Raw genomic sequence first — 288358 nt, 5'->3', positions numbered from 1 at the left:
TTTAATAAAGAGAGAGAGAACAAGTAGAATACAGTCTGTCACAAAGCCATGTTTTAATAAAGAGAGAGGAGAACAAGTAGAATACGCTCTGTCACAAAGCCATGTTTTAATAAAGAGAGAGAGAACAAGTAGAATAAGCTCTGTCACAAAGCCATGTTTTAATAAAGAGAGAAACAAAACAAGTAGAATACGCTCTGTCACAAAGCCATGTTTTAATAAAGAGAGAAGAGAACAAGTAGAATACGTCTGTCACAAAGCCATGTTTTTATAAAGAGAGAAGAGAACAAGTAGAATACGTCTGTCACAAAGCCATGTTTTAATAAAGAGAGAGGAGAACAAGTAGAATACGCTCTGTCACAAAGCCATGTTTTAATAAAGAGAGAGGAGAACAAGTAGAATACGCTCTGTCACAAAGCCATGTTTTAATAAAGAGAGAGAGAACAAGTAGAATACGCTCTGTCACAAAGCCATGTTTTAATAAAGAGAGAGGAGAACAAGTAGAATACAGTCTGTCACAAAGCCATGTTTTAATAAAGAGAGAGGAGAACAAGTAGAATACGCTCTGTCACAAAGCCAGGTTTTAATAAAGAGATAGAACAAGTAGAATACGCTCTGTCACAAAGCCATGTTTTAATAAAGAGAGAGAGAACAAGTAGAATACAGTCTGTCACAAAGCCATGTTTTAATAAAGAGAGAGGAGAACAAGTAGAATACGCTCTGTCACAAAGCCATGTTTTAATAAAGAGAGAGGAGAACAAGTAGAATACGCTCTGTCACAAAGCCATGTTTTAATAAAGAGAGAAACAAAACAAGTAGAATACGCTCTGTCACAAAGCCATGTTTTAATAAAGAGAGAGGAGAACAAGTAGAATACATCTGTCACAAAGCCATGTTTTTATAAAGAGAGAAACAAAACAAGTAGAATACGCTCTGTCACAAAGCCATGTTTTTTATAAAGAGAGAAACAAAACAAGTAGAATACGCTCTGTCACAAAGCCATGTTTTTATAAAGAGAGAAACAAAACAAGTAGAATACGCTCTGTCACAAAGCCATGTTTTTATAAAGAGAGAGGAGAACAAGTAGAATACTCTCTGTCACAAAGCCATGTTTTTATAAAGAGAGAGGAGAACAAGTAGAATACGTCTGTCACAAAGCCATGTTTTAATAAAGAGAGAGGAGAACAAGTAGAATACAGTCTGTCACAAAGCCATGTTTTAATAAAGAGAGAAGAGAACAAGTAGAATACACTCTGTCACAAAGCCATGTTTTTATAAAGAGAGAGGAGATCAAGTAGAATACGCTCTGTCACAAAGCCATGTTTTAATAAAGAGAGAAGAGAACAAGTAGAATACACTCTGTCACAAAGCCATGTTTTTATAAAGAGAGAAACAAAACAAGTAGAATATGTCTGTCACAAAGCCATGTTTTAATAAAGAGAGAAGAGAACTAGTAGAATACGCTCTGTCACAAAGCCATGTTTTTATAAAGAGAGAAACAAAACAAGTAGAATACGCTCTGTCACAAAGCCATGTTTTTATAAAGAGAGAAGAGAACAAGTAGAATACGCTCTGTCACAAAGCCATGTTTTAATAAAGAGAGAAGAGAACAAGTAGAATATGTCTGTCACAAAGCCATGTTTTAATAAAGAGAGAGGAGAACAAGTAGAATACGTCTGTCACAAAGCCATGTTTTAATAAAGAGAGAAACAAAACAAGTAGAATACGCTCTGTCACAAAGCCATGTTTTAATAAAGAGAGAAGAGAACAAGTAGAATACGCTCTGTCACAAAGCCATGTTTTTATAAAGACAGAAGAGAACAAGTAGAATACGTCTGTCACAAAGCCATGTTTTAATAAAGAGAGAAGAGAACATGTAGAATACCCTCTGTCACAAAGTCATGTTTTAATAAAGACAGAAGAGAACAAGTAGAATACGTCTGTCACAAAGCCATGTTTTAATAAAGAGAGAAGAGAACAAGTAGAATACGCTCTGTCACAAAGTCATGTTTTAATAAAGACAGAAGAGAACAAGTAGAATACGTCTGTCACAAAGCCATGTTTTAATAAAGAGAGAAGAGAACATGTAGAATACCCTCTGTCACAAAGCCATGTTTTTATAAAGAGAGAAGAGAACAAGTAGAATACGCTCTGTCACAAAGCCATGTTTTAATAAAGAGAGAAACAAAACAAGTAGAATACGCTCTGTCACAAAGCCATGTTTTAATAAAGAGAGAGGAGAACAAGTAGAATATGTCTGTCACAAAGCCATGTTTTAATAAAGAGAGAAGAGAACAAGTAGAATACACTCTGTCACAAAGCCATGTTTTAATAAAGAGAGAAGAGAACAAGTAGAATACGCTCTGTCACAAAGCCATGTTTTTATAAAGAGAGAAGAGAACAAGTAGAATACGCTCTGTCACAAAGCCATGTTTTAATAAAGAGAGAAACAAAACAAGTAGAATACGCTCTGTCACACAGCCATGTTTTAATAAAGAGAGAAACAAAACAAGTAGAATACGCTCTGTCACAAAGCCATGTTTTAATAAAGAGAGAAACAAAACAAGTAGAATACGCTCTGTCACAAAGCCATGTTTTAATAAAGAGAGAAACAAAACAAGTAGAATACGTCTGTCAGAAAGCCATGTTTTAATAAAGAGAGAAACAAAACAAGTAGAATGCGTCTGTCACAAAGCCATGTTTTTATAAAGAGAGAAACAAAACAAGTAGAATACGTCTGTCACAAAGCCATGTTTTAATAAAGAGAGAGGAGAACAAGTAGAATACAGTCTGTCACAAAGCCATGTTTTAATAAAGAGAGAGGAGAACAAGTAGAATACGTCTGTCACAAAGCCATGTTTTTATGAAGAGAGACGAGAACAAGTAGAATACGCTCTGTCACAAAGCCATGTTTTAATAAAGAGAGAAGAGAACAAGTAGAATACGTCTGTCACAAAGCCATGTTTTTATAAAGAGAGAAGGGAACAAGTAGAATACGTCTGTCACAAAGCCATGTTTTTATAAAGAGAGAAGAGAACAAGTAGAATACGCTCTGTCACAAAGCCATGTTTTAATAAAGAGAGAAGAGAACAAGTAGAATACGCTCTGTCACAAAGCCATGTTTTAATAAAGAGAGAAGAGAACAAGTAGAATACGCTCTGTCACAAAGCCATGTTTTAATAAAGAGAGAAGAGAACAAGTAGAATACGCTCTGTCACAAAGCCATGTTTTAATAAAGAGAGAAGAGAACAAGTAGAATACGTCTGTCACAAAGCCATGTTTTAATAAAGAGAGAAACAAATCAAGTAGAATGCGTCTGTCACAAAGCCATGTTTTTATAAAGAGAGAAACAAAACAAGTAGAATACGTCTGTCACAAAGCCATGTTTTAATAAAGAGAGAGGAGAACAAGTAGAATACAGTCTGTCACAAAGCCATGTTTTAATAAAGAGAGAGGAGAACAAGTAGAATACGTCTGTCACAAAGCCATGTTTTTATGAAGAGAGACGAGAACAAGTAGAATACGCTCTGTCACAAAGCCATGTTTTAATAAAGAGAGAAGAGAACAAGTAGAATACGTCTCTCACAAAGCCATGTTTTAATAAAGAGAGAAGAGAACAAGTAGAATACGTCTGTCACAAAGCCATGTTTTTATAAAGAGAGAAGGGAACAAGTAGAATACGTCTGTCACAAAGCCATGTTTTTATAAAGAGAGAGGAGAACAAGTAGAATACGCTCTGTCACAAAGCCATGTTTTAATAAAGAGAGAGGAGAACAAGTAGAATACGCTCTGTCACAAAGCCATGTTTTAATAAAGAGAGAAGAGAACAAGTAGAATACGTCTGTCACAAAGCCATGTTTTAATAAAGAGAGAAGAGAACAAGTAGAATACGCTCTGTCACAAAGCCATGTTTTTATAAAGAGAGAAGAGAACAAGTAGAATACGCTCTGTCACAAAGTCATGTTTTAATAAAGAGAGAAGAGAACAAGTAGAATACGCTCTGTCACAAAGCCATGTTTTAATAAAGAGAGAAGAGAACATGTAGAATACCCTCTGTCACAAAGCCATGTTTTTATAAAGAGAGAAGAGAACAAGTAGAATACGCTCTGTCACAAAGCCATGTTTTAATAAAGAGAGAAACAAAACAAGTAGAATACGCTCTGTCACAAAGCCATGTTTTAATAAAGAGAGAGGAGAACAAGTAGAATATGTCTGTCACAAAGCCATGTTTTAATAAAGAGAGAAGAGAACAAGTAGAATACGCTCTGTCACAAAGCCATGTTTTTATAAAGAGAGAAGAGAACAAGTAGAATACGCTCTGTCACAAAGCCATGTTTTAATAAAGAGAGAAACAAAACAAGTAGAATACGCTCTGTCACACAGCCATGTTTTAATAAAGAGAGAAACAAAACAAGTAGAATACGCTCTGTCACAAAGCCATGTTTTAATAAAGAGAGAAACAAAACAAGTAGAATACGCTCTGTCACAAAGCCATGTTTTAATAAAGAGAGAAACAAAACAAGTAGAATACGTCTGTCAGAAAGCCATGTTTTAATAAAGAGAGAAACAAAACAAGTAGAATGCGTCTGTCACAAAGCCATGTTTTTATAAAGAGAGAAACAAAACAAGTAGAATACGTCTGTCACAAAGCCATGTTTTAATAAAGAGAGAGGAGAACAAGTAGAATACAGTCTGTCACAAAGCCATGTTTTAATAAAGAGAGAGGAGAACAAGTAGAATACGTCTGTCACAAAGCCATGTTTTTATGAAGAGAGACGAGAACAAGTAGAATACGCTCTGTCACAAAGCCATGTTTTAATAAAGAGAGAAGAGAACAAGTAGAATACGTCTGTCACAAAGCCATGTTTTAATAAAGAGAGAAGAGAACAAGTAGAATACGTCTGTCACAAAGCCATGTTTTTATAAAGAGAGAAGGGAACAAGTAGAATACGTCTGTCACAAAGCCATGTTTTTATAAAGAGAGAAGAGAACAAGTAGAATACGCTCTGTCACAAAGCCATGTTTTAATAAAGAGAGAGGAGAACAAGTAGAATACGCTCTGTCACAAAGCCATGTTTTAATAAAGAGAGAAGAGAACAAGTAGAATACGCTCTGTCACAAAGTCATGTTTTAATAAAGAGAGAAGAGAACAAGTAGAATACGCTCTGTCACAAAGCCATGTTTTAATAAAGAGAGAAACAAAACAAGTAGAATACGCTCTGTCACAAAGCCATGTTTTAATAAAGAGAGAAGAGAACAAGTAGAATACGCTCTGTCACAAAGCCATGTTTTAATAAAGAGAGAAGAGAACAAGTAGAATACGTCTGTCACAAAGCCATGTTTTAATAAAGAGAGAAGAGAACAAGTAGAATACGTCTGTCACAAAGCCATGTTTTTATAAAGAGAGAAACAAAACAAGTAGAATACGTCTGTCACAAAGCCATGTTTTAATAAAGAGAGAAGAGAACAAGTAGAATACGCTCTGTCACAAAGCCATGTTTTTATAAAGAGAGAAGAGAACAAGTAGAATACGCTCTGTCACAAAGCCATGTTTTAATAAAGAGAGAAACAAAACAAGTAGAATACACTCTGTCACAAAGCCATGTTTTTATAAAGAGAGAGGAGAACAAGTAGAATACGTCTGTCACAAAGCCATGTTTTAATAAAGAGAGAGGAGAACAAGTAGAATACGTCTGTCACAAAGCCATGTTTTAATAAAGAGAGAAGAGAACAAGTAGAATACGCTCTGTCACAAAGCCATGTTTTTATAAAGAGAGAAACAAAACAAGTAGAATACGCTCTGTCACAAAGCCATGTTTTTATAAAGAGAGAAGAGAACAAGTAGTATACGCTCTGTCACAAAGCCATGTTTTAATAAAGAGAGAAGAGAACAAGTAGAATACGCTCTGTCACAAAGCCATGTTTTAATAAAGAGAGAGGAGAACAAGTAGAATACGCTCTGTCACAAAGCCATGTTTTTATAAAGAGAGAGGAGAACAAGTAGAATACGCTCTGTCACAAAGCCATGTTTTAATAAAGAGAGAGGAGAACAAGTAGAATACAGTCTGTCACAAAGCCATGTTTTAATAAAGAGAGAAGAGAACAAGTAGAATACGCTCTGTCACAAAGCCATGTTTTTATAAAGAGAGAGGAGAACAAGTAGAATACGCTCTGTCACAAAGCCATGTTTTAATAAAGAGAGAGGAGAACAAGTAGAATACAGTCTGTCACAAAGCCATGTTTTTGTAATCCTGTCCAGTTCCTCTCCCTCCCTCTTAAGGGAGGACCATGTTGAGTGAGCCAGGTGGAATCTGACTAACTTTCCTCCTCATGTGGAGCCGATTGTTTCCACCTCTTGCCAGTCAGAGAGTCAGTCAGTGTTTAGTCACGGCTGGGCCCCTGGGGTTCATGTCTCACAGCCTGCTCCTTGCTGCCCTGCTGTTGGGTAAACATGAATGAAACTGTTTTCTGTTCTTTTTACTACCACTTCGTCTTAGGCCTATTTCCTGTCCTTTATCTTCCCCGTAAAGCGGAAGCCGTGTGTGACTCAATTCACTTCAATTCAAGGGCTTTATTGGCATGGGAAACATATGTTAACATTGCCAAAGCAAGTGAAGTAGATTATAAACAAAAGTGACTCTCTCTCTCTCTCTCTCTCTCTCTCTCTCTCTCTCTCTCTCTCTCTCTCTCTCTCTCTCTCTCTCTCTCTCTCTCTCTCTCTCTCTCTCTCTCTCTCTCTCTCTCTCTCTGTGACTCTCTCTCTCTCTCTCTCTCTCTCCCTCCCTTGTCAGTCAGAGACTCAGAGAAGTCAACTTCACACCTCTCGTGACCACTTCCTTTTGCGTCATTGGCTCGATTCCGGCTGCACGCCTCTCTATTGCGCTCTCTCAATCTCACATATTTTGTTGAAACGCTGAAACAGGAATTTGTGTCGGTGTTGTGTTAAAACACAGCCATCTATACGGCTACATCCAGGCATTGAAATAAAGGTAGAGAAATCAGCCACAACGTAAATACTTGTGTACGGCTGTGAGTGAAACAAAAGCACGACAAAAAGAAACCATCAGAACAAAACAGCCGTATAGGGTTGAATCCACAGGGACGTTAGACCCATGTAAGTGTGTTTATTTTTGTGCCGAACATACACAGTATATTGCGCATGGCCTTTCTCTGGTCTCAGCAGTTCCTCACCGGTCCAAGGCCACTTGAGCAATGTCTCAAAAAGTGTCCTTCACAGCCCCAATCCACTCTGTAAAGATAATTTTAGATAGGCAGGCAGAAATACCACATTGTTCCCTAGAGTTTTTCCCCACCTCCCTCCCTCCCTCCCTCCCTCTGTCCATCCCTACCTCCGTCCCTACCTCCCTACCACACTCCCTACCTCTGTCCCTACCTCACTCCCTACCTCTGTCCCTCCCTCCCTACCACACTCCCTACGTCCCTACCTCCCTCTGTCCATCCCTACCTCCGTCCCTACCTCCGTCCCTACGTCCCTACCTCCCTCTGTCCATCCCTACCTCTGTCCCTCCCTACCTCTGTCCCTACGTCCCTACCTCCCTCTGTCCATCCCTACCTCCGTCCCTCCCTACCTCCGTCCCTACGTCCCTACCTCCCTCTGTCCATCCCTACCTCCGTCCCTCCCTACCTCCCTCACTCCCTATGTCCCTACCTCCTTCTGTCCATCCCTACCTCCGTCCCTCCCTACCTCCATCCCTACGTCCCTACCTCCCTCTGTCCATCCCTACCTCCGTCCCTCCCTACCTCCGTCCCTACGTCCCTACCTCCCTCTGTCCATCCCTACCTCCGTCCCTCCCTCCCTACCTCACTCCCTACCTCCGTCCCTCCCTCCCCTTTACATAGGATTCTTATTATGGAAGCATCTCAAATATTGTTGCAGCTGCTCCGTTGAGAACTGTCCTTCGACCTATGTCAATCAGCAGTTTAACCCTTCTGCTGTGAATACCCAGCGGGGATCTGGTGCCTTTTGAACATAAACAGGGGAGACTCTCAATGGATATGAATGCATGGATCAATTCCATTGGACAGGATACAACATTATCTAATGTGGAGAGTGCATATCTTTTTAAATACAGTAATAGTAATAAAAAAAGAGAGAAAAAATGCAGTTTTGAGCAGTCATCTCCATCATGCCTTGTTTTTAAATCCTGTTTCTAGTGTCCGTGGAGTGACCCATATTGTGGGTCAGTAGAATATTATGTAAAACATCCAGTTACAAACAGTACAGCTGTCAGTAAAGCAAGGTAGCGCACACCTTTTGTTTCTTCTTCAGGTTCATGTGCTCTTCCGGAATCTTCTTCCCCGACGTTAGAGAGAACACACTGTACTGTAGGACTGTACTGTTTCCTGGTTGGTCAAGAAAGACAGCAGGATATTACACTACGTACAGTGGAGCTACACAGTAAGTGTTTCTCCATACAATATGAATATGGCCCAGAGTTGTTTCTTAATAAGCACTTGATCTGACCAGGTCTGATCTGAGCCCCTATTATAGAGTTGTTATATTGTAGGCTATATCTAAGGCCCAAGTTTTTCCCGCTTGTGTCACATGACCAGGAGAAAGTCAGGCCTTTGAACCCAACTACATCTGGTCCTCCATGAGGTTCTGTTTATGTCGAGTTAATAGAAGAAGCCATTTAAGTCCAATTCTGGCACCTTGTGTTCAGTCAGTCAGTCAGTCAGTCAGTAGAGTGAAGTAGTGTTCCCTCTGGTCTCCCCAGTCTGGTGGAGAGGATTCCATGTTCTGCCCACCACAGCTGTGTCAGTCCTCTCTCCCCGTTCCTCTCCCCTCCCTTCCCCCTGCCACCTTACCCAGACACTAAAGGAACCCTCTTGTCCCGCCGACACATTTCCTCCGGCTGACTAAGTACAATTTGAGAAAAGCCTCTTACGTGACTGAGTAACATTTGTTGTATAAATGTATAAGTGAATGGAGCAGAAACATTTCCCTGTGGCATGTTTCTATCTGTCAGTGTTGATATGAATAGATAATGAGGGATAACAGCAGCCCTTCCTCTCCTCTCCTGGCTTGGCCTGGCCTCACCCCTCATTGCGACTGGGACGGAGAGCAGAGAGCAGTGGATGTCGCTGTGTATAGTGTTGTGTCTGTGGAGGTGTGAGAAGCAGACAGCTGATTTGTTATCAGCCTGCAGGGTGGGAGTGGCTTTACTACAGCCCTTAGCCATGGGTAGCTCTGACCCTGTGTGTTCCCTGAGGATGTACTGTCCTGCTCCCGATCTACTCATCAGGGAGATTCTCTCTCTCTCTCTCTCTTTCTCTCTCCCTGCTGGGCTGGAGTGACACTGGCCTTCTGTATAATTCAGGCCTGGCAACTAGGTTGCTTTGATAAGTGGGCCACTTTACTCATGTGCTTAGCTTAGCATTACTATGAATGCATACTGAGGCTCACTCAGGCATTGTTATTATCTTGCGCTCGGGCCGTCTCCCTCTCAGTGCAGCTGTTAAACAGGCAGACATCAATGCCAAAATATAGACCCTCTGTCTGAAGTGGCTTTAAGAAGAACCCCAGCAGAAAGACTGACGGACAGACAGGGAGATATTCTTGGCTCCAGGTAACTCTTCTCCATTTCTCTTCTCCAATTCGCTCTTTATTAGGCGTGTGGACAGGGCAGGCGGCCTGCTCTCCAATGACAACATTACTGTAGGGGGCCTCAGAGGATGGTCCCTACAGAATCAGGCTTACGCTCCAACTCCCTACAGTCCCTAGCTAATCCTCTTGACAGGGACTCTGGTAAGGGCACTACTTTATCTTGAGGAAGCCCTACAGCCTATCACGCCCTCCATTATACAGAGATTAGCTGGGAAAGACTCTGTGCACACACAGCAGTTTCTGTATCAAAGGCCATAATGAATATGACGGCAGAGGCTGGAGTATCAGTATACAACCTGTATCTACCGCCACTGAGGTGAGTCAGCAGTCAACCTTGGCTTGATACTTGAATAACCAAGGGGAAGTAAAAGGAGAAATAAAAATGTGGTAAACATGTTTTGGTCAACCCCTGATCATAAACTACCCATTTGTGAGGAACTAAACTATGTTGTGATTTCTTACGATTCATTATCAACGACTCAGCTTGATTGTCCATTATTGTGAAGATGTTTTAAGACGTCTGGAATCCCAACACAAACCCTGAGGCTGATGATGTTACAGTATGATTGCGGCGTTAGGACGTGTTGAACTAATCTTCAGAACACCTTGAGTGAAAGGCTTTGGTGTGAACAGACCTTTGTTTATCATAGAGCCTATAGGTGTTGTCAGGGAGCCTCTTGAACAATGATACTCTGTAGATGTTTCTGGACTAATGAACACGATGCTTTGGAAGCCTTACAGTTCTTTCTTCTATTTTTTCCTCTCGTGACTAAGCTGTTCCTTTCAAAGGAGGTGATGCACGAAGGGCTGATCTTCTGATTGGGGACCTACCATTTCACCGTCCTCTGTCTGGGAGAGTAGCTCCTCTAAGGCCACGCCACCTGGAAATATCATGCCTAGAGGGGGTGTGGCACTGTTACGTCATCCCCAGACTGTGTGTGTGTGTGTGTGTGTGTGTGTGTGTGTGTGTGTGTGTGTGTGTGTGTGTGTGTGTGTGTGTGTGTGTGTGTGTGTGTGTGTGTGTGTGTGTGTGTGTGTGTGTGTGTTTTCATGGAGAGGAAGTCTGACTCCAGTCAAAGGTTTGTGGGTAGAGCTGACAGACAGACAGCTGGAAGGATTCGGTAAAAACCTCAACTCTAAACACATATGTATGAATGGCTGACCACACAAGTCAAATGCACACCATCTTCCACTGCCACTACAGTCACACACAAAATATGGCACCAACAATGGACATATCGGTCTGGGGTGTGAGAATACCACACCGACGGAATGTTACACTGGTATGATCATTGGAATCTGATCTGTGCTGTACTTTACAATACATCAGCATGAGTTATATAACACTGTGTGGCCGCTCACAAGGATGAACACAGGGTTTTCATTGATAACTATCTTCTTTCAACACGATAGCCTAACCTACGTCCTATACTGTTTCTGTCCTGTTTGGTCATACAGGCATCCCCTACCACAGCCAGCTCGCTCTACCAAGGCCTCCCTCTGTCCCTCCCTCCCCGCTCCTTTCCAAGTATTGTTGGCTGTTGGCAGTGGGGGATGTAGACTGTCTTTGTTTGACCAACACCCAGGATTTCCACAAACAGGGTTGGCAGGACAACCAGAGCCAGTTACCCTCTATACCCACATGGTGTGTACAAGACAATGGTGGAAGTAGACGCTGTTACGGATGAATTACACTTTGTTTCCTGCGGATTTCAGGGAATTTCATCAGAAGGCAGTTGGTTTTTCAGAGCTTTGTGTGTGGGGAGTGGGGAATGCCACTGGGCTGGAGGGTATGGATGAGGAAATGACCGTCGTACCAGGGGAGGCCAAAGCTAGGGGCTATTGTTCAGCTCCCTGTCATGAGAAAACAGCTGTGCCACTTAACAATGCAGCACACTGCTTAACATGGGAGGGAACTAATTCACACCTAGGAAAGGCGAAGTTCTCTCTCTCACACTGGGGCTGGAGGAGCACGATGTATGGGAACAAGGTGGTCTGACTTGTGAATGACATATTATCAGACATGCAGCTTGTATGTACGGTAGCATTTAATGTGAATCATATTGAACAGTGTTGTAGTGGCAGGTGATTTGAAGTAGCCTCCTCTTTCTGACTTCTGTTTAGTTAAAGATGGATGGTGTCTGACCTTATTTAGAGAACATGATAATGCATATATACCATATGCACAGTTTCCACCTTCTCTGGCTGTGAGTGTTCATGAGTTGGCAGTCCCCTGTCTCCTCAACCTCAGTGTCAATCAACACGTTTGGGACCTGATAAAATGTGCTGCCCGTCCCGAGACCATCAATTACACAGCCATAAAGCTCTCATTTCAGCCCAGAGATTTCAGCCCCAGCACAGCACACCCAGCACCGAAGTGCTTTGTGCTCTTAAATGACCCAAACCTTCCTAAAACAACAAGAGAGAAAGAGAGCGCGCCGGGGGGGGGAGGTGAAACTAGTGGAAACTGGACAGACGGGGACTTGCTAAGTTTTACAGGCTGACTCAGAGGAGAGCGGGGCCAGCTCCCGCCTCGTATACTAGGAGTGGGCTTGGCGGGGACGCCGGCGGCTGGCGCTGCTGCTGAGACTCACAGGCAGCCCAGGCTAGCTATCAAGGTCTGGCCAGGTTGTTATTCGGGAGAGAGAGGAGAGGCAGGTGACAGACAGAGGGAGAGTGGGTGGTTCACCCCTCACAGACTGCATGATTCTCATGGCTCTGTTTTGGACATGACAAGCACATCAAGTGCCAATGGGTCATCAGCTCACCCCGCCCGCTGGTGGTTCGACGCTGGCCTCGGCCTGCGGAAGTGTGAGTGTGAGTGTGTTGACAGATATCCCCTGTCTCTCTCTTCATCACACCCAGAGAAAGACAAAGTCATTTGGGATTTGGGGATGGCGGGGTGTGAAAATGACACTGATTATCTGGTCCCCGGAGGCAGCATGTCCGTGGCCACGCGTGTCCCTCTCCAGAGAGCCGGGTTCACTGTGTGATTAATCCCCATTAAATGCCATGTGCTTCCCATTTTGGTTCAGCCCAAATCCTGTCTCCCAATGAGCTGATTACAGAGCAGCAGCGCAACGACCTGTCAGCTCAAAAGGCCCTGCTCTCACTCTGCTACACCTGCTGGCTCCTGGCTCCCAACTCCCTGAGTCCCCTGATTGTTTCCTCTGTCTGGTCTGGTTCTGGAGCCCCTCTGGGGTGTCACACAGTGGGGATAGTTAGTGTTACTAGCATTGAGGCTTTGAACAATTCCTGAGGATTTTGTTTTTGGGGAAACTGTCTGTCTGGAGGCAATGTGAACTATGGTTCTATGAGTGTATAAAGGCTATTGAGAGGAAAGGGACGTGTTATGCATTGTTGTCTTTGGAGAAAGAATCTAACTGAAGAGTTTAGTCAACATATGGCCTGTGAGAGGCATGAAGGCACGCACACACATCCCCAGGGTGAAGGGGATATTGTGTTGAAACCTCAGTCCTGACAAGTCCTCAGTGGAGGAATCCATGTGTAGGCCTGGCCAACCAAGCAGCTCTCTGAGAGATCAGTGGTTTGTCTGTTGTCCAGCAGCACACAGAGGTCCCTCTCTCCTTTTGACTTCACCTCTGAACGAACGCCAGCATCAAGACCACTCAAATGAAAGATGGCCGCCGACGCCGTCAGGAGATCCACTTAGGCCGATTTCCCGGCTCTTTATAAAGAGTAACACGACACTCGACCTTAGCTGTCAGTGGAGCGCTCAGGGCCCCCACTTTTTAAAAAAAAAAAGGTGTGATTCTGATGTCACGACCACAGTTATTCCCTGAATTCCACGCTGATGCACTCATCCTTCAGTGCTGTGCTTTCCATCAGGCCGCCCTGTCAGGAACAGACATGGGGATTGGAGGGAGGGGAGGGGGGTGTACAGCTGGAGCGAGAGAGAAGTGAAGAATAACAGAACCCTCTGATGTGTGTGTTTGTGTGCTGGAATATGGAGCCTCTCTCTCTCTTTTCGACCCCATTCTCCCCCCATCACAGGAGCAGTGCTGGATCCTGTCCACATTGTCGATTGTGCCATTCTTCAAATGTACTTTTCGGTTTCCGCCCATAAATTTTTTAGCATCCCCATTAAGTATAAGGTAATTGCATTGGCTCTATATAACGCCCTGAGCTACGAGACTAATTAAAGCAGAAACAGGAGTTTAGGCATATTTATTAAGAAGACTTCGATTAATTATGGAAGACAGACGTGTGACTTTAAATGAGAGATATTAAGAGAGAGATGATCCTCATCCTCCAGCACCCAGACCCTTATAGACAGCCGAAGGCTGGGAGAGAGAGAGAAGGAGAAAGAGAGAGAGGCATGGTGTGAGAGAGAAGGAGAAAGAGAGAGAGGCATGGAGTGAGAGAAAAGGTGAAGGAGAGAGAGGCATTGAGTGAGAGAAGGAGAAGGAGAGAGAGGCATGGAGTGAGAGAAGGAGAAAGAGAGAAATAGGCATGGAGTGAGAGAGAAGGGGAAAGAGAGAGAGGCATGGAGTGAGAGAAGGAGAAGGAGAGAGAAGCATGGAGTGAGAGAAGGAGAGAGAGAGAGAGGCATGGAGTGAGAGAGAAGGAGAGAGAGAGAAATAGGCATGGAGTGAGATAGAAGGAGAAGGAGAGAGAGGCATGGAGTGAGAGAGAAGGAGAGAGAGAGAAATAGGCATGGAGTGAGATAGAAGGAGAAGGAGAGAGAGGCATGGAGTGAGAGAAGGAGAAGGAGAGAGAGGCATGGAGTGAGAGAGAAGGAGAGAGAGAGAAATAGGCATGGAGTGAGATAGGAGAAGGAGAGAGAGGCATGGAGTGAGAGAAGGAGAAGGAGAGAGAGGCATGGAGTGAGATAGGAGAAGGAGAGAGAGAGAAATAGGCATGGAGTGAGATAGAAGGAGAAGGAGAGAGAGGCATGGAGTGAGAGAAGGAGAAGGAGAGAGAGGCATGGAGTGAGAGAAGGAGAAGGAGAGAGAGGCATGGAGTGAGAGAGAAGGAGAGAGAGAGAAATAGGCATGGAGTGAGATAGAAGGAGAAGGAGAGAGAGGCATGGAGTGAGAGAAGGAGAAGGAGAGAGAGGCATGGAGTGAGAGAGAAGGAGAGAGAGAGAAATAGGCATGGAGTGAGATAGAAGGAGAAGGAGAGAGAGGCATGGAGTGAGAGAAGGAGAAGGAGAGAGAGGCATGGAGTGAGAGAAGGAGAAGGAGAGAGAGGCATGGAGTGAGATAGAAGGAGAGAGAGGCATGGAGTGAGAGAAGGAGAAGGAGAGAGAGACATGGAGTGAGAGAAGGAGGAGAGAGAGACATGGAGTGAGAGAAGGAGAAGGAGAGAGAGGCATGGAGTGAGATAGACGGAGAAGGAGAGAGAGGCATGGAGTGAGAGAAGGAGAAGGAGAGAGAGGCATGGAGTGAGAGAGAGAGGCATGGAGTGAGAGAGAAGGAGAGAGAGAGAAATAGGCATGGAGTGAGAGAGAAGGAGAATGAGAGAGAGGGGCATGGAGTGAGAGAGAAGGAGAAAGAGAGAGAGGCATGGGGTGAGAGAGAAGGAGAGAGAAGCATGGAGTGAGAGAGAATGGGAAAGAGAGAGAGGCATGGAGTGAGAGAGGAGAAAGAGAGAGGCATGGAGTGAGAGAGAAGGGGAAAGAGAGAGAGGCATGGAGTGAGAGAGAAGGAGAAAGAGAGAGAGGCATGTAGTGAAAGAGAAGGAGAAAGAGAGAGAGGCATGTAGTGAGAGAGAAGGAGAAAGAGAGAGAGGCATGGAGTGAGAGAGAAGGAGAAAGAGAGAGAGGCATGTAGTGAGAGAGAAGGGGAAAGAGAGAGAGGCATGTAGTGAGAGAGAAGGGGAAAGAGAGAGAGGCATGTAGTGAGAGAGAAGGAGAAAGAGAGAGAGGCATGTAGTGAGAGAGAAGGAGAAAGAGAGAGAGGCATGTAGTGAGAGAGAAGGAGAAAGAGAGAGAGGCATGTAGTGAGAGAGAAGGAGAAAGAGAGAGAGGCATGTAGTGAGAGAGGCATGGAGTAAGAGAGAAGGGGGAAAGACAAAGACATAGCCACGGAGTTAGAGGGTACTGAAACACACAGGGGGCTTTGTTCCCCCAGCAGCATGTATGTGTGCAGTGAGTTCTGCTGTTCTCTCTCCGAGCAAAAGGCCATAGGGCAGACGTGAGGCCGTGACTGATGCCAAAGAAATGTGTCAGAGAGCACGTGGCGAGGACGGGCAGCGGGAGCTTTGTCAACCCTGCGTCCCTGCCACTCCAGCCCATTATATAGCCTAATTGGCCCCTACATTATGGGATTGTGTTAGGGAGGTTGACAGCCATGGTTTTCCTGGTGAATAGGACTTAAACCAACATGTGCTGTGGAGGGCTGACTGTTTCTGGGCTGAGGAGAGGAGCGAAAAGGAGAGGGGAGAGAAAGTGAGAGGAGGACAGGAGAAGAGAGAGAGAAGCATGGAGTGAGAGAGAAGGGGACATTTGTCGTCTAGGGTAGAGGAGGTGTCAAGCCGATGCAGGTGCACCTGACAGGGCGCTCGTCTGTTCCCATGGTTTCAGCCCCGTTGGTGGGGGTGGGGGTGAGGAGGGGGAGTAGGGCAGGAGGTGATGACAGGCCCGGTGGCCTCAGGGCACCTCACACTGTGATACATTTAGCTTCTTAATGCCACTTCCAATGATCCCACTAACTCTCCTGTATTACTACGCATAAAAATTTTATCAGCTGAATAATGTTGTGGAAGTGGAGAAGAGCAGGAGGGTCATCTCCAACCCCCAGTTCAGTTTAGTTCAGTTCAAACCGAGACAGTGGTTGTCAGCCACTGTTTTTTGAGGCCATCACAATAAACATTGTCCAATGTACCGCAATTGTGATGGTTGCGGTAGATTAAAAAAAAAAGTTTTACAAAAGTGTTTTGTCAGGCTCTGCTTTCTTCAGTTTGTCTCGTACGTGTCCCGTCTTATACCTTAGCCAAACAATGCACTTGTATTTTCTATTGAGTTAAAGCGGCACTTAAATGGAAACAAGTGTTTAAGAATTGAGTGGTTACATAAGAGGGTTGTTACGTTCAGAGTGCTGGGGTCTTTCTGGTGCATCCATCCTTGCCATGCGTCGACGCCACTGCAGCTACAGTCCTGCCGTCAGACAAGCGTGACTGGATTTGTTCTTCCTCAGGAAGATGTTTGTGTTTCAGAGAAATGCAGGGCCCGGATCAGGATTAGAAAGTACCATAATGTGTATGGTATTAAATTCTCCTGCACTGTAATCCAATTGAGATCGAGACAATAATAAGGAGTGTAGCTGTGACGGCTTCTTCCTGACTGCGCCACTGCAGTAGGCAGGAGGGAGGATGAATTATTGCACAAATAATACTGGGGTTATTTTTGCACCGCAGAACATACAGTGTAAACATGGAACTTGTTTTTAGTGAATATCTAACCACAGCCAATGGATTGGAAAGAATGTATGAAACTGGAAGTTTGCTATTTTTAATAAAGGACAGATTTTTTTGTTTCCATTTTCCAGTTATTGCTCCCTTTTTAGTTGGACTTCAGGACAGGTAAGAGGATGTTTCCTGTGACTCTTTCAGGACTAATTATTTTAACAAATGCAGTTCAGATGTTTCAGAGATTACTGGAGATGTTGCAGTGATGAGTATATGTAACAGCCTTGCTGTTCTAGTATTTTTCATGGAAGTTCGTCCTTGGAACTGGGCATCTTTCACAGGCCCACATAGTGATTTTTAGAGATAAGAATAGCCCCCTATGCTGCCGGAGCAGAGCAGTGCTCTCCCACTAGGAGTCAATGAACACAGCACTTACTCAAATCTCTGAGTAACTCCTGCTCTCTGTCTGCAAACAGGCTGCCAACAGGCCCACATTGAAACAAATGGCTCACTTCTTCTCAGAAGAGGATCCATCTCTATTCTGTATGACTACAGCCCGTGGGTTTGGTTTGGGCGCAAGTGCTCGGCTAGCTCAGACTTGGCAAGATGCTCATCTTCTGGTAAATAGCAGAGAGAGATCCAGAATAGTTCTTCTGCTATTTCTATAGTTCTGTTTTGATGTTCCTAAACCTGATGGAATTTCAGGGACCTCATCAAACATATTTTTATCAAAGTTTTATGGAGGCAGATAAGGCCTAATCCTCTAGGCTGAGCAGCAATCTCTGAGTGAGTTCTGTGGGACAAATTAGAGTCCCAACCCCTACACTATCATTTTTATTACCCTGACATAACACCCATGATAGATATTTATAATTATGACTAATGACATTAGTGTTATGATACATGCATTGGTGTCTCAATAGCATACTGTACTTGGTTGCTAGCCAACTGTTTTACTTTTGAGTCATGGCAAGTTCTGTAATGTGCCATAAACTGTCATAGATCATGATTTGACTTATTACCAAGAGGATAAGAAACATTCATGAAACACTTTTTAATTATGGGTGATGAACTTGAAGTCATCTATTGGTGTTCTGAGACACTCTGCAACAGTTCAGGGCAGTACATTAGGCATATCGATCCGATTAGCTGTACTGTACTGTCGTTTTTGGACATTGACTTACATTGTGTGAAAGAGAGGATAGTATGTCTTTATTTTTGTTTCTGGTGGAATCATGCATTGGAACAGGGCGTGGAATTTGACATAGCTAGATTTAAGCTAGCTAACCTATGCTCTTTTGTTGCTGAGAGAGTTGTACATCCCCATGGAAAGGTTAAGGGTTATCTTGCCTCTTGCCTCAAAGGAACCCTGCCCAGCAGGCTTAGGTCAGACGAACTGAGGTAATATTCTACCTTACTAGAGGAGGTAGACTCATAGAGACACAGGGAGATGGGAAACCTGGCCCCCTGCTCTCTGCCCTCTGGCCTGGCATAGCTTACATAAGTCTGAGTCACAGCATCCTGAGTCAGAGAGAGAGCGAAATAAAGACCAGGAGAACATCTCAAAAAACAACCTTACCTGACATCAGAAATAGACCACTTCACAGCTTCTTCTCAGAAAGCCTGCATCTATGAATCATGTATTATCCAGTGTAGTGGAAAGGGTTCTGAGGTAAAAATAGATGAACAGCCCAGTATACCACCCCTGTCCTGGATAAAAACACATATCAAATGGAGGAACACAGTGGTTGAGTTCAGTTTACTATGGCCAGTGTTTTTTTAGGCCTCTCTCCATACTGTATTTAATCAGGGAGAGGTCCCTTTTATTGCGAAATCACATTGAAATGCGTCCATACATCAGACCCAGCCAGTGGGCCGAGGGCTGGGGCCTTACCATAGCAATGGGATTACATCTTCCCTCTCCCTGAAGGGTGGGCCGAGTCTGTGGTCAGAGAGAGAAATGGGGTGAGAGAGAAAGAGGGGAGAGAGAAAGCTACAGATCGCGAGAAAGAAAGGAAAAGAGTGCGAGAGGGAAAAGGAGAAAGAAAGAAAGAAAGAAAGAAAGAAAGAAAGAAAGAAAGAAAGAAAGAAAGAAAGAAAGAAAGAAAGAAAGAAAGAAAGAAAGAAAGAAAGAGGATGAGAGAATGGGAAAGGATGAGAGGAAGAGAATTAGACAAAGATAGTGTCTCCTCTCCCATATTTCAGTTGCCTTGGCTCCCTGGGTCTCTGGTAATTTAATATCTGTGATTTGTCAGCGAGGCCGAGGAGGTAATGGATGGATCGAGCAGAGTTTCACGCTGGCATTTTCATGGAGGATGATGAAAGAAAGTTCTCTCGCTCTCTCTCACCGTCCTTTAGATTAACAACCAACCTAATTATGCCCGCTCCTCTTTTACGCCGATAACATTTGTCTTATTTGTCAGGTGCTGTCAGGTTGGAAAAGAGAGCATCAATTCGACCCTCTCCTAACAGAGGGAGATATGTATGGTAGAAAGAGCTCAGGCCTATTGTTACAGCTTAGCTCTATCAGGCAATTTCTCCATTTTGAGTCATACCTTAGATATCCCATGAAATATGAGCTCATTGTACCATACAACACTATCACGGTGACAGCGCCATACCAAATGTCAAAAGCTGTCGTCCTTCTAATGGGAGAGGCTGACGTGGACCTCCTGTAAAATGACACGTGCTTTTTCTCTTCTATACTTGACGTCAATACACACAACAGTGTGCGGGAGAGAGGGACATAATACAAGGTGTCTGTCCTTGTGTTTGCTTGAATCCGAGAGGGTGTTGTCAGTATGAGACCATACTTCTCTTCCCAGTAGTATATCTGGGATAATGAACTTATACCTATGACTCGGCAGTATGCCTCAATTGTCTGAGGCCCCCTCTGGGACCGTTTTGGCAGGTGGTGTTCCATTAACCATATGGAGCCCGACCAAAGTGCTGAAACTTTGTTAAATAATAAAAGCAGATTGATAGAGCGACGATAAAATTTGTTTGATTCATTGGCCCATTCCCGAACCAGTCTATTGGATTTTCTATGGCAGGTTTTTATTTTTATGACATCAGCAGGTGTATAAATGGTTCTCTTCTTGCTGTTTCTCTCCAGTGGTCTGTGTCATCTCCGCCCCCTGGCCAAGGGGTCATCCTGATCTCTGAACCCCCACTCCTCACCCTCCTCCCACCAGCCTGACCCAGCGACCACCCCACCTTGCACCCAACCAAGCGGACCGAAGACCCCTAAACAGAGCCAGGCTCAATCACCACCTCAAGTCCTCTGAGATCACGCAGGTAACTGTACACACACACACTCACACACATACACACACACGCTCACTCATAACACTCACACACTCAGGCACACACACACACACACACACACACACACACACACACACACACACACACACACACACACACACACACACACACACACACACACACACACACACACACACACACACACACACACACACACACACACACACACACACACACACACACACACACACACACACACACACACACACACACACACACACACACACACACACACACACACACACACACACACACTCACACACTCACACACACACACAGGAATGGAAATAAGGGGAATGTTAGGAACAGACACCTTGTCTCAGTGAGCCTCACATCTGGAAGGGGTGTGTGTTAGCTTTAGCTGTGTGGTAGCAGATGGGAGATAAAAGGACAGGCCTGATGCTATCTGATCTACGGGCTGTGGTTGACTCATGATAAAGGTGATACAAATATTGCTCATGATTTACTGGCTGTTCAATAGGTGAGTATAAGTACAGAAGAACATTTGGGACTTTGCAGTACCACCAGGAAGCAGACAATGTGTTTTGTTTATTTCTCAATTATGTGTTTATGCACAATTGATTATGGCTGTGTGTTTATCTAGTCAGTGGTCCTCTCTGCCCTACTCCCCACTGACTCCCCATTTAATGCCCTGAATTATTCTGTCACCTTTCATCTAGATCATATTCCACCTGTCATACCTCCTCCAGCTCACACCTCTCCGCTCCTCCTTCTCCTCTCTCCTCTCCTCTGTCTACCTCCTCTCCCTCCTCTCTCCTCTCTCCTCTCCCTTCTCTCTCCTCTCCCTCCTCTCCCTCCTCTCTCCTATCCCTTCTCTCTCCTCCCTATCCCTCCCTCTCTCCTCTCCCTCCCTCTCTCTCTCTCCCTCATCCCCTTTCCCTCCTCTCTCCTCTCCCTCCTCTCTCCTCTCCTCTCCCTCATATCCCCTCTCCCTCCTCTCTCGTCTCCCTCCTCTCTCCTCTCCCTTCTCTCTCCTCTCCCTCATATCCCCTCTCCCTTTTCTGACAGGAGCTCCTCTGTTTGTTACTATGTTGGTTAATCTGAATGAACTTCGTGGTGTAGCTAGCTGTTTCTTCAGGGAAGGGAAACCCATTCGACTAGCCCATTGACTCCCATACAATTGGTAACAATTGTGCTAGATATCCCGATGTGTACATTGCCAGGAGTCTGAACTACGGATCCTTGCTGTGTGCAAGTAGTATCCCTTTACAGTGTTGTCTATGGTAGGCAGTGTCAGTGGGTTAGACACCCGGCTCATGATGGTATACTCACCATAAGCAGGGCTGTTAACTTTGGACAGTGACTAGAGTAATTGATTTGGTCTAGGGTGCGACCCTGGCTGGACCAGGCAGGGAGGCACATCAGTGGCAGATGTTTGAGTTTGTCCTCTCATCCACCAGTCTCATCCACCAGGATCACGGCCTCCCCTTCTTGTTTTGCCTTCGACTTGTCTTTATAGAGCTCGCAGCAGTTTAAATACTTGGAGGTTATGAGGTATACTGTTCCACTGGATTTACCCAGCGGCATAGTACAATACCCTGTTTGATATATAGTACAATACCTTGTTTTACATATAGTACACTACCCTGTTTGATATATAGTACAATACCCTGTTTGATATATAGTACAACACCCTGTTTGATATATAGTACAACACCCTGTTTGATATATAGTACAACACCCTGTTTGATATATAGTACAACACCTTGTTTGATATATAGTACAACACCCTGTTTGATATATAGTACAATACCCTGTTTGATATATAGTACAACACCCTGTTTGATATATAGTACAACACCTTGTTTTACATATAGTACAATACCCTGTTTGATATATAGTACAACACCCTGTTTGATATATAGTACAACACCCTGTTTGATATATAGTACAACACCTTGTTTGATATATAGTACAATACCCTGTTTGATATATAGTACAATACCCTGTTTGATATATAGTACACTACCCTGTTTGATATATAGTACAACACCCTGTTTGATATATAGTACAACACCCTGTTTGATATATAGTACAACACCCTGTTTGATATATAGTACACTACCCTGTTTGATATATAGTACAACACCCTGTTTGATATATAGTACAACACCTTGTTTGATATATAGTACAATACCCTGTTTGATATATAGCACAGCACCCTGTTTGATATATAGTACAACACCCTGTTTGATATATAGTACAACACCCTGTTTGATATATAGTACAACACCCTGTTTGATATATAGTACACTACCCTGTTTGATATATAGTACGACACCCTGTTTGATATATAGTACAACACCCTGTTTGATATATAGTACAACAACTTGTTTGATATATAGTACAATACCCTGTTTGATATATAGTACAATACCCTGTTTGATATATAGTACAACACCTTGTTTGATATATAGTACAACACCCTGTTTGATATATAGTACAATACCCTGTTTGATATATAGTACAATACCCTGTTTGATATATAGTACAACACCTTGTTTGATATATAGTACAACACCCTGTTTGATATATAGTACAATACCCTGTTTGATATATAGTACAATACCCTGTTTGATATATAGTACAATACCCTGTTTGATATATAGTACAACACCCTGTTTGATATATAGTACAACAACTTGTTTGATATATAGTACAACACCTTGTTTGATATATAGTACAACACCCTGTTTGATATATAGTACAATACCCTGTTTGATATATAGTACAATACCCTGTTTGATATATAGTACAACACCTTGTTTGATATATAGTACAACACCCTGTTTGATATATAGTACAATACCATGTTTGATATATAGTACAATACCCTGTTTGATATATAGTACAATACCCTGTTTGATATATAGTACAACACCCTGTTTGATATATAGTACAACAACTTGTTTGATATATAGTACAATACCCTGTTTGATATATAGTACAACACCCTGTTTGATATATAGTACAACACCCTGTTTGATATATAGTACAACACCCTGTTTGATATATAGTACAACAACTTGTTTGATATATAGTACAATACCCTGTTTGATATATAGTACAACACCCTGTTTGATATATAGTACAACACCCTGTTTGATATATAGTACAACACCCTGTTTGATATATAGTACAACACCCTGTTTGATATATAGTACAACACCCTGTTTGATATATAGTACAACAACTTGTTTGATATATAGTACAATACCCTGTTTGATATATAGTACAACACCCTGTTTGATATATAGTACAACACCCTGTTTGATATATAGTACAACACCCTGTTTGATATATAGTACAATACCCTGTTTGATATATAGTACAATACCCTGTTTGATATATAGTACAATACCCTGTTTGATATATAGTACAACACCCTGTTTGATATCTTGGGGTCCCCATGGTGTGCAGTATATATTAGGAATAGAATACCACAACTTTGAGAGCTGGGAGGGACCTGTGTGGGGGAGGAGGGTTCTGTGTGGGGGAGGAGGGGTATGTTGATGGGGAGGAAGGGGGGACATGTCACGTGATGAGCTTCCAGGCTTAATTAAACCTGTGTTAATCCTCCATCCAAGATAGTCACAGCTGACATGTCCGTAAGGAAGCGTCCTTCTTTCCTACGGTTACATGGTTTTAAAGGTTAACTGCTGGTCACCCATTTTATGTTGATTTAAGTTCAGACTACCTCATGAAGTTCTACTGTAGGTGAAAAGACGGTGGGCTTTCAATGAAGCATGGTGTTGTAAGTAAGGAAGACAATTAATCAGTACCATTCCAGCTGCTTCCTGTCATTTCTGCAAAATGTTGTGGAAAATGTAATGAAGGCTGGCTCGGTAATGGTTTCAAGCTTACCCGGTGGAACTTACACGGTGGAAAATATGACCGTCTTTCCATAGACAATTAAGACCGACATGAAGCCCTTTTCTTTTTTTATCTTGGACTTTTTTCTTCATTCTCCTTCTTTTTCCTTCCAGAGAAAGGATGTGATGTGTTTCATCCAGGGATAAATGGAAACATGTACATTAAACGGCTACAGCTGTGGAGCATGAATTAACTAGGGATACTTGGTTCTGCTGCTTAGCTGGAGAAATCCCATAATTGCACCTCCAACAACATAGAGAGTCAACGCTGGGTCACATGGTTTATCCCACAATGCACTCAGCATGCATGTTTAGCCGTTACCACCTCCAGGAGAAAAATCCTAAAACCTGGCTGCATGCTGCTGACTTTTTGTTGTTGCTCTTTCTAGCATTGCAGCAGTCTGCAGAAATGCCTGTTGGAGCATCTCAGAGCAGAGGGCCGGTACACAGACACAGCGAGAGGTGTTTTCCTCTATGCCCTGTCCCACAGTTGGTCTCCCAGAGTGTCCCACAGTCCAACCCTTCCCCTCCCTCCCTCAACCTAGCCTCCCCAGGACCTTAGCATGGCGACACTTACCGCCTCTCCCTTTTGTCTGTGTCCGTCTGGCCACTTGTTTGATTGGTAACTGTATATCAGGCTGGGGACACTGGCGAGGCCGCCAGAGTTCCCGTTGCATTAAGCATGACCTCATGTTGAAAGGAGCTGATTTTCCCTCTCTAAATGGCTCTCACCCCAATCACTATGCTCAGACCACTGAACTCTCCCAGCACCCCATATTAGGCCTCTCACTGATAGAGGAGGATGAGGAGAGAAAGAGAGGGAGGGAGAGAAAGAGAGTGAGAAGGAGGACAATTGTGTGCTGGTGTGATATTGTGTGTGTGTATGCGGTTGTGTGTGTGTGTGTGTGTGTGTGTGTGTGTGTGTGTGTGTGTGTGTGTGTGTGTGTGTGTGTGTGTGTGTGTGTGTGTGTGTGTGTGTGTGTGTGTGTGTCTGTGTCTGTGTCTGTGTCTGTGTCTGTGTCTGTGTCTGTGTCTGTGTGTGTGTGTGTGTGTGTGTGTGTGTGTGTGTGTGTGTGTGTGTGTGTGTGTGTGTGTGTGTGTGTGTCTGTGTGTGTGTGTGTGTGTGTGTGTGTGTGTGTGTGTGTGTGTGTGTGTGTGTGTGTGTCTACTCAGGCTCAGGCTCATGGACTGGCTTGTCTGGGGAAATGATGTCACGCTCTGTTCCCTATCAAGCCTGTTCAAAGTCCACAGATGATTCTGGGCTAATTCATCTTCAAGATGAGGCGTTGGGCTGGTGGCATGGCCTAACCGGTTGCACTGTACTTATACCCCTTTAGCTTCTTCTGCACATACAACCAAACACATAATACTGGACACTCAGAGTATGAACAGCATCTTCTCTGTGTTGTAGTCCTTTACCCAACACCAACAGACAGCTCTGTTGTAGTCCTTTACTCAACACCCACAGACAGCTCTGTATTGTAGTCCTTTACCCAACACCTACAGACAGCTATGTTGTAGTCCTTCACCCAACACCTACAGACAGCTCTGTATTGTAGTCCTTTACCCAACACCAACAGACAGCTCTGTTGTAGTCCTTTACTCAACACCCACAGACAGCTCTGTTGTAGTCCTTTACCCAACACCTACAGACACAGACAGCTCTGTTGTAGTCCTTTACCCAACACCTACATACAGCTCTGTTGGAGTCCTTTACCCAACACCTACATACAGCTCTGTTGTAGTCCTTTACCCAACACCTACATACAGCTCTGTTGTAGTCCTTTACCCAACACCTACATACAGCTCTGTTGTAGTCCTTTACTCAACACCAACAGACAGCTCTGTTGTAGTCCGTTACTCAACACCAACAGACAGCTCTGTTGTAGTCCTTTACTCAACACCAACAGACAGCTCGGTATTGTAGTCCTTTACCCAACACCAACAGGCAGCTCTGTATTGTAGTCCTTTACCCAACACCAACAGACAGCTCTGTATTGTAGTCCTTTCCCCAACACCAACAGACAGCTCTGTATTGTAGTCCTTTACCCAACACCAGCAGACAGCTCTGTATTGTAGTCCTTTACCCAACACCAACAGACAGCTCTGTATTGTTGTCCTTTACCCAACACCAACAGACAGCTCTGTATTGTCGTCCTTTACCCAACACCAACAGACAGCTCTGTATTGTCGTCCTTTACCCAACACCAACAGACAGCTCTGTATTGTCGTCCTTCACCCAACACCAACAGACAGCTCTGTATTGTCGTCCTTTACCCAACACCAGCAGACAGCTCGGTATTGTCGTCCTTTACCCAATACCAACAGACAGCTCTGTATTGTCGTCCTTTCCCCAACACCAACAGACAGCTCTGTATTGTCGTCCTTTACCCAACACCAGCAGACAGCTCTGTATTGTAGTCCTTTACCCAACACCAACAGACAGCTCTGTATTGTCGTCCTTTACCCAACACCAACAGACAGCTCTGTATTGTCGTCCTTTACCCAACACCAACAGACAGCTCTGTATTGTCATCCTTTACCCAACACCAACAGACAGCTCTGTATTGTCGTCCTTTACCCAACACCAGCAGACAGCTCTGTATTGTCGTCCTTTACCCAACACCAACAGACAGCTCTGTATTGTCGTCCTTTACCCAACACCAACAGACAGCTCTGTATTGTCGTCCTTTACCCAACACCAGCAGACAGCTCTGTATTGTCGTCCTTTACCCAACACCAACAGACAGCTCTGTATTGTCGTCCTTTACCCAACACCAACAGACAGCTCTGTATTGTCGTCCTTTACCCAACACCACCAGACAGCTCTGTATTGTCGTCCTTTACCCAACACCAACAGCTCTGATCCTGGTCTCTAGAACTGACTAATGTCCTCTGGGAGAGAGCCAGGGAGAGGTCAGATCAGACACCGGATGGATGCACCAATCAAAAGCTCATAAACAAATGAGCAAACGGTGTCTTTGGGGCAAGTGTCTGTGAGGTGAGGTGTGTGCTGTTGGCCTGAGTGTCTGACTAGCTCCGCACCATGGAGAGAGATAGTGTTTATAGCCGGTGCTCCTACTGTAGATGACTTGTTCATAATGGCCCAGCATTCTTGGATGAGCAGATAACATTCATCACAATCAGCAGTAACATCATCAGGCATGGGGGCTGATATCCATGTCTTATTTAATGGCCGGTGTCATGGCCCAGTGAAGATTTGGCACAAAGCGATTTGTTAAGAGACAACACAGCGCCCAGATTTTTGTAACGTCGATATGTTTAGAATTTGTTGCTGGATGATGTTTACTGGTTCAATGCCAAATATGTTTGCGGTATCTCACAACAACAAAGGCAAATAGAAGCAAGAATTTCCACCTGGCCTGTCAGAGGTAAAGGTGGAACAACTATCATATTGTTTGTACCTTTTGCAGGGCTGCACACAGTTCACACATCAATTTAAGGTGTGGTTTGCTATGCCTATTGAGCTGCCATCTTCCTACTCTCACCCCACACAGACGGAGAGTCGAGGTGACCCGAGCAGAGCGAGCGACCAGCCGCCTAGCCAGCTTGTGTAACCAGCCTCTTTCGTAACGCCAATTCATAAGTTTGGTCACCCTGCTGCATAGCATTCAGGCTTGTTCCTCAAACAGGAAGTGTCACCCACACTCCTCACCTCAGCCAGTCTGAATGAGAATAGCCGAAACCTCTCACCTACGCAGAGCGCAGCTCTCTCTTTTCACCACTCACACACACACATCCTCTACGTTAAAAATATCCCCTCCCATCCTTTTCAACTGCCTAGCTAAACCTCCTACTTGCTGCTGGAAATATAGACCTGGATATGACAGGATGGATGCCTGTTTGGATAGGATTCTTGTCTGAATCCTGTACCTAGTAGTTTAATCAGAAGAGAGTTTGTCCCGAAACAAAATATCCATCCCATCATGCTATAGACATTGCCCATTCACACATACCATCTTATACATTTCTATAATACACTGTACACTGTAGTTGTAATTTTAGTATTGCTCTGTCAGGCCAAACTGGCTCTGATGATCATCTGGACCTGTTTGAGCGATGGATGGTCTTTCTCTCTCCCCTGGTTTTTCAGCCTGTTGCGTTCTGCCTCTTCACAGTCTCAGACTGCAGTATCTCCCAGCTGCAGTCTCTCCCGGCTCCAGGCTGTGCTTCATCTTTGGGCTCCTAATGAGGAGTCAATATGACACTCCCGGGGGCTGACTTGCAAACAGCCTGGGTGATGCATCCACAGAACCTGCTTACAGGGGATAAAATCACACCCCAAACCTGCTGGCTGTGCAAATGGTGCCCGTCACATGCTGTCAAAACCCAAGCTGCTGGGAGTTAAGTTTAAGTGTGAAAATAGTTATTGCTGGGATTTCAATAAGATTCAGGGATATTTTCTGTTTCAAATGTTTTTTTTTCCTGGCGGGCCGAGGGGCCTTTATTTATAGTGCTTTGTTTTGCTGATGTTTGTATTCCATTCTATTTTAGTCATGGTCAATATGAAATATGTTGATACACGATACAGACTGGTGAAGACCATGCAAGCTACTTTTTGTTCACCTTTAGAGCCACAAATGAACAGAACCGAGAAGTGTGTCCAAGACCGCATCATTAATACAGCTGATTCAGTCCTTTCTATAGTCGCACAAACATGTGTGCTCTGTCAATGATGTACACGCAGTCCATTTGGGAACCAAGTGATTCTGAATACAGCACATTGTGAATAATTCCCTGAACCCGTTCAGGTGAAAGGCAACGTTGAGACAGATGCGTCCCTAAAACACACAATACTTTATTTGTACGAGCCTTGCCTCAATCTATTTTCAGAGCCCTTTCACATTTTCCCACAGCTAGCAGTTGATAAAGCCAGTTGGAGCTGTTAAAGTTGCCTCCATCCCTAATGAGCTGGATAGCTGGAACAAAGACCACAGCACACCGACCCAGCTCCCCTCTCGTTCCCACTGTAAGGAAAGAGAACGAAACGATAGCATGCAGATATGTATGTGTTTCTATGCCAGTTCTATCTTCCCATAAAAGCCAGAGGGAAAAAACAAAGAAAGAAAATGAAACAAGCCAACACACAGATAAATAAATAAGATGTTTCAGTTGGGGGTCTCGTTAGGCCTCCTGAGGCTGAGGTACTGACCATGATGCACTTCTAGGCAGGACTACCATAAACGCTGTAATTACTGAATGGAAACAATTAGCAATGCCTTGAATTATTCAGAGTCTGCCCTGGAAAGTGCAAGAAACTGTGCCTGTTTCTGCTCAGGGAAATCAGAAACGGCCTGTGTGTGTGTGTGTGTCGGTGTGCCTGCCTACATGGCTGTTGTGAATGTGATGTCACCAGGAGGACTAACAAAAGGGGGTAACCGGAGCCCTAAAAACACGCCACCGCCACCGCACGCTGGTGGGTGTGTCACGGTCAACCCCACAGACGGGCAACTGAATTAGGCCACTGTGCTAATCAAATGGCCCTCTGGTTGAAGCGATAACCAAAGCACACAGGCGTCTGCACATGTGACTAACCTTTGTTTCTAGAGGAATTACACACATTTTTGAATTGCCAAACTCTGTAAGAGAGATGGGACTGGAACCAGATGAGGTTGATTGAATTGTCTCTATTTGTGTTATAACATGTAAAGCTGGCAGGTCTAAAACAGCAGAGCAGTCGATAATAACAGTGTTAAAGACTGTTATTAAGACGTTTATTTACACTATTTTGTTTGTGTATTTATTTACAGTGCTCTTGTCCTGCATTGAACTTTTGGTTGGACAGGGAGAAATATGGCGTCATGGTTCATTTTAACTTCAGATGTTGGTATTTGAGGGAAGGAAAAATAAAACGGGATTCACTCTATTCTCTATTTCAGTGTTGAAAGGAATTCCAAGCACTTCAAATTGGTATGTGGCATCTTGGCTGGCCGAATGTTTTAAGGATAACTATGGCTGCCACACATAAGTGATTGACACACAAAATAGCACAACATTATATAATCCTCTCTCCTGAATCTGCCTGCCCAAAAAATGCTCAATACCTAATCCCTGCTTTGGAAAGAGGACGTATTTTGCTAGAGTTAAAGGGCCTCTGTAAGGTTTGATCTTTTCACAATGGAGATGTGCGTCAGTGTATAGGGCATGGCACTGCCCCAGACTAGCAGCCTCCTACACTCCCCGTATATCCCCAGTCAGAAACCAGAAATGGGCCGAAGGTGGGCAGAGGCTCTCTCTCAGCGTTCTGTCCTCCCCCATTATGCATACCTCCGGGGGAGGAGGGGTTGATGGAGGTATATGTAGTGCATGGCTTGATGTGTGTGTGCAGAAACTTACTGTAGGGGCCGGTGTACTGTATAATAAAAATGTCTGCCTTATCAGGGGCATCAGTTGTTGGCAGAGGGCCATCATATCAGATGATGTACTGTTGGACTATGGAGATGTTACATAAAATGCTTGAATCATCCAGTGGAGTGTTTCTGTTTATATCTTTGAGGATGTTCCGTTTCTATAGAGCGAAGTGTCCCTGACACACTGTCTCTGTCACTGTCCCACGCACACTTCCTCCAGGTACTCCACTTGAAACAGATGCCAATGAATATTCTCACCCACACTCAGTCAGCAAATAGGACAGGGTTTTAGTTGGGATGAATAGCACTTTATATAACCCATTCAAAACTTTTTATTTGATTTACAAAATGTTAAGCTTATGCTTCAGCACCATGGTAGCAGATCTGTATAGATTAACAAGAGATACTTTTCTGTGTTTATCAGCATTGCATCCACATCCCTGGTGGCCAGCGGCAGAGCTAGAAAGATTCATTAAAGGAAGGAGATGCTCCCAATTGTGGAGAGGGGAGAGGGGGCGAGGGGTGTGCCAACGTAGCCGCCATTAAGTGTGATATATGAAACTGACTCCAGCTTAGACAGATTGCTCTTTTCCACTCAGTTATAGGTTTGCTCTGGTATCATGAAGCTCAATTGCGTCCGTTGACCCTTATTTCACAAAATACTAGCAATTGAGAATATATTTTGTGAAAATAAGCTAGGAGGAGTTAAGAGGCAGGTACAAGTACTTTAGGTTTAGACATCTTTGTTATTTATTATTCCTCTCTGAATATCTCTCTCTGAATGTATCTATATCTACGTTATCTTTACAAAGCTGTCAATCAAGCATTAAGTTGGTATCAACAACTGTTCATGCAGGTGTGTTTCAATTGAGACTCGTTTCTGTATTTTCCTATTTTTAAACGTAGCAAAACATGGCTGTTTTGAAACATACACATTTGGCTTTTGATTTAATTTAAACATATATGGGTGTTTTACGATATTGTTGGTGATATTTACAGAAAGGGGCTCTGGCCTGTAACGAACCTCCATCCAACCACTTATACTGTAGTTGCGAAACTGTAGTTGCGAAACTCAGGCTTCCACAGAGGGCTTATGGGATGTCCAGAGGGGTATACTAGAAAGGTTGGATCAAAGTTAGTCAGCTAACTTTGATAAGCAACCAGAAATGACTGTTGATTTTGTGGTTCATTAAAAAAAAGTTAAAAGTTCGATATGCTTTTTTGTTTGTTGAATCAATTAGACCATGCCGTTTTTCAAGCTTCTTTAAAAGAAGAAATCCAAAGTGAGCTGGCTAGCTTCTTGAACCTGCTTTGTGGTGTACCCCTCTGGTGTTTGCACACATTCCTTTTGTGCAACAGCATTGAAGAGAATGAAAACAAAAACGGACCAAAAGTAAATATTTCCGGTGCTAAAAATACCAATGGTTTTCTGCCGGGCTATTTTTAGTTCTCACGTTGGCCTCCAGACACCCGCGTCACACAGCTCTCGTGCTCTTACCCCAGCAGCGCCAGAGCAAAGGGGCCTTGTGTGTGTGTGTCTGTCGCAATCAGAGAAAAAAAAACTGAAATCAGGAAATCCACAGCATAGACTTGCAGGTTCAGCATGTTAGCCTCAGAAACTGGAGTTCATTCTGTATTCAGGTGTTGGTGTGGTTTCTGTACATTAACACTCGGAAATAGAACCACAAATGTTTATTTATAGTTTCTGTGTCTTTTAGGAACTACGTGGGCCTATTTGGTACTGATGACTCACTGTTAGCAAGAGGAGGTGGTTCAGTTTGAAACTACACTCAGTCAACTTCAGTTTAGTTTAGCACTGTACTCTTTGTACTACATGCCACTGTACATGAGAATATAGATGACCGAACTGGGATTCATTTATTTGAAAATGGAGGGAAATCCCAGGGACATAAGTTATTAACAGTGACTTCTCAGTGAGTGTTTTGTCTCAATCACTGAATTCTTTCTCTCTCCTCTCTCCAGGTCTTAAGTGAAGATTCTTTTGGAAGTTGTAAAAAGAGAGAAATCAAGAAGCACTTTTTTTTAAAGACCGGTAAGTGTTCAATAATAAATATGTACCCAATCAGGATTTTTAAGATCATGTCTTATTTCACAGTACATGGCATTTATATATATATATATATATTCTGTTTACGTTTTCAGATCACGAAAAGAGCAGACAGAAAATTGGAGGGATGTTAGCAAGTCTACAGTATGACTGACAGAAAGAAAGTGTTCTGATGCAGACTATAGAGGATCTTCGTGACTCAAATGTGGAACAACCCAACAACTTCAGCGATGGAAGGCCCCTTTGTTTAAGATCTCCAGGTGTGACAGCATCTGACATTTGACCTTTGAGAAACCCAACTGACGTCTAGCGGGACAATGGAGCCACGTGAATCTGCTGCTGGACCAAAATGCACCAAGGATCCCCGGGAGAAGCTACAAAGGAAGTGGGTCTCTGAGCCCTCAGCTGGCACAAAAAGAAGCACTTTTGCTGACCCGGAGGAAAAGAGGCACTCGCATCGCGAAATCCTTCAAAGTGGTGCCAGTGGCAGCAATATTACTGGCTCAGCACGAAAGTATGGCTCTGGGAAGCTGCTATCAACTGCAATGGGTCAGTCATCTCAAGATAGTCAGTACGCACAGGCTTTCCCTCGTACTTACGCCTACCAGTTACCACAACCGTACCCACAACAACCCATGCAAGAGCGCTTCCTGTCCGGAGCCAAGCCACAGCCCGGTCTGGAGGCCCATGCCTGGCCCTTCGCTGGACAGCTCCCATCCGACGACATATTCCCTGGACACTCCCGTGCCCATGGAGTTTTCCCTCGTCAGAAATCTCCCAGTTTACCCAGTTCTTTTGGCCAGTATTCCCAGTCAGGGCCGGAGCCACCAGAGGAGGCATACAAGAAGGAGCAGAAACCCAAGAAGCCAGGGAAGTACATCTGCCACTACTGTGGAAGGGCTTGTGCTAAACCCAGCGTGCTGAAGAAGCACATTCGTTCACACACTGGGGAACGCCCCTACCCTTGTGTCCCCTGTGGGTTCTCATTTAAAACCAAGAGTAATTTGTATAAACACAGGAAATCTCATGCCCATGCCATCAAAGCAGGACTAGTCCCATTCTCCGAACTGGCAGTTTCACGCACAGACATGGATCAGGCATCCTCAGTGGGAGAGACGGAAGTACACTCAGACGGTGAACAGAGCACAGACACCGACGAGGAAACTGCAGAGGCCTCCATGTTTATGGACAAAGGCAGCCCTATTCCCCAGATATCATTTGAGATGGACAAAAGCACAATGGAGAAGGGTAGGGAGCCGGCATATGCTGACTCAGCTGAGGAGCTAGCTATGGCTTCCATGAAAGTGCCTATCCTAATTGTCCCAAAACAAGGGGTCCCACCAACAGCATTGGAGTGCCCCCCATTCACGGACCTCAAGGCTTCTCACATCAGCTCCCAGGTTGGCCGCGTGGATGACTCTCCCACTATCAAACAGAGACTGGCTCTGAGACTGACAGAGAAGAAGGGATCACAGGACTCAGACCAGCAGTCCCAGCAGTCCCTGAACCTTCTGAGTCCACACAGCAAAGGCAGCACAGACTCAGGCTACTTCTCCCGGTCAGAGAGTGCAGAGCAACAAATCAGCCCTCCCAACACAAACGCAAAGTCCTATGAGGAGATCATGTTTGGTCGGACTTGGTATTACAAACCTAACTCTGCTAGATCTAGACAATCCATTGCAGTAGGCATGGCCACTGTTGGCCAAGACACTAACATAGTAATGGGGAAGATATCTGAGGATCATATTTTTTTCCGAAATGATAGCGGTGAAGTGCAACTATTAGCAGGTGTTGACCCTAAGCAGTATCCCACAGGCCCTTGCCAAAGCAACACAGGTCTACTAGAGACTCCTTCTGATTCAGGGACACTCATTAGGAGTAACTCAATGCCAACATCATCCCCGACCAACCTCAACGTCCCACCGGGGATAAGAGTGAGCCACTCCTTTGACGAGATGATGACCACTGATGATGTCTTCTACCCGGGTGCTGCCGGTCTGAGGAGGCTTAGGAGACAGGCAGCTTTTGAGCATTCAGCACATGAAGGGCATGGCGACTATGAAACCTATGGACACGTTCCCAAGAACGCAGCCCCATCCGTGGCATTAAAGCTAGGGGAGCGCAGTCCTGTGGTGCCAGAGCATACAGCATACAGCCCATATGGTACTAAAGTGGGAATGACAGAGATTGCCACTCGTAAACGCAGGAAGGAAAAGAGTGTAGGAGATGAGGAGGATGGCCCTGTCCAGTACGACAGTAGTTGTAGTGGCTCAGTAGATATGATCAGAGATTATGATTCAAAACACGGTAGTCAAGAGGGTTCAAGGGGGACACCTACTGGAAAGGGATCCATGGGATCTATGTACAGTGCACATAGCCAATCAGACAGTTTTGAAACATGCTGTAGTAGCATGTGCTCAGAGGACGTAGTGCTAGTCCCAGACTCTGACAGAAAGGCAGCTGGCAATGTTATATCTGTCATTCAGCACACCAACTCACTCAGTAGGCCAAACTCCTTTGAGAAGTCAGAGTCCTTCGAGCACCCAGCCTACCTGCAAGATAAACCCTCCAGCCAATATTCAGAGCAGTCAGATACAGAGAACATAGAGGATGTGCAGAGCCCAGAGTTTATCCTGAGGTCTGAGAGCATGGAGCTGCAGCAGCAAAGCAACAGTGATTTAGTTTCATCCAACCAGCCCTGTCACATGCCCCCCAAACTGGTACGTCAGCCTAACATCCAAGTGCCTGAAATCAGGGTGACAGAGGAGCCAGACAAACCAGAGAAAGAGCCTGATGTACTGACCAAGGAGCCGGAGAAGCACGTTGAAGAGTTCCAGTGGCCCCAGAGGAGTGAGACACTGTCCCAGCTCCCTGCGGAGAAGCTGCCTCCTAAGAAGAAGCGTCTGCGTCTGGCAGACCTGGAGCACTCCTCTGGGGAGTCCAGCTTTGAGTCTTGCACCAGCCTGTCCAGGAGCCCCAGCCAGGAGAGCAACCTGTCCCACAGCTCCAGCTTCTCTATGTCCTTTGACAGGGAAGAGAGCCTAAAGTCTGTGTCACCGTCCAAGCAGGAGGACTTTGGCAAGCAGTCTGAGTACAGCGGAAACTCTCTCACTATCCCCGGCCATCACCAGCAGAGGGAGATGCGACGCTCCTCATCAGAACAGGCTCCCAGCGCTCTGCCCACCGAGATCCCAGAGATCCGTAGCAAGTCCTTCGACTATGGTAGCCTCTCAACATCATCCAGACAGGGAGAGGTTTACTCCAGTGCATCAGCCATGAAAGATCGGAGACGGGGCTACCTAGTAAGGCAGGCATCCCTCAGCGTTTACCCTGAGACTGCGGTGCATGAGCATGGTGGTCTCGAAATTACTGTCAAGCAAGAGCACTCGGACCATGGACCCTCATCTTGGCAGAGCCCCCCATCCTCTCAAAGTTCTCTCGGTGCATCAGCCAGCGAAGTAGCAAGACCCAAGAGAGGGTCACATCATCATCTTCTGCAACAGAGCATTAGTGAGGACAGCCAGGACGACTCACCACTGTTCCAGAAGTCATCTCGTCTGCCAAGTCAACAGTCATCTGAAGGAGAGCATCCAGGTCACGAGCTCATGAGCAAGGAAACAATGCAATACTCCTCACTCCAGAACAGCTTGGCTTCACTGCCTTTCCTGCCATGTCAGCCGGGTCTGTTCTGGCATCCTGAGTCCACACAGAGACACAAGCAGCATCTGGCTTTCCAGCCACACCAGTTACAGAAACTACATATCAGACAGCCTAGTCTACCACACATGATCCAGAAATCCAACCCACCTCTTAATCAGCTACAGCAGATTCAGGAGCAATGCGATGCAAAAGCTGACGGTGCTATCAGTCAGAGCTATCAGTATCCCTCCAGAGCCTCCCCCCAGGCCCAGCATTACGGATCTCTACCGTCTAAAGTGGCTCTCACCGAGAGCACGGTGCTCCTGCAACAGGTCCAGCCAATCTTCGCCACTCAGAATGCAGGTTCACAGTCATCTCTCCCAGGTATGCTAGTCCCCGTTAGGATACAGACTCAAGTGCCATCTTACGGAAGTGTTATGTACACAAGTGTTTCACAACTCTTAGCTAACCATGGCCAGAGCACTTATTCAGCAAGAGTCATATGCTCAGAGGGTGTATCATCTAGTTCACCCACAGGTTGCACTGTTTCAAAGCAAGGCGTTGGCTTCAATTTATCTCAGATCCTTGGTCAGTCTGAGGGAGCTCTACGTTATCCACTGTGGAATATTACGGATCTGAACACTGAACACGGGAGACTGAACACGGGAATTCCGCTGTCGTTGACATCAGGAACCATCTCCACCACGGATGCGTCCTCCAGTATTGGGGGAAGCAAGCGGATGCTATCACCCGCCAGTAGTCTGGAACTCTTTATAGAGACCAAACAGCAGAAACGGGTCAAGGAGGAGAAGATGTACGGTCAGATTGTAAAGGAGCTGAGCGCTGTCGAGCTGAGTGCTTCGAAAGACAGCGGTAAGTTATCAAAGTGTGCCCCTCTGAAGAGCGAGGGTTCAATGGACGATCAGGAGAGGATGTCCTCCTCCCCATCAGCAGACTTCCCCTCCACCAAAATCCCAGTGCGTTCCAACGCACCTCACATACCTGATGTGCCACCAGCTGACAGCTTCACTCCCCCTCTGCAAATCGTGACGGACTTTCCTGGTGGCAGAGAGTCTCCAGAGGAGCTGGACGTAGATGACTCCACCCCAGAGGCTAGCTGCAGCCCACAGTTCATGGTCTCCTCCAGTGACACTCCAGAGGAAGCCAAGCCACTCATGGGCAGCAAGATACCTGTCAACATGCTGGTGCAGCTGGCTGCCAATCAGAGTGGGGGTGCTGCCGGAAGCACTCTAATGCTCACAGATCTGGCCGACGTTCAGCAGTTCTTTCAGTTCCCCAGTCTTCGCACTACAACCAGTGTCAGCTGGTGCTTCCTGAATTACACCAAACCAAACGACGCTCAGACGACTCCCCTGACTTCTGTCTATGGCTCCTGGTGTGTCAGCTCCTACAACCCCAACCCTCTCAGCCTCAGCACCAAGGCTACTCTGGCCTTGCTCTGCTCCAAGCAGAGGAAGAACACAGAAACCTACACGATGGCTGCTATGTATCAACCCAGGACTGGAAAACTTGTGTCCTCTCTTGCTTGGAAGCAGAAGTTTGAACAGGTAATCACACGTCACATACAGCATGCCATTTATTCATAGTTAATGTATTTATTGGTTAATGGGTGGTTAACGGTTTGTTACTAAATAAGTATTGAAGGTTTAGAATTTGCATGCTTTAGAGAGTTTGAAATCTCCTACGATATTAGAAACCAATCTGGGATAAAAGTCTATTTTGAAGCAAACATTCCAGTACATCTGCCATCAAGTGTTTTTGTGTGTTTGTGAGGATTTAACTGAGTGTTATGCATGTTTTTCACTTGCAGATGAAGCCAGAGCTCATGCAGCTAGATGTGAGCAAATATGGGAAGAAAATCAAGGGGCTGAGCTCCAGGGATCGAGTCAAGGAGGACCACGGAGAGAAGGAGGCCTCCTCAAAGCAGGCTGAGCCCACTCGCATCAAAATCTTTGAAGGAGGGTATGTGAAGATGGCTGCCATAAGCCATTAAAAAAAATTGAAAGCTTTTTAATATCAGTGTGGCACCTTTTCGAGGAGGCTGCCTAAATGTGTATATTGTTGTGACTTTTACACAAAATGTACAGTTTTGTGAAACGCAGAAGATGAACAGCACTTTATTTATTGCCTGGTGGCTGAAACCACTTCTTCAGAGATTATATTATTTGAGAATGGTAATACAATGACTGTGATAACTGGAAATGAAGTATTACCTGATTTTTGTAAATTACTTCACATTTTTTAGTACTTCACATTTCACATTTATTTTTTAAAAACGGGATGTATTTTTCAGGTGTATTTTAAATGTGGTTGAAAGGAGTTACTAGTATAGGCTTCTGTTTTTATAGAAATATAGTAGAGCAAAGTTTTGTTGTTTAACAGCCAAGGGTATCATTGACTACTGTGGATGAGGCTACTGTAACATTTTGCTTCGGTACAAGCAAAAAATAGATTTCCAAATTAGTTTTTCAATCATCTGAAATGTTTTCAAAATCACATATCTGTAATGTCTCTTTTATGATATTACCATGGACAGTGAGAAAATGTATAAGAATTCCATTTCATAAAAGGGAACAGCTGTAAATATACCTCTGACCAGTTGAATTTGGCAGCAGAATCATTTTCTCTAAGCAGTATGAAGGCAAACCTTCCCAATGTAAAGTGGTCTGTTTGGTGTACTTGATATTTGCCCCCTTAACACATGCTTCGATATACTCAATATCCTCCAATAACGTTGAAAAATCTGGTCCTCTTATGATTTCAGGTACAAATCCAATGAAGACTATGTTTACGTGCGGGGCAGAGGAAGAGGGAAGTACATCTGTGAAGAGTGTGGGATCCGCTGTAAGAAGCCAAGCATGCTGAAGAAACATATCCGCACACACACCGATGTCCGGCCGTATGTCTGCAAGTTCTGCAACTTTGCTTTTAAAACCAAAGGTGGGTTTCCTTCTTCCACTTCATATAACCAGATATATATGAATGTACACTTTTCCTCTCAAGTAATTTAACCTGATAGTTCAAACATAAACCGTGTTCACACTGGAAAATGATTTATGTAGAACTGCAAATACAGACTTGGGTTTACATTGCATTAGGCGAGTGGCAAGGTTCTGTCTCTCTGCTTCAGTAACGTCCTATGCTGCTTCCAGTAAGACTTTTTAAAAGTTGTAAAACTCTTATTTCAGGAAACCTGACAAAACACATGAAGTCGAAAGCCCACATGAAGAAGTGCTTGGAGCTCGGGGTGTCAGTGACATCTGTGGAGGATCCTGATGCCGAGGAAGCTGGTATGAATCAGACAGACTGACTGAGCACATTGTGCAGAGATGAGCCAATATTTCATAAATGCTGAGCCCTGTAAGTTGCACTGGTGCGGTTCTTGAGGGACAATTATCATAATGAAAAACAGGAGCCGCCTCTCTGCCAGGTTTATGTAAAATATCCAACTTTAAGATACACAGTTCACATTTTCCCTGCTTGAATCCCATCATTCTGCATAGAGTATAAAAGAACTCCAGTGACCTATTCAATCCATCTGAAATAAATTGTGGTTCCTGTAAAATATCTGTAAAACGCATAAATACAAAAAGTCCCACTGTGTTTTTATATCCCATTTCCTTGTTAAGACTGCACTAAATGCCGTTTATTTGTCTTGCAGAATAAAGTAGGCTACTGTTATTGCATTTGCATAGCGACTGGATCAACGGTTGATTAACCAATATGTTTCCTTTTAGACAATGGCGAGGATGGCCAGAGGGAGTCTGGGAAGATGTCAGGCATTATGGCGGACCACCAGTTCTCAGACGCTGACGATTCTGATGGTGGCGAGGATGACGGGGATGAGGTGGATGATGATGAAGACGATGACGACGATTACGATGGCGACTCCACGCCGAAAACACGCTCCAGAAGCACTAGCCCTCAGCCCTATGGCATACCGTCTCTTTCCATCACAGCTGTGGCGGCCTCTCAGAGTGCCTGCTCCTCAGACCTGCTGGGCCACGGCCCCAAACCTCCCATCTTCAGCTACTTCACCAGCCTGCCCAGCATCCAGATCACCCAGCTCATGGTGCCCAGCGAGCGTGCAGGCCAGGGCCAGATGGCAGAGTATCAGCGTCTGCTGCAGGGCGCCCTGGGCGAGGACTATAAGAACAGGCTAGACATACCCAGCTCCATGGACAAGGACTTTGGCCTGTCCACAGATCACAGCTCCTCGTCCTTTGACCTGTCCCCGTCTCGCCTCTCCTCTCCAGGCCTGGGGTCCTCCCCTCTCCGAGAGCCCTCCCCCACCACTTCCTCACGCAAGTACCTCTCCCCCCGACGGGACCTGTCCCCCCGTGGCCGCCTGTCACCCCACGGAGAGGTGTCCCCTCTCAGGCACATCTCCCCCAAGAGAGACATCTCCTTCAGGAGGGACCTCTCGCCTCGGAGGGACCTGTCCGCCAGAGGTCACCTCTCGCCCCTGTCCCATGCCGGACGCCCCACGTCACCGGCCAGGGACCTTGGGGCAGGAGGGAGCTGTCTCCGCGCAGTCACCACCGAGGCATGATCAGACCTGTCTCCCCCAGGAGGGGAATGCACCATCACAGTGCCCCTTGGAGTCTAAGTCAGCACCTAGACTCAGAGATGGTGTCACTGGGCCAGCGCAGTAGGAGCCACTCAGAGATGGAGACAGTAAGTGTTCCAGAACATATTCAACTGTTCTCTTCTATTTTATTCTATTCACACTGCACTTGAGCCTTCATAAACAGCTCCTTACTGACGGTATGATAACTAATGAATGGTCTCTGCCTACAACCGTCTTAGAGAGTCTAACTTAAAGTTAAAGTACAATGGACCCATGAAGGACCACCATATAGTGCTACTCTATCTGCAGACATTTCTATTTCTATATATGGCTAATTAAGAATCCCTGGGGAAATAGGTAAAATAGGTACAGTGTGCTTGTGCTGTGCAGTTATTCTTCTCTTCTCCATGCCATCTGGCTTGTTTCCATGGAACTGAGTGATAAACAGATAAGGCTGCCATAGCTTGGCTCATCACTCAGTGGTTAATAACTGCTGTTTCTGTTCTTACGAGTCTTGTTAAACCCAACTTTCCAGGAACCCCAGTTTAAATAAAGCATGACATGGAGCCCGCTTCAGCTGTATCATTTTCAAATATTCATATTTGACTTATTTTTAGCTGGTAATAGTTTTGTCGTGTAGGTGCAGATTTTTCCTATCTTCTCAAAATCCATTACAATCCCTCTTTTCCTCATTCACAATTTCTCAGTCAGTACGAACCCACATTTTTAAATTTTAAATTTTATACATCATTAGGTGTACCACAGTGGAGATGTTTTGCTGCATATAGTTGTAACATTTACTTAGTACTTAGAACTTTCAGAGATCATCTGCATACTAAGATCGACCCTATTGATCTACGGCCACTATACTTTGTACTGAATTCACCTTGTATTGTTTCAGGAGCAGAATAAGGGTTCCCCTCCCCACAGCAGCCAGGAGTCCCCTCTGTCCCACCAGGGCCTGTTCAGCCACCTCCCCCTGCACTCCCAGCAACAGGTCCGCACCTCCTTCCCCATGATCCCCATCGGTGGCATCCAGATGGTGCACTCCGTGCCCACCTCAGTCACCGGCCTGACCCACCCCGCCCGCCTCCCCCTGCAGAAGAGCACGTCCGAGGAGTCCAGCACCAGCGAGGTCTCCTTCCACCTGGCCGAGGGAGGAGGAGGGTCCAGGGGTTCCACCGGGTCGTCTGACTCACCCCAGCGCCAGGAGAGGATGGTGTCATCATCCTTTTCCTCTCGGGGGACGCCGGTCCCCTCCCCTGGCCCGTCCTTACCCTGGTCAGGAAGTCGCCAGGACAGCGCAGACATGTCAGACAGCAAGGACATTAAGCAGCAGGAGGAAAGCATACAGACTTGTACCAATGCTATCGCCTCGCTCCGCATCGCTACAGAACATGACACTCTGGAGAAGGGCATGTTGGTGTGCTCTTCAGACGCCCATCAGAGACACCCCCCCCCACTGCATCACTCCTCTCACCCCCCTTACCCCAGCCCCCAGGAGAGAGCCTCCAGCAGGATTCAGCACTTTAGTGGCCTAGAGGTTAGGCAGTCCCCGGACGGCCACTCTGCCTCCCCTCTCCCCCTACACTCCAGGTCCAGCTTGGAGACCTCCCTGCCAGCCACATCAAAGGGCCCGGCGGGTTCCACGGCAGGCCCAGGCCACTGTGCCAAGGAGAGGTCGCCAGGTCAACAAAGCCCAGGGGAAAGACCAGAAAGCACAAAGAGAGGCAAAAATATATTAAAGGATACCCCCGAGAACAGGTGAACATTGTTAAAAAGGGAAGGACGTGCAACGCAAAGACATCAACCCGTACAATTGCACACACACACGACGCGCACACAGAGAGACAGACATTTAAACACACACACGACGCGCACACAGAGAGACAGACATTTAAACACACACCAAAGCGACTTACAGTCATGTGTGCATACACAGAGAGACAGACATTTAAACACACACACGACACACAGAGAGACAGACATTTAAACACACACACGACGCGCACACAGAGACAGACATTTAAACACAGACACACACGACTCGCACACAGAGAGACAGACATTTAAACACACACACACGACGCGCACACAGAGAGACAGACATTTAAACACACACACACACAAACAAGTCTTTAAACAAGCAAATTAAGTAGATACTCTGTAGTTTCAATGTATAGCATGCCTTTTATAACCTGGTTTGCTATTTTAACAATTTCTTTCTTATTTAAATTTTCAGAGAATATACATACAGTATGTTAACTTATATATGAGCCTGACCAAATTGATGATGGACTCCAGTCTGGTACTTTTAAATGTACAGATGTGTGTGCCTTTTCTTTACTTTTTGCTTATATTCTTATAAGCATATTAAGCAGGAAGATATGTTAATATATCACGTTTGTGTATCAGCTTTGTAATAAATGCAATTTCTCGTCTTTTTTAGACACTTGAGTCTGAATGATGTGAAGTATCAATATATGTAAGGTTGCACTAAAACATATTTTTTTATGAGTGAAATTTAATGGCTTTTGTGTACAGCAGCAATTCTATAATACTATTTATTGTATCATGTTTCATAAAATGTAAATTTTTCTTAATGTTGTGGATGCCTTTTCTATGTAAAGCATGGGTTTTGCTATGGCATAATTAGAGCAAACAATATGTACACTGTAAAATGGCTTTATATGTTAGAAGTATTTATATACACCTAAGTGAATGCACTTTACTTGGAGGTATATACATATGATACAATTTACCAGAATATATATCTAGTATATAAATATATATGTATATATATATATGTATATATGTGTGTATATATATATATATATATATATATATATATATATATATATATATATATATATATATATATATATATATATATATATATATATATATATATATATATATGTGCACTTAGGTTTTAGATTGACACCCACATACAGTATGGTAGTTACTTCTAAATGCTTGGACCTTTTTCTCTCCTGTTTGCTGGATTGGCTACACTAGTTGTGATTTTAAATTTTTTACAAAAAGTAGAACTGTTCAGCATTAAGTGAATCAATGTGCTTTTATTTTTTGTTTTCATTCAACGCTTACTGAAGTAGTAGTGAAATATTAAAGATAGTTTGATCTTCTGTGAATCACGTTGCTTGAAGTACTTGATTTATTGATTAGTATGGGGAACATTCCAGCTGATGTAAATATTGAATGCCCAAGAATTTATATACACACACACATACACAGACACACACACACACACACACACACACACACACACACACACACACACACACACACACACACACACACACACACACACACACACACACACACACACACACACACACACACACACACACACACACACACACACACACACACACACAGAGATTAGTGAGACACCAGTGTGTTACCTACGAGGAGACCCCAGCGGCTTACACACACACACACACACACACACACACACACACACACACACACACACACACACACACACACACACACACACACACACACACACACAGAGATTAGTGAGACACCAGTGTGTTACCTACGAGGAGACCCCAGCGGCTTACACACACACACACACACACACACACACACGCACACACACACACACACACAGAGATTAGTGAGACACCAGTGTGTTACCTACGAGGGGACCCCAGCGGCTTACACACACACAGTCATACACATTTATACATGGAAAGAGTTCATTCTGGGCAATGACGTTAGTTCATCAACAAAACAAAACATATTAAATGCTTGTACACACAGATATCCAGAACTCTGAAAAATGCACCTTATGTTTCCTAAATTTGGGGGGGTACTATCCAATAATGCTGTATCTCAATTTTGGAACTGGGATTTGGAATCCAGTTTCTTTTAAAAACCTGTTTGCGAATAAACAACCTAAACGAACAGGAGCATTCAGCCCGTCACTCATGTGTGTATATCTGTATTTTGTATGGTGTGTATAAGATCTGTGTAATTTACTCTTTGGACATTTTTGTCACTAGTCCTTGGTATTCACCTAACTGTATCAACATGTCTTTAAAATCTAAGGTATCAAAGCACAAATCATAGTATAGAAATAAATAAAAGAAAGCTGTTAAACATACATAGAAAAGGGTAACATTGTGATGTTCAGTGGAAAGTACAATATCATGGAAGACCCCAGTTTCAACCATTAATCACAGTGCAGGTGGAAATAAAACCGATTGTTGTTTTCAAATAAATACCACTACAATAAAATGTCCTCGATGCTTTAATTCTTTCCAAATACCTTTGGGCCTCACTGTATGTGGGCACACTTGCAATATCACGTAGGCCTACAGTACATGTCCTACTTTAGAGTACAAGTCCTACTTTACAGTACCATAGACACAATAGGAGTCTGCACACAAAATAAGTGTAGGCCTTTGGTAAACGTAACTCAGTTCTAGCTCTTCTGTAAAACCTGAAAGAGCTCTCCAGTTGCTAAGCTTAGGCTATTACTGTCATACTGTGTAGTACACATAGTTACTTCCCTTTGGTTTAATCCACTCTGACACAACTAGGTTGGTTATTCTCACTAACGTGTTTGTCTCTCAGATCACTTCGAAAGATACTTTGATCTGAGGGGGTATTTTTAGTCTTGATTAGTTTTGATTTCTTTACTTTGAAAGCAATTCTGTTTACGGAAATGGTCATGGGAATTCTCACCATAGATGATCAGTAACTCAAACATATTTTGGATTGTCAGATTGTCATCCTCATGAATATTGCAACTGGAAAGAAAATCTTATTTACTCAATAATACATAGTCATATTCAAGTGATCAAGTGCTACAACACTAAATGGGTATAATTGTAAAAATGTCCTCTAATGGTGGTACACTGATCATGTAGAGATTAACATGTAATACATATTGGTATTCAGGTAGAATGTTTAAATAGGAATCCATTACACACAATACATTTTAACCAGCCACCAAATGGCTATTGGTTGTTTCCTATCCAGGCGAGCGGATGCAGTGGCGTGCTGCTGTGACAGTTGTATGTGAGAACGTTATAGGTATTCTAGTCCTCACACCTCCATCACGGTGGCGTGCAGGTGTTTCGGTTGAGCGTCTGCCCCAAGGACATGGCTGTGTCACTCAGACACCGGCCATCCATCTGCCCGTGTTCTGTCTCTTCATGTCCAACCCTCTCTGATGAACGGCTACAACAGACAGATCAGGACTGCAGGATGGCCGCTGGAGCCCGCCTCTTAATATAACTAAGCGTGACCCTGCTCAGGGTCCTGAAAAGTCCTGGTCCTAAAGAAAGGCTACCTCCTCCCTATTGTTCTTTTACAGCCGTTTACAGTCGTCATTGATTTAATGGGTGAGGCGGTTACTGTAAATACATATTTGGATTTGTTTGAGAAATACACTGCCCCTCCCTAGTGCCACAATCACCCACTTCACCCTTTGTATTGAGTGGTTATTGATGGCACCGGAGGGGATGGCTGTCATTTTATTTGCTCTTAATCAACCGTGCTATTATGTTTGTTTTTTTCACATTGTTTGTAACTTATTTTGTACATAATGTTGCTGCTAGCGTCTCTTATGACCGAAAAGAACTTCTGGACATCAGAACAGCGATGAATTAATGAGTTAATTAGTGCATTAATGAGTCTGCACCGGAAAGATATACCCCAAACACCCGAACAGGCCATCATCCCCTCATTAGCTGGAGAAAGAAACAGAGATTTTGCGGAAAGTGATCGGGGTGCCTTGCGAGGATCAGGCGATGAGTGGCTAATCTGCCTTTGCCATCCATACTGCTAGCTAACGTTCAATCGCTGGAAAATAAATGGGATGAACTGAATGCACGTATATCCTACCAACGGGACATTAAAAACTGTAATATCTTATGTTTCACCGAGTCATGGCCGAACGACGACATTTATAACATACAGCTGGCGGGTTATACACTCTATCGGCAGGATAGAACAGCAGCCTCTGGTAAGACACAGGACGGGGGCCTTTGCATATTTGTAAACAACAGCAGGTGCACGATATCTAAGGAAGTCTCAAGGTTTTGCACACCTGAGAATGAGTATCTCATGATAAGCTATAGACCACACTATCTACCTCTAGAGTTTTCATCTGTATTTTTCATAGCTGTCTACATACCACCACAGACCAATGCTCGCACGAAAACCAAACTCAATGAGCTGTATACCGCCATAAGCAAAGAGGAAAATGCTCATCCAGAGGTGGTGCTCCGAGTGACTTTAATTCAGGGAAACTTAAATCAGTTTTACCTAATTTCTTTCAGCATGTTAAATGTGCAACCAGAAGGGAAGAAAATGCTAAACCACCTTTACTCCACACACAGAGACGCATACAAAGCTCTCCCTGGCCCTCCATTTGGCAAATCTGACCATAAATCTATCCTCCTGATTCCTGCTTACAAGCAAAAATTAAAGCAGGAAGCACCAGTGACTAGATCTATAAAAAAGTGGTCAGATGAAGCAGATGCTAAACTACAGGACTGTTTTGCTAGCACAGACTGGAATATGTTCCGGGATTCTTCCAGATGGCATTGAGGAATACACCACATCAGTCACTGGCTTTATCAATAACTGCATTGAGGACGTCGTCCCCACAGTGACTGTACGTACATACCCCAACCAGAAGCCATGGATTACAGGCAACATTCGCACTGAACTAAAGAGTAGAGCTGCTGCTTTCAAGGGGCAGGAATCTAACCCGGAAGCTTATAAGAAATCCCGCTATGCCCTCCGATGAACCATTAAAATGGCAAAGCATCAATACAGCACTAAGATCGAATCGTACTACACCGACTTCGTCACTCGTCAGATGTGGCAGGGCTTGCAAACTACAGTATTACAGACTACAACGGGAAGCACAGCTGAGAGCTGCCCAGTGACACGAGCCTACCAGACGAGCTAAATAACTTCTATGCTCGCTTCGAGGCAAGTAATACTGAAACATGTTTGAGAGCATCAGCTGTTCCAGATGACTGTGTGATCACGCTCTCCGCAGCCAATGTGAGTAAGACCTTTAAACAGGTCAACATTCACAAGGCCGCAGGGCCAGACGGATTACCAGGACGTGTGCTCCGAGCATACGCTAACCAACTGGCAAGTGTCTTCACTGACATTTTCAACCTCTCCCTGTCTGAGTCTGTAATACCAACATGTTTCAAGCAGACCACCATAATCTCTGTGCACAAGAACACTAAGGTAACCTGCCTTAATGACTACCGACCCGTAGCATTCACGTCTGTAGCCATGAAATGATTTGAAATGCTGGTCATGGCTCATATCAACACCATTATCCCAGAAACCCTAGACCCACTCCAATTCGCATAACGCCCCAACAGATCCACAGATGATGCAAGCTCTATTGCACTCCACACTGCCCTATCCCACCTGGACAAAAGGAACACCTATGTGAGAATGCTATTCATTGACAACAGCTCAGCGTTCAACACCATAGTGCCCTCAAAGCTCATCACTAACCAAGGGATCCTGGGACTAAACACCTCCCTCTGCAACTGGATCCTGCACTTCCTGACGGACCGCCCCCAGGTGGTAAGGATAGGTAACAACACATCTGCCATGCTGATCCTCAACACGGGGGCCCCTCAGGCGTGCGTGCTCAGTCCCCTCCTGTACTCCCTGTTCACTCATGACTGCATGGCCAGGCACGACTCCAACACCATCATTAAGTTTACTGATGACACAACAGTGGTCTGATCACTGACAATGATGAGCCAGCCTTTAGGGAGGAGGCCAGAGACCTGACCGTGTGGTGCAAGGACAACAACCTCTCCCTCAACGTGATCAAGACAAAGGAGATGATTGTGGACTATAGGAAAAAGAGGACCGAGCATGCCCCCATTCTCATCGCCGGGGCTGTAGTGGAGCAGGTTGAGAGCTTCAAACTATTGGCGTCCACATCACCAACAAACTAACATGGTCCAAGCACACCAAGACAGTTGTGAAGAGGGCATGACAAAACATATTCCCCCTCAGGAGACTGAAAAGATTTAGCATTGGTCCTCAGATCCTCAGAAGGCTTTACAGCTGCACCATCGAGAGCATCTTGACGGGTTGCATCACTGCCTGGTATGGCAACTGCTCGGCCTCCGACTGCAAGGCACTACAAAGGGTAGTGCGTGCGGCCCAATACATCACCGGGGCCAAGCTTCCTGCCATCAAGGAACTCTATACCAGGCGGTGTCAGAGGAAGGCCCTAAAAATGGTCAAAGACTCCAGCCACCCTAGTCATAGACTGTTCTCTCTGCTACAGCACAGAAAGCGGCTACCGGAGCGCCAAGCCTAGGTCCAAGAGGCTTCTTAAACAGCTTCTACCCCCAAGCCAAAAGATACCTGAACATCTAATGAAATGGCGACCCAGACTTTTTCCATTGCCCCCCCCCTTCTAAGCTGCTGCATTGTTACTTGAATAGCTCTACCTACATGTACATATTACCTCAATTACCTCAACACCGGTGCCCCCACACATTGACTCTGTACTGGTACCCTCTGTATATAGCCCTGCTATTGCTATTTCCTGCTGCTCTTTAATTATTTTGTTGTTCTTATCTCTTAATCAACTGGACTTTCCTGGATAAAACCAAAGCCTTCTATTTAGAATTGTTGAATCGTCAAGCCATGCAATTGTTTTGTGGTGGTAAACAAGCTGTGTAAAAGCTGTCATATTTAGCCAAACTAGTCACTTATCTCATTTTAAATTTGCCCTTTGCAATCACCATCATGTAGTACTACATGGAAGACTGCAATTTGTCATCAAGATGTGTTCCAAAGAAGTGGTGCCTGTTTTCCTGGAGAGGCATCTGGTTGGAGGAGTAAACAGCTTTCCAATTTTAAGTGCCAGGAAAAAAAGAAACAAATTAAAACCATAGCCTCTCAAATTTTCCCCTCTCATTTCCATTTTTCAAGGATCGGGAAAGTTAATCTGAGCACTTGACAGGAAAAACTGGTGTCATTAACAACCTCAGATGGAAACCACTTGCCTTCGGAAAGTATTCAGACCCCTTGACTTTTTCCACATTTTACAGCCTTATTCTATAATGGATTAAATATTTGGATGAAATATTTAAAAAATCTCAGCAATCTACACATAATACTACACAATGACAAAGCAAAAACAGTTTTTAGAAATGTTTGCAAATGTATTAAATAGAAGGAAACAAACGTTTATACCAAAGTATTCAGACCCTTTGTTATGAGACTCTAAATTGAGCCCAGGTGCATCCTGTTTCCATTGATCATCCTTGAGATGTTTTGACAACTTGATTCCACCTGTGGTAAATTCAATTTATTGGACATGATTGTGAAAGGCACACACCGGTTTGTATAAGGTCTCACAGTTGACAGTGCATGTCAGAGCAAAAACCAAGCCATGAGGTGGAAGGAATTGTCCGTAGAGCTCAGAGACAGGATTGTGTCGAGGCACAGATCTGAGGAAGGGTACCAAAAAATGTCTGCAACATTGAAGGTCCCCAAGAACACAGTGGCCTCCATCATTCTTAAATGGAAGAAGTTTGGAACCACCAAGACTCTTCCTAGAGCTGGCCGCCTGGCCAAACTGAGCAATCGGGGGAGAAGGGCCTTGGTCAGAGAGGTGACCAAGAACCTGGTGGTCACTCTGACAGAGCTCCAGAGATCCTCTGTGGAGATGGGAGAACCTTCCACAAGGACAAACATCTCTGCAGCACTCCACCAAACAGGCCTTTATGGTAGAGTGGCCAGACGGAAGCTATGCCTCAGTAAAAGGCACCTAAAGACACTCAGACCACGAGAAGCAAGGTTCTCTGGTCAGATGAAACCACATTTTAGCTCACGTCTGGAGAAAACCTGGCACCATCCCTACTGTGAAGCATGGTGGTTGCAGCATCATGCTTTGGAGATGTTTTTTAGTGGCAGGGGGACTAGGCAGGATCAAGGCAAAGATTAACGGAGCAAAGTACAAAGAGATCCTTGATGAAAACCTGCTCCAGAGAGCTCAGGCCTTCAGACTGGGGCATTGGTTCACCTTCCAACAGGACAACGACCCTAAGCACACAGCCAAAACAACGCAAGAGTTGCTTGGGGACAAGTCTCTGAATGCCCTTGAGTGGCCCAGCCAGAGCCCGCACTTGAACTCAATCAAACATCTCTGGAGAGACCTGAAAATAGCTTTGCAGCAACACTCCCCATCCAACCTGACAGATTCTGAGAGGATCTGCAGAGAAGAATGGGAAAAACTCCACAAATACAGGTGTGCCAAGCTTGCAGCATCATACCCAAAAAGACTTGAGACTGTAATTGCTGCCAAAGGTGCTTCAACAAGGTACTGAGTAAATGGTCTGACTGCTCATGTAAATGTGTTATTAACGTTTTAGTTCTTTTATAAATTAGCAAACATTTCTAAAAAACTGTTTTTGCTTTGTCGTTATGGAGTATTGTGTGCAGATTGACGAGGGAAATAAACGATGAAACCAATTTTAGAATAAGGCCGTAACGCATGGAAATGTGGAAAGAGTCAAGGGGTCTGAATGCTTTCCCGAAGGCACTGTACTGTAACTTTACTGTACCTATGTGTGATGGCTTGACCAAAGAGGAGATGATAATGAGGTAGGTGTGTGTCAGCGCCATTGGAATATGAACCATAACAACATGTTTCCCAATTGGTGTTCAGAAACTGTCATTCAATGAATGTCAGTGCAAGACATAGACACATAGGTTTAGTCAGAATATATGCACTACATAAAGGCTGGGTACACTGTACCCTAAATAAAAGTCAGCACTGACATAGAATAGAATATATGAATGTAGAAAGTGTTTTGTCGACGCTGGGCTAAACTGCTTTGAGAACATTCATGTCATAGAGATATACTGCCATCTGTAGGTAAGACAAAATAATACAGCTGTGTAGAAAACCTGGTCAAAATGTGGAGGGAAAAGTGTCGTAGACGGATGATTGTCCTCTATTAGTCAGTATCTCTCATGTATTTCGTCTTATCCCCTTACATGACACTTTAATCGTTTTTATTTCATGAGAAATGCCTTCAATCATTTAGCATCACAGCAATTAGATTATAATATCCAAACAATTTATGCAATTATATACGTAAACAATGCATCAATAATGTTTCACAAGGCAAGAAAATGCCAAACATCTGTCCCAGTTACTGACTATCTCACAATCACGCAACATGAGGAAACTGTCTGTGTCTATGTCCTAGGAGAAAAATCACTCCAATGTCCCTCATAAGATCCCAGCCACTGCGCTGACATGAACTTTCCAATGTTATGTACAGTATTGACTGAGTCTGACTCAGTCTGACTCTGATTGGGAGCAGCTCTTTTTCCACAAGGGAGAGAGGTATTTTTATTGTCCAGGCTGTTTGGCTGCCTCCCAGATGGATGAAGCTTCTTCTCTCTCGCCCTGAGCTCCAGGCAAGCTGATAGGGGACTAGAGCCACATGTGGTCCACATAAACGGAACCAGATGTAGGGCAGAAAACAACAGTCTCTGAGCCAGACTAATGTTATTGTTTACTGTAATCTCTCACATTGGTGGTGATATGAGACATCAATGAAACAGATACACAATCACAATATGTAAGAGAGCAGTTTGGGAGAATTATTGTAATATCTGCGACCTGACCTGAATATTCTTTTAACACTACATTTTTTTTATGGAAACAGGGTTTCCTAAAAATGTGGTCCTCTGAAGGTATTTAGCCAGGTGTCCTTGGTTCTACATGTCATATACTGTGTCAAATCCTGGTTCATTTACTGTTTATGGTCTGTACATGCTAGCCAATGTTTTCCATTTAGGATCCTCTATGTTCCTTTGCATTACATCTTGAACATTATTTAAATGTTTTGTAAACCCTCACAGATCCTCTAAAGATAGAACCCCCCCCCCCACACACACATACACACCTCTTCACCTTTCTCCCTCTCTCTCGCTTTCTCCAAATGCAATCCCATAATAAGTATTTTAGGTTAATTTGGATATGGGAATGAGATTTTGAAGGGCTCTTTCTGAGAAGGAGAGCTGTTTTTGGTGTTTTTGCATTATCCACACTGCATCGCGGCACCGTCCTAGAGAGAACACTGTGTGGTAATGAGTTAATTGCTCTGTAATTAGGAAATTGTAGAACAGCACAATAGCGGTTTGGAGGGATGGCCTCTCCATACCCTGATAGCATCCAGTCACGTCAGATGATGGTCTCTCTCTCTGTCTACAGTAACTGTTCAAGTCCACCCCCTCCCCCCCGCCTGGTCCTGGGAAGAGTCCTTGGCTTGTACTCTGCCAGCCTGGCTTTTCACCCTAACTCTCCGCACTGACTGAGTGTGTGTGAAATGTATCTAAGGAGAACAAGATGGCCCAGAATGCCTTCCGTTTGAGTCAGGCCCTGCTGAATTGTAATCACACTCACAGCTGCCACCGTTAAGATTTATTTGGAAACATCGGGGGAAAGAACAACATCCATTCTGCTGTGATGGGCTTGAAAAAGGGCAAGGGTGTGCTGAACATACTGACAGGTTACTTTCAATCAGATGGATGGAGCTTGTGGTGGATAGAGCAGGGCTGTCTGCTTCACACCGGGACAACCCTCTCTCCATTAATCCAGCCCTCTAAATCAGTCAGCAGCATCACACCATCACCAAGCCGCGTCTCTCTCTTCCCACCAACACCGCTCCAGGTCACACATTAATGACACGTCACAGCAGAAATCTGGATAGTAAAAACTTTTCTTCTCTCTTGCGACAGGTCCTCGCTGGGGTGTTTATGGGGAAAAAGGGAATGTGTTGAAAAAGTGAAGAAGGTGTTGCAGCAACACATTCCAAGGTCTTGTCTTCTACTCTGTAGTATGTTACAGTACATTGAGATGGGAATCCTGGAGCCGTGTTAGTTTCAGTCAGGAGCAAAGGAGGGGAGAGCAGGCCAGCTGTCAACTTCAGAGATGTGGCTCGAATGCCCAACATCTCTGGAGATAATTGTGGACTACAGGAAAAGGAGGACCGAGCACGCCCCCATTCTCACCAGTGGGGCTGTAGTGGAGCAGGTTGATAGCTTCAAGTTCCTTGGCATCCACATCAGCAACAAACTAACAAGGCCCACCAAGACAGTCGTGAAGAGGGCACGACAAAACATATTCCCCCTCAGGAGACTGAAAATATTTGGCATGGGTCCTCAGATCCTCAGAAGGTTTTACAGCTGCACCATCGAAAAGCATCCTGACTGGGTTGCATCACTGCCTGGTATGGCAACTGCTCAGCCTCTGACCGCAAGGTACTACAGAGGGTAATGCGTACTGCCCAGTACATCACCGGGGCCAAGCTTCCTGCCATCCAGGACCTCTATACCAGGCGGTGTCAGACAAAGGCCCTAAAAATTGTCAAAGACTCCAGACACTGTAGTCATAGACTGTTCTCTCTACTACCGCATGGCAAGTGGTACCGGAGCGCCAAGTCTAGGTCCAAGAGGCTTCTTAACAGCTTCTACTTCCTAGACTCCTGAACAGCTAATGAAATGGCTACCCAGACTTTTTCCATTTTCCACTGCTACTCTCTGTTATTATCTATGCATAGTCACTTTAATAACTCTACCTACATGTACATATTACCTCAATTACCTCAACTCCGGTGCCCCCGCACATTGACTCTGTACCGGTACCTTCTGAATATAGCCCTGCTATTGTTACTTACTGCTGCTCTTTAGTTATTTGTTATTCTTATCTCTTACTTTTTGGGGGCTATTTTCTTAAAACTCCGTTAAGGGCATGTAAGTAAGCATTTCACGGTAAGGTTTACACCTGTTGTATTTGGCACGTGACAAATCAAATTAGATTGGATTAGATTTGATTTTGAGATAGACATAACACAGAGGAAACAACAGAGCCAACACAGAGATGTGCATACAGTGTGAGCTTCCCAAAGTGGGTAGGAGAAACAGGAGAGGAGCGGGAGAGATGGAGGGAATGGAGGAATGGATGGGGGACGGACAAATTAGGGGGAGGGTGAAGCAGCGGGGAAGATGGAGCTCAGTGAGACAGAGAGGACATATGGTTGGAAAATCTGTTCCTGATTACATCACCACACTCTCAGGCTACATTTGGTTGAGGTATGCCCAGGGATGGAGGAGGGAGGTGGTGTCAGGGAGAGAGGGAAGGAGGGATAGAGAGAGAGCAGGTCTAATCTCATTGATGTGTGTTTGGGCTGGGGTACAGGGTGGACTTGGCTCCATCTGTCTTTTTGTTATTCTTAGAGCTACGTTGTCGTCATCCGCTCCGCGTTGGTGGCGTTTGAAAATGTCACACTGTGTTGCAAAATGCAGACCGTCAGCATACTGACTGATGCCTCCACCCAAACATGAGAGAACTGGACAAAAACAAGAATGAGAGTGTTTAATACATTGGGAGTGAGGAATGATGTTATGATTATTATCAATAACGCAACATTCACAAGTGATTGCTCATTCTGACACATCAGTGAAACTGGGTGAAATAAAAACACAATCTTTTACACACTTGTGGCAATATCATTGTAACTACTACATTTTTACTTTAGCCACATGGGCGAAGACTGCTTGTGAAAATATTGAAGACTTAATTGACATTTGAATTTCAAGGCCAAACCAGTGGCGGCAATTATGATTTTTTTGTATTTATAAAAGAAAATGATCCTAAATGATCATCAGAACAACCAAATACAAGTATTTCTGTACATTTTTGGTGAATTATACAATTTAGCCTCAAAGCAATCATCCAAGAACTCCCAAGTTCTCTCCATGAAACTAAACCTCAAGACATAGGCACAAACGTTATAAAACATTTGAAGTAGCAGCCTAAAAATGTATGTTTGTCTGGTTGCATAATTACATGATTCTACAAAGGAACAACATCGGGGAGTCTTTTCTTAACCTATGCTAAGTACTGTGATTTTACTTCATTCATAAACCGTGGATGTGGTAAGTTGATTATGGTTACTGGGAAAATGTGGATAGGTATAAAAAAAAATTGGATGAGCAAAGGTCCCAAACAAGCTCATCCCATGTCACCGCAAAGCCTTCTGCTGTGGTGGCGCCAGGAAAGCAATTCACCACAGACAGTGGATCATTTGTTTCAGCATACACACACTTCTTTGTTGTTTTGTTGCGCCTGGAAAAGGACGTGTAGATATGCCATTGCTAAAACAATGCTTTTCAAATGTACAACTGTTTCGAAATAGTAGTATTGGGGATCATTTCGGTGATAAGGTTAGAGTTCAATCAATCAAAAGATATTGGAATATTGCCCCTCTTCAGTTGATATTGGAAGATTTGCTGCTGAGATCGCTATCCAGTCCATCAGGAGTCTAGTCTAGATACATCCATCTCTCCTCAGGTATTCACAGATACTGCTGAGTTGACTGCTTTCAAATGCATTCAACAGGACGAGCTCAAAACTGTATTTTTACTCAAAGGGGACTTTTATGCTTATTAAACCAAAAAAACATTTACTGGCAATTCCACTTCCCTTCTCTCTCCTCGCGGTGCTTTCCAGAGGGGCTAATCAGTAATAATCCCATTTGATTTCTCTCCACACATGGCTTCCAAACCCCAAAGTGGACCACGAAAAGCAGGATGTGGTGAGGCTCCTGTAGATATGGCCACTGAGACACATTATAATGTGGTCTCTCTCCCAGTGCTGTGTCTGATTGTGGCAAGAATGGCCACTGGCTTTGGGAACTCCATTAGTTTAAAACCTTCAACATGATGGGCCTGGCAGTTCCAGAAGACAGATAGGCACAAAGAGCCCATTTCAAGTCTAACTCCTCTGTTTTCTGTTCTGTAATCATATGTTCATGTTACATAGGGGACAGGGTAGTGTGTGGGTGTTGGAAAGGAAGGGAGAACATTGGATCCATCAAAAGGTAAGGAACATAATTTTTAGTATAAACTACATTTGAATCAATTATAATCTTGGCTGAATCCCATAACGAATCTCTATTTTGGTAGATAGATATAAAAAATTAAAATTCCATTTCCCCCCGATAAACATATATTGCCATAATGGTCAGGAGGTGTGTCAGCTTACATCAGTCTCACCAAAAGCAGCAAATTTGAATCTAAAGGGTCACATGGTCTTTAACTGATCTTTTAAATCTTATGAAGTGGAACTGTAGTGCTTGGAGAGAAAAAAAACTAAACGATGCACGTACAAGGATTGTGTGCTAGGTGGAGCTGTCTCAAAGGGAGTGAGTAACTTTCCACTAAAGCCAGAAAATAAAAGTGGCACAAATTCCTGTTGGCCATAGGTTATCTCTGCTCTTGAACTACTTATTAGGAACACAACCTTTTGAGCATAAACTCACAAATAAATACATATTCATTAATAAACAAAACAAAACAAAAATCAGCAAATCAGTTAATTGCAAATGCTCTGATAGTTTTAACTCTTCTCTATTTTGATGTGTTGTACAGTATGCCAACCCTGTGGCGACCAGGAGGTGAGTACTGTTCAATCTCTCAATATGAAGCATGTGAACCCTGTCTGACGTGTATTGTAATTCATTCCAGATGCCACCTGTTAGAGTGGGGCTGGGTTTTGTATTTAAATGCCCAGTGTGTTATGTTTTGTCATTAATTATCATGTCTTGTCCCTGTGCTTCCCATTCTATTAGTTTCCCTCTGCTGGTCTTATTAGGTTCTTTCCCTCTTTCTATCCCTCTCTCTCCCCCTCCCTCTCTCACTCTCTCGCTCTCTCTTCTCTCTATCGTTCCGTTCCTGCTCCCAGCTGTTCCTATTCCCCTAATCATCATTTAGTCTTCCCACACCTGTTCCCGATCCTTTTCCCTGATTAGAGTCCCTATTTCTCTCCTTGTTTCCCGTACCTGCCCTGTCAGATCCTCATCTATAATTCACCGTGCTGTGTCTATGTTTTGCCCTGTCGTGTCGTGTTTCCCTCAGATGCTGCGTGGTGAGCAGGTGTCTGAGTCTGCTAGGTTCAAGTGCCTTCCCGAGGCAACCTGCAGTTCTCGATCAAGTCTCCAGTCTGTTCTCGTCTTTACGTGTAGTATTATGCTTTTTGTTTTGTAAAGTTTATTCTGGATTAAATACTCTGTTTTCGCCAAGTCGCTTTTGGGTCCTCATTCACCTGCATGACACAGTGTTTCCTGAGTCCAGCAGATCCCTTTTTATTTTGATCCATGTAGAGGTTGGAGGTCGCTGGGAGGACGGTGAGGCTAAAGGTCGTTCACTTACATACGTTCCCTTTGCTTCTAGCAGAACTAGGTGTGGCTAAAGGCGTTCACTTACATAGGTTCCCTTTGCTTCTAGCAGAACTAGGTGTGGCTAAAGACGGTCACTTACATAAGTTCCCTTTGCTTCTAGCAGAACTAGGTGTGGCTAAAGGCGTTCACTTAGATAGGTTCCCTTTGCTTCTAGCAGAACTAGGTGTGGCTAAAGGCATTCACTTACATAGGTTCCCTTTGCTTCTAGCAGAACTAGGTGTGGCTAAAGGCATTCACTTACATAAGTTCTCTTTGCTTCTAGCAGAACTAGGTGTGGCTAAAGACGGTCACTTACATAAGTTCCCTTTGCTTCTAGCAGAACTAGGTGTGGCTAAAGGCATTCACTTACATAAGTTCTCTTTGCTTCTAGCAGAACTAGGTGTGGCTAAAGACGGTCACTTACATAAGTTCCCTTTGCTTCTAGCAGAACTAGGTGTGGCTAAAGGCATTCACTTACATAGGTTCCCTTTGCTTCTAGCAGAACTAGGTGTGGCTAAAGGTTGTTCACTTACATAGGTTCCCTTTGCTTCTAGCAGAACTAGGTGTGGCTAAAGGTCGTTCACTTATATAGGTTTCCTTTGCTTCTAGCAGAACTAGGTGTGGCTAAAAGTTGTTCAATTACATAGGTTCCCTTTGCTTCTAGCAGAACTAGGTGTGGCTAAAGGTCGTTCACTTACATAGGTTCCCTTTGCTTCTAGCAGAACCAGATGTGGCTAAAAGCGGTCACTTACATAGGTTCCCTTTGCTTCTAGCAGAACTAGGTGTGGCTAAAGGCGTTCACTTACATAGGCTACCTTTGCTTCTAGCAGAACTAGGCTAAGCAAAACAAACGTCTGTGCTCCCAACTTCCGGCGCCGACACAGATGGCCGCCTCGCTTCGCGTTCCTAGGAAACTATGCAGTTTTTCGTTTTTTTTTACGTGTTATTTCTTACATTAGTACCCCAGGTCATCTTAGGTTTCATTACATACAGTCGAGAAGAACTACTGAATATAAGAGCAGCGTCAACTCACCATCAGTACGACCAAGAATATGACTTTCGCGAAGCGGATCCTGTGTTCTGCCTTTCACCCAGGACAACGGAATGGATCCCAGCCGGCGACCCAAAAAAACGACTTCGTAAAAGAGGGAAACGTTGCGGTCTTCTGGTCAGACTCCGGAGACGGGCTCATCGTGCACCACTCCCCAGTATACTTCTCGCCAATGTCCAGTCTCTTGACAACAAGGTTGATGAAATCCGAGCAAGGGTAGCATTCCAGAGGGACATCAGAGACTGTAACGTTCTTTGCTTCACTGAAACATGGCTCACTGGAGAGACGCTATCGGAGTCGGTGCAGCCAGCTGGTTTCTCCACGCATCGCGCCGAAGGAAACAAACATCTTTTTGGTAAGAAGAGGGGCGGGGGCGTATGCCTTATGGCTAACGAGACGTGGTGTGGTCACAAAAGCATACAGGAACTCAAGTCCTTCTGTTCACCTGATTTAGAATTCCTCACAATCAAATGTCGACCGCATTATCTACCAAGGGAATTCTCTTCGATTATAATCACAGGCGTATATATTCCCCCCCCAAGCAGACACATCAATGGCTCGGAACGAACTTTATTTGACTCTTTGCAAACTGGAATCCATAAATCCTGAGGCTGCATTCATTGTAGCTGGGGATTTTAACAAGGCTAATCTGAAAACAAGACTCCCTAAATTGTATCAGCATATCGATTGCGCAACCAGGGCTGGCAAAACCTTGGATCACTGCTATTCTAACTTCCGCGACGCATATAAGGCCCTGCCCCACCCTCCTTTCGGAAAAGCTGACCACGACTCCATTTTGTTGATCCCAGCCTACAGACAGAAACTAAAACAAGAAGCTCCCACGCTGAGGTCTGTTCAACGCTGGTCCGACCAATCTGATTCCACACTCCAAGACTGCTTCCATCACGTGGACTGGGAAATGTTTCGTATTGCGTCAGACAACAACATTGACGAATATGCTGATTCGGTGTGCGAGTTCATTAGAACGTGCGTTGAAGATGTCGTTCCCATAGCAACGATTAAAACATTCCCAAACCAGAAACCATGGATTGATGGCAGCATTCGTGTGAAACTGAAAGTGCGAACCACTGCTTTTAATCAGGGCAAGGTGACCGGAAATATGACCGAATACAAACAGTGCAGCTATTCCCTCCGCAAGGCAATCAAACAAGCCAAGCGTCAGTATAGAGACAAAGTAGAATCTCAATTCAACGGCTCAGACACAAGAGGTATGTGGCAGGGTCTACAGTCAATCACGGATTACAAAATGAAAACCAGCCCCGTCACGGACCAGGATGTATTGCTCCCAGGCAGACTAAATAATTTATTGCCCACTTTGAGGACAATAGAGTGACACTGACACGGCCTGCAACCAAAACATGCGGCCTCTCCTTCACTGCAGCCGAGGTAAGTAAAACATTTAAACGTGTCAACCCTCGCAAGGCTGCAGGCCCAGACGGCATCCCCAGCCGCGCCGTCAGAGCATGCGCAGACCAGCTGGCCGGTGTGTTTACGGACATATTCAATCAATCCCTATCCCAGTCTGCTGTTCCCACATGCTTCAAGAGGGCCACCATTGTTCCTGTTCCCAAGAAAGCTAAGGTAACTGAGCTAAACGACTACGTTCAGAGCCCTCTCTTGTACTCCCTGTTCACCCACGACTGCGTGGCCACGCACGCCTCCAACTCAATCATCAAGTTTGCGGACGACACAACAGTGGTAGGCTTGATTACCAACAACGACGAGACGGCCTACAGGGAGGAGGTGAGGGCCCTCGGAGTGTGGTGTCAGGAAAACAACTTCACACTCAACGTCAACAAAACTAAGGAGATGATTGTGGACTTCAGGAAACAGCAGAGGGAACACCCCCCTATCCACATCGATGGAATGTGGAGAGGGTGGAGAGGGTGGAGAGGGTAGCAAGTTTTAAGTTCATCGGCATACACATCACAGACAAACTGAATTGGTCCACCCACACAGATAGCATTGTGAAGAAGGCGCAGCAGCGCCTCTTCAACCTCAGGAGGCTGAATCAAATCAAAATCAAATCAAATTTATTTATATAGCCCTTCGTACGTCAGCTGATATCTCAAAGTGCTGTACAGAAACCCAGCCTAAAACCCCAAACAGCAAACAATGCAGGTGTAAAAGCACGGTGGCTAGGAAAAACTCCCTAGAAAGGCCAAAACCTAGGAAGAAACCTAGAGAGGAACCGGGCTATGTGGGGTGGCCAGTCCTCTTCTGGCTGTGCCGGGTAGAGATTATAACAGAACATGACCAAGATGTTCAAATGTTCATAAATGACCAGCATGGTCAAATAATAATAAGGCAGAACAGTTGAAACTGGAGCAGCAGCACAGTCAGGTGGACTGGGGACAGCAAGAAGTTCGGCTTGTCACCAAAAGCACTCACAAACTTCTACAGATGCACAATCGAGAGCATCCTGGCGGGCTGTATCACCGCCTGGTACGGCAACTGCTCCGCCCACAACCGTAAGGCTCTCCAGAGGGTAGTGAGGTCTGCACAACGCATCACCGGGGGCAAACTACCTGCCCTCCGGGACACCTACACCACCCGATGTTACAGGAAGGCCATAAAGATCATCAAGGACAACAACCACCCGAGCCACTGCCTGTTCACCCCGCTATCATCCAGAACGTGAGGTCAGTACAGGTGCATCAAAGCTGGGACCGAGAGACTGTAAAACAGCTTCTATCTCACGGCCATCAGACTGTTAAACAGCCACCACTAACATTGAGTGGCTGCTGCCAACACACTGATTCAACTCCAGCCACTTTAATAATGGGAATTGATGGGAAATGATGTAAAATATATCACTAGCCACTTTAAACAATGCTACCTAATATAATGTTTACATACCCTACATTATTCATCTCATATGTATACGTATATACTTTACTCTATATCATCTACTGCATCTTTATGTAATACATGTATCACTAGCCACTTTAACTATGCCACTTTGTTTAACATACTCATCTCATATGTATATACTGTACTCGATACCATCTACTGCATCTTGCCTATGCCGCTCTGTACCATCACTCATTCATATATCTTTATGTACATATTCTTTATCCCCTTACACTTGTGTCTATAAGACAGTAGTTTTGGAATTGTTAGTTAGATTACTTGTTGGTTATTACTGCATTGTCGGAACTAGAAGCACAAGCATTTCGTTACACTCACATTAACATCTGCTAACCATGTGTATGTGACAAATAAAATTTGATTTGATTTGACATTACTCCCTAAAGACCTTCACTTGAAAAATGAGAAAAAAGTGGCAATATTACTGTTGTTTCATCCTTTTGAGCCCCCGTAGCAACAACATTCCTCAAAATAGGCTGAATTGATTAAGACAAATCATTCATTTAGATGTTTTTGCCAAGGAGTTCTTAGGCACATCATTTTAGATCTACAATGTTTATTGCAGTATTTATCAATTGAAAATTTGCATGAAGACTAGTGATCTCTTGTTGAGGAACAAAACACTTAATGTTTCCACTCCTACTAGGAGGAGTACTGTTGACCAATCACTGACAAAAGGTTCGTAGACTTCGGTTTCCTTCCGAACTTCGGACTTGCCTCAAGAAGAAAATGTGTGTTCAAACAACTGATAAAACCCCTGCCAAAGACCAAAACTAACAAAAACTTCACAATATGTATGTGCAAACTGTTTCAACTGGGAAGCATTAGTCAATCCCTGTTCCTGGAAAGCTACCATCCTGTAGGTTTTACTCCAACCCCAGTTGTAACCAACCTGATTCAGTTTATCAACCAGACAATTATTAGAATCAGGTGTGATAGAGTAGGGTTGGCAGTCAAACCTACAAGACAGTAGCTCTTCAGGAACAGGGTTGGAGAGCCCTGCTTTAGTCCACTTGACAGGACAAATTAGAGTATGTGCCTTGCTCAAGGTCACATCAACAGAGTTTTCACCTAGTCAACACAGGGATTCAAACCGGTGATCTTTTGTTTACTGGCCCAACGCTCTTAACCACTTGCCTACCTGCCACCCATAGTCCAAATTTAGTGAAACTAGATTGTAAGTGTGCTTGCGATGTGAGAGCCCATCTCCCTCCAGATCCGTTCTCCTTCCCCCAGGACATGCCCTCCTTAATAGCAATATTAAACATTAGCTTTACTATAAATGTCAACAATTACAAGTGAAAACACCTGAGGAGGGAGTGCTCTAGGAGAAGCAGAGAAGATCTGAAGGGAGTCACAGAGCAAGCACACTTACAATCCGGTTCCACTGAATTTGGACCAAGCCACACCATCCCTGCTCTCGTCCTCCCAGCGCATGCCAACCTGTGCACGGGGAAAAAAGAGTTCTGCTGGACACAGGGAAAGACTGGCTATATACTGTAAAAGAAAAACCCTGCTCCCCTACTGACAGGTAGCACCTGGAGATAATAACATATACACATGACACATGTCACACCTGCAAGAGTGTCAAAAGAAAGAGGTAATTGTAGAAACCAATACAATTGATGAAATATATCCCTTTGGCTTATATTCTAGAAACAGACCTGTGTGCCAGGGAGAAGGTGTCAAAGAAATATATGGTTAACTATTTCTATCCTTGAACATTCTTAGTAGACACAGTCAAAGCTGTGGATTTTTTAAATAATCCTACATTGAGACTGGCAAACAAACAAATATATGCACACACAAACACACACGCTCATAGACAAAAGGTTACCATTTGCCGGGCCCCCAGACAACACGCTGTCTAAACTACTAACAAACTCTGCAACGGCTGTCCTGCCCTACTGACATGTCATTTAGTTAAGGATTAGTTGTTCCCTTTTTATTTGCCTTTTATCAATGTCCAATAGTGTCCTTTTTTGCTCTCCAGGTAGTAGAAGTACATTCTTTGGACTGTTGTGTCTATTGCTGTAGTGGTGACACATGTTTTCAGTTCAGGAGATCATACATCTCAACTTTCCACTGCATATGTAAATGTTTAGCGGTCTATCTGCCACCTGTTAAGGAAGTAAGAGAGTGATGAAAATATGACATTACAGTCATAGTCACTGGCTCCTGTTACAGTGCCTTGCGAAAGTATTCGGCCCCCCCTTGAACCAAGTCAAAGTCCAGACCTGAATGCAATCGAGAATCTGTGGGAAGAACTGAAAACTGCTGTTCACAAATGCTCTCCATCCAACCTCACTGAGCTCGCAAGGAGGAATGGGAAAAACTTTCAGTCTCTCGATGTGCAAAACTGATAGAGACATACCCCAAGCGACTTACAGCTGTAATCGCAGCAAAAGGTGGCGCTACGTATTAAGTATTAACTTAAGGGGGCTGAATAATTTTGCACGCCCAATTTTTCAGTTTTTGATTTGTTAAAAAAGTTTGAAATATCCAATAAATGTCGTTCCACTTCATGATTGTGTCTCACTTGTTGTTGATTCTTCACAAAAAAAACAGTTTTATATCTTTATGTTTGAAGCCTGAAATGTGGCAAAAGGTTGCAAAGTTCAAGGGGGCCGAATACTTTCGCAAGGCACTGTATCTAGGCATCAATGCAGAAAGCATCTTGCTCCAGATTTACCACCTGTGCTAGAATAATTCAGTTGGAACCATCAGTATTGGGAACACACTTACTGCAAGCGTCATTAGAATTAGATAGTTATTGGGTTAGTTTGGGGTTGAGCCAGGGTGTGGACTAGGGTTAGGGTTATGGCTAGGGTTAGGGTTATGACCATTGTGTGGACATGAAGCTAGGGTTAAAGTTAGCGTCAGGCTATCAGGAATCAAGGTAAGACCCAGATTGTTGAAGTGACAATGTTTATTATAGCAAAATGGGCAGGCAACGACAGGTCAAGGCAGGCAGGGGTCGATAATCAACCATCGGTTCCGTTTTCCTATTCCATGCTGTAATTGCGTTTCGCTGTCCTGTCGTGTTTTTGCCGTGTATAGGGGCAAATGTACAGGACAGCAGGCAGGCTTAGGGTCAGGTCTGGCAGAAATCGGTAATCCAGAGGTAGGGCAAAGGTACAGGACGGCAGGTGGGCTCAAAGAGAGACGGGGAAAAAGCAGGAGCTGATGAAAACGCTGATTGACTTGACAAAGAAGACAAACTGGCAACGGACAAACAGAGAACATGGGTATAAATACACAGGGGATAATGGGGAAGATGGGCGACTCCTGGAACGGGTGGAGAAAATCACAACGACATGTGAAACAGATTAGGGTGTGACAGTATCGGGGTCCGATGGCGATCCGCTTGTTGTTAATACCTGGAGGTTGTCTTGAGGAGGGCTGACCGGGCTCTCCTCCAGGTACCACGACTGCGTCGGACAAACATCTGGGCAGAGGGTATGCCGACCTCTTCCTCCTGCTCAGGGAAGGGCGGGGGCTGATACCCCAGGAAACACAAACGGAGATATGCCCGTAGTCTCAAGATCCTGGTTGGCTCCGACTGGTCCTTTGGACTAGGGGTGGAACCCAGAGGACATGCTGGCCCAACGACCCAATGAGGGCACAGAACGCTTTCCAGAACTGTTACGTGCTGTAACCCCGGATAAAACGACGATAGAAGTTGGCTAACCCCAGGAAGCATTGCAGTTCCACCCTGGAAGTAGGCTGGGGCCAATCCACTACCGCTTTCACCTTCCCGAGATGCATTTGCACACTTTCTGCGGCGATGATGAAACCCAGAAAAGGGATGGTGGAATGATGGAACTCGCACTTCTCTGCTTTTACAAACAGCTGGTTCTCCAGGAGGCGTTGGAGAACCTGTCGGACATGGAGTACATGTTCTTGGGTGGAACGGGAGAAGATGAGGATGTCATCTAGGTAGTCAAAGTCGAACCGGTTCAACATGTCGCGGAGAACATCATTGGCCAGAGCCTGGAACAGAGCAGGGGCGTTGTAGGCCAAATGGCATGACCATATATTCGTAGTGAACGCATTGAAGGCGGTCTTCCACTCGTCCCCTTCCCGTATCCGCACCAGGTGGCAGGTGTTCCATAGTTCCAGCTTGGAAAACAAGGTGCCCCCCTGGAGCTTCTCAAAAGTAGAGGAGATGAGTGGTAGCGGGTAGCGGTTCTTCACCGTTATGTTGTTGAGACCCCGGTAGTCAATGTACGGGCACAGGGTCTTGTCCTTCTTCTCCACAAAGAAGAACCCAGCACTGGCGGGAGAAGAAGAATGGATGAATCCTGCAGCAAGGGATTCCCCAATGTATGTCTCCATCTCCTTGGTCTCTGGTCCCGGCAGACAGTACAGTCGTCCCCAGGGCGGAGTCGTGCTATAGAGAAGGTCAATCCCGCAGTCATTAGGTCGGTGCGGCGGGAGCGAAGTAGCCCGGGCCTTGCTGAACACCTCCCAAAGGTCCTGGTACTCCGCGGGACCAGCGGAGAGGTCAGAGGCACCTTCCGAGCCTCCAGGAAGATGTCCCGGGGCAGGTTGTGCTGATTTCAGGCAATGGACGTGGCGGAACGGGCTCCAGCCCATGATGGCACCAGTAGACCAGTTAATGAGGGGATTGTGTTGCTGGAGCCAGGAGAATACCAATACCACGGGAATCTGAGGGGACTTGATGAGCAGGAACTGGATAGCCTCGCTGTGGTTCCCTGACACATGTAGGTTGATGGAAGTGGTGTTGTGGGTGACTCCACCTGTAGAGCACCCGTCCAGCACTATAACGTCCATGTGAATGGAGAGGGGCTGAGTGGGGAGGTTCAGTTCAGACGACAGGGTAGCGTCCAAAAAGCTTTTGTCGGCCCCAGAGTCAATGAGAACCCGAAGAGATTTGGAGAAAAGTGCGAGCAAGGGAGTCCGGAACGTTCTCCATATGGCCCACCAGAGCCTGGTTCTTTTAAAGGACACGAAAGGACCAAGAGACCCACAATACAGACAACTCTTCGTGTCGATCCTGTATTGCCATTCCACTGGCGACAGCCCAGTTCTGCCTAGTGGCATAGGCTCTGGAAGTGGTGACTCGGCCGTCTTTGCAGCCCTCATGGCAGGTTGGGAAGCCTCGGGTTCTCTCGGCAACGAGACCGTCGGTAGTTTCCGGGATGACTAGGAGGCTAGGCGGGATCCCTGGGCGTACAAGCAAAATCCAATTCCCTCTCCTTCCATCGTTCCCGTAATCGCCCATCGATTCGGATGGTGAAAGCGATGAGGGACTCGAGCTCTGAACTCCTGGGCTGCAAGCTCGTCCTTGACGTCCTCCGAGATGCCGTGCAGGAACATATCAAAAAGTGCCTCTTGGTTCCAAGCACTCTCCGGCAGGCAGGGGTCGATAATCCAGAGTATAGGGGCTAAAGTACAGGACGGATGGCGGGCTCAGGGTCAGGTCAGGCAGAGGTTGGTAATCCAAAGGTAGGGCAAAGGTATAGGACGGCAGGCGGGCTCAGAGTCAGGACAGCCAGAGTAGTCGGGTAGGCGGGCTCAGAGACAGGACAAGCAAGGGTCAAAACCCGGGAGGTGGCAAAAAGAGAGACTGTGGAAAAAGCAGCATCTGAGAAAAATGCTGGTTGACTTGACAAACAAGACGAACTGGCAAGGGTATAAACAGAGAACACAGGTATAAATGCACAGGGGATAATTGGGAAGATGGGTGACACCTGGAGGGGGTTGGAAACAATCACAAGGACAGGTGAAACAGATCAGGGTGTGATCAGGCTTAGAGTTATGGCTAGGATTAGGTTTGAACCGGGGTGTGGAGATGAAGGTAGGGTGAGGGTTCATAATGCACATTGTGCAGCCCTGATAGGATAGGTTGTCAATGGACATTTTCCAAATTTGTTGTGGGGTCTTTCCATGAAATAAGTGCCTTTTGCCTCCCTTTAACATTTTAAGTAAATATGTTGCACAAATACGGAATTTCAAAAGCCTGTTATACTGTAGTAAATGAAGCGCCCATCAATATATGATTAAAGGCCCACTTAAGGTAATGTTTATCGAAGTTTTCACAATCATTGTAAAGCCCTAGTTATTTTGTTGCTTTGACAAAAAGTCATTTCTGAAGATGATTATTTATCTAAACAAATACTGTCCCTCATTTAAGGTCAACCTTGTTATGTGAACTAGACTCTTGTTTTAAGATGGTGAAACTATTCCTTTTTAAATATTTTTTTCAAAAAAAACACAGAACATATACAGTAGTAGTCAAAGAAAATAGCAAACTCTCACATGTTGGCCATGAGACACATGCATTTGACCATCTTCTCACGCTCTCACGGCACACGTCTTATGTCTCACGCATGGAAAAGTACTGCTTTTATTTTTCTAATCAATCCATTGTATAGTGAGTGCGTTACCTTTTATACTGTGCTCCTAATCATTTTGAAATCGGAGCATCTGCGCCTGCAATTTATGATCATGAACTGAAACTCTATCATTGTCCTGTCTTGCCACAGCACTGGGAACAGTGGCAATCAACGGGATTGGATGTATGTTTTAAAGAAATGCCCCTCAAGATTAGAGTGGAGCTGAATAGAGCCCCACAGCAGAGGTGTCATAATACCCATAAAACCTAACGGTCAAACAGGGAAATGGTTCCAATCGTTTAAGATTTCAAAAAGCCGTTATTTGAAGTGTTTCTAAAATCCCCTATGGAAAAAATGAATGGTGGAAAAACGATTGGAACCATTTTCCTGTTTGACCGCAAGGCTTTATGGGTATTATGACACCTCCACTGTGGGGCTCTATGGAGAAAGAACGTTCTTCGCTGAGTTTATAAAACTCTAAAAAGAGTAGCACGTTAGTGTTGTTTTACGTACAATGTTGTCAACAAAATGAGTTTGATGTTACTCCAGTCCTTATTGCAGAATGCAGCCTTTTGTCAGCATGTACTAAAGTCCATTTAATCCACACTTGAATTAGCCTCCTCATTTGGTGATTGGCGTCTAGGCTGTGAAAAGAAAAAGGCAGCAGACAGACCTACTGTACAGTATGTTTAGCAGCTTTGATAGGGTGACCTGATTTGTAACTATGAAAATAATTTTGTCAGACAGATTGTGAACCTAAAAGTGTAAGTTTGATTCTATAGGGGGTAAATAAATAGACAAATATGTTGATTAGGGTGTAGGGGCAGATATGTAATCTTGTCTTCAGCAGATTTGATTATTTACTTACTTTATTTAGTCTGATCAGTGGAACAATTCTCATTCTTAACAATGGACTAAACTATAGGTTATTTACTGTGCTTGTCAGCAAGAACACTACTGTTATTCCCCCGCTTTTCTTATTTTTCCAATTTTTGCTAATACAATCACGTGTTTTAAATCAGATATGGCTACTTGTGTCTTTTAAAAATGAATTGTATGAGACTATGAGACTATGAGACTATGAGACTATGAGACTATGAGACTATGAGACTAGAGACTATGAGACTATGAGACTATGAGACTATGAGACTATGAGACTATGAGACTATGAGACTATGAGACTATGAGACATGCATTTTTGCAGACATTCATGGACAATTGAATAAGTCATACAAATAAGCATTGGATATTAAATACTCCACGAATCAAAATATCATTTTGGACATTTTAGTATTGTGCACATCCTAGGCAGAGATGGTAGAGACACTCATGACTCATAAACACATCATATTTTGTTTGTGTCCTTACCTTGAAAACAGTCTATGGACAAGGACACTGCAATCTATGATTTGGTTACCCACTGCCATAAACCACTAATATTACAATTTTGAGTGTTCATTTAGTGTTCAAAGCATCCTGAATACAGGCTTTTATTTGTTATATTTTCCACCCTGGTCATTGGCCTAAGCCATGTCAAAATATGTAGAATTTCAGGAAATTAGCTTTAAAAAGTAAAATGTTTCATTTAAGGGTTGTGCCAGGCAGCAATGAAATTCAAATACCAAATCTCACTCCAACCTTTCTTCAAAAGTTGGCAGCCCTGAGACAAATAATAGTGTAAAAACAGGTGAACTGGTTCTGCTCCTTTTCTCCATTTTCTTGTGTTTTGTGGTGGAAAACTGAGCTAGTCGAGCGTAAAACATCAACCCTGTCACCCATAGATAGACAGGCTAGAAACGTTTTAACAATGTAAAACTGCATTCAATTACCACTCCATTTTGCACACAACAAGAAGCTTTCAGTCCTGCTGTCACAAGGGGATTTATAACTGGTTTAAGATGAAGTTGTCAACCCTGGTACTTTATTTGGCACTTACTAGGTACTTATTATAGGATACATTTTTTTAACCTCTTGAGATATGAAAACATGTTTTTAATTAAGTTGAACATGTGCTTTTTATGACAGAATATTACAATTAGGTGCAATAAAACGTTTTCCCCCTCACGAAGTTACACTACTCAAAAGACACATAATTGGTGGAACGGCCCTGTGGTTGTGTGACTGACTGATTGTGACTGCCCTGGAGTGATTGAATGTGTAGACAGTCTAATTATGGTTGGAGGTCAATGGAGTAATTGTTCCTCGGGAAATTTGAGAATGTCCTCCTAAGCCCAAAGCTGCCATTTACTAAATCACCCAATAATAATTTATCACAGGTGTTTGTCATGATCTGAGTGAAATGGAGGGAGTCATCAAGCTACTCTAATTGCAAGGAGTTGATCATCCACAAAATCTTCAAGAGATGATCCAGTTTTTTCTTGACTTAGTGAGTTTAAACACAACACATCCTCCTCCACTTGAAGTTAACGTTCTATTAGACATTTTAATAGACGGCATTTGGGATTTTATAGATTTGATCGAAAACATTCAACAAAGAAGGAGAGAAAGACAAAAACATCTTCCCAAAAATCTGTCTTGTATAAAACAATTCCTGAAATGATGAGAAATGACGGTGAAGTCCCCTGAGCCAGTAGATACTGTAGATGTCACAACACCAAGGGATCACACCTATGAGTCACAACATAAAACTGTCCCTTACCCATACCTTAAAAATAAATTAAACGTTTCTGTCTGCCTCTCCTTTGATCAAAACATAACAGTAATCGAAGCCCTTTACTTAAGTTTTAGGGTAAATGTATTTTTGACATTCTGCATGCACTGTTGAGATATCCCTGCAGAGCTAACCCTGGGAGCCTAAGTGAGTGAGTGGCCATATGTACTGACAGTCGATGAAATACCGTTCATTAAATCCCTTCCGCAGCCTTTGGGGAAGAAAAGTTGGGCTGAAATGTCTCGGAAGTGTTTTTGCTCCCTCCCCCCTTTCATCCACTCCCACCTCATTTCACCTCAAGTATCTAATTGCTGTAACCAGGGGCACACTGAGCAAAGATGTTGTTTTGTGTTTCGCCAAGCCTTTAATTATCTCTCATGAATGTAAAGCTAAGCCTAATCTCAACTAATGAGAAGTCTAAAACTCTGCTAAATGGGAGTGAGGGTGGGAAGAAATAGCCCCTGTGGTGTGACTCAGAGTACATCAGTATACACCTACTGTGATCATGTTACAGGCCCCATTGAAGAGTGCTCAAGGAAACTTTCACGCAGAGGGTCTCTAAGGATTAGGTTACTCACCAGGGTCATCTTCACAGTTTCTATAGATCACACACAACCCCCAACAATGATATTAGGCTTTGATAGGATCAAAATGTGATGTATAAAAAACAAAACAATCTAACAAAACAAAGAGCACAGGTTAAAGTGTGGTACTCTCAACTATTTTGAAGGCAGCAAAACTTTACCCAATACCCCGGCTTAGAGCAATTATCAACATGTCTGAAACACAGATGTGTCAATTGAGATGTTTCAATTGACTCTTTGTTTTAATTAAAATGTTGGGTTACCACAAAGGGCTTCCCTTGGTTTGGCTAAAAGACATGGTGCTAGACAGCTTCCCTGTATGAAGTTGAGGGGTTTCCTCCCAAATACGTCCCCCCCTAGCTCTATGGACTTTGTTCTTTAGACCTTTCTATGCCCAACATAGCCTCCAAATCCACTGCCTGCTGGGAGTCTGACAACCCATTATTCCCCAGTTACCTTCCCACTGAAACATCTGCATCCCTAGTTATCTAGTTCTGAACTCATGGCAGGGCTCTAATCTAGCCCCACCTGGCTTGGACTGTGACAACATCTTCAGCACACCTTTTGGTCAGTGGGAGAACACTTTACAGGACCAGAACTCTCTTCTCACAAGGTAGCTCTTTCCTGCTGTATGTTATCCGTAACTGGCAGGCCTGTAGCACATGGCAGATGTACAACACACACACACACACACACACACACACACACACACACACACACACACACACACACACACACACACACACACACACACACACACACACACACACACACACACACACACACACACACACACACACACACACACACACACACACACACACACACACACACACACACACACACACACACACACACACACACGTCAGCCTGTTGTACATGTGTGGGACTATGTGGGGGTAGCCCTGGGAGAGAAGAGGCATCAGTAGTGACAGAGACAGGGTCTGGGAAGGAGGAGGGAGGGTGTGGTGGTGCTTGAGGTGTCTGAGGTACTGCTGCTTAAGACCAGACCAGAGCCTGGGACTGACTCCAGAGCTTCTCTGAGCTCCACTTCTTACTGATCCCTGCTTCTGGATCTATCTGCCTGTTGTGTGTCTCAAGGAGAAATTGTCATTATCTTTTTTTGAATTTGGAACTGTTTGTACTCATTGGAACAGAATAATGGATCTCACCACTTTTTACTTCCTGACCACAACTTTGGTTTTGATACTGGAGCATGAAGGTAAAGACTTTCTCCTGATATTACAGATGTTTACATTATTATTGAGCGCTTTTGGTTTCAATTGGAATAAAGTGTATTTTACTATCATGTGGGGTGTAATTGTTGCACCTAAGCTGTGGTTTAATAGAGACAACATGTAGTAGGTATGTGAGCCCTCGTGTTGGCCATGCCTGTGAACAGATGCCTGTCTGCTTTTACAGTCTGCTTTTATCTGTTGTTCAAAAGCTGGTTCAATTGGATTTATTTTGTCTACTGGGAACTGTACAGCCTGTTTTAAATGATTTTGACAACTGTTGCCCACAAGAGTTACAATATTCTGTATGAGTTTGCATAAGCATAACTAACCTCTGATATGATCTTTGCTGCTGATGCAATGTTGTGAACTGATATCATTTTTTTGTGCTTATGTCGAATGAGGACAGTGTTATGTAGTACACGTTTCAAAACAAAGGGGAAAATTCCATCTGAACTCAAACGATAAAACATACCTGTACTGTACAACTTTGGATGATATCATATATGTACAGGTAAAGGGAAATGGATAGGAGAAATGTGCAGATACTGACCACCAAAAAGTTCTTACCCATGCTTGAGACTGATTGACCACAGGATTTATGTGCGAGCTAATCTGAACCACAGTGTTCTGATTCAATATCCAACCGGGCACTTCAACTACCAGGGACACCTAAATACCATATATTCATCAGAGGGAAAAGTCCCAAAGCACCTACAGACTCCGTGATCGAAGAAGGAGAAAACTGAAAGTCTTATGTTAGGACACAAACAAAAGTAAAAAGGTAACTATCTGGAGATAAGTCCTCTCTACAGATACTGTACCTTGAGATACAGCAGGTCAGATCTCTAGATCAGACGATAGAATGCAACAGGTGTTCCCAGTGGGGGTTTTTGTTATATCATGCAGCACTTTTGAGGAATTTGAACAACGCCTTTAGCATATTCAAAAGAATATACTGCTCTTTTGGTCTGAATATTTCTACATGATGTGCCGCTGTCCATGTGTGCTGCACATTCCCTTAGGAATCACAGAACAGAAGTTAGTTCTATACCCGGGCTCTCCAGGCAACCCCCCCCCCCCCCCCCACACTCCCGTAGAATGCTTTAGCCGGAGGAAACAGGGATTCAGCTGTGGTGGTGGACTAACATTCCACAGCACCTCCATGATCTGAACCAGGAAAGACATTCACCATAAATGTCGATCCAAGTCACATGGATAGACATCTTGTAGATAATATGTCAAAGTCAAGACTTTATGAAGGGGGGGGGGAGTCCTCTCTCATTTTATTAGATGAGTCGGGGAATCCAGGAGCATTGGTTAACATGGATCCTTATTATTAGATAGATACTTCTAAAAACGATTTCCTGTGTCATGGTTGACTAGGCGCTGTTCAAGTACACTCTTTGGTTTATTGTTTCTTATACATGATAATAATAGATTAACATTGGTTAGTTCAGCAATCTCTGGAATCCATACACCCTGTTATACACAGCACCACTGTTGCTTGTGCCACCCAAAAAGAAGACCATGTGTATATACAGGATTACCAGGGATAGAATCTGTGGTAGGTTATCCTGTTATATCCAGAACTAATCTTGTAAAAGCACAGGGCCAGGGTCTCTGACAATATTGCCTCAAAAATTCTGCCAGAGATGTTTTTTGGACTAAATGGAATGGATTAAATAGTAATCTCATGGATGTATTTGGCAATCAACTCCTGAACCTCTAAAGCAGTGAACGCTCACTTCTCCAAACAGGTCGCTAAATTAAATTTTGCTTGGCAATCACATGGCATCTCAGGAGGCACGCAAGGCTTGTAAGCGTAACATTTCCATGCTAAGTGCCAATACAATACAATCCATGGGCCGGGCGTCTGTTCGACGCCGAGGAGTCTAAAGTAACAAATCCACTATAAAAAAAACAGTTTCCTGATCAGGAGATGATTTACCTCAGCTATTTAGGCCAATCAAATCTAATTTACGTAAATCCCTGAACACGTGTAGGATCAGACTCTCTATTATGGGATTTTCAATGAGGCTTGTTTATGAAGAGCTGAGAGCACCGTTTGGGTGTACAAGGGAAATCTGTTTTCATTCAAGTGATAAAAAGCCAGAGGCAGGCCCAGCTATTGGAAGCTACGCTCGTGGCTTGCACCAGCAGACTCCTGAATGCACTAGAGGAACTTGTGCAGGGTACAATGTGGTTCGCCACTGAATCATTGGGGTGAACCCAAATCCACATGGCATTTGGGATTCTCCACCACTTTAGTTTTATAACACATTTATTGAACTATAGTCCTTTACAGGGTGTAACAGTTTGATACAATTGACATAAGAAAATGCAAAGCTGTGAGAAATATATTAGGGTTAGATGTGGAAAAAATAATAGCTAGACAGTGTCACATAGCTAGACAGTAGCTCTATCAGGGTAGACAGTAGCTCTATCAGGGTAGACAGTGCCACTATCCGGGTAGACAGTAGCTCTATCGGGGTAGACAGTAGCTCTATCAGGGTAGACAGTGCCACTATCAGGGGAGAATGTGCTTCTATCAGGGTAGACAGTGGCTCTATCAGTGTAGACAGTACCACTATCAGGGTAGACAGTACCACTATCAGTGTAGACAGTACCACTATCAGGGTAGACAGTACCACTATCAGTGTAGACAGTACCACTATCAGTGTAGACAGTACCACTATCAGGGTAGACAGTCGCAGTATCAGAAGAAAAAAAATCCCCTGTATCTATTAGAGCGCACATAGAGAGTGGCAACCTAATCTAGACTTCACCTGGGCTATCAGAGAGTACTACTGTGTCTGACTGACATCAAATTAATAACCAGTGATAATCAGTATCTTTCGGAGGGCTGGATGAACGCTATCGAATGAATTAATTAATGAATGTGTCATTTTTTGGTGTCAAATCACAAGTTGGCAACCCATAAATTCACACACAAACAAACATTACAATAATTCACGGTGATAATTAGCTTTCCGGTGTTTTCTGCAGTGCGCATCCCATAAAGAAAAATAATAAAAAATACAAATAAAAATGTATGTTACAAGTGCAGCCCAGTGGCAGTGAGACAGGTTATAGACAGTGAGATGGGCTATAGACAGTGAGATGGGTTATAGACAGTGAGATGGGCTATAGACAGCGAGATGGGCTATAGACAGCGAGATGGGCTATAGACAGCGAGATGGGTTATAGACAGTGAGATGGGCTATAGACAGTGAGATGGGTTATAGACAGTGAGATGGGCTATAGACAGTGAGATGGGCTATAGACAGTGAGATGGGCTATAGACAGTGAGATGGGTTATAGACAGCGAGATGGGCTATAGACAGTGAGATGGGCTATAGACAGTGAGATGGGCTATAGACAGCGAGATGGGCTATAGACAGTGAGATGGGCTATAGACAGCGAGATGGGCTATAGACAGCGAGATGGGCTATAGACAGTGAGATGGGCTATAGACAACGAGATGGGCTATAGACAGTGTGATGGGCTATAGACAGACAATAAGTGTATTGTTCTATAGACTGTTGGCCCTTTTGAGAAGCGTACAGTAAGATGGGGCTGATGTGTCGAGATTAGAACAGCATTAGCAGTGCCAAATGATCTACAGTGCATACTTCAGAAACGAATGAAAATGGAGTGACTGCAATCTCCCAGTTCTGTACCGTCTGTCCTTGTAAAAGTTTCCTCAGCTTATAGTATTCTTTTTTATATAATGCTTTATTCATGGGGTTGTTCCTTCTCTCCTAGCATACTCAGACTCCACTGGGCCTGGTCCAGAGGAGGGCCCCGTGATGCAGCTCATCTACAGACCCCTACGGCGGGAGAAGCGTTGTTCCTGTGAGAACCTGAATGATAAAGAATGTGTGTACTTCTGCCACATTGGCATCGTCTGGGTCAACACTCCTAGGTGAGTTCATCAAGAACAACATCTCACAGCACAACTCACCCTCTCATAAACAAAACGTAGGTAGAAAGATATCTACGACAGAGATATCTGTGTTGTGAAAACAGAGAGGTTTGTCTGTACTTTGTTTAGTTGGACATATTGCAAAGGTGGAGATAGATAACATTTGAATGATCATTTCTCACGCTGTGTCATATTTGCATATTGAGCCATATTGTAGAGTATATTTTAGAAATAAGGCTCGTGGGGGCTAAAGGCTGTAGTTAAGCACGACGCAACGAGGAGTGGCTGGATACAGCCTTTAGCTGTGGTATATTGACCATAATCATAAACCCCCGAGGTACCTTATTGCTATTATAAACTTGGTTGCCAAAATAATTAGAGCAGTAAAAATAAATGGTGATTGGCTGACAGCCAATTGGCTGACAGCCATGGTATATCAGACCGTATACCATGGCTGTCAGCCAATCAACATTTATTTTTACTGCTTTAATTATTTTGGCAGCCAGTTTATAATTGCAAATTAAGCCATGATATGGGATGGCAGGTAGCCTTGTAGTTAGAGTGTTGGGCCAGTACCGAAAGGTTGCTGGATCGAATCCCTGAGCTGACAATGTAAAAATCTGTAGTTCTGCCCCTGAACAAGGCAGTTAAGCCACTGTTCCCCGGTAAGCCGTCATTGTAAATAAGAATTTGTTCTAAACTGACTTGCCTAGTTAAATAAAGGTTACATTTAAAAAATGTTGTGACAGTGTTCTGAGAAACCACAGGTTTTTTGTGTGTGATTTATTATCACATCAGAGTGTAATGAGCTGGATGATTTGTGGTGCTTTGTAAAACTCAAAACCACAGTGTCAAGGATTTAATTTAAAAAAAGAGACAGTTACTGTCTATCATCAACTCAGACTTTCTCTCTCAACTCTTTCCTGCTGAAGCTTCTTGTTTAACACGAGTAAAGGTGAATGCCAGTGAACTTCAACATTACAGTCGACTCACAATAAGTTGGATCTGAACATACAGTACTTCCTGATCCAAATATCCCACATCCAATTAGTTTGAGGAGCGGTTAGGGCATTTGCCCTCTCTTCTGAATTCCTTGTTTCCTCATGTGTTCTAAAAGTCCCAGGTTTCTATAAGTTTTCCAATATCCTTTCCAATGGTCAGCCTAAAACCAGCTACTAAAGACCAAGACCTATACAATGTAGGTACTGTGCTATGTTTAAACATGGAATCACAGTAGTAGTATGCAATTATGTGATCATTGGTAATACCACATTTTCTCCTACCAAACACACTTAAACATAAGAATGGAAATCAGTAGTTAGGAACTGATATTACATGTCACATGAATGTTCACAAATGATCATTCATTTCCAAACTGAGCATATAATTTTCTGAGACTCTCGCATGGTTTCTACTCAATTCTGTTCACTCAAGCTATCTACTTTCAACTCAAGAAACTAAGACAGTTCACAGTTTATAAAGAGAAGAGACAGGCTTTCACCATCCAAATATACTGAGGTTAAACTACAACAGAGAGAAAGAGACAAAGGGGGGAATGAAAGGGTCACCTTTCAACATCTGCCAAAAGCACCTTATGGAATGCAGATGTTTTGGCTGCTCAGACAGACAGGTAGACAGACAGTCAGACAGTCAGACAGACAGGCAGGCAGACAGATGGGTGCATGTGTGTGCGTGTGTGTGTGTGTGCATGTGTGTGACGGTGTGTGGAGAACACAGGGAGGAGGTGACCCTGTTTGATGGGGTTGCTTTGAGTCGTGCATGGCATCTGGAATCAGTTCACTGTGTGGTCTTGTTAACATGTCCCAGGCTGCAAGGTGGGACATCATGGCGGGCAGGCAGACTGGCTCTGGTTGGCTTCAGGATCAGGTTAATATCCAGAGCAATGAAGCAGCAGCTTTAGGATATATAAATGTGTTATGGAGGACTGGCGTCCTCTCTGTGTCCTATAAGACAGGTTTAATACATTATACCCTCGAGACTCACTAGACACCCGTGTTTGCCCAGCTTTTCAGGGCCATGCAGCTTTATTTACATGATCTGCCTCATTGGTTCTATAAAAGCATTTTGTGGGTGCCAATAGAGATATAATATAGGATATTGAGCAATTAAGAGCCCCTTAGCCCACAATTTCTGTGTCCCCGCGGAAATCTAATTAACATACAAAAAAAATTCCTACCAAAATCTGTCTGTTTTATGACCACTCTGTTGAAAGTTGAAGACTCTCAAGAACATGATGGCTTCTGTCTGTAGCATCCAAATGGTTTGGGCTATAAGGTCCTGGTACTAGTTAAAAAAGTGAATGGAAGTACAGTTGAAGTCCAAAGTTTACATACACCTTAACCAAATACATTTAACCTCAGTTTTTCACAATTCCTGACTTTCAATCCAAGTAAAGTAAAATATTCCCTGTTTTATGTCAGTTAGGATCACCACTTTATTTTAATAATGTGAAATGTCAGAATAATAGTAGAGAGAATTACTTATTTCAGCTTTCATTTCTTTCTTCACATTCCCAGTGGGTCAGAAGTTTACGTACACTAAATTAGTATTTGGTAGCATTGCCTTTAAATTGTTTAACTTGGGTCAAACATTTTGGGTAGCCTTCCACAAGCTTCCCACAAAAAGTTGGGTGAATTGTGGTCCATTCCTCCTGACAGAGCTGGTGTAACTGAGTCAGGTTTATAGGCCTCTTTGCTCGTACACACTTTTTCAGTTCTTTCCACAAATTATCTATAGGATTGTGGTCAGGGCTTTGTGATGGCCACTACAATACCTTGACTTTGTTGTCCTTAAGGCATTTTTTCCACAACTTTGGAAGTATGCTTGGGGTCATTGTCCATTTGGAAGACCCATTTGAGACCAAGCTTTAACTTGAGATGTTGCTTCAATATATCCACATAATTTTCCTCCCTCATTGATGCCTTCTATTTTGAGAAGGGCACCAGTCCACCCTGCAGCAAAGCACCTCCACAATATGATGCTGCCACCCTGTGCTTCACAGTTGGGATGGTGTTCTTCGGCTTGCAAGCCTTCCCCCTTTTTCATCCAAACACAACGATGGTCATTATGGCCAAACAGTTCTATTTTTGTTTCATCAGACCAGAGGACCTTTCTCCAAAAAGTACAATCTTTGTCCCCATGTGCAGTTGCAAACCATAGTCTGGCTTTTTAATGGCGGTTTTGGAGCAGTGGTTCTTCCTTGCTGAGCGGCCTTTCAGGTTATGTCGATATAGGACTTGTTTTACTGTGGATATAGATACTTTGCGCTGGTTTCCTCCAGCATCTTCACAAGGTCCTTTGCTGTTGTTCTGGGATTGATCACTTTTCACAACAAAGTACGTTCATCTCTCGGAGACAGAACATGTCTCCTTCCTGAGCGGTATGACGGCTGCGTGGTCCCATGGAGTTTATACTTGCGTACTATTGTTTGTACAGATGAACCAGACTGTGGAGGTCTACAATTTGTTTTCTGAGGTCTCGGTTGATTTTTTCCCCCCATGATGTCAAGCAAAGAGGCACTGGGTTTGAATGTAGGCCTTGAAATACATCCACAGGTACACCTCCAATTGACTCAAATGATGTCAATTAGCCTATCAGTAGCTTCTAAAGCGATGACATAATTTTCTGGAATTTTCCAAGCTGTTCAAAGGCACAGTTAACTTAGTGTATGTAAACTTCTGACCCACTGGAATTGTGATACAGTGAATTATAAGTGAAATAATCTGACAGTAAATAATTGTTGTAAAAAGTACTTGTGTCATGCACAAAGTAGATGTCCTAACCGACTTGCCAAAACTGTAGTTTGTTAACAAGAAATTTGTGGAGTGGTTAAAAAATGAGTTTTAATGACTCCAACCTAAGTGTATGTAAACTTCCGATTTCAACTGTATATATGGAGATAGTTTAGTACCTAAAATAAAGGGATAAATATATGTAAATAAAACCAAAATTGTTTCCTAATCTTATATCTCTCAGATACAGGACAGACACTTCAGAACAAACTTCCTTTAGGTTTTTGGCGGGACCATCTGTTGTTCCATGTTGTGATTCTGTAATTCAATGCATTTCTATTGGCTAATAACAGTTATGCCAAATTCAATGTGTCATCCAATAATTGTTTTATATAATTCTTTTGATACCTTAAGGGGTCTTAAAACACAACATCAAATAGCCCCCCCCCCTGAGTTCCCTTTGTAAGTTGAAAAAGACATACTTAAAATTCAAAACTGTTGTGTTTATCAGTGCATGTACATAGTGATCTCATCATTCCCTTAACCTCTTTCTCCAGTCAGGTAGTGCCATATGGAGTGGGCTCCTTCCCTGTTCGACTGAGGAGAGAGGTGGGACGGTGCGTCTGCCTGAAGAGAAAGGACTTTGAGTGTCTTTACTTCTGCTCTGCCTTGCGTACACTCAAAGAGTAAGTGTTCTTGAATCACACTTTAAATGTGTTAATATCATTTGCTCTCCCATATCAAATATCGAGAGGAAAAGAGTTAACACTGTCATGATTTCTTTGTTTTTATAGAGGTCAACATTATTTGGTCAAGAGGACATTTGCGACAAAGTTGAAGAAGAGATATAAGGCTGAGATGTCAAATAAAAGCATCCAACAAAACACTTAACGCAAGAAACCTGAAAGAAGAGAATGGACACTAGTTTCATGTCATCTGATTGGTCTCTTTTACAATATGACGCAAAAGGACATTGTACAGTGGTGGGGCACTTCTGAAACGTATTTATGAAATGTTGTAACTTCTGCAGTCTTTTTGTGATTGTGACTCATTCTCAAATGTTTTAATGCTGTACATAAATATTTTTTACTTTACAACATACAGTACATACGTCATTTTCAAATCAAATGAAGTTATATAGTTACAGTAATGCATAAATGAGCAGTATTTAAGTAAAAAATCTCTTGTATCTCTGTCAATGTTGTTTCTGCGTGTTACACTGTTTTGGCCTCGACATCCTTTTGCTGTCATGGAGTTAGAATGTGAAAGACATGCTAGCAATGGAAAGCAATGCAGTTCACGGGTCTTAAAAGTGAGTTACAGTATGTGTCAAACTAGACAGGGAATCATCTGTGTGATCTAGGACAGGTGGGTCATAACGCATCATATATCCAAAAGGTATTCAAGTAGAGTTTGCATGTCCTGGCAGTGGTATTCAACGGCGGGGTTGCCAAAATAGTCCCCGCTGAAAACGTTTGAATACCAGTGTTACAATTCAAATTGCATTGCTACCAAGACATGGATTCCAGACTAGGGCTGGTATTCAAACAAACCTGCAAGGCTACCAGACCGCTGAAGAAAAACTCATTCCATACAGTATTACTATCTCTACAGGATACAAAGCTAGTCTGTATTGACATAGTATCTGATAACTAGCTATGCAGGTTTGTTTGAGCACCAGTATTGTTTAAAAGATGATCAAATGACTATTTATTTTGTTTGTGAGATGATTTTATAGCTAATACATTCAAATCTAAACAACATCCTTGTCACAGTGTGGTTTTCTTACAATAGTCCCTTGTTTGTTACAGTGATCTTTCATCAACCCCTTGAGTCTAGATCTGCCTGTGAAATATTCCGTATAGGCACAGACTAAGAAATGTGTGTGGTATGTACAGTACATTATGTATCACTTACAATGAAGGAACATTCATTGGCCGAACGCCCGAGGCTGTCCCGCATTTATGGATCAAAAGGATAGCGGCTGTCAGCCAATCATCATACCTCTTCTCTTCTCTGGTCACCTTGCGGTCAGGTCAAGCGTTGCTCTGGGGATCAGTGTCCTCTCTGTGCTCCCTGCGGAGCGTCGTTCTGCCAGCATGAAGAAGCCCACAGGACCGCTGGATTGAACATGATTACAGCCTCAACCCTATCTAATCTTCTCCCACAAAGCTGTTCTCACCACTCAGAGGAAAATAACTCAGTTCTCGCTGCATGACTTGTGGCTTTCTGTTGCTGCAATTTCCTTGACTATGCTCTATTATTGTTAACAGGGTTGTTTGCAAGGTTTTCCTTTAGATTACTGTGGCACATCCAACCATCCCATGGGGAAAATCTAAATGGACCAATTCTACACACACAACACAATATCATTTCAACTTGATATAGTAAAGCTGAAGCCTTTCAATTTTTTCTGAACGCACCATGATAATTAGTTTTCTTTTGAACAATTTAGTGAAAAAAATAGATATTGCAAGTAGAAAAATCCCATTTAAAGCCATCAGTTGGCAAATAAATCTAACAAATACAGACGTGGAAACAAATGTCTCTTAGGGGGTATAGGGGTTATATCAGCTTTAATAATGCAGGCAGATTGTAGATTCCATCAATGTAATTGTCTGCATCATTTCCAATCACCCATAAAAAATGTTGTACATACAAACAGCAACGGTCAAAAGTTTACCTGCTCATTCAAGGGTTTTTCATTTAACACAAATATTTTCTACATTGTAGAATAATAGTGAAGACATGAAAATTATGAAATAACACATATGGAATCCTATAGTAACCCAAACAAATATATTTTATATTTGAGACTATACAAAGTAGATACCCTTGGCCTTGATGACAGCAACTCTTGGCATTCTCTCAACCTGATTCACGAGGTAGTCACCTGGAATGCATTTCAATTAACATGTGTGCCTTCTTAAAAGTTAATTTGTGGAATTTCTTTCCTTCTTAATGCATATGATCCAGCCAGTTGTGTTGTGACAAGGTAGAGGGGGTATACAGAAGATTTGGTAAAATACCAAGTCCATATTATGGCAAGAACAGCTCAAATAAACAAAGAGAAATGACAGTCTATCATTACTTTAAGACATGAAGATCAGTCAATATGGAACATTTCAAGAACGCTTTAAGTTTCTTCAAGTGCAGTCGCAAAAACCATCAAGCGCTATGATGAAACTGGCTCTCATGAGGACCGCCACAGGAAAGGAAGACCTAGAGATACATCTGCTGCAGAGGATACTTTCATTAGAGTTACCAGCCTCAGAAATTGCAGTCCAAATAAATGCTTCACAGAGTTCAAGTAACAGACACATCTCAACATCAACTGTTTAGAGGAGACTGTGGGAATCAGGCCTTCATGGTCGAATTGCATCAAAGAAACCACTACTAAAGGACACCAATAAGAAGAAGAGACTTGCTTGGACCAAGAGACACGAGCAATGAAAATTAGACTGGTGGAAATCTGTCCTTTGGAGTGCTGCATCAGATGACCTGGTCTCCACAATCACCTCAACCCAATTGAGATGGTTTGGGATGAGTTGGACCGCAGAGGGAAGGAAAATCAGCTAACCACTGCTCAGCATATGTGGGATCTCCTTCAAGGCTGTTGGAAAAGCATTCCAGGTGAAGCTGGTTGAGAGAATGTCACGAGTGTGGAAAGCTGTCATCAATGCAAAGGGTGGCTACTTTGTTTAATATTTGTTTGGTTACTACATGATTCCATATGTGTTATTTCATAGTTTTGATGTTTTCATTAATATTCTACAATGTGGAAAATATTACAAATAAACAAAAACCCTTGAATGAGTAGGTGAGTCCAAAATATGAACTGGTAATACTGTATATATATATATATATATATATATATATATACAGTACATACATACACACACACACTTGGGGAGTTTTTTCCATTATTTTCTGCAGATGGGGACCGTCGCTGCACAGCTATTTTCATGTTAGATCGGGTTCAAGTCCAGGTTCTGGCTGGGAAACTCAAGGACATTCAGATACTTGTCCAGAAGCCACTCCTGCTTGGAAGCCATTTGTCTTGGTTGTGTGCTTAGGGTCGTTGTCCGGTTGGAAGGTGAACATTCGACCCATGCTGATGTCCTGATCACTCTGGAGCAGGTTTTCATCAAGGACCTCTTTCTGTACTTTGCTTCATTCATCTTTCCCTCAATCCTGACTAGTCTCTCAGTCCCTGCGGCTGAAAAACATCCCCACAGCATGATGCTGCCACCACCATGATTCACCTTAGGGATGGTGCCAGGTTTCCTCCAGATGCGCTTGGTATTCAGGCCAAAGAGTTCAATCTGGGTTTCATCAGACCAGAGAATCTTGTTTCTCATGGTCTGAAAATCTTTAGATACTTTTTTTTGCAAACTCCAAGCGGCATGTCATGTGGATTTTGCTGAGGAGTGGCTTCCATCTGGCCACTCTACCATAAAGGCCTGTTTGGTGGAGTGCTACAGAGATAGTTGTCCTTCAGGAAGTTTCTTCCATCTCCACAGAGGATCTCTGGAGCTCTGTCAGAGTGACCATCGGGTTCTTGGTCAATTTCCTGACCAAGGCCCTTTTCCCCCAATTGCTCAGCTTGACCCGGGCGGCAAGCTCTAGGAAGAGTCTTGCTGGTTCCAAACCTCTTCCATTTAAGAATGATGGAGTTCACTGTGTTCTTGGGGACCTTCAATGCTGCAGAAATATGTTGGTACCCTTCCCCAGTGGTCAGACGGTGCCTCGACACAATCCTGTCTCGGAGCTCTATGGACGATTCCTTCGACCTCATGGCTTGGTTTTGCTCTGACATGCACTGTCAACTCATGGTATCAAAATTGTATCTATATTTGCTGACTTTCTATTAAAATGTATTGTAGTAAGATAATGTTTTCTTCGGGATACAGTTGAAGTCAGAAGTTTACATACACTTAGGCACTTTGTGCATGACACAAATAATTTATCCAACAATTGTTTACTGACAGATTATTTAACTTGTAATTCACTGTATTACAATACCAGTGGGTCAGAAGTTTACATACACTAAGTTGAATGTGCCTTTAAAAAGGTTGGAAAATTCCAGAAAATGATGTCATGGATTTAGAAGCTTCTGATAGTCTAATTAACATAATTTGAGTCAATTAAAGGTGCACCTGTGGATGTATTTCAGGGCCTACCTTCAAACTCAGTGCCTCTTTGCTTAACATCATGGGGAAATCAAAAGAAATCAGCCAAGACCTCAGAAGAAAAATTGTAGACCTCCACAAGTCTGGTTCATCCTTGGGAGCAATTTCCAAATCCTTGAAGGTACCATGTTCATCTGTACAAACAATAGTACGCAAGTATAAACACCATGGGACCACACAGCCATCATATCGCTCAGGAAGGAGACGTGTTCTGTCTCCAAGAGATGAACGTACTTTGGTGCGAAAAGTGCAAATCAATCCCAGAACAACAGCGAAGGACCTTGTTAAGATGCTGGAGGAATCAGATACAAATGTATCTATATCCATAGTAAAATTAGTCCTATATCGACATAACCTGAAAGGCCGCTCAGCAAGGAAGAAGCCACTGCTCAAAAACCACCATTAAAAAAGCCAAACTACAGTTTGCATCTGCACTTGGGGACAAAGATCATACTTTTTGGAGAAATGTCCTCTGGTCTCATGAAACAAAAATAGAACTGTTTGGCCATAATGATCATCGTTATGTACCCTGCTAGGTAAAGTCCCCCCTTATCTCAGCTCGCTGGTCACCATAGCATCTCCCACCTGTAGCACACGTTCCAGCAGGTATATCTCTCTAGTCACCCCCAAAACCAATTCTTTCTTTGGCCGCCTCTCCTTCCAGTTCTCTGCTGCCAATGACTGGAACGAACTACAAAAATCTCTGAAACTGGAAACACGTATCTCCCTCACTAGCTTTAAGCACCAACTGTCAGAGCACCTCACAGATTACTGCACCTGTACATAGCCCACCTATAATTTAGCCCAAACAACTACCTCTTTCCCTACTGTATTTCATTTATTTATTTATTTTGCTCCTTTGCACCCCATTATTTTTATTTCTACTTTGCACATTCTTCCATTGCAAATCTACCATTCCAGTGTTTTACTTGCTATATTGTATTTACTTTGCCACCATGGCCTTTTTTGCCTTTACCTCCCTTATCTCACCTCATTTGCTCACATCGTATATAGACTTGTTTATACTGTATTATTGACTGTATGTTTGTTTTACTCCATGTGTAACTCTGTGTCGTTGTATGTGTCAAACTGCTTTGCTTTATCTTGGCCAGGTCGCAATTGTAAATGAGAACTTGTTCTCAACTTGCCTACCTGGTTAAATAAAGGTGGAAAAAAATATATATGTTTGGGGGAGACTTGCATGCCGAAGAACACCATCTCAACCGTGAAGCACGGGGGTGGCAGCAGCATGTTGTGGGGGTGCTTTGCTGCAGGAGGGACTGGTGCACTTCACAAAATAGATGGCAACATGAGGGAGGAAAATTACGTGGATATATTGAAGCAACATCTCAAGACATCAGTCAGGAAGTTAAAGCTTGGTCGCAAATGGGTCTTCCAGATGGACAATGACCCCAAGCGTACTTCCAAAGTTGTGGCAAATGGCTTAAGGACAACAAAGTCAAGGTATTGAATTGGCCATAACAAAGCCCTGACCTCAATCCTATAGAACATTTGTGGGCAGAACTGAAAAAGCATGTGTGAGCAAGGAGGCCTACAAACCTGACTCAGTTACACCAGCTCTGTCAGGAGGAATGGGCCAAAATTCACCGAACATATTGTGGGAAGCCACCCAAAATGATTTTTTTAAACCTTTATTTAACTAGGCAAGTCAGTTAAGAACAAATTCTTATTTTCAATGACAGCCTAGGTACAGTGGGTTACCTGCCTGTTCAGGGGCAGAATGACAGATTTGTACCTTGTAAGCTTGGCGGTTTGAACTTGCAACCTTCCAGTTTCTAGTCGAACACTCTAACCACTAGGCTACCCTGCCGTTTGACACAATTTAAACAATTTAAAGGCAATGCTACCAAATACTAATTGAGTGTATGTAAACTTCTGACCCACTGGGAACGTGATGAAATAAATACAAGCTGAAATAAATAATTATTTCTAGTATTATTCTGACATTTCACATTGTTAAAATAAAGTGGTGATCCTATCTGACCCAATACAGGGAATTTTTACTAGGATTAAATGTCAGGAATTGTGGAAAAACTGATTTTAAATGTATTTGGCTAAGGTGTATGTAAAAGTCCGACTTCAACTGTATGTATACTGTGTATGTCCACATCACTGTCAGACCATTTTATTGGTAAACTACATGGTAAAGTCAAAGTATCATGTTTTCATGATCGAATACGTAATATATATCATTAGAGGTTAGAAAATATCTAGATCCTCTATGAGGCTGTGGAGGGAGCCAAATTGTAGATTTAAAAGAAAGCATAACATCGTTGTTTTTAAGCCATTGATATCTAACCCTTTGATATTATTGTTGGATTGGATTTTAAAGAACTTCTTATAACTAGGGGGCAGTATTTTCAGTTTTGGAAAAATAACGTTCCCAGAGTAAACGGGCTATTTTGTCAGGACCAGATGCTAGATTATGCATATGATTGACAGCTTAGGATAGAAAACACTCTAAAGTTTCCAAAACTGTAAAAATATTGTCTGTGAGTATAACATAACTGATATTGCAGGCGAAAGCCTGAGAAAAATCCAATCCGGAAGTGACTCATGTTTTGAAAGCTCTGCGTTCTGATGCGTCCCTATTGAGCAGTGAATGGGCTATCAACCAGATTCCTTTTTCTACGTATTCCCCAACGTGTCTACAGCATTGTGACGTAGTTTCACGCATTTATGTTGAAGAATGAGCGTAAGCGACTATATTGCGTAAGTGGTCACCTGATGGCTCTCAGAGTGATTCTTGCGTAAAATACAGAGGTAGCCATTTTCCTCTCAGTCCTATTGAAAAGCAAACTGTCCCAGTTGATATATTATCGAATATATATTTTAAAAACACCTTGAGGATTGATTATAAACAACGTTTGCCATGTTTCTGTCGATATTCTCAGCCAAACATGAAGAACAAACGGAGCTATTTTGCCTACAAAAATAATATTTTTGGAAAAAAACATTTGCTATCTAACTGGGAGTCTCGTGAGTGAAAACATCCGAAGCTCATCAAAGGTAAACGATTTAATTTGATTGCTTTTCTGATTCTCGTGACCAAGTTGCCTCCTGCTAGCTGGACATAATGCTATGCTAGGCTATCGATAAATTTACACAAATGCTTGTCTTGCTTTGGCTGTAAAGCATATTTTCAAAATCTGAGATGACAGGGTGATTAACAAAAGGCTAAGCTGTGTTTCAATATATTTCACTTGTGATTTCATGAATAGGAATATTTTCTAGTAATATTTATGTCCGTTGCGTTATGCTAATTAGTGTCAGATGATGACAACGATCCCGGACACGGGATGGGGAGTTACAACAGTGGCTAACATTTTGATGGCCATAATAAATAGATAGTATAGTTAGTTGACAACCTTGTTTTACTCCTATTGACAGTTTAATACTTACAGAGAAGTAGCCATTATTTACTATTTTATACCTAGGGTTACTATAAAAAAATAACTTTAACCCATTTTATAAGAGATTCTTCAAAATTGATATATTCCAGGCATTTATATATAAATTCCAAATTCCTTACTTTATCAAAATCCTTTTCAAAGTCAGCTATGAATACCAGGCCTGATTTCCCAGATTTTTCATAGTGTGTTCTATTGTTTCCAGTTCTTGCCTTATATTATCTCCAATGTATCGTTTATGTAAAAAAAACTTTCTGATTAGGATGAATAATAGCCAACAATACCTTTTTTAATTATAGGTGCTATGCATTTCGCTGGAATTTATTTAAATTATTTTTTTGTAGCATTTTTATGTTGAATATAGGTATTTTTTTTAAATGAGATTTTTCCTCATGTTCAGTCCAATTAGTTTTATTTTTAAATAATATATTATACTTGATCTTTCTTGAATAAGTTCCTCCATTTATTTTTATTTTTTCTCCATTTATTATTATTTTTTAACTTATCTTGTGCGTCTACAGTACAGTTTTTATTGCAATCTATCTGTACTATTAGTCCTTCCATTTCCTTTGTTAATATAAACTCTAAATTGCATGTGTTTTAAAGATGAGTACTGAATTGCATGGCCTCTAAAGGCACATTTAAAAGTGTCCAGACATAGCGTTTTCCTTGATGGCCAAAAGAGCACAATTTTAGTCTCATCTGACCAGAGTACTTTCTTCCATATGTTTGGGGAGTATCCCAACATGCCTTTTGGCGAACACCAAACATATTTTTTTCTTTAAGCAATGTCTTTTTTTCTGGCCACTCTGGCATAATGCCCAGCTCTGTGGAATGTATGGCTTAAAGTGGTCCTATGGGACAGATACTCCAATCTCCACTGTAGAGCTTTGCAGCTCCTTCAGGGTTATCTTTGGTCTCTTTGTTGCCTCTCTAATTAATGTCTTCCTTGCCTGGTCCGTGAGTTTTGGTGGGCGGTCCTCTCTTGGCAGGTTTGTTGTGGTGCCATAATCTTTCAATTTTTTAATAATGGATTTAATGGTGCTCAGTGGGATGTTCAAAGTTTCAGATATTTTTTTTATAACCAAACCCTGATCTTAGCTCCTTGATCTTCTTCATGCTGCTTGCTTGGTGGTGTTGCAGACTCTGGGAACTTTCAGAACATACTGAGATCATGTGACAGATCATGTGACACAGATTGCACACAGGTGGACTTTATTTAACTAATTAGGTGACTTCTGAAGGTAATTGGTTGCACCAGATCTTATTTAGTGAATACAAATGCATGCACCACAGAGCCTGGACTCGAACCCAGAATCTCTAGTGGCACAGCTACTTAGACCACTTCGCCACTCTGGAGTCCCTTATATATCTTCAAAGAAGCTTGGATCATCATTATTTGAACCGCATAGATTAATAAGACATATCTGTTTATAGTCAAATTTAACATACTTAAAATCACCCATCTACCTTGCAGATCTTTTTGGACAATGTGCACATTTGGATCAAAATAATGGCTAATTATTATCATCACCCCTTTTGAGTTTCTTTCCCCATGGGAGAAATATACTTGGCCCCCCCAGTCCTTTTTCCACAAAACTCCATCTAAAATTGTTGAATGAGTTTCCTGTAAACAATAGATATTGTATTCCTTCTCTTTTAGCCAGGTAAATACTGATCGTCTTTTCTTATTATCTGCTAAGCCATTACAATTATAGCTAGCTATACTTATTTCACCAGTTATCATAGAGATACACGTTTCAAATCTATTTATCATAATATATGTTTGTCAACTTATCCTTAAAAAGTGAAATAGTAATTGAGTGTCCATATAGCTGTTTCATGATATTTTGCATTGCTACTAAGTAAACCTCCAATTGTCCTCCACTATGTTGGGTTGTCAGCCCAGTGACCGGCGCACCACCTCTGGCCCTCTGGATTCCAAGGCCACTGAGAGACCAGGACCCATCCACCCACAGAACAGAAACAGATCAACTGCCAATATATAGTTAGTAGTATATAATATATAGTTATCAAAACATAAATATATACAAAATCTTGTGTATCTTAATTTCCACAATTCACAAAGAATATGCGTAAAAATATAGGCAGTTAATGTGAAGGTTTGTTACCTATAACCAGTACTACCATCACAAAGATTACATGTTTGGAAAGAAATTATTATTTTAGTAAACATTTATTGCGATTTGTCCTATATTATCCCAAACATCATAATCCCATAGCAATATATGTGACACACACACACACACACACACACACACACACACACACACACACACACACACACACACACACACACACACACACACACACACACACACACACACACACACACACACACACACACACACACACACTCGACCCCTCTCCCCCAGAAACAACCACGAGCTCCGATGTTCAACAGTTGTTCCATCCCGAGCCCAACTCAACAAAGGATTTGATGTATGAATGCAGATGCAGCTGTTTGAGAAGGCATGCAAAATTGAGCAACAAAAAAAAGGTGACTATTTCCCCAAGCATCTCTGTGCAGTCAGACCTTTGATCATTCCGTGCAACCAGCGCCACAGTAGGTAGCCCCCTCTCTCATTGTCCAAGTGTGACCCCATGTGTTACTGTAGCTAGTGTGCCAGCACTGCCACTAACTGGGTAGGGGGACCCCACCAGCTAGGTGCAAGGTCATCATGGTTCTCATTAGCAGCTCTGAGAAATTCCCTGTATATTATGCTCACTCATTAGGGGGCTTTACTCAGAATCTTGAGGGGGCATATGTTTTACAGATGGGTCTTGAGGGTCAGTCCTGTGTAGCTCAGTTGGTAGAGCATGGTGCTTGTAACGCCAGGGTAGTGGGTTCGATCCCCGGGACCACCCACACGTAGAATGTATGCACACATGACTGTTAGTCGCTTTGGATAAAAGCGTCTGCTAAATGGCATATATTATTATTATTATAGATCTAGTGTGCCCAGGGAGCTAGGTGAAGCTAAGGCCATGTCCTCTCGAAACAGCTAAGCTATTTATAGTTAAATAGCACAAGAATATTATAACTGGTAAATACAATTGTAGTAACCCAGGTGAGTTGCACATGTGACCTGCAGATCAATCTAACCACTTACGTTGCCTGTCTAGCCAGACAGAGTTTCTAAATGGCCCAATCGTCTGGTTGTGTAATTACCCTTCCATTTCTCTGAAGAGTTATTTTCTTGCAGGGTGTTTTCTGACTACAGATACTTTGTTGACTGACTGCACCTACCACGTCAGTGCCATGTCTGGGGAAGAACAGACAACAGACCCTGTCAGACATACACCCTGCCACTGGAAGAGGTGGGGGAATGAATTCATTCCAGATAATTGTTATGAGTGTACCCTGTCTCCACATCATTGTTAGTCTCCTGTAGGAGAGGAGGAGAGGGGAGGCAGGCCGATGAAAGTGTCTGTGCCAAGGCGCCCTGGCATCAAACAGGAGCATGATTATCGTCGAGATTAATGGGGAAGGCTTGTTTCCACAGCTCTAGGTAGCTATTTTAAAACCCAATAATGTTGACTCTGCCTTTTGTTTTTGTTGTTGTTTATTTTCCATGTGCCATCCTCCAGTCTGAGGTAGTCTAAAAACAGTCTGGTCAGCAGGCAGGGATAACTGGAGAGAAATAGGCCACCCATACTCCTCTACATGTATGTACGTTTAGTAGTGTATGTTACTAATATCTACACCTTCATTTAGAATGTTTAGTATCTGACTGCTGCTATGGCTTCCCCCCTTATCATTGTGTGGCTGCCTGTGCCTCCCTCCCTCCCTCCCTCCCTCCCTCCCTCTCTTAATCCATTTCCAGCGTCCCCAGGAACATGTTTTGTTTACCTCACAGGAAGGTTTCTACAGGAAACCTCTGGGAGGAATGTGTGGGGTTTTCATTTACCCAGAGAGGGGGAAGAACAAATACTCTCTCTCTGCCTCTACCTTCTCCTCAGTGGTGAAGTGAACAGCCCACAGACTTCCCCATCAGGCCTACACAGGGCCCTGTAAAGAATGTCACTGAGCTTGTAAACGTTAAACATGCACTCTTAGAAAATAAATTGCTGTCTAGAACCTAAAAGCGTTCTTCGGGGTCCCTATAGGAGAACCCTTTGAAGAACCATTTTTGGTTCCAAGTAGAACCCTTTCCTCAGATGGTTCTATATGCTACCCTAAAGGGTTCTTAACTGTAACCAAAAATGGTTCTACCTGTGACTAAAAAGGGCCCTCTTCTGGGGACAGCCAAATAACCCTCTTGAAGTCCCGTTTACTGTAATTAAGAGTGTGGCTTGTCAAGTCAATCTAACAAGGGAAGGGAAACCTCACCTTCATGGAATAATGTCAGGAAAATGTATATGATAGATTAGGAGCCAGAGGGATGTGTTTTGAAGTCCTTGTAGGTCTCATCTCTTCCCGACATACAGTATATGATGATTTACTTTAGATGGAATTCTTTAGAGCATCGAGTTCATTCATACAATATCTCCAGAAAAAAAAGTGTGTATATCTCTTCACGACACACATCACGAAGGCACCAGATGCTGAGTAATCTTTTCCGGATGATAAAAAAATATTTATCCGTTTTGCTTATTGAAACTTCATATTTGACATTTTTGTGCTCAGAAGAAGTCATATATCATCAGATCAACTGTTAATTCCATGCCAGATCATTCCTAAAGCAGTGTCAATGGATAGTTGAGTGAATCTGTTCTTAATTCTTCACAATAGATACCATTGGGAAGTCAAACTGAACAAACAAATAACAACATAATAGTGAATAGTACACTGGTATTTTCAACTGCAGCAATGCCCATCGAGCAAACCCTGTTTAAGATTCTGCCTGTGCCACAATATTTGATTATGTCTAAATTTGAAGAAAACTAAATGAATGTAGCCACTACAGGTTATGAGCAGTTTCAATATCTCTCCAGAAGTTGTCTTTCTCTGATCCACCTGTTGTTATGCAAGGATCAGAGCCATGTTATCGAGAATAAGTCTGTTTACATCCTGAGAGGTTATCGCTGGGGTCATGTTACCTTACCTGACCCGTTACCCCGGACCAGACAGACACACATCTGCTGAGAGCAGACCTGACGCATCAACCGCCTATCATGACACCGACAACATCAGTTAGCATGAATTGGGGAAGATCATTTTCACCATAAAAACACACCTTTGTAATAAAAGCATTACATGCATAATTGCATTTGCGGTCACTTTCGATAATGGTGTATTCCGCTAATGGAACATGCTAGTGGTTGTATTAATTTGGGATCCCACAACTGTCCCAGACTATGTTTGGAATATTTATTTCATGCACAGAATAGAATAGATAGACTTTTGTACTGTCACATCCTGGCCTTAGAGAGGCGTTTTAATTTCTCTATTTGGTTAGGTCAGGGTGTGATGTGGGGTAGGCATTCTATCTTTTGTTTTCTATGTTTCTTTATTTCTATGTTTTGGCCGGGTATGGTTCTCAATCAGGGACAGCTGTCTATCGTTGTCATACTTAGGTAGCCCTTTTGCCATCCTTCAGTGTGGGTAGTTAACTTTGTTAGTGGCACTATAGCCCTGTAAGCTTCATTGTTGTTTTTTCGTTTCTTGTTTTGTTGGCGACATTTGAAGTAAAAAGGAAAACATACGCTGACCACGCTGCACTTTGGTCTACTTCTTTTGACGGCCGTGACAATGCTATTATTTTTCTTCTGAAATAGAAAACATTTGCTTCATATCATTCTTTTTTAGGCCTGTCTAAAATAAATCATGGATTTGTTGTGAATGTGTAGGCTACATTACATGGCTGTATTATACTTTAAATGGCTTGTAGGATATGTGTGGGAGCCTGGAGACGCTATATGTGTTTATGTTGATTAACGGCCAATTATGAGTTATTCTCTTGACAATCACCCGCTGACGAAATTTCGTGACCGCCACATCGATGCATTTGATGATGCTAGTAATATCCTTTTCTGTGAAGTACGTCTCTACACAAAAGTCTGAGGGACAACAAGCATCAAGGGTGCCGGAGGGTGGAAACGCTGTTCTAAATAAAATCACCTGGGAGCATGAGCAGCAGTGTGCAGCTTTTTCCTTCATGGTTTCCATGAGTTGCGGAAAGCACCTGGATGAGCGTATGTTCTTCAGCTTTTGTACAAGCATCAATACCACATGTACTGTAAATAGGATAGTATAAAATATTCAGGATGACTCTGCTTTCTTATGAGATTATGTAAATGGTATAGTGTGTAAATGCTACGGTCTGTCAATCTGATACAATACAGAGGTATCTACATTTGTGAGAGGCAGATATAGCAAGAATGGTGGGAAGCCAGAACTCTTCTGGTCAAAATTGTCAGGTCAGTTATGATTACAGTGTAGTTTGTCAACAATAGAAATGTGAATGTTGGCAGGGATGAGGCATCACCTCTCTAAGACTGGACCACAGTGGCTTCCCAGATTATGAGGCATTAAAACACAGTTCCAGAAGTCAAGAAGGGGAAACCATATCATTTCAATGTTTGAGTGTGAAAAATGTTTTGAAACCTGATGTTTCCCTCTTTGACTTCTGGCAGCAAGCATGACTAGAATATCAACCTCTTCCCAGCACATATGCACCAAACCACATATTGGATATTCTGAGTAAACCACATTGTGAAGACTTGGCAACTGTGCAGAGAAGAACAGTCAGTAAGTGTAAATTGAGAATGAATTAAAAAGTCACAACCGTTATGTCTTACAGCAAATTCATCTGGTACATAGAACTTGACATGACAAATATTAGGGTTATGATTAATAGAATTAGCTACTTTTCATTCCCTTTATTGGTGAGACACAACTTGTCAATGCTGTTGAGACATAGAGACAGCTTCATGAAAACATATTCTTGTCAGGAGTTGTGGAAAAACAAACAACAGGGTCTGGAATTGTTTTTAAAAAATAGAACCAGATCAGCCATATTCATCATAGTGATACATCGAAGGTACAGTGTTGGTGTGGATGCAGCCAGAGTGATACATCGAAGGTACAGTGTTGGTGTGGATGCAGCCATAGTGATTTTACAGCTCTGTGTCCCGATTATATTAATAGAGACATGTACAACTGAATCAGAAACAAATCATGCCTGGATTCCCTCTGCATTGATAGAACTAGATAGGATATAACCTAGAAGATCATTTGGAATATTTTATGCAAATACCTATAAAGATGGCAGCGCAGTCATGATCTAATTCGTAGTAAAGCTGAGAACTCCATCGTGTTAGCTCAAACCACTTTGTAATCCCTCCCCACACAATCTTGAATTGAAGACCCTAAATATGTTCAACACGAGATAACCTTTCCAAGCAAAGGTTTCTATCATAACAAATTTGGCCCGAGGGAATTTGTGAGCGATGCTTCAATTATTTTCTTGATGCTGGAAAATAACAATTGAGAGCTCTGACTGCTTCCAAAATAGAACTGTCCCTGTTCACCTGCCCAGGTCAAGATCAATGCTTTGTTTTGTCACCAAGCTGCATCTCTCCAAATCTATCTATCCACGATGAACAACAAATGTAAAAGGCTCTATAGAAATAAATATAACGATACAGTAAAATAACATGATTGTTCCATCGCTTCACAAACACAAAACAATAGCAACATTTAACACAATGCAATATATTCAGTTCCCCTATTGGTGGGAAAAGAAGACTAAGTGAAGTAAGGCAACAATGAAGAGAAAATTAACATTTAGCTGCTTACAAATGTTGGCATTAACTTGGATGAACAAATAATGTCAGTGTTTGTAGTCCCTTTTCAATCAGTACTGTATTATACGTGGTGCTGTGAGTTGTTCTATTGTGAAATGATTCAATGTGGAATGTTTATGAAACTATGAGCTGGATCCAATCCGTATTGCAGAAGACAAAACGTTTTAGCGCAAGTAAAACAAAGGAAATTTCCGAATGCACCAACATATGCTGTGTTTACAATGAACGCTGTCTCTGTGAATGCCGAAACTTTGCCTTGAAATTTGATTCGAGCTATAGTGCGGAACTCCCGCGATACGGATTGAATCTAGGCCTACCTTACCATATCCAGGTTTAATGGCTGGGGTTTGGTAACCTCTATCCATAGAACAGTCAGAGAAATTACACTTGACACACAGATCAAGTTACCAAAATGAAGTAGAAATTAATGGACCAATTCTATACATTCCTTTCTGCATATGTTATTCAGTAGTAGAGCATCTGAAGCTTAATGTTTCAAAAATATACATGCCAAATCATTTCATCATAGTGTTGATGATGATGTTGATTGGTTGACCGTGATAAAGTAAGCACTTTATGCAAAACATCCTCATGTAAGACACTGTAAAGGAGCATAACATTGCTTTCCAGCAAAAAAAGCACACACACAAGATTCACAAATAGACAACTACAAATTAGAACTACACCTAAACTTGATCCATTTTCAACACACATTGACAATGCTGCAGCTTTTAAAAACTCCGTCATGTTAGTCTTTGGGTTTGAAATATAGGCCTATGCCTGAACATTTAGTCCAGATTTGACGTGTTTCCTTCATTGCTGCCCATACTGGAGTTCTACAGACGGCATAATGAGAACGGAACAGCTAAAATGGATGACATTTCTGTACCGGAATGGTGACCCTGCTGAGAATCCTAGGCATGTGCAACACCAACTGAGAAGCAATTATACGGGGGCATATCAGATATACCATCAATATTTACACAACACATAGCCAGTTGAAGATTAGCATCACAGTATGTACATTGCAAACTCCATTCTCTGCTTCTCCGTTTCTTTTCTATAGAACTATACATTTCCCCATTTCTCTTTTCAGTACTGACTGGACCAGCTGATTGAGTCAAATATTATACAGTATACACATATTCATACTACTAGCTACCGTCCTGCTGCTCTGGAGGCTATAACCCTGGGGTGACATTGCGGACTGGGGAGATCACCAAGGGTTAGGGGCTAGCAGCAGCAGGAGGAAGAAGAGAAGAAGTGCTGGGTGGTCTAGAACTTGGTGCTGTGGCTGAAGCTGTCCGACATGATAATGTTCTTGTAGAAGTTGTCGGAGCGCACCGAGCAGTAACCTTTGACCTTGTCAATGACCTGGTGCACGGGGATGATGGAGGAGGAGGCCTCACCCTCCGAGGAGACAGTTTTAGCATTGGTCTGGTTGGCGTACCCTTTACCTGTTAAATATTAAGGAGAGACAAGGTCATGGTTCAGAAAGAACACAATGATCTTTGTGCAGTGCACATTTTTGTATTTTTCTTAAACTCACAATGCCACAAAACAAATGGCTCCAGACAATTGACAAATAAGCAAAGTGAAAAACACATCACTAAGCACATACACAATGTAGATATAAATCTATATATGATTGTGTATATATGATTGTAGGTTGAATATGTGGCACTCATTTTAAACCATTCTAATGCATAGGCTTTGCCAAGATGATTCGCCTGTGTTTGGTGTGTAAAACAGTTTCTTAATCTTGAAAAACGTTTGAGGTTTAGGTTTATGTCTAGTTACTGTTTAAATTGAGTCCCAATATTTTCTGAGCAAAAGTTCACATGCATCTGTGCATTCTTGTGGAAATCATTCCTATACACGCATGCACATTCAAACCACCTTCAAATTCTACCACAACGGACAACTATGCATAACTCTGTGTATCTTGCCAAAATGTTTGAACCATTTTCATCTGTTTTTGTCTTATTCTTGTTTTGTTTGCCAAGTGATAAAATATTTTGGTTGGTCTTTTCCATTTGATAATGTCAAGGCAAAAACATCCATCAAAACTCAATTATTTGAGTGGGTCAACTCAGGAATAACACAGGCTTTGCAATGCAAATACTTTGGCATCTTCAGTGACAGAACATCTGGCTGCCTCCTCACCAGACTGTCAACTCACCATGTATGGGAAAAAACGCGACTAACAATTTAGACTTATCGAGAGAAGAAACATACAGTGCATTCGGAAAGTATTCAGACCCCTTGACTTTTTCCACATTTTGTTACATTACAGCCTTGTTCTAAAATGGATTAAAACGTTTCCCCCCTCATTAATCTACACAAAATAACAGGTTTTTAGATTTTTAGCAAATGTATCAAATAAACTGAAATATCACATTAACATAAGTATTCAGACCCTTTCCTCAGTACTTTGTTGAAGAACCTTTGGCAATATTTACACCCTCGAGTCTTCTTGGGTATGACGCTACAAGCTTGGCACACCTGTATTTCGGGAGTTTCTCCCATTCTTCTCTGCAGATCCTCTCAAACTCTGTCAGGTTGGATGGGGAGAATGGCTACACAGCATTTTTCAGGTCTCTCCAGAGTTGTTAGATCGGGTTCAAGTCCGGGCTCTGGCTGGGCCACTCAAGGACATTCAGAGACTTGTCCCGAAGCAACTCTTGCGTTGTCTTGGCTGTGTGCTTAGGGTCATTGTCCTGTTGGAAGGTGAACCTTCGCCCCAGTCTGAGGTCCTGAGCGCTCTGGAGCAGGTTTTCATCAAGGATCTCTCTGTACTTTGCTACATTCATCTTTCCCTCGATCCTGAGTAGATCCCAGTCCATGCCGCTGAAAAACATCCCCACAGCATGATGCTGCTACCACCATGATTCACTGTAGGGATGATGCCAGGTTTCCTACAGACGTGTGGAAAAGGGGAAGGGGTCTTCATTTTAATACTTTCTGAATGCACTGTATGACTATATATGTCTGCTTTCAGTTCAAGAGACAAACCGCTATAATCACTGTCACATATTATTGGCATTCAGGCCAAATATGTTCAATATTGTGTTCAATATTGGTTTCAGAGAATCTTGTTTCTCATGTTCTGCGAGTCTTTATGTGTCTTTTGGAACAATCCAAGCGGGCAGTCATGTGCCTTTTACTGGAGGAGTGGCTTCTGTCTGGCCACTCTACCATAAAGGCCTGATTGGTGGAGTGCTTCTGTCTGGCCACTACCATAAAGGCCTGATTGGTGGAGTGCTGCAGAGATGGTTGTCCTTCTGGGAAACTGTCACATCTCTGGAGCTCTGTCAGACTGACCATCGGATTTTTGGTCACCTCCCTGACCAAGGCCCTTCTCCCCCGATTGCTCAGTTTGACCGGGCGGCCAGGTCTAGGAAGATTCTTGCTGGTTCCAAACTTCTTCCATTTAAGAATGATGGAGTCCACTGTGCTCTTGGGGACCTTCAATTATGCATAAATGTTTTGCTACCCTTCCCCAGATCTGTGCCTCGACACAATCCTGTCTCTGAGCTCTACAGACAATTCCTTTGACCTCATGGCTTGGGTTTAGCCTTATATAGACAGGTGTTAGCCTTTCAAAATCATGTCCAATCAATTGAATTTACCACAGGTGGACTCCAATCAAGTTGTAGAACGATCAATGGAAACAGGATGCACCTGAGCTCAATTAGTCTCATAGCAAAGGGTCTGAATAGTTATGCAAATAAGGTACTTCTGTTTTTTAGAGTTGCAAAAATTACATTTTTTTGCTTTGTCATTATTGGGTATTGTGTGTAGATTAAGGAGGACATGTTTTTATTTAATACACTTTAGAATAAGGCTGTAACATAACACAATGTGGAAAAAGGGAAGGGGTCTAAATACTTTCTGAATGCACTGTGCAACTATATTAGTCTGCTTTCAGTTCAAGAGATAAACAGCTATAATCACTGTCACATATTAATCACTGGCTATTCATTAAATGTCATCCTCACTTTGATCCTACAAAACTGTTTCTTTCACCAAACCAACATGTCTCAGTGTCATTACTGCTCACTCCATTGCACGTGTCCATCGTAAAGTAATATAAGGTCATCGTTAAAGGCCCAGTGCAGTCATGTGTTTTGTATCATATTGTACAACAGCTGATGAAACTGTTAAACACTGTTAAAGTGTGACCAATTTTATTTGTGTTATTTCCTGATAGTTGCTGGTTGAAAATACAATCTACACGAGACCTTCTAATCAGCCTGTTTGCATGGGCGGTAGTTTCGGCCTGCCTGGTGACATCACCAGGTGGCAAATTGGTTAATATTTCTTTTACCTCTTATTTACAATGACAGCCTACCCCAGCCAAATCCTAACCCGGGCGATGCTGGGCCAACTGTGTGCCCTCTGGGACTCCCAATCACGGCCTGTGATACAGCCTGGAATTGAACCAGGGTCTGTAGTGACGCCTCTAGCACTGAGATGCAATGCCTTAGACCGCTGCGCCACTCAGGAGCCCACTAATAGACCAGACCAATAACAAAGAGCGTTCCAAACCTATCTGCCAACAACAGCTCGGTTTAAGTTTTCCCTCCTCACTCAGACCACTCCCAGACAGCCCTAGCCAAATTCTAGCTTGAGAAATAGTTTTTGTCAATTTTTATGGAAAACTATTACAGTAAGGTACTTTAAAAAATTGTGTTATTTAACCTTTATTTAACTAAGCAAGTCAGTTAAGAACAAATTCTTATTTACATTGACAGCCTACCGGGGCAGAACAATAGATTTTTACCTTGTCAGCTCAAGGATTCAAACCTTTCGGTTACTGGCCCAACACTCTAACCACTAGGCTACCTGCTGCCCCACTTAATTGTTACCTAGAAATGATATGATATTGTGATTTTAAAAAATGACTGCATTGGGCCTTTAAAGTGTGTACACTTTGTATTTAGCTGCTATGTATTTAGGGTTATTGTAGGCCACCTTTTGTTGGCAGTGTGCTTCGCGCATGATGGCCTTTGATTCTCAGGCTGTGACACCCACTGTTTTAAATGTTGTCAGACTAAATCAGTCCATTAGCTGGGGGATGCCATTAATCTTTGGATCAGTCCAATATGACAACATCATATGACAATTACAGATTATCTCACTAACACATCTGGAAGCAATAGGAGAACACACTGCAGCCTAACATGAATGGTTCTCTCTCGAAGCCGTGGCCTACCTCAGCGAGGCAAATAATAGTGAGAGTATCTACGCATGTGGATGCTGACAAATGACCTTTTACATGATCTGAGATCTCTGTGAAATTAAGACCCGAATGATAAGAACATGTTGTAACACGTTGCATACTGTACTTTCATCATTACCATTTCCATTTGTACTATAATAGTCCCTCACTGGCTATTCTAGAGTGTCTGAGTACATTGGGTACATATCAGATTTGAAACATGTGCTAAATATCAGGTAGCCAAGGTACTTCACCATTGAATCATCACAGGGTCTGTGTATAAGCAGGTAATAACGCACAAACATCATGCTTGAATTGTGCATTTGGTTGTACAGTGCGTGACGGTGATCTTCATTCCATTCCGTGGGTCAGGGATGCACACACACACACACACACACACACACACACACACACACACACACACACACACACACACACACACACACACACACACAACAATTTCCCATGTGACGGTGGAATGCTACAAATGCAAGCTGTGTGTTTACTGTGGTATCATTGCTGCTAGCAGAAAACAGAGGCATCCTAGTGGAGCAGAATTAGTGTGGTATGAGAGGGAGACATCCAGAACCGCTGAGAAGGCAAAGGAGCTCACCTGCCAAACTCTCTCATTGGTCAAATCAGTCAAATGTAACTACATCTGTATTTATACAGAACCAAATTAAACATCAATGTTGTTGTAGTATGTTATGTCTGATTACAATCTTGAGATGTTTTACAATGACTTTAGAGAGAACAATGGCAGAATAGAGCTCCTTGTGTTACAGAGTCTTCATGTCACCATTCAATCTGGATTCAATCTAACTATCAAAAGGTAGCATTTTGCATCGAAACCAAATGCACACATGCCAATTTTTATCCTCAACATGTTGTGTTAAATCCAAGATGTCACACAATATTTATATTTCAAACTAGACACATTAGACACACCAGTGTTAAGGATAAGTGCAACCAACAGCTGTTAGGTTGAATCCAGGCCTTCATGTTCTAAAGGTGAAAGGCCAATAACACAACATGACGTCACACTGTAAGAAAGCATGGAGTCAGGCTGGCTTTGATGCAGTTCAGTTTACCTCAGGAGGTTCTCCTTCGTGCTATTGGTGGGCTACATCTACACACACCACAAACATAAATACATACAGGAGATCAGCCACCACGTAGCCCAGGAATGACATATTGTAAACAGAAAAGCAAGAAAATAAATGTTTCACACAGTCCAGCAAATACAAATAGAGGAGAAAGGAAAAGTGTCCAGAGTTAAGTAAAGTATTCTTCTTTTCATAACTACAAAATGTAAACTTTTGTATAAATTAAATGTGGGTCAATGAAAAAGACCAACTGAAAGTAGACAAACGGCTGTGTGTGGCTCAATATTCGACCCTCCCATAGTGTCTTACCTGCATTCCTGCTGCACTTTGCAAAGGGGTTTAGAGTTGCTTTGGCCTTGGAAGTCCAGTTTGCTGTACTGGAGACAAAAGAGCTGGAGGACAGGGACTTCCTCACGGTGTCCGAGCAGGCCTTCTTGGTGTTGTTAGTGGCTGTCTTGCTCCAGTCTGCCATTCAACAAGACACATTTCACAAATGCTTATTTGGGGAAAAAAATCATATAAAGAGTGAAGTGACATTTTATTAGGGCAGGGTTTTACGGAGTTTCTGTTTATTTGATTGCCTATAAATCTAAGACTTCTCAGGTTTTATAACCACGGTTCTTTGTTACTTTGGAAATCTGGAGTCTAACTTGCTACACATGAGTTTCACAGGACTTTCGTTTCAATAGGAATTCTATTAACATTGGACAATATTAAATCAAAAATATTATCTTGTCTTTATCAGCAATATACAAGTACAGTAATTTCCCTCTTCTCATCTAAAGCCTGATATGATGGTAGTATGATAACAGTTCTGAATATCAGGCCATATTCTTCCTGAGAGTAAGAAGAGTCTATTTCTTGTCTGTTTCCTGTCAGATCTTTACCTGAGTTGTCTGACAGGCGGAATCTGCCAAAACACAAGTATCTCCTCCACTGTTTCTGGACATTCTCCTTCAGTGCACAGTGGAATATGAAGATGAATAAACCTGTTGGCCAGAGAAGGACAATAAAGGAAAAAGCTGTTAAATAACAACGAAGATGACAGAGATGACAAACAAAAGAGAGTTTGGGTTGGTGCGGCTTTCAGCTACCAGATGTTGTACTAAGGAGCCCTCTGGTGGAACAAATAGTACATAACATGACAGTGAAGAAACTACTTATAATTCTTAACATATAATACAATACAGACCTGCTTTGTAAAATATTTATTTAAAAAACACACACAAAAAAATACAAATATTCACATATCCTTAATTAGTAACCAACACTACTGTGTATTATCGGGAGGCCCTGTACCCTGCAGTGAGTTGAAGATGGAGAAGAGGTACATGAAGGCCAGGTTGACGGGTCCCCAGGCGAAGAAGGCGAAGCCCCAGGTCATGCCCAGGAGGAAGGTGAGACTGATGACGCTCCTCAGGTTCCTCAGCACCTCCTCACGCAGTGTGTGGTTGCTACGCTTCCCGTTGCGACCGCAGATCTGGATCATAACCACAATGAACATGGCCACGTTCAGGAGGAAGAGGACAGAGAAGTAGCCCACACACGTCACATAGAACACCACCTGGCTCCGGATCCAACAGCTGGAAGGAGGAGGGGGGGGGGGATTAGTAATATTAGATGCAATAGGTTAACTGAAATGTTTTAGCTGGGAGGCTGGATCTATATAACATACTGTATACATACATTAGTCCTGGTCCTATGACTGCCATATGGGAAACATACGCTTGGATTACTCAACTCTAAGACTCCATCTACATACCTTATGTTATGTTTTCTATCCTCTCTCTTGAGCTTTGATGCAGGACTTACAATTCAGAAGAGCCTTGTCCAGTCTCCCCCATTCCATACTGCATTTTCCCGTAGGAGTTTTTGTCAAAAGCTACCACTATGGCCACTATCGCAGCGGGCAGACCTGGAAGTGAGACATGGTAACAACAATTCAGGTGCACCACGATCCAAACAAATGTGAAAATGCCGTGTGGAGCGTAGATAATTCATGCTACCATGCATTTCAATAGGAAGCAAGAATATGACACATACAGCATACTGTATAACAATTAGTTCGTCCAACTTTAGTGACACTTACCCCAGCCGACGATGCAGAACTTGAGGATGTACCTCCGGATGTAGGTGTTGAAGACTTTGACCAGGGCGATGTACATGTGGATGGACTCGAGGCCCATCCAGGTGAAGGATGTGAGCAGGAAGAAGTGGAGGAAGACGGCCACGGCTACACACAGGCCCTCCACATCGAAGGAAGCCAGCCAGCCATCCAACAGGAACACCATGTTGAGGAACAGCAGCGATGTGCTCAGGTTCATCAGGATCTTAGAGGGGTAGTCACGACGTAACTTCCTGTACAAGACATACACTGAATAACACTGTGACGACTACAGCTCTGGTTGTCTTTCTTATAATATCATGGCCAATGACTAGGACCAAGAGTCCAGGTGACGTAGATTCAGAAGACTAGTTATAGGAGTATTTCCTAGTCACATGTAATATGGATGGAAACACACTCACTCAAAGGCAATATAAGTCAGAAGTGTTGCAGCAGAGAAGATGGCTGATATGCCACATCCGATGTAGGTGATGAAAGTGAGAATCTTGGTGTTTTTCTCATCAATCTGTGCAGCAGATCCAGAGATATCCTTCACAGAGAATAAAACAAATCTTAGACACACTAGCCCATTTTATACAAGGAAACACTACTGTTTTAAATGATTCAGAGTTACATTTACATGATTGTATTAGTCTTACCATTAGGATGCCAAAGTGTGTGAGGTGATCACAGAGGCAGATAGTCTTGTTTCTATTGGACATGGGACTAACCCTGCAGCCTTTACTGTTCCAGCCACCTGTACCGTCTTGTGGAAACAAAGATACAGTACATTATACAATTGTATTTGGAGAAATATCTTCTCTTTAAAGTAAAATCAAAATATTTTGTTCAGACTTACTCTTCATGGTGAAATCCCAGAACATGCAGGTTGGCTTTGGTTTTGTCTGAAAGACACAGACACATTTAATCACCGTCTGATAACAGGCAGACGTTCCAGGTGGCAATTTGTATTGTACTACTACTTTAATTGTGGAAGTACCATCAGGAATCAAATATCATCAACTGGGTGGTAACAGAAATGATATTTTTGAGGAATGAGTTTCTTATCAAAATAAGAGGAGGAAAAAAATAAGCGAGGGAGAAAACAAAGAAGAAACAGAGGAGGAACAGAGCATATAGAGAGGAGAGGAGAGGAGAGGTGAAGAGAGGAGAGGTGAAGAGAGGAGAGGTGAAGAGAGGAGAGGAGAGGAGAGGAGAGGAGAGGAGAGGAGAGGAGAGGTGAAGAGAGGTGAAGAGAGGTGAAGAGAGGTGAAGAGAGGTGAAGAGAGGTGAAGAGAGGAGAGGAGAGGTGAAGAGAGGAGAGGAGAGGAGAGGAGAGGTGAAGAGAGGTGAAGAGAGGTGAAGAGAGGTGAAGAGAGGTGAAGAGAGGTGAAGAGAGGTGAAGAGAGGAGAGGAGAGGTGAAGAGAGGTGAAGAGAGGTGAAGAGAGGTGAAGAGAGGTGAAGAGAGGAGAGGAGAGGTGAAGAGAGGAGAGGAGAGGAGAGGTGAAGAGAGGAGAGGAGAGGAGAGGAGAGGTGAGGTGAGGAGAGGAGAGGAGAGGTGAGGAGAGGAGAGGTGAGGAGAACAGAGGTGAAGAGAGAGAGGAGAGGTGAGGTGAGGAGAGAGGAGAGAACAGAGGAGAACAGAGGTGAGGTGAGGAGAACAGAGGAGAGGTGAGGTGAGGAGAACAGAGGAGAGGAGAGGTGAGGTGAGGTGAGGAGAGGAGAGGAGAGGAGAGAAGAGGAGAGGAGAGGTGAAGAGAGGTGAAGAGAGGAGAGGAGAGGGAGAACAGAGGAGAACAGAGGAGAGGTGAGGTGAGGAGAACAGAGGAGAGGAGAGGTGATGTGAGGAGAGGAGAGGAGAGGTGAGGAGAGGAGAGGAGAGGAGAGGGAGGAGAGAGAGGAGAGGAGAGAGGTGAGGAGAACAGAGGTGAGGAGAGGAGAGGAGAGGTGAGGAGAGGAGAGGAGAGGTGAGGGAGAGCAGAGGTGAGGAGAAGAGGAGAGGTGAAGAGAGGTGAAGAGGGTGAAGAGTGGTGAAGAGAGGTGAAGAGAGGTGAAGAGAGAGAGAGGAGAGGAGAGGAGAGGAGAGGAGGAGAGAGAGGTGAGGAGAGCAGAGGAGAGGAGAGGAGAGGTGAGGAGAACAGAGGAGAACAGAGGAGAACAGAGGAGAACAGAGGTGAACAGAGGGAGGAGAGCAGAGAACAGAGGAGAACAGAGGAGAACAGAGGTGAACAGAGGAGAACAGAGGAGAACAGAGGAACAGAGGGGGAGGAGAGGAGAGGAGAGGAGAGGAGAGAGGGAGAGGAGAGGACAGAGGTGAGAGGAGAGGAACAGAGATGAGAGTGAGAGAACAGAGGAGAGGAGAGGAGAGGAGAGGTGAAGAGAGGTGAAGAGAGGTGAGGAGAACAGAGGTGAGGAGAACAGAGGTGAGGAGAACAGAGATGAGGAGAACAGAGATGAGGTGAGAAGAACAGAGGTGAGGTGAGGAGAACAGAGGTGAGGAGAGCAGAGGTGAGGAGAGCAGAGGTGAGGAGAACAGAGGTGAGGTGAGGAGAGTAGAGGTGAGGAGAACAGAGGTGAGGAGAACAGAGGTGAGGAGAGCAGAGGTGAGGAGAACAGAGGTGAGGTGAGGAGAACAGAGGTGAGGAGAGCAGAGGTGAGGAGAGTAGAGGTGAGGAGAACAGAGGTGAGGTGAGGAGAGTAGAGGTGAGGAGAGCAGAGGTGAGGAGAGTAGAGGTGAGGAGAGTAGAGGTGAGGAGAACAGAGGTGAGGAGAACAGAGGTGAGGAGAGCAGAGGTGAGGAGAGCAGAGGTGAGAAGAGCAGAGGTGAGGAGAACAGAGGTGAGGAGAACAGAGGTGAGGTGAGAAGAACAGAGGTGAGGTGAGGAGAACAGAGGTGAGGAGAGCAGAGGTGAGGAGAACAGAGGTGAGGAGAGCAGAGGTGAGGAGAACAGAGGTGAGGTGAGGAGAGTAGAGGTGAGGAGAACAGAGGTGAGGAGAGTAGAGGTGAGGAGAACAGAGGTGAGGAGAGCAGAGGTGAGGAGAGCAGAGGTGAGGAGAACAGAGGTGAGGTGAGGAGAGGAGAGGAGAGGAGAGGAGAGGTGAGGAGAGGTGAGGTGAGTAGAGGTGAGGAGAGCAGAGGTGAGGAGAACAGAGGTGAGGAGAACAGAGGTGAGGTGAGGAGAGTAGAGGGGAGGAGAGTAGAGGTGAGGAGAGTAGAGGTGAGGAGAGCAGAGGTGAGGTGAGGAGAGTAGAGGTGAGGAGAGCAGAGGTGAGGAGAGTAGAGGTGAGGAGAACAGAGGTGAGGTGAGGAGAGTAGAGGTGAGGAGAGCAGAGGTGAGGAGAGCAGAGGTGAGGAGAACAGAGGTGAGGAGAACAGAGGTGAGGAGAACAGAGGTGAGGAGAGCAGAGGGGAGGAGAGCAGAGGTGAGGAGAGCAGAGGTGAGGAGAACAGAGGTGAGGAGAACAGAGGTGAGGAGAGCAGAGGTGAGGAGAGCAGAGGTGAGGAGAGCAGAGGTGAGGAGAGCGGGTAGACTACCTGGTAGTTCAGGTGTGCTATCTCAATCTCCACGGGATCCTGCAGGTTACTGATGGAGTAATTGCCCACACTGCTGGCCACAACATAGCTGTTAAGAGATAGCTCGTCCTGTTTATCCTGAGAATGATCAAAGAAAAGTTCAATTTTGAAATATAAAAACATGCCACTGAAAACTGTAAATTCACAAACCAGGCATACGAATCACCATGCATTAGTAGGAAGCAATAAAATAAAGTACAACACACTGTACAGACACACCAAATTTGTTGAGTTGCATGAAAAAGAGCTATAAACCTGGACATGTCACTCATAACTATAGATTTACATACCAGACACATGAGTCACCATCCATGAAAAGGATGCGTGTGAAATGAAAACATACTGTTATATGCTGAAAGGACACACTAAATCAGATACATTCCATCTAAAACATGTATAAACCTGGAATAGTCCTGTTTTGCGGAAGAACATGAAGTTGATCCTGGAGACAGCAGCAATCTCAGCATTGGTCAGGGTCAGGTTGTTGAGCAGTGTAGCTGGCAGTGTGACCTGAGCCAGGGGGTTCAGCTGATCCGACTTAAAGGCAATCTGGTGGCAGAGAAGCTAGTTAGACCATTGGCTTTACAATAGACAATCCTATGTGACAGTATTTGACTTGCCAATGTAGACAGGTGCCTGCTGACTAATATGCTGATTATATAACGAGTCCCTTGCTGTACCATCTGGAGGTCCTTTCCAAACCTCTGGCGTCCCCGTGCCCTGACATGCCACCACACGTGTCTTGTCACATCATTTACATGATTCACAACATGTGGTGGAGTATGATTAAAGTGTGCCCTTTCTGCTGGCACAGCACAACACCAGCACAGCATTAGTACAGCATTGACACGTAAAGGCAAAGTTATAGGGTAAAACACGTGAACCAAAGTGACAATACAGGAAATCAAGAGAGAGGGGCTGTGGTGGACTCGGCTTGCTAGTTAGTCAGCTGAATCATATTTGCTTAACTCTATGATCCTACTGTTAATGACTTAAACAAATATACATCCTCCCATTTATGTTACATGGACTCAACAGGTCTGATGGGTTGGGAGTCACCTTTAACACTGAACGAGAGTTTCCTCGGGAAGGCTTTCCTGGAAGCCCCGGCTGACTGGTTGACTGGCTGACTGGCGGACTGGCGGACTGGCTGACTGGTTGACTGGCTGACTGGTTGACTGGCTGACTGGCTGACTGGCTGACTGGCTGACTGGCTGACTGGCTGACTGGCTGACTGGTTGACTGGCTGACTGGCTGACTGGCTGACTGGCTGACTGGCTGACTGGCTGACTGGCTGACTGGCTGACTGGCTGACTGGCTGACTGGCTGACTGGCTGACTGGCTGACTGGCTGACTGGCTGACTGGCGGACTGGCGGACTGGCGGACTGGCGGACTGGCGGACTGGCTGACTGGCTGACTGGCTGACTGGCTGACTGGCTGACTGGCTGACTGGTGGACTGGCTGACTGGTGGACTGGCTGACTGGTGGACTGGCTGACTGGCTCACACACACAGTAGGAGTAGTGGTGGGGCATAACAACCCCTATTGACTCTCAGGGCACATTGACTGTGAATGAAACAACAACTGCCAGGTATGGATGTTATGAGCTTTGTGCACAGCAGAGACATATATATATATATAGTAGGAATCAAATATCATCAACTGGGTGGTAACAAAAAAAAACATGTTTTACCTATGTGGAATGAGTTCATTATCATAATACAGTACAGTGCAGCAGATAATACTAATCTCTATAACTCTTGTGTATAACACTGACCCTAACTGTTTAGTGAGTACCTGGAGGTCTGTGGAGTTGGGGTGTATGAAGGCACTGAAGGAGGTCCCATTGAACTTGCTGTAGTTGAGGGCTGAAATTCCCAGAGCCAGATTTTTAGAGGTTATGTTTTCTGTAGGCCCATCAAACTCTATCTTCTGAACCAGCTCATCCACGGTCTTCAATGTGCTACACATAGATAGAGAGACATTTAGGGGTTATCACAAAAATGGACTTTCACTAGTGTATCACAGTACTTTGGTACTTTGGTACAAAGAGACCACACAGACCCCATACAGTAGATCTACCTGCGAGATATAGTCATCAGTCATGTATGTATCCCTCCCAGCATGCTGGACACTCAGTAAGAGGTGAGTTCTGAGGAGAGGAAAGACAATCGCAATGGGAGCAGAGAGGAGTATCTTACCACGCTGAGGATGTAACCAGGGCTGACACGGAGCTGGTCATCACGTTAGAGAGGATGCTAACTACGGTTTTGGCCAGATGGGTGTTGATCTTGGCCACTTTGACCAGCTCCTTAACCTTTCCCACCACCTTGAACACCTCGTCTGCGGAGAGCTCGTTGTTGGTGATTTTATCAAGTTGGAGGGCGACTTCGGCAGCATTCTCTGTTCGGAGACAGTTAGAAGGGAGACTGATAAACAACTAGAGAGCTCTCCTTGGGCTGTCAATAGACACGTATTATCAGCTGTCTGATGACTGCCCACTGTCTGCCACGGTGAGGGCGTTTACACACGTTTTATCTCTAAAATTGCATCTCAGTGGGCATCTCTGTCCCTCTATGTCTCCAAGAGCAGTGTGTTGAGATCAAATACATCTCAAGTATTCATTCGGGCAGCCGTTTTGATTTCATCTGCTGTGGAGTCATTAAAGTGATTTTGAGAGAGCGTGAAGATGTCTGTGGCCTACCTGCTGACACTTTGATGTTATCGATAGCAATGCAATTCCTGAGGTCTGGGGCGCACCAAAACGCTGTGTAATTCAGGGGGCTGATCACACTGGGGATAAACAAACACAGAATGCAATCTGGTATTTTGAGGAAAGATAAATGACCTCAACAAATGAATGCGTTCATTGTCAGAATGTCAGCAATGTCAAGTTCTTAGATCTTTTAAAAGCAGACTGATATCCCATTGATATCCCACTGATATCCCACTGATATCCCACTGATATCCCACTGATATCCCACTGATATCCCACTGAAATGGGTGAAATGTAATATTCTTGGAAATGAAAATGAACTTGCTAATTGTTTGTATAAAGATAGGACATCATTTGATACAGTGAATGTGTCAGTCTCACCATGTTCTGGATGCAGTCTGGTCTTTGTTGGGGAAACAGGGGATGTACTGAGTGACCGTTGGTCTGCTCTCTGGCCAGATGTAATGGAGGGGAGTTTCCCCCGTGCAGTTCTCTGAATGACAGAGAAAAGCATGCAGCAGAACATTTTTAACACTGCACACCAGCAATATATTAAGATCCAATGACTACAATAAGATGTTCAGAAACCTTCGAGGCATTCACATTTCAAACCTAATCTAATTAGGAGGTGCTTTAGAGTCGATGTGTAACCGTGCGCTGTGAAATTGGGTTCTTTCTCTGGGCTATGTGAGGGTCATGTTTTTGTGATCTTGGCGAGGATCGCTGCCCCAGTCACTTCCTGCAGTAAGAAGGGAGGCATTGAAGTGATTTAAATGGGACTGGGTGAGATCAGGTCCTACCGACAGACTGCACGGCGACAGTGTCTAGCTCCAGTCTGTTGCTGATGCTGGTGCCGCTTCGGCCCATCCTGGTGGAGATGGCAGCTTCTCCCAGGGTCACGTTGGTGGTGGTCTTGTAGACCAGCAGGGCCCGGCAGGTGTATCTGGAGGGTGGAGAAGGAAGAGGAAGACGGGTGGGGAAGAATGAAGAGGGAAGAAGAGTAGCAGGATACTTAATTCACATGGAAAGGCAGACATTTTCCCGAGTCACGTGATGTGGTCAGGAACAACTCCCTACCTACTATACCATATTAAATATTGTCTTTACCTTTTACTCTCTAGCTGTAAGTCACTGCAAGGCTGGACACTGGGAACAAGATAAAAAGGAGATGGAGGGCGATCAACATTATTGATCTGTAATACAGCTCTAAAGAAAACTACATAGAATGGACATGGAGCTGCATTTTATGGTGGTACAAAGATCTAATTGCTTACCTGACATTAGCGACATAGACCATGTGTGTCCAGTTTTGGAAGGTTTGATTGAGCTGTAAATGAGCCAGTAAAACAGTGAAGTTCTCACCTAGCCATCTTAAGATGACTGCACTAATTGTAATGCACTATAAGAGCGTCTGCTAAATGTAAATGGGATGAATTCAGTTCATCTTGTATTCTATTGATGATTTGATACAAGATGAATTGAACATGACCAGAAGCCTTACCCATTGTGCAACAGATTTCTCAACATCAGACTCTCTTACGTCGGCCTCCTTGTCACGGACAAGAAAGAAGATCCTGTAGAAAAGACCCTCTGCAATTGAAAAGAAAACACATCAATCTATATTTGACGCAGTTCATTTTACAACTCTCGATGGAACACGTGCCTGTGCTGCATAGCAGGAGTGCAAGGGTTGAGACAATTGAGTTAAGCAAAATCCAATTTCATACGACAAATGATGTTGACAAGCTGTTCCTCCACGGAATAAAAAACTTGGGGGGTTTTCATAAGGAAGAGGCTAAATTAAAATACTCTGTTATCATCCTAGATGACAGTAATCAAAATAGAACTAATAGATATAGTACATGCCATTATATGACTGATCTGTATTCAGTGCCAAAATGATTGATTGTAAATGAGAGCATGTACTGTGTAGTACATCACTCTGTTTGACCGTGTTGGTGATCTGCTGCTATGCCTCACAGCCATCACAAGATGGCTCCCAAGCCTCTTCTGTTGTTACTGCTGATCTTAGTACAGTACAATGCTGTTTCTAATCCATATCAAAACTTTTCTTCCGAGACTCCAGTAATTAGAGATTCGGTAGATAGGTCACCTCAGAAAGTTCTGAAGTATTCAAAAAGATATATATATATATATATGTATTTATCTTTGTTGATCAAGAGTGTTCTTTTTTTCATCGATTTTCTATCGTAGAGCAATAACAGATTACATTTAGAGCAGCAGTTATTTGCTCTAAAATCAAATGATAACAGTATTGGAAGTCTCCCAAAAAACATGTATTATTAAAAACTTGAAAATCACAAGATGAGAGCTGGGCCCCATCAGCAGAGAAGAGGCCATTCTAGAGTTCAGTGATTTGTCACCTACAGTACACGCCAATGTTAATGTTCTACGGCAGGTAGGTGTTTAGGGCCGTAAGAGGCTGGTAGGTGAGGGTATCGGTGAACTGGATATTTGGAGAAACAGTTGGCTGTTTATTAGCAGTGGTGAGTTGTGTGTATGTGGCAGACTGTGTGTTTGAGGCAGAAGGAGGCTGCATAATTGTGGTAACAGTGGTGGGCTGTATAATTGCAGCCTAATGGTGAGGTTACCAGAGGCAGCAGCAGTGAGCTGTGTGCCTGGGGAAGTGGACAATGCTGTGTTCTCTCTGCTCTCTTCAGGCCAGGCCAGTGTTCCATCAGTTCCAGCAGGCTGAGTTGGCTCTGACTGGCTGCCAGTGAGTGTAGAGGATTGTCGGAATGCAGCCATTGGTCTGGTGGGCAGTGAGGCGCTAGCTCTCCAATACGAGGAGCGTTTGTTGTCATCGGTCTGTGGAATACGGGAGATTCGGAAGCATCTGACATGAGCTGATCTGACCTGGAGGTCATGGCGGAGAGTGTGTGTCTGTGTGAATCACACAACCAAGACCGCTGACCGGCCGTGACCAGCCTAATTCATGCATATATGCCTGCCGCTGCGGTTCATGGGTAACAACGTTGCCATATTCTGACGATGTGCTGCTGATGTATGGCGTTGGCAGGGCTGGAGAGGGAGAGGGGGCTAACATGGAGGAGGAGAGGGCTGGTCTGGGAGACATATTCAGATCCATCATCATAGTTGTGTAAGGTCCCATGGTATCCAAGCTGGGATACAGATGGGTTGCTCTGTGTGCTGGGGCGGAAGAGAGAGATCGGAGATGGAGAGGAGGAAGAGCCACTTACGGGTGACGTGGACTTCCTCTCCTTACTCTGGAGCCGAGTGTCTCTCCATCCCATCTTTACTTTCCCATTGGGTAAAAGTGGTGATATGAAGCTTCTCTGGCAAGGCTGTCTCAGACAGGGGGACAGAGCTGAGAGAGACCAAGCTGAATGTGGTGGGCAACACATCCATCCACTCCTGTCTGCTTGGGGAGATTGGGAGGTCCTTCTGTAGCTCAGTTGGTAGAGCATGGCGCTTGTAACGCCAGGGTAGTGGGTTCGATTCCCGGGACCTCCCATACGTAGAATGTATGCACACATGACTGTAAGTCGCTTTGGATAAAAGCGTCTGCTAAATGGTATATATATTGTATTAGGAGCTGAGGACTGAGAGGAGGCCCTTTCGTCTGGCATGGTGGCTGGGAGGAGCGCCTGGTGGTGTAGTTGTTCTGTGATAGGAGTGACAAATAGATGGGATGTACGTGACAAACCTCTCAAATTAGCACTGAGTGGATAAAAGCACTCTTTCCTGTCTGTGCTGCCCAACATACTGCTGTCTGACACATTGTCCATAAATTTGATGATTGCTCCAGAGCTAGAGGTGAATCTAACCTTATCCCCTCATTCACTGGCAATACTCTCACTTAGTACCCTACTGTCCACAAGATGAGAGTTAGTTGAGAAGGAACTCAACTGATACCTTATACCACACACCACTGTGACCTGTATGCTCTAGTCGGCTGGCCCTCGTTACATATTCGTCGCCAGACCCACTGGTTCCAGGTCATCTATAAGTTTATGCTAGGTAAAGCTCCGCCTTATCTCAGCTCACTGGTCACGATAACAACACCCACCCGTAGTACACGTTCCAGCAGGTATATCTCACTGATCATCCCCAAAGCCAACACGTCGTTTTGGCCGCCTTTCCTTCCAGTTCTCTGCTGCCAGTGACTGGAACGAATTGCAAAAATCGCTGAAGCTGGTGACTTTTTTTTCCCTCACCAACTTTAAACATCAACTATCTGAGCAGCTAACCAATCGCTGCAGCTGTACATAGTCCATCCAATCTACCTACCTCACCCCCATACTGTTTTTATTTACTTTTCTGCTCTTTTGCACACCAGTATCTCTACTTGCACATCATCATCTGCTCATTTATCACTCCAGTGTTAATGTGCTAAATTGTAATTATTCGCTCCTATGACCTATTTATTGCCTACTTCCTCATGCCTTTTGCACACACTGTATATAGACTTTATTTTTTTCCTACTGTGTCATTGACTTGTTTATTTACATTTACATTTAAGTCATTTAGCAGACGCTCTTATCCAGAGCGACTTACAAATTGGTGCATTCACCTTATGACATCCAGTGGGACAGTCACTTAACAATAGAGCATCTAAAACTTAGGGGGGGTGGGGTGAGAGGGATTACTTAACCTATCCTAGGTATTCCTTAAAGAGGTGGGGTTTATTGTTGTTTATTGTTTATTTACGTATAACTCTGTGTTGTTGTCTGTGTCACACTGCTTTGCTTTATCTTGGCCAGGTCGCAGTTGTAAATGAGAACTTGTTCTCAACTGGCCTACCTGGTTAAATAAAGGTGAAATAAAACACAATATTAAAGAGGGTAAAACCAGGTCACTGTGGTGTTTGTCAGAGGAAGAGAGGCGTGTTTCCTCAAGGACAGGTGTTAGAGCTGTTTTAAGGACTGACAGAGACAGTGGACTGGGCCTTGTGCCCTCCCGCTTCAATAAATCACTTTGAACCTCCATTGAAGGCTGCAGCACACTCGCCTGTGAACTCTCCAAGAGCACCGGGTCGGTCTCAGTGGCAGCTAGCCTTACGTGTCCTGAATGACTAACATCACTGCGGATGGGTAAGGAGGAGAACGCAGGGTAGGGAGAGGTGGGGTGAGGTATGGTTGGAGTAGAGTGGAGGGAGTTAGGGACCGATAAATCTGTAATCACAACTGGCTATCTGGAGGCTGGAGCTGCTGCAGTGTAGTAGACATGGTAGGTATGGGAGTAGGTTACGGTGTAGTAGACTGTTGGTCTGGAGATCTCCATTGTGAGGTCACTTTCAGAGATCATCTTGATCCTCATAGACACTCTGAGCTCTGCTATTGTTAATAATGAGGGAGACTGTGTGGCGATATTTCAGTGGGCCTGTGTGATTCTCTCTGCTTTTTGCTCACTGAAGCCGCTGCTTGGTCGGGCCTGATCCATTTGCACACCTGTCTTGTCTGGAGCCGTGCTGAAAAGAGGGATTTGAGTCCAGCTGCTGTGTGCTGCCACCACCCCACCCTGCTCCCCAGTCCCAGCCTCTCCTCCAGCCTCTGCCAGAGTGCCTCCTGCCAACGCCTCCCAGGGTAAACTGGGCTCTGATTGATTGTGTAAATGTTCCCCTCCTCCCCAGCAGTAACAGAGCCACCCATAGTCACACGGTCTGGGCCCTCAGTGCTGACTCCAGCCCCAGTGTGGGAAAGGTTGTGTGGGCCAGAGGCAGCCAGAGCCAGGCCTTCATCCAGGGAGTAGGGTGAGTCATATTGGAAGAGGCTGAAGGGGTTGTCCCCTAGGTCCAGGTCGTAAATGAATGGCTCAAAGCCTGATGTGTCCTCCACCAGGGGCTTAGTCCAGTTCACAGTGCTGCTGCTGTTCTCTCTGCTGGGACTCAGTGGCACCCAGTGGTGGGGGCCATGGGCTTACTCTTCTTACGGTTGCTGAGTGATGCTGATGCCGCTGCTGGGAAAGATTCCAGGTCCTCCTCATCAATACTGTTCTCAACATCCACCGGTCGCCCTGGGAACAACCCCTGGGGACTGGTCGTGTCCCTGGATACGGCGTGTCTTACTGGCCACCAGCGCTGTTGTTGTTGTGATCACCTTGGGTACAGGAGGAGGCTTGGACGGCTAGAGGATGGGTCTGATGGTGGCCTCAGGTTTCTTCCTCACGGGCCAGAAGAGGGGGATAGAGATGTAGCCCAGTGAGGTTATAGAGCTGTGGGGACCAGGCAGGACGTGAGGCCTGGTGTGGGGGGGGGGGGGGCACTGGCCAGGGGGGTGAGCCAGAGCAAAGACCACAGATACACTGTTCTCTCCTTGTCTGTGGCGCACCAGTCCAGTCAATGTAAAAAGCAGGTTACATATTTTAAATACAGACTGACATCCAGCATATACTGTAGCTGAATAAACAAATACAAAATAGTAGCTGCTGTATGGAAGAATACAATATTAGGATCACCTAGATTTATGGCAGTTAACTAGACCTTCATTTTGAGTTGACAGAAAAGATACAGATATTGTCAAATGCATTTTGGCTGAGGACAGGATAGAGTGAGAGTGAGAGGCAAGCAGACAGGTTGAGGCAGGCTGAGAGAGAGAACAGTTTGCCAAAGGAAGCTGCTGCGTCTCACTACAAACAAGTCAAGGAGATGTGTGTGTCTTACCCAGGGTAATGATGTTGGTGGACAAGACAGTAGAAGACAGGTTAGTCGAGGACGGTGGTGTAGTAGTGGCTTCAGACAATGTTAGCAAGAGTGACAGCACAACTAAGTCAGCAAGGAGAGTATATCTCAAGATTTCCTAAGTGTATGTTTTACCCAGCTGGGTGGAATCTGAGCAATGACAGAGGACATGATAGTAGAAGAAACCAAGAACAAAGTAAAAGCTTCAACTACTGAAGAAGTGGAAGCTAGAAATAGTATGTGATTAGTCAAGTGTCTCATTTTGAAGCTGTGTATAGTAACTACTTCTGAAACCGTTATAAACACATCCTAAAACCTTGTGACGTCTAGTCTACCTTGATTATATTAGTAATTAGTCATTTGGATACCAAACATAGAAAAATAGAGGCCCCATGTCTTCAGACTACACTTTGAGGTATTTTTGCACAAAGTGCTTGAAGGTTACAGTGATAGAGGCAAGGTGTACTGAACAAAGGTATACAGTAGAATTTTTTCTGTTAAGCCTTACTCGGAGTAGTAGTGATGTTAGCTGGTGTGTTAGTGGTCGTAGTGATGTTAGCTGGTGTGTTAGTGGTCGTAGTGATGTTAGCTGGTGTGTTAGTGGTCGTAGTGATGTTAGCTGGTGTGTTAGTGGTAGTAGTGATGTTAGCTGGTGTGTTAGTGGTAGTAGTGATGTTAGCTGGTGTGTTAGTGGTAGTGGTGATGTTAGCTGGTGTGTTAGTGGTAGTGGTGATGTTAGCTGGTGTGTTAGTGGTAGTGGTGATGTTAGCTGGTGTGTTAGTGGTAGTGGTGATGTTAGCTGGTGTGTTAGTGGTAGTGGTGATGTTAGCTGGTGTGTTAGTGGTAGTAGTGATGTTAGCTGGTGTGTTAGTGGTAGTGGTGATGTTAGCTGGTGTGTTAGTGGTAGTGTTGATGTTAGCTGGTGTGTTAGTGGTAGTGGTGATGTTAGCTGGTGTGTTAGTGGTAGTGGTGATGTTAGCTGGTGTGTTAGTGGTAGTAGTGATGTTAGCTGGTGTGTTAGTGGTAGTGGTGATGTTAGCTGGTGTGTTAGTGGTAGTGGTGATGTTAGCTGGTGTGTTAGTGGTAGTGGTGATGTTAGCTGGTGTGTTAGTGGTAGTGGTGATGTTAGCTGGTGTGTTAGTGGTAGTGGTGATGTTAGCTGGTGTGTTAGTGCTAGTGGTGATGTTAGCTGGTGTGTTAGTGGTAGTGGTGATGTTAGCTGGTGTGTTAGTGGTAGTAGTGATGTTAACTGGTGTGTTAGTGGTAGTGGTGATGTTAGCTGGTGTGTTAGTGGTAGTGGTGATGTTAGCTGGTGTGTTAGTGGTAGTGGTGATGTTAGCTGGTGTGTTAGTGGTCGTAGTGATGTTAGCTGGTGTGTTAGTGGTCGTAGTGATGTTAGCTGGTGTGTTAGTGGTCGTAGTGATGTTAGCTGGTGTGTTAGTGGTAGTAGTGATGTTAGCTGGTGTGTTAGTGGTAGTAGTGATGTTAGCTGGTGTGTTAGTGGTAGTAGTGATGTTAGCTGGTGTGTTAGTGGTGATGTTAGCTGGTGTGTTAGTGGTAGTGGTGATGTTAGTGGTAGTGGTGATGTTAGCTGGTGTGTTAGTGGTAGTGGTGATGTTAGCTGGTGTGTTAGTGGTAGTGGTGATGTTAGCTGGTGTGTTAGTGGTAGTGGTGATGTTAGCTGGTGTGTTAGTGGTAGTGGTGATGTTAGCTGGTGTGTTAGTGGTAGTAGTGATGTTAGCTGGTGTGTTAGTGGTGATGTTAGCTGGTGTGTTAGTGGTAGTAGTGATGTTAGCTGGTGTGTTAGTGGTAGTGGTGATGTTAGTGGTAGTGGTGATGTTAGTGGTAGTGGTGATGTTAGCTGGTGTGTTAGTGGTAGTGGTGATGTTAGCTGGTGTGTTAGTGGTAGTGGTGATGTTAGCTGGTGTGTTAGTGGTAGTAGTGATGTTAGCTGGTGTGTTAGTGGTGATGTTAGCTGGTGTGTTAGTGGTAGTGGTGATGTTAGTGGTAGTGGTGATGTTAGCTGGTGTGTTAGTGGTAGTGGTGATGTTAGCTGGTGTGTTAGTGGTAGTGGTGATGTTAGCTGGTGTGTTAGTGGTAGTGGTGATGTTAGCTGGTGTGTTAGTGGTAGTGGTGATGTTAGCTGGTGTGTTAGTGGTAGTGGTGATGTTAGCTGGTGTGTTAGTGGTAGTGGTGATGTTAGCTGGTGTGTTAGTGGTAGTGGTGATGTTAGCTGGTGTGTTAGTGGTAGTGGTGATGTTAGCTGGTGTGTTAGTGGTAGTGGTGATGTTAGCTGGTGTGTTAGTGGTAGTAGTGATGTTAGCTGGTGTGTTAGTGGTAGTAGTGATGTTAGCTGGTGTGTTAGTGGTAGTAGTGATGTTAGCTGGTGTGTTAGTGGTAGTAGTGATGTTAGCTGGTGTGTTAGTGGTAGTAGTGATGTTAGCTGGTGTGTTAGTGGTAGTAGTGATGTTAGCTGTGTGTTAGTGGTAGTAGTGATGTTAGCTGGTGTGTTAGTGGTAGTAGTGATGTTAGCTGGTGTGTTAGTGGTAGTAGTGATGTTAGCTGGTGTGTTAGTGGTAGTAGTGATGTTAGCTGGTGTGTTAGTGGTAGTAGTGATGTTAGCTGGTGTGTTAGTGGTAGTAGTGATGTTAGCTGGTGTGTTAGTGGGACCACCCATACTTAGAATGTATGCACACATGACTGTAAGTTGCTTTGGATAAAAGCGTCTGCTAAATGGCATATAATAATAATAATATTAGTGGTAGTAGTGATGTTAGCTGGTGTGTTAGTGGTCGTAGTGATGTTAGCTGGTGTGTTAGTGGTCGTAGTGATGTTAGCTGGTGTGTTAGTGGTAGTAGTGATGTTAGCTGGTGTGTTAGTGGTAGTAGTGATGTTAGCTGGTGTGTTAGTGGTAGTAGTGATGTTAACTGGTGTGTTAGTGGTAGTAGTGATGTTAACTGGTGTGTTAGTGGTAGTAGTGATGTTAACTGGTGTGTTAGTGGTAGTAGTGATGTTAGCTGGTGTGTTAGTGGTAGTAAGGGATAATAGGGGAGGATTTGTCACTATTAGTAAGAGTAAGGGATAGAAAATGAAATTCACAATTAAGAGAGATACATTTGAGACAAAAGGGAACAAAATAGACAGTTGATATTGAATTCTCCCCAATCAGTCCGTAGTCACTAACAGGCAAAAGGGAAAGTGGGCTGTCTTACCATGCACTGTGTTGTTAGTGGTAGGTGAGTTAGTCGTAGCTGGGTTTGAAACAATAGTAGTAGCAGAAGCTGTCGGTGCTGGTAGAACATGGGTGGAAAATTGTCAAAAGATTTGTTAAAAAATAAAATGGAAGGCAATAATGTCAAAACACACAATACAGGGCTACTAGAGGTGTTTTCAAAACGTCAAGAACCACTTAGACAGTATTTACTGCTGAGTCCATTGTTTAAAGGAAGCAACATGGGAAAACATACTCCCACTGAGAAGCCATGACAATTGCTTTCCCAGCTTAATCCATGTGGAAAGTTACAAGTTGGTCAAGGAATGCTTTCAAACCCATTCCCGACACATGAAGGCACCTGCCACAAGCCGAGTACAAAACAAGAAAAAACAAATAGACAAATCTTACCATTGGTTGTGCTGTAGAATAGAGTTGTGTTAGTAGCGGCTGCTGGAGATGGGATAACGGTTTGAGTAACTGGTGACAAGGACAGCAAATGTGAACTAAATTGTTTGAAAGAGTGAAATGAACACACATACACACACACAATAAGCAATGCACCAGAGAGTATGCGTGGGGTTATATGCGTCAACACGTGGCCATGCCATTAACAACCTCACTGGCAAGATCTCTCATCTTTACCTTTTTCCCTGAAAGTAAATGACAATGTAGTTACTGCCAAATGTCATGTGTTTGCTAAATGTTCTGAGAGGGAAATCAGACTAAACTACGTAGACATATTATATGGATGTACCAAAATTGAAGTGTTTATAAAGGCCTTATAAGTAACACATTCAGAAAAATGCAATTCGCACTATAACTAGAATCAGATACAATTTGCATAAACTGCGATCAGTTCCATTGGGAGAGATACCTTACCAGTGGTTGTGCTGGGTAATGTTGGAACATTAGTTGTAGCTGCAGGAGTGGTCGGGGTAGTGGTTTGAACTGGTGACATTTACAGCACAAGACAGCAAAAGGAGGGTATAATAGCAAAGTGGTTAATGGTTGAGGCATTCTCATCTCCAGAGGGAAAATCATGTTGAGAAGTAAAGATGGTCTTACCAGTTGTTGAGCTGGTAGTTAGAGGCATGCTAGTAGTGGTGGCAGATGAAGTGGTAGCAGAGAGAACTGGTGATGGACAGCAGACAGTATGAGATGAATGAAAGATGGTGAAGTATTGAGAGCTGAGGTTGAGATCATAGACGTAGATGGGTATGAGTTGGTGATTTTTTTCATATAAACTTTGTTTAACTAGGTAAGTCAGTTAAGAACAAATTCATATTTACAATGGCGGCCTACACCGGCCAAACCAGGACGACGCTGGGCCAATTGTGCGCCGCCCTATGGGATTTCCCAATCACGGCTGGTTGTGATACAGCCCGAGGACAGGACAGTTACATTTGACTGTCAAGTGAACCATTGTTTTGGATAGGGCATAGTCAAAACTCTTAGAAAAAAGGGTTCCAAACGGGTTATTTGACTGTCCCTATAGGAGAACCATTTTTGGTTCCAGGTAGAACTCTTTTAGGTTCCATGTAGAACCATCTGTGGAAAGGGTTCTACATGTAACCCAAAAGGGTTCTACCTGAAACCAAAAAAGGGTTATTCAAAGGGTTCTCCTATGGGGACAGCCGAAGAACCCTTTTTGGTTCTAAATAGCACCTTATCTTCCAAGAGTGTACAGTGAGCTAAATCAATCTTGTTCAACCATCCAATTGATGCCATGTCTAAATACATCATGTCTAAATATACAGTGCCTTGCGAAAGTATTCGGCCCCCTTGAACTTTGCGACCTTTTGCCACATTTCAGGCTTCAAACATAAAGATATAAAACTGTATTTTTTTGTGAAGAATCAACAACAAATGGGACACAATCATGAAGTGGAACGACATTTATTGGATATTTCAAACTTTTTTAACAAATCAAAAACTGAAAAATTGGGCGTGCAAAATTATTAATCCCCCGTTAAGTTAATACTTTGTAGCGCCACCTTTTGCTGCGATTACAGCTGTAAGTCGCTTGGGGTATGTCTCTATCAGTTTTGCACATCGAGAGACTGAATTTTTTTCCCATTCCTCCTTGCAAAACAGCTCGAGGTCAGTGAGGTTGGATGGAGAGCATTTGTGAACAGCAGTTTTCAGTTCTTTCCACAGATTCTCGATTGGATTCAGGTCTGGACTTTGACCTGGCCATTCTAACACCTGGATATGTTTATTTTTGAACCATTCCATTGTAGATTTTGCTTTATGTTTTGGATTATTGTCTTGTTGGAAGACAAATCTCCGTCCCAGTCTCAGGTCTTTTGCAGACTCCATCAGGTTTTCTTCCAGAATGGTCCTGTATTTGGCTCCATCCATCTTCCCATCAATTTTAACCATCTTCGCTGTCCCTGCTGAAGAAAAGCAGGCCCAAACCATGATGCTGCCACCACCATGTTTGACAGTGGGGATGGTGTGTTCAGCGTGTTGCTTTTACGCCAAACATAACGTTTTGCATTGTTGCCAAAAAGTTAAATTTTGGTTTCATCAGACCAGAGCACCTTCTTCCACATGTTTGGTGTGTCTCCCAGGTGGCTTGTGGCAAACTTTAAACAACACTTTTTATGGATATCTTTAAGAAATGGCTTTCTTCTTGCCACTCTCTATAAAGGCCAGATTTGTGCAATATACGACTGATTGTTGTCCTATGGACAGAGTCTCCCACCTCAGCTGGAGTTCTCTGCAGTTCATCCAGAGTGATCATGGGCCTCTTGGCTGCATCTCTGATCAGTCTTCTCCTTGTATGAGCTGAAAGTTTAGAAGGACGGCCAGTTCTTGGTAGATTTGCAGTGGTCTGATACTCCTTCCATTTCAATATTATCGCTTGCACAGTGCTCCTTGAGATGTTTAAAGCTTGGGAAATCTTTTTTTTTAATCCTAATCTGGCTTTAAACTTCTTCACAACAGTATCTCGGACCTGCCTGGTGTGTTCCTTGTTCTTCATGATGCTCTCTGCGCTTTTAACAGACCTCTGAGACTATCACAGTGCAGGTGCATTTATACGGAGACTTGATTACACACAGGTGGATTGTATTTATCATCATTAGTCATTTAGGTCAACATTGGATCATTCAGAGATCCTCACTGAACTTCTGGAGAGAGTTTTCTGCACTGAAAGTAAAGGGGCTGAATAATTTTGCACCCCCAATTTTTCAGTTTTTGATTTGTTAAAAAAGTTTGAAATATCCAATAAATGTTGTTCCACTTCATGATTGTGTCCCACTTGTTGTTGATTCTTCACAAAAAAATACAGTTTTATATCTTTATGTTTGAAGCCTGAAATGTGGCAAAAGGTCGCAAAGTTCAAGGGGGCAGAATACTTTCGCAAGGCACTGTATATAGTCAATATATAGTGGATTCAAACCTAAAAGGGAAAACCCAGGACCTTGTTTGCGTTACTTCAAAAAATGGGTCAGATAAGACAATGATGAAATGTCTCCTGCATTAAACCCATTAGGTAGTAAGTACAGCAGTAGAGGCTGGTGGGAGGAGCTATAGGAGGACAGGCTCATTGCAAAGGCAGCAATGGTATTTTTTGGAAACGGAGTCAAACATGTGGTTTCCATATGTTTGATACCATCCATTTATTCCATTCCAGCTGGTACAATGAGCCTGCCCTCCTATAGCTCCTCCCACAAGCCTCCACTGAAGTACAGTATCAGAGAAATGGTGTTTACCTACTGCATGGCCTGCAACCCACCAAACTGCCAAATAACTCAAACACAGCTGTTCTTCAAGTCTTCATCTTTCATGTTTAATAAGAGTCTTCCCTCATTACAGAATCCTACTTGAGAAAACAGGTGGCCGCTTTTCACAAATCTTTATTTATTTGGGCTGGGAAATGAATTTAATTTCAGAAATTAACCAAGCGTTTCATATGAGCCATTGACGGTTAAATCATGAACTTCCTTTATCAACACATTTTCTTAGATTAGATAGAAGTTGATGTGAATGCACCTCCATTCCTCAAACACTGGATTCAGTATTATGTGGGTTTGATAGATTGGAATTGGCTATTTGAGAGGGAACCATCGGAACAATCACAGAGGCTTTGGGATAAGACCTAAATCTCTCTATTTTAACGGGCCACATGTAAATATCCCCTAAGTCAGTCAGTGGACATTTTACATATTGATTAAAAAAAGGGGTGATCCATCAGCTGCAAACTACATTAAAGCTAGAGTCCTTAATTAAAACAATAACAAAGCCGTCAACCCGGCTCTGATTGGGTGAAAAGCTGAGGGATGGGCCTGGAGAAATGTAATCACTCCCAAATTCATAGACAGAGCTATGAATGCAAGGACTGATTATCCATGATATCAAGATTATAGTTTCAACCATGTTTTGGGGCTATACGGTGTTTACATTTACGTTGTTTACAAACATTGGAGTAAAATAAGCGTACATTTTGGATTCTGATGGCGTATGATAGTTGAGGCATTTCTAAGTTATTTTCTTCACGAATCAATGGGTCTGTATCATTCATTTATACGCCCAAAAAAGTCCAAACTAAGGATTCTAGCTTTAAGTAGATCGTTTTGGCTTACCTTCATAACAACAGATAGGCTGAAAATAACATGTGCTTTTTACAAACAATGTGAAGGAGGGATGGATGCTTACCGTGGGTTGTTGAATTAGTAGAAATCATGTTAGTGGTGATAATGGATGAGCTGGTAGGAGTTAATGTTGCTGGTTGCAGGGATGTATGGAGAAAGGTTACATATGCATTAATTGGATGTAACGTGAGGCAACACAAATGCACCATCCACCAGCCACAAAAGATGACTGATGGCGCAATGAAGCATAGCATAATGAATGTAAATACAAATATGCCGAGAAATCTTGTCCAGTTGTGTGATGCAGTAGCTTTAGAAGCGATGTTTAGCACGTGTATGAAAGACAGTTTTAACATTTACTCAGTAAACATACGGTTTCTACTAGGATAGGATCAACAGGTTTAGAGTTGAAAGTTATTTCTTCTGTAAAACATACACAAAATCAGGGGTCCCCAATTACATTCAGCCGTAGGGCGATTTTTCCTTGAGCAGATGGTCAGGGGGCTGGAACATAGTTCTAAATCATTTGTACACTGCAAATTGACCACAAGAATCTCAATCAGATATAGTATTTGAGAAAAACAGAATCATATCAAACCTTGATTACATTGGGATACGATCGCATATGTCTCTATTTATGCATGTGAATTCTTGGACAGATTTCCTAAATTAAAATCACGTTGAGCTCATTTCCTGGTGATTTTACAGTCTTTTATGTCTAAATATCTACATATTTTTTCTTCAAAAACACTTGGCAGGCCGAATAATAAAATCACCCACAGAGGCCATTCTTTGATCCTTGTCTCATTTATTTTCATCCAATCACCTTGTTGAATCTCCAGCACAGTGCTACTGGTGTTTCTTATAAGCAAAATATATAAGAGTTGACCTCTGAATAAATGCACCATAGACAGAGCTTAATAGATTTGCTCACAGCAAGAGAACTGACATTTTGGAAAGTGTTGCTTGTAAGTCAACATCTAGCTCTGGCTGATGTCTATGGGAAGGAGAGGCCATATTAACCCTGCATCATCTTATCCAGAACATGGGGTCAAACTGGACCCATTTCAATGTGATTCCACAGAGGCTCCATAAAATTACGTCATAATCTGCATTGACTCGATACCGTGGCCATCAATGCAAAGTGACGTAGAAAGAGTGAAGTACTGTGTTCCTTTTAAAATGCTGGCAGGATGTAAATATGTTTTAAAAAACTAAAACAAGATAAATAAAACATAACAGGGAGCTTTTACACACAAACGTGTGAAAGAAGGGTCAAATGGTATGTCTGTAAGTATGTTACTCAATATTCAATCACACTTAATAATTGATTATTGTGTGATGTTTGATAATCATTGTACTGTCTGTTGTAAATGATTGATCTGCGTAACAGTTGTTGGTTTCCTACCTGGGCAGTTCAGTCCAGGAGAGGAACAGCTGGTGGTGTGTGATGTGTAGATGGGTACAGAGGTACCTTCAAAGTGGATTGGAAATAAGCATGTTAAATCACCTTAATCAACCATATTTCCCATGGTGAGTGATTAAAAAGAACACAAACAAGTTTATGCATTATTATGTTCATTTCAGTACAGGCCCACACATTATACATTCATCAAACATTTCTATTTGGCATATGACTTCGGGCTGGGTATTAAGCACCACCCTTGTCAAATGATTGACAGTTTCCCAGCAGCCACTCAGCTAGCTACATGCTCTCAGGCTGGTATGGGACCCAGAAATGTCAATAAATAAATCAGAATGATCTGTCATATAAATGTTGGAATTTCATAAGAATAAATACATATCATCTTGTTGAAAAGAGCGCGGAGTTTGATATTTTCCTCACTGGTCTATAGCTGTGCCCAGTCCAACCGCCAACACTTCCTCTCTTGTATAAAATATGCAGCACTTTGTGATACAGGGATGATGCTTCTTTGCGTGCACCCCTCGCATATTTTCTAATGTTCTTAAACAGAAGAGCGATCAGAGGAGAACACAGCGAGACAGACCCACCTGGACTTGAAGGACATGGCTAATCAATTTGATAATCGCTGGTAATGAAAAGTAATGACATGTCAGAGGAGAGAGAGGCCATGTTTAATATCAGTTAGTGGATGTGAGTTGTCATTACTGACACTGTTCTATGGTCCACTGACCCATCGTTCTGGTGGCTGGTGGACTCCAATAATCAGTCTTCAACAACTACCTCATGCACTGCTGAGTCCACATAGATGTGAAACATCAGAAACTACTATCTTGTCACTCCCAGGCCAGTACCCATCATTCCCACTCAAAAAGCCTTTTGCCTTAGGTGATGTGGATGAATGGCTCGTGCTATTTCATATATCTAGACTAGCAGACCAACAAGAGTAAACAACCCCATCGTGCCTGGGTCAGGACTGTGAGGACTCAGTGAATAGTGGATCTCTGACAGAGTTTAGCCATGCAGACATTCATTCCTCCACTGACCTTACAGAGAGATGAAAGAAGGCCCAAAGAGCTTCACTGGGGCCAGTCCTTTTCACAAGCCTGATAATTAGCCCAGAGCTAGTTTACACCAGACAGACTACAGCTACAGCCTTGCGTGCCATACACTTATGGCCAACCAGACTACCAACCAGAATACCAATCAGAATACCTACCAGACTACCAATCAGACTACCAACCAGGCTACCAATCAGACAACCAACCAGACTACCTACCTACCAGACTACCTACCAGACTACCTACCTACCAGACTACCTACCAGACTACCTACCTACCAGACTACCTACCAGACTACCTACCAATCAGACTACGAACCATACTACCAACCAGACTACCAACCAGACTACCAACCAGACTACCAATCGACTACTAATCAGACTACCTACCAGACTACCAATCAGATTACCTACCAGACTACAAACCAGACTACATACCAGACTACCTAAGGTTTGAGCCCCTCAGCCTCCTGACAACATCATTGGCTCAGCTGTGGATCAGTGTACATGAAATTTGGTTGTTACATCTTAGTTCCTAAGAAGTCACTGTCTGCTCTGTAAGCATGGGGTCTTTAATGTGCTTCCTGCATTAGAAGCCCTGGACAGACAAGGCTGGCAGATGCATTGCTATTATTCAAAGCAGGGACAGAATTGCACCATGCAGAGTCTCATTTTGTCACGACACAAAGTCTGGGATCAGAGAAATAACTTAGAACTTCACCTGGTTGATCTTGAGTTGAGGCTTTCAATGTATGACGCAAGACTAATAATCATCTATCGGTGTACAGATTTGGCATATTGACTGTAGATGACTAACTGGGACCTGATTTATCATTGACATGTTACGTCCAGAGTCTAGGTAGAAAGTTCCTCCATAATATAACTAACGCAACCCTCCGTTTCCTGGAACCATTAGTTTAAACGTTACATTAGTTAACACCGTATTTCACATGCATCTCCCATGGCACGAAGCACTCAAGCAAGCAACTTTCGCAAAGCAATCAAGTTGTTAGCAGCACACTCACCACTAGATGGAACAGCTGTTGTTAAGTGTATGCAATGTGGGAAACAGACTGTAAAGAGAGAACTTGACATGAGTAGGTATCACAACAGTCAGCCATGGGCATTTAACTAGCAGCAGCTGCAGCAGCCAGTAACATGGAAACAAACTCCTGTGGGCAAAGCAAAGCATTTGTTTTGTCTTGACAAACATATGTACTTATTAATAAGTGAATTAACATGTAATAATCTAACGGACCACAATGCCACATGGAGGTGTGTTGGTGTGAAGACGAACAAGGACACAAGGACATTTAAATATACACCAGAGTTGATATACTTCTGAACAACAGTATATTGCCTACCCTATTCCTCTTCTAAATAGTGTGCAGTAGAGTAGAGCGAGATTCTATCTGCTTTCACGTCTGGTATGTGTGATTCTGAACTGGAGCAGCAGCAGAGATCTTAACTCAGACTGCGGTGTGGTGGGTTATGGACTTGAGAAACATTGCTCGGAGTACAAAAGAGAGAGCTGGATGTTCCAGATCATCCACACCCATGAGCAGTTTCAAGGCTAACACAAGAGTTAGGGGAATGTTCCGAGAGACAGACATCTTTCTCTGTGCACCTCTGTGAAAGGGAGAGCTTAGGGTGGGGGAAGGGAACTCCTGCACTTTGATCTTAAAAGTCCGCTGAGCTGAACTCTCTTTCACAGACTCTCAGGCCCAAGCTGTAGCCGAGCAGATAGTGTTTCGGGAATGGGGCTAAGTTTTTTTTTAAAAGTGTTTCCTCAGCCATGGGGCCTGTGTGTGTGTTCTGTGAGACTCATAACGGGTAGGAGAAATGCATGATTCTGCACTTCATACTTTCCACAGCTAAACCACACACAGCACCATTCTCTAGTGGGCACCGGGCAATCGGCAGACATTTCCCGACACCCCTGGCTCCTTCCGCTGTGGCTGCGCTCCTATCGCTACAAACAGATTCCTAATACTTTCAAAGGTAGAGACATGGAGCATATCTTTGTCCTGCTGCTGCTGCTTTCATCTTCCTTTGCAGTTTGGATAACACTGGACTGTTTGAGTTACTTAGGATTTAGATGCCATTTTAGGTTCTCTCATAACTAGTCTATCACTTGGAATAATATTGCATGAACTGTTACTAATGAACCAGGAAATTGTCCCGATAACAATATATAGACTTCTGTCAGTCAAACACCTTTGAAGTTCTGCTGACGGGAAATAAGTCATCATAAATAGAACATACCAGTGTGCAAAGGATATGACTATATTTGGATACTCACTGCAGCTCAGTGTTCTGTCTGTCTGTGCCAGCGAAGAGGGGATGTCCCAGAAGCTGTTGTCCCAGTCAATGACGTTGCCGACGGCGTCACAGGTAAGGGCGGCCAACTGTGTCATGCTCATGGCGTTATCCCAGAGGCGGAAGTTATAGATGGTCCCATCGAAGCTATTCTTGCCCCCTAGCCTGAAGAGGCCCCCGGCCCCCACCAAGCGCCCACTTGTGTTAGGGCAGGTCTTGGTCCGGTAGTTGCTGTTGTAGTAAAGGGTCACCTTGCCTGTGGTGGAGGCCCATGTGAGACAGAACGGCTTCATGGTGGAGGTGAAGTCCGAGGGATTGAGGATAGAGTCTACCAGACATGTCTCGTTACTCATGACCAGTGCCATTCCATCCTGGTTCATTCCGAAACTTAGTGCTTCATCACCCCTGCTGTCCTCTTGCCGGGTGTAAGAGAAGAGGGTTTCCTTGTTCTTTTGGTTGGAGCGGGCTACCTCAAAGCACACGGTGAACTGCTGAAGGGTCGGTATGGTCACTGTATTGGAGACCTTGACCACTTTGCCGTTGCCGTTCGGCAACATGACCTTCTGGTTCCTCAGCGCCACGGCAACTACAGCACACAAGTAGAAAGAAGGGCATTAGAGAACAAAGTGTTTTCACCTCCAGGCTTCATTAAACTGCCGAATCAACCGATCACAATCATTCTTCCTGCGGGGCAGAGCTGCCTCCAATACAAAAGTTTAAAAATTCAACCTGCCTCCCTCAAGTCATCAACCTATCATTAAGCCTTTGAACAGTTGAAATCGGTTGCGTTAGTACTGGGCTGGAACAAAAACCAGCACTGTGGATCTCCTGGATTGAAGTTGAGAACCACGGCATTAGATGACTGTCAGATGTTCAGTAGAACCAGGGGCTCTAAATTCAACTGTACAGAACATCTTGTCTGAATAACGACACAACTAATAATCTATATGTCTTGGTAAACTCACCATTTACCTGACTAATGCCGGCCATTACTGCTATTCAGTCATACTCTGACTTTTGAATGCTTAAAAGGCTAATTCACTGACTTATGAGTGTGGGAGAATAAAAGTTAATGTGAGGCACTACATAAATTACTACATCTAGATGATAGGCTAACCGATTGAATAATCTTCATGTGTCACTCTCCTGCTGTCTGTCGTTATTCACGGTTTTTCATTTAATGAGGCACCATCTCCACATCATCGTTATATGACTGCAGAGTGTTCCACAGCCCAGAGGATGAACAGTGTCAGTCAGCAGGTGACATCTTAGGCCTTCCTCTTATCACTAAGATGAAAATGTCAACTATCACTCCACATTCCCCATTCCCACCAATAAATGAGGTTTTTAAGGAAGAAAAACGTTTTTTCTGTTCCTTTTTAAATGTACTGTACGCTCATTCCATACTTTCTGACACGTTTCATTTTAATGAAGCTCTGGTTTGTTGCTGTTGGCCATACCCACTGCCAGAGTGACAGCCAATTTGGAATGGAAAAACTCAGCTTTGAATGTGGTATCAGGATTTGACACAGTTGAGAGGCCCTTTTGATAGATCCTGCAGGGCTCGGTTTGTGTTGTTGATCTCCGATCTGCTTTGCAAGCCATACGGAAAGGCCAGGGCTCACTGTGACACCGTCATATGATTCCAGGGCTCCAGGCAGGACGTTGGACTGCCAACAGATTGAAAGCCAAGTTCAATAGGTTGCCTGCCGGTTGGGATATCACCTTGAGTTTAAACCCAATAGGAGCTTAGACCACAAGACTCGTGATGCACTGTATGAATTATTCAATTTAAATGATAGATGCTGACAACTCTAGCTCATCAGACAGCCATGCGTTAAATTGATACCCAATGCTTGAGGACAGCAAAGGAGCCAACCAGAACCAAGCACTGTGGAAACCCCCCAAAGCAGGGTTTCCTTGGCCTCCCTGGTGTTTCACAGCAACAGAAAGATTGCTTGCATATTGCAAAGCATACCATGTTCCAACTTGACTGGCTGAAACTTTTTGTCCTGTGGTCTCTCACAGTAAAATTGGTCTCCAGAATTTTGTGAAAATGTTAATAATGTGAAGGCATTGAACAGCTACGGCACCAGTCTCTGACACTTGATTCGCACTTGGACTCGATGTATAGGAGTGAATTTGATGGATTAGTGCTCTTTAAAAGGTTACTGGAAGGGGGGGGGGTGGAGCTATGTGCATATTACACTTACTGTAACTCTTTGTTGTGCAGGGTTTACATGTGGTGCCAAAATAAAGGCTGGGACTAGGATTCTATAAACCGAACATACTCCATGTATATGCTATATACTGTAAAACAATCAATGTTATTAGAAATCATAGGTTTCTCTGACTATTATATTGAGAATACAACATTTGAGTTATTAGCGCTTTTGGTATTCGAGGAAAAGGAACTGAGTATGTTAGAGGCCGAAGCACTGCCGTGTGTCAAAAATAAGAAAGAAAAAGGGTACTTTTTTAAGCATAATGGATGGAAGACATGTTTGTCCTTAAGCCATGTTGTTGCTGTTTGGTTAGTATAATGGCGGAGATGTTTGTGTAACGTGAAATCCCTCTAAAATGACGTGGGGAATTACTTATAAACACCTCAAGCTTACTGTCATAGAGCATGGCTAAACACTAACATCTAAACTACCACGTTCAAAACAGAAAATAAAATGTCATGTAAAAACATTCAAACTATAAAACAGAAGAATCATAATAACAATAATAACCATAAAAATCATAATCATTCAAATATACCTGTAAAAATGTTCCCGTTTTAAAACATACCTTGTCTGTAACTGACATTGAATCCTTTCTTTTGGACACTAAAGTCGGAGTTAAATGACATCTCCATCACATTCCTGGTGGAGTTTAGCGTCAGTCCATTGGCTGTCAAGCCACACAATTTCACGTCTTGGTTTCCGGTGTTGACAATGACGCGGTCATAGATGCACCCCAGAGCCTCCTCGAGATCAAAGTCGAAGAAGGTTATTTGCACAATGAATCCAGCTGGGGCCTGCAGAGTCCACTTGCAGGCCTGACTTTTGGGGTACACTTGGGGGTAGCAGGGGGAGGTAAAGGTACCCTGGGAGTCCGTGAGCACCACAACGCAGTTGGAGTTACTACAGCTCAACACTGCTGAAGCAAAACATGGACATGTTGTCACTACTATACCCCAGCACCAGGGAGTACAGGAAGACACCAGGGGACACCAGGACAGGACAGGTAAGGCAGTGGAGGAGGAGTCAGGTCAGTAGTGCAACAGTGCAAGGCCAGTGCAAGGCCAATGTCAGAGGTCAGAGAGACTGTGTTAGTGGACCAATAGAGTCAGACAAGAGGGACCATCTCAAGTTTAGACTTACAGGAGATTTAGATTAGGAGTAGCAAAGAGACAAGAGTCAGTCAGTGAAAAAAAAGACACTAATACTACTTATGCAGTTGAAAAATATATGTTGAGATAATAAAATACCATAGCTATGATTTAAAAGGTTATCTAAAGACTATGCACGGATCAAAAATGTAATGTTCTGGAAAAAAACCTTCACTCAGAAAACAATGACTTATGTTCATCCAGGTCAGACTAATGTGTGAGCCAAAACCATGTTTCTGTTTATTGGCAGAAACATTTGAGCAAAATACCACTGCAAACCAAGGCAAATTTGTCAAGTACCATTCTCGATCGGTATTCAACACAAGTTACAAGACCGTGTATTTTATTTAGCATTAATAAACATTAAAATGTGAATAGTGTTGAGAGTGGTCTGCAGACATCTAAACATAGGCTCAACTCAAACAAGGACTGCACGTAGCTAGTACAGTCAGAAGACACTCAAAGTCGGCATAATGATGGGATCCCTTTCAGAATTGTTCAAAGTCATTTAACACGGTTATGTAATACAGTCTTCTAGAACTGTAATAAGACAGAATTAAATATATATTACAATTCAAAAGCCAAACCCTGGATAACACCCATACAATGGAAATCAGCAGTTGTTATGTTGGGTGTTTTCGTTTACTTGCCTAACTCTCTGATCCTGGATCCTGATGGCTTCCAGGCAGGAGCCATGTTACCTTTGAGGTGTGATTTCTCTACAAACTGAATCAAATCAGGTATTAGGAAACCTGGAAGGCAACAATCCAGAGAATTCTACCCTTGGAGAGGGTCGAGGGAACAGTAAGAGCAAATTAACCACTGGAAAAAAAATACTACCAAAACCACACGTTTTTGTTTATCGCCTGATTACAGTCCAGAGTTGTCGTTGCTTCAGAAAAATGACTCATTAGAAGTGTTATGTACCCCGCAGTGAATGGCTGATGCAGGGTCAGATTACAGCCTGGTCCTACTGTGGCCCTGTTATACCTGCCAACATGTGCCCTCTTCTAAGCCGAGAGGGTCAAGGGGGTCCTAAAAACTAAATCCACTCACTCAGGCCGACCACATTACAGCTTTAAGTGGCTGTTCCTTTTCTTGGTCCACAAACACCTATTAACATGCATTCGGAAAGTATTCAGACCCCTTGACTTTTTCCACACTTTTGTTACATTACAGCCTTATTCTAAAATTAATTAAATAGTTTTTTCTCCCTCATCAATCTACACACAATACCCCATAATGACAAAGCAACAACTGTTTTTAAAATTATTTTTGCCCAAAAATAAAATAACACATTTACATAAGTATTCAGACCCTTGGCGCAGTACTTTATTGAAGCACCTTTGGCAGGGATCACAGCCTCGAGTCTTCTTGGGTATGACGCTACAAACTTGGCACACCTGCATTTGGGGAGTTTCTCCCATTCTTTTCTGCAGATCCTCTCAAGCTCTGTCAGTTTGATGGTGAGTGTCGCTACACAGCTATTTTCAGGTCTCTCCAGAAATGTTAGATCGGTTTCAACTCCGAGCTCTGGCTGGGCCACTCAGGGACATTCAGAGACTTGTCCCGAAGCCATTCTTGCGTTGTCTTGGCTGTGTGCTTAAGGTCTCTGTCCTGTTGGAAGGTGAACCTTCGCCCCAGTCTAACGTCCTGAGTCCTCTGGAGCAGGTTTTCATCAAGGATCTCTCTGTACTTTGTTACATTCATCTTTCCCTCGAGCCTGACTAGTCTCCCAGTCACTGCCACTGAAAAACATCACCACAGCATGATGCTGCCACCACCATGCTTCACTGTAGGGATGTATTGGCCAGGTGATGAGCGGTACCTGGTTTCCTCCATACATGACGCTTGGCATTTAGGCCAAAGAGTTCAATCTTGGTTTCATTAGACCAGAGAATCTTGTTTCTCATGGTCTGAGAGTTCTTTACTGTTTTCGCTTTGCCATTATGGGGTATTTTATGTTGATAGATGAGGAAATATATTAATTGAATCAATTTTAGAATAAGGCTGTAAAGTAACAAAGTGTGGAAAAAGTGAAGGGGTCTGAATACTTTCCGAATGCACAGTGAGGCCCAGTCAAAGAAAAAAACTACTACTGCCAGCAACATGAGTCTCAAGCATTATCATATATATTCAGGGCTCTAAAGTGCCACAAATTTGGTAGCATATGCAATGAAATACTTTGCCGTGCGACCAGGAGTTTTCAGATAATTATTGTTGTAATGATAAGGTTCGCTGTACATTTGTTTCCTTGTGCCCTAAAGAAAAAAAAAGAGTGCAGATTTGATAGCGTCAAGATTGCACCATTATAACAACGAAAATGGTTTGCTTCGAACCCATCCAGGTCAACCGATCTGACCAATATTACCGGCGCAACATTTTTATATTCCTATAGCTGATAGCCAGGACTGCATTTTACTTTCAAAAACCATGTCATGGGCCGTTGTAAAACTACTCACATGTCATTAACCATTTGTTTACACCTTGTTCTGTCATGTTACCTCATTGGCTAGTTAGCTAACAACCTGGTAACTTTACAAGTATATCCAAACATTTGGGGTAACAGAAAGAAAGGAGAAGCGATACCTTCTTCAGGAGATCAATGATCATAGCAACGTATGAATGACTGATCTGTTGCATGTCCTCATCACAAACATGAACGTTTATAAAGAGACAATGTACAATTTAAATGTCAACTATCCAAACATCCAGTGGTGTAAAGTACTTAAGTAAAAAATACTTTAAATACTACTTAAGCAGTTTTTTGGGGGTATCTGTACTTTACTATTTAGATTTTTTGACACATTTTACTTTTACTTCACTACATTCATAAAGAAAATTATGTACTTTTTACTCTATACATTTTCCTTAACACCCAAAGTACTCGTTATATTTTCGATGCTTAGCATGACAGGAAAATGGTCCAATTCACACACTTAACAAGAGAACATCCCAGGTCATCCCTACTGCGTCTGATCTGGTGGACTCACTAAATACACATGCTTTGTTTGTAAATGATGTCTGAGTGTGGCCCTGGCTATCGGTAAATGTGCTTAATAATAAGGAATTTGAAATTATTTATACTTTTACTTTTGATACTTTAGTATATTTAAAACCAAATACTTTTGGACTTCTATTTAAGTAGTATTTTACTGGGTGACTTACACTTTTACTTGAGTAATTTTGCATTAAGATATATTTACTTTTACTAGAGTATGATAATTGGGTAATTTTTCCACCACTGCAAACATCCCACCAGCACTGTATTCTATTCAGGCTGCACTATATCACATGCCAAATCACCTGTCATCTAAATATTAAGCTAACTGCACACATTATCCACTTGTCTTTTTAAAAATCCATCAAATAGTAACAGCCACACTTCTATTCAAAATAAACATAGATTGATATAATTATAGTGAAAGCTATTAAACTCTTATTGATGTAAGGGATTACCAAACAGTCCAATTAATGGCCTAGACATAATTGACTGTGGCATACTGGTGCTGTGCGCTGGTTTCATTTGGAGTGTCTGAGTGGAGGATGAAACGCTGAGTAATAATAATAATAATAATAATATGAGTGAGCGACAGCCCCTCTCATTTGCCTCTAGGATTTATCAGGGCCATAGTCCAGTCCCATAAAAGACACAGAGAACATTTCTACACCCCAGGTCAACAAGTGGTCAAATATAAGGTACGTGGTGGTGTAATAAAGAGACTGGGTATCTTCTTTTAACCAGTCAGAATCACTAGTGATTTACCATCTATGTGCAAACAGAGAGAAATACGAGGGAGGACGTTGGGTGTTGTGATGCGATACAGATGTCAAATCTTAATCTGAGCCAGTCTCCTACAGCAGGAAAATAATCCTGCAACAAGAGGAAATTTGAATTATTACGTGGATTATAATTAAATGGACATTTTTTTGTAACGGTTGATACATTTTTCGTAAGTGAAAATCAAGTTTGAAATTTCTAAATGGAAATTACACACTTTAGAAGCCTTTTAAAATCTCAAATGTACACGTTTTAAATGTCCTGCGTTGCAGAAAAGTTATCCTGCCACAGGGTGATCAAATTAAGATCCTACATATGTATGGTTTTACAATGAGAAAAACTGAGACAAAAGGAACGGTGAGAGGCTCTGAGCAAACACTGGTGAGGAAGTAACACCACCGCAAATGATGACCATGATAACCATTGATAGGAGACATGTCAAAAGGGAATTAAGGTTACAATGGTGCGCACTTGTGAGCTCAGGAGCTGTGGTCCGGTTTCCAGATTGATCGAAGGAGAAACAACTGAGTTTTTAAGCATCATTGGTGGCAGAGCTGTATTTTTTTATTACTTGCCATAACAAAAGTGTGCTCCGTGTCTGCAGGTAATTGTTTAGGGAACACCATTGTCATGACAAGTATTAATTCTCCATTCTAATTTCTAAACCCAATGAAATTCCATAATCTCTTTGGTAAATCAAACAAATGTAAATGTCTGTCTTACCTCCCACAAGCATTTAATCCAACAATGATCAATGATGTGTCCTAGCAAATGTACTCTCAGAATATAGGCGTTGGTATTCGCTGTGGTTCCAATTGGACAAAGCAATTGGACTTGTCAGTGTCTAAATACTTTTAAAAACAGTTTGTATCCATACATTTCTATGTAATAGGAGCCCGGCCAATGAGAATCATCCCACTGTAATAATATATTTGGAGGTGCAGTATTAGTTTGATTTGTTTCAGCATGTCATGCTGGCACTTGAATAAGATTGAAATACGACTGAACTGGAAAAGCAATGTGTGTAAACATGAAAATACTGATTTTGGACGGTCTTGGAATGAGCGCTACTGCAGAGAATAAAGGTCATTTGTTTTATTACCCTTTGTTCCTAAATGTACTACTTAGCACATTGGAAAGTCTGAATCTTTCCTGACTCTGTGACCAGTAAGGAATTCTAATACAGTGGTTTTACATAAAATACTTTACCTCGATCCACTCTGCTTTGAACATGTTTTTCCCCCCTTTTTCCATGTTATGAGAATAGACCCTGAACATGAATTGTAAGGAATTAACAGAGCTAATGCAGAACAGACACTCCATGTTATTAAATCATGGTATTGAAAATGTGAACAGATGTTGGAAAGTGCGACTGGATGTCCAGACAGTCAGTCCATCGCCGTTTCACTTCCACAACATTGAGATACATTAGACAACAACAAGGGTGATGCCTCAGCATTTGCATACCAACAGAACTGTGGTTGTGCTGCTGTGGTTACCATTTAGCGGAGTCAACTAGAATCCCTCCCAACAAAATGGTGGCAATTTCATATAATATTTGGCAGGGTCCAGAGAAAAAACAACATCAGGAACAAACTGCCTTCATGGTCAGGATTTAAATAAACAAGTAATGGGATCAACGTTTGACAACTGGACTGGGTCTGTTTTGCAAAGGAGAGTGAAATCACTATTGGACGGAATCAAGCTACTGGAATACCCTGCAGTTTTACAGACGTGTGTGTGTGTGTGTGTGTGTGTGTGTGTGTGTGTGTGTGTGTGTGTGTGTGTGTGTGTGTGTGTGTGTGTGTGTGTGTGTGTGTGTGTGTGTGTGTGTGTGTGTGTGTGTGTGTGTGTGATGCTGTCAGCCACTGGTGTGGTGTGTGTGGTGCGCAAAAGGAAAAACAACATGCCAAATGATGTTTACTCAGTTTGTATGTCCCTGTTCACATCCCTCCGAGACCCACTAAGCCCTGACCGCTGCCATGGGCCTGACCAGCCCCATGTGTACTGAACCACCCTGCACTCACATGGCCCAGAGAGGACGGACACACACACACACACTTTATATACTTACGGTGAGCTCCAAAAGCATTTGGACAGAGACACATCTTTTGTTGTTTTGGCTCTGTACTCCAGATAGCTTTAATTTGGGGATATTTTCATGCATATCAGGTGAACCATTTAGAAATTACAGCACTTTTTGTACATGGTCCCTCCATTTTAGTGGACCAAAAGTATTGGGACAAATTAATTTATATGATATTGAAAGAGTTAAAAGTTTAGAATTTGGTACCACATTCCTAGCACGTAATGATTACATCAAGCTTGTGACCAATGTTCCCTCAACGTTTTTGGGGCACTGAGCAAATTTTAGGTCTTGTGAGTGGAAATTTGAACGTTGTGAGACTTTTGTGCAACTTCCAGCACGCGTTTACAGTTAACACTGAGGCTGTACCCTTACAGTTTTAGACAGCAACCAATAGGCTATTGTGGCTATAGCATAATGTATGTCTACCAACAAAACCAATGACTACAAATCCCAACATTTTCACATGGAAATAGCTTTTGATTTTTAAGATATAGCCTACATTAGCCTATATGTCGTGTTCAATGAAGGCCTACATTGAATGAGACTTTTAAAAACGTTTTTACATGATAAAGGGCTAGACATGAATTCATGATTTTTTATGTGGTCTGTAATACCATGGGCCAAATAGGTGTCTGTAAATTGCATTGTATTGTGTTGTATGATGCAAGAAACCACTTTGCAAAATACAATTAATTATTATTACCAAACAGAGAATCAGTGGTGTGAAGTACTTAAGTAAAAATACTTGAAAGTACTACTTACGTTTTTTTTTTGTATCTGTACTTTACTATTTATATTTTTGGCAACTTTTACGTCACTACATTCCTAAAGAAAATAGTGTACTTTTTCCCTGACACCCAAAAGTAGTCAATACATTTTGAATGCTTAGCAGGAAAGGAAAATGGTCGAATTCACACACTTATCAAGAGAACATCCCTGGTCATCACTACTACCTCTGATTTGTTGGAGCATGCCCCTGGCTATCTGTAAATAAAAGTTAAAAAACAAGAAAATGGTGTTGTCTTGGTTTGCTTAATATAAGAAATGAGAAATTACTTATACATTTACTTGTACTTTTGATACTTAAGTATATTTTAGAAATGACATTTACTTTTGATACGTAACTACATTTAAAACCAAATACTTTAAAACTTTTACTCAAATAGGTTTTTACTGGGTGACTTTCACTTTTTCTTGAGTCATTTTCTATTAAGGTATCTTTACTTTTACTCAAGTATAACAATTGGGTACTTTTCCACCATTGCAGAGAATTCGACAATGTAGACCACCCTCTCTGTCTTTTGGCTTATTTGCATATTCAAGCGTGTCTCAAAATACAACACTGCTCCTTTAATTATGATATATGCTTTTTAACTGATTGGGTTTTCAAAGACAGCTTGAAATGTAGCATACACGATTTGTGCTCTTGTATGAAGCAGTAGGAAGCACTCCTCATTGCTGACATCTACGTATCAATAACTGGGCTAATAACTCGCTAACTAGCAAAGAATATCAAGAAATTAGTACAAGCGTGGCTCTGCGCTCTGATCTGACAGCTCGTGGGCTACCCCCACAAATAGAATTCTACTCCGTTGCGCTCCGGCTCTGCCTACAACAAAATCACAGACTCAATCTTACAAAGCTTGATTTGTTTTTGGTTTGTTGCATTGAAAAGGGGCGGATATAATGTTGATTCAATCACAGAAAAATAGATGATCTATATCGTGAAAACTAATGGGGCGAACTCGTTGAAGTTCAATCTCTTGCGTCTCTGCCCAGCCTGGAATTTAGTGGCACCTCTTGCACTGAGATGCAGTGCCTTAGACCACTGCACCACTCGGGAGCTAATGTGGATGCTACCATTTTTACAGATAGTCCTGAATGAATAATAATGTTGATAATCATACCCCTAAAACATGCTAACCCCTCACCATTACAATAAGGGGGGGGATTATCCATAATCATGTTCTTTCACTGTCACAATACATTTGGAGCTCACTTATACATCATTGGTACGGCCGCACGCACACACACTTAGACCCACATCGGAGTATCTCATTTTAAGTTAATACATATAATCCCTGTAACTGATTTCTGACAATTATATGTGAGAATACATGTTGAATAACTGGCTTCAGCAACTCCTTGGAAGTTATTTGATGTTAAATAAAAATACATATCTTGTTTAAAAATGTTCAAAGACTTTCCCATCTGACTGGCCAAGTGTTCAATAATTGTGGGTTACAAAAAGTGATTGTGTACAGTACAGTGTTGAAAAAGAGCAACATGTGTATACATTTAACTGTCGAAGAGAGGGAAAACTATACATTTCTGTAATTAAACGTTTTGAAGGACACGTTAACATAAGAACACAAAACCCCATTGTTGCTGTATAAACCTCAAGACGCCGACTCGTAAGGAAATTCGCACGTTGTTGTTACTGTGGCATGACTGAAAATGTGAAGTGTGCCAGGGAAGAGAGTGCCTTCAAAACAGGGTTTGTTCAGATAACTCCTTTGAGAGGCGGCAGGGCAGGCTGCAGTGGAATGGTGCCAGGGGGTGGAATGCCAGATACAAAATAGGGGAAGAGAGGGGTTTAAACAATAACTGATACCCCCACCGCCTAAAACCAGATTATTTCAGATAGAGGACCTCTGAGAAGGTGTAATCCTACAGATTACTCTACTGCTTTCAAGCAGCCCTCTCCTGGTCTCTTGGCAGCTCACCAGCTAGCTGTATCTCAGCTGGTATCTGCCCCACCCCTGTTTTAATGAGAGGTCTAATTAAGGCTTACACCTCAAGAGGGGAGAGGAGGGAAGGCAAGGGAGGGGGGGGGTTGTGATGACCCATGCAGTTTAATCGCATATGACCCCATCTTTTAACAGACAGGAGTTTTGCTTAGGGCTATGGCAGTCAAACTGTTGTCAGCTGGTGATTGTCAAGCAAATAACTGCTGGTCTTAACATAAACACATTTAGCATCTCCTGGCTTCCACGCATAGCCTACAAGCCACTGATGCAGACCTTAAGAACATCTACATTTTAAAAAGTCTAATAAATCCATATAATATGGCCTACACCATCACAATAAATCCATTATTTATTTGAAACAGTTTTAAAGAAACATAATGTGAAGAAAATGTAGTCTATTTCAGATCAGATTAGCATACTCTGAGTTGTCCTTATGTTAGGCCCTGATCTAACTATGCCATATGGCTGTGGGCTACACTAGTTCATTTAGCAGACAAGACTCGCTTAGAATGAGGTGGCAATATTTTATAGTATGAATAATACAATTGAACATAGCTGAATAAAATAGAAAGGATATTTTCTCCAAACGATCTGAGGGAGTGTGCACATGTGGCTATTCTGTGTTGAGCGGTTAACAAAGACACAGATCCTCCTAGATGCTTCATTTAGAGATATGTAACTTTTGTTGTTCTACAAACGTTGGGCTATATATGTTTTGATTTTTAATACATTCTAAGGCTGCACGATGTGACTTTAATGACGATTTGAAAACAGCTGTATGAATGGCATGAGCTCTGCTTTTTTTTGCACAGACTGTACACACTTCATCAGTTTCTCATTCACAATTTTACAAGCAATTGATAATGCCTCCAATTTCCCGGCTGCATCCCCTTTGTGTTGCCGTAAAGCCCCATAAAAAATCCATGCCTTTTGTGGCCAGTGGCCGTTGTGCCCTTGGGCTGAATATAACAATTAGAATTACCTTCTCCTAGCTGCTTGCCGAAGCACCTCTCACTCACATGGCTCTCCATCAAATGATCGGGTCTTTTTCACAGGCTAAGTGAAGACAGACACATCTGGGATGCAATTGCATGCATCCTTATCCAAGCCTGAGACGAATATTGAAGATATTGGAATAACTGTCCACATTTACTTTCCGTCAGCCAACAAGATGAGTTGGCCTTACTAACAGCAAAAGCACTAGCCTCTGTCAATCTACTATCCCCCATAGTACAAAAGTTGACCTATTCTATTCTGTGTGAGAAATACATATTCCAATCATAGTCTGGGACAGTTGTGGGACGCGATAGATCCCAAATAAATACAACCATTAGCATAAAAAACCCTGTTTTGAGCAATGAGCCTGATACAACAGAACTCTTTGCTTAAAATGTTGATAAACTATTTGGCTATTTCTTCACATAAGCGCAGCAATGCGCACACGGCAGTAGGCTATAAGAGTGAATGTTCCATTAGCAGGAAAACACAATTCTCAAATGTGACCCCAAATGCATTTTACTGGTGCAAATGATCTTCCCCAAACTTGAAACTCACTCGCTGCGTATGTATGCCAGTTAGGCTCTACACCCCAGGTAAAGCTAATTAATGTGCTTCATTTTAAGAAGTTATTTGGCCACTTCAGTTTTGATTACAAACCTTATCAAAATATATAGGCCTGTGGGCTAGGCTACATGAGATGTGCGAATGTTATTTGAAAAAGTGACAACAAAAAAAGGCATGCGCTGGTTCTTGCCTTACACTGGGCATCATTCACGAGTGATAATATATAATTCACAAGTGATAGGCTAATATTGTCCCCCATCAGACTATCCTTGATTTAATCTTGTCTTTACGTATACAGTACTAAATAACGTATGTCTGAAATTTGTTTTGATTTAGAATGGACCATTATCTTGCACCTGTCTCGAATATACATGTCATCTATGCACTTAAATAGCAAATTGAGGACGCTTTTTCTGTGGTTCATTTTCATGCCAGCCAGGTAGGCTATAGTCCTGTTGCAAAGCAAAGCAATGTGTTTAACATCAGGAAAGTTGATAAATAAATATAGTAGGCCTAGCCTTTTGAAAGCTGATGGGATCCTCCTCTTTTTAATAGAGGCCATCACTCTGTTTTCTCACGCAATTGCATAGCCTATAGAAATGTTGCGCAACATGAGCTCATGGGCTCTCATGAAGTGTTTGATTCGATTTTCGATTACATTTGCATTGATGTCAGAGTGAGTAGAGGGACAATAGAGTGCTGAGTACCAGGCAATTAGCAAGTTTGGTAGGGTACTAATGACCATCGGCCGCATCAGAGCTTGGAGAAGCCTAATTACTGTGGCTAAATGGTCACGCCGAATTTGACTGCCATCATGACTCGGGACCGCCAGTGTGGTGGTAATACAGTCACCATAGCAGCCCTAGGTATGCTGCTGGAACATGGCGGAGGACAGAACAGCTCTGCCAAGGTATTTTTTTTTCCAAAAGGTCTGCTGAGACCACGGCTCATCACTAGGAACCCAACTACACATGTTATGACAGTGTCAAAGTTGCTCCCTGTGTAACACTAGATCATAATCAGAATTACTGAGTAGAAGATTGAGATTGCAGGAGTGTAAATACAGGACATTAATAGGGGAATCTGTGGCACAACAGAGCAAAAAACTCCCATTTCTGTTGTGTTTTTATTGTGATAGGACACTTCTTCCAACCACAAATGAAGAGAATGTCAATCTTGCCCCTATATTATATTTTTGTGGAATGAAAATTGATGGGGGCAAGATTGACATTCTGTTCATTTGTGGTTGGAAGAAGTGTCCTATCACAATAAAAACACAACAGAAATGGGAGTTCTCTGCCCTGTGGTGCCACATACCCAAGTCAGAAAATGTTGACATGTCTGAGTCAAGAGGATTCCCCTTCTAATGTCCTGTATTGACACTCCTGCAATCTCGATCTTCTACTCGGTGATTCATAATCATACCTGCCCTCTTTCTTGTGATAAGAAGCTCTATTGTTAATTGTCAAAATGAGGCAGCATTTTATGAGAATCCTTTTTATGAGAGTGTGAGATTACTCTGTTGATTCTCTCTCTGGCACTAAATAAATATAAAAAATGCCCTGTTTCCCAGCACGGAATCTCCTATGATCCAAGCCTTATCTGAACACCAGCCAGAACTATAAATGTTTCTGCTTCAGGTCTGCCTGCCAATACCGACCAACACAGCCAGCTATGTCACAAACTGAAAAAAAAGACTATGCTTTCTAAATAAACTAACATAACATACATCAGTTGCATAACAGCGTAAAATAGAACAGTCAGTCAGGCTTACCACAACATGAAGTTAAGCATAGAACATGCACAAAACGTGCAATGTTATAAATCCTAGGTGAGAGAAATGGTGTGAGCTTTATGAAGAATGAACTGGACCAGAGTGGAGGCCTTTTCCTGGCTTCAAGAGGGCTAGTCCCTGTGGTAAACACATTAGCCCAGTACATACAACACATGCTGAGCCTAAAAACTCTCTTAGCAGAACGTCCAACGGCACCCTTGGGCGACATTATAAAAATGGAACGTTTTCTGGTTCCGTGTGCTTGTTTAATGCGTTTTGTCTTTTTGCCGTCAAAAATGGCACACGGCGAAAAATGGAAATGCACTCGCTAAAGCAAAGTCGGTAAGAAATGATTTGCTTGATGCAATTTGGGAAACATTCACTCCGTTTCAGAGTCTGTTGGTGTAAGGAAACACATTTGAAATCCCCTCTCGTGATTACCTGGTAGTGGTAAATGGAAAATGGATGGTCATCGCTCTTTCCGTGATTCTATCCAGTTCTGCACACTGAATGCATTTATCCATCACTGGTACTGACTGCTACATATATTTCTGATGGACTGTAAAGCCATCACTTGTGCAGATATCGAGATGGTCTTGTTCTTCATTATATCTCCCATCAGCTATCACAAAATCACAGATTATAAACAGGCAACACCAATATTTCCACTTGCCAAAGACTGACCAAGTAGGTCTACTTCGATATCAAACTATTGTACTTGAGGACAACAAATCGCCTTCAGGTGTTCAATCATTCTGAATGTGCACATGTAAATCGATAAGTGCTAGTGTTAACTGAAACGCAGACATGAGAAAAAGCAGAGGTTGCAACAAGCACAATCAACGAAACAGAAAAAAAGACAAATGAAAGCACGAAAGAAGGGCAATGTTGAATAGAAAGCAATGGCATACAGTACAACAATGAAATGATCAATTCATATCCATGTCTTTTTTATTGCACGATTCATACTGTTCTAAACATAAGAAAACACAATCAATGCAGATAGTTAAATCAGACGGTGTACCTTGTCTTTGCAGGGACATCCACAGCAGGGCAACTGGCAGGACGTTACGGAACTTCCATCGCCACCATCCTCCACAGACGTAAGACTCCCTGTCAATCACAGTTAAGATGGAGACATACTAGGTATCGTCTGATAGTGCAGTCTTACACATGCAGTACACACAAGCACACAAATACAGTACATTTATTCATACTGATGTGTCTGCAATTTGGGTCCACTTTAAAAGTTTGAATGATGTATTTGTGGTATGGAAACATATTTTCAGCACAAAGAGGGACCACAGCGAAGCAAATGCAGTTTTGTTATATAATGATAAATCATTCTTTCATGTCAGTTGTAATGACTTCCAGAGTTAGAGGGCACCAGAGTATCCGACAGACGACATCAGTGTGGTTCATACAATAACGTACAAGAGATGCTCCTTGTTTGAATCTAACATAAAAATGTAAATTATAATGAAGGAAAATATACCAATTACCGCGATTAGTCATGCCTCCATAATAACCAATGTGGTCGTTTTGATCACTGGGAAAATATATACAACCCCATCGCCTGTAGACTTTACATTCCAGGAATATAATTTGATTAATGACATGACTAGGCTTGGATAAAAGCCTTGTCTACGATATGAAAAATCCACATTGTCTGATATACAATTCTGTCTGGGAGGAGTTCAGCATAGATACATGGAAGTCAGTCAGGATAAGTTCCCTGTAATCTTATCTAACCTGTACGCACGTGAATTGGATAAATCACTTACAAGACAATCAAACAGTACAAATATAAAAGCAGGTTTACAGCAAGAATACGGAATTACAAATTCAATGTGATGGGATTAGAGAGAAGACAAAAATAGCAGCCAGAGTCAATCCACTCATATCAACACATTTCTATGGCTGGGTCTCTGCAGTCCAGATGCATCTATGTGGGGTAGTTACAGATACTACAAAATCAACCTCATCAACTTCTTGTCATTGGTTTATAGGTGTAATTTCCCTCTTTGTTCATACGTGATCATGACCCCATCTGAATCTGCTTCTCAATCAAAAGAGTAATTTGTTCTAACATTTCTGTATAAAATGTAATTGTGGTCTCCCAATCAACTCAAGGCCACACACATAAACAAACCTATTAGTCAGGTTATTGCAGTATACTCCAAACCCAAGTCATTTCACAGAGCTGGCTTAGCTACTATTAGTTCAATCATATGGTTGTGCTGCTGTGGGCTCAAACTATATGGACTGGATGGAGAGTCTGCCAAGAGGCCCTGTTCTCCTCTTCCATCTTAGAGAATAGAGCCTCTTAGCCTCCTCTGTTCATTTCCACTACACTGGGTGAACTGGATGGATAGCTTTTCCACTTCAGCAAACACTGCCTTCATTAGCCAATAGCCACATCTGGTCTGGGCCTAATTGATACCAATTACTCTAGGTGTTGCCTGAGCCTGAGGCGTGGGTGGTGCTAGAGGAAGGTTCAAAATAACATTTCACAGCTTCCCAGTCTTTCTGATTTGCCTTTTTTCAGAAGGTAGTAGGTTTCCCACATTGAATGATTCCTCAAGAGAAACAATCACTGTACTCAAGGGATGGTCATTCGCTGACAACAATGTGAACCTGACGACTCGGAGCATCTTCACAGTGACAGTGTCAGAGTATGGAAGAATACCAGACCCTCTCCCTCTCCTCCATGCAGACTTTTTAATTATATCATTCAATTCACCAAACTTCATCCATTAAATAATGAGAGGTCTGCATGTCTGATCTCGGTTCTGTTTTGTTCACCGTGTGCCCTCCCAAGTTCGTGAACTTAGACAAGGTGATGAGTAATCGCAGTTCAACGTCAACTTCCTCGCAAGCACAAGGAGAACTGAGAAAAGTGATATGGAGCTATGAATAGGCCACCCACACAAAGGCCATGATCACTAGTCATATTTTATTCAGACAACAGCAGGACTTTAGCTCATCATGTTCATCATGGCTGTCAGGAAACAAAGACCAAGAGAGGTGCTCTCATCGAGAGAAACCCGAGTCCAGCTTACATTGTCTTCATGGAGATAAGGAAGGAGAATCTTATCCTATAGTCATTCAGAAAACAACACTCAGCAGTGAAGAACTGGCATGTTTGCGACTCCACGACCTAATAACTCTCAACCTTATCTCAAAGTAATTATTCTTGCTAAACACACACAGTATAAATAATGGAAATACAGCAATATATATTCTATTCACATTTCACACAAAAAAGACAGATAGGCTATACTTCCTCATAACTGTAAATTCATCTATTGTTTCTTGGACTATTCAAATAGATGACTAATATGGTTTTGGAAATGGTTGTGTGTTCTACAGATGACAGAAACCTTAAAAAATTAACTGTCATATTTCTTTTCACATTGGATACAAATTTACACACACACACGAACAACAACTTACAGACGCACACAATGACTGCATCTCATCTGCCCAGACACACATGCTCCCACCCCCATCCCCAGTGCCTGCATTCTTTGTTTGAGAATCCTCCAGCCCATTGACTATGTCACTACATACCCATATGCCTTGTCTTGAAATATGCAGACAGACAGATTACATTGAAACTTTCAATTTCTAACAATTGCTTCTTTTAATTTGCCAGTAGCCTAAACAGTGTAGTAGACAGCAGTATTTCCCAATGTAGAACTTGTTTTGCATAAGGAAGTTAATTAAATCTTTATACCTCATTTATAGCATTAGGGCTGAGCGAACAAACTCAATAAATTGCGCACTTATTACATACATTCATATTCATATATTCATGCAATTTCTGACATTAGAGAAATTTGGTCTTTGTTGAGTTGTTTCTCTCAAAATATGTTAATATGAACGCAAAACAAGCTGAGGTCAGTTCTCTGCGTCCCTTGGAGACCACATAAAGACTTCAATTCATCTGGTAGAGAGGATGGATGGACTGTACTGCATATTCATCAAACCCATTGATGCCATACCAACAAATGGACAGTTGTAAATGAATATGCCAGTGTAACCGATGTGAAATGGCTAGCTAGTTAGCGGTGGTGCGCACGAATAGAGTTTCAATCGGTGACGTCACTCGATTTTGTGGCGCGATGGGTAACGATGATTCGCGGGTGTCAGTTGTATATGTGTGCAGAGGGTCCCTGGTTCGAGTCCTGCGAGGGGACGGACTAAAGTTTAAAACTGTTACACCATTACCAATATTCAAACGAGGATTACAAAAATGATCAAGACTGATTAATCATTGTAGAGAACTATCCAGTTGTTAAGATGGTTGGAGTCATGAACCATCTTCAGACACATTCTTGATGATATGTAAAGGCCTGTCTTTCTCAACCTTATCATGGTATAGTGTCATCACAGAGCTGCTGGTCTCAGAATATGAGGGCCATTAGATCTTTCATTTATCATTAAATCCCCCAATTTAGTGGTGTGTCTGATGTCAGTCACCTGGACAGGTACAGACTACTCATCTTCCTTTCAACAGATTCTCTATGACTTCATCTCACATCTCCTAAAATGTTCTGTCCAGTCAGAAGTGTCACATTTAGGACCTGGTGGAACTGTCTGGCAGCTGTCAATTTAGTCTGTAATCATTCAACTTTTGAATGAATGTGTTCTAGGTTGTGTAACACAAGTAAGTAAGCACATAATAAGACCACTCTTTTGATAACAATCTCTCACATGCTGACTGCACTTCAGAAGATAATACATGTCATGGCATAGTCTTCATGAAGACACAAAATATTGTTTAAAAGTGCTTAATGATACTTAAAAATGTGGTATGGGCTACTCCACACCAACACAGCAGCCAAAGAGATGGAATAACAAGCATTTCACTAAATGGAGTGTTCAGTAGTGTCTTCAATAATTGAGCTAGGGGGGAAAATCACTTTAAAAAACTGTTTTCTGTAATGTAGGTTGCTGAAGAACGCTCAACTCCGTTCGATTTGAGATAAGAGAGTTTAGCGTTCCTCAGCTATAATGTAGACTATTTTCACTAGGCCTACCTCAAACGTAGTCGGAGTTTACCTTATGTCATATAATACATATATTTAGCATGTAATAATTTAGCATGTCTTGATATACTGCTATATAAGATTAATTCATAAACTGTAGGACCATTCTCAAAGTCAATCCGCTAATGTTGTAAATAAACACATAAACTGACAACAATGAGACATTCATTGATCCTCTGGTCACACTCAGGTCAATTATTTCCAAGACAATCGAAAAGTAAAGCGTCTGACAATAACGCCATGAGCAACAACAAAAACATTTATAACTTACATCCTCTTATTGGAGAGGGAGCTGGTCTCATTGAAGGATCATATTATCTACTCCGCTGTCGATCCGACTGGATTTTTCAGTTTTTGAAAACTTTTGGCAACTCCTTCAAATTCGTGCCACGCCGACGTTTCCAAACTTAATTCAGTGTATAAACGCAAAACACGCGCTTATCACAAAGTCGAAACCTCAAATCGACTGTTGACCCTGTTCCTGTCACGCAAGATGCTTGAAACAGCAGCAAAGTAGTTTTAACATTCAAGGAGCGTGTCCTTGCACACAGCTGGAGGACGTTCTCTCTCACTCTGGAGCCCCACCCCAAAGTCCCGAGGGTTAAGAACATTTAAGAAAATGTGCTCAGAATCACATAGAATTCTACGTTGCTTCTCCATCACACTGAAAATGGACAAATTACATGTACATTTACAGTTATTAGTCCAGTGGTGTAAAGTACTTCAGTAAAAAATACTTGAAAGTATTACTAAAGTAGCTATTTTTTGGTATCTGTACTTTACGTTTTATATTTATGACAACTTTTACTTTTACTTCACTACATTCCTTAAGATAATGTACTTTTTACTTATTCGTTACATTTTGAATGCTTAGCAGGACAGGGAACTTGTTTCAAGAGAACATCCCTTATCATCATGAGTCTGATCTAGGTACTCACTAAACACACATGCTTCATTTGTAAATGATATCTGAGTGTTGGAGTGTGTCCCTACCTATCGATAACTTTCCAAAACAAGAAAATGGTGCATCCTGGCTTGCTTAATATAAGGAATCTGAAATGATTTACACTTTTACTTTTGATACTTAAGTATATTTAAAACCAAATACTTTTAGACTTTTACTCAAGTAGTATTTTACTGGGTGACTTTCACTTTTACCTGAGTCATTTTCTATTAAGGTATCTTTACTTTTACTCAAGTATGACAATTGGGTACTTATTGTACCACTGTATTAGTCCCATGACATTTTTTTGTGTTCTGTCTGTGCTTTAAAAAAAATAACAATATTATTTTAGTTTTTTATTTAACAAGGCAAGTCAGTTAAGAACAAATTCTTATTTACAATGACAGCCTAACCAGGTCAAACCTGGACAATGCTGGGCCAATTCTGTGCCACCCTATGGGACTCCCAATCTCAGCCAGATGTGATTCAGCCTGAATTTCAGCCTGGGACTGTAGTGACGCCTCTTGCACTGAGATGCAGTGCCATAGACCACTGCGCCACTCGGGAGCTACAGCACAAGTCTGGCTGACAAGGCCTATGGATTGTGTATGCCACAATGAAATAAACACACTATTGTTATTGGAAACTACTGCTAAATTTTAAAAAAAAAAAATGGAGGACAAGACTGAAACAAGTTACATTTTGGACTGTAGTCCAAAATTAACAGACTTTGTACAATTAACAGACTTTGATTTGTTGGCTTTTTGATCCATCATTTGCTTCAAACATCAGTTCAGATAATCTTCCTTTGTGATAACTCTCAACAGAGTTGGATATCTGAATTTGCATGCCGTATCCACTTTTTTAGCTTTTTGGTCTCCACAGCCATCACTTTGATGTAGATGAGGTTTATCCACAGCTAAAAGACAAAATTACATGTCTTCTATTGTATATAGAACTACAATAAAGTCACTGTAGTTCTATCAGCTCAGTTGGGTTGGGAGTTCAATAAAGATGAATGAGTATGAGAGATATTTGAATGAAACTAATGGGAAGCACTTTATCCACATTGACTCTTATGGGGTGATGAAAAAGTCAAACTCATTTTAAAGTATGGTTTCCAGTTGTGAGTTTCTTGTATAGCTTGGGACAGCACAGCTGTTTTATATGGCGGAGAGGAGAGGCTTCAAGCTTTCACAAAAGCCAAAGAAGTGGCTGTTCTCCTACCAGTACATAACAATGAATCATGACTGAAAGAGATGATCAAACCCAGCTGACGTTCCCCACAGTACTGTCATATGTGAGCTCAGTAGAGCCAGTATTGATCTCATGTAAAGACAGTGTTTACGTCGTGTGTGTGTAAGAGGGGGTGTACTTTCAATATTTAATGCAATGATTTAGAGGACATAACTGCCATGTGTGACATGACATTGTACTGCTATTCACGGTCACTGTCAGAGAATGACCTCTTTCAACTGACAGGTGACTTTTCTCCCCCAATGACCTTACAGCTAGAATAGACATGTGCAAGGAATCCACCTGATTTTCATTTGCATCAACACCATGCCCATCAACAAAGAGGAAGGGAGTCAGGAAAATACATGCTGGTGGTGACAGTTCAATACCCTTTCTGTAACTCAAGGCAATAGGCAGGCAATGAAGATAAGACAATGAGCGCGATGACATCAAGAATCTAGGCATGATAATCACTTTGAACAGGCTGAGCAAAACAAAACGTGACCCGGACGACTAATTGTTATTTCCTTAATAAGTAAATGGCATGGGACACTCAAATGGAGTGGAACACAGAAACCAGATTCATTTACTAAACATAAGTGGGGTTAAACAGTAAATATGTGGTATTTTGGAAATGCATGACTCAAAAATGTCAGTCAGCAATCTTGTAGTTCATTACAGGTTTACTTTCTATGCCTCTTGAAATGACATTATAAATATGACAAGTTCTTGTTCACACCTTTCATCTCATTTTCTCAAATTGCACATTCAAGCGTTCCTTTTAATGTGCCCGCAGAGTGGATACTCCACTATGAGGTCCACTCAATTATCTGCTCTTAAGAGTTTCAGCACATTTTAATAATGGTTGATGGCTATAAATTAGTTAAATGACCATTATCCAAGGAGCAGTAAGAGACATTAGAGGATAATGACTTGGAGAAGGTCATTTTCAGAGCTTAGTTACATAAACAGAGCAAATTAGTTAAATATACTGAACAAAAATATAAATGCAATGTGTAAAGTGTTGTTCTCCTGTTTCATTAGCTGAAATAAAAGATCCCAGACATTTGACATATTCACAAAAAGCTTATTTCTCTCAAATTTTGTGCACACATTTGTTTTCATCCCTGTTAGAGAACATTTGTCCTTTGCCAAAACAATCCATCCACCTGACAGGTGTGGCATATCAAGAAGCTAATTAAACAGCATGCTCATTACACAGGTGCACCTTGGGCTGGGGGACAATAAAAGGCAACTCTAAAATATGCAGTTTTGTCACACAACACAATGCCACAGATGTCTCAAGTTACGGGAGCATGCAACTCGCATGCCGACTGCAGGAATGTCCACCAGAGCTGTTGCCAGATAATTTCATGTTAATTTCTCTACCATAAGCCACCTTTAAACTCATTGTGGTCCTTCTGTAGCTCAGTTGGCGCTTGTAACGCCAGGGTAGTGGGTTCGATCCCCGGGACCACCCATACGTAGGATGTATGCACACATGACTGTAAGTCGCTTTGGATAAAAGCGTCTGCAAAATGGCATATATTATTATTATTATTATTATATTTTAGAGAATTTGGCAGTATGTTCAACCTGCCACACAACCGCAGACCACGTGTAACCATGCCAGCCCAGGACCTCCACAAACGGCTTCTTCACCTACTGGATCGTCGGTGAGAAGCCACCCGGACAGTTGATGAAACAGGAATATAATAATAATAATAATATTATTATTATTATAAACAGGAATATTTGTCTGTAATAAAGCCCTTTTGTGGGGGGGGAAACTCATTCGGATTGGCTGGGTCTGGCTCCCAAGTGGGTGGACCCATGTCTTCCCAGGCCCACCCATGGTTTGCCCCTGCACAGTCATGCGAAATCCATAGATTAGGGCCTAATTTATTTATTTCAATTGACTGATTTCCTTGTATGAACTGTAACTCAGTAACATTTTAAAAATTGTTTCATGTTTTTGTCTATATTTTTGTTCAGCACACATTTGAAGTGGAGACAGCAATCGCAAGTTCTTGATATGTTTATTCAAATAACCCATCAACTGGGACTGTTGCTGTCTCTACAGTGGAGCACTGGCATGCTTAATTACTTTCCAATTCAAAATCCTTATGGAAATGTATTAAATAATGAACAATGACCTAAACACTTCAATTGATTTGTTTTAATAATGGTCAAATGAGTCCTTTATTTACATTAAGTACACATTGACTAGAAAATGTAAAAAACAAAACAAGGGAGTTTAAATGAAAAATAAAGAAATCACAAACAGAGAACACACTAAGGAACTTTTGCATATTTGAGGATGGACTGATCAACTGCTCAGTCAAAGTTGACTACATACAAAATTACAAGTTTAGTGTTAAAGTAAGGGAAGCGCTTTCAACTAAATTGACATTACCGTACCCTTGGAATTAGTTCTCTATGAGGCGGTTTCCTGGACACAGATTAAGCTTAGTCCTAGAATAAAAAACATGCACAATGAAGACTCTCCATTAAAATAGTTTTTTAGTCCAGGACTAGGCTTAATCTACGTCTGGGGAAACTGGCCCCAAATGTCCCCTCTCTGACTGCTCCCTCCCCGAGAAGCCATCACACAAAGTAAACATGAACAAGTCTTCCTCTTGCTTGGACAGTTTTGTTTGTACAGCTCTGTGTACTAAAGCAGACAGCATCAGTACAAACAGAGCACCAAGCATTAATAAATCACTTTAAAACATTTATTTAAATTGTGTTGATGCAGAAAGGACAGTCTTTCACCAAAGAAAAGGAGATAAATAGATACTGATTTGAAAACACAGTAAAGGGCAGATCAATAATGTCCCCTGATAATAATCTATTGAAGCATTGGTCTATAAATTAAGTTTAACGAGAGAAACTGTGTAGTCTTAAAGTATTATGAACTGCAAACGCTGAGCATGTCCCAAAAACATACATGCATACGGAGAGGATGTGTGTTATCAAAACAGTCAGTTAGTTGCTAGTGGAAACTAATAAAGGTGGATACTGTGCTAATAGAGGAAGGATGCACCGTTTTAATGTACAGGCTCAGGAAGTCTTTATTGAGCACTTCACTCTAGTCATGGACAGCCATGTTGGAAGCTACACAACAGGAGTCCAATATGGAGACACAGATGTCATTGTTGTTTACAGTGATGTTGAAGGCTTGGGACAGAATTGCTCTCTTCAGACGCATGCCGTAGACTAGAGGCTAATGGTCTCTTCTGGACCAGATCAGCAATACAGTGACACCCGGGGACAATGGGTCTCATTCTTTTCCAGTGGTCAGTAAGTTGAGGGCCTTCTGCAGATTTTGCACCGCCGTGCCCACGTCTTCATACTGCAGGGCGCTGCCAGCGTACTTGCAGTACTTCTGAGCCCTGGTGTAGTCCTCTGGCGTGAGGCGCACGTCACCTGCCGAGACAGAGAATCAGGTGTTCCTTTGAGACTTGTAATTATTGAAAATGAAAGATACATTCTATGTGATCCCTTAATTAAGAGAGATTGTGTGTCTGAGTAACACACACCACCCGTTACTCTCTCACTGACCCACCGTATTAGGTCATCAACTGAGTTATCACCAGCCTGACACAGCTCTTTGATTTACCCTTTAACTCAAAGCATATTCCAAATCCAACCTCCCTATTCAATATCACCAGAATGAGACGGTGGCCATACGTTCCATTACTATTTTTCAATAGAAGACGCTATTTAGAACTCTTAAAGAACCATGTCAGTCAAGACCAGAGTATGTGAGCGAAGCGCGTTTCCCAAAGGCTGGAGTGTCGGACTTCTCGCCCGCTCCAATTTAACTCCAGTACTTCTCCAGTAGCGCTCACTTCACCAACTCAGGGCATTTATAGCCCAGCATGCATTTGTAGGGTACTTGTGTGCTGCTATAGCCTCTTGCTTTAGCTACTGTCAGGAGTTCGCAAAATATTTTCATAAAGACACTTAAAATACTACACAGGTGCAAAATCAAGGCGACTTTGTCAAGGTGACAAAGATGAGGAGGACCAAGAGCACGAGAGGGAGTGCGGTGGTGTAGTGCCCACAACGAAAGAATCATTGTGGAATCTGAAAAGACACGTATCCTGAAAGGATGATGGTGTAGTACGTGCACATAACATAAATGAACGAGGCGGGTAGCTAGCTAAGTGACTCATTGTAGCAAAGTATTTATAAACATAAAAATCGGATCTCTTAAAAAGTTTTGTTAATTTTCGTTCTATCATTGATTTTGGCCGAATAGGCCTGACATAACTATTTTAAGGAGCTTTCTGTTTTGATAGGGTTGTTGCCTTAAAACCTTTAGGCCTACCTATAGAAAAGTACAAATACAAATCCGCATCCCTGCCCAGCCTGGCAAGAGTGGCCCGAAGGGTGTTTAGCATCCCCAGTGGCTCTGCAAGCGTGGAGAGGGTATATTCTGCTGCTGATCTGCTCTCCAGGCACCATCGCATGAGTCTGAAGCCACAGACTCTGGTCAAACTGGTGTTTCTAAAAGTGAATCCAAAGGCATTAGATGCTATGTACACTACCGGTCAAAAGTTTTAGAACCTACTCATTCAAGGGTTTTTCTTTATTTTTTACTATTTTCTACATTGTAGAATAATAGTGAAGACATCAAAAGTATGTAATAACACATAAGGAATCATGTAGTAACCAAAAAAGCATTAAACAAATCAAAATATATTTTAAATTTGAGATTTTTCAAATAGCTACCCTTTGACTTGATGACAGCTTTGTACACGCTTGGCATTATCTTAACCAGCTTCATGAGGTAGTCACCTGGAATGCATTTCAATTAACAAACTCTTGTGGGATAGGTTGTTATTCTGACACCACCCGGCCAGGTCTCTGACCTCCTCCATATAGGTTGTCTTGTCATTGTCGGTGATCAGGCCTACCACTGTTGTGTCGTCTGCAAACTTAATGAGGGTGTTGGAGTCGTGCCTGGCCATGCAGTCATGGGTGAACAGGGAGTACAGGAGGGGACTGAGCACTCACCCTGGGGGGCTCCAGTGTTGAGGATCAGCTTGGTAGATGTGTTGCTACCTTCCCTCACCACCTGGGGGCGGCCCATCAGGAAGTGCAGAATGCAGTTGCAGAGGGAGGTGTTTAGTCCCAGGATCCTTAGCTTAGTGATGAGCTTTGAGGGTACTATGGTGTTGAAGGCTGAGCTTAGTCAATGAATAGCATTCTCACATAGGTGTTCCTTTTGTCTAGGTGGGAAAGGGCAGTGTGGAGATGATTGCATCATCTGTGGATCTGTTTGGGCGGTATGCCAATTGGAGTGGGTCTAGGGTTTCTGGGATAATGGTGTTGATGTGAGCCATTACCAGCCTTTCAAAGCACTTCATGGCTACGTACGCGAGTGCTACGGGTCTGTAGTCATTTAGGCAGGTTGCCTTCGTGTTCTTGGGCACAGGGACTATGGTGGTTTTTTGGGAAGAGTAAATGGTCTGGTCAAAGACTGCGCTCTCAACGTCGCCTAACGCGGTCTCAAAAAGAGAAAGTCTATATACAGTACTTAGAAAGTCTTATTTGAAAAGCGTCCAGATTCAGATAATGCGTGCTGACGCTGCACGGTCTGGGAACCTCAAAGCGCATGCATCTCAAATTGTATTTTTGTGTCTCAAACGGTATGTGCTGGCACAACCTGTAGACATTTGTTGGTCTCATGTATCGCGTGAGTCAGTAGCTTCGTTCCAGGGTATCAGTGTGCTACGTACATACCAGGCAGCGCACTAGCTCTGGTCCAGGGTGTTACTCTAACCACTGTTACTTGTGCAGCTAAGTATTACGTGCTAGCTAGCTAGCACATTGTAGCTAGTTAGCAGACAGCTAGTACACACTAGCTTCTAAATCTAAATGTAATTTCACCACCCGTGCTGTTGGTGGAGATAACGCATCATCCTATCTGGCATCATTCAAGAATTTGGTCTCATCTCGTATGTCTAACAGCGTCTGTGGCGTGAGAAGGTATCTGCTGGAGCCAGACCCTATACTCTTATTTTGCTTGGCTTTGAAAGGTTAGAGTCCTAGCTTAGAATTTGAATCTACAGAAACTCTAACTCAACCACTTAAGTAGGATTAGATCCAGCCAGATTATGGGTGACCTGCTTTTTGTAAATTATATTATACTGGACACTTTTATTCTATACACTTCAAGCAGAGAAAATGTTTCATTTGCCTCAGTGTTTTTGGTAATGTTCCCCCCATACATACGTCCTACAACACTATTAAACTAGACTCTGCTGAGTAAGCCATGTAATTATCACCTCTCATGCCAACCCAATGCTGTGTATTCTGCTCTCTATTCATTATGATTTATTAAAGCCACATTGCTATGACACTGCAATTGTTCATGTAGTCATTTTCTTTTCATCAGCCACAGACTGATTATTTGGGTTTGTCTGTGGTCATATTTTTCCCACCAGTGCTGGAAACCGAGAGCCCACAGTCTGTTTTCCATAAACCGTTTTATGAGGAGAACTGCCAGTCTCCCTCTCCATCCCTCACCCACCCTTCGTCTCCTCACAGCCAGAGGGGAACCATCTCATCCTGGCCACTTCAGATGAGCTGTAGAGTCTTCATTTTGTAAAAACTCAGCAGTCAGGATTTTCCACAGAGGTCTGTGGGACAGCAGGTGTGGCATGGTGGTTTTGGGGTGTGGGTGTGGTGAGCCCCAGGGTGCTTGGGGAAGGGAAGGGGGTACTATGCCGTCCCTGTCCTTACCTTCCTGAGTGGCACTCAGCAGTGAGGGGTCGACTGCCGGAATGCTTCGGGGAACAGGCACTGGTTTAATGGGCTCTCCTGTAAACAACACAGGGGAACAGGGAATAGTTATTATAGTCCACCCAGATCCTCTAGAGTCCAGGAAAAACCATACAGGGCACTTTCAACTTCTGCTACGCCACAACCAAGAAATGTGTTGGCTAACGCTGTGATATGACTTTATGATGTATAAAGAAGAGAAGTGGTTTGAATGCTGTTAGAGAGCAGAGAGCTGCTCAGGCCTCATTACATTTCTGACTCGAGCCAAATGGACGATTTACTGGTAAACTACAATGAAAACAAGGTCAGATTTGATGTAATCTGGAGCAATGTAAATTTTGCGACTCAATTTATAGACCCCCCGAAAAACCTGCATTGATAGGTTCCAGATACATAGGTACAACAAAATAAGGGAGGCCACAGGGGAAATCTGTGCAGCTATATTTCATGTGTTTCTTCTGCAGGTCCTGGAGTCTGCATTGTGCCGCCCCTGATTCAATTAGCACCAGAGAACCTCAGGGGTCACTGGGTGGAGATGGGTCACTGAGGCTCTCATAGAATGCTTTTCCCCTGAGGCCTAGGGCCTGTCTGTGTCATTTGTGATTAGCTTACTGGCTTCCAGGCACAGAGGACACAGGCCGGCCCTGGGCATCCAAGGAAAAGCACCCTATCTGAGCCTCAGAGTGGACCCTGCTCCCACTGACCCCCTGCCCTCACCCCTGGCTTCACTTTGGCTTTGATCTTTAAAAGGTGGAGAGAGAGAAGGCAGACAGACAGACAGACAGACAGACTCTGGTACCACAGCCTGCCAAGCCTGAGTCAATAAGGAGTAAATCTTGACTGTCCATATTACATCAACAACTACTTTAATGAGCCTGTGACATATTAATAATAACCACTAGAGAATGAATAAACAAACATCTAGTTGGTCATTATCTGGTGGGGCTGTTACAAATGACAGTGTTGGCTGCTTTGTGTGAGGTAATTGTTTTCTGGGTGATATGTGACAACACCCAAGTCAGCCACAAAGAAAGCAGTCATAGGGTTCATAGACACAACACTGTCCCTCCACTCACAAAGAGCTGCAAAGGAAAAATGATTAGGCCCTTTTCTATGCTTGTCGACCATGCCAGAACATACAAAAACTGATCTAATGGTAAAGTTGATCCCACAGGCTTGAGCTAAGCTGTACTCAAGTTATGCCAGTGGATACAATTTGTCTTAACTTCAACACAAGAACACCAGTCTATTATACATCAGGTTTGTGAAAACTTTCACAATGGTCAGATGAAGAATTAGTCAAATTAGCTGTTGGTTGCTGATCAGGATTGTAATGACATAGCAAGACTGCAGAGAGGAATTGATGAAGAGTCCATATGGGTCCTATAGATTCTGATGGTATTGTATCATTATCTGAGGCTCCGCTGAGTGATAGGGAGGTATGTAGAGGTCCCATACTCTACCTGCAGGTGTGTTAGCTGGACAGTGGGCTCCAGGAGGGATGTGGATGTTGTTGTAGTTGGTGTGGGGGTAGGGGGAACCCCCCATGGACCCCGGACCCTGAGGGTAGGGTGGACCCCCCATGGACCCTGGCCCCTGGTCTGGATCCCCAAAGCCGGGCTGGGAATGGGGTGGAGACTGGGGCTGAGCAGGCTGGGAGGACTGGTACGACGGTCCCCCTCCACCCTCAGCACCATACTCCTCATCTTGGGAGACAGGAAGACAAAATGTGTAGTTTGTAGTCCCTCAGACTTTTGTCAGGGAACTCATATTGTAGATTTGCCCTAACATTTTTTTCAAGATGACAATACACCGACCCCATACCACGTCAGACATCTGATGAGGCAGAACTTATGCAAGACTGAGTGTTAGCTACATGAGGTATAAATCTATAAATCTTTGCAATAAAATCAATTTTCCGCAGATGAACATGCTGGTAGACTACCCACTGAGTTACATCATTACCGTGCTGTGGCAACAATATCAGACGCTGACTCAATATGGCTAGGAACTATAACAATTCAAGCTAGGTCATCAGAGTGCCTGCCCATCTTCTAACAACATCTGAAGCCCAACCTCTTCAAAGAGTATCTTAAAAAATCCAAGAGCAAAATAAATAAATAAATGCAAGAATTGTGAACTAAACACTCGCACTTGACTTTTTTCCTCCCTTACTAGCTCAGACTTTACTGATCGCAACTTTATTAAGGAAACATTTACTTACTATGACTGTGATATGTGGATGTCCAACCTATCTTAAGATGAATGCACTAAGTGTAAATCGCTCTGGATAAGAGTATCTGGTAAATGACACAAATGCAAAGTACGTGTTACAAATCTGTCAGGCTCAAAACACTTTCAGTCAAAGCCCAACAGACTGCTACACTTTATCTTAGTAATTCCCTTCCAAACATCACCCACATTATCATTCAATCATGTGGATTTTACTCGCAATATGCCTTCATCGAAAATCGGTTTTGTTTAGTTCATTTTTCATTGAGGAGTCAGACCGTCGGTATGCTTAAAGTTTAAACTATGTGCAGCACCAGGTCCCAGACCGTGCAGCACCCGGTCCCAGACCGTGCAGCACCAGGTCCCAGACCGTGCAGCACCAGGTCCCAGACCGTGCAGCACCAGGTCCCAGACCGTGCAGCACCAGGTCCCAGACCGTGCAGCACCCGGTCCCAGACCGTGCAGCACCAGGTCCCAGACCGTGCAGCACCCGGTCCCAGACCGTGCAGCACCAGGTCACAGACCGTGCAGCACCAGGTCACAGACCGTGCAGCACCAGGTCACAGACCGTGCAGCACCAGGTCACAGACCGTGCAGCACCAGGTCACAGACCAGCCACCCTCTCCTCATGCAACATGAGGAATGAGTCACCGAGGAGCCACACTTTTCTTTCATGCAACCACTGATGCAAAGGAATGCTACAGCTATGGAAGTGGATCTGAGCTTCCAACACACTGCGACAGCTTCTTGGCAAGGATTTGCTGAGATGAATTAAATGGCCACATTGGGGAAATGTGCCGAATGCCTAAATACTGCTCATTTGGAACGATGTACATACAGTACATAGGAACAGTAAGTTGTGGAAAAACATAAAGCATTAGCCTAAGTTTTGTTATGCAAAAGGGAAGCCTAAGATTAAAACACAAGTACTTAATTAGTGATGTATAGCAGACTAAACATATTTTACTTTAAAAGTCTATTCAGACAAAAACATGATTTGAAGTGTTGTGTGTACTGAACTTAAATCAACTTGAATTGGAAAAAGTGATCTACTTTGTCTTTGAGCTATGATATGCACCATATGTTTATATAGCACAGGGAGCCAATTCCCAGAAGAAAAAGCTTAAATCCAGTACTGAAGAAAAAAAAAGGAAATTACATTTAAAATGGGTACTGCACCTATTCTTTAGACTCATTAAAAGTAATACGTTCAAAACATATATTGGAGTGAACACATTTAATTGAAAGAAAATATTATATTACAGCCATACACTATATATACACAAAAGTATGTGGACACCCATTCAAATTTGTGGATTCGTCTATTTCAGCCACACCCATTGCTGAAAGGTGTATAAAATCGAGCACACAGCATTAGCAGCAGAGTGGCCTTATTGAAGAGCTCAGTGATTTTCAATGTGACACTGTCATAGGATGCCACCTTTCCAACAAGTCAGTGTCATATTTCTGCCCTGCTGGAGCTGCCCCGTTCAACTGTAAGTGTTGTTACTGTGAAGTGGAAACGTATATGAGCAAGAATGGCTCATACGCAAAGTGGTAGACCACCCAAGCTCACAGAACTGAACCGCCTGTAACACTACCGTGTTCCAAACTGCCACTGGAAGCAACCAGCACAATAACTGTTCGTCTGGAGTTTCATGAAATCGGTAACCATGGCTGAGCAGCCACACACAAGCCTAGGATAACCATGAGCAATGCCAAGCGTCGGCTGGAGTGGTGCAAATCTCTCCGCCATTGGACTCAGTGGAGCAGTGCAAACACTTTCTCTGGAGGGATGAATCACACTTCACCATCTGTCAGTCCAATGGACGAATCTGGGTTTGGCGGATGCTAGGAGAACGCTACCTGCCCCAATGCATAGTGCCAACTGTAAAGTTTGGTGGAGGACAAATAATGGTACTGGGCTGTTTTTCATTGTTTGGGCTAGGCCCCTTAGTTGCTGTAATCTTAATGCTACAGCATTTCAACAACATTCTAGACGTTTCTGTGCTTTGTGGCAACTGTTTGGGGAAGTTCCTTTCCTGTTTCAGCATGACAATGCCCCCATGTACAAAGCGAGGTCCATAGAGAAATGGTTTGTCGAGATCAATGGAAGACCTTGACTGGCCTGCAGACAGCCCTGACCTATACCCCATCAAACACCTTTGGGATGAATTAGAATACCAAAAGCGAGCCAGGCCTAATCACCCTACATCAGTGCCCGACCTCACTAATGCTCATGGCTGAATGGAAGCAAGTCCATGCAGCAATGCTCCAAAATCTAGTGGAATGTTTTTCCAGAAGAGTGGAGGGCATCATAGCAGCAAATGGGGGTCCAACTCCATATTAACGCCCATGACTTTGGAATGAGATGTTCGACTAGCAGGTGTCCACATACTTATGGTCACGTAGTGTATTTTCAGAGACTAAAAATCAAACATTCTACGTGCTATATTTGACACCACTTAGGACATACTGTAGGAAGTGTGAGATGAATGAAAAACAGACTAACACATTTTCATATACAGTTGCGGCAAAACATATCAGCAAGCTAGCACTTTTCTTAAATAAATGTTGCTTCTAAAATAAGTTGAAATTGGAATACTTTTGTTTCCCACACCTTGTTATTGGATTTTCAACTTTGCAGAACCAATTTTATTTAAAAAGGTAGAAAAATGAACATGGAAAGAATTATTGGCACCATGGAGCTAGTATTTGGTTGCACAGCTTTTGGCCAAGATAACTGCCAACAAATGTTTATTGTAGCCATCAATGAGCTTGCTGCACCCTTCTACTGGCAATTTGTCCCACTCTTTGGAAACAGACTGCTCTAATTCTTCAATGTTTGAAGGGTGCCCTCCACCAACTGCTAATCTCAGCTCTCACCATAGATTTTGGATGAGATTCAAGTCAGGACTCTTCGCTGGACACTACAGAACAGTCCAGCGTTTCTTCTTGAACCATTCCAGGGTGCTTTTTAATGTGTGTTTGGGGTTGTTGTCTTTTTGGAAGATCCACTGCCTTCTACACAGACACAGTTTTTGGACACTGGATTGAACATTGCACTCCAAAAGACCTTGATAATCTGCTGATTTCATTATGTCCTGCACATAGACAGGGGTGGTCTTAGTGATTTGGATGCCCCATGCAGGGGATTTACAACAGGTGTAGAGCCTAACTGGCATACAGTTGAAGTCGGAAGTTTACATACACCTTAGCCAAATACATTTAAACTAAGTTTTTCACAATTCCTGACATTTAATCCTAATAAAAATTCCCTGTCTTAGGTCAGTTAGGATCACCACTTTATTTTAGGTATGAGAAATGTCAGAATAATAGTAGAGAGAAGGATTTATTTCAGCTTTCATTTCTTTCATCACATTCCCAGTAGGTCAGACGTTTACATACACTCAATTAGTATTTGGTAGCATTGCCTTCAAATAGTTTAATTTGGGTCAAATGCGTCGGGTATCCTTCCACAAGCTTCCTACAATAAGTTGGGTGAATTTTGGCCCATTCCTCCTGACAGGACTGGTGTAACGGAGTCAGGTTTCTAGGCCTCCTTGCTCGCACACACCTTTTTAGTTCTGCCCACAAATATTCTTTCAGGTTATGTCGATATAGGACTCGTTTTACTGTGGATATAGATACATTTGTACCGGTTTCCTCCAGCATCTTCACAAGGTCATTTGCTGCTGTTCTGGGATTGATTTGCACTTTTCACACCAAAGTATGTTCATCTCTAGGAGACAGAACTCGTCTATTTCCAGAGAGGTATGACGGCTGCGTGGTCCCATGATGTGTATACTGGTGTACTATTGTTTGTACAGATGAACGTGGTACCTTCGGGCGTTTGGAAATTGCTCCCAAGGATGAACTAGACTTGTGGAGATCTACAAAAAAAATTCTGAGGTCTTGGCTGATTTCTTTTGATTTTCCCATGATGTCAAGTAAAGAGGCACTGAGTTTGAAGGTAGGCCTTGAAATACATCCACAGGTACATCTCCAATTGACTCAAATTATGTAAATTAGCCTATCAGAAGCTTCTAAAGCCATGACATAATTTTCTGGAATTTTCCAAGCTGTTTAAAGGCACAGTCAACTTAGTGTATGTAAACTTCTGACCCACTGGAATTGTGATACCGTGAATTATTAGTGAAATAATCTGTCTGTAAACAATTGTTGTAAAAATGACTTGTGTCATGCACAAAGTAGATGTCCTAACCGACTTGCCAAAACTATAGTTTGTTAACAAGAAATTTGTGGAGTAGTTGAAAAACAAGTTTTAATGACTCCAACATAAGTGTATATAAACTTCCGACTTCAACTGTACATACGCAGTGCGCAAGTTTCAAGTTTGGGGAAGATAATTTTCATCTTTATAATAAACGCATTACATTCATAAATCGTATTTGTGGTCACTTTTGAGAATGGTGTTTTTCAGCAAATGGAACATTCGTGCGTATAGCCTACTGCCGTGTGCGCATTGCTGCACTTACAATGTGAAGAAATAGCCTAATAGTTTATCAACATTTTCAGCCAAACATTATCATCTGTTCAGTCAGGCTCAATGCTTAAAACAATTATTTTTTATGCTAGTGGTTGTATTAATTTGGGATCTATTACATCCCACAACTATCCCAGAATATGTTTGGAATATTTATATCTTGCACAGAATAGGTCAACTGTTGTACTATGTGGGATAGTAGATTAACAGAGGCTAGTGCATTTGCTGTTCATTAGGCCAACTCATCTTGAAGGCTGACGAAAAGTAAATGTGGACAGTTATTTCAATATCTTCAATATGCGGCTCGGAAAGGGACGCGCGCATCTTTGTCCCAGATGTGTCGGTCGTCACTTGTTGCCTGTGAGAAAGACCCAATCACGTGATGGAGAGCTATGTGAGTGAGGTGCTTTGGCACGCAGCTGGGAGAAGGGAATTATAAGTATTATATTCAGCCCAAGGGCACAATGGCCACTTGCTGCAAAGGGAATGGATTTTTGTAAGGGGGCATTACGGCCACACAAGGGGATGCAGCCCGTAAATTCAAGGCATTATCAAGTGCTTGTCAATTTGTGAATGAGAGACTGATGAAGTATGTTCAGCCTGTGCAAAAAAAAACAAAGCAGAGTGCATGCCTTTCACACAACTTAAAAAAAAAAAATCGTCATTAGAGTCGCATTCTTCATACTATAAAATAATGCCACGAAATTCTAAGCAAATATTGCAGGCTAAATTAACTGGTGTAGCCACAGCCATACTGCATAGCCAGATCAGGGCCTAACATAAGGACAACTCCGAGTACGATATTCTGTTCTTCTGAAATCAAAATAAATCTAATTCTATTTGTCACATGCGCCAAAATACTTACTTAAAAGCCCGTAACCAACAATGCAGTTAAGAAAATATTTAATAAATAAATTTAAAATTCAAAAAGTAACTATAAAATAACAATGAGGCTATGTGCGGGTCAATGTGCGGGGCTACAGGTTAGTCGAGGTAATTTGTAGATGTAGGTTAGGGGTAAAGTGACTATGACTATCTATAGATAATAAACAGCGAGTAGCACCAGTGTAAAAACAAAGGTGGAAATAGTCCAGGTGGCTATTTGATTAATTGTCCAGCAGGCTTGGAGGTAGAAGCTGTTAAGAAGCCTTTTGGACCTAGAATTGGCGCTCCGGTACCTCTTGCTGTGCGGTAGCAGAGAGAACAGTCTACGACATGGGTCTTGAGACAATTTTTTCGGCTTTCCTCTGACACTGCCTAGTACATTTTTATTTTATTTAACCTTTATTTAACTAGAGAAGTCAGTTAAGAACAAATTCTTATTTACAATGAAAGCCTAGGAACAGTGGGTTAAGTTTAGGGGCAGAACAGATATTTCCCGTGAAAGCTCAGGGATTCAATCTAGCAACCTTTCGGTTACTGGCTCTAACCACCTGGCTACCTGCCACCCCAAGTATATATGTCCTGGATGGCAGGAAGCTTGGCCCCAGTGATGTACTGGGCCGTATGCACTACCCTCTGTAGCACCTTATGGTCAATAGACTACCTTTTCTTCATATGATGTTTCTTAAAAGAGGCCTGTCTAAAATAAATAATGGATTAATTGTGATGGTGTAGGCTATATTAAAATGGACTTATTAAAATGTAGAAGTTCCAAAGGTCTGCATCAGTGGCTTGCAGGCCGTGTGTGGAAGACAGGAGATGCTAAATGTGTTTATGTTAATTAACAGTCAATTATCGTGAGAATGGCAGTTATTTGCTTGACAATCACCTGCTGACAAAATTTCATGACCACCACAGCCCTAGCGGAGACCAAAGTTTTTTTCCCCAATTTCTGCTTATTTTAAATAGGGAATTATTTAAGAAAAGTGCAAGGGTGCCAATTTATTTGTCCGCCCACAACTGTATGCATCTGTGTCAGTCTTAAAACCAGTTTCTCTGCCAATACGTGTTTTTCTAGCCTATTGTCCCATTTCCCCCCAGACTCTAAGTTAAATAATATGGGTGGGGTAACTCAAATAAACCATCTTGGCTTATGTCAGTACGTCTGCATTTGTCATGATACGAAAAGGAAGTCTATAGGAGAACCAGAGTACTGAGGGATAATATGAAGGAATGCGCAAGGTCCCAGATGGGGAGGGGAGGGCTGGTCCCCGAAGAGCTCTCTGAGATAGCTCTCCCTATGGAGCTGTGAAACAGGAACTGGATCGTTTCCCTGCAGACACTCTCCCCTGACTCCCCCTGCTCTGCTCCAGTCTGTCACAGGCCAGCCAGCCAGTCCTGCACAGCACAGCCGCCCCCTGCCTGGCCTGCACAGCCTCACACACTAAGCAGCTTTGTATCCTGCTTACTTACAGAGCGGGAACTTGATTGCCCTGAGATAAAATGTCTCCCCTCTCTCTTTGGATCAGAGGAAACTCCCACGATTAGAGCCACGTGAGAGACAGATAGTAAAGATAAAGCCGCAGTTAGTTTCACATTATGTCTGAATTGGTTAAAGGAGGCAGAGAGACTGGATCAGTCGTTGAGCGGTTTCGCTCATGGTCCACTTAATCTTGATTTGTGCCAATAACAGATGGGAGTGATGGGCATTTTAAATGGGTGTGGATAGGCTTGGAATATTGTTTCACATTTGAGTCACCTGCTGCCTTATGCATAGGACAGACAGTCCCAAAGTTTGAAAAGAAATGCACTGCTGACACTCTAAATTCAGTTCTGAAATCACAGACCATTGATCCACTGCACTTAAACTTGCCTAATATCCAAAGGATTCTCATAAATTATACATTTTCGAACCCAATTATAAGATTCAAACAAAGTAGCCTCGAAACATATGTGCTGATTCTTATCAGAGCTGTGCTGATGACAGTCCTCCGCTTGGCCAAAAGTCACTCTCAAAAATGTCACTGGGGACTCCAGAGGTACTGAGTGTTCTGAAAGAGCCATCCAATGATGGACTAGAAAAGAAACTTCAATACATTATTGATACTTTTTGCCTATGACAGAGTGAGAATGTTGAGTATTTGCAGCTTTTGAAGTTAAATTGGAGAGAAACTCTCCCGAAATGTCACCCCTTTCCATACTTTGCCCTTAACACCTTTGTTATTTGAGATGTGACCTTATTTCTTATGAAATGTTAATGAATCCGTCTGTACTAGTTTCCATCTTTTGGTGGCATGGCTACAAAACAAACGTGCCTTCTCCGACTCGACTGGTGGGCAACATGGCATGAAGCTTGCACTTGTTTGTTCTACCCAGATGGAAGCATGGTGCGCTCTCTCTTCCATCGGAACATGTATGAATGCCTGAATGAATGCCTTCAACTGAAATGTGTCTTCCACATTTCAAACGTGTCTTCCACATTTAACCACTTGAACAGGTCAAACAAAAGGTGTTTTAACATAAGAAAATAGTACAAGCAATAAAATGAAGGGGAAAAAAACGCTTCTCAAAACAACCTAATTGAATACAAAAACTCTGAAAATCTATCCCATATCAAAATACAGTAAAACCAATCAACCAACTCGAGACTGAAAAAGAAAGTTGAAAATACAAAATGACCACCTAAATTACAGTCACTGTTTATCATTGAAACATCCAATTTTCTTTTCCATTTTCACCCCCGCAGCATGTCTACATGTTTTCATATTTTCATTTGACGAGTAGCAGCGGGCCACCCTCTTCCTGAGGTGTTTGGCAGACGTGGAAACAGGAAGATGCAGTGATAAGACTATGATGCGTGTGGACTGAGTTAGACGCAATACGAGAGAGAGGAGAGAGTATAATATCAGCTTTCTCTTGGCAATGTTACACCTCAGTGGGAATAACCCTGCATGATGTCACCACTTACAGAGGAAGGCCCAGATTCACAACAGGCGGGAGGGGAGGGACGTTGCTCTTCCCTAACAAAAGAGATGAACTACACCAGAAAGTAGGCTATGCCTGACAACATGGCTAATAGGCTACACTGACAGTCATACTCTAACTTTTCTCATTTGTTCGACTGAAAACAAAAAAGGGAGCTGAAATAGGGGACAGGGTAGCGACACGTTGACTTAAGAGGTCCCGTCCTCAGTTTGTGCCTGCGTGCGGGTCGGCTCGCAGTGGAGTGGAGGGCTACAGAGATGACTTAAATCTCTGACATGGGCTGCTCAGGTCAAATACACTGTAGCACATCCAGCAGATGTTCAGAGAGGAGCACAGTGATCTAACAGCTCTGCAGCGCCATGGTCGGCTTCTAACTCGTGGTTAGGAGGGTCCCCCTGCTCAACCTGGCCAAACGGTCTGTTCTTGGTCAGAGATCTAGTTGCTCTGAGAGTATCAGTCTCTGAAGGGTGTTAAAAACGTACACCGACAGACAGGCATAGAATCTGCACACAAACCAAGATGAAACTGAAGTATGTAACATAATCATACATTGTAAGACTGTTCTTAACCAGCGGGTTTCAGCCGTAACCTTCAATAATAGGTTTTGTAACATTATATAATTGTTACATCACAGCGGTAAAACCACCCTGCCTGATCCTCTCAGGATAAGGTGTTCGAAAGCATCATAAAATAAACATCAGCTCTCTCACACAGAGCCAACACCGCAAGTTCCACTGCGAGCCTCGGGTGCTACACTTGATACAGTGCCTTGCAAAAGTATTCATCCCCCTGGGCATTTATCCTATTTTGTTGCATTACAACCTGTAATTTAAATAGATTTTTATTTGGATTTCATGTAATGGACATAGACAAAATAGCACAAATTGGTGAAGTGAAATGAAAAAAAATATTATAAAAAAATGACACATTAATACAAAATAAAAAATGGAAAAGTGGTGCGTGCAATATGTTTTTTTTGCAATGAAGCCCCTAAATAAGATCTGGTGCAACCAATTACCTTCATAAGTCATATAATTACCCCAGAGTCTGCAACACCACTAAGCAAGGGGCACCATCAAGCAAGCGGCACCTTGAAGACCTAGGAGCTCTCCCAACAGGTCAGGGACAAAGTTGTGGAGAAGTACAGATCAGGGTTGGGTTATAAAAAAAGATCTGAAACTTTGAACATCCCACAGAGCACCATTAAATCCATTATTAAAAATGGAAAGAATATGGCACCACAACAAACCTGCCAAGGGAGGGCCGCCCACCAATACTCATGGACCAGGCAAGGAGGGCATTAATCAGGGAGGCAACAAAGATAACCCTGAAGAAGCTGCAAAGCTCCACAGCAGAGATTGGAGTATCTGTCCACAGGACCACTTTAAGACATACACTCCACAGAGCTGGGCTTTACAAAAGAGTGGCAAGAAAAAAAGCCATTGCTTAAAGAAAAAAATAAGCAAACATGTTTGGTGTTCCCCAAAAGGCATGTGGGAGACTCCACAAACATATGGAAGAAGGTACTCTGGTCAGATTAAGCTTTTTGGCCATCAAGGAAAACACTATGTCTGGCGCAAACCCAACACCTCTCATCACCCCGAGAACACCATGTTTTTCCCATCAGCAGGGACTGGGAAACTGGTCAGAATTGAAAGAATGATGGATGCTGCTAAACACAGGGAAATTCTTGTGGGAAACCTGTTTCAGTCTTCCAGAGATTTGAGACTGGAACGGAGGTCACCTTTCAGCAGGACAATGACCCTAAGCATACTGCTAAAGCAACATTCGAGTGGTTTAAGGGTAAAGATGTAAATGTCTTGGAATGGCCTAGTCAAAGCACAGAACTCAATCCAATTCAGAATCTGTGGTATGACTTAAAGATTGGGTGTACAGCAACGGAACCCATCCAACTTGAAGGAGCTGGAGCGGTTTTGCTTTGAAGAATGGGAAAAAAATCCCAGAGGGTAGATGTGCCAAGCTTATAGAGACATACCCCAAGAGACTTGCCACTGTAATTGCTGCAAAAGCTGGCTTTACAGAGTATTGACTTGGGGGCGGGGGCGAATAGTTATGCACGCTCAAGTTTTCTGTTTTTTTTGTGTCTCATTTCTTGTTTGTTTCACAACAAAAAATATTTTGCATCTTCAAAGTGGTAGGCATGTTGTGTAAATTAAATGATACAACCCCCCCCAAAAATATATATTTTAATTCCAGGATGTTAGGCAACAAAACAGGAAAAATGCCAAGGGGGGTAACTACGTTCGCAAGCCACTGTAAGACACACAATGATGGCTAACCTTTACCAACTGAAGTACCACATCACCCAGACGGAGGAAAGCAGCTCTAAAGGCTCCTGAAGGAAAGGCCAGGAGAAGAGATATTTTCTCAACGGGAGACGCTGTTTGTTTGAGTCACAGTGCTGATAGGCAGTGCTGATATAATATCAGTCCTCACCATACGTTTCCTCCTCATAGCCATCAGGGCCAGCCTGTGGGGTTTCACCACTCTTCAGACAGTTGTGGATGTAAGTGGCCTTCCATCTCGCATACTTCCTGTGCTGGATGTTCTGAAAAAGGGAAAGGAACAAGGGAGGCAGGGAGGAGAGGGGGGTAAATAAACACAGAAATATTCAAGATAAGAGATGTGGAATTAAAAGCAATTAGTTAAACAATGGAGACTGGATGAAAGGCTTAAGGTAGGACTATATTTATTTTCCTTTAGCATACGGTAAAGGGATGGAAGGGGAGTGGGTGAAGCAATAACTGTGGTCTAACACGCAGGTCACCAAATTCATTAGAAGTTCTATGCACCTAATTTAAAAGTTCTCCCCCTGTTAATCTTATCTGGAGATTAATTCAATGGAAATTCATTGGAGGAGCTTCCTTTGGAGAAAACAAAACATCAATGTTGAAACTACACATTCACAAGGGTTCTTCCAAACCAGTACATCCAGGTGGTTCTTTCTAAATGAAGACATTTCTTTCTGAAGCAACTAACACACACAATCATATTTCTAATCTAAATTATCCCTGGAGATAACAACATGCTATCCCTGAGGGGAAGTTTAGGATTGATGGTAGCTATGATTATGAACTGGTGAACTGTGAACAAATTGGATGCAGTCTATCACAGTGCAATCCGTTTTGTCACCAAAGCCCCAGATACTACCCACCATAGCGACCTGTACGCTCTCGTTGGCTGGCCCTCGCTTCATACTCGTCGCCAAACCCACTGGCTCCATGTCATCTACAAGACCCTGCTAGGTAAAGTCCCCCCTTATCTCAGCTCGCTGGTCACCATAGCATCTCCCACCTGTAGCACGAGCTCCAGCAGGTATATCTCTCTAGTCACCCCCAAAACCAATTCTTTCTTTGGCCGCCTCTCCTTCCAGTTCTCTGCTGCCAATGACTGGAACGAACTACAAAAATCTCTGAAACTGGAAACACGTATCTCCCTCACTAGCTTTAAGCACCAACTGTCAGAGCAGCTCACAGATTACAGCACCTGTACATAGCCCACCTATAATTTAGCCCAAACAACTACCTCTCTCCCTACTGTATTTAATGAATTAATTTATTTTGCTCCTTTGCACCCCATTATTTTTTATTTCTACTTTGCACATTATTCTATTGCAAATCTACCATTCCAGTGTTTTACTTGCTATATTGTATTTACTTTGCCACCATGGGCTTTTTTGCCTTTACCTCCCTTATCTCACCTCATTTGCTCACATCGTATATAGACCTGTTTATACTGTATTATTGACTGTATTTTTGTTTTACTCCATGTGTAACTCTGTGTCGTTGTATGTGTCGAACTGCTTTGCTTTATCTTGGCCAGGTCGCAATTGTAAATGAGAACTTGTTCTCAACTTGCCTACCTGGTTAAATAAAGGTGAAATAAAAAATAAAAAAATGATTAGAGCTCACACTTAATAGTCTCTCACATACTCTCTCAATCACCATTTTCTAAAACTTTGGGTCCTCCACTCTCTGGTGATGAAATGTCCTTTTTTTCCTGTATGAAATCCAATCTCCCACAATGCATCGTGATGTGCTTTGTATTTAAAAAAAGTATATACAGCAATCAGCGAGCAGCGAACTGTAAGGCTCCATTGTCTGGGTCAGTGTTACAGAGAAAAAAAGTTGTAAAGCAGCCTCTCCAATGAGCTATCTGCAGCAGGAAAATGTGTGGCCCTTGGGGAGAGACAAGCAACTCAATGAAACATTGTCTGTTGTCTGCCACAGGCCACTTCCCTCAGTAGAAAAGCCATCTGTAGCCATGGAGAGAGAAGCTTTAATAAGCCCACAGCTGCTGAGATGGGGTCTCTCAAAATGTGTTTCTCAAAATGCATACTACCATGCTCCGAGCACGCACATTGGAGCGCGGGAGGGTCGAAGTCCAAATCAAAGTATTCGAAACAGAGCACGGAGGGCACTTCACAAATGCATACTCCGTTTGTACATATTTTGAAGCATGCATCGATGCAAGCTTCAATAGAAACTAAACAAACAAATATGACTCAACCACGTAAAAAATGAAGCTACATTTCTTGAAATCAATGGCGGCCTTTATTTGAGCTGAAGCGAGAGAAAATACACACCTACTAAGGAATTAAATGTTGCCTATTCACATCTCATGTTGCCTGACCACAATATTACATCTTGATATATTAATAAATACATGCTGTGTTAATTTTGGTATGTTTACCTGCCAACATACCGTAGATAGCAAGTCCAAAATAAGGCAATAGGGCTAACTGGCTAGCTACTAGTACTGTTAGCTAGCTATCCACAAATAATTGATATCTTGTATAATATACATTTTCAGTCACTTTTGCCTGTTAAACTATCTGGTTTGATACATTATTAGGATTCACATATAGCTAGCTGATAGTTATGAAGCTTTGTGTGTGTGTGTGTGTGTGTGTGTGTGTGTGTGTGTGTGTGTGTGTGTGTGTGTGTGTGTGTGTGTGTGTGTGTGTGTGTGTGTGTGTGTGTGTGTGTGTGTGTGTGTGTGTGTGTGTGTGTGTGTGTGTGTGTGTTGTCTCTATTGCCATTGTTGTCCTGGCTGGAAGACAGTTGGGGGAATGGGTAAGTCCATAGTAAGTCAATAAAGCTAACTGGCTAGCCATAAAGAATTGGTAGCTACACACGAAAAATGTACACCTACATTAGATTTAGGTCATTTTTGCCTGTTTAACTAGCTGGATATCTAGATTATTAAAATTCACAAATCTAGCGGATATTTATGAAGTAATGCATTTGCTGTGCGTACATCTTGTTTCGTCCATTGTTGCCATTGTGCTGGCTGAAAGAAGTTCCAGTGAATGAGGGGGTGAAGCTTGAGGTAATACAGACACAGTAGGGTGAGTGTGAGTGCTTCTCAAATGTATTGTTGTGTGCATTCTCCACACTCTTGTCCTCAGAAGGACGTAGTCAAGAGAAAGTGGTCAGAGAATGCACTCGGAGCATGAGAGTGTGGAGCACTGTAGTATGCATTCTGAGAAGCACCCTGTCTAGTAGTGTCTAGTTGTCTACAGTTCTAGACTGGAGAGGCTCTATATGTTACAAGCGGTTTCCAGGAACACGCCGTTTCCCAGTCAGATCATTCAGTAATCTCATGACTGGAATGAGTAGATCAAATAGAAATTCCCCATATTTTCCCTTCTCTTAGATTTTCTATGTCTGAGAGCAGCCATAGACTGATGGACGGATGGCATTGTGGCTAGTCAGTTCATATTACCTCACACATATTAATTAATATGCTGAAATAAAAAGGTAGATGTAGTTACAGTAGTTTATAGGCCCTATACAGTAGGATGAGGGTATTCAATATAGTATGCGCTGCAGGTAGCTTAGTGATTAGGAGCGTTGGGCCAGTAACTGAAAGCTCACGGTTTTGAATCCCAGGTGAAAAACATGTCAAAAATATTATTGTTTTTTTGTTTAGTTTTTTACTTACCTCCTCCGATAACTCGCCGAAAACTGACAGGACATCTAACAAAAGGCTGGATGTGTAGAAGGACTTAATCATATTCCTACAAAGAGAGACAAAAAAAAAGTTAATTAAGGCATACTGAAGTCATTAGACCCAAGTGTTTTAAACCTGCCAACTGTGACAAATGTATTCTACAAGAATGGATTAGGCTGCGTCACAGAACATGGATAATTCTATAATTATCAAATACACTATATATACACCCCATCAAATTAGTGGATTCAATTTTTTCAGTCATACCGGTTGCTGACAGGTGTATACAAATCAAGCATACAGTCATGCAATCTCCATGGACAATACAAATAAAATAAATAATAATAATAATTTTAAAAACGTTGGCAGTAGAATGGCCTTACTGAAGTGACTTTCAACGTGGCACCGTCATAGGATGCCACCTTTTCTTCAAATTTCTCCCCTACTAGAGTTGGAAACGTCTAGGTGCAACAACCATTCAGCTGAGAAGTTGTAGGCCACACAAGCTCACAGAATGGGACCACTGAGTGCTGAAGCACGTAAAAATCATCAGTTCTCGGCTGCAACACTCACTAATGAGTTCTAAACTGCCTATGGAAGCAACGTCAGCACAAGAACTGTTCGTCAGGAGCTTCATGAAATGGGTTTCCATGGCCAAGCAGCCACAGACCAGCCTAAGATCACCATGTGCAATGCCAAGCATCGACTGGAGTGGTGTAAAGCTCGCCGCCATTGGTGGAAACGCGTTCTCTGGAGTGATGAATCACTTCACAATCAGGCAGTCCGATGGATGAATCTGGGTTTGGTGGATGCCAGGAGGACGCTACACCTGCCTGAATGCACAGTACCAACTGTAAAGTTTGGTGGAGGAATAATGGTCTGGGGCTTTTTTTTCATGGTTCGGGCTAGGCCCCTTAGTTCCAGTGAAGGAAAATCTTAATGCTACAGCATACAATGACATTCTAGACGATTCTGTGCTTCCAACTTTGTGGCAACAGTTTGGAGAAGGCCCTTGGCTGTTTCAGCATGACAATGCCTCTGTGCACAAAGCAAGGTCCATACAGAAATGGTTTGTCGAGATTGTTGTAGAAGAACTTGACTGAATTGGAACGTGGACTGCGAGCCAGGTGACTTTTGGCCATGTAGTGTGTGGATTTGTCTCTTATGAATTTGAATGATAAATTGGATCCAAGGAACCAAACAGGTCTGTAAATATCAAACTATGACACGAGTCATGACACTAAAAGAGAGGACTGTGGGTCTGGAGTCAGAGTTCAGAGGCGACACCACTTGTGGGAATTCAGTGTAGATCACAGGACAGGAAGGAAAAATGTCATAAAATCCCACAGCTGGTTCCAGGAAGCATAAAACACAAGGCCGTAAAAAAACACAGAAACATAGGGGCTTGCTTTCTGGGGGCTTCCAGCGCAGAGGGGTGCCATGTCAATGTAAGACTTGTCGTGGAGCAGAGCAGTGCAGAGTGGAAAGTAGACCAATGTACTGAAAAGCTGAAGGAAGTTTCCTATTCAGGATTAGTTCCCATAAACATTCAACTCTGCACCTCTACACATGACATAACGTAACATTTATAGCTTATTTATGTAGATCTAGTTCCTTGTAAATCAAAGCTTTTTTTGTGCCGGAGAGGAATATTAATATAGCCTACTTCTCAGTATCCCGACTTGAAGACAAGCGTGTTTCATTTGTATTTTCACATTTCTTCAAATGTGGTTGTACGTATTTGTCTACATACCATTGCTGGCACCAGTTTTACCAGACAAACAGAAATGACGTCATCAATAAATACTATAGGTATAATATATAACTCTCTCAAGATTGGCCTCAAGTGCATTCCTTGTTCAAATATCAATTATTAAACACTGGGTATATTTAATGTTTTCAATTTCCTAAGAAAAATAATTTTGTGAGCCAGAAACCATACGCTGTCCCTTCTTCAACACACAGTGCAGAGCAGCCACTCCCTCTCCGTCTGACCACACTTCATCCATTCCTATTTAATGGTCTGCAAAATACTAGTACTGCAGAGCACCGTGGAAACCATCCTAATGTCTGGGTTGATCACAGTAAATCCTTCCACACCGCTTCACCTTAACCTGATGTTAACTATGATGGTGTTCACTGGGAGGGGATTCATGGCGTACAGCTACTTCAGCAGACCTTACTGAAGGTTGAGCAATATTTTTGTGGGTTTGTAGCACGTCTCACTGTCGTGTTGTGGAAACAAGATGGTAAGACGAAAAGGAAAACAAAATGCATCTTTAATAACAATACATGGCTGGAAGTAAGACAACTAGACTATGTTGACAAAAAAAAAGAGATCTAGGCCTATTACTGAAAGGTTTGGAAGTTCAACTCCGCCCACTCCTCACTTGTACACATCTGATGAACGTCATTGGCATTTAGATTCTCATGACTCAGGGGATGGGTGGTGGGGAAGGGGAGGCAAACGTGAAAACAGAAAGGGATGAAACAGCATGGGGGTTCATTTACAGCACATTCTAGCCTGCATTCTCAACACAACAGTGTGTGCTTTCATGGCTTTTATCTGGCTGGTTCTGCAGAGGTCAGCATATTGGACAGAAATTGGGCCTGCCTCAGGCTATTTACATGCATTATGTCAAAGGCTCTGGACAGAGAGCCTCAAAAGACCTCAGTGAATGACTTCCACGCTTCCAGCTATGACATATTTGATCTGACCCTACTTTCATGCACTCTTTTTTTAAATTGAAGGATAAAATCTTTCACTGGAACGGATGGATTTAAAGCCTCCTGATCAATTTAGAAGTTGAAACCACATTAGATTTGTCAACACTTTGGCACTGACTCGATTTAAGCTTTTGAAAATACAAAGACCATAACCGGCCAACAACATAATAGCTGGATAAAAGTCCAATGCTTATATGATTACCCCTTTATACTCAATGGAATCCCCAAAATATCCAAGTTTTACTTGTTGGGAGAAGAATATGAATCATCAGAACTGTAGATTTGACTTCCACTCATCAGTTGGGTAGCGAATTCAATGGGGCATTAATGAAACATTGCTCATTGCTTAGAAACAAATTCGCGGATTGGTGAAAACCTACCATCTTAAAATATAGGCGGAAAACATTTTTCATCCCAATTGCTACATTGCACAAGATGAATGGGCACACAGACATATGCAAAATGGATAAAGCCTTTAACTACTAGCTGCAAAACTCAAATATTATTTCTCTCCCATGTTCAGGACTGTGTCTGGCGCTGTATCTGGGGCCTGGAATCAGCACACAGGAGACAGCATCCTGTCCCTGCCTACAGTACTGGAGACCCTGGCTGGCCTGGCCTGACCTGGCACCCACAGTTCCTGGAAACCTCTGCTCTACTGTCCAGCCTGCTGCTGACGTCAGTGCCCGACGACACACTCATTATGGCAGCCAGACCTGTAACACTACACCTGCATGGCCAATAGGAATCATCTCACCCTTGTGGCCATCTCTTCACACAGACAGGGGTTTGTTGCTAATTTTAGACTCTGGAAGGGACCTTTCATGTGCAAAAGCAACAGTGGGATTATTTTATGTCAAGGGTCAGTGAAAGGAAATGGTAATCATGAGGGCTTACGTATTGGAATCAGAAAATTGGAAACAGTCCACTGCCATGCTGAGATTCAAGAAGCAGGGAGCTGTCTGCAGCTACAGTACAGTAAGACTTCATCCCATGCTAAGCAGGTAGTAAGACAGTGAGTGAAGAAGTAGCCTTACTTGTGGAATCGTCCAGATCGGTCCTCGTTGTCAGCGTAGAGGAACATTTTTAAGGCATAGTTTTCGATGTGGGCATTGCCGACAACTTCCTGGGAGATTGAGTCATTGTCAGTCAGCTCCTTCTTCATCTGAAAAACACACAACAGCATCAAATCACGCAAAAGTAAATTATGTTCTGCAGGTAGGCACATTCAACCTGAAAAACCACAGGCTGTAAGTGGCAAACATTTTACAAAGGGCAATCAATCAATACAGAGTAGTTTCAAAATGCACATTCACTTGGACTTTTCAGATTATCAATCTTTCATCGGACACAAAACGTTCCTCCTAGGTTCCTGAACAGCACAGACATAGTCTATACATAGAGGGAGCCTGTGTACTGTACTGAGCATGAAACGTGTGAGGCGAGGCTTTCCATGGCGTGAATAATTAATTCCTGGGATGCAGCAGAGCGCAGACACTGATTCCACTCCAATGGAGTCTAGTATGGTGGAGTAGACGGTCTCTGGAGATGCACCCACAGATCATTACATGGACAATAACCAAGGGTGGATTTTACCGCTTTCATTTCAACAGTGCTGGACAATAAATCTTGTGCTGAACACCACTCACCAAAAGGATAATTAACCAGAAACATCAAAGCCAGTTGCAAAGAACTGGCAGTTTACTTTACCACACTGCTCTTACATGGCAATTAATCATCTACGACAATACCAGTAACACAGACACTAGAAAACTCACTTACACAATTTTATTGTTTCTAACTGACTTGTTTGTTTTGTCAAAACTTCATTGTCTGTGTATGGTCAACCACTGCATGTAGCTGAAAAATGAAATGATTGCTGTGCCCATATTGTGTCTTAATGGTTTGTTGTGGCCAGCTGCCAAAAATGCAGCCGTAAAGCCCACTCACTGTCACAGAGCCAGCCTCTCTCTGAGGTGTTACAGTCTGCTAGAGAGGTTTCCTTGTAAAATCAGTAAAGCAAATAATACTGATTACATTTCAACAGGTGCCCTCTGCTCTCCTGAATGGACTTACTGTTCATGTTAATGAAATATCAACCTATGTTTACATTTTATTTTAAAAAAAGAGGTAACACGCAGCACAGTACACAACTTGTGTTAGCGAAGGACTTTAAAAACATAACTTCGATGGAAGTGTGCCGACGTTCTAGAAAGTCGAGCCAGACGTTTCTAATTGAATCAAAGGATTCAGCTTGGATCACAAAACACCACTAAAACTACTCTGGGGGTCTCTAGAAGTCCCTGCTGTACTAGAACAGCTTAGCAAAACACAATAGTCATTTTCAATACGTCAGGACAATATTACCGTGAAAGGCTGGATCTTTGATGGTTTTGCTGTCATTGCAAAACAGAATGAGTGAGAAATGTGTTTCTTACCCTTGGGGTAAGGCAACCCTAACAGACGAGAACTAGGCCTACTGGCACTCATCAGGTCTGTATAGGCACTGTCGGACAACAAAAACAAACAGCTAGTGCATTGAAGTGACTGACAATGCAAATGTTAAAGACGGCCAAAGCGGCAATCAGGAAAAGAAAAACTGCCGTTTCCATGAAACAGAGGCCCATCAGTGTGTAGCCTAAATACAGACACTCTTCCACCACACCTTCGCTCCCTAATCCACTGCTCTCCGAACGCTAATTTAACGATGGAGAAAATGAGCCAAGTGTGCTGGTCAATATGCTGAGGGCCAGGCTGTGGGCAGGCTTTAGTTCATCTTCAATACCAGAACAAAAAAGACAGATTGGCATCTTAATTATTCATCCTCTGCAAAAAATAATAATAACTGGTTGTTTGTTTCCCTAAAAATGTGTACCTTTAGTGGATATTAAACTGTCATGAGGTGAAATGATAAAGAACCACATGGTGCGATGTAAGATTTGTTTCTTCAAAACAAACTTTATTTGCCACATGCGCCGTATACAACAAGTGTAGACTTTACTGTGAAATGCTTAGTTACAAGCTCTTAACCAACAGTGTAAACAAACAACACCGCTGGTTCTGCTCACACTGCCCTACCCTGTGCTCTGACCTCTTTCTCCCCTCTCTCTCCAGATGAAATCTCGCGTCTTGTGACGGCCGGCCGCCCAACAACCTGCCCGCTCGACCCTATCCCCTCCTCTCTTCTCCAGACCATTTCCGGAGACCTTCTCCCTTACCTCACCTCGCTCATCAACTTATCCCTGACCGCTGGCTACGTCCCTTCCGTCTTCAAGAGAGCGAGAGTTGCACCCCTTCTGAAAAAACCTACACTCGATCCCTCCGATGTCAACAACTACAGACCAGTATCCCTTCTTTCTTTTCTCTCCAAAACTCTTGAACGTGCCGTCCTTGGTCAGCTCTCCCGCTATCTCTCTCAGAATGACCTTCTTGATCCAAATCAGTCAGGTTTCAAGACTAGTCATTCAACTGAGACTGCTCTTCTCTGTATCACGGAGGCGCTCCGCACCGCTAAAGCTAACTCTCTCTCCTCTGCTCTCATCCTTCTAGACCTATCGGCTGCCTTCGATACTGTGAACCATCAGATCCTCCTCTCCACCCTCTCCGAGTTGGGCATCTCCGGCGCGGCCCACGCTTGGATTGCGTCCTACCTGACAGGTCGCTCCTACCAGGTGGCGTGGCGAGAATCTGTCTCCTCACCACGCGCTCTCACCACTGGTGTCCCCAGGGCTCTGTTCTAGGCCCTCTCCTATTCTCGCTATACACCAAGTCACTTGGCTCTGTCATAACCTCACATGGTCTCTCCTATCATTGCTATGCAGACGACACACAATTAATCTTCTCCTTTCCCCCTTCTGATGACCAGGTGGCGAATCGCATCTCTGCATGTCTGGCAGACATATCAGTGTGGATGACGGATCACCACCTCAAGCTGAACTTCGGCAAGACGGAGCTGCTCTTCCTCCCGGGGAAGGACTGCCCGTTCCATGATCTCGCCATCACGGTTGACAACTCCATTGTGTCCTCCTCCCAGAGCGCTAAGAACCTTGGCGTGATCCTGGACAACAAACTGTCATTCTCAACTAACATCAAGGCGGTGGCCCGTTCCTGTAGGTTCATGCTCTACAACATCCGCAGAGTACGACCCTGCCTCACACAGGAAGCAGCGCAGGTCCTAATCCAGGCACTTGTCATCTCCCGTCTGGATTACTGCAACTCGCTGTTGGCTGGGCTCCCTGCCTGTGCCATTAAACCCCTACAACTCATCCAGAACGCCGCAGCCTGTCTAGTGTTCAACCTTCCCAAGTTCTCTCACGTCACCCCGCTCCTCCGCTCTCTCCACTGGCTTCCAGTTGAAGCTCGCATCCGCTACAAGACCATGGTGCTTGCCTACGGAGCTGTGAGGGGAACGGCACCTCAGTACCTCCAGGCTCTGATCAGGCCCTACACCCAAATAAGGGCACTGCGTTCATCCACCTCTGGCCTGCTCGCCTCCCTACCACTGAGGAAGTACAGTTCCCGCTCAGCTCAGTCAAAACTGTTCGCTGCTCTGGCTCCCCAATGGTGGAACAAACTCCCTCACGACGCCAGGACAGCGGAGTCAATCACCACCTTCCGGAGACACCTGAAACCCCACCTCTTTAAGGAATACCTAGGATAGGATAAAGTAATCCTTCTCACCCCCCCTCCCTCCCCCTTAAAATATTTAGATGCACTATTGTAAAGTGGTTGTTCCACTGGATGTCATAAGGTGAATGCACCAATTTGTAAGTCGCTCTGGATAAGAGCGTCTGCTAAATGACTTAAATGTAATGTAAATGTGTAGACTTTACTGGGAAATGCTGACTTACAAGCTCTTAACCAACAGTGTAGACTTTACTGTGAAATGATTAGTTACAAGCTCTTAACCAACAGTGTAGACTTTACTGTGAAATGCTTAGTTACAAGCTCTTAACCAACAGTGTAGACTTTACTGTGAAATGCTGACTTACAAGCTCTTAACCAACAGTGTAGACTTTACTGTGAAATGCTGACTTACAAGCTCTTAACCAACAGTGTAGACTTTACCGGGAAATGCTGAATACAAGCTCTTAACCAATTTGTAAGTCGCTCTGGATAAGAGCGTCTGCTAAATGACTTAAATGTAAATGTGTAGACTTTACTGGGAAATGCTGAATACAAGCTCTTAACCAACAGTGTAGACTTTACCGTGAAATGCTGAATACAAGCTCTTAACCAACAGTGCAGTTCAAGAAGAAAATATTTACCAAGTAGGCTAAAATAAAAAGTAACACAATAAGAATAACGAGGCTATTATCAGGGGGCACCGGTACCATACAGTGTGCAGGGGTACAGGCTAGTTGAGGTAATCTGTAAATGTCGGTGGCGATGAAGTGATTATGCATAGGTAACAAACAAACAGCGAGTAGCAACAGTGTACAAGAGGGGGGGGGGGGGGGTCAATGTAAATTGTCTGGTGGCAATTTTTAGGAATTGTTCAGTAGTCTAATGGCTTGGGGGTAGAAGCTGTTGAGGAGCCTTTTGGTACTAGACTTGCTCTGCTACCGCTTGCCGTGCGGTAGCAGAGAAAAAACAGTCTATAACTTGGGTGACTGGAGTCTCTGACAATTTTATGGGCTTTCCTCTGACACCGCCTATTATATAGGTCCTGGATGGCAGGAAGCTTGGCTCCAGTGATGTACTGGCTGTACGGACTAGCGCCTTATGGTCAGATGCCGAGCATTTTCCATACCAGGCAGTGATGCAACCGGTCAGGATGCTCTCGATGGTGCAGCTGTAGAAAGTTGAGTATCTGGGGACCCATGCTAAATCTTTTAAGTCTCCTGAGGGGAAAAAAGGTTTTGTTGTGCCCTCTTCACGACTGTCTTGGTATATTTGGCCCATGATAGTTCGTTGGTGATGTGGACACTTGAAACTCTCGACCCGCTCCACTACAGCCCCGTCGATGTTACTGGGGGCCTGTTCAGCCCACCTTGTCCTGTAGTAGCGATCAGCTCCTTTGTCTTGCTCACATTGAGGGAGAAGTTGTTGTTCTGGCACCACACTGCTAGTTCTCTGATCACCTCCCTATACGCAGTCTAATCGTTGTCGATGATCAGGCCTACCACTGTTGTGTCATCAGCAAACTTAATGATGGTGTTGGAGTCGTGTTTGGCCACGCAGTCATGGGTGAACAGGGAATACAGGAGGGGACTAAGTACACACCCCTGAGGGACCTCAGTGTTAAGGATCAGCATGGCAGACGTGTTGTTGCCTACTCTTTCCACCTGGGGGCAGCCAGTCAGGAAATCCAGGATCCAGTTGCAGAGGGAGGTGTTAAGTCCCAGAGTCCTTAGCTTAGTGATGAGCTGCACGGGGACTATGGTGTTGAACGCTGAGCTGTAGTCAATGAGCAGCATTATCACATAGGTGCTCCTTTTGTCCAGGTGAGACAGGGCGGTGTGGAGTGCGATTGAGACTACGTCATCTGTGGATCTGTTGGGGAAGTATCCAAATTAGAGTGGGTCTAGGGTGTCCAGGAGGATGCTGTTGAGGTGAGCCATGACCAGCATTTCAAAGCACTTCATGGCTACCGACATGAGTGACATGGTGCGGTAATCATTTAGGCAGGTTACCTTCGCTTCCCTGGGCCCAGGGACTATAGTGGTCTGCTTGAAACATGTAGGTATTACAGACACTGTCAGGGAGAGGTTGAAAATATCAGTGAAGATACTTGACAGTTGGTCCGCGCATGCTTTGAGTAAACGTCCTGGTAATCCGTCTGGCCCAGCAGGCTTTGTGAATGTTGACCTGTTTAAAGGTTTTGTTCACATCAGCTATCGAGAGAGTTATCACACAGTCATCAAGAACAGCTGGTGCTCTCGTGCATGCTTCAGTGTTGCTTGCCTCGAAACGAGCATAAAAGGTATTTAGCTCATCTGGTAGGCTCTCGTCACTAGGCAGCTCGCGTCTAGGTTTCCCTTTGTAGTCCGTAATAGTTTTCAAGCCCTGCCACATTCGACGAACGTCAAAGCCGGTGTAGTAGGATTCAATCTTAATCCTGTATTGACGCTTTGCTTGTTTGATAGTTCGTCTGAGGGCATAGCGGGATTTCTTATAAGCGTCCGGATTAGTCTCCCGCTCCTTGAAAGCGAGCAGCTTGAGCTCGATGCAGATGTTGCCTGTAATTTATGGCTTCTGGTTGGGATATGTACATACAGTCACTGTGGGGACAACGTCGTCGATGCACTTATTGATGAAGCCGATGACTGAGGTGATGTATTCCTCAATGCCATTGGATGAATCCCGGAACATATTCCAGTCTGTGCTGGCAAAACAGTCCTGTAGTGTAGCACCCACATCATCTGACCACCACCGTATTGAGTGAGTCACTGGTACTTCCTGCTTTTAGTTTTTGCTTGTAAGCAGGAATCAGGAGGATAGAATTGTAGTCAGATTTGCCAAATGGAGGGACTTCTTTAATATTAGACATTGGGCACAAGCTGTTATTTACAAAAAGACCCCCCACCCCCACCCCGTATCTTACCAGAGGTAGCGTCTCTGTTCTGCCGGTGCATGGAAAATCCTGCTAGCTCCATATTGTCCATTTCTTCGTTCAGCCTCAGTGAAACATAAGATGTTACAGTTTTCAAATGTCCCGTTGGTAGGATAATCTTAATAGTAGGTCATCAAATGTTATTTTCCAATGATTGTACGTTAGCAAGAAGAACGGCTGGCAATGGGAGTTTACTCGCTCGCCTACAGATTCTCAGAAGGATCCCCGATCTGCTTCCCTTTTTCCGGCGTCTTTTCACGCAAAAGGTGTGGATCTGTGCCTGTTCCAGTGAAAGCAGGATATCCTTCTCGTCGGACTCATTAAAGGAAAAAGTGTCTTTCAGTCCACAATGAGTAATCGCTTTTCTGACGTCCAGAAGTTATTTTCGGTCATGCGAGATGGTAGCAGCAACATTATGTACACAATAATTAAAAAAATAAGTTCCACAAAACAAAACAAAAAAATTGCACAATTGGTTGGGAGAATGTAAAACGTCAGCCATGTTCTTTGGCGCCATCTTCAATTTCATACAGTGCTTCCTCTTCTGGAATGGAATGAAAGTCTCATTCATGTTCCCATGATTAGGGAGGGAAAATAAAACAATGATTTCACATTAACTTCCAGAAATATGCAAGACATAAAACAAAAGAAGTTGAACAATCTGTCCCGAGTCCACATTGACATAATCTGCGACAGTAGGTCAAATATGTATTTCATAGAAGTTTCTTCACCACCTTTTTAAAGCCCTTTAAACTGCACCCACCAGGTATGGGCTCTTCGCTGGCTGAGAAACTAGCTCTATAAAAATCCCTGAGTAAACAGCATCCAGAGGTTGTTTCCTGCTCCTCTTTCAGAGGAAGACCATAAACCCAGTCTTTTGAACTCTTGATGAGAATGCAGTGCTCTTACATTTTCTCAAAGGAAACAATTAACAGATATGATTTCTTTTACAATTCTTATCTATCCTAATAGGATATAACCGTTCTCTTTCGCATAATAATGTATTGGTTATTAAAGTTCCTTTCTATGACATCTAACAAACATTTCTTACCGAAGGATGTGCAAATGTGACGTATCAAGAGTTGGCTACAGTGTGAGAGGGAACACCCATGTTGCATTAAAACCTTAAGAAAATCTCAAGGAAAATACAGCACCTTTTGAAAGAATTCAGACCCATTGACATTTTCGATGTTACAGCCTTATTCTAAAATGTATTAAATAACAAAATGTCTCATTAATCTACACACATTACCCCATAATGCCAAAGCAAAAACAGGTTCAGATTGTTTTGCAAATGTATTAAAAATAAAAACAGAAATACCTTATTTACATAAGTATTCAGATCCTTAGCTATGAGACTCGAAATTGAGCTCAGGTGCATCCTGTTTCTGTTAACTAATCATCCTTGAGATGTTTCTACAATTTGATTGGACATGATTTGGAAAGGTACACACCCGTCTATATAAAGGTCCCACAGTTGACAGTGCATGTCAGGGCAAACACCAAGCCATGAGGTTGAAGGAATTGTCCGTAGAGCTCCAAGACAGAATTGTGTCGAGGCACAGATCTGGGGAAGGGTACCCAAAGATTTCTGCAGCATTGAAGGTCCCCAAGAACACAGTGGCCTCCATCATTCTTAAGTGAAAGAAATTTGGAACCACCAAAATTCTTCCTAGAGCTGGCTGCTAGACCAAACTGAGCAATCCGGGGAGAAGGGCCTTGGTCAGGGAGGTGACCAAGAACCCGATGGTCACTCTGACAGAGCTCCAGAGTTTCTCTGTGGAGATGGGAGAACCTTCCAGAAGGACAACCATGTTTTTACGGTAGAGTGGCCAGACGGAAGCCACTTCTCAGTAAAAGGCACATGACAGCCACTTGGAGTTTGCCAAAAGGCACCTGAAGGACTCTCATACCATGAGAAACAAGATTCTGATGAATGCCAAGCGTCAGGTCTGGAGGAAACCTGGCACCATCACTACAGTGAAGCATTGTGGTGGCAGAATAATGCTGTGGGGAAGTTTTTCAGCTGCAGGGACTGGGAGACTAGCCAAGATGATGACAAAATGAATGGAACAAAGTAGAAAGATCCTTGATGAAAACCTGCTCCAGAGCGCTCAGGAACTCAGATTGGGGTGAAGGTTCACCTTCCAACAGGACAACGACCCTAAGCACACAGCTAAGAAAATGCAGGAGTGGCTTCTGGACAAGTCTCTGAATGTTCTTGAGAGGCCCTCCCAGAGCCCGATCTAACATCTCTGGAGAGACCTGAAAATAGCTGTGCAGCAACGTTCCCCATCCAACCTGACACAGCTTGAGAGCAGAGAAGAATGAGAGAAGAATGAGAGAAATTCCCCAAATACGGGAGTGCCAAACTTGTAGCGTCATACCCAAGAAGACTTGAGGCTGTAATCGCTGCCAAAGGTGTTTCAACAAAGTACAGAGTCAAGGGTCTGAATACTTGTGTAAATGTGATATTTTAGTTGAACACATTTGAAAAAAATATATATATAGTTTTTGCTTTGTCATTATGGGGTATTGTGTGTAGATTTATGATGGGGGGTAAAAAAATATTTAATCCACTTTAGAATAAGGCTGTAACGTAACAAGATGTAGAAAAAGCCAAGGGGTCTGAATACTTTCCTAACGCACTGTATATGCCGATCAGGTCTTACATTAAACACAGAGCTTAAAACTCAAATCAGATGCTTTTTTAAAATTGCATGTCTCGCAATTCCACTCAAGAAATTTCGGAAGTACATTTCTGATGGAATCCATTATTCAAAAGGCAAGCATTCCGTAACTAATGGTGGTTCAGATTGCAGTCTAATCGAAGCTTTGACTGAATGTGTGATCCAACTATCTCAACGAATCCAATTTCTCCTTGGATAACTTTAAAAGTAGACCTAATCGAATCTTGGGGCTACATTACTATCGATTAGAGATATGAATATCTGATGGACAAGCTAAAGAATAAATGCTAGACCCTCAAAACAAGCCGAAATTACATTTGGCATTCACCTTTTGAGAAATTTGACAATGTAAATCAAAAAATTCCTCCAATATTTAGATCATACGGCAATTACATTACAGATGTTTGGAATCAAAGAGTATTTCACTCTTATAATTGACAATGACGAGGTGCAGATATTTCAATCATGTTCGCAGAACTCAATCAAGGGAGGCTGACGCTTTGTTGTTAATGTCCTTTTTGAGAGGCAGTGCCAAAATCCACTTCTGAAGGGAAACTGAATGCACTGAAAGGCCTGTTCCTGACTAGCTTTGAAAATAGTCAAATGTCAAGACTCCTAAAGTGCACTTAGCGGCCAATGGCTTTGAAGATATTCATTACTAAACTGCTCTCAGATATTCACGACGTGATAAGCTTCATTTAGTGGATATTGGTACAGAATAGAGGAAATAGAATTAACAAGGAATATGAAGTAGTACATTATGATAACTACATTATGATATCTTACCCAAAAATCAACAAATCATGATGTGAAGACAATTAGGAAATAGTAGATAAATGTGTCATTGTTAAACGTTCCAAAGGCTGTATCCAACCTTTAGTGTAGCTGACTAAGTATCTCACCGTTTCTAACTGATCCATCAGTTGCACAAGAAACTTCCGACATTCTGGGGTTTTGCTGTCCAGTTTCATTCCCGTCTGCATGGCATAAAGCCGACCTGAAAGAGAAGGAAAAGGGTATCACCATTTTATCCCAGAGCAATGTGTCAGGGGTGATGACACTTCATGTTTCCCAGAAATACACTGAGTACCCTTAGAACTGCCTCAAATTCGTTGGGGTATGGATTACAAGGTGTCGAAAGCGTTCCACAGAGATGCTGGTCTATATTTACTCCAATGCTTCCCACAGTTGTGTCAAGTTGGATGTATGTCCTTTGAGTGTTGGACAACTCTTGATACACACAGGAAACTGTTGGGCGTGAAAAACTCAGCAGCGTTGCAGTTCTTTACACACACACACACACAAAGCTGTGCGCCTGCCACCTACTACCATACCCCGTTTAAAAAGGCACTTAAATATTTTGTCTTGCCCATTCACCCTCTGAAATGGAACACATACACAATCCATGTCTCAATTGTCTCACGGCTTAACACTGATTAAAGTGGATTTAACAGGTGACATCAATATGGGATCATAGCTTTACCTGGATTCACCTGTTCAGCTTTACCTGGATTCACCTGGTCAGTGTTACAGGTGAATGTTTTGTACACTTGTGTTGAAACAAAAAGTTAGAGTAGTCCCTCTTTATCATCACCGAACAGCAATTCTTATGGTAAAATCAAATGTGGACTGGGCACATAGTTTTGTTACATGGTCAAACATTTTTGGGGTTCAGGGTGAGGTCTTTCAAATTAAAGTAGGCTACCCTAAATCACCCAAAGTGTCAATTTGTCCAGCATGTTGGGGCAGCAGGTAGCCTAGTGGTTAGAGCGTTGGACTAGTAACCGAAAGGTTGCAAGATTGTTTTCAAGTTCTTCTCTGAGTTATGCTCACTTTGAGTGAAATGATTCAACATCCAATCAGCACAAGTCTGTGAATGAGGCTGTGTACATATTAGCATTATTGTTATTATATCCTTAGCATTGTTTCACTCAGCACATAGCAGCCAAGAGGGAATCTTGGCTCGTGTTTTCAACACACGCTGTCCATCCACCCTCTCCTCCATGTTGACAGATCCTTGCGTCCTTTGATTTTATGCATCCAGGCTCAGGACCATTAGCGCTCTTCTCTCCATTTTCAGAGATTGAAAACATGCGCACACCCAGACATCTGGTGAAGGACTGTCCCATGAGCCTTAAAGTCTTCCCTGTGTGCAACTTTGACACACACTCAATGTTTGAGAGGCCATTGCCAAATCCAACAACTCTGGGTTTACAGAGTGCTGCAGTTTCCAACCAACAAAGAACTCTAAAGAGCCACACCTAATTGACAGACATTCTATTGAAGTGGTACATGAATGAAGATGTGGGAAATTATACAGTGGGGCAAAAAGTATTTAGTCAGCCACCAATTGTGCAAGTTCTCCCACTTAAAAAGATGAGAGAGGCCTGTAATTTTCATCATAGGTACACTTCAACTATGACAGACAAAATGAGAAAGAAAATCCAGAAAATCAAATTGTAGTATTTTTAATGAATTTATTTGCAAATTATGGTGGAAAATAAGTATTTGGTCACCTACAAACAAGCAAGATTTCTGGCTCTCACAGACCTGTAACTTCTTCTTTAAGAGGCTCCTCTGTCCTCCACTCGTTACCTGTATTAATGGCACCTGTTTGAACTTGTTATCAGTATAAAAGTCACCTGTCCACAACCTCAAACAGTCACACTCCAAACTCCACTATGGCCAAGACCAAAGAGCTGTCAAAGGACACCAGAAACAAAATTGTAGACCTGCACCAGGCTGGGAAGACTGAATCTGCAATAGGTAAGCAGCTTGGTTTGAAGAAATCAACTGTGGGAGCAATTATTAGGAAATGGAAGACATACAAGACCACTGATAATCTCCCTCCATCTGGGGCACCACGCAAGATCTCACCTCGTGGGGTCAAAATTATCACAAGAACGGTGAGCAAAAATCCCAGAACCACACGGGGGGACCTAGTGAATGACCTGCAGAGAGCTGGGACCAAAGTAACAAAGCCTACCATCAGTAACACACTACGCCGCCAGGGTCTCAAATCCTGCAGTGCCAGACGTGTCCCCCTGCTTAAGCCAGTACATGTCCAGGCCCGTCTGAAGTTTACCAGAGAGGATTTGGATGATCCAGAAGAAGATTGGGAGAATGTCATATGGTCAGATGAAACCAAAAGTTTTTTGCATCCAAAGAACACCATACCTACTGTGAATCATGGGGGTGGAAACATCATGCTTTGGGGCTGTTTTTCTGCAAAGGGACCAGGACGACTGATCCGTGTTAAGGAAAGAATGAATGGGGCCATGTATCGTGAGATTTTGAGTGAAAACCTCCATCAGCAAGGGCATTGAAGATGAAACACACCGCCCGGGCAACAAAGGAGTGGCTTCGTAATAAGCATTTCAAGGTCCTGGAGTGGCCTAGCCAGTCTCCAGATCTCAACCCCATAGAAAATCTTTGGAGGGAGTTGAAAGTCCGTGTTGCCCAGCAACAGCCCCAAAACATCACTGCTCTAGAGGAGATCTGCATGGAGGAATGGGCCAAAATACCAGCAACAGTGTGTGAAAACCTTGCGAAGACTTACAGAAAACATTTGACCTCTGTCATTGCCAACAAAGGGTATAACACAAAGTATTGAGATAAACTTTTGTTATTGACCAAATACTTATTCTCCACCATAATTTGCAAATAAATTCCTTAAAAATCCTACAACGTGATTTTCTGGATTTTTTTTTCTCATTTTGTCTGTCATAGTTGAAGTGTACCTATGATGAAAATTACAGGCCTCTCATCTTTTTAAGTGGGAGAACTTGCATAATTGGTGGCTGACGAAATACTCTTTTGCCCCACTGTATATGACTAGGCAACTAGATTCAGCCATGGGTGAAGTGGAGTGGATGGTTGAGGGGCCGAAACGTAATTCTACATATTTTTTATACTTCAAATTGACCACAAGTAAGCCCTAATGAGAAATAATCATAATAATAAATAATCATTTCATCCCCCACAGATCTATATATTTTTATTTTGACAAAAAAAAAAAAAAAAAAATGGGGGGGGCAAAAATGTATAATCACTTGGGCGAGTTGTGGCCAGTTGCCGACCCCTGGACTGACTAGGCTATAGACATAACACAAGAAGAAGCCACTCAGAATAAGAGCAATGCCATGAAGAGGCAGAACAAAAAAGCAGAACACTGATGCTTTGAACGTGTAGTCCACAGCCTGAAGTGTGAGCCTCTGAAGGACTGCAGTCAGAGCCTTAATAATGAGCTGTCTCCAACCGGGACAGAACAACAATCATCGATCCAGTGAGTTCAAAGTCATTAGCTACACAAAGTAAGACAGGCAGGTGAAATGTTTTCTGGACCAGCACCCAAGTAGGTGTCCACCTCTAAAATTAAGATCATACCTTCCCCACATTGGCGATTTAAATGCTAACAGCATGAAGGATGCTGCTGTCCCTTAGGAAATTAAAAGATGAGCCACTAGATCAGCTTGTAGCCTAGAGCCTGTCTAACCAAAAAACATGGCATAATTGTTTGCCATTCTTTCAAAGAGTGCTTTAAAAGAACAGGATAAAGCTGTACACTAGTAGGGATGGGCATTTGACATTTTCTGACTGTTCGAGTACTCGCATTATTTTTTTTCCTCCAGAGTACTCAAATATTTTTTAGAACATAAGGCCCACACTGTAAATAAATGTGTGCATTTATCTATAGGCCTATGCCAAGTGTTGCGACAATACCGCATTTATCATAACCATGAATGTGCCATTTAATTGAATGAAACCGTAATATCAACTATATCGTGAAACAAAATCTTCAAAAAGGCAGTCACCTCAGCAGTGGCGATTGCTCGTAGAAGCCTATGGCTATGCAATGGCATAGCCTTATATTGTTAATTTAGCAGACAAGACGCTCTTATTTCCCAAGCCCTGATCACAATCAAGACACCTATTTTATAGTTTTAAAAAAAAGAAAAGAAATGAAAAAAAAAAGTTGCCACTGCAAAGTGAGGCGCGTCTAGAACAGTTTTTAAAAATGATTTTAAACGGGGCTCAATTTGGCGAGTTAAAATACTTTTTCAGGGTTACAAAATATGTCTTTTCGCTATGCAGATATTAGTTTATTCTGCCATGGACGAACAACTCCACATTGAACACTGCATGGCTACATCCGTTTGGTGAGTAACCCTACGCTTAATGATTCTGGTGAAAACATGCTCTGTCTGGTGAAAACATGCTGTCTTTATCAAACTATTTTTTGTGCGTATTTTCAGTATGGAACCTGTCTATGTTTAGGGGGTTATAGCCTAGGCTAACCAATTCTAAAATGGCACTATCAGTTCGCAATGAAGCCTAAACGGAAAATACATGGGAATATTATTCCAACTGCAGCTCGTTGTTAGACCACGTTTTCCTACTTCAGTCAACCAGTCCATTTTGAATGTGTGATAAAATTGTTGTTATTTGGCAAGGAATGTAGCTTGTGTATCCCATCAGTCAGATACATTTTTATAGGCATTTATTTATGTAGCCCTAACGGGAGCTTGTGTGAGCAGTCAGCACGTGTATGTATGGAGCGGTCAGAACGCAATTGAGATAATGAGACATGGAACTGTGTGATGCTTGGCTTGGTTTATTTTTTTGTTGTGCCCCGCAAATGCACATGCACAAATGGAACACTAGAGTCAAAGCAAATCAACGTTGTCTTCAAAACAACTTTCAATGGCCCGTTCAGGCAGCCACAAAGCACATTCCACCAAATAGTTTTACACTATTTGATTATTATTATTATTATTATATATGTTGTTGAATTTTTACCCCCTTTTTCTCCCCAATAATATTGTTAGTAGCTAGTATCTTGTCTCATTACTACAACTCCCGTGTGGGCGCAGGGGAGACAATGGTTGAAAGTCATATATCCTCCGATACACAACCCAACCAAGCCTCACTGCTTCTTAACACAGCGTACATCCAACCCGGAAGCCAGCCGCACCAATGTGTCGGAGGAAACACCGTGCACCTGGCAACCTTAGTTAGAGTGCACTGCGCCCGGTCCGCCAATGGAGTCGCTGGTGCGCGATGAGACAAGGATATGCCTACCGGGCAAGTCCTCGCTAACCCGGACGACGCTATGCCAATTGTGCGTCACCCCACGGACCTCCCGGTCGCGGCCGGTTACGACAGAGCCACTGCGCCACCTGGGAGGCCCCCATTATTATTATTATTATTTTTTTTAAATCTCTGGACAGAGCTTTGACGTCCGTTCAGTACTCATGTCCATCCCTAGTAGCGCCGATGCAATAATTTATTCACCAACATTTCGACAGCAAGCGGTCTCCATAGAATAGGCTACACCAAACCATGAGTAAGCACAACATTTCAGCAAATTTGGCCTAATTGTTATCAAGAGGACAATGCAAAGTACTGTATTTTATTGAGATCTTCAGAGAGACCAGTGATGCAGTTGTCATTCTGATCTATAACTTTTGACAACTGCCTGGCCGGCCCTCTTTGCCTTGAATGCAATAGGTTCCATAGGCCTGTCTGTGAGCTGAGAAAGTAGGCAACCCAACATCAGCTTCCAAGTCAGCAGCACATCAATAGGGCATTTTAGGAATAAAAAAAGAAAGTTATACTAAATCAGCAAATGTCACATTTCCAAGGTGGGATAGGGTATCATACAGTGCATGTTATGACAAAGGTTGAGTTTTAACTCACTCATCTAACTCTAATTTCACAGTCATTACATTGTAAAACAGGGTGGACTAGCAATTAATACTTCCCAGCAGAAAATAAAAAAGCAAATATACCCAGCTGGGAGTTCTCTAAGTATGGTAAAAACACTGATCGTTCATTTTAATGAAGGGGTCTGTGTCTTTGATACAGGGCTGCTCAAAGTATGAAGCCTATGAGTGGGCAAATGTTAATGTTTAATTGTTAATTTCAATGTTTACCGATGGAATTTGGTAACATTTTTTGTCCATATCCATGTGTGATAGGCATGTGTCAGTGAGTCAGTTATCATTGTAACAACATGGCCTTAAGATATCTAGCTAGGCTAAATTCTGCATTCAAGGCACAGATATTGTTGTAAGGCCTCATATAGTGAACAAAATTCTAATTTTGTTTTGTGTTTTCAACACCTGGGATGCCATCATAGTGTATGGCAGGTTGAATGCTGTTGCATTAAAAATTAACAAGAAAAAGCCTGGGGCTTGAAACCAATAGTGGGCCTGTTACATGGTTCTCTCTCCTACAATAACACTGGCTCAATTCAAATTGCAACTGAACATAAAACACCGGAAAGACGCGTTAGGGTGACCAATTTACAAGACAGAAGTAAAACAGAATACAGTCACTACTTTTGGTTGGCTGAAGCATTTTAGATTTGATTCTAGTAGGTTCAGCTTAGATAGAGGCACAATATTCATTATGCTCACCATTAGCTTTTGAGAAGAGAATTACATGGCTTTTAAAATGGCTTCACCATGTGTCATATATCAAAACAAAGCATGTCAGAAATCAGAAGAATAGAACATTTTAGAAAACACTTTTCAAAAGTTTGAGCCAAGGTGCAGCTGTGTAAGGCACTGCATCGCAGTACTTGAGGCGTCACTACAGACCCGGGTTCGATCCCGAGCTATGACGCAGCCGGCCATGACTGGGAGACACATGAGGCGGTGCACAATTGGCCCAGCGTCGACCAGGTTAGGGGAGGGTTTGTCTGGCTGGGATGTCGTTCCATTACGCTCTAGGGACTCCTTGTGGTGGGCCGGGCGCCTGCATACTGACTTCGGTCGCCAGTTGTACAGCGTTTCCTCCAACACATTGGTGAGGCTGGCTTCCGGGTTAAGCAAGCAGTGTGTCAAGAAGCAGTGTGGCATGGCAGGGTCGTGTTTCAGACGAAGCATGGCTCTCGATCTTCGCCTCTCCCGAGTCCGTACGGGAGTTGCAGCGGTGGGATAAGACTGTAACTACTAATTGGATACCACGAAATTGGGGAGAAAAAGTGGTAAAAGTCCATTAAAACTATGCCAAAGGCCACCTGTTTTTTATTTCCTAAACAGTTAGCCATAACGAAAGCAATAGGGATCATTTTGCTCAGATATGATGATCACTGCACATCACAGCGGGCACTCACAATGTCATCCTTTGTCAAGCCATTACGCCCATACAGCTTAACATCCAATTCTCCTCTTCTGAAACAATGCAACACTGAGACCATTCACGACAGACGCAAGGCCATGAAAATAAAATCCATAATCCACTGTACTTCAGAGGGGGAAATGATTTTGCCATGGGCAGAACTTTCTGTGTGAGTATGGAAGGGGGTTGGTGAGTAAGGGAACTTCATGGATGGCCAGGGGGGGTTACAGTATTCTCTCCCAAAAGACAGAGATGTAGGAGAATGACAAACTACAGTGTCCAATGACACAAAAAGAGACAGTCAGCAGCATTCATTCCTCTGCAAGGCTCCACAGATGGTAGTGCGTGCAGCCCAGTACATCACTGGGTCCGAGCCCCCTGCCATCCAGGACCTCTATAACAGGCGGTGTCAGAGTAAGGTCCCAAGAATTTGAGGACTCAAGCCACCCAAGTCGTGGACTGTTCTCTCTGCTACCGAACGGCGGCGGTGCCGATGCACCATGTCTAGAGCCAACAGAACCCTGAACGGCTTCTACCCTCAAGCCATTCCTGATAGGAAGTTAAATAGGTAGCCAAATAGCTACCTGGACAATCTGCATTGACCCTTTTTGCACTAACTTTGACTCATCACATACGCTGCTGCTACGGTTTAATATCAGTCACTTTATTCCTAGTTATATGTACATATCTACCTCAATTACCCCTGCACATCTACTCAGTACCCTGTGTATTTAGCAAAGTTAACGTTACTCATTTTCTATTTTTTTTTTTTTACCTTTCTATTATTTCTCTCTGTATTTTTGGGAAGGACCAGTAAGTAAGCATTTCACTGTTAGTCTATTCCTGTTGTTTACGAAGCATGTGACGAATAAAATTGTATTTACTTTAATTTCAGAAATGTGGAATATAGCTAAAGGGGATGGTTGACTCTGTCCAATGTAGCTCGATTCACAGGGATTAGTGTCGTTCATTTAATACACTGAATGTAAAGAATATTTCCCATCTCAAAAGTGAGTCAACTTTTCCCCATGCAGATGTTCTTCCACAGAAATAGACAGTGTGGTAGTTGAACCTCCACTAAGTAGGCCTAATCCATGACATCCTTATTAATATATGTTGAAGTAACAAATCGGCCTATAACTTTCAGTCAATCTTTCGGGTTTCAGATATGGTAGAATTTGACTAAAATCCTTGCCAAATGGAAATAAATGGGAGGAATACATGCCTGTCCTGGCATGCATCCCCAACGCAAGCTTAACATTAGTCATAAAAAGAGTGTGAGCTGAGTCCTCAGTTTGGGCGTGACCAAGTCTTCATTGACATTTGCAATGAGAACAGAATTGGGTATGCTGGGATGCTAGCCCGCGCACTCAGCTCTCCTCACTACAAGGATGTTATTATGTACTATAGCTGCAGTTCAATCGGAAGACTAGATCAAGTCCCGGAAGCGGGAGAGAAAACAACTCAAAGGACCTTTTCCATAGGTTAATACTATAGCACAATGCCAGGGCGCAGGGGCCTACACTAGGATGCAGAACACAGGCCCATGGTGCTGCAGTCGAACCGGAGGTTCAGCAATTTTTACTTCTGTGCTTCAAGTTGACCATGTTTTATACAATATAAAGCAGCAGGAGAACACAATGTTCTATTTGAAATGAAAGCCTCTGTGTTGGTTAGGGTTACTATGTGCTGTTGAGGCGGGATATTAAATCACTGTGGTATCCTGCTGCTAGCTTGGACATTCATATTAGGGAAAATGCAATCCATTAAGTGGAAGTTCGTTTGTAGTCATTGTTTGGCCTGGGGGTGCTTGTGTTCAATAATGGTGGGTAATTATAGGGAAACAAATCAGTGCTTTTGTTAAAACCATGAATTTCCCTAGTTGTATGGAATGGATCAAGTAAGCTGTAGCCTAGATGATGAACATTGCACAAATAGGCTTGGCGTATTTTAGTCAATGTAATATAACGGCTCGCCGATTTAAAAAAATAATGATTGTTGCACCACTCTTTTGTAAAGCCTGCCACCACTAATCCACTAAATCAATCCACTAACCTATAGGTCTTGAGTCCTCTAACCATTGTCATGTGCTGAATGCTTGACAAAAGAGGAAGTTAATTTGCTATTCAGATGGTTTCATCCAGACCATCAAAATGTCAGGCTAATAACTGTGAGAAAATCCTTATTGCATTAGGTAGACTAGTCCATTTGATCCTATTCAGTCTGATTCAAATAATGGCAGCCATTTTCCTCTTGTGAGTCTGATTTACATTGGACCTTTGAAGCTAGAATAGCCTGGGATATAGGATACTCTGCAATCAAGTAGAGGTACTACATCATCTTGATTCTTGACAATTAGATTTAGAGCAATGAAGGTTCTCTTAACCATAACATTTCCAAAACAAAGGCAAAATCAGTTTGAGAGAAAAGTCAGTCAGTCCCTATGGCCGTCAGCTCTACAACCTTCTTCCAAAGACAATGGGGTTGAGTCATTCAGAGATATGTCGATGCTGACCTCCAGTGGCATGTTGAATTACTGGTCCACTCTGATGCTCATGGGCCGTGAAACAAGGAACTCGTGCTGAAAACCTTCAACCATCTCTGCTTCAGTCCAAACCCCAAACCAGCCTAAATAAAATCAGACACAATTGGAGAACTCAAGAAACACCAAAGCTACCCGACTTTCTGTCTAAGCCCATTAACTGACAATACCCAGCCATAATTATATACACAAGAAAACTATCAATAGGGCTTATTCCAATAAGGCTCACAAAAACAGAACAGATTAGTGTCCTTCATCCAAAGGACAATTTCTCTACTCATCTAATTTCTCTACTCATGTCCTTTCAATTCTACCAACAAACCCGCCATTGCAATTAAAATAAAAGAACCAGTCGGGCAGTGAAACTGCACAGGGATGCCAAACTGGAAAAACATGTTCCTCAGCATATTTGGCTAATCCACCTCACAGCATGTTCTGCACATCCCATACATCCCTTTCAGCCAAAAGCAGCCATTGTCAGTCATCAGTATCTTTAATTAGCCATGGTAATTATATTTAAATTCAATCACTTTTGACAACAGCTGTTTTGATTTGAATGAAACCTTCTATACATATTTGCCCATCGTAGAAGTGCTCAGAAGATGACTTTTTGGACCTCAATGCCAAAACATTCAAGAGATAAAAGGTGCTCAGAGATGATCCATGTCTTCATCACTGGAAAAGATAAACGATTGAGAATTATACAATTTAAAAGCTTACAAACAGGTCAAACTATTTTATAATTTCTTTAAATAGTGTAAAAACAAAAATGTTTTTAAATGTAACTATCTAAAAACACAAACTCCCATTGAGTTCATATTCGCATATGTTGTAGCTTAGTAGTGCTCAGCAATTAACCGACATTTGTTATTTTACGGTTTTTAAAACAACTATTTGACCGGTTGTTTCAAGTATTTGAATTCCATTTCATTTGTTTCTGTTCCTCAATGCACATTGAACAGTTTTTCTAGAGATAAATCAGATCAAACCCGAACTGTGTGATGTAGTAGGGAGTTGTTTCCAACAAGCCAATATTCGACAGTTTAGTGCAGAAAACATGGTAATTAACTACAATGACCATAATCCTTTGCACGCCTATTTGTCCGGCCTTTAGCCGTGGTATATTGGCCATATACCACCAACTCCTGAGATGCCTTATTGCTATTATAAACTGGTTACCAATGTAATTAGAGCAATACATTTTTAAAATGTTTTGTCATATCCATGGTATATGGGCTTATATACCACAGCTGTCAGCATTCAGGGCTCGAACCACCCAGTTTATAATCTTTATTAAAACACTTTTTTCTCAATCTTACAGTACATTAATAAAAATGTTTTTCAAACACTTGTTTTGAAACATTCTATCTAACAACTCTTAAGCCTTATATTACAGAAGTCTCCAAAGCACATTGTAGAATAACCAAATACGATTAATGATAATGGCAGGAAAGATTAACCCTTTCACAAAAGGATTCTAGTGATAACATTGCATTGGATGGCAGCTAGCCTTATGTGTTAGACACTGCAGATGTACTGCAGCCTAGTAGTTCACTAAACTATAATGTTTTCAAGATTTTGTCAGAGAGTTTAGGACTCCTGTCAGCTCCCAGAGCTAGCCTATAACAAGGCTTAAGCTCAGTAGGCTAACAAAGTATTAAATCACCCAGATGACTCAGAGACAGTACAGTTCCTTGTCGGTCACAGCATTTTGAAAGAAAACGTCCTTTGTGTAAAATAACTAGCTAGCTAACGTTAGCTAGCCACAATCCACCATAAAGCAATTAGGCTGCGCTTGATAACAACACAGCCTAGTCATAGACCATGTAGTGGCATTGAATAAAACGTGCTTGCGAAGAAAGGGTCAAGTAAAGTAAGTCATTTGTAGACGTTTCTAGATTTAAGAAAATATCCCTATTTTTATTTTCCTGTCTGGCAAGCTAGATATTAAGCCAGGCTCTGGGGCCAGACACTGGTCACATGAACTGTGTCCCTACCATAGGCAGCTGGCAACGCCTTACAAATGAGTCATGCTATACCTATTATTATTATTATTAAAGCTTACCATATAGTTAACTGGCATAGCCCATTTTCACAGAATGTGACATAGATAGAGTACTCTTATAGTACTGTTTGCAATACACTAGCTAGCTAACAATTAGTTAGTTATGCATACTATGAACCTCGACCACTCTTGATAAAGCCGACTGAGAAGTCAGCAAAGTTAAGAAGTAAACATTTGTTAGGTAACCACTAACATTAGTAAGACTGGCCGCAAAGGGTGTCGAAGTTGTAGCTAGCAAGCTGTCATTCGTTAGAAGCTAACGTTAGCTACTGCACCTCTGGTGTTATTGTTGTTATGATTCCATAACTAACTAACGTTAACTAGCTATAGTTAGATAAATGACATGGCTGGCTAGCTAGCTATCGACCTCATACGTTATATTCACAGAACAGTTAGCTAACTAGCGATTTGACGGTTCATGTCCCCCTAATGGAGTTGACAGCTGAACATAAACGGACAATAATGGCAAGCTATCCGAGTTGGCTAGCAAGTAACGTTACAAACTCACAGTAGTAAGCCACGACAGGATCCCTCTTCTCATGTTCCTGTGCGGTTCTTAGATAGTGTTGAATGGCTTTTAGCTGTGGTGGGAGCGCCATCTCTAATAATGTAAATACACTAGCTAACTATGGCAGATTAGTCAACATTAATGGAAATGTGGCTTGCTAACTAGCTGGGTCTCGACAACAATGCTCTTCCTTGCGCAGAATTCTTCCGCTTTCGTGTTCAATACGTTTAGCGCCATCTGCAGGAAAGGAGGACTGTCAAAGCAAAACGGCATCATATTGACATTGACAACATATTGATTACTGTGTGAGCCTATTGCAATGCGTTCCATGGTGATCTTACGGGTTGTGCGTAGCCAACAATCTTATTATGATATAAATGGAATGAGAATCAACGAGAATTATGGCATATTTGTAGTAAATTGACATCAAGGATCTGCATGCAGCTTAGGTAGATGGTAAGTTTTTCAACACAATGATCCACTGTGATTAAACTGCATATAGATTTTTCCCTAGACTCGTCGCCAGAAAAAGCTAACATCCGTTTTTCAGGGATGCATTATCTTCAACCTAACTTTCGTTCCCCTTAATATTCAAACTGGGACCTCTGCTCAAGCGTTGTTCTATGCCTACTACTATTAGGGCAACTTTTCCCCAAGGAAATGCATGGGGTTATCATGAACATAGGGTATGTATAGAAACAACGGAAACAAGGGCATGCAGCTTACCTCTTATTGTAGGATTGCTTTGTCAATACAGTTTTTCAGTACAAAAAAAGTAGCATCATAGCACCACCTCTAATAAAATAAAAAATATATCATCTCACCGATACTTTTGAGACATAAGAAAGTGTTCAAGCTTTACCTGAAAAGCAGCACAGACAGATTTTTCAGAAACAGCACATTGCAGAACAATATTGTCTGAACATAAGAGGGTCATAAAATGTGCCCCTTTTATTAAACAAATGTGAAAAGTTGTATGCATTTTTATGAAGTGCATATCGGAAAGTCAAAACAGACAAACTAGATGTAATGAAATGCATTTAAATTACCCTAAGAAAACTAAACAATGCATCTAAGCATTAGTTAAATCAAAAACAGACAAAACAAATCATATGTCCTTGTCATGTATTTCATGATGTAGGATGAATTACTTTGTCAGCTAGATATTCAAAGTTTCATTTAAACCTGGAGTTTCTGATTAATAAAGATGAACCTGAAATGAGCTCAAATCAAGTTAACATCTTTTTTAAGCATACGACCCGCAGAATTTCTGACTGAGTGTATATCGGAATTAGCTTGCTAACTAATTGATCCCACTTCCCAAAAATACTCCTCAGATTTACTGACAACCAAATGAATGTCATTGCTTCTTTTAACAGTTACCTCAGCTTATTGTACAAAATGTAAGAGGCAAACATTAAAACCATCCATCTGTCACAAATACCAGAAAGTAGTGTGCCATATTGTACCTGAGATGATACATTTAGCTGAAAATAACAACAAAAGTTGGATGGATGCCTGATAATAACTTACAGATACAAAACAAAAGAGGTAATCATTTTCAGTACGGCTACAACACAGGGTTAAATCAAAAGCATTATACTACATGCTATGAAAAGGATTTTAAAACAGTCAAATATGGTTTATCCATACACACTGTGACCAGCGCACTTATCAGCAATTACACTTAAACCAACAGTGGTTTGTAAAACTGAATGATACATCTGGGAGCATGGAAACCCATTTTCTTTAACTGTTAATGATATCATTCCTATTTACAGTATTTCAAAACCTTAATTTAGTAATCATCAAAGGAGATGTTCCAAAATCGTTCAAATTCAAACTAACTTGAGCAACTTTATATACTCCAGTTCTTCAATGAATACACATTTTCTATTAAAGGGATACTTCAGGATTTTAACATTTAGGCCCTTTATCCACTTCCCCAGAATCCAATAAACTTATGGATACAATTTGTATGTCTCTGTGTTCAGTATGAAAGAAGTTAGGTTAGTCTTGCAAGTCAGTGCTAACTAGTGTTAGTGCAATGACTGGAAGTCTGCTAGCATGCTAGTAGATACCCATAGACTTCCAGTTACTGAGCTACTTCCAGTTAATGATGCTAGTTAGCAATGGCTTGCAAAACGACCTCTAACTTCCTTCATACTGGACACAGAGACATACAAATGGTATCTACAAGTTCATCTGGCTCTGGGGATCTACATAAAGAGCCTCATTGTCAAGATCCCAAAGTATCCCTTTCATAATTTATTATGACCTGAACATATTAAAGGCCAACTATTGAAATCAAATCTAAGCTTCATTAGGATACATTTTTGCCTGCCTTTTTTCATCTGTAGGCCTAGTTCAATGCCTTAAAATGAACCCATTTTTTAGCTTGTATCGTAGGGTATTAGGATGTTAACCTTGATGACATGACATTGGCCATATGTTAAACTGGACAATTAGACAACATTATATGTCTACATGCCCCTAAGAAGACTACAACAATGCTATAATACTTTTCACTGGTTACAAGTACTATAATCTTTCATAACAGGTTTCTTTCTTACTTGGGCCAATGATTGAAAGCTGCATACGATACAACTATATCCTTAGCCTACTGACAAAAGTAGATTTAAATCTGTGTTACTTGATTTTAACAATGGGATTATGGAAAGAAGTGTCTTTGATTGTCAACTCCCAACAAAAAAAGCGGAGGTATGTCGTTTTCGGCCTTTGTGTCCATGTCAGACCTGGATTAGACAAACAGAAATTTGAAATATGACCTAGAACTCTGTAGCAAATAACACACAGGTCATTGATTGGTCAAATAACCTAATCTCCTACAGAGTATCTCAAATATCTCAGCAACACACAGCAGCAACGTGATCACAGTGAAAGTGTACATTGCACTTAAGAAAATGGTCTTTTCAAAGTGTTCCGGCACCATGCATTTGGTGATGTTGAACGTCTTTTCTAGGGCACTGGCATCACACATGTAGAGTGGGTGAACCTGGAAACCAAAGAGATGGCTCTGTAGCCAAAAAGCGATGACTTCCAGAATAATTCTTAGCAGGACAGAGATGATGTAGAAGACGGTGTATATAGGTCTCTGAAGGATTTCCTCCTGGTCAATGTTTTTACAGGCAGCATAGAGATGAAATACAGCTCCAGGGACTAAAACAGTTACCAGCTGCAATGCCCAGAATACCTTCAAGCAGAAGAACATTATGGTTATGGTCAGATGAGTGGAAAAACAACCTATTCACAAGTTCACATTCAATAACAGCTAATCTTTGAGTCCTGTCTGGTCATTACTTTGTTATTCACATTGAATAAAAGCATATCTTTGAGTCTGTCTTTTCATGACTGGAATAAAATGTTTTGTCATTTGAATGGAGGATGTGAAATGTGCACAAAATTCCTTTGTTCGCATATCACCATGGCATAGTGTGCAAATTGGTGATCTCTGATTCTTTACCAGTACCATTGGTGGGATTAGTTCTCAAATGAGCACTGTTTTTGTAGATTCTGACAGATTATAAAAGGTTTCTGAATAGTTGAAGAAATGGACTTTCTCATGTGAAATCATTTAATGCAGGAAGCACTCTTACCTGAGGTGTTATAGGCCTAAATTGGTTGTAACAGTATAGGTTTAACTCCCTCCTGTCTGGATCGCAGCTGAAATGGAGCGCTTCATTGCCATACACTGCAAAGCCCAAGACGCCCAGAAAGAACATCCGAACAGAGCCAAAGAACAGGGTGTGGAACTGGCCTATCACCGTCGGAGGCCTGAGCTAAAACACAAACAACACACAAACACAGAAAAAGGCTTTAAAACAGCATTTGTTTGTAAAAAAATGTTTTTAATGAATGTATGAAAACTGATTGAGGAAGCATAAGTATGATTGAAATTGAATAAATTACACAAACTATCAAAACAGCTTGGAAAGGGACTAATGAACAGATGAAACGTTTGGGATGCATCCTCATCGACAATAGCAGATTGTCGATGATTGATATTATCAGATTTAAATGGAACAACTACAAACATGCTTATAAATCAGTAATGCATGGAGAATGGCAGTAATAGAGTCATATCTCAACAACACACATCTATTCAGAGAGTAGGACATTTTCTATATTTACACTCTTATTTAATTCTGCAACAAATACAAGTCTATCCACTCTATTATGCTACAGTCAGATAGATAAATAATTCAGAGAACTCACTGGGCTCAAAGTGACCACGACCATCGTCCAATATTCTATATATTCTTGGTATCACCATACTTACACATCCTTCGTAAAAGTTCTTAATGTAGTTTAAAGACATGACTTTTGCTGCTATTCTCCCAGTTCAATTATATTGTAACCCGTGGCCCTCATTGCCAATATGCTGGCATCAGGCAAAGCCCACTATAATTCTGAAGCTCCTAATGACCTTTTTTTGCCGCTGAAAGCCCTTGTCAATGCATATTTGTCTTTTATCCGCGGTGCCTTCATCAATGTACTCACTCAGTAGAAAAAAACACAACAGGAAAGGGAAAACAAAGGCACGGGGCATGTGGTCGGATCATAATCCCCATTGAACTAAGTCAGCGAAAAAACGTTTGTAGAACACAATGGGGGAGAGAACTAAATAGTACAATACAGTAGTGGCACCTGAGGGCACGCTATTTTGAGCTTCCAAAAGAGCAATTTGAGATGAAAATGGTGTTTGAAAGTTAGTTTTAGCACTACATCTAAAGAATTGTAATGTCAATTTCCACATAATTTCATGGATGACACTTGAAATGACAATTGTAAATAAGTGATATAGGACCTAGTAAACAACTTCTGACAGAATATGAGTCAAAAACAAAATATTTAAGATAATGTTTTATCATTTTTATCATCTTGAAATATATTAACTCAGAATACTGTGACATATTTTATCTGACTTGAGGCACACGAAAAAGTTGTGAAAATAACTTTTTCGCAAATTCTCCCTGTTGCAACATCGCGGTACACACCCTGCACTGTAAATTTCTTATGGAAGATCATTCACCAAATTGTCCCAGCCTCGGCAAGCAAGAACAAGAGCAAGAGCAAACACACAGCAGACAATAAACGACATAATAAACACATCAGGTAGTAAAATAAAGTTCACACACCAACCATAATCCAGGCGGAGTGCTGTTCATTCCCCCTCTCAATCAGAGCTTGGGTCCTAAACTCATGTCACTCTTGCGCTCCCTGGGAGGTACCTGCTGGAAGAGTACCATGATGGATGCGTTTCTTTTACTTAAGGTGTTCTTGTGTCAGAGATCAAACAACAAACCAAAAAGCAAAGCATCAGTGAGATCAGGCATTTGTGGCAGTCAATAGAGAGCATAACGGACAGAGGCACTAATTACCGAAATAAAGCTAACACTGTCCCACAAGCATCCAGTCAGAGGGTAAGTGGTCCACACGACGACGCAAGCGCTTAGCTGTCGCTGTCCTCATCCGTCAGCGTAAAGCCACACAGCCTACCGGAGGGAAATACCCTAAACAAGTGCGCTATGGAGTTTATCATATGGGATAATAAAATGATATCATTTCATAATATACTCGTTTTTATTCAATTCAAACATAAGCACTAAGCACATATGCTATAACTAGAATAGCCTACAACTACATTAACTAGATGAGTGGTTTGAATTTGAATTCGTTGTACGCACAAACTGAAAATAACAGTAGCCTAGACTTCATTGATTATGTACATTCTCAATGGCACATTGGCATTTAAGGCAGGTTTTTCTGTGATAGGATTACACCTACGAGATTTCTAGTCCTTATCATGTAATTAAAAACACTTTAAAATACATCTCACAGCCATACCCATTTCCATTGGCACTGTAGACTGCGCTGCAAAGATGGACAGTGACGGATAGATAAGTTAGCATTGAATGACTTAATTCATATTAATCAGTCATGACAAAGTACTGTGAATATTTCTATCTATCTATCTATCTATCTATCTATCTATCTATCTATCTATCTATCTATCTATCTATCTATCTATCTATCTATCTATCTATCTATCTATCTATCTATCTATCTATCTATCTATCTATCTATCTATCTATTGGCATTGACATTCGCCTTTCTTTCGGCTTTTATTTAACCGCTGTGTGGGGAATACTCCTGATTACGTATTTATTGGATTTGTACCTCCACTCACTTCCCCTGGTGGCTGGTGACTCAAATAACGACATAATACAGCTCCTACAGATAAGGGCTGGCTGACAATGAAATACCTGTGCAGGAGATCAATATCCCGCTCAGTTTGAAAGGTTTCCGTTTCGAAAAATGACATTAGATTTTTCTTAGTAGACTCAAAGAACAGTTCATCCTACTTCACAAATGTTTTCAAGCACAGCTTACTGAACGTGAAATGGGTATTTGGTGGTGCTTGTTTATTTAATGAAATCCAGTATAACATATTAGTTTATTCCGTTTATAGTCAATCAAATTACCACTATGAAATAGTATGTGAGTAACCTTGACAATGGTACACATCACATGCAAAACTGGTGTGAGTAATTTTCCGTCATCGGTGCTGTATGCCTGTTGAAAAAGTGCCTCCTTCTTTTGCGCGCCAGTCAGTGTGGCTTCAGTCGTGCGTTTTAGCACCCCGGCCGTTTCAGCACTTTGTTGGAGGGACAGCTCCCGCGCCTCAGACCTGCTTTGGCAGATGGTCAACATCTTCCGTGCCATTTCAGCAAAGTGATCATTGTACAAATCCCCGAGTAGCAATGGACGACATTTTAGATAACTTATCTTTTACTGGACATTCTGTCTTTTATAACTTTACTGATGATTGGATACCTGATGGAAGGGAAACTATTTATTTTATTATACGATGTGTCATACCGACTGTGTATATTCTGATCATAACGATTGGGTTGTTGGGGAACATTACCTTGGTTAAGATTTTTATCACCAACAGTGCAATGAGGAGCGTCCCCAACATATTTATTTCGAGTTTGGCAGCTGGGGATCTTTTGCTTTTGGTCACTTGTGTTCCAGTGGACGCATTCAGATACTTCTTTGAGGAGTGGATCTTCGGTGTTGTGGCTTGTAAACTAATTCCGGTCATTCAACTCACCTCAGTCGGAGTCTCAGTGTTCACTCTCACGGCTCTCAGCGCTGACAGGTAAGATCAATAGTAGATGAATGGGAAGTATTCTTATTGCCAATATTATTGTTATTTATACCTAATTGCAAATGTTAAGAATAATTAACATATGTCATTCATAATGATTCATCAATTGTTATGATTATTTTTATTGTCAACACAAGTTTTATCATAATTCAATGCTGTGTAAATGTCACTGACAAATCTGTGGATATTTTGATTGACAAACCAAGTGTGGCCTTATAAATGTTTAAAAGGAATACAATAGTGTACACCTGCTGGTTGTATTGACTTCAATAAGTCTGATTTGTGTTATATTGTTTATTCTGGAGAGACACGGTTTGAATGGCCATTTATCTTCCCTGGAAGTAGCAGCATGAATGCTGAGATTAGAATAAAATGGCACTGTACATTTGTCAAATCAGAATAAGTTTTTTGAGTTTATTTCCAAAACACTATATCCACACATTTTTCACAGTTGTGTTTTTTCAACAGAAATGATTGCTTATGAGTACCTTCTTGTGTGTGAAAAATATTACTTCATAGATTTTAGGTGTGTATTAAATGTTTTTTTTCTTCTAACAAACACTATATATCTATTCTTTAGCTGGAATGGAATGTTCATATGCTGAATATGTATCTGTGATATGTGGTTGTCTCAACTAGCTATCTTAAGATGAATGCACTAACTCTAAGTCGTTCTGTGTCTGCTAAATTACTAAAATGTCAAATGTTAATGTTTTACATCCATATCTCATATTACTGTATTTATATATATTTTTATATATTTTTATATTGATTTCACAAATATATTATTTGTACAGTTCTTTATAAAAAATGTAGTTTTTTGTTACATTTGACAGTGTAAAACCTTGCAGTACTACTTATTTCTCTGAGAGTGAAGCAGAATACTGCGTTTAGCAAAAAAACATGTTTATTTGTCTCGCAAATACCTGTATGTCATTAAACAACCCCATGCTATGATTAGATAGTGAAAACCACAAAAATCTCTTTCAGAAGTTCTTTAAACATTTCAGAAAATGTACACTAACAGTAAAAAAATGAGTAGATTCAAGTTTTAAAAAAATAATAATAATATTTTAAAAAATATATATATTTTCAACATTGTAGAATAAGAGTGATACATCAAATCTATGAAATAACACATATCTAATCATGTTGTAACCAGAAAAGTGTTAAACAAATAAAAATATATTTTATATTTGACATTCTTCAAATAGCCACCCTTTGACTTGATGACAGCTTTGCACAGTCTTGGAATTCTCTTAACCAGCTTCATGAGGTAGTCACCTGGAATGCATTTCAATTAACATGTGTGCCTTCTTAAAAGTTAATTTGTGGTATTTCTTTCCTTCTTAATGCATTTGAGCTAATTGTGTTGTGCCAAGGTAGAGGGGGTATACAGAAGACAGCCCTGTTTGGTAAAATACCAAGTCCATATTATGGCAAGAACAGCTCAAATAAGCAAAAAGAAATGACAGTCCATCATTACTTTAAGACATGAAGATCAGTCAATATGGAACATTTCAAAAACCTTTTAAGTTTCTTCAAGAGCAGTCGCAAAAATCATCAAGCGCTATGATGAAACTGGCTCTCATGAGGCCTGCCACAGGAATGGAAGACCCGTAGTTACCTCTGCTGTAGAGGATAAGTTCATTAGAGTTACCAGCCTCAGAAATTGCAGTCCAAATAAATGCTTCACAGAGTTCAAGTAACAGACACATCTCAACATGAACTGTTCAGAGGAGACTGTGGGAATCAGGCATTCATGGTTGAATTGCACAATAATAAGAAGAGACTTGTTTGGTCCAAGAAACACGAGCAATGGACATTAAAAGGTGGACATTTGTCCTGTGGTCTGGAGTCCAAATTGGAGATTTTTGGTTCCAACCGTTGTGTCTTTGTGAGATGCGGTGTGGGTGAATGGATGATCTCCGCATGTGTATTTCCCACCGTAAAGCATGGAGGAGGAGGTGTTATCGTGTCGGGGTGTTTTGCTTGTGACACTTTTTGTGATTGATTTAGAATTCAAGGCACACTTAACCAGTATGGCTACCACAGCATTCTTCAGTGATATGCCATCCCATCTGGTTTAGGCTTAGTGGGACTATCATTTGTTTTCAACAGGACAATGACCCAACACACCTCCACAATGTGTATGGGCTATTTTACCAAGAAGGAGAGTGATGGAGTGCTGCATCAGATATCCTGGCCTCTACAATCCCCTGACGTCAAACAAATTGAGATGGTTTGGGATGAGTCGGACCGCAGAGTGAAGGACAAGCAGCCAACAAGTGCTCAGCATGTATGGGAACTCCTTCAAGACTGTTGGAAAAGCATTCCAGGTTAAGCTGGTTGAGAGAATGCCAAGAGTGTGCAAATATTTCATCAAGGCAAAGGGTGGATATTTATTTTGATTTGTTGAATACTTTTTTTTGGTTACTACATTAATCCATATGTGTAATTTCATAGTTTTGATGTTGTCAATGTAGAAAATAGTAAAAATAAAGAAAAACCCCTGCATGAGTAGGTGTTGTAAAACCTTTGACTGTTAGTATATATAATAGTGTTTTGAAAATAAGTGTTCCATAAAGAATGAGGATGGCAAGCCCAGTTCAGTTGTATTCAGTTATCATCAGGCATTCAGGAGGAGTCATACAGAATAATCTGCACAGTGCATAATTTACTGTCTGAGTGTGTATGATTAAAAGGGCAACCATGCCTGAATCTGTGTTTGGGACCTTAATTTGACCTAGCAGACCACCCCCCCCCCCCCATAACCTCACCAAGACCACTGATGCTTGGAGACAGCGACCTTCTCAAGTTACCATTCTATATCCCTACAAATAACCTGTCTTCTGGTATTAAGAGCTCCTACCTCAGCTAAAAGTTAACTAGTGTCATGAAAATACCTGGTCTGACTCAGGTCTAGACATCAATATGAAAGTATAAATGTTTTATTATCATATTAAAGTCCATGGGATTATCTGATATAAATAATATCCATTGTGCATGCCATTATAGCAGTCCCAAAAAATGGTACAGTGCTTTCTAATGACCCTTTTTATGACACAGAACGTAATATAGAGCTCTATCAGTTGGCGGAAAAGTTTGGCTATGTCAATTGTCACTGGAGATGACCATGACTTTTGGCCATCCCTGTCATTAGGGGCCATATGGTGAGATTGCAGTCTACAGCTGTTCTCTCTATGGTTTCCCTAGTCCAATTCAGCATGTCATTTTGTGCTGAAGAGCAATGAAAATACACCATTTGTAAGCTTACTCGATGTGTGGGCTTAAATAATTATATCTTGTTAGCACTCACCTGGGCAATGCTCCCAAGCATGAAAACCCAATACTGTGGTTTGTTCATGTACATTCAGACAATAAACCCATCCTTGTTTCTTTCTGGTGCGGTATCAATGTGTCCATTTTCTTTGCTTGTCTGTTGCTGCCTGAGGCAGCGTGGTCTATGACTATGGGGGATTTCTACACGGGCAGAGGGCAGCCGAGGCTGCTGGAACAGCACAGTCAAGGGCAGTGTACAAACCTCCAACTGCCAATCGAGATTCTCCTCCGGACCAGACATTTCAACAGCAGAAATATTGTTAGAAAACAGTCAGGATGTAACGAGATTCGTCTTCCTCTGACGAGGAGTATGAAGGATCGGACCAATATACAGAGTGGTACGTGTCCATGTTGATATTTATTAACATAGAACACCAAAAACAAAATAACAAGGAGAACGAACGAAAACGAAACAGTTCTGTCTGGTGAAGACACAGAGACAGAAACAATCACCCACAACTAAAATGGGGAAAACAGGCTACCTAAGTATGATTCTCAATGAGAGACAACGAACGACACCTGCCTCTGATTGAGAACCATACCAGGCCAAACACATAAATACTACATAGAAAAAGGAACATACTACCCACCCCAACTCACGCCCTGACCAAATGAACACAAAGACATAATAAAGGAACTAAGGTCAGAACGTGACAGTACTCCCCCCTAAAGGTGCGGACTCCGGCCGCAAAACCTGAACCTATAGGGGAGGGTCTGGGTGGGCATCTGTCCGCGGTGGCGGCTCTGGCACGGGACGTGGACCCCACTCCACCATAGTCTTTGCCCGCTTCAGTGGCGCCTTTAGAGCGGCGACCCCCGACGCCGACCTCGGACTGGGGACCCTTGCAGCGGGTCCCGAATAGATGGGAGACTCCGGCAGCGTCGGAGTGAAGGACGGCTCTGGCAGCTCCTGACTGACGGGCGGCTCTGGCAGCTCCTGACTGACAGGTGGCTCTGGCAGCTTCTGACTGAAGGGCGGCTCCGGCAGCTCAGGACAGACGGGCGGCTCTGGCAGCTCAGGACAGACGAGCGGACCTGGAGGGAGGAGACGGAGAGACAGCCTGGTGCGTGGGGCTGCCACAGGACCCACCAGGCTGGGGAGACCTACAGGAGGCCTGGTGCTTGGAGGAGGCCTGGTGCCGGATGGGCCGGGCTGTGGAGGCGCACTGGAGCCCTGGTGCGCAGCCTTGGCACCACTCCTCCCGGCTGGATCACCATTTTAGCCCAGACCATCCAGAGTGCAGGCACAGGTTGAACCGGGCTGTGGGTGAACACTGGATATCTGGTGCATACCACTCCCTTAGGCTCAATACCCACATTTACCTGGCACGGGAGGAGCGCAGGCATAGAACGCACTGCACCCTCCCAGCGCCTCGGGAGACACAGCACGCAGAGCCGGCGCAAGATACCCGTACCGGAGACCAAACACACTGGGCTGGCACAACACGGCCTGGCTGGATGCCCACTCTCGCATGGCACTTGCGGGGGGCTGGCCTATAGCCCACCGGGCTATGAGCACGTACTGGCGACACCGTGCGCTTGACAGCATAACACGGTGCCTGACCAGTACTACGCTTCTTCCGGTAAGCACGAGGAGTGGGCTCAGGTCTCCAACCTGACTCTGCCACACTCCCCATGTGCCTCCCCCCCCAAAAAAAATTGGGGGCTGCCTCTCGTGCCTGTCGTGCTGCCGTGCTACCTCCTCATATCGCTGCCGCTCAGCTTTCGCTGCCTCCAGCTCTGCCTTGGGGCGGCGATATTCCCCAGCCTGTGCCCAGGGTCCCTTTCCGTCCAAAATCTCCTCCCATGTCCAGGAGTCCAGCACCCTCTGCTCCTGGTTACCACGCTGCTTGGTCCGGTTGTGATTCTGTCAGATTCGTCTTCCTCTGACGAGGAGAGACAACAAACGACACCTGCCTCTGATTGAGAACCATACCAGGCCAAACACATAAATACTACATAGAAAAAAGAACATAGACTACCCACCCCAACTCACGCCCTGACCAAACTACACAAAGACATAATAAAGGAACTAAGGTCAGAAAGTGACACAGGATGTGGAAAATCTTCTATCATTGGAGCAACAAATCTCTTTATGCCCAAAAGAGCAAACATCCTCTGTTGCACCCGCCTTTCCTATATTTCTCCCCATTGTTTAACTTAGCTGAACTTCTGCTATTCTATACACATAACACTGAGTGTTGATTTACACGGGAGATCAGGCCAAAGTCTAACCTATACATTTGTTTTATTGATCAGCTTGTAAACATTTGGGTTTATATCCATATTTAGATGCACTTTGGCAGCAGTGCAGAAACACATTGTTGTTTCAGTTAAATCTTTCAAATGTAATTTACGGGCAATTATTGGAACCCTTGATCTCATTCCAAGGATATCATTATTTTGGGTGTGTTACGGTCAGGACATTCATTCGTTAGCTAGTGCAATCATCATGCCCTCCATAGACCTTTCATGTGTATGTCAAAATATCCCCTCTAACACTCCAGAAAGCTTCTATTCGGTACTCATGGACTCAGAAATGCCTTGTCTTTGTCAAAGCCTCCTACAGTTAATTAGATTAATGAAATATAATCACACAATTGACATTTGATTTTAGACAAGGAAATTAGAACAGTAAGGACAGCTGGCCATTTAATCCCATTTGCATGGAAAAGACTGATTTGAATCTAATTTCATTATTAATATGAACATGTCAGTAAAGGCTTTCCATTAACGTTCATTTGTTTTATCTACAATAATGCTTCACTGAGGTTGAAAAAGGTTTGGAGAGTCTGAAAAAGGTTTTGTGAGTCTATTATCAGTGTGTGAGTGGTCCTTCTGTAGCTCAGTTGGTAGAGCATGGCGCTTGTAACGCCAGGGTAGTGGGTTCGATCCCCGGGACCACCCATACGTAGAATGTATGCACACATGACTGTAAGTCGCTTTGGATAAAAGCGTCTGCTAAATGGCATATAATAATAATAATATAATAGTTGCAGCGAACCATCAAATAATGAATGATCATATCTGTCCATTACTGCCTCTGAGTGTCATGTCTGTCCTGATCCTGGAGTTTTTTTTCTGTAGCCTTTGACACCAAGATGAAGCAGCATTACATTTTTTGGTCTGGTGTGGTTGTGCTTTCAGGTACAAAGCCATAGTGAATCCTATGGACATCCAGACATCCAGTGCTGTGTTCTGGACGTGTCTGAAAGCCGTGTCCATCTGGGTGATCTCCGTCCTGCTGGCGGTGCCCGAGGCCATCTTCTCCCAGGTAGTACACATCCAGGACAAGAACGTGACCTTCACCGCCTGTGTGCCCTATCCCCTCTCCAACGAGATGCATCCCAAGATCCACTCTGTCCTCATATTCCTGGTGTACTTCCTGATTCCCCTGGGGATCATCTCTGTGTACTACTACCACATCGCCAGGACGCTGGTCAAGAGTGCTCACGACATGCCTGGGGAGATCAGTGAGCACACTAAGAGACAGGTAGGTAACAAAAACAACATCCTGTTACTGCCTGTATATCAAACAAGCCACGAATGAGGTTTGACTGTTAACAGTTATGGTTATCAGGAATGGCATATTAAGAACATTAGGTAACTTGATGGATCCATTTGAATTGGAAATGTGGAATATCTCATTCCATGCATTTAGGGTACAACACATCTGTTGTTTGGTAATACGGGAGTAGGGAGCATACAGCGCATTCGGAAAGGATTCAGACCCCTTGACTTTTTCCACATTTTATTACTTTACAGGCTTATTCTAAGATTGATTAAGTAATTTGTCCCCGTCATCAATCTAAACACAATGGCCCATAATAACACAGTGACAACAGGTTTTTAGACATTTTTGCAAATGTATTAAAAATTTAAAAACAAAAATACCTTATTTACATAAGTATTCAGACCCTTTGCTATGAGACTCGAAATTGAGCTCAGGTGCATCCTGTTTCCATTGATCATCCCTGAGATGATTCTACAACGTGAGTTTAGTCTACCTGTGCTAAATCCAATTGATTGGACACAATTTGGAAAGGCACACACCTGTCTATATAAGGTCACACAGTTGACAGTGCATGTTAATGCAAAAACCAAGCCATGAGGTCGAAGGAATTGTCCGTGAGCTCTGAGACAGGATTGTGTCGAGGCACAGATCTGGGGAAGGGTACCAAAGAATTTCCTCAACATTGAAGATCCTCAAGAACGCAGTGGCCTCCATCATTCTTAAATGAAGAAGTTTGGAACCACCAAGACTCTTCCTAGAGCTGGCTGTCTGGCCAAACTGAGGGGAGAAAGGCCTTGGTCAGGGAGGTGACCAAGAACCTGATGGTCACTCCAGAGTTCTTCTGAGAAGATGTGAAAACCTTCCATAAGGACAACCATCTCTGCAGCACTCCACCAATCAGGCCTTTATGGCAGGGTAGGCAGATGGGTCTGAATACTTTCCGAAGGCACTGTATGTAGGTCACATGAACCTTGGGGCTTGTTACATGAAATCCAGTAACCAGGTTTCCTGAAAAAGACCAAAACATTATTGCATGTTATAGTGCATATTAAGCTAGAGTGCACATTTGAATTCAACGAAACTGAACAGTATCGCACGTTTTCTCGCTACACAGGATTTGTTTTATTTGACACAACCCCGGAACCCCAGTTACAGGTTTTAATGTGAAGAGGCTCCGGGTTTTAATGCAGACATTTCCATTTGTAGTCAAATACACCAAGTAAATATTTTAAATGTTGTAAAGGGCAAGTGGAGGACCATGTCAAGATGTATCACTGATCGTTGCATGGATGCCTGAGCTTTACTGTCTACAGAGGTAATACATTATAGATCAGGGGAAGGAGGAAGTAAATTCTAAATGTAAGCAATGATCTGGTCTGGTACATTAATTTGAGCGTCCATTGACCAAATAACATTAAATCGAACGCTGCTTTGCTTTAATATTTCATAAAAAGTGAAGAACTTCTAACTAATCATCAGACAAATCCAGATCAGTACCCAACCAAGAGCATGAGTAAACATATATAGTCCTATACCAAAACCCATACCCAGCTTCCAATCAATGAGAACCTGACTCAGACCTGACCTGAATCCAAGTCATAATATATTCAAGTAGGTGCTTGTTGACACTGGCCAATGTGAGGCTGTTATCAATAATGAGCAATGCATAGTAAACATTATTGATGAGTGGTGCTGAAAGGTCTCCATGTGTCGTCTTATTCCCAGCTGTGAGGCGATAAGAGACCCGAGACCCAGCTATCCTCTACAGTAGATACCCAGTGAATCTGGTATAAATCTGTGCGACACATGAAAATACGAGAAGCCTGGAAGATGACCAAATCATAGAACCTTCAAATGCACATTAGCTTTTACTGTCTCTGCCTCAAAGTAATCGCCGGCACTATATCCCCACTAATCAAAGTTATTGTCTCCAGATTTGTTTCTGTGCATTTGTATTTCAAATCAAATTAAAGGACTTAATCATTTGGGCGAACAATTAAAATAGAAAAACAACACAGACTATTGACGCTGTGGTTGTGTACATCTCCTATTAGACAGGGCCAGGGGGATTGGGCTGCAGAGGCTCAAGTCTCATTTAGAGGAAAACTCTGATAGCATCTGTCTCTACTGATAGGCATTTAAAGGTATTTAACACTAATTATATGACAAGTTGCATTAGCCTGATGAAAGACGGGAGAGAGAGAGAGAGAGAGAGAGAGAGAGAGAGAGAGAGAGAGAGAGAGAGAGAGAGAGAGAGAGAGAGAGAGAGAGATTTGCAGACCCTAAACACATGATTCTGGTAATTGTTTGAGGCATTATTGGTTGAATCCCTATCTATCATGTCTAACAGACATGCGCTTCGGAAAGACAGTTTCTATTCATGGCTTTATGAAAAGCTATAGTAACAGTGGTCTTTTAAAGGGAACTTCACAATTTTTCATCTCCAGCACCACCCCAACATCAACATATGTGAAAATTGTGCGTTTCTATGTTTTGTAGAAGAAAGATGCAGGAAAATAAGTCTTTCCAATGACGTCATTGGTGTGAATCGTGTGATTTTGACCAATTGTGAGTATGCATTGCCTACTAATTGTCTACTAATTGGTTGATGACATCATTGGAAACAGTTACCTTTCTCGAAACTTTTTACTACAAAACAAAGAAACACGTATTTTCACATATGTTGATGTTGGGGTAGTGCTGGAAATTATGAACTGCTCTACGGTACATTTTCAATAAAGGCCGTAGAAAATAGGCTTTCCGACTATCATCTAATCTGTATTTATTTTATGTTTTCTACACAAAAGTAGGCTAACACACAAAACACAGTGACAGCATAATCAAGCCAATATTAGTTAAGCCTCCTGTATTTAGAACTATGGCCTTGGCTACAGTCATCACGTCTTGCTGTTTGTCAGACACTATGGGATGACATGTTGATTGGACTGGACCTTCTTGTTTGACATTTCTGCTCATACGATAAAAGGTTATGACAGTACAGACATCTTTGACCCTTCTGAAGAGTGCTGACTGCAGGGCACTTAAAGTACTGGTGGCTCTTGTTTGTTCATACTTGATTGGTGTCTGGTACATACTGTATTGATACTAAAGGACAATGGCCATACTACTTGTAGCCTGTAGCCTGTAGCCTGTAACCTGTAGCCTGTAGCCTGTAGCCTGTAACCTGTAGCCTGTAGCCTGTAGCCTGTAACCTGTAGCCTGTAGCCTGTAACCTGTAGCCTGTAGCCTGTAGCCTGTAGCCTGTAGCCTGTAGCCTGTAACCTGTAGCCTGTAACCTGTAACCTGTAGCCTGTAGCCTGTAACCTGTAGCCTGTAGCCTGTAGCCTGTAGCCTGTAGCCTGTAGCCTGTAACCTGTAGCCTGTAGCCTGTAGCCTGTAGCCTGTAGCCCGTAACATGTAGCCTGTAGCCTGTAGCCTGCAACCTGTAGCCTGTAGCCTGTAGCCTGTAGCCTGTAGCCTGTAGCCTGTAGCCTGTAGCCTGTAGCCCGTAACATGTAGCCTGTAGCCTGTAGCCTGCAACCTGTAGCCTGTAGCCTGTAGCCTGTGCACTATTATTCAAAATACAGAAGAGAGTGATTTGGACACATTTTATTATTTATTATTTATTTGGACACACTGTATTCTGTAATCTTTCTAGAGGGAGGCCTTCTGCATTTTGTATTCTCTAGTCGTTCTGGAGGGAGGCCTTCTGCATTTTGTATTCTCTAGTCATTCTGGAGGGAAGCCTTCTGCATTTTGTATTCTCTAATCATTCTGGAGGGAGGCCTTCAGTATTTTGTATTCTCTAGTCGTTCTGGAGGGAGGCCTTCAGTATTTTGTATTATCTAGTCGTTCTGGAGGGAGGCCTTCAGTATTTTGTATTCTGTAATCCTTCTGGAAGATTGACATGGCTTTATGTTATATACGATGTATTTTCAAACACTACATGTCTTTTTTTTCTTTTCCAAGATGGAGACGAGAAAACGGCTTGCCAAAATTGTTCTGGTTTTCGTGGGCCTCTTCGCTCTCTGTTGGTTCCCCAACCACGTCTTGTACATGTACCGCTCCTTCAACTACCGTCAGATCGACTCCTCCCTGACCCACCTCATCATCACCCTGCTGGCCCGGGTGCTAAGTTTCTCCAGCTCCTGTGTCAACCCGTTTGCCCTCTACCTGCTGAGCGAGAGCTTCCGCAGGCACTTCAACAGCTCCCTGCACTGCAAGAAGAAGCCCCACCACGAGCGCAACACCAGCTACCTGCAGAGCACCTCGGCCATAAGAATGACCTCCATCAAGAAGACCACCCCTACAGTCATCAACGGACATGGCAACAGGCAGGAGGTCTCTCTGTAGGGTTTAGGAGGGGTAGGAGTGGCACCAAAAAAGATCATGTGCAAAACTTTACAAGGTGGACTATTCTGAAAAGGACATGCATGTGTGCTCAACAGAAAATGCTTGGCTTGAAGCTGCCTTATCTATACATTTCCCACAATGCTACATATTCGTGCAGATGAGATGGTCACATATGAACTGAAAGTATTGAACTGAACATGTTTGTCAACAAATCTGTCGTAAACACTGGTATCCACAATGTTCCACTTTTCATGTTTTTTGGTCAATCTGATGCATGTATCATTTCACAGAGTTTGTATAGATATACTGTATGCTGTCTGTGACACATACTACCCAAACTCCAAACCTAAAGAGTAGGCAATTGCTTTTACAACAGGAAATCTGTCCATGCACTTAAAAACAACATTATAATGGCTCCCAAGGGGGCACGGGAGTTAAGGGTAATTTCAACAAAAATCATAATGTCCCTATAAGTAATTATTTCCCTCAAACATCTGCCTGAAAGTGGATAGAAGTGCCAAAGCATACAGAGGGGACCACAGGAAATGTATGCTGGAAATGAAACCAACATTTACCAAGTGTTGATGGGAACCTGCATGCCACTATTTCAGGACAGCGAGATGATAAACACCATACACATTTGTTCATGAGAAATATATTCACTTTGATAATGCCATTTCCTGTGCTATGTTTGAATGTTTATCTTCAGATGCTCAATGTGACACCAATGTTTGCTGTTTTGTTAAGTAAAACGTGTCCCAGTACGTTGAACTGCAAATGCTGCAACAGTGCTGTAGATTGTATAATATTGTGTTGTTATTTTGCTAACTTTGACCATTTCATGCACAGCATAGCTTCATTGAACATGTAAAGGAATAAGCTCTAAGAATTAGTGTGCTTTCTGAACATGATTAATCATGCTCAATTACAGTCAATTACATTTAAAGACATGCTTCTATACTTTGGAAACTAGTAAGTATTTTTAAACCTTTGGGCTGGATGTGTCAATGTGTAGTTCATTCATGCATAATCTATGAGCAGAATTACTGTCTGACCTCAATAAGCCATGAAATCCCTAATTTGAAAGTGACTGTTTTCTGTAAACTGTAGGCTCCATTTTCCTACATTTACCCCCACGTGGGCAAGTTCTGTAGCAATTTGAGTTCAGTCAATGAGTTTCAGCTCTTTGCCATTTGAGTGACAGTTAGCAACGTGCACACACAGTAGAGTAAGAGATAGAGAGCAATGACGTGGTGCACATATCTGTACACTTGTGACGGAGTATGCAATATTTGGGGGACCCTTTTTGGCTCCTGAGTGCTACTTTTAGAACTACTGGCTAAGAAGTATACAAAGTACCAGAGAATATCTTTAATTACACTTATCACTCAGGAGATCATGATTTACTGGATGAAACCAACTAACACTTTACACATTAACGTCCTCAATCAAATCCTATCTGTTCCTCTTAAACAGAAAATCGGACATTTTTTAAACCAAATCAATCTGTTCATTAGGCCCCAATTTGAGTCTTTTGCTCAATTATTGGCAAAAGAGCTGAACTGATGTGGAAAAAGATTAGAATTGGGCTGCCTAAATGCATCCTTAAGTGACATTTCCTGATACACTGATCTCAAGTGATTAGTCAACAGGTCCCTCACTGGAAAAGAGATCTGTGTCCGTAACAACAGAGAATGGCTGAGTCTACAGCTATTTTCTATAGTCTGTCCCCTTTTCAGTGCCATGGAAATATATCTGTGTTATTCTACCATAGTTCTCGACTCCTTAATCCTTTGCGAGACCTTGAAACACTATGTACAATGTAATATGAAAAATGAATTTGTGTTTGAAATTCTTCATCATATAAAAGACCTCGCCGCTATCAACGCAATGTGATACTACGCCCACCTCCTAATTTCTGTGGATTTACTATGTTTGTTGAACTGGAACGGGATCCTCCAAGGCTCCTGCTGTTTGTCTGTGTGATAATATATCCACAGCATGCAATACCATCACAACAAATGTGAAAGTATGTCATGTTAAATGTGCCAGGTGAAATTGTCTGTGAACAATTGTAATGTTATGATATGTATGCGTTCATTCAAATTTGTTCTGCTTATGAATTACATATTATTTATGGAATATTGATATTTGACATGCAAATATATACTTTGTGTTGCTATTACATTATTACATATAATATAAATGTGATGCAATTAATAAATTCTACTCACTTGATTTAGCCTGTTGGGTCTGTGGTGTCCATAGATGTTTGTCTGTATGCACATTTCACATTCCTCCCCAACATGCATTAGTCTTATTTATTCAGGACCATGCCAATGATAAGGTGAGCAACCTGTCCTTCATCATTTCAGAGAGCGCATGCAGTCAGATAAGAGAGACACAGCAGAGATAATGGTGGATCTGTTGTAAATAAAACACTCTTTTAAAGGGGGCTTTATCTCCATCTACCAGGCCTGATTTGGTTTGAAATCACAGTGGTTCATCTTGTTTTCATTTCCTTCGTCGTTTTCTGAATAGGGTGATTCCCAGTGCAAACACGGTGGGCTTATAGCCATAAGAGGTCGATGTCCTGATACATGAATATACTGTATGTCTGCACTGATAGAAGTAGAGGGAAATATATAGAAACCTGAAGTCTTGCGTTGCCATACCTCCAAAATCACGTCGTTGTCACGCCTCCCTTGGAGGTCTGAAGAATTTTGTATTGCAAAAACGTTTTGATTGGATGTTATATTTCAAGAACCCTCCCCCCACATACCGTTGGTGCTAGATTAGTGCAAATCCAGGACGTCCCTACACTAAACCCTACCCTTACCTTTACCTTTACCCTTACCTTTACCCTTACCCTTACCTTTACCCTTACCTTTTCCCCCATACCTTTACCCTTACCCTTACCTTTACCCTTACCCTTACCTTTACCCTTACCCTTACCCTTACCTTTACCCTTACCTTTACCCTTACCCTTACCTTTACCCTTACTCTTACCCTTACCTTTACCCTTACCCTTACCCTAACTTTAACTTGAACCTTACCCAACCCTAACCTTAATCCTTACCTTAACCATTTCAAATGTCAACTTCAGTGGGGTAATGTCAGAGTCAGGATGTCCCAAGGATTCCGGATGGCATGAACAGTTGGTGCTAAGTGTTACAGTATGTTTGTCACTGTTTTCAGACCAGGAAGGACCCATTTTTCAGAGAGTTTTTCCGTATGCTAGTTTGCAACATTGCAGAAAACTGAAAAAATCTGTGAGGAAAAACAGAATTCTGTTTTGCCAGAAGTGTGCTCTATACACAAAATTGACATACATCAACATAATTTGATGTGGTTTTAATCGCCGATTTAGACTTTTTTCAGGCTCTCAGGAGTATTCAACGAATAAAGACTCCTGGAAAGAAGGATGTTTACTGCTGAATTGTGTTAATTGTGCTGTGAGTTGTTTATCCATCAACAATATGTACAACACTGGTTACACCTGCTAGACGAGGATATGCAAACAGTATACATCTTTGGTATAAAGTGAGAGACACAATGGATGGCTTGCTGGCAGAGTATGATTAGCTTTTAGCTTATGACATGATTTATGAACCAGCACACCATTGTGCATCTATCATATGAAATACTACTGGGTTGGAAATACACTGAATTTTACTTCCTTGTTCAAGTTTCAAGTTTTAATGTCACATGCACAAGTACTGTGAAATGCCTTTCTTGCAAGCTCTAAACCCAACAATGCAGTAATCGACAACTAAATAATCATAAGTAATACTAAAAATAACATAAGGTAGAACAAAAAAAAACAAAAGAAATAAAAACAAGAAAGTAAGTAAGCATACTATATACAAGGTCAGTCAGTTCCAGTACCATATTTACAATGTCCAGGGATACTGGAGTGATAGAGGTAGATATGTATAGGGGTAAGGTGACTAGGCAACAGGGTATAAGATAAACAGAGTATCAGCAGCTTGTGTGTGTGTGTGTGTGTGTGTGTGTGTGTGTGTGTGTGTGTGTGTGTGTGTGTGTGTGTGTGTGTGTGTGTGTGTGTGTGTGTGTGTGTGTGTGTGTGTGTGTGTGTGTGTGTGTGTGTGTGTGTGTGTGTGTGTGTGTGTGTGTGCGTGTGTGTGTACGTGCGTGTGTGTGTACGTGCGTGCATGCGTGTGTGTGTGTTGGAGTGACGGTGTGCATGAGTGTGCATAGAGATAAAATAAAGTTCAAGGAAAAATATGTATGCAGTCTACTTTTGAACCATTATTGTGCCACAACTGGGTGTTTGATGTAACATATGCTCATTAATGTAAAGGTAACGCAATATGTGCATTATTTGGTCTCAACATTTGATAAAACAGACCATTTTAAGCATTCATTTGCCACATGCATGAGAAGACAAGGGTGCATTAAGTAGCCACAAACAAAGACAAATCCTCAAAGGCAGAACCTGTGAAAACATGTACTTGAATGATGGATCCAAAACACTTTCAGCATATGTGTCAAAACAGGCCTGAAGTGTGTTGATTTCTCTTGAAGAACCAAAGTCTGATTTGGTATACCACTGGCGAACATCAACTTTGCTGTCAGCTTCATGGCCAGACAACATGGTCTGGAATTACTCCTGGCCCTATTCATAACTGATGAAAAACACTAAACATAAGTCACATCAAATTAAAAGCATTTATCCTACATGAGAACAGCATACTTTTTGCTAACGTAACTGACTTTTTAAATAGTTAGAACAAGCCAGATATTCAATCCAGATATTCAAATTTTCATAACAATAGTAGCTATTGAGGCATGTCATTCCCGTTTGAACGTTACATGACCAGAATAATCTAATCAAAGCTTGTCGGTTAAACTGATATCAGATGCCATTGAGGACATTATAATTCAACACGTTAATATTGATGAAATAATTATATAAATTATGCATGACTTCATTTGATGCATCTACAAAGCAATGATATTTTAAAAAGACCCATTGAAGTAAAGAACCAGAGTGCAGAGAACCTTGGCGTGACCCTGTACAACACCCTGCCGTCCTCTGTAAACATCAAGCGGTGCAGGTTCATGCTCTACAACATCTATAGAGTACGACCCTACCTCACACAGGAAGTGTCGCGGGCCCTAATCCAGGCACTTGTCTTCTCCTGTCTGGACTACTGCTACTCACTGTTGGCTGGGCTCCCCGCTTTTGCCATCAAACCCCTGCAACTTATCCAGAATGCTGTAACCCACATAGTGTTCAACCATCCCAAATTCTCCCATGTCACCCCACTCCTCCGCACAATCCACTGGCTTCCAGACGAAGCTCGCATCCACTACAAGACCATGGTACTTGCCTACAGAGCAGCAGGAGGAGCTGCCCTCCTTACCTTCAGGCTATGCTCAAACCCTACACCTCAACCTGAATACTCCATTCTGCCACCTCTGGTCTCTTGGCCCTCCCACCCCTACGGAAGGGCAGTTCCCTCTCAGCCTAGTCCAAGTTCTTCTCTGTCCTGGCACCCGAATGGTGGAACCAGCTTACCCTGGAAGCTGTGTCAGCAGAGTCCCTGCCCATCTTCTGAAAACATCTGAAACTCTACCTCTTCAAAGAGTATCTCATGCACTTCCCATCAAACCAACTCATTGAATGCCCTACTCCTTGAAGTTTGCAGTTGTGTCTAAAAAACTATTTTGCGTAAATTTTTAATTTTTTACCCTTTAGTGTGTTTACTTTACTGTATTTATACTTGGGATATCGCTTTTCAACAGTAAAAGTAAAAAAAACATAGCTGGAGAATTAATTTCCTTTGAATGACAAAGTGGCAGAAACACACAGGGTGCATTTGGATTGTTTCTGAGATGTAACTAAACTGAAATACGAAGCATGATCTATTAATAATCCATATTTATTGAACAAACTCACAATACGTTAGTGGCAGTTAATCATTTTCACCAAATGTTTCAGAGAATGTCCCATTTAGCAGATGTTCTTATCCAGAGCGATTTACAGGAGCAATTAGGATTAAGTGCCTTGCTCAAGGGCCATCAGGGAAAAAAATCCACCTAGACAGCTCAGGGATTTGAACCAGCAACTTTTGGTTACTGGCCCAGCACTCGTAACTGCTAGGCTACCTGCTGCCACTCTTTAGGTAGAGTTTTGTTGACATTTGTCAAAAAGGATTCTGCAAAGGTTGCTCTTGTGCATTCTTTGGTTAAAGGAAGTAGGTAGCACTGATGTAGTGTCCTGCCCGTCAAAAACTTCCAGGTAACCAATAGCATTAGGAACATTCCTTTGCCTCAAAATACTATTTGAATACAGCCGTATACTCGAAAGAACCATTCCACTATATAGATAATGTGAGCCTAGGGCTCTGTGTTATTATTAAACATGATTGTACAACACAACACAAAACACAAGTTGTAGTCCTCTTAACCTATGTATATTATGCCCTCTGATTAGCACACATATCATGTAATTAGTGTACAAACCATCCTATTTGTTTATTTGTTGGTATCTCATCTGTAAATTCCAGGTCGGCCTTTCGAGGACATTATTAATTGGATTGAATTGTGAAAGGCTGTCATCACAGAGACCAGAGGCTTGCCAGGGGAGTTGCTCTATGCCATCCACCCCATGTGGTGTTAGTGTGAGGAGGTGATGTGTGGTTCCTACTTTAGCTTCCTCTCTCTCCATTTGCCTCAAGCAAGCCATCTCTGTCTTGTCAGGCAGTTTCCACTTATTAGCTCTCTTATTAGATGTGACTGGGAGCCACTGCTAAAGTGGCTTATCCCACTTGTAGTCAGGCAGGCAGTGTTCAAACATCTCCAGCACAGCAGCAGAAACAAACACCTTCCAAATCAAATCAAAGTGTTTTGAACCTATGCACAGATTTGCAGATGTTATCGCAGCTGCAGCACAATGCTAGTGCTTTTAGTTCCAACAGTGCAGTAATACCTAGCAATAGTACAACAACAATACACACATAATCCAGAAAAAATGCAGTTGTAGTCGGAAGTTTAATATACAGTTAGGTTGGAGTCATTAAAACTGGTTTTCCAACCACTCCGCAAATGTCTTGTTAACAAACTAGAGTTGTGGCAAATCGGTTAAGGCATGACACAAGTCATTCTTCCAACAATTGTTAACAGACAGATTATTTCACTTGTAATTCACTCTATCACAATTCAGAAGTTTTTTGTATTTTGAAAATACAAATTACAGCTCTCAAATGTATCTTGTTACAAAATACATTGGAGTGTAGTTCAGCCTAGTGTAATACAAATTACAAATCACTCAATCACTTAAATACATATTTCAGAATTATAACAGAAATACTGCCCAGGGAACTTGAAGTTTTTGACCCTCTCCACTGCGGCCCTGTAAACATGGATATGGGCATGCTTTCTCTGCTGTTTCTGCTCTCTTCTGTAGTCCACCATCAGCTCCACGTCCCCAACAGATCTCTGTGGACCAATGCACTTCACAATCAATTGATTGGTCTGTTGGAGAGATGATTGCTGTTGTTTGTGCACTTTCCATGACAATCCTTTATCTTCAACGCTATTGCAGCCATGGGAGGTCATCAATGAATTAGGAGAGGAGGGTCATCTGAGGAAAGCTTCAACAGGCAGAATGGAGTCTTGTTACCTTGTCACCAGCGCCTATAGGGAAAGCCAGCTGTGTACAGTAATTACAAATGTGTTCAACAGCACCTAAATGTCATGTTGTGTGAACTTAATTATTATGCATTGAGAAAACTGCTATTGTCATCATTGAATAGGGATTATAGACTTGGCAGTTCTGCTATTATTGCTGGAAATAATTAAAAGTGGATAAGTAGGGGATATATCAGAAACAGTCACACTTACATAAAAAGCTTCACAATCCAAAACAAAGATTGAGAAACATTGTTATGTAGTACTATTTTATTTTACCTTTATTTAACCAGGCAAGTCAGTTAAGAACACATTCTTATTTTCAATGACGGCCTAGGTGACAGTGGGTTAACTGCCTTTTCAGGGGCAGAATGACAGATTTGTACCTTGTCAGCTCAGGGGTTTGAACTTGCAACCTTCCGGTTCCTAGTCCAATGCTCTAACCACTAGGCTACGCTGCCGCCCCAATTGACCACTAGTCAATTAGTATTAGTCAACCTTAGCAGGCCTTTCTAATCGACCTGGCCCGGGTATCCTGGAAGGACATTGACCTCATCCCGTCAGTTGAGGATGCCTGGTCATTCTTTAAAAGTAACTTCCTCACCATTTTAGATAAGCATGCTCCGTTCAAAAAATGCAGAACTAAGAACAGATACAGCCCTTGGTTCACTCCAAACCTGACTGCCCTCGACCAGCACAAAAACATCCTGTGGCGGACTGCAATAGCATCGAATAGTCCCCGCGATATGCAACTGTTCAGGGAAGTCAGGAACCAATACACGCAGTGAGTCAGGAAAGCTAAGGCCAGCTTCTTCAGGCAGAAGTTTTCATCCTGTAGCTCCAACTCCAAAAGGTTCTGGGACACTGTGAAGTCCATGGAGAACAAGAGCACCTCCTCCCAGCTGCCCACTGCACTGAGGCTAGGTAACACGGTCACCACCGATAAATCCATGATTATCGAAAACTTCAATAAGCATTTCTCAACGGCTGGCCATGCCTTCCGCCTGGCTACTCCAACCTCAGCCAACAGCTCCGCCCCCCCGCAGCTCCTCGCCCAAGCCTCTCCAGGTTCTCCTTTACCCAAATCCAGATAGCAGATGTTGTGAAAGAGCTGCAAAACCTGGACCCGTACAAATCAGCTGGGCTTGACAATCTGGACCCTCTATTTCTGAAACTATCCGCCGCCATTGTCGCAACCCCTATTACCAGCCTGTTCAACCTCTCTTTCATATCGTCTGAGATCCCCAAGGATTGGAAAGCTGCCGCAGTCATCCCCCTCTTCAAAGGGGAGACACCCTGGACCCAAACTGTTACAGACCTATATCCATTCTGCCCTGCCTATCTAAGGTCTTCGAAAGCCAAGTTAAAAAACAGGTCACTGACCATCTCGAATCCCACCGTACCTTCTCCGCTGTGCAATCTGGTTTCCGAGCCGGTCACGGGTGCACTCAAGGTACTAAACGATATCATAACCGCCATCGATAAAAGACAGTACTGTGCAGCCGTCTTCATCGACCTTGCCAAGGCTTTCGACTCTGTCAATCACCATATTCTTATCGGCAGACTCAGTAGCCTCGGTTTTTCGGATGACTGCCTTGCCTGGTTCACCAATTACTTAGCAGACAGAGTTCAGTGTGTCAAATCGGAGGGCATGCTGTCCGGTCCTCTGGCAGTCTCTATGGGGGTGCCACAGGGTTCAATTCTCGGGCCGACTCTTTTCTCTGTATATATCAATGATGTTGCTCTTGCTGCGGGCGATTCCCTGATCCACCTCTACGCAGACGACACCATTCTATATACTTTTGGCCCGTCATTGGACACTGTGCTATCTAACCTCCAAACGAGCTTCAATGCCATACAGCACTCCTTCCGTGGCCTCCAACTGCTCTTAAACGCTAGTAAAACCAAATGCATGCTCTTCAACCGATCGCTGCCTGCACCCGCATGCCCGACTAGCATCACCACCCTGGATGGTTCCGACCTTGAATATGTGGACATCTATAAGTACCTAGGTGTCTGGCTAGACTGCAAACTCTCCTTCCAGACTCATATCAAACATCTCCAATCGAAAATCAAATCACGGGGCGGCTTTCTATTCCGCAACAAAGCCTCCTTCACTCACGCCGCCAAGCTTACCCTAGTAAAACTGACTATCCTACCGATCCTCGACTTCGGCGATGTCATCTACAAAATGGCTTCCAACACTCTACTCAGCAAACTGGATGCAGTTTATCACAGTGCCATCCGTTTTGTCACTAAAGCACCTTATACCACACACCACTGCGACTTGTATGCTCTAGTCGGCTGGCCCTCGCTACATATTCGTCGCCAGACCCACTGGCTCCAGGTCATCTACAAGTCCATGCTAGGTAAAGCTCCGCCTTATCTCAGTTCACTGGTCACGATTGCAACACCCATCCGTAGTAGCACCCGCCCCAGCAGGTGTATCTCACTGATCATTCCTAAAGCAAACACCTCATTTGGCCGCCTTTCATTCCAGTACTCTGCTGCCTGTGACTGGAACGAATTGCAAAAATCGTTGAAGTTGGAGACTTTTATCTCCCTCACCAACTTCAAACATCAGCTATCTGAGCAGCTAACCGATCGCTGCAGCTGTACATAGTCTATTGGTAAATAGCCCACCCATTTTCACCTACCTCATCCCCATACTGTTTTTATTTATTTACTTTCCTGCTCTTTTGCACACCAATATCTCTACCTGTACATGACCATCTGATCATTTATCACTCCAGTGTTAATCTGCAAAATTGTAATTATTTGCCTACCTCCTCATGCCTTTTGCACACATTGTATATAGACTCCCCTTTTTTTTACTACTGTGTTATTGACTTGTTAATTGTTTACTCCATGTGTAACTCTGTGTTGTCTGTTCACACTGCTATGCTTTATCTTGGCCAGGTCGCAGTTGCAAATGAGAACTTGTTCTCAACCAGCCTACCTGGTTAAATAAAGGTGAAAAAAAAAAAAAAAAATGTCCAGTTTCGTTGTGTTTTTGAACATAGCCCATTTTTTGTGTGTTCTTGAACTCTTTCATTTTTGTTCATTGATTTCACCTTTGTTAGTCACTCACCTGATCTCATCTGCTCCTTATTTAGTTCAGTTCATACATGTTTGTGCTATTGTGAGGTATTGTTTGTTTTGACTCTACTAAGTCATTTCCTAGCTTGTTTGTGAGAACCAGTTAGCCTTCAGTCCTAGTTTTGTTTTACCTGCCAGTTTGCCTACCTGTGTAAGACCATTGCCTGCCTGTGACTACGATTCCTGCCTTCTGTGAAGGTGAAATACACCTGCCGCGCTCCTCGCGTGAATATACACCTTTTTCTCCCTGAGTATTCATTACAATTACATTACATAACCATGTCTATCCTATTTTGCAAAGAGAGAAACTGTTCTCAGTGCATGAGATGTCCTCCTACTAACCTAACCTATCCTTACTAACCTGTGATAATCATAATAAATTCAAATGCAATTACTGAAGGATGATTCAAAGAAAACAGGCTGAGGAAGTAGCAGAGAATGAGAAAGGGAGCAAAAAAGGAAACAAATTCCAAAAAAGAAACCCCAAACTCAATCAACAAAGGCAGAGTGGAGGACAACAAGGGGAATCAAAGATGGTGCAACCCATTAGGAAGTGGAGAAGAGGATAATCAATTTTCACTTCTTTCCTACATCCAATCAGCAATCAAGAAAATGGCCTAGAGTACCAAGATCACTGGGCTCAACATCAGAGTCTGGAATAGTGACACCTGATAAGAAGAGGGTGCGTATGGAGGGGAAAAACACAGTGAAACTTCCCCTGGATCAGCCTCCTAGCCAAGAAAGGGATGTCCAGCTCTCAACCAAAACAGATTGCAAAACTATCAATCAGAAAGAGAGCAGATAGCAGATAGCAGGTAATGACAAAACATAAGAATACTACATGATTTGATAAATGTCTGGAGAAAATGTATATAACTTTCTCGTCTCCTAAGTGACTGAAAAAAACCTAGTGTATTGTTGTATGACTAACACATTTTGAATGTCCAAGAGGGGAGAACATCGAAGAGACTTGCAGGCCTTGTTATATAAAAACAGAGGAAGCTTTAATTTTCCTGTCGGTCAATCATGCTAAAGTGGTCTGAGATCCCTGAGTAAGATCAAAAGGCATATTTGGAGGACATCTGAATATAAGAAGTTAGGTCCCAAAGTATGACGAGATTAGATCATTGCTTGAATCTAGATGTTTTTTATGCCTTAAAGAAACCTGGCTTCGTAGTAACATTTTATATGATTGCTAATTGACCTTCCTGGATACAAATGTTTTAGAATAAATAGAACCACTGGGAGAGGAGGGGCGTACCAGTAAAACGTTTTGCCTCACCTACTCATTCAAGGCTTTCTCTTTATTTTTACTATTTTATACACACATCAAAACTATGAAATAGCATATAGTAACTAAAAATGTATAAGACAAATCAAAATATATTTTATATTTGAGATTCTTCAAAGTAGCCATCCTTTGCCTTGATGACAGCTTTGCATCAAGGCAAAAACAATACATGGAGTACTGGACTCGATTAAATGCAAAGAAGTGAAACATCTATAGAATCTCTATGTGTAAGTGTGTCTCACAAATTAAGTGTAATATTCTAGTTGTGTATAATCCCGCTGCATGTGATATTACGTAAAATTAGAATAACTATTTAAATATTTTAAATCCAAGTCCGAATGGCTGGTTTTGGTGACTTTCCATATCAACAAAATGGAAAAACCAGGCAAAAGCAGTCATGACAAAGCTAGATTTCTGTCAAATGCTTCATGGGCCTACCAGAACCACCAGAAAAAGTCAGACACTATTCTGGCCTCAAAGCATTTGAGGTAAAATGTTTCTAACAAAGCACTAAGATGGTTTGAATCATATCTCAAGAACATGGAAGAAAATGTAGTGATCAATAGCATCAGGTCTACAGCTGGGTGTCCCACAAAGATCGGTTGTAGGTCCGATATTTTTGGTTTATACATAAATTATCTCCATGAGGTATGTCCAGGGGCTACTATTCAGATGTATGCTGATGACACTGTAGTTTGGCGGTTCCCAAACTAAGGGTCGCGACCCACCTGATATGAAAATAGGGTCACAGGAAAAAGTCCAAAATCCTGAAAAAAATATATATATATAATATCTTCTTAGTATCTCAAATTCATTGTAATGTGGTTAACCTTAAAAATCTAAAATAAAATTATTCTAACTTAAAATGTAAAATTCAACCAGAGAGTGCCCTTAGATCATGACAAGAGGCTGCACTTGACCGTTGCACTTGAATCAATCCTACAGTGAATGGCTTAGTGTGAAACCACACACTATTGCAGAGTCTTTGATATTACCGGCCACAATTGATATGGTGAAAACAGTGTGTGGGGAGGCAGAGGCACAGAAACTCACATCAATACTTTTGTCAAATAACCCTGTTAAACAAATCATTTATGCTATTGCTAACAATCAAGAGGAAACCGACTGAACAACAAACCCCCCAGCTTATGGTCTCCTGAGAGGGCGGAGATACCCATGTACTGACTTTTGTTCGCTATACATATCGGGGGATGCTATTCACGAGGACATATTGTTCTGTCTCACGATTCCCGAGAATGAATGGGCACAGGAGATGTGCTGTGTGGCTATGGTGATGCAAAACAGATTCAATGGGGTCGTATAGTGGGCTTTTGCCACAGATGGGGCTCCATCTATGTCGTGACGGTGGGCAGGCCTCTGCACTCTAGTTATTAATGTGTCTCCCTCTGCCATATGGATGCATTTTATGATACACCGAGAGCAAATGGCGTCAAAAGAGCTGAGCACAACACTTGGAGATACAGTATATTGCAGCTGGTAACTTCAATTGTAAACTACATCAAACCACATCCACTGAGTGCACGCTTGTTCGCAAAACTATGCGGAGATATGGGATCAGAGCATGACCATGTTCTATTTGATACCGATGGTGATTATTGAGGGGGAATGTTGGAAATATTGAGAGAGGAACTGTTGTCATTCACAATGGATGTAAAAAAGAAAAACAGACTTGGTTGACTTTCTGTGTGCTGAAAATAATGTCTCTCTTTGCCTATGTAACAGACTTGTTTGGTAAACTGAATGAGCTGAACGCAAGCATGCAGGGAAAATACAAAAACATTCTACAGATGAGTGACCAAATTAGTGGATTCAGCGGAAATAATTATTATTGGAGAGAGAGTCTTTCAAAAGCGAAACATGCCCCCTTCACTCGGCTGTGTATGTTTCTAACAGAAAACAGCATCAGTAAGTGTCCCACACGAGGGATGACTGCTCACCTCCAACGCTTGGAAGAGCACTTTGGGACTTACTTCCCAATCCATTTGACTATGATCCTGGCTCAGTTGACATGCCAGTAAGTGAAATGGAACAGTTGATCGAGCTGTCATGTGACCGAATCCATTCACGGGTCACTACGGAGGAGTTTTAGTTCCTGACTCAAAGGGAATACCCTGCCGTGTTAAAATGCTGTGTTAAAAGCACTGAACTCGGAACTGGGAACGTGGAAATCGTGCGTTCAAGACAACTGAAGACAAAACTAGCTCCGACTGGGAAAAATAGTTTGGAATGATCATCTAACTCGCAATTCCAACTCGGGAACTCTTCTGACTTTCCGACCTGAAGACCACTGACATCACGATTTGACCTCGTATTTTTAAGTTCCTAGCTGTCTTGAAAGCACCATTAAACTCATGGTACCCTTTGTCAGCTCATATCTGTCTGAAGCTGGATTCAGTGCTCTCATCTGCATTAAAACCAAACATCCATCCAGGTTGGATGTGACAGCAGAGATGAGATGTGCACTGTCAACCATGACCCCTGACTTCGATAAGCTCTGACACCGACATGCATCAAGCACACCCATCTCATTAGTGGTGGAGCGATAAGATACATTCATTTGCAATTGACTGTCAAAGTAGCCCCACATTAAAAGTATGCGATGGTGAGTTGAGAAGACAATCAGAAATACTGTTAGAATGTATTTCAATTGACTGCCATAGCCCCAAATAAAAAAGTCAACATTGGATGTTAATTGCATATTTGTTTTGCACATGGTTGGGGTCGCAAGAATTTTCAAATATCAAAATGGGGCCATGGGCCAAATGTTTTTGGAAACCCTTGGTGTAGTTTATGTGGCAGGAAAAACATGTCTTGCAGTTACTGATTTGTTGACACAACATATGGTTTCAAGTGTAGAATGGCTTGATAACTCATGCTTGACATTGAATATCAAGAAGACTTTTGTGATTTGCATTTCCTCCAGAAAACAGCAAATGGTAGAGTCACTCAACATTATGATCAAAGGAGAGCGAATCAGGCAGATGTTCTAATGTTCAATATCACAGAATCATTTTAGACTCAGCATAAGTTGGATAAACATGCAAAGGAAATCAGTAGAACAGTGAAAACAAGTCTCAACTGTTTTAGGTGATTCATTTGATAGTGCACTTTTGTTTCTACACACAATGATGATTTCACAAATATCATACTTCAAATTGGGTTAAACATATGATAACTTATAGACCTCTTATTCATAGGGTTTCTGGACACAGATAATGCCATGTTCTGGACTGGAGGGCAATGGCTACTATCCATCGGGCTTGGTCATTTAGTTGTGGCCTTGGTCTGGGGCTGTGTTTTTGTAACTATGTTTAGTTTTTGTTTGTTATTGTTTACATGTATATGTACAGTATTGTGTGCATGTACAGTACCAGTCAAAAGTTTGGACACACCTACTCATTCAAGGGTTTGTCTTTATTTTTTAAAACTATTTTATACATTGTAGAATAATAGTGAAGATATCAAAACTATGAAATAACACATATGGAATCATGTAGTAAGCAACAAAATGTTAAACAAATCAAAATATATTTAATATTTCCGATTCTTCAAAGTAGCCACCATTTGCTTTGATGACAGCTTTGCACACTCTTGGCATTCTCTCAACCAGCTTCATGAGGTAGTCACCTGGAATGCATTTCCATTAACAGGTGTGCCTTGTTAAAAGTTATTTTGTGGAATTTCTTTCCTTCTTAATGAGTTTCAGCCAATCAGTTGTGTTGTGACAAGGTAGGGGGGTATACAAAACATAGCCCTATTTGGTAAAAGAACAAATCCATATTATGGCAAGAACAGCTCAAATAAACAAAGAGAAATGACAGTCCATCATTACTTTAAGACATGAAGGTCAGTCAATCCGGGAAAAAAGTTTCTTCAAGTGCAGTCGCAAAAACCACCAAGCGATATGATGAAACTGACCGCAACAAGAAAAGAAGACCCAGTTACTTCTGCTGCAGAGGATACATTCATTAGAGTTGACTGCACCTCAGATTGATACCAATAAGAAGAAGACACTTGCTTGGGCCAAGAAGCACAAGCAATGGACATTAGACCAGTGGAAATCTGTCCTTTGGTCTGATGAGTAACAAATTTGAGATTTTGTCTTTGTGAGACACAGAGTAGGTAAACGGATGATCTCCGCATGTGTGGTTCCCACCGTGCAGCACAGAGGAGGAAGTGTGATGGTGTGGGGGTGCTTTGCTGGTGACACTGTTGCTGATTTATTTAGAATTCAAGGCACACTTAACCAGCATGGCTACCACAGCATTCTGCAGCGATACGCCATCCCATCTGGTTTGCTCTTAGTGGGACTATTTGTTTTTTCAACAGGACAATGACCCAACACACCTAAAGGCTGTGTAAAGGCTATTTGACCAAGAAGGAGAGTGATGGAGTGCTGTATCAGATGACACTGGCCTCCACAATCACCCGACCTCAACCCAATTGAGATGGTTTGGGATGAGTTGGACCGCAGAGTGAAGGAAAAGCAGCCAACAAGTTCTCAACATATGTGGGAACTCCTGAAAAGCATTCCAGGTGAAGCTGGTTGAGAGAATGCCAAGTGTGTGCAAAGCTGTCATCAAGGCAAAGGCTGGCAACACTTTTTTTGGTTACTACATTATTCTATATGTGTTATTTCATAGTTTTGTAGAATGTAGAAAATAGTCCAATTAACTTTTGACTGGTATTGTATATCTGTAGGTATGTGTATTTATTTATTTTATTTTGTTTAGTTTCTTTTCCGGATTTTCTTGTCATTTTAATGTTTATCTAGGGCCGGGCACTGCAAATTAGCTCAAGCTAATATGTTATGGTACAATGCATCTTACTGTTGTAAATGACAATGTGCCAATGTTATTGCATCTGTGCCTACTCAAATAAACTTTTAGAATAATAATAAACAAAAGTTCAATATTAGCTGCCCCTTTGGAATAAAATGGCCATTACTGTTGCTCTATTAACAGTGCAGAGAACATTAGGCCAATGTTTCAAACAGACAGAGAGAATAATCTTAACTTAATTTAAACTTGAAGTTAATTCTCTAGAATTGTTCTTAACTTGCGAATTAAATCTATTATTTTTGAATGTTATTTTCATTGCCAGATCTGTGATACACAATATTATCCAATGAAAATGAATGTTGAAGGGTGACACTATGTCTGTCATGTTTGTCATTTATTGTCATGTCTTGTCCCTGTGCTCCCCATGCTATTCGTTTCCCTCTACTGGTCTTGTTTGGTTCTATCCCTCTCTCTCCCCCTCCCCCTTTCACTCTCTCGCTCTCTCTTCTCTCTGTCGTTCCGTTCCTGCTCCCAGCTGTTCCTATTCCCCTAATCATCATTTAGTCTTCCCACACCTGTTCCCGATCCTTTCCCCTGATTAGACTCCCTATTTATTCCTTTGTGATCCGTTCCTGTTCCATCGGTTCCTTGTTTTGTATTCCATGCTGTAATTGCGTTTCGCCCTGTCCTGTCGTGTTTTTTGCCGTGATTGTGTATCACCCTGTCCTGTCGTGTTTTGTGCCTTCTTCAGACGCTGCGTGTGAGCAGGTGTCTCAGTTGACTACGGCCTGCGCCTAACCTGCAGTCTGTGGCCGCTTCTCCAGTTGTTTTCCCCTCTATTATCTAGAGGATATCAGTTATTCGGTTTTGAGCATTAATAAACTCTGTTTCTGTTAAGTCGCGTTTGGGTCCTCCTTTTACCTGCATAACAATGTCTTCTATTGAATTGAATTTCCTCTGAGGATGGTAACTGTAGTTGGAAACAATCTCTTCATTTCATATCAATTTGATTGAATTATAATTTTCCTTGTTTTGTTGGACACCATTATAAAATGTAATGCTAAGGAAGAGCTGAATTGCATAGCACAAAGAATCAGAGAAAGGTGAAAATGAACCGTATTGTGTTACCCTCAGTATGAGCTCATCAGGGTAAGAAAATATAGACAAACTATTAAGTGCCAAGTCAATGTCAAAGTTGTCACAGTGAATGCATTTACCCAGCAGAGTAGAAGTACTGAGCTGAGGCGCCTGCGATTATTTATGAGTTAGTGGATCCTCCTATCCTGAGGCAGAGAGTTGGTTGAGGAAAGCAATACGTGTGTCTGTATACATGTGAACATGGAGACATACACACACACAACAGATGGAATCTAGTCAGCATCACATTCTTTTGGAAAAACTTGTTTTTCTAGATAAATGTAGTGTTTTTTTTATACATCAGTCCTGTTACTTGGTGATCCAATAAGAGCTGTTTGGTCCTGCTAGGTAGCAGACTGTGATCTGATTGCTGTTGATAGCATTAGCCTGTGGCTAGCAAGTCTCAAAACGTCACTTTGAGAAATCTGGGAGTTATACTGCCTTACTGCAATTTCCCTGCTATGCTGTTTAAGACAGAAAGACGCAACACACTAACGAGGCTTTACCAATTTTCGTGACATACAGTCGAAGTCGGAAGTTTACATACACCTTAGCCAAATACATTTAAACTCAGTTTCACAATTCCTGACATTTAGTCCTAGTAGAAATTCCCTGTCATAGGTCAGTTAGGATCACCACTTTATTTTAAGAATGTGAAATGTCAAAATAATAGAGAGAATGATTGATTTATTTCAGCTTTTATTTCTTTCATCACATTCCCAGTGGGTCAGAAGTTTACATACACTCAATTAGTATTTGGTAGCATTGCCTTTACATTTTTTAACTTGGGTCAAACGTGTCGGGTAGACTTCCACAAGCTTCCACAATAACTTTGGTAAATTTGGGCCCATTCCTCCTGACAGAGCTGGTGTAACTGAGTCAGGTTTGTAGGCCTCCTTGCTCGCACATGCTTTTTCAGTTCTGCCAACACATTTTCTATAGGATTGAGGTCATGGCTTTGTGATGGCCACTCCAATACCTTGAATTTGTTGTCCTTAAGCCATTTTGCCACAACTTTGGAAGTATTGAAAAGTGAAAGACTAAAGTTACATACATGGGATGCTTTAGTGAATTTCAGAATGTCTGGAATAGAAAAGGCAGAAATAAAACAATTCAATAAACATTCGCAGCCAGTCATCCAAAACATAGCCCTATGCAGTCGTTAAATTCCATTGTCCATTTTGAAGACCCATTTTAGACCAAGTTTTAACTTCCTGACTGATGTCTTGAGATGTTGCTTCAATATATCCACATAATTTTCCCTACTCATGATGCCATCTATTTTGTGAAGTGCACCAGTCCCTCCTGCAGCAAAGCAACCCCACAACATGATGCTGCCACCCCAGCGCTTCACGGTTGGGATGATGTTCTTCGGCTTGCAAGCCTCCCCCTTTTTCATCCAAACATAACGATGGTCAAACAGTTCTATTTTTGTTTCATCAGACCAGAGGACATTTCTCCAAAAATGACAATCTTTTTCCCCATGTGCAGTTGCAAACTGTAGTCTAGCTTTTTTTTATGGCGGTTTTGGAGCAGTGTCTTCTTCCTTGCTGAGCAGCCTTTCAGGTTATGTCGATATAGGACTCGTTTTACTGTGGATATAGATACTTTTGTACCTGTTTCCTCCAGCATCTTCACAAGTTCCTTTGCTGTTGTTATTGGATTGATTTGCACTTTTCGCAGCAAAGTACATTCAACTCTAGGAGACAGAACACATCTCCTTCCAGAGCAGTATGACGGCTGCATGGTCCCATGGTGTTATTCTTGCGTACTATTGTTTGTACAGATGACCATGGTACCTTCAGGCATTTGGAAATTGCTCCCAAGGATGAACCAGGTGTTGGTCTTGGCTAATTTCTTTTGATTTTCTCATGATGCCAAGAAAAGAGGCACTGAGTTTGAAGCTAGGCCTTGAAATACATCCACAGGTACACCTCCAATTGACTCAAATTATGTCAATTAGCCTATCAGAAGCTTCTAAAGCCATGACATCATTTTCTGGAATTTTCCAAGCTGTTTAAATGCACAGTCAACTTAGTGTATGTAAACTTCTGACCCACTGGAATTGTGATACAGTGAATGATGATATGTGAAATAATCTGTCTGTAAAAAATTGTTGGAAAAATGACTTGTGTCATTTAATGACTCCAACCTAAGTGTATGTAAACTTCCGACTTCAACTGTATCTTTCAAGCCACTCACTATCTTTACGAGTGCCCAGCTTTTGTGCTTATACACATATTTCAAGTGACAAAGGCTAACAAAACCCAATATAATCAATGTTCTGATTCACTACCAAACTGTGATATTTCATCACAGAGAACGAGAGAGGGAGCAAAAGAGAGAAGAGACAGATGGGGTAGAGAAGGAAGCAAGGATGAAGAGAGTCAGGAAGATGCTGTGCAGTTTTTTCGGAATGTTAGTTATGAAATCAATGCTGGAAGAATTACTTAAAAGGAATACATTGGTTCGTAGGTAGTACAATAAAGGCTAGATTTCGTATTTGGTGAATTTGGCAAGAAACACATCCATAATTTAGATGTGATGTCAATATGAGAATTCAACCAGTGATGGCTTATCTTTTTATAATGTTTACAACGGTTCATTAGAGTACATAATTAAAAATAGTGCCTTACACTGTTACTGTTTGAGTGCACATTATGTTCTCAGCAGCTCCTTCAGTCTAGACAGCTGTAGAACAAAAGGAATTCTGCATCAGAGTGTATAGTAGCAGACTGAGGAGTATTGCTTATGGAAGATGGCCCTTGCTTATCTCCTCACACCAAGTCATAAGCTGAAGCTGCATTATACAGCTCTGGCCATTACAATGTTGCAGATACTGTGAAGCAAATGGTGTCACCCTCTGCGTCACAATGGGATTTGATTAGCTCTTAGCGTCCGTTGCTAGGGCCGTTGCTAGAACTTGACAAATTCTGGCTACGTAATGAACATAAAAAAATCTATAACATTCGTTGCTATGCTGGTTTCTATGTTCTGATTGCATTGATTAGAAGAGGCGTGCAGAGAGGCACTTGCAGTCAAAATACAGGGTAAAATGGGATAAAGTGAATGGAAATTATTGCAGAGATCAGCTTTGTTTACGTAGCAGGGATAAAGAGTGCCCCCATTTATTTGACTGCAGTGATCTCCAAAATGTTTATTGACATAGCAACGGACACTAAGAGCTAATCAAATCCCATTGTGACGCAGAGGGGGACAATATTTGGCATGACAGGCCACTTCAGTATGGTGCATACTGTATGTGAGGAGAGGTCTGTGGAGACTAGAGGTCTATGGTCCAGGATTTAAAGCGTATTAACTTGATTTCAAGCCTGTGTATTGACCCCTGTCTGGCTGAATCAACCTGCTGTGTGCACCAGAGCCTGGCAGTCCTCTTATCAAGAGTAAGCCCTTCTCTTTGTTCACCGGCCACAGGGCGGGATGCCTCCAGAGTCTATGTCAGACTTCAAATGGAGTAAGGCTTTATCTTTCAACTTTTTGGCTCCCGGTCCTAGACCACTATGATCTTTTACTTCAAAATAAATGTTCTCTGTCCATTGGCCTGGGATAACCATACCACTTTTTGAGATTGATTACTCACTCACTCACTCACTCACTCACTCACTCACTCACTCACTCACTCACTCACTCACTCACTCACTCACTCACTCACTCACTCACTCACTCACTCACTCACTCACTCACTCACTCAGTCAGTCAGTCAGTCAGTCAGTCAGTCAGTCAGTCAGTCAGTCAGTCAGTCAGTCAGTCAGTCAGTCAGTCAGTCAGTCAGTCAGTCAGTCAGTCAGTCAGTCTTCAATCCACTAGCCCCTCATTCTCCGTTACAGAATGCCATTAATATACTATGTTATGATACTCTGCTAGATAATCTAAATAAAGTCATTAAAGGTCCAACCTATCCATTTTTCTCTCAATATCAAATCATTTATGGGTAACGATTAACTACCTTACTGTCATGGTTTTGAATTAAAATGGTAAAAGAGAAACAAAAATAGCTTCTTAGCAATGAGCAATTTCTCAAACAAGAATTTTGCTATGACTTTCCAGGAGTGGTTTGAGTTGGGAGGTGAAAATTGAAAACTAGCTGTTATTGGCAGAGAGATTTGGAACTATCTTTCTTATTGGTGTATTAATTAATTGATCGCCAGAGGATGTCAGCAGACAGGCCAAAACTCCATCCCACCAAAACAGCCTGACATTTCAGACAGTATTTTTAAACAGCTCTTACACTAAAAGGGTAAAATTGTCACAAATTCACAATATTATTCCAACCTCATGGTGTGGAAAACACAGGAAAATCACGTATTTGACTGCAATGGGTCTTAAAAAGAATGCACAAGAATGTGGATCGTATGAAATTCTACATCATGAAAAGTTGTATATTTCAAAAGCTTTGTGATGACATAATCTCAGCCAGCACCCAATTTCATGTCAGGTTTCAGCAGTAAATGCTCCATTCAGGGTCTGCAGCTCACAAACTCATGACTCACTGTGATTTTCTTCATCTTCCTTTCAGAGGCGTAACTAATCAGAGGACATTGTGTCCCAGTCAGAATGCCCCGGCAATGATGTGGACGCTGTATTTGATTACCAATTTAGCCGTATCACATCAGAAGATGAGACACCCCTATGCTAGCATCTTAATAATAGCTATAAATATTCCATGACCAAGACGGGGAGTCGGGGACGTCATTGAGGGGCAGGGGGATGTTGGAGTTCATATCGGTTGCTCCGCTGTATTGTGATTTAAGTTGCATTCAATGAAATAATTATGTGACACATGCTATTCTCCCGCAGCAAAGAGCCATAATATGATTGGGGTATAGTCACTGTGTGCACTGTATGGCTCTGCTACATCCAAATTGGCATTGAATGGGGAAACATAAGAGTAGTTTATCCATAAACTGTCTGTAATAGCTTTCTGTTGCTCAATTGGTATAGCAGAAAAGGTGGAATAGGTGGCTTTTAAGGCCATCATAGCTGTAGTGTTATTGTTGTGCTCAAATATGAATTCCAACTATTTCAAATACCATAGTTTGGAGATTTGATCTTTGCAAATTTTCTAAAGTAAAGGGTAGCGCTGCATGGAGTGTCCACTGCCTTAAAAGACAATGTGTATTGTGTGTGGATATCTCGTTTAACCAGAAAGTCTCAGCTCAGTTAGATAACAGACCCCATTATTTGTTATATTTATTGATTAGCAATGAAAGGAAAGGATGGGAGTCCTTAATTGGAGTAAATTGTCATTTTAATGACAAAGAAAATTAATTGATTGATGGCTATTGATTTTGGCCCCAGATGAATCCACATTTGTGTAGTCAAGGTTTGATCTGGTCTGTCAATATTTAGACATGTCCATGTGCATGCAGATAACATGGTTCAGGTCTAACTGATGACATCATCATTAACATCTACTGGCAACCATATTCATATTAATCTACCAGTCTCCTGGCCAGCCAGGTAGAATAAACTTCTGTTAACCATGGCCACACCATCCAACTGCTGACATCAAATGTAGCTGATCTGGGTGTAGCTCAAGCGGGACTTGATACGGCAACCTTGCTTCAGTCCAACATCTAAGCAATTATCCCAAATGGGATGAAACTATGGATGGAACAGCTGGTGTTTAGGATGTAACATGGTATGTATACTCCATTTCAGTTAATGTACCATGTCTTACATTTATTTTGATGGGATCGATTCTGAAAATAAGCCTCTGTAAATTCCAGAAGATATATTGCTGCTATTTGAATGAGAAGAAAACGCCTTCTGGGTATTTTGCCCTTTGCTTGATTGCTTGATGTTCTCACTGTTAAATCAAAATGGAAATATTGATGTGAGAAGAGGAGGAATTTGCTTAATGTGATGTCAAATAGGAGTGATATAATCTAATTAGATGCCTGGCTGATATTCAGAGAACTCATTAATTCATATGTATTGATGTAATGAACAAACATTAAAGTGGCAATCAGCAGTTGAAACAATAAAAAAAACATCTCCCTATCTCTCTTTCTTTAAAAAGCTGAGGGGTGGGACTGGAGAAATGTAACCACTCTCAAATTCATAGACAGAGCTATGGATACAAGGACCGGGGGGAGAAGAAACATCTGTTGGAAATAGAAACTAAGTAATAAATAAACGTCAAAATTGTGTTAGCTAATTGATGCCTGGTTAGCGATGTCATGTTTTTTGGGATAGAGTGAAACATATTTTGTTGCTATATCAGTTTCAACCTGTCAGTGCCACTGACTAGTTAGCTAGTGGTTAGTGCTTAGCTAGCTAGCTAACGTTATCGATCATATTATTTCACAATTAATGTGATAACTAGCTAGCTAACTAATGATTTGCCCTATATTTTAAACGCGAATATTTTTAGGTGAAGAAGTTGCTGTTTTTAATACTAATATGCATGGAAATATGCTAGCATCACTGTTCAATAGCTAGCACAACAGCTAAGGTAGCTAACGTTATGAGTATCCTCTTTTAGTGAAAGACTTACACTGTCGTCTCTAACATGTAGGCTCAGCATTCCCAAACAGTCCCATTACAAGTCAAGTCATAATGTTGAACAAACTTAAATTGAAATTACTTTACCTGTTGTCCTCTGATTTTCGTCCCTATGTCAAAGATAATGATTATTTTTTTTATTTCACCTTTATTTAACCAGGTAGGCAAGTTGAGAACAATTGCGACCTGGCCAAGATAAAGCAAAACAGTTCGACATATATAACAACACAGAGTTACACATGGAGTAAAAACAGACATACAGTCAATAATACAGTGGAAAAATAAGTCTATATACAATGTGAGCAAATGAGGTGAGATAAGGGAGGTAAAGGCAAAAAAAGGCCATGGTGGTGAAGTAAATACCATATAGCAAGTAAAACACTGGAATGGTAGATTTGCAGTGAAGAATGTACAAAGTAGAGATAGAAATAATGGGGTGCAAAGGAGCAAAATAAATAAATAAATACAGTAGTGGGAGAGGTAGTTGTTTGGGCTAAATTATAGATGGGCTATGTATAGGTGCAGTAATCTGTGAGCTGCTCTGACAGCTGGTGCTTAAAGCTAGTGAGGGAGATGTGTTTCCAGTTTCAGAGTTTTTTGTAGTTAGGGAAATTTCCATAGGGAAATGCTATTGTTTTTTTGCACGAGATAAACCATTGGCACAATATGGCCGAGCCTTGGCTGAATTATCAGCCTTACTGTATATCATAGCGATAAAAGACTAATCAACTGTTTCAGAGAAAAGCATGGCCGCCTGTTTTCAAATGAATATCTCCGTTCTTCCTCAAAGTTTTTGTTTTTATAATTATATCATTGTATAATGATAAAGGCAACTGTAGCCTACAGTTTGTCAAATATTATGACACATTTTCCCTTGAAGGTGTTCATTTTAATTTGAGCATAAATTATTTACATTGGGGTGGAGCTCGTTTCATTGTTATGGTTTCCCTTTTCTTAATGTGTGATGTATAAATGAGGTATTGATGTTGGCTTTCAGAGTTGCTGTTGAGCAAATGTATACCGTACCATAAGTGGCAATAAGAGACTTCAGGGTTCAACTACGGTATGATAGCTTGTATTTTGCACACTGAGACAACATTCAGATACCCACTGTTTCAACAATGGCCTGCAGAGGTATCCCTACTGCATCTTTTCTGATATTGTTCGGAACTTTCTGAAAGCATGAATAAAACATTCACTATCACGAATATGAAAAACTTGTTTCTACCAAAGTAGAGCACAATTCTGTACAGTTCTACTGTCTATGTTTGTCTGCTTCCTATGTACAACTTTTATATTATTCAGTTCATCAGGTATAGTAACGGCTGCCATTTATTCTGACCACGTGAAACATGGGAAGCTTTTGACAGGTATACCACCTAAACTAAAAAAAGGTCATGAATCCCCTTGTGAGTGTCTCCAAACACAAAACATAATTGCTGATGTCCCAGTTTTAAAAAAACCTTTATCTAACCAGGCAAGTCAGTTAAGAACAAATTCTTATTTACAATGATGGCCTACCCCGACCAAACCCTCCCCTAACCTGGACGACGCTGGGCCAATTGTGAGCCACCCTATGGCACTCCCGATCACGGCCGGTTGTGATACAGCCCAGGATACTGGAAATAATAGAACCCTATGACAAATTCCAGGCTCGGTATTCATAGCTGACTATGAAAAGGCTTTTGATAAAGTACGACTGGAATTGATATATACAGTACCAGGACACACCTACTCATTCAATGGTTTTTCTTTATTGTTATTATTTTCTACATCGTAGAAAAGTCCACCAGTCTGCTAATGGACAGACCTATTGTCAATCTGCCTATCGGTAGACATTGTCTTCATGGGTAAAAGACAGAGAGAGTCCTGTCTCATCCCACCCCTGCTCTGCAGTATTCACGATCAGAAGCATTGTAACGTGTTGTAAAGCTCTGTGTTGCAAGGAGACAGGCTTTGCAACACTGCCTGTCTAAAGCCTCATCTGCACCATAGCAGTGGGAAGTGGCATCCTTAGAGTGTGAATAAAATATAATATCACAAGCCTGACCAAGACACTATCTGTCAATCTCTGGCCTTTGTTTAGTCTTGGTGGTATTATAAATGAGATTGAACTGTGACTCCTGTCAGACAGCCAGAGAGGAAGTTATTCTCTCTCACACCTGAGCTCTGTATTGGAAATAATACTGCTAGTCTACCTAGGCGTCTCAAATGGAATTGTCCTTCCATATTCAGTGCTCTCCTTTAAGCTAGAGCCTTATGTTTTAGGCAACTTGTCAATACAGCTGTACAGTTAGTTATTCACCGCTACCGTCTTTTTACCCATGAACTATAGGTCAATCAACCCAGACCGAAGTAATGTATATAGACAACTAAAACCTAATGACACTATTGTTTAGCTCAATAAATTAATACATGTTGTTGACTGTCAGCTGAACTGAAAGAGCTTTAATCTTGAGGAGATCTGTATAAGGCAAATATTGTGACGTGCGCTGATGTCTGAGAGTCTGAGAGTCAAACTGAGGGATATATTGTATACTTTTGATGACAACAGCTACATCCACTTCTCTAAACTGATTTAATTCCAAGTTGAAGTAAAAAGATTACCCTGAGATCTTGTCTTTGTTGTGTATAAAGATTTGTAGAGTTTTTTGAGCAGTTGAGTTGAGGATCAATGTGCCTTGTCAAACTATGGTATGCACATATTTTGTATTTAGGCAGAAGACTAAATAACTATGGATTGGTCAGTCCAAAAACAGATGTACTATAACAATAGCATTTCTGACATGGTGTAAAATATGTGGATGAATTCATAGAGAATTGTATTTTATCATAGAACCACACTCCAGACCCAAACGTTCACAAATAGTTTACAAGATCAAGTGTAATATATTATGAAAATAAAGCAAACTGGATGGAATATGGGGAAAAATGCACCAAATAAATGTTTTAATCTTCAACATAGAAATGCTACCAAAAATGATTTATTGCAACTTATTACAAATAACGATTCCCCAAACAATATTTTGAAAGAAGAAGCATATTAAGAAGTATATGAAGCATATGTTTTTGTTTCAGACTCCTCAATCTCCACTAACTGAAGTTAATTGTATGGATTTTTTTTCTATTAATAATGTAAAATTAACAGCTGTTCAGAAAGACTCATGTGAAGGACCAGATTACGGAGGAGGAACTGGTTGATGCAATTAAAGCCTATAAGCCTGGGAAAACTGCAGTGCTGGATGGCACACCAGTGGCTGTATACCAAACCTTTTTTGATATACTCAGAGGACCATGTTTTAACCACTCCTATAAAAATGGAAGATTATCAGATATTCAATAAGAAGGTTTCATTTCATTATTACTGAAACAGTATACAAGTGGTAAATATAAAGATTCAGACCATTAAAAAAATTGGAGGCCCCTTACACTTCACTGTTGTGATGCGAAAATTCTAGCAAAATGAATAGCTCATAGAATTAAAAAAGTATTGTCAGATATTATCCATCCTAATCAGTTTTTTTTACATGAATGATACATTGGAGGTAATATAAGACAAGTACTGGAAATCTGTTTTATATGTGTTATTTAATCATTTTCATGTCTTCACTATTATTCTACAACATAGAAAATAGTCAAAATAAAGGAAAACCCTTGAATGAGTAGGTGTGTCCAAACTTTTGACTGGTAGTGTATGTTTATGTACATGTACTGTATATTTACAAAAAAAATATATGGCGGGGTTGGAAATGATGCAGACAATTACATTGATGGAAGCTACAATCTATCTGCAATATTAAAGATGATCTACCCCCCCCCAAACCCCCCTCCCCCACTTCAAATCAAATCGGTGACTGATGCTGTACATTGCTTTGTTGATTTGTTTTAAAGATTATTCCACAGAAGAGAAAGCTTTATCTTCATAATAGGCCAGCAACCAGGCATATTACTGCAGATAAATGAGAAGTAGATTCTAGTGGGTGTTCTCTTCTTTGTTAAAATGAATTTGCACTCCTGAGCAGGCAGGACCATGAGTCCCTCCACACTCAATATTGAAATGGAGGGTCTCGTTGTGGTGTTGGTTGTCCTAAAACTGTGAGGTGGGGATTAGTTGACTCATTCATGCACATTAAAATGGATCACAACTGACATCTTGTAAGGTCATTTCAAGTGTGTTGTGAAAAAGGACTACTGGCATGATACATTAAACATGGTGGCTGAGGAAACATCCACTGCACAGGGGCTGCAACACCAGACAGATGCTAGACATGCAGATGCCAAAGCCAGAGGGTGTCTTGCATCGCAGGATGAATCGAATGTATTTTATGAATATACCTCTACACTCCATATCAACTGAAAACATGTTTTGAAGCAGTTTTTTTCGGTGCCCTGAAAAACAGGCAAATCCTTGACAAAGTTCTTATAGATACCCAATTACAAATAGACAGGGTCAACATGTAAACAGACTCGCTTCAATCCTTCAAACAACAAGACTAGACAGTTTGCTCTTGAGACAACAGACAAAAGACACGTTCTAAAAGCACTTAATAACCTTACCACAACCCTTCACAAAATCATTCATCTGCAGAAGTATCCAGTGATTATGACATTATCGCCAGAATAGATAGAGGGACATTAGCTTTGGCAGATAACCTGCATTTTGGTTCCAATATCACCTGTATAATTGCTCCCAAAAGTGGATTTTTGATTGTCTGCCCTCTTTCAGTCATTCACTTATTTCAAATACCTGAGTCAGCGGGATTATCAGAGGTCACGGACGCTATTGGGTCGTTCCATTTGTTTTAAATCCCTTTTTGACTGCACCCCTCTTGATTTGAATGAGACTTAACATACATATTTGCCCATGTTAGAAATGGTCAGAAAGTGACTTTTTGGACCTGAATGCCAAAACATTCAGGAGATAGAAGTGGTCAAAGTTGGCCCATTTTGCACACCCATCATACCATGAGACATCCATGTCTTCATCACTGGAAAATATTAACTGTTGAGTTTGCTATAATTTAAAAGCTTAACAGAGTTGTCATAATATTGAATAATTTCTTTTAAATTGTTTTTTTTCAATAAAAGTCAATTATCAAAAAGCTCTTAAACTCAGATATATGTTATGTTGTTGTTGCATATGTTGTTATAAAATGACTTTCTGACCACTTCTAGCGTATGCAAATATGTATGGAACGTTTTGTTTCAATTAAAAGGGGGCGGTCAAAAAGTGATTGAAATCAAATGGAACAAACATATTGTCTTTTTTAGCATCAACGACTGCTGTGAGAGAGGCTGGTAATATCCCCTGCCGGTTTGACAGACTTACACCTAACTCCTCCAGACCCATCTTTGGCAGATCCTTATTTTATCCCCTCTCAAATTCAGCGCACATTTTTCACTGTGACAATGTTGTTGATCACCGGGGAGACAAACTCCCAGCCCTAGCTGCAATGCCATCATTCATAGATCCAGATCTGGGAAGCTGTAGGTGAAACATGTTCATGTATTTCATAGTGTCATTCATCTTGCCAACAGAGCACCTTATCAGAACTATCAGTGCCATATTTACTGGCTCCCTGACAGGGCCTCCCTGTACGTAAAAAAAGGAGAATCAATTCTAGTCTCCCAAAGAAATGACACCTTCTGCTTTATTCTGTCCCTTTTGGCCTGCTGTACCACTTTCATATCCAAGCTGAAGCTCTCATAACCAAGATAAAGCTCTCTTAACCAAGATGATGTTAAACCAAATTGAAGATCTCATTACAAAGCTGACGTTATAACCTAGCTGATGTTATAACCAAGCTGATATTATAGCCAAGGTGAAGCTCTCAATTAACATCAGGGTTGAATAACCATGTAAGGTTAAATTTACGAATTCATTGCCAGACTAAAAATGATTGTTATTGTTGACTGTTGACTGATTAAAGCTTAAGAAATGAAAGAATATGGCTTCTGGCAGCGCATGCAATAAAATCTCTTCATATGGTGTTTTTCTCTGTAATGAAAAGGTATTGCCACATTCTCATCAACAGGCAAATTCCAATTGAAAGGCATATCCATAGCAGCAAAAGGCATAATCTAGATTCAAGTCTTAACTTTTTGGACAACTGCCATTCACATTATTGAGTAGCTGTCCAAAGACAGAACATTTGTCTTGTGAAAGTATTCACACCCTTGGAATTGTTCCTATTTTGTTGCCTTACAACCTGGAATTAAAATGTTTTGGGGGGTTTGTATCATTTGATTTACACAACATGCCTACCACTTTGAAAAAGCAAAATATTATTTATTGGGGAAAAAAAACAAGAAATAAGAGAAAAAAAAACAATAATCTTGAGCATGCATAACTATTCACCCCCCCCAAATCAATACTTTGTAGAGCCACGTTTGCAACAATTACAGCTACAATTACACATTCAAGTTGGATGGGTTCTGTTGCTGTACACCAATCTTTAAGTCATACCACAAATTCTGAATTGTTGTGTTCTGGGCTTTGACTAGGCCATTCCAAGACATTTAAATCTTTCCCCTTAAACCACTGGAGTGTTGCTTTAGCAGTATGCTTAGAGTCATTGTCCTGCTGAAATGTGACCTCCGTTCCAGTCTCAAATCTCTGGAAGACTGAAACAGGTTTCCCTCAAGAATTTCCCTGTGTTTAGCAGCATCCATCATTCCCTCAATTTTGACCAGTTTCCCAGTCCCTGCTGATGGGAAAAACATTGTGTTCTCGGGGTGATGAGAGGTGTTGGGTTTGTGCCAGAAATAATGTTTTCCTTGATACCCAAAAATATTGATCTGACCAGAGTACCTTCTTCCATATGTTCGGGGAGTCTCCCACATGCCTTTTGGGGAACACCAAAAGTGTTTGCTTATTTTTTTCTTTAATAAGCAATGGCTTTTTTTCTGGCCACTCTTCCATTAAAGCCCAGCTCTGTGGAGTGTATGTCTTAAAGTGGTCCTATGGACAGATACTCCAATCTCTGCTGTGGAGCTTTGCAGCTCCTTCAGGGTTATCTTTGGTCTCTTTGTTGCCTCTCTGATTAATGCCCTCCTTGCCTGGTCTGTGAGATTTGGTGGGCGGCCCTCTCTTGGCAGGTTTGTTGTGGTGCCATATTATTCCATTTTTAATAATGGATTTAATGGTGCTCTGTGGGATGTTCAAAGTTTCAGATCTTTTTTTATAATCTAACCCTGATCTGTACTTCTCCACAACTTTGTCCCTGACCTATTTGGAGAGCTCATTGGTCTTCGAGAGCTCCTTGGTCTTCGTGAGATCATGTGACATATTCCGTGATACTTAGATTGCACACAGGTGGGACTTTATTTAACTAATTATGCGACTTATGAAGGTAATTGGTTGCACCAGATGTTATTTAGGGGCTTCATAGCAATGGGGGTGAATACATATGCACGCACCACTTTTCCGTTATTAATTTTTTATAATCTTTTGAAACAAGTAATTTTTTTCATTTCACTTCACCAATTTGTATTATTTTGTGTATGTCCATTGCATGAAATCCAAATAAAAATCCATTTAAATTATAGACTGTAATGCAACAAAATTGGAAAAACGCCAAGGGGGATGAAAGCTTTTGCCAGGAACTGTAAGCAAAAGCGAAAGTTTGTGGCTGTATACAACGCCTTCTGAAAGTATTCACACACCTTGACTTTTTTCACATTGTTTTGTGTTACTGCCTGAATTTAAAATGGATTAAATTGAGATTCTGTGTCACTTGCCTACACACAATAAACCATAATGGAAGTGGAAATATGTTTTTTGAAGTTTTTACAAATGATTTAAAAATGAAAAGCTGAAATGTCTTGAGTCAATAAGTATACAACCCCTTTGCTTTGGCAAGCCTAAATAAGTTCAGGAGTAAAGGTTTGCTTAACACGTTACAACAAATACCGACGTGTGTGCAACTATGGGGAAAAACAGATCGTTTTTGGCTTAGATTGTTGACATGATATATTTAGTCTCCAAATGTTTATTGAAAACATAAATACATTTGCAAAATGAACACTTGTTGTCTCTCAAATACATTGTTACAGTTGTTGGTTAGATGGTGAATTTGAGCAATATTAGCATTGACATGAAAGCAATCAAAACACCTCTAAACAAGACATGGTATAAAGAAATGTTGTGATGTTGTCGGCCAACCCGTCTATAGGCCCTCCATTTAGATTCCATTATGTGTGTGTCCTTCTCTGTTAGTATTTATAGCTGTTAAGTTATGAGCTGGATACAATAAAATATAATTTCCTACACAAACTATCAATTCTCAGGGCAGAGAGAATACCTCTAACGAGCAATCCCTGCACAAGCAATTAAATGAGTGCTCCACCAGATCATCGCTGTTTGGCATTCAGCCTAATTTATCTGCCCATTTTAGGAACACAGTCCAGAGGACATCAGGAGATAGATGCAACTAGTACGTGGTTAGAATAACAGTTCTGACATAAAGTCGCCAGTGGTGAAATGAGGCTGAGAACTAAATTTTAATGACTTGAACGCCTTGTAGCAGCAAGTACCTGGACAGAGGAAGAAGAGATTGAGACGGACTCACATTGTGCCATCTGTATTGGATTTTGCCCAAATAAGTGCGTATATTAATGTGCTATATTCAAAGTGCTTTACCAGGTAAAGCTCCAAAAGAAAATGACTGTTAGATCAAAAGAATGAGATTCATTTGGGTTTAGACTACAATTGAGAGATGAAACTGTAGAGCATAGCCACCTCTCCACAGGGGATATTGGAAGTGCACTGGAATACTACAGTTACACCACCTTTATTTGTACCTTTTGTGTTTTCACACAGTATAAGTGTACAGGAAGACTGGAGCAGGGCCTATTCACACGGACACCAGGTGGTGTGTGGGCAACGTGTGAGCGTGCATAAGAAATGGCGGCTAATAATTTCACTTTTTTTCCCAAATAAATGGTTACATTTGAAGATGATGAAAAGTACATTTGTGCGTATAAATAAGCCAACTGATGGCATAGGTTGAACAGAGGCCCATTCTCCCTCTATGTGAAGATGTGTTAATGACTTCCTTGTAAATAATCTAAATAGAAAAATGAATTATGTTTAGTGCATGTCAGACGACCCATGACATCCCATGAGTGTCAAAACCTTTTTCTTAATGTTGATTGGGAGTACTCATAGATTCCCACATCACTTGTTGAGAAGTAATCAAATATTTGAATGGTGTGAAAATGACAGCCTGAGTTCTTCATCTAACCAGCCCTTCTGCTGGCTTGATGAGGCTGCCGTGTAAGTGCTGAGAAAATCAGAGAGGTAATAAAGTGCTGTGCCAAGACTGTAATCAGGTTCCGGTGAGAAGTCATGAAAGTGGATATCATTAGCAGTATGTAAAGGAAAAGAAAAGGTCACATCACTTCACTTCCTTAGACAAGTACAAGGAAGTATTTTTTTTAACGTCTGCCCTCAATCTGCCGCACTGCACAGGAGGATGACTTTTATCTCTTATTGGAGATGTTTTATTCGCCACTTATAAAGTTATCTTAAAATCAAAAAGACAATTTATTGACCATACGTGCATAACTAACTGACTGAAGAAAGAAAAAATGTAATTATCAAATACCAAAATAACTTATTTATTCAAATCCATATAGGCCAATCTGTTTCACTGATAAACACACAGTCTTACTGACTGACTGACAAGTTCTAAGCAGGAAGTACTGCTCCTACATTCCATTTAAGTGGATACAAACACTGTTACACAGGTCAAGGTGTACACTTCTGTCACTAAAATTCTCTCTCACACACTGCAGTTTTGACAACTTGGATTAAAGCCGTAAGACATCAGTAGTTGTCAGATTTGACATTTGGCTGTTGAGCCGCTGAGATGCAGCTGTCCAGATATGAGAAGTGTTGTCCTACAGGGATCTAGCCTGGTGTTAACCGGTGACAATGTGACACACAACCTTTTCAGATCTCTGCCCTTTGCCATTATTCACCCTCAGGGTCATGAATAAGGTTGGGCTCTGTTTGGATTTGAACTCTACTCCAAATCTCAGCAATACTTTTACATGACAAAACGTGACACTGGATGTAACTAGGTTGCTGTTGAAAGTTCAAGTGGCCAAGGATGATGCAAAATTGAACAACCCATGTGTCACGCCTTGGTCTTAGTATTTTGTGTTTTCTTTAATTATTTGTTCAGGCCAGGGTGTGACATGGGGTTATTGTATTGTCGTATTGGGTCGTATTGGGTTTTTTGTTCTTGTTTTTTTGGGGATTGTGGTTGATTAGGGGTGTGTCTAGTATAGGCTTGGCTGCCTGAGGCGGTTCTCAATCAGAGTCAGGTGATTCTTGTTGTCTCTGATGGGGAACCATATTTAGGTAGCCTGGGTTTCACTTTGTATTTGGTGGGTGATTGTTCCTGTCTCTATAGTTTCACCAGATAGGCTGTAATTAGGTTTTCACGTTCTGTTTGTTGTTTTTGTATCTTTCAGTTATTTTCATGTATCGCTATTCTTTCATTAAAGAAATGAGTAACCACCACGCTGCATTTCGGTCCGACTCTCTTTCGACAAACGAAGAACGCCGTTACAGAATCACCCACCTCACACGGACCGAGTGGTGTGGTAACAGGCAGCAGGAGCTGCGAAGGGAGGACGTTATGGACAGCAGAAGCTTGGAGTATACGACGTGGGAAGAAATAGACAGGTGGGCGGTCGACCCAGAGAGAGTGCCGGAGCCCGCCTGGGATTCGCTGGAGCAGTGCGAAGAGGGCTATAGGAGAATGGAGTCGAAGAGAAAGACACGGCGGCGCAGAAAGAAACCTGAAAGTCACCCCCAAAAATGTATTGGGGGAGGGCTCAGGGAGAGAGTGGCCGAGTCAGGAGTCAGACCTGAGCCAACTCTCCCTGTTAATCGTGAGGAGCAGTGATCAAAGGACTTCTGGACTTGGGAGGAGATATTAGACGGAAAAGGATCCTGGGCTCAGCCTGGAGAATATCGCCGTCCCAAGGAAGAACTAGTTGCGGATAAAGCGGAGAGGCGCTGGTATGAGGAGGCAGCACGGCGACGCGGATGGAAACCCGAAAAGCAGCCCCCAAAAAATATGGGGGGGGGGGGGCTTACAGGGAGTATGGCTACACCAGGTAGGAGACCTGCGCAAACTCCCTGTGCTTACCGGGGGGCTAGAGAGACTGGGCAGGCACCGTGTTATGCTATGGAGCGCACGGTGTTTCCAGTGCGGGTGCATAGCCCGGTGCGGTTCATACCAGCCCTTCGTATTGGCCGGGCTAGAGTGGGCATCGAGCCAGGTAAGGTTGGGCAGGCTCGTTGCTCAAGAGCTCCAGTGCGCCTGCACGGTCCGGTCTATCCAGAGCCACCTCCACACACCAGTCCTCCGGTAGCAGCTCCCCGCACCAGGCTTCCTGTGCGTGTCCTCGCTCCAGTATCACCAGTGCCAGCACCACGCATCAGGCCTACAGTGCGCGTCGCCTCTCCTGTGCTGTCGGAGTCTCCCACCTGTTCAGCGCTATCAGAGCCTTCCTCCTCTACAGCGCTGCTGGAGTCTCCTGTCTGTTCAGCGCTATCAGAGCCTTCCTTCCCTCCTGCGCTGTCGGAGTCTCCCGCCTGTTCAGCGCTATCAGAGCCTTCCTCCTCTACAGCGCTGCTGGAGTCTCCCGCCTGTTCAGCGCTATCAGAGCCTTCCTCCTCTATAGCGCTGCTGGAGTCTCCTGTCTGTTCAGCACTATCAGAGCCTTTCTCCTCTCCTGCGCTGTCGGAGTCTCCCGCCTGTTCAGCGCTATCAGAGCCTTCCTCCTCTACAGCACTGCCGGAGCCTCCTGCCTTTTCGGAGCAGCCTGAGCTGTCAGTCTGCATGGAGCAGCCTGAGATGTCAGTCTGCATGAAGCAGCCAGAGCTGTCAGTCTGCATGAAGTAGCCAGAGCTGTCAGTCTGCAAGGAGCTGCCAGTCTGCAAGGAGCTGCTAGTCTGCAGGGTGCTGTCAGCCTGCATGGAGCAGTCAGAGCTGTCAGTCTGCATGAAGTAGCCAGAGCTGTCAGTCTGCAAAGAGCTGTCAGTCTGCAAGGAGCTGTCAGTCTGCAAGGAGCTGCCAGTCTGCAGGGGGCTTTCAGCCTGCATGGAGCAGTCAGAGCTGTCAGTCTGCATAAAGCAGTCAGAGCTGTCAGTCTGTATGAAGCAGTCAGAGCTGTCAGCCTGCATGGAGCAGTCAGAGCTGTCAGTCTGTATGAAGCAGCCAGAGCTGTCAGTCTGCATGAAGCAGCCAGAGCTGTCAGTCTGTATGAAGCAGCCAGATCTGTCAGTCTGCAAGAAGCAGCCAGAGCTGTCAGTCTGCAAAGAGCCGCCAGTCTGCAAGGAGCTGTCAGTCTGCAAGCGGCTGTCAGTCTGCAAGGAGCTGTCAGCCTGCATGGAGCAGCCAGAGCTGTCAGTCTGCAAGAAGATGTCAGTCTGCAAGGAGCTGCTAGTCTGCAAGGAGCTGCCAGTCTGCATAGAGCAGCTAGATCCGCCAGTCAGCCATGATCTTCTAGATCTGCCAGTCAACCAGATTCTTCCAGATCTACCAGTCAACCAGTCTCTTCCAGATCTGCCAGTTAACCAGAATCTTCCAGATCTGCTAGTCAACCAGAATCTTCCAGATCTGCCAGCCAGCCAGGATCTACCGGAGCCTACTACCTGCCTGAGCTTCATCTCAGTACTGGGCTTCATCTCAGTACTGGGCTTCATCTCAGTACTGGGCTTCCTCTCAGTACTGGGCTTCCTCTCAGTACTGGGCTTCCTCTCAGTACTGGGCTTTCTCTCAGTACTGGGCTTCCCCTCAGTTCCGGGCTGCCCCTCAGTTCCAGGTTGCCCTTCAGTCTTGAGCAGCCCCTCAGTCCCGAGCTTCCCCTCAGTCCCGAGCTGCCTCAGTCCCGAGCTGCCCCTCAGTCCCGAGCTGCCCCTCAGTCCCGAGCTGTCCCTCAGTCCCGAGCTGCCCCTCAGTCACGAGCTGCTCCTCTGTTCAGTGGGGTTCTGGGTGAGGTCTATTAGGCCATGGTCGGCGGCGAGGGTGGATTATCCCAGGACGCGAAGGGGAGGAACTATTACTTTAATGGAGTGGGGTCCACGTCCCGAGCCGGGACCGCCACCATGGACAGACGCCCACCCGGACCCTCCATATGGTTTTGAGGTGCGTCCGGGAGTCCTCACCTTAGGGGGGGGGGGTTCTGTCACACCTTGGTCTTAGTATTTTGTGTTTTCTTTAATTATTTGTTCAGGCCAGGGTGTGACATGGGGTTATTGTATTGTCGTATTGTTTTTGATTAGGGGTGTGTCTAGTATAGGCTTGGCTGCCTGAGGCGGTTCTCAATCAGAGTCAGGTGATTCTTGTTGTCTCTGATGGGGAACCATATTTAGGTAGCCTGGGTTTCACTTTGTATTTGGTGGGTGATTGTTCCTGTCTCTGTGTAGTGTTCACCAGATAGGCTGTAATTAGGTTTCACGTTCCGTTTGTTGTTTTTGTATCTTTCAGTTATTTTCATGTATCGCTATTCTTTCATTAAAGACATGAATAACCACCACGCTGCATTTCGGTCCGACTCTCTTTCGACAAATGAAGAACGCCGTTACACCATGCATGACACAGAGATTGAATGATACAGGGTTGAGCTGTGTTGGTACGCCACTGACAGAATGGTCAGTGTGCAAATACAGTGCCTTCAGAAAGTTTTCACACCCCTTCACTTTTTCCTCAATTTGTTGTCTTTCAGTCTGAATTTAAAATGTATTAGATTGAGATGATTTGTCACTGGCTTACACACAATACCCTATAATGTCAAAGTGGAATGATGTTTTTGGATTTTTTAAAACAAATTCATAAAAAATGAAAAGCTGAAATGCCTTGAGTCAAGAAGTATTCAACCCTTTTGTAATGGCAAATAAAAATGTGCTTAACAAGTCACATAATAAGTTACATTGACTCACACTGTGTGCAATAATATTGTGTAACTTGATTTTTGAAGGACTACCTTCAAAAATCAGACATTGTATATCCCTTTGTACATGGTGAAGTTATTATTACACTGTGTATGTTGTATTAATACACCCAGTCACTACAAATATACAGGTTTGTGTAATGACATTGGCCTGATGGGGTTTATGACCCCATAAATATCTTTCCCCTTTTTCCTCTCTCTACTCTACCGATGTGACTATTGAAAATCCCTTTGTTAACATGGAGTCTGATAACATCAAGAGGTGGGAAACTGAACCATATTTTGGTAATCCAACCAGTTGAATTTTTTATTTATTATTTATTTTTATTTCACCTTTATTTAACCAGGTAGGCTAGTTGAGAACAAGTTCTCATTTGCAACTGCGACATGGCCAAGATAAAGCATAGCAGTGTGAACAGACAACACAGAGTTACACATGGAGTAAACAATTAACAAGTCAATAACACAGTAGAAAAAAAGGGGAGTCTATATACAATGTGTGCAAAAGGCATCAAAATATGCGTTGGTACTTAATGAATATGATGTCAGATCAGTTGGTGTCTGAGACATTATTACTGATGATAGGACGACATAAACTGTATCTTGGAAAGTCTACACATTCTAGTTCAGATTATAGATCAGAGTAATTTTAGCTCCTAAAATGAGAGAATTGGTTTTCATGAGTGAACTATGCTCAACTCAATGGCCCCGCCCATGTGAACAGACACTGGTTGTAAACTATGAAACACGGCACTCTCTCCCAACCATATAAAAGCCCCTTTAAGCCCCTTTAAGAAAATGTGACTTCCTGTTCCAAGCACGTGCAGACTTGAGGTCCCCATGTTGAAAGGACAAAGACCACCTACAGAACTACGCCAACCTCAGCAAGAACCTATCGAAATTAGCATCAAATTTCAGTGTGAATGATGAATTTGTGAAGGATGAATTTAGACTATACCAGCCAGAGTATAGCATGAGGTTAAAGTATGGCATCTTGGTATGAACTTTGAACTCTTATTCACTAAAGAAGTGATACCTCCTAGCTGTTGCGCTAGCGCAGTAACTGTAGACGTGGGCTAGGAGAGGACGGCGGTATTACCAAGTAACCGTTCTACCAAAATTCCAGGACTGATTTTCAACCATCATTCTTAATTTAATCTGATCTTTACATACAGTATAGCCTACTGTATGTGTGGAATCATTTTTTTATTACAATGGCCCACAAAAAAAATGGCATTCGTAGCCTGCAAATAAAAAAGAAATGGACCTGATATATGTGCTATGTGCATAGCCATGCTTTGAACTGTCTTTTCTTGCAAACAGTGATTAAGTTATATTATTAGCCTAAATTATGACTATCCAATCTACTCATCACATTATGAATAGTAGGCTATTTTACATAAGTATGCAAATGTGATTATATATGTAATGCTTTATTATAAAGGATAATTTTTATGGTGAAAATGACGTTTCCCCAAACTTGAAACTCACACGGTGCCTATTCTGTATGCCAGTTAGGCTCTACACTTGTTGTACAGCAGATTACTGTGCTCAATTTTATTTGGCCACTTTAGTTGTGATTACAAACCTTATCAAAACATATATTTCAATGTGCTTGGCTACATGAGTTGTGAGACAATGATTTGAAAAAGTCCTCACTGCACACACTGGGCATCATTCACAAGTGAATAGTATTGTCACCCATCAGACTATTCTTAATTTATTGTTGTCTTTACATATAGACTACTAAATAATATATATGTCTGAAATTAGTTTAGATTTAGAATGGACCATTATCCTGCACCTGTCGGACACAGGGGCAAGGGAAAGAAATACATGTCATCTATGCTCTTAAATAGTGAATGGAGGACGCTTTTCCAGTGGTTCATTCTCATGCCAGACAGGTAGGATATACTCCAGTTGTAAAGCGAAGCAATGTGTTTAATATTAGGAACATTGAGAAATCAATATAGTAGGCCTAGCCTACTGATGGGATCCTTCTCTTTTTAATATAGGCCATCAAAACTCTGTTTTCTCATGCAATTGCATAGCCCATCGAAATGTTGTGCAACATGAGCTCATGGGCTCTCATGTGTTTGATTTGATTTCCAAATACATTTGCATTGATGTTGGAGTGATTAGAGAGGCAATAGAGTACCAGGCCATTAGGGACTGGCAGTTAGCAAGTTTGGAAGGCTACTAATGACCATCAGCAGCATCAGAGCACAGTTTTGGGGAAGCCTAATTAGCATGTGGAATTTGACTGCTGTCATGACTTGTGACTGCCAGTAACAGCCTTAGGTGTAAGAACAAATGCTTGTTACCATGCTTGTTAAAAACGGGAAGATTTCCACTAAATTCACCAATTTAGTGATTAGTTTCTTCTCAGCTGCATCCGATTCAGCAATAACTGTTACATGGTTGTAATCTCTTGTGGACAGATGCGTTGGGTGTCCAAGATGACAAAGGTTGGAGGATCAATGGGCTCTAATTACCTACCTGTAATTACCTTAACCCAGGTTACCACAAAAAGTGTCATTCATTTGTACATTACCCATTATGACAACCTGATCCTCCTTGCCATCCAAGCGAGAGAATAAACCCACAAGTATACCACAGAGTACATGTAATATATGCATAAATACAATGTTATCACTATGTTTTACACAGGATTTAGCTGGTTAAAAGGAAGCGTATCATGAGGTGTACTTACTTGTAATTAATGTGTACTTATATAGTACATTACCCATCCTGACAACCTGGCTCTTATTTTAAGGCTTCTGGAAGCACCATCCAAGTGAGAAAATAAACACTAGTACAGAACATGTAATACCTTCATAAGTCAAATGTAATTAATAGGATTTAGTTAGTTAAAATTAAAAACATTTCTATGTAATGACATTAACAAGTGAGAATACCTACAAACAAAAGATGAGCTTTTACTTTAGTCAACTTTATTGCAAGGTAAAAATACCTTACATTTCTTACAAAATAATAAAGATGTGGATTGTTAATATATTGATTAATTAGAGTAAATAAAGATATAAGCCTACTCAATAACATAAATCTGTAGCCTAGATCATTGTTTCCCAGCTCCAGTCCTGGAGTATCCTCAACAAAACACATGTTTGTTGTAGCCATGGACAAATACACGTGATTCAACTCACGGAGGGCTTGATGAATCAGGTGTGTTTGTCCAGGGCTTAAATAAAACTGTGTACAGTTGGGGGTACTCAATGAGTGGAGGTGGGAAACACCGGCCTAGATGCTGTAGCTAATTTAGAAGAAATAAACACATATATATGACAATTTAGTATAGACACTATTACCCCTAGTTATCATCATCATGATGTCTATAGTTTACGCATATAGCTAGGACTACCTAGCTAAATGTTGTGTTATCCCGTAACCAATAATTGTGCTTGCTAACACTAATAAGTTAGCTAGTGTTTAGCTCGATTGAAAAGGAACTAACTTTACTCATAGTGTGTTGACACAAGTAGCTAGCTAGCTAGCTAACATTAACATGCTCGGTGAGTCTCACGTAATACCATTGGGGAATGGATAATGTTACGGATACAAGTATCCTGTGTGTGTATCCTGTGTGTGTGTTTAGGTGGTCAATTTTCAATTGGCCAACACTAATCACTGTGGTTTGTGCTGGCTATATGATACGGTCCCATCTGGGACATTCAAGTTCATCCTATCCTATTCTAACCCAATTCTAAAACAGTTCTTTTTTAGATCACTTGCAATGTGTTGGTCAGAGTATGCATCCCTGTTTAGATTTTTTTTTCCAGCGCAAAACAAAATGCAGGTTGATTGACATTTATATTCCGGTCAGTAAAAAATGGGTCAAGGTGAGATTGCATCTTTAAGTATCATACACACTGTTTATTGTATCTCTATCACTTCAAGCCACAAAAGCAATTGTCAAAAAGTGCCTAGGATGACCAGCCTAGATTGAAGTTGCTTTGTATAATAACAATGGAATAAGATACTCCATATGAAAGAAATGCATGATGATAATATAGAAAGAAATCTAGGTTGATGGATGGTGATTGAATCAAAAATGAAGTATAGTTGCTATTACAGTACAAGCCATCTTAAAGTAGTCTTAGCAGTCTTGCTAAGAGCCATGTCACATTCTGTGAGAGTGAAATGACTGGTGACACTTGAAGCGGGTTGCTACTGTATCACAGGGAATTGGTGGGTGTGATTAGCGTGAGAGGCCTGAACTAGCCAGTTGGCTGTCACTGTTATTGCCCACTGTCCTCCAGGCAAGAAAGCCTAGCAAAGATGCCTTTTGTAATTAGCTCACTGAATTCTATTTGATCCTGATTTGTTACTGCTGTGACATGTGGTGCTTGAAGTGTTACTTTGCATTTTGAGATTTGCAACAGACTGTAAAAGCAATGTATGCTAATGAATTCACCCACATGTGTAAAGACTGCCGCAAATGCATTTGATGTTTTGATATCAATCCATTTGTCACGAGAGTCACTTTAAAATTCCATATAATTGCCAATTGTTTATCAGCAAAGACTTCAGACTGACAGTGGGAAATAGATGGAATATAATGGAAATTGTCTGGCCGCATGGCCTGTGAGAAATCTGACCTTTATTGAGATGTTAACAGCATTTTAAGATGGCTCTTTACAAAGGATCAGCGTAATGGGGAAAGGTGAGAGGGTGAGTCATAGCTCTGAGCATATACCGGCACTTGCCTTTCCTCTCTCCGCTCATTCCTGCAACAGCTGTGCTAAGTAGACAGACAATCAGAACAGCACAAAGCCCGAGCAGCAGTCTGCTTTCATCTCCATTCATTGTGCCCACTATATACTGTTCATACCATTGTCTGACAAGGTTAAATGTCATTTGTATCAAGTGGCAAGGCTTACAGTACAACAATTGCTGGATTTCACTGGACTGGCTAGGAGGGTTAATTAACAGTACATTGGTATGCAATGTGTTGTGGGATGGAGGGGGCAATTTTATCCAATATACAATTATGCGTTTTCAGATATTATCTAACGGCCCGGTACCGTTTAAGATTAGGGAGGACTATTTTTGTGAGCCTTATTTTTATTACAGCATATTGGATGGGCAGTAATTTATATTTCATTCACCCAGCTCAATGTAACATCTATACGTTTAGGCTATTACATGATACTCAAATTTCCTCTATAGACATCATGAGGTTGCTACAACCTAGGTTATGAATGAAAGTTTATAACATTGGCGAGAGACAAGTTGGAGTTATCATGGTGACAGACAGTGTCACATTCAATACCACCTTGCACACTCTTGCCTACATGCAGCTGATCTTGGGTGCAATCATTAGTCCAAACAGTTTCAACCAAGAGTTTCTAACATAGCTGCTAGAACTAACGCGCTAGTAAACCCCCTACAATCAAACAGTGCAGTGTACAGCAAGCAGTTTAGCAGTTACACAAGCAGACCCTGGTGGCAATACATTTAGAAACCCAAAAGCTAGCTCACATAAGTAGCATTCCTCTTTGTTTGAGCTGGGTGTTTGAGTAGGCTAAATTAGCTAGTTGCATTAGCTAGCTAATTAACTGAAAGTGAATGAAAAAAAATACAATGAAATATAGCTTGCTCTCTCTCATTCTGCTGCTTCTCCTAATAAAAAAAAGCATGTTAAAAACTGATCAACTATTTTTCAACTACTCACCACATTTTATGCACTGCAGTGCTATCTAGCTTATTCTTTCACTATTAGATTAATTATCTGAACCTTTGATTGGGTGGACAACATGTCAGTTCATGTCAGTTCAAGTAGCTCTGATAGGTTGGAGGACATCCTCCAGAAGTCGTCATAATTACTGTGTAAGTTTATGGAAGTGGGTGAGAACCATGAGTCTCCTAGGTTTTGTATTGAAGTCAATGTACCCAGAGGAGGAAGGAAAATAGCTATCTGTCGACTACACCATGGTGCTACCCCAGGGAGTGCTGTTGAGGCTACTGTAGATCTTCATTGCAAAACAATGTGTTTTAATCTGTTATTTGTTGACGTGAATATATTTAGTATTGATTTCTCTCTTTTCACTTAAAAAATAAAATGAAATTCACTGAGTAGGATGGTACTTCCCTTCCTCCATTTAGGAACCCATACCTCTTATAACTTCTCCAGTGCTATTTCTTTCTTCTTTTTTTGTGAAAAACTTTTTATAGTTGTCATTTTTTATATATTCACTTATCATATTTGCATTTCATACTTGAAAGAAAAAAATATATATATATATATATCTGAGAAATACATACTAAGATAAAGAAGAGTATCAACAGTTTGTACTATTTTGTATGCAAGGAAAATAAACAAAAAAGGCTCCCCCTCTCCAACCCATTCCCCACTTCAGTCCCCATACACCCACCCGCCCGCATCCTCCCTCCCTGCCCAGAAATCCTCCACCTCCCCGACCTGAAGTAAGCATGCCTCCCATCCCTTGCCATCAGTCCCCCTCCCACCGATCTATCCCGAGTCTCCCCTTACATTATTTTCTATATTTTAATATTACATTTAACGAAGTGCACATCAAACTAGCTAAGTTTATATACTTGAATCTCTGAACCCCACCCCCCCCAGCCCCAACCGTGCACTCGTCTAAATACTAATAGGCTACCTTTGACTTGGATCTGTCATGTGTGTCACTGTGGGTCCGAGAAGGGGGCAATTTAATTGCTTGTTTGTAAGAGGCAGATGTCAGCAGCAGCAGGACAAACTAAAATCAAGTAAAAATGAAACAGCATATACAGGACAACATGACTCACATCAATTCTCACAACAGACAAATAATATGGGAATGGAAGTGTATACAGGTTGACCTAATGTCCTACTGTAGCAGCAGAGATCGGCCAGCATACGAATCTCTACCACACAACAAACATATGGATGAGAGTACACAGAGTAAGCCTTATACTTCCTATGTGACCAAAGTAGTCCCATGTAGCTCAGATGGTAGAGCATGCTGCTGCAGCGCCAGAGTTGTGAGTTTGTTGCCCACGGTGGACCCGTATACAAAAAGTATACAGTCATTCTGGATAAGTGACTGTTAAAAGGTCAATAAAGCAATCCTATGCGAGGACGATGAAGAATACCTTGATGACCATATTGGTGAGAGCCCCTAAAGGTAAACATGTTTTCTGCTTTCATGTTTAATGGATTTCATTCACGGGAAGGACAGTACAGACTTCAAAATCGCAGGACAGAGTGTTAAGTTTCACTCAACTGTTTTACGTGTTGAAAATGTATCAATGCAGGTTTGTGTTTGACATTTTAGACGCATGCAATTGACATTGGTCTATAATTTTATTATCATGTTGTTTTTATTGACATTTCACACTTGTCTCGTGAAAAAAATAAAAAGTCAGGCTGCAATTCCTCTGTATCATTCAACCATACATTTTTTTTTATTATGCTCTTCCTAAGCACTTTATACATATTTGAGTAAATTGACATTATCTGGGTGAAATGTCCAACAGCTCTTCTGATCAAGCCAAGACAAAGGTAATGGTAAAATGGAGAGTACAGTAAATTATAACTGATGACAATTACCTGGGATCGACAAAGATGATGTAAACCCAAAATAATATGTAGAGAGAACTCGTATAGTTAAAGTACTGTACTGCTATCACTTCTGAAGTCGATTCAATTACACTTGAGCTAATCCTTATTGGGGAGGGGGTCTGTTCAATCTGAACCCTGAATGCCTGTTATCCAGCCTTTGTGTTGATAGTGCAATGTTGAGCCCTGTTGGAGGGAAATGTTATAAAGCCCAGGGCTCTGAGACAGTAAATTGGGACTGTAAGCATCAGAACTGTGTTTCCATCAGTACATTGCCGCAGCTCTGTGACTCACCTTAAACAGCTCCAGCAGGTCCAGAAATATATTATTAATCACCGTCCAATTGATGACAGTAAAGAATGTGTACCTTAGCAATAGTATAGGTTGGACTGATAGTTAATCCACAGGGAAGATTCCCCACACCCATTGAAAAATGGATGTGTATATTTTTGTGGTGTCCTGTGACTGCATGATAAATGGATATTGAGGATAGGCCTAGCACTTCATCTCACAGGCTTGTCTCTAGCTGAGTGTGGCACCTAAGGGGTTGACGTTCCCCCACCAGAGGTCCCTCTCTCTCTTTTTGGGGCCAATCCTCATTTGAATTTAAGTCATCCATGTTTCTATTTTTTCTTCTCTGAGAATTAATAAATGATATGCAGTTATACTGATTTAACCATGCTCAAGGGATTTTCCTGCCCCCAAAAATAACATCTTACTTTTTGCTATCAATCAGCTACTTGGAGGAGTGTCTGTAATACCAGAGATATATATGGTCACCCTATTGAAGACTGAATTTCACCTGTCCTTGTGCTTGTCTCCACCCCCTCCAGGTGTCACCCACCTTCCCCACTTATCCTCTTGGTATTTATACCTGTGTTTTCTGTCTGTCTGTGCCAGTTCGTCTTGTTTGTCAAGCTTACCAGTGTTCACCCTGTCAGTGCCTGTCTTTTCCCAGGCTCTCTTTTTCTTGTCCTCCTGGATTTTGACCCTTGCCTGTCCTGACCTGGGAACCCGCCCGCCTGAGCCTGCCTGCCGTCCTGTACCTTTGCTCCACCTCTGGATTACTGACCTCTGCCTGTCCTTGACCCTAAACCTGTATGCAGTCCTGTACCTTTGCTCCACCTCTGGATTACTGACCTCTGCCTGTCCCTGACCCTAAACCTGCCTGCCGTCCTGTATCTTTGCTCCACCTCTGGATTATCGACCCCTGCCTGTCCCTAAACCTGCCTGCCGTCCTGTACCTTTGCTCCACCTCTGGATTATCGACCCCTGCCTGTCCCTAACCCTGCCTGCCGTCCTGTACCTTTGCTCCACCTCTGGATTATCGACCCCTGCCTGTCCCTAAACCTGCCTGCCTGCCGTCCTGTACCTTTGCTCCACCTCTGGATTATCGACCCCTGCCTGTCCCTAAACCTGCCTGCCTGCCGTCCTGTACCTTTGCTCCACCTCTGGATTATCGACCCCTGCCTGTCCCTAAACCTGCCTGCCTGCCGTCCTGTACCTTTGCTCCTTATCTGGATTATCGACCCCTGCCTGCCTTGACCTGTCGTTGGCCTGCCCTTGTTGTTACAATAAACATTGTTTCTTCACCGTCTGCACTTGGGTCGTACCTTGATACCTGATACAGTATATTCTCATTGTAAGGAATACAGTAAATAATACTTTCCTTACATAAATAGTGCACGTTTTTGACTTCCTTACTGGCTGACCTTTACAAAGGTGAACTATCGATTTACAAATGATAGAAGTCTATTTGAAACTAAAATCCCTGACTGGTCAAAGTCCATGTGAACACACATTGATCAAAAAGGTCATGGGTATACTATACATGGTTCTCATTATACAACCATCCAAGCTCACGAGAAAGTAAGTAAACTCTATAAACAGGGTCAGTATTGGCACTGACCCTGTGTATAGTTTAGTTACTTTCTCCCGTTCTTCTTATTTCTAATTTTAGTGGGTTTTACTTTGGTTATTTTATAGTACTACTGATATAGATTACTGCATTATTGGGAATTTGTTTGCAAGGCATTTCACTGTACTTGTGCATGTGACAATAGAACTGGTAACTTGAAACCTTAATTCAATCTAGACTCTCTAGACCTACAGTACGTGACTTCTGCACCCTTTTGCTTAGTTTACAAAAACGTTCCATTTCAAATGTAAACTTTCATCATTATAGCTAGAGGCAGATGTGAATGGTGCTGACATGCATAGCAAATGAACAGATTGACACTGGGACATTTCTCCTGAGGTCGTGATTCCCCTCTGTGACAGATTATGTATCTTAAATACATTTAAAAACATAATTTACATAGTTAAACTAGGGGTAATATTCACTGAAGCTTTCTCCTGGGAATAAATTGCAACTCACATTTCTATGCATGTTATCTCATAACCACAGACATGGGTTAAAGGCTAAATTAAGCAATACATTTTAATGAGGAAATTGAGCTAGTAAGTGAATTCACTGACAGAATTGTTGTAATGACAGAAGGAGACTATTACATAAATAGTTATTCATTTGAATGAACGTCTCTCAAAAAGCTTGATTTTCACGAATTCATCTGTATTGACTTCATTTATTTAACTCTACATTTTGAGTCCCTATTTACACTCAGTTGTGTCAACTTCAATAAGAAACTCTAAGAATGGCTACCTGTAAAGGTTATAAAGGTGAGGAAAGTCAATTAAACCTTAAAATAATATCTCTATATACATAAACAGAGCAGAAAGCAAAACTGAAGTAGCACCTAGAAAGATATTGAAGGACATAGCTAGATTTTGGACCTTGGACTAATAAGCCAATATGATGCCAATTTCATGACTTTGAACAGCATTATATCACAAGACTTATCCACATTTAGATACAGAAAGGAAAATTAAGCTACACCGTAAAAAAAATTGAATCTTTGAAGCAGAGTTCTCTGTATTTAGAGTAGAGTTTAGTTATCTCTGTGGTTATAGAGATTGTAGTAATTTGCAAGTTTGAAAGGCACTACAAGATGAGGATTTCACACAGCTTATTCCACACCTATCAAACCCATTGCTTAAAAAACCCATGAAGAGAACCAGTGATTGGAGAAACTGTTTGGACATTGTCAGACCATGTCCTTGTATGGAATCGTGGACATGCAAATGTTTGAAATGTTTAAACACTCAGGAATGGAGTTTTCACTATTTTTGTTTTAGCTGGATGGCATAGTTTATCAGAAACCCTGGGCAGTGCTAACATTGTCATGATGCAGTGCATGTACAGTATAATATGAGAGGTAACATTAAATACATTAACTGCTCATTTCTATTTTGCTGACTGGATTACACTACCAACATACCACGTCATTATTCTGCTTTAAAAATATATATGTGTATTTACCCTTTAGCATGTCCTTTTATGTATTATTCTCCACACCAAGGACCTTAACAATTAAATGGGAAACATTTTTCCTACATAATGTAACGGCGTCCTTCGTTTGTTGAAAGAGAGTCGGACCGAAATGCAGCGTGGTGGTTACTCATGTCTTTAATGAATGAATCGCGGTACATGAAATAACTGATACAAATACAAAACAACAAAACGGAACGTGAAACCTAATTACAGCCTATCTGGTGAAACTACACAGAGACAGGAACAATCACCCACGAAATACAAAGTGAAATGCAGGCTACCTAAATACAGTTCCCCATCAGAGACAACAAGAATCACCTGACTCTGATTGAGAACCGCCTCAGGCAGCCAAGCTAATACTAGACACACCCCTAATCAACCACAATCCCAATGCCTACAAAAACCCCAATACGACAATACAATAACCCCATGTCACACCCTGGCCTGAACAAATAATTAAAGAAAACACAAAATACTAAGACCAAGGTGTGACAGAACCCCCCCCCCCCTAAGGTGCGGACTCACGGACGCACCTCAAAACCATATGGAGGGTCCGGGTGGGCGTCTGTCCATGGTGGCGGTTCCGGCTCGGGATGTGGACCCCACTCCATTAATGTCCTAGTTCCTCCCCTTCGCGTCCTGGGATAATCCACCCTCGCCGCCGACCATGGCCTAATAGTCCTCACCCAGAACCCCACTGAACTGAGGAGCAGCTCGTGACTGAGGGGCAGCTCGGGACTGAGGGGCAGCTCGGGACTGAGGGGCAGCTCGGGACTGAGGGGCAGCTCGGGACTGAGGGGCAGCCCGGAACTGAGGGGCAGCCCAGTACTGAGAGAAAGCCCAGCACTGAGAGAAAGCCCAGTACTGAGAGGAAGCCCAGTACTGAGATGAAGCTCAGGCAGGTAGTAGATCCTGCTGGCTGGCGGATCTGGAGATCCTGGCTGGCTGGCGGATCTGGAAGATTCTGGTTGACTGGCAGATCTGAAGAGACTGGTTGACTGGCAGATCTGGAAGAGACTGGTTGACTGGCAGATCTGGAAGAGACTGGTTGACTGGCAGATCTGGAAGAGACTGGTTGACTGGCAGATCTGGAAGAATCTGGTTGACTGGCAGATCTAGAAGATCATGGCTGACTGGCGGATCTAGCTGCTCTATGCAGACTGACAGCTCTGGCTGCTCCATGCAGGCTGACAGCTCCTTGCAGACTGACAGCTCCTTGCAGACTGGCATCTCTTTGCAGACTGGCAGCTCTGGCTGCTTTATGCAGACTGACAGCTCTGGCTGCTTCATACAGACTGACAGCTCTGACTGGTCCATGCAGGCTGACAGCTATGACTGCTTCATACAGACTGACAGCTCTGGCTGCTTTATGCAGACTGACAGCTCTGGCTGCTTCATACAGACTGACAGCTCTGACTGCTCCATGCAGGCTGACAGCACTCTGCAGACTGGCAGCTCCTTGCAGACTGACATCTCCTTGCAGACTGACAGCTCCTTGCAGACTGGCAGCTCTTTGCAGACTGACAGCTCTGGCTGCTTCATACAGAACAGCTCTGACAGGGCTGAGGCTCCATACAGGCAGCGCTGTAGAGGAGGAAGGCTCTGATAGCGCTGAACAGGCGAGGCGCACTGACAGCCTGGCTGCTCATACAGACTGACAGCTCTGACTGCTCCATGCAGGCTGACAGCACTCTGCAGACTGGTGCGTGGTGCTCGAACTGGTGCTACAGGATCGAGGACATGCACAGGAAGGCTGGTGCGGGGAGCTGCTACCGGAGGACTGGTGTGTGGAGGTGGCTCTGGATAGACCGGACCGTGCAGGCGCACTGGAGCGCTTGAGCACCGAGCCTGCCCAACTTTACCTGGCTCGATGCCCACTCTAGCCCGGCCAATACGAAGGGCTGGTATGAACCGCACCGGGCTATGCACCCGCACTGGAAACACTGTGCGCTCCATAGCATAACACGGTACCTGCCCGGTCTCTCTAGCCCCCCGGTAAGCACAGGGAGTTTGCGCAGTTCTCCTACCTAGCGTAGCCATACTCCCTGTAAGCCCCCCCCCAATAATTTTTTGGGGCTGCTTTACGGGCTTCCATCCGCGTCACCGTGCTGCCTCCTCATACCAGCGCCTCTCCCCTTTTTCCCGCCTCCAGTTCTTCCTTGGGACCGAGATATTCTCCAGGCTGAGCCCAGGGTCCTTCTCCGTCTAATATCTCCTCCCAAGTCCAGAAGTCCTTTGATCGCTGCTCCTCAAGATTAACAGGGAGAGTTGGCTCAGGTCTGACTCCTGACTCTGCTACTCTCTCCCTGAGCCCTCCCTCAATACATTTTTGGGGGTGACTTTCGGGTTTCTTTCTGCGCGGCCGTGTCTTTCTCTTCGACTCCATTCTCCTATAGCCCTCTTCGCACTGCTCCAGCGAATCCCAGGCGGGCTCCAGCACTCTCTCTGGGTCGACCGCCCACCTGTCTATTTCTTCCCACGTAGTATACTCCATACCTCTGCTGTCCATAACGTCTTCCTTTCGCAGCTCCTGCTGCCTGTTACCACGCCACTCGGTCCGTGTGTGGTGGGTGATTCTGTAACGGCGTCCTTCGTTTGTTGAAAGAGAGTCAGACCGAAATGCAGCGTGGTGGTTACTCATGTCTTTAATGAATGAATCGCGGTACATGAAATAACTGATACAAATACAAAACAACAAAACGGAACGTGAAACCTAATTACAGCCTATCTGGTGAAACTACACAGAGACAGGAACAATCACTCACAAAATACAAAGTGAAACCCAGGCTACCTAAATACGGTTCCCCATCAGAGACAACAAGAATCACCTGACTCTGATTGAGAACTGCCTCAGGCAGCCAAGCCTATACTAGACACACCCCTAATCAACCACAATCCCAATGCCTACAAAAACCCCAATACGACAATACAATAACCCCATGTCACACCCTGGCCTGAACAAATAATTAAAGAAAACACAAAATACTTAGACCAAGGCGTGACACATAAAGGATTGTGTAATAATGCTTCTCCAAATGGCTGATGTATGATATGGTGATGGAATGTTTTGGATTGTCTGAAAATATTGGCTTATTCAGAAGAACATTATTGGACATTCTGCTATGTGTCCGTGAAATAGATTATAAGATTATTTCGGTTTTATTATTATTATTTTTGTTTTTTACATTAAATGTACTGCATCATGTGGGTTGAATACATAAATAAAAGTCCCACAATGGTAGTGATGACCATGACTGATAATCACTTATTAACCATCATTTATTCATATTTACTTTAAGAAAATATTTAAGTTGTTGTGTATATTACATTTGTTTCATTTTATGACTTATTTAATTTCAAGTCATCATCTGATCTCTATAGAGTTGCTGAGTCCAAATTTGACATTTTTGGTTCCAACCACCGTGTCTTTGTGAGATGCAGAGTAGGTGAACAGATGATCTCCGCATGTGTGGTTCCCACCATGAAGCATGGAGGAAGTGTGATGTGTTGGGGTGCTTTGCTGGTGACACTGTCTGATTTATTTAGAATATAAGGCACACTCAACCAGCATGGCTACCACAGCAATACGCCATCCCATCTGGTTGGCGCTTAGTGAGACTATCATTTGTTTTTCAACAGGACAATGACCCAAAACACACCTTCAGGCTATGTAAGGGCTATTTGAACAAGGAGAGTGATGGAGTGCTGCATCAGATGACCTGGCCTCCACCATCACCTAACCTCAACACAATTGAGATGGTTTGGGATGAGTTGGACTGCAGAGTGAATGACAGTCAGCCAACAAGTGCTCAGCATATGTGGGAACTCCTTCAAGCATTTTGGAAAAGCATTCCTCATGAAGCTGGTTGAGAGAATGCCAAGAGTGTGTAAAGCTGTCATCAAGGAAAAGGGTGGCTTTGAAGAATCAAAAATACATTTTGATTTGTTTAACACCTTTTTGGTTACAACAAGATTCCATATGTGCTATTTCATGGTTTTGATGTCTTCACTATTATTGTACAATGTAGGAAATTGTAAAAATAAAGAAAAACCCTTGAATAAGTAGGTGTCCAAACTTTTGACTGGTACTATATAAACCTTGCGAACTACCCATACAGACCAAACAATGGATTATGGTCATTGTTGTTTTTTCTGCGCCAAACTATGTAGAATATTTGCCTGTTGGAAACTACAACCCCCTAGTAGCCTACACACTTTTCCCGTGTGTAGCGTGTTATTGTTGGTCAACCAAAGCACCACATTTTTTATAAATGCAAAATGGAATTACAATTACAGAATGAAGTTGGCTAAATGAAAAGGAGTAGGCTACAATGATCAACCAACAGGTAGGTTGTTGTTTAATAATCGTAATATGCAATACAACACGATAACACAACATGGTAGCAACATAATATGGCAGCAGCACAAACACGGTACAAACATTGTTATGCAGACAACAGCAGGAAGGACAAAAAGGTGGAGACAACACATCATGTGAAACAGCCATAAGTGTCAGTACAATCTTAGAAAAAAACGTTGCTCTCTAGAACGTAAAAGGGTTCTTTGGCTGTCCCCATAGTAGAAACCTTTGAAGAACCTCTTTTGGTTCCATGTAGAACCCTTTCCATAGAGGGTTCTACATGGAACCCAAAAGGGTTCTAACTGGGCCCTAAAAGGGTTTGACTATGGGGACAGACTTTTGGAACCATTTGTTCAAAAAGTGTAAGAGTCTTTGAATGAAGAGATTATCATAAAACTCTCCATTTGAGTGTTTTTACAGCTCGGTCCAGTCGCTAGCTGCAGCAAACTGAAAAGAGAAGCGATCCAGGGACGTGTGCGCTTTGGAGACCTTTAACATAATGTGACTCGCAGAACGGGTGCCTTATGTGGAGGATAGGGAGGAATGTGACTCCCAATCACAGCAGGTTGTGAATCAACCTGGAATCGAACCAGGGTCTGTAGTGACGCCTCTAGCACTGAGACCCCTGCGCCACTCAGGAGAAGCATGGTAAAGAACATCTTGCCACTCAAGAGCACCCTTACCTGCCTATCTATAAATCATGTCTCCGTAATCTAGCATGGGTAGGATGGTCATCTGAATCAGGCTTAGTTTGGCAGCTGGGGTGAAAGAGCATTTACGATAAAGGAAACCAAGTATAGCTTTGGATGTGTTGAGAGAAGGACAGCCATACTCCCAGTACTTGTATGAGATGACTACCTCAAGCCCTAAACCCTCCGAGGTGGGACATTCTTCCTACCGAACCACATTACCTTTGTTTTGGAGATGTTCAGAACAAGGTTAAGAGCAGAGAAAGCTTGCTGGACACTAAGAAAGCTTTGTTGTGGAGCGTTCAATGCAAAATCCAGGCAGCTGAGTAAAAGACTATCATCTGCATATAAATGGAAGAGAGCTTCCTAATGCCCAAGCTACTGTATGTTGTTGATGTAAATTGAGAAAAGGTGGGGCCTAGGATTGAGCTTTGGGGTACTCCCTTGGTGACAGGCAGGGGCTGAGGTAACAGATGTTCAGACTTGACACATTGCACTCTTTGTGAAAGGTAGTTAGCAAACCAGGCCAAAGGCCCCTCAGAGACACCAGTACTCCTTAGCTGACCCACAAGAATGGAGTGGTCTACCGTATCAAAATCTTTGGCCAAGTCAGTAAAGATAGCAGTACAACATTGCTTTGAGTCAAGGGCAGTGGTGATATCATTTTGGACCTTTAAGGTTGCCGTGACACATACATAACCAGAGTGGAAACCAGATTGCATACTAGACAGAGAATACTATAGACATCAACAAAGCCAGTCAGTTGATTATTAAGACGTTTATCCAACACTTTTGATAAACAGGGCAAGATAGAAATTGGTCGTTATCAATTAGGATCCCGCTTTAAATGAAAGGATACCTTCCAAGCACTGTGAACCTCCCCAGAGAGGAGAGACCGGTTAAAAAGGTGAGAGATAGAGGCTGCAACATTAAAGCATAAAGGATTTAAACCATCTGAACCATGTGTTTTTTTAGGGTCAAGTTTAAGGAGCTCCTTTTGTGACATGGTGAGGTTGGACCAAAGTGCAGAAAAGAGATCTGAAGAGGAATCAGCAGTTAAGGATAAACATAACAATTTACTGAAAAACCATAAGAGCAATATCACAGTGACACTGGGAAAACAACCAAACACTAAGTCTCAAAAACTCACTCAGGTGACAAATGCACACAGAACATAATTCAAGCTTTCAGCAAAGGACAACAGAAAACACACCTCTTTTTAGCAGGGAAATCATAATGAGTAAATAGGACACACCTGAGAGTCGTTAATGTCTCTAGGAGGGTCTCTATCGCCCTCTGGTGACAGGAGGAACCATGACAACTTTAGCACCTCAGACTCAATAACCACCTGCAGGGAGAAAATGTGTGGCAGGGAAAAAGAGGGAGGAGCATCAGGACTTGTCGCATTAGAAGTGCTGGGAGATGAGTAAGTGTTGGACGGGCAAGGAGGCATGGCTGAGTCAAATAGGAATCCTGACTCAATGAAGTGGTGATTAAAGAGCAGCCATAACCTCTTTTTCAGTAACAACCACATCATCAACATTAAGGGACATGCACAGCTGTGAGGAGGAGGGTTTATTCTCAAGGACTTCACCATTTTCCAGAACTTCTTGGGGTTAGAGTCTAACCGTTAGACTCACAGATAGTGAACTGCTCCTTAAAGTAACTAACTTTGGCCTTCCGGATAGACTGAGTGCAGTCATTTCTCATTTGCCTGAACGACAGCCAGTCAGCCTGAGTATTTTTGTGCCGAGCCTTTCGCCAAATGGTGTTCTTGAGGTGGAATAACCAGATCAGAGTCGAACCAGGGACTGAACCTGTTTTCACTTCAAATGTTCAACTCAAATTTTCTTGTTAACAATACCACTGAAATAATTTTAAAAAAAGAATGTGACAAATCTATGACAAATCATGACAGGTCGTTTAACTGAGCAGCCATTTATGAGCACAGGGCATAAAACAGTGATCACTTCGGTCATTTCAGAAAGCAACAGACCTATTAGGATTATACCTTATGGGATTGGTAATTATCTGAGAGATTTAGGGAGTCCAATTGTTTTAAGACTTAGTGAGTTGGTTTAAGCATGTGCCAGTTTGATTCACCTAGCAAGAAAAATTCAGACTTAGGGTGCAGGGCCAGAGAGCTTAGTGCAACTGACAACCTGAAATGGTCCATCCATACAGACAGTGGGTGGGGTTATATCCTGCCTGGTCGGCCGTGTCCCGTTGGCCCTGTCCGAGGGTATTGTCAGACGGGGCCACAGTTTCCCCGGACCCACCCTGTCTCAGTCTCCAGTGTCTATACTGCAATAGTCCATGCTAGGAACAGTCTGTCCTATCTGGTGAAATTCTCCTGTCTTATCTGCTGTTCTGTGTGAACTTTAGTGTGCTCTCTCTCTCTCTCTCTCTCTCTCTCTCTCTCTCTCTCTCTCTCTCTCTCTCTCTCTCTCTCTCTCTCTCTCTCTCTCTCTCTCTCTCTCTGTGGAAGAGGGAGGAGAACCTGAGCCCAAGTACCATGCCTCAGGACAACCTGGCTTGATGACTCCTAGCAGTCCCCAGTCCACCTGGTCGTGCTGCTGATCCAATATCTGCTGTTTTGACTGGGGCTATGGAACCCTGACCTGTTCACCAGACGCTCTACCTTGGCCCGGACCCTCTCTCTCTCCCTCCCACTCTCTCTTTTTCCTAGCCACCGTGCTTCAACATCTGCATTTCTTACTGTTTGGGGTCTTAGGCTGGGTTTCTGTACAAGCACTTTGAGACATCTGCTGATGTAAAAAGGGCTTTATAAATACATTTGATTTGATTTGATTAAACACTGGTCACTTTAATTAATGTTTGCATACTGTTTTACCCACTTCATAAGTATTTACAGTATTCTAGTCAAGGCATCCTATATACACTACCGGTCAAAAAAATGAAGAACACTTACTCATTCAAGGGTTTTTCTTTATTTTTACTATTTTATACATTGTAGAATAATAGTAAAGACATCAAAACTATGAAATAACACATGGAACACATGGAATCATGTGGTAAGCATTTATTTTTAAACAAATCAAAACATATTTTATATTTGACATTCTTCAAATTGCCACCCTTTGCCTTGATGACAGCTTTGCACACTCTTGGCATTCTCTCAACCAGCTTCATGAGGTTGTCACTTGGTGTGCATTTCAATTAACAGGTGTGCTTTCTTAAAGTTACATTTGTGGAATATCCTTCCTGCTTAATGCGTTTGAGCCAACCAGTTGTGTTGTGACAAGGTAGGAGGGGTATACAGAAGATAGCCCTATTTGGTAACAGACCAAGTCTACATTATGGCAAGAACAGTACAAATAAAGAAAAACCCTTGAATGAGTAGGTGTTCTAAAACTTTTGACCGGTAGTGTAACTACTGCTGTACACACCTTTTCTATTCAGAAATTAGTCCATAATGTTTATACACACCATCATATACATATACAGTATAGTTATATTCCAGACTCTGACATTGCTCCTTCTAATACTTATATATTTCTTAATTCCTTTCTTTACATTTTTGGGGATTTACACGTGTTGTTTTGTATTGTTAGGTATTACTGACTGCACTGTTAGAGCTTGGAGCATAAGCATTTCGCTACACCCACGATAACGTCTGCAAAATACGTGTACACGACAAATAACATTTTATTTGACCAACACATCTGGATTGAAGCTGTGAACCCACACTTTCAATTGATACATTTTAGGTAATAAGCTCCTGATGTTAATGTGCTCAAAACCCAGGCTTTTACGAGAGAAGAAATCAGTAAAGCAGACATCATCAGAGCACAAGTCAGAATTGGGTCTTGCAACAGCAGATGGGCCAGGGTGTACATGCACATTTCCACATATCCTCAGCAGTAATACAATCAGGGCACAGCAGTGGAAAGGGAGAGCTTTGCAATTGTTGATTTTTATGACATTTGAACGTGCATCAGATGGCAACAAGATGTTGTATAGCAATTTCATCAGGTAACATAAATACAAAGCCGGCGAGAGAGGGATAGAATAGGATGGGAAGCCAAGTCTGTGTAACCAATAGAGAGTTAGAGTCGTGAACGTGGGAACAACATTGTCTGTCCCACGGTCCCATAAATGAGAAAGTTCATATTCAACAAATTGCGAAAGAGTCATTGAGAAAATAGCACAAAGTACAATAACAAATGTGAATGGCTTGGAGCTAGCCATTGCCAGTTTAAAGAGTTACTTGCCCAAACAAAATAATATGAGAAAGTAGTCCTGTTGGTTCCAGACATGGTGCACTGGTACCGCTTGCCATGCGGTAGCAGAGAGAACAGTCTATGGCTTGGATGGCTAGTCTTTGACAATTTTTTTGCCCTTCCTCTGACACTGCCAGGTATAGAAGTCCTGGATGGCAGGGAACTCGGCCCCGGTGATGTACTGGGCCTAACTAACCACCATCTGTAGTGCCTTGCTGTTGGGTGACCTGCAGTTGCCGTACCAAGCGGTGATGCAGCCAGTCAGGATGCTCTCAATCATGCATCTGTAGAACTTTTTGAGGATCTCAGAGCCCATGCCAAATCTTTTCTGCCTCCTGAAGGGGAAGAGGTCCTGTCATTCCCTCTTCACAACTGTGTGGGTGTATGTGGACCATGTTCATTCCTTAGTGATGTGGACACTGAGGAACGTAAAGCTCTCGACCCGCTCCACTACAGCCCCTTCTATGTGGATGGGGACATGCTCACTCCTTCATTCCCTGTAGTCCACGATCAGCTGCTTTGTCTTACATTTAAATTTTGTTGTCAGTGATCAGTCCTACCACCATCGTGTCATCAGCAAACTTGATGATGGTGTTAGAATCATGTATCTGCACAGTTGTGGGTATACAGGGAGTACAGGAGGGGGCTAAGCAAACATCCCAGAGGGGCCCCAGTGCTGATGGTCAGCTTCACAGATGTGTTGTTGCCTACCCTCACTGCCTGGGGAAGGCCCGTCAGGAAGTTTAGGATCCAGTTGCAGAGGGAGGTGTTCAGTCCCAGGGTTCTGAGCTTAGTGATGGGCTTGGAGGGGACTATGGTGTTGAATGCTGAGCTGTAGTCAATGAATAGCATTCTTACATAGGTATTCCTTTTGTCTGAGTGAGGGAAGTGTGGAATGTAATAGAGATTGCATCATCTGTGGATCTGTTGGGTCGGTGTTCAAATTGGACTGGGTCCAGGTTGTCTGGGATGATGGTGTTGATGTGAGCCATGACCAGTCTTTCAAAGCATTGTATGGCTATAGACATGACTATATATGTGATAGTAATTTAGGCAGGTCACCTTTTGTTTAAAAGACAGCAATGAAGTATTCATTATTGGCATTCCCATTGTGAAGGTACTTGAGTCGCTGAGTGATACGCTGAATGCATTTGTCAATAAAGCTCACATCAGGCAAGAGGAAGCATCTTTCTTACTGAATACCAATTCATGGGATGAGAGAAAAATAAATATAAACATCTAAACATTGCATATAACTTCCTTTCCTGTCATTTTCAGCATGTGCTTCAATGTCTCCTCCAATCTTTGATTCATCTTTTCCCCATGCCAAACTCAATAACAGATGGGGTGGCTTTGAGGATTATCTGCACTCCCGGTTAAATGGACCATCATATCTTACCATGTGTGTTCCCAACTCTCCCTTAGGCATACAGATGGTATAGCGAGAGCACACACTTCACAGCCTAGAATGCTGCTGCACATACCATTTCCCCATGGATTCACCCAAGGGCTCTGAGAGCAGCGTTAGAACACCAACGTGATCTTGTGCTATCATGCAAACACCTGCCCCCATGCTGAATTGATTTTACTGGTAGCTCCATTCGCTTTGAAATCAATTGACTCATCTCAGATATTTAATACACTGTATACACTACGGTTCAAAAGTTTGAGGTCACTTAGAAATGTCCTTGTTTTTGAAAGAAAAGCAAATGTTTTGTCCATTAAAACAACATCGAATTGTACAGACTCATTTCCCTTTTGACTTTTCACTTATTGTGAAACAATGTCAGGCGACTTCTTAATGTAATTCAAGCCAACCAACGAAGTGCTATGGATGGCATTGTGCTCTCCCTAGATGCTGAGAAAGCATTTGACCATGTGGAGTGGTCTTACCTATTCTTTGCTCTGACTAAATTTGGTCTAGGGGAAAACTTTATAAAATGGGTGAAAGTTTTATATGATGATCCTTAGGCTGCTGTCCTCACAAAGGGGCTAAGGTCAATTAGCTTCTCTCTACACAGAAGTACCAGACAGGGCTGTCCTCTGTCCCCTCTCTTATTTGCAGTTGCTATGGAACCACTGGCCGAGGCCATCAGGGTAACGCCTGCTATACAGGGGCTGCTCATTGGTGATGTTCACCATAAAATAAGCTTGTATGCTGATGATGTCCTGATGTTCATCTCTAGTCCCGAGACTTCAATTACATCTCTTGTTAATATTATTGAATTATTCAGCAAATTCTCAGGCTACAAGATTAACTTAACTAAATCAGAGGCTATGCCACTTGGTAACCTTCATTCTGTACCTAATACTTCTCCCCCCTTTCCTTTTAAATGGTCTCCCTCGGGTTTTACGTATATGGGTATATTTGTAACACAGGAACTGGGGCAGGATCTGAGGCACTGGAACTCTCTTCCGATTTCATGTTTGGGTAGAATATCCCTCTTTAAAATGAACATTGTACTCTAGCCAATCCAAATTAACCCAGTATTACTCTCCAATAAGGTAATAAAGTATGTACATGGATGGCTAAGTTCCTTTATATGGAGTAAATGCAAGCCAAAGTTCTATGAGCGGCTTGGATCTGCAATAATATCAGGTTTTATCTGTGGTGTGCCCACCTATGTTATATTTCTGACTGGATTACAAATGATTACTCCTCTATTTGGTTAGACATTGAGACTTCTTTTTTCAAAATAGCCCTTACGGGATATTTTATTTTTCAGAAGTTTCAAGTCTGTAAAAGATCACTGCAATAATCCCATTACACTTAACACACAAAGTATGGAGGTCAGATCAACATTTTTTGGGGAAGGTCCAAACTAACCTCTGCTCTTACCCCAATTCTTAACAACCCATATTTTGGTCCAGGACTGCTGGATGCTGGCTTTAACTTTTGGCTTAATAAGGGCATAGGCAGACTACATGATTTATTTGCTGATAAGATGTTATTGTCATTTGAGAAGATGGTTGAGAAATATCGACTCCCAAAGCAGAACTTCTTCCGCTTTCTACAAGTAAGACATTATATTTTGATGAACACCACCTTAATTGGCAACCCTGATGTGTCTGTCATTGAAATAATGCTTTTTTTCCCCACAAAGGAAAATGTCTATAAGTTTGCTTTATAATGCTTTAATGTCCCTTTCTGCTGTTGACACACAGAGGGTGAAACAAGTGTGGGAGAAGGAATTGTCTGTTACTATTGACGAAGAGATGCGGGAGGACATTTGGAGATATGCAAAAACAATATCTATATGTAATCGTACTAGAGCAATCCAGTTAAGAATAATACACAGATTGCATATACTGTATCCCCAAATCACAGACATGCTTTTAGCCCCTCTTCCTCTTCTCCTCAGTGTCTTAAATGTAAAACTGATACAGGCACCTGAACACATTGTTCATGGTCAAAAATACAAAGATACTGGTCTGGTGTTCTGCACGAAATTGAAAATATTCTAGGGTTTGATCTAGAATTGGACCCAGTTTCTTTACTGTTAGGTTTCCCGAGTAGGCATGTGACTTATGTGGGTAAGAGGAGGCTTTACAACATCCTTACCTTCGCAGCGAGGAAAAACATCCTCTTACAGGGGATTAGTGATGAGGTTCCTTCTATTAAAGATTGGCATAAGATACTATTTTAATGGGTGCCACTGGAATATCTAACATGTACATTGCATTCTAAAACAGATCAGTTCTACAAAGCATGGCAACCTTATCTAAATTATCTTGAACCTGAGGTATCAGCTATTATGCTGCAAGGATTCTCTTAGAATGGTGGTGATCTATTTATTTCAGAATTACACTGTACGTTCCATGTGTTGAATCTAACTTCTTAAACTGAGCGTTTTGGTTTAATTTCTGTTTGTATGTTTGCTTAAAATGTATGTATTGAGAGACGCAATGATGATGGGGTGAGAGAAGCGGCTTGCGGGGAGAGGAAGATGGTCTATGTATGTATGTATGTATGTATGTATGTATGTATGTATGTATGTATGTATGTATGTATGTATGTATGTATGTATGTATGTATGTATGTATGTATGTATGTATGTATGTATGTATGTATGTATGTATGTATGTATGTATGTATGTATGTATGTATGTATGTATGTATGTATGTATGTATGTATGTATGTATGTATGTATGTATGTAGGTATATATGTATGCAGGTATGTGTAAGTGAGTGCTGTTTTTTGCTTTTGTCTTTGTTGTTGTGTCTCTTAATATGGGTGAAAATTGTGAAATTCCAATCAAAATAATGTTACAAAGAAAAAACATTAAATTGATCAGAACTACAGCGTAGACATTGTTAATTGTCACGTGTGCTCTCTCTCTGGCCTCCAGGTCATCAGGCTGCTCATTATCCCGCACACCTGTCACCATCGTCACGTGCACCAGCGCCTCATGACACTCACCTGGACTCCATCACCTCCTTGATTACCTTCGCTATATATGTCACTTTTGGTTCCTTCCCCAGGTGTTGCTGTTTCATGTTTGTGCGTTGTTCGTGGTTCTTGTTTTGTATTATGTTTCGTTTATTGCTTAAATCACGCAATCCCTGAACTTTCTTCCTGACTCTCAGCGCACATCATTACATTAATGTTGTGAATGACAATTGTAGCTGGAAACGGCTGATTTTGTTTTTATAGAATATCTATATAGTTGTACAGAGGCCCATTATCAGCAACCATCACTCCTGTGTTCCAATGGCATGTTGTGTTATCTAATCCAAGTTTATAATTTTAAAGGCTAATTAATGATGATAATGATTAGATGATTAGAAACCCTTTTGCAATTATGTTAGCACAGCTGAAAACTGCTGTGCTCATTAAATAAGCAATAAAACTGGCCTTCTTTAGACTAGTTGAGTATCTGGAGCATCAGCATTGGTGCGTTTGATTACAGGCTCAAAATGACCAGAAACAAACACCTCTATTCCATGCGAGAAATTGCCAATAAACTGATGATCTCGCACAATGCTGTGTACTACCGCTTCACAGAACATCGCAAACTGACTAACCAGAATAGAAAAAGGAGTGGGAGGCCCCGGTGCACAACTGAGCAAGAAGACAAGTACATTAGAGTGTCTAGTTCGAGAAACAGACCCCTCACAAGTCCTCGATTGGCAGCTTCATTAAATAGTAACCGCAAAACACAGGTCTCAACCTCAATAGTGAAGTGGTGATTCCAGCTGTGCTGACCTTCTACAATAGTAATTTACAACATGAACAATGTCTACAATATATTTAGGATTAATTTGATGTTATATTAATGGACAAAAAATGTGCTTTTTAAAGAAAAATACAATGACATTTCCAAGTAACTCCAAACTTTAGAACCGTTGTGAGTATATATGCAGAAGTATGTGGACACCCCATCAAATTAGTGGATTCTGCTATTTCAGCCACACCCGTTGCTAACAGGTGCATAAAATCGAGCCCACTGCCATGCATCCTCCATAGACAACAGTGTCAGTAGAATTGCTTTACTGAACAGCTCAGTGACTTTCAACGTGGCATCGTCACAGGATGCCACCTTTCCAACAAGTCAGTTTGTCAAATTTCTGTCCTGTTAGAGCTGCCCCATTCAAATGTAAGTGCTGTTATTGTGAAGTGGAAACATCTGGGAGCAACCATGGCTAGCAACAGCGTAGAGTGTAAAAATTGTCTGTCACTACTGAGTTCCAAACTGCCTCTGGAAGCAATGTCAGCACAAGAACTGGAGCTTCATGAAATGGGTTCCCATGGCGGAGCAGCCGCACACAAGCATAAGATCATCATGCGCAATGCCAAGCGTTGGCTGGTGTGCTGTAAAGCTCGCCGCCATTAGACTCAGTGGAGCAGTGGAAACACGTTCTATGGAGTGATGAATCACGCTTCACCATCTGGCAGTCTGACGGACAAATCTGGGTTTGGAGGATGCCAGGAGAACGCTACCTGACCCAATGCATAGTGCCAACTGTAAAGTTTGGTGGATGAGGCTGTTTTTCATGGTTCATTCATTTGTGGTTCGTTCATTCAATTAATTTGGGTTGAATTTCATGGTTCGTTCATTCAATTAATTTGGAACGGCGACTGCGAGTCAGACTTAATTGCCCAATATCAGTGGTCGACCTCACTAACATCAGTGGCCGACCTCACTTCTCTCATGTGGCTGAATGGAAGCAAGTCTCAGCAGCAATGTTCCAACATCTAGTGGAACGCCTTCTCAGAAGAGGGGACCAACTCCATATTAATGACCATGATTTTGGAATGAGATGTTCAACGAGCAGGTGTCCACATACTTTTGGTCATGTAGTGTATCTCTGTAGGCATTTTCACATTGTGTTCTCCACCCCAAGGTGACTCCAGGGAAAACAGGCTAGTGTTTCAACTTTAGCATTTACACCCCAGGGTAAGATTTTACCCAGGTTGAGTAACCCTGGGGAAAATCATTCCAGGGTTATATAATTTCCCCCGGGTTAGGGCATTTGCCCATGGGTGAAACACCAGCTTGAAAACTTTTGTGTTGATCTTGTTTCAGGTTTTCTTTATGACAACAAACATCTACTGTATAACTGCTCAACATGGTCTAACCCTGTATAACACTCAATCCAATCTGAGACACACCATAACCAATTACAAATCTGCAGAATGAAAGAATTAGAGCCACAATGGTATAATGTGTCATACGGCATGGCATTATACAAACAAATATGTGTGTGAAATCATAATTTGATAATTATTGTTAATTAAAACATTGTCAAGACTGACCTTTTATGGGAATGTGTAGCTGCTGTCAGTATGTGAAATGTCACAGTTTACATTTCGTGCTTCTTTAATGTGGGTAACAAACATACTGTACTTACCTGTGGGGTGCAAAGAACACATTTTATCAACAAAAGCACAGTGTCAAAATGACCCAAGCTCATATTCGGCCCATTCCCTATTCAACAACGTCTGAATCGGAAAAAGCCACACTGCTCTGAATGATGGCAGGTCTGTACAATTTTATGATAGATTCTAAGAGTAATGACTTCAGGAGCATTTTTAAAAAACCGAGACAGTCAGATCTACAACTAGCATTCACAAAACAGTTTCATGAAAAGATTGTAGAAACTGAATGTACATACAGAAGATGTGGGGATCCTATATTTTTTTTTACCTCTTGGAATTACACATGAATGTCAGCAAAAATCTTAATACAGCATGGATTCAATGCACTGGGCCGTTATCTATATTGCTGAGCTATATCACTACATCTCTCTGTGGGGTAAACAGTGGTGTCCTCAACAGTTTTCAGTGAACCTCTACTGACATCATATGGTCATTGATAGAATGCGTTCAGTGTGTTTTGTTGGAGGTGGTGAAAGAATGCTGTTATATTTCCATGTCAGTCATTTAGCAGACACTCTTATCCAGAGTTCATTTATTTTCATACTTTTTTCGTACTGGTCCTCCACGGGAATCGAAAGCACATTGCAAATAACTGCTCTAACTGCTACTAAGTGCTAAGTGGAAGTTGATCGTATACTAGGTCAAATGAATGATCTGAAAGGAAATGTCTGGCATGACATTCTTTGGTGTTCCGACTTGTGCCGTACCATACTGTCATTCTCAAAATGGGAGTAAAGTGAGCTGTCGTGTACATCTCTAACTAAGATCTTATGATCAATTAATTATCTCTGACCCTGCAATTGAAAAAACACATTACATTAACATTTACCCATTCATATTTCTACAAAGTATTAAGGACAGTGCAACTTGGAACCTACACAGACAAGTGTGCAATACAAAGTCCTCTCCTTTGAGTGACCTCAAGGGGGCACTCTAGATACATCATTCGACCGATGCACCCAAAGAGGGACAAAAGTGAGTAATAGTTGCAACACTTTCAGAAACACCTTCTCCTGTGAAGGAAATCAATACTGACAGAAACATGACAATGAGTCACATAAGATCTTGTTTATAGAATGATATATAGATTGATTAACATTTATGGACATCTTACTAC

The 288358-nt window shown here is 42.4% G+C and overlaps 6 protein-coding genes across 22 annotated transcripts in view; 3 read left to right on the top strand and 3 right to left on the bottom strand.

The window, feature by feature from the left end:
* hivep2a (HIVEP zinc finger 2a) overlaps window positions 1-42786 on the top strand; it is a 77055-nt gene extending 34269 nt beyond the window's left edge. Inside the window, 9 exon segments of the mRNA XM_046291617.1 lie at window positions 20112-20293; window positions 32571-32640; window positions 32751-37862; window positions 38126-38277; window positions 39080-39255; window positions 39504-39605; window positions 40053-40820; window positions 40823-40992; window positions 41787-42786. Coding sequence (XP_046147573.1) covers window positions 32973-37862; window positions 38126-38277; window positions 39080-39255; window positions 39504-39605; window positions 40053-40820; window positions 40823-40992; window positions 41787-42653 — 7125 coding nt within the window. The 5' untranslated portion in view covers window positions 20112-20293; window positions 32571-32640; window positions 32751-32972 and the 3' untranslated portion in view covers window positions 42654-42786.
* A 29995-nt stretch (window positions 42787-72781) lies between these two features.
* On the top strand, window positions 72782-82365 carry si:ch211-202p1.5 (uncharacterized protein LOC103909337 homolog). Its single transcript, XM_046290914.1, has 4 exons — window positions 72782-72949; window positions 76731-76890; window positions 81200-81328; window positions 81437-82365. The coding sequence occupies exons 1-4, from the start codon at window positions 72889-72891 to the stop codon at window positions 81531-81533; spliced, it is 447 nt and encodes a 148-aa protein (XP_046146870.1). The 5' UTR covers window positions 72782-72888; the 3' UTR covers window positions 81534-82365.
* A 13731-nt stretch (window positions 82366-96096) lies between these two features.
* Window positions 96097-151980, bottom strand: adgrg6 (adhesion G protein-coupled receptor G6). 15 transcript variants are annotated; one of them, XM_046291611.1, is made up of 31 exons: window positions 151698-151980; window positions 147397-147485; window positions 133833-134183; window positions 131023-131625; window positions 129746-129793; window positions 127646-127711; window positions 126302-126370; window positions 122705-122770; window positions 122519-122587; window positions 122048-122116; window positions 121638-121715; window positions 113266-113354; window positions 113039-113091; window positions 112872-112910; window positions 112565-112707; window positions 112146-112257; window positions 111753-111841; window positions 111250-111451; window positions 110846-111011; window positions 109450-109596; window positions 109009-109125; window positions 106332-106377; window positions 106132-106238; window positions 105895-106022; window positions 105458-105726; window positions 105181-105283; window positions 104668-104951; window positions 104256-104357; window positions 103678-103833; window positions 103354-103391; window positions 98358-98495 (listed from the first exon to the last, which is right to left on the bottom strand). In XM_046291611.1, coding segments are annotated over exons 1-30 (3879 nt in total). In that variant the 5' UTR covers window positions 151700-151980; the 3' UTR covers window positions 98358-98495; window positions 103354-103374. The 15 variants fall into 15 exon arrangements, with proteins under 15 accessions (XP_046147558.1, XP_046147560.1, XP_046147561.1 ...); XM_046291602.1 differs by lacking the exon at window positions 103354-103391 and having other exon boundaries at window positions 96097-98495; XM_046291604.1 differs by lacking the exon at window positions 103354-103391 and having other exon boundaries at window positions 96097-98495; window positions 122048-122089.
* Window positions 151981-155769: 3789 nt separating this feature from the next.
* vta1 (vesicle (multivesicular body) trafficking 1) lies at window positions 155770-203403 on the bottom strand. Its single transcript, XM_046291600.1, has 8 exons — window positions 203197-203403; window positions 190857-190951; window positions 180747-180874; window positions 176974-177049; window positions 173464-173575; window positions 161864-162106; window positions 160362-160439; window positions 155770-157034 (listed from the first exon to the last, which is right to left on the bottom strand). Exons 1-8 carry the CDS (start codon window positions 203285-203287, stop codon window positions 156889-156891), a joined length of 969 nt encoding a protein of 322 aa, XP_046147556.1. The 5' UTR covers window positions 203288-203403; the 3' UTR covers window positions 155770-156888.
* A 491-nt stretch (window positions 203404-203894) lies between these two features.
* gje1a (gap junction protein epsilon 1a) lies at window positions 203895-208587 on the bottom strand. 3 transcript variants are annotated; one of them, XM_046293250.1, is made up of 3 exons: window positions 208356-208587; window positions 206814-206996; window positions 203895-206410 (listed from the first exon to the last, which is right to left on the bottom strand). In XM_046293250.1, exons 1-3 carry the CDS (start codon window positions 208383-208385, stop codon window positions 206015-206017), a joined length of 609 nt encoding a protein of 202 aa, XP_046149206.1. In that variant the 5' UTR covers window positions 208386-208587; the 3' UTR covers window positions 203895-206014. The 3 variants fall into 3 exon arrangements, with proteins under 3 accessions (XP_046149206.1, XP_046149205.1, XP_046149207.1); XM_046293249.1 differs by lacking the exon at window positions 208356-208587 and adding an exon at window positions 207497-207686; XM_046293251.1 differs by lacking the exon at window positions 208356-208587 and adding an exon at window positions 207433-207686 and having other exon boundaries at window positions 203896-206410.
* A 1066-nt stretch (window positions 208588-209653) lies between these two features.
* On the top strand, window positions 209654-223838 carry nmbr (neuromedin B receptor). The gene is made up of 3 exons (XM_046293248.1): window positions 209654-210382; window positions 216881-217226; window positions 221217-223838. Exons 1-3 carry the CDS (start codon window positions 209790-209792, stop codon window positions 221598-221600), a joined length of 1323 nt encoding a protein of 440 aa, XP_046149204.1. The 5' UTR covers window positions 209654-209789; the 3' UTR covers window positions 221601-223838.
* Window positions 223839-288358: the final 64520 nt, after the last annotated feature.

The sequence above is a fragment of the Oncorhynchus gorbuscha genome, linkage group LG12, assembly GCF_021184085.1.
Source record: "Oncorhynchus gorbuscha isolate QuinsamMale2020 ecotype Even-year linkage group LG12, OgorEven_v1.0, whole genome shotgun sequence".
Classification (NCBI taxonomy): domain Eukaryota; kingdom Metazoa; phylum Chordata; class Actinopteri; order Salmoniformes; family Salmonidae; genus Oncorhynchus; species Oncorhynchus gorbuscha.
Note: the sequence above shows the minus strand (reverse complement) of the source record. Positions and strands in the feature narration are given on the sequence as shown.

What these genes read in the sequence shown, in the direction of transcription:
- si:ch211-202p1.5 (XM_046290914.1), top strand. Translation starts at nt 72,889, where the DNA reads ATGGATCTCACCACTTTTTACTTCCTGACCACAACTTTGGTTTTGATA. An exon ending in TTTGATACTGGAGCATGAAG is followed by an intron (nt 72,950 to 76,730) that starts GTAAAGACTTTC and finishes CTTCTCTCCTAG; the next exon opens with CATACTCAGACTCCACTGGG. An exon ending in GTCTGGGTCAACACTCCTAG is followed by an intron (nt 76,891 to 81,199) that starts GTGAGTTCATCA and finishes CTCTTTCTCCAG; the next exon opens with TCAGGTAGTGCCATATGGAG.
- adgrg6 (XM_046291602.1), bottom strand. An exon ending in AGAAATCTGTTGCACAATGG is followed by an intron (nt 113,092 to 113,265) that starts GTAAGGCTTCTG and finishes GCTCATTTACAG; the next exon opens with CTCAATCAAACCTTCCAAAA. An exon ending in CTGACTTATATTGCCTTTGA is followed by an intron (nt 105,727 to 105,894) that starts GTGAGTGTGTTT and finishes TGTCTTGTACAG; the next exon opens with GAAGTTACGTCGTGACTACC.
- vta1 (XM_046291600.1), bottom strand. Translation starts at nt 203,287, where the DNA reads ATGGCGCTCCCACCACAGCTAAAAGCCATTCAACACTATCTAAGAACC. An exon ending in CGATCTGGACGATTCCACAA is followed by an intron (nt 177,050 to 180,746) that starts GTAAGGCTACTT and finishes CTCTCTTTGTAG; the next exon opens with GAATATGATTAAGTCCTTCT. An exon ending in GCTGAGTGCCACTCAGGAAG is followed by an intron (nt 157,035 to 160,361) that starts GTAAGGACAGGG and finishes CTGTCTCGGCAG; the next exon opens with GTGACGTGCGCCTCACGCCA.
- gje1a (XM_046293249.1), bottom strand. Translation starts at nt 207,535, where the DNA reads ATGTCTTTAAACTACATTAAGAACTTTTACGAAGGATGT. An exon ending in AGAACTTTTACGAAGGATGT is followed by an intron (nt 206,997 to 207,496) that starts GTAAGTATGGTG and finishes TTTGTGTTTTAG; the next exon opens with CTCAGGCCTCCGACGGTGAT. An exon ending in TTAGGCCTATAACACCTCAG is followed by an intron (nt 206,411 to 206,813) that starts GTAAGAGTGCTT and finishes TTCTGCTTGAAG; the next exon opens with GTATTCTGGGCATTGCAGCT.
- nmbr (XM_046293248.1), top strand. Translation starts at nt 209,790, where the DNA reads ATGCCTGTTGAAAAAGTGCCTCCTTCTTTTGCGCGCCAGTCAGTGTGG. An exon ending in ACGGCTCTCAGCGCTGACAG is followed by an intron (nt 210,383 to 216,880) that starts GTAAGATCAATA and finishes TTGTGCTTTCAG; the next exon opens with GTACAAAGCCATAGTGAATC. An exon ending in GTGAGCACACTAAGAGACAG is followed by an intron (nt 217,227 to 221,216) that starts GTAGGTAACAAA and finishes TTCTTTTCCAAG; the next exon opens with ATGGAGACGAGAAAACGGCT.